This window comes from Saccopteryx bilineata, chromosome 1 (assembly GCF_036850765.1).
Source record: "Saccopteryx bilineata isolate mSacBil1 chromosome 1, mSacBil1_pri_phased_curated, whole genome shotgun sequence".
NCBI classification, from domain to species: Eukaryota; Metazoa; Chordata; class Mammalia; order Chiroptera; family Emballonuridae; genus Saccopteryx; species Saccopteryx bilineata.
In genome coordinates, this window is record NC_089490.1 from 361,946,991 (window position 1) to 362,235,348 (window position 288,358).

General features: G+C 43.9%; 2 protein-coding genes and 1 non-coding gene across 4 annotated transcripts; 2 read left to right on the top strand and 1 right to left on the bottom strand.

Annotated features, from left to right (window-relative positions):
- Positions 1 to 25,437: 25,437 nt before the first annotated feature.
- Positions 25,438 to 25,513, bottom strand: TRNAN-AUU (transfer RNA asparagine (anticodon AUU)). The gene has a single exon. It is a non-coding gene; the product is annotated as a tRNA-Asn (tRNA).
- An 18,824-nt stretch (positions 25,514 to 44,337) lies between these two features.
- LOC136320690 (calcitonin gene-related peptide 2-like) lies at positions 44,338 to 49,604 on the top strand. 2 transcript variants are annotated; one of them, XM_066253851.1, is made up of 5 exons: positions 44,346 to 44,428; positions 45,430 to 45,524; positions 45,769 to 45,948; positions 47,931 to 48,112; positions 48,727 to 49,604. In XM_066253851.1, the coding sequence occupies exons 2-4, from the start codon at positions 45,439 to 45,441 to the stop codon at positions 48,088 to 48,090; spliced, it is 426 nt and encodes a 141-aa protein (XP_066109948.1). In that variant the 5' UTR covers positions 44,346 to 44,428; positions 45,430 to 45,438; the 3' UTR covers positions 48,091 to 48,112; positions 48,727 to 49,604. The 2 variants fall into 2 exon arrangements, with proteins under 2 accessions (XP_066109947.1, XP_066109948.1); XM_066253850.1 differs by lacking the exons at positions 47,931 to 48,112; positions 48,727 to 49,604 and adding an exon at positions 46,835 to 47,253 and having other exon boundaries at positions 44,338 to 44,428.
- Positions 49,605 to 67,234: 17,630 nt separating this feature from the next.
- INSC (INSC spindle orientation adaptor protein) lies at positions 67,235 to 202,987 on the top strand. The gene is made up of 13 exons (XM_066253852.1): positions 67,235 to 67,321; positions 100,186 to 100,286; positions 128,654 to 128,999; positions 129,945 to 129,997; positions 131,120 to 131,243; positions 144,694 to 144,807; positions 151,201 to 151,326; positions 174,701 to 174,872; positions 179,074 to 179,252; positions 189,097 to 189,163; positions 194,055 to 194,210; positions 195,737 to 195,813; positions 202,497 to 202,987. The coding sequence occupies exons 1-13, from the start codon at positions 67,235 to 67,237 to the stop codon at positions 202,623 to 202,625; spliced, it is 1,731 nt and encodes a 576-aa protein (XP_066109949.1). The 3' UTR covers positions 202,626 to 202,987.
- The last annotated feature ends 85,371 nt before the right edge of the window (positions 202,988 to 288,358 follow it).

Sequence of the window (288,358 nt, forward strand, 5' to 3'; positions counted from 1 at the left end):
GTTCATACAGTTTCTGCGCTTGCTAAGTAATTTTATTTTCTAAAATTGCCTCTTGATGAACCAGTGGCCAAGAGGCAGACACAAGTATATACTATTAGCAGTGGAGGTATACCCTCTACTGTAAATTAATACGTTTTCATGGTGTTACAAGGTCTGATCAGTGCCTCGTAGCCATGGTTTTTACTCTAGATTAGGAAATTTGACCTTATGGTTTAGACACCATTTACTGAGAATTTGCGGTCCACCAGCTTGAATTCACGGGTAAAATCAAATCAGGACAGCAGACCACAACCTTGGACAATGATGCTATCTCATGAGACTTTGCCTAAACAACTCATTTTAACCCCAATCGAGTTCTTTTCTGCCCACTTTCAAACTCAAGTCAGATTGTTAGAAAAGTAAAGGAGTAGTTTCTCTTGTTGGCTGTTTGCCAAAAATCAAAACAAAAACTAAACAAACAAAAACAAAACATTCTTTTTTTTTTAGTTATATGGTTTTATTTTCAGCCCACCTATAGAAATCCACTTCCCAAATTCTTATCTATCTATCTATACATATTTGATTCAATATAGTACACCTCTCATCGAGGAGAATTGAATTTCTGCCTTACAGATGCCAGTTGAAAATTTCCAGATTTCAAACATTTATTTTTAAACTTTAGGAACTTTGCTAATACGCTAAGTGGTTTGATTAGGGGAATTAGAAGCAATTAGGGGAACAATGAATAAACATGTTTTAAAGCTCTTTCTCAGGCTTAACTCTGTTGGAAATTTGGCTTAAGTTGTATGACTATAACAGATTACTTATAAGCTAACCTCTCGCTATGACAAATACATTGAATCTAATGATACATTGCAAATAACTTAATTTTAAACCATAATTACACAGGATAAAGAGTTCGGTACAGAGTGGGTTGCATGAATTAAGAAGCTCAAGGGTGTTCTTTTTATTGAATGTGTGGTATATGATGTGAGGAAAGGTTAAGGGCAAAAAAAATGTATATCAAGAATTATATAAGAGACTTAAGATAGAAAAGTAAGACGCTTCAAGTACCTCACTATATCTAGATGGGATAAAAACAATAATAACCGCTGATTACACAGTCAGAAGAAAACCATATTGTTCAATAGAAAAACTCATTTCCTGGAGTTGGTATTATTGTCAAATATCTTTTCTTTAATGGATTTCATTTACAAAAAATGAAAAAGGCTTTTTGTTTGTTTCTGATTATAAAAGTAATGGGATTGATGGGAAAGATAGTGGTATAAGCACACATTTATCCATGCCTAACGTTTACTAAAAGGAAGCAAAATAACCAATAAGGAAGAAGAAAACTTTATTAATGCTGACTAGGGCAGGCCTCATCTTCATAATACAATGTCTGGATAAAGGATGCCAAGAACATGCACATGATTCCTCTGCTCATGAGCAGTGGGCTGGGCTGTGGAAAGCGGGCAGAGATGGTGCAGAGGAACCCCAACGGCACTTCTCAACTAGAGGAGCAGACACTGGTGTTATAAGTGGGCTGTAGGAAGGATGACACGTCTTTTTTTGAATGCAGGGGATGCTGGAAGAGAAGCTGTATGGCTATGTAGTACCATTCTGTTTCTCTGACTTCACATTCTAAGCAGTAGAGATTTATAGATGAACTTTATTAGAGCTGTGGGCCAGAAATAATAATATTGAATCACAAAGTTAACCCTTTAAAGAGAAGTCACAAAATTGAAAATTTATTCTATATTAGGAGTTATAAAAGCAAATTTAAGGAGTGTCCCCCTCCATGGAATGGAGAATAGCAGAAAATGGGTCACAAAGAAAGATTTTTAGTAAATTCAGAAAGAAAAGTCAAATCTTCCAGACTATAGTCGTACATAGACACAGCCTCTACTTCCATGCACTCACTTCTACTGCAGACAGTTAAGTGAGAAGAGAGACTATTTACTGTAATCTCCATCCCTTTAGCTTTAGTGCTCGTGGAAAGATGAAAATAATGCTTGAGTAAACATGCTTGAGGAAGATGATCCTACGCATACTAATCTAGGACAAACATTAGACTTACATTTGTGAGATAAATATGCAGGAAACCACCAGCATGCAAATAAACATTTTATAGCAAAAATAATTAAAGGGACATTTCATTCAACAGATGAATGAAAACAACATTTTGGAATATTTACTCTAGGAAAACAAACAATTGTCACTGTAACCATTTCATGCTTTCAAGGAAATTGAAATGAATTCAAGCAGGAGATTTTACAACAGAGTGAAATGAAAAAGCTACTATAAAAAACCAACGTAAGAAAAAAAAGGAAGAGCCATGATCGGGTTGCTCAGTTGGTTAGAGCATCATCCCAAAGTGGCAGAGGTTGCTGATTCGATCCCCCGTCAGGGCACATACAGGAACAGATCAATGTTCCTGTCTCTTGTTCTCTCCCTTCTTCTCTCTCTGAAATCAATAAAATAAACATTTAAAATTGAAAAACAGGAAAAAAAAAAGGAGAAAAAGATAACCTGCTAGCCATAAATAATATTCTACCAAGGTTAATATCCTGTTTTTGATACGCTATTTATTTAAGTTATTAACATATACATGAATAATAAGTAATGTGTCTAGAACACTGGAATATAGTAGGTACTGACTAAATATTTGTTGAATGAATGAGTCCATTTTACCCATAGTTGTGTGACAGGGTGATAAAGAATGATCCTTAAAATTATGGAGGGAGCTATTTAAAAATACAAAAAAGCTATTTAAAAAGAAAAACTCGTATCTTCAATTAAAGTCTCTGAGAAAATGATAGAAGTTGTTAACACAACAGTAGTGAGAAACTTTAACATATCTTAGTCCTTGACAGGTTGCAAGAAAAATAAAAGCCCATAGAAGATCTTAATCATATATTTAACAAATTTAATCTAATATAGTGATTTTTAAAGCTGTGAGATTTTTTCTTTGAAATCATTTTTATACAGACTCTCAAGGATTAAGAGAGGCAGTTCTGATACTTATGTGGCCAGTGATTTAGCAAATGCATTCTTTTCAATATCCTTAAGTAAGGAGCATCAGAAGCAGTTTTCATTCATTTGGGATGAGCAATAGTTCACATTATGAAGTTTTGCCAGCCCTCTGTCACAGTCTAGTTGTCTGAAGGGACTTTGATCATCTGGATATCCTTCAGAACATCACACTGGTGTGGTATCTTGATAACATCATGCTATTTGGCCCTGATGAGCAGGAAATAGTAAATGCTCCAAATGCCCATGTAAGACATATGCATTCCAGAGGTGGAAGATAAAACTCTGTAAACATTCAGGGGCTTGTCACATTGGTAAGGTTTTTAAAGTCTAGTGATCTAATACAAACTTTGGCATTAGACAGACTTGGCTTGAGTTCATGTTTCATTATTTGTTAGCTTTGAATACGTTCCTAATCTTCTAACTCCTAGTAAGATGTAAATGATTCAACTTATGAAGATCTTAAAATGCTGCATGGCATGTGTTTAATTAATGTACATAATATTTCTTTTAGTATTATTACTCATTTTAGGTACCAGAATTTTGACTGCAATTGTTATTTGGGTCCAACCAGTTCAGAAAATGATAATAATATATGCTTGACCTCCTTAACTCAGAATTTCAGAATAATAAAAAAGGCTAAACTAAGAATATCTGAGCCCACATTATGAAAAGGGAAACTGGAGGGAGTTTAGTTATATGGGTACTTAAGAATAATTTATTATTATTGTTTATTATTATTTTAAATTAAAGGTAGTATTACCTATGCATCTTCTCAGGAAGGATGGAGCCTTAACTTCTCTCTTTTCTCTTTTCTACTTACTCCTCATAGCAGGAGAAATGAATTATCTGATAGATGAACAGTTACAACAGCCTGACTAGTTTAATGGGGGCAGGATCATTGCAATGCCAAGTAGGTTTTTGTCCCTTCCTCTCCAATCTTTTAAAAGAGTTGACTGATATTTTGACTGAACTCTACTGCTAATCTATAACATGATTACTTTAAAATGAGATTCTAATATTTATTTCCATTTATTTAGTCATTAATCGATCATTGATTCATCTAGTCGCCCACCCATTCAGTCATATATTCATTGTGGATATTTATTATTCAATATATACTGAGTTCCCATTATGTGCCTGGGACACTGTAGCTACAAAGTGCACAAAACAAACTAAAATCCCTGTCTTCATGAAACTTATATTCTATTAGGAAAATCAGATCCTAAATAATATAAATAAATAAAACACAGAAATGTATAAAATATAAAATGTAGGTGATGATAAATGGTGCTAAGAAAAAATAAAGCAGAAACAAAGGTTAGTCAGTGTTATGCATACTATGAGGTTGAACTGTGAATTGGGTGGTCAAGGAAAATGTCACTGAAATGATAAAGAGCTGAAGGAAAAGAAAGAGCAAGAGCTGAGGCTACCTGGTGGAAAGATCTCAGGTGGAATGACATGATGAACATGGGCTAGAGGAGGGCGTGTGAGGAGATGGTTTGTGTGGTTGATAAGGACTTTGACACTGGAAGTGCGAGGGGAGATGTTGAGGGGTTTTGAGTGATGACATGCTTTACAAGCTAACAGTACACACAGAACAAACAAAAGTCCTGCTCTTGTGAAACAAATTCTAGTAGAGTTGGCAAACAATAACAAAATAAATGAAGTCTATAGACTAAAAGGTGGTAAGTGCTATTAAGAGAAAATAAGGCAGGGAAAGAGGTCATTCTGGCTGCAGTGTTGAGAACAGACTGTTGGGGGCCCTGGAGAGGATGCGAGAGTAGATGCAGGGAGACAGGTTAGAGGTTGTTGCAATCACAGCAAGAGGAGGTGAGAGACGGGGCAGAAGAGTGGTAGCAGTGGAGGTGGTAAGGCAGGGCAGATTTGGGACATATTTAGAAGGCAGAGCCAACCAGAATTTGTTGATAGATTGAATATGTGGTGTGAGAGAAAGGGAATTCAAGAATGACTCCAGAGTTTTCTTTTTTTTTTTCATTTTTCTGAAGCTGGAAACAGGGAGAGACAGTCAGACAGACTCCCGCATGCGCCCGACCGGGATCCACCCGGCACGCCCACCAGGGGCGACGCTCTGTCCACCAGGGGGCAATGCTCTGCCCATCCTGGGCGTCGCCTAGTTGCGACCAGAGCCACTCTAGCGCCTGGGGCAGAGGCCACAGAGCCATCCCCAGCGCCCGGGCCATCTTTGCTCCAATGGAGCTTTGGCTGCGGGAGGGGACGAGAGAGACAGAGAGGAAAGCGCGGCGGAGGTGTGGAGAAGCAAATGGGCGCTTCTCCTGTGTGCCCTGGCCGGGAATCGAACCCGGGTCCTCCGCACGCTAGGCCGACGCTCTACCGCTGAGCCAACCGGCCAGGGCCAGAGTTTTCTGATTGAACAGCTGGAAGGATGAAGCCGTCATAAACTAAGATGGGGAAGACCATGGAGTAGCAGGTTTTGGAGAACTTTTGGGAGCTCACTTTGAACTTGTTCAGTTTGCAAGGCCCCTAGATATTCATGCAGATATTTGGAGGGGGCAGTCTGGAGTTAAGATAGAAATGTTGGCATGGCTTATTCAGGTCATGGTTAACTTGAGCCATGTTTTCTTATTGGGAGGTACTGAAGAGCATCAGGTTCATAGTTTGATGACCAGGGCTTAAGTCCAGCTCCAAGACTCACTAGCCCTGTGCTTCTGGGCAACTATTTAACTTATCTATGGCTCAGTTTTGTCATCAGTAAAATGGGAAATAATTGTTTAACTCATAGGGTTGTTTTGAGCATGAAATGAATCCATTCCTCTCATGATCTTAGCAGTGTGCCTGACATGCAGTAAGTATTCAAAATAAAAATTGTTAAAAATTATAATAGCAGTCACTAATACTTCTATAGATAGCCCCCACCTTATTCCAGGCACTCTTCTAAGAACTTTGTATATTTTAACTTATTTTATCACTCACAAAACCCTAGGAGGCAGATAATATTACCTTGTAATGGCATAGAGGTGGCATGAAAGGTTAAGTTACACAGTTGGCAGGTGGCAGAGCTGGGGTTTAATTTCAGGCTATCTGACTTCAGAGTCCATGCCTTTTGGACTCTCAGAACTTCCAAAACATGTGAGCAATGGGTATTATTCCCCTGGGCTTTTTCTTCCTTGTATTAGGGCATCCATCCTTAATTTGCTTATGAACCTGTTCAAAGTTCACTTTAAAGTCCGGTATTTATCAATTTCACTTCTAAGAAGTATTGTTACCATCAATATACTTTGCAAAGTATAATCTCTAATTGCCCTCGAAATGACCTGTCTGTATTTGCCAAGTCCTGTTACTTCCTGTCCTCTAATTTGAGCGTTCTGTCTTCTGTATCTGGCAGATCAACATTCTGCTCTTTGCAGCAGCAAAGCAGGGACTCCACTCTGCCTGCTTCAGCGGGAAGAGCCAGTTCCAGGTTGAGAGTCCATTTCCCCTGGCTGCTGCCACTTGGGGGCATTCTTGTTTTACCATTTCATGTCCATTCTATGTGGACAATAAATAGTTGCATAGCTAAATGGCAACTCAAACACTTCAATTTACTTTTGTCACATCACACATATAATATGTAGTACATATTACTTCTAACTGATACTTATAAGATTCTGATCCAGGATCTTATTAGATAAAATATAATATTCTAACAATTTAGAAAAAATTTTGGTAACTCATAACTTATATTTTATTTTCACTCATTCCTTTTTTTTTTTTTTTTTTTGGTATGCTCTCTTTTTCTTTATCTGGCATTGAATTGATGACCTATATTATTTTCTTTCTCTTTAGGGAACTTCTTCCAACATTTATAAGGTAGGACCACTGGCAACAAATCCCCTCAAGTTTTGTTTGTCCAAGAAAGTATTTCTTTTTTACTATTGGAGGATAATTTTGGAGGGTACGGAACTCTAGGTGGATAAGGTATTTTTCTCTCAACACTAAATATTTAGTTCCACTCTTCTCTTGCTTGCATGTTGTCTCAGAAGTTGATTGTCGTTCTTATCTTTGCTCCTCTACAGGTACGATGTTTAGTCCTCTGGCTTCTTTCAGAATTTTTTCTTTACCTTTGATTTTCGGTCATTTGAAAAGGGTATGCTCAGATGTAGGTTTTATTTGCTTATTCTGTTTTATTTTTGCATTTATTCTGCTTAGTGTTCTCTAAGGTTTCTGAATCTATGGTCTGACATTAATTTGGGGAAATTCTCAGTTGTAATTGTTTCCAATATTTTCTCTCTTCCATTCTCTCTTTCTTCTCTTTTCGGATTCTCAGTATGCATCTCTTATATTTTTTGTAACTGTCCTATAGTCCTTGAATATTCTTTTCTGTTTCTTCCAGTCTTTGTTCTCTTTGCTTTGTAGTTTCGGAAGTTTCTGTTGACATATCTTCAAGTTTCAAGATTCTTTTCTCAGCCATGTCCAGTCTACTAACAAGTTTATCAAAGGCAGTCTTCATTTTGTTAACAGTTGTTGATCTCTAGCATTTCTTTTGGTTCTCTTAGGATTTCCATTACTCTGCTTACATTGCCCATCTGTTCTTGCATGCTATCTACATTATCCATGAGAGCCCTTAGTATATTAATTATAGTTATTTAAAATTTGCAGTCTGGTAATTCCAATATCACTCCATGTCTGCTTCTGACACTTGCTCTGTCTACTCATATTGTGTTTTTTGCACTTTGGTATGCCTTGTGAATTTTTTCTTGATAATTGAACATGATGTACTGCAGGGGTCCCCAAACTTTTTACACAGGGGGCCAGTTCACTGTCCCTCAGACCATTGGAGGGCTAGACTATAAAAAAAAACTATGAACAAATCCCTATGCATACTGCACATACCTTATTTTAAAGTAAAAAAACAAAACGGGAACAAATACAATATTTAAAATAAAGAACAAGTGAATTTAAATCAACAAACTGACCAGTATTTCAATGGGAACTATGCTCCTCTCACTGACCACCAATGAAAGAGGTGCCTCTTCTGGAAGTGCAGCGGGGGCCGGATAAATGGCCTCAGGGGGCCGCATGCGGCCCGAGGGCCCGTAGTTTGGGGACCCCTGATGTACTGGGTAAAAAGAACTGCTGTAAATAGGCCTTTAGTAATTTGGTGGTGAGTGTGGAGGAAGCAAAGTGTTTTGTAGTCTTAATCAGGTCTCAGTCTTTTAGTGAGCCTGTGCTTCTCTGTTTTTGTTTGTTTGTTTCTCTTTTTGATTCCCCCCTCCTTCTTAGGTGGAAGAGGGTTGCTGGAGTGAGAAGGCTACAGGCTGACTGTAGTTGGGAGGTTCCCTTCCTCTGGGTCAGTTAGCTCTCTGATGATACCCCAGCAGATTAATATACAGTTAATTAATCTGGTTAACTAGTTCTCCTGAGGGCAGTCTTTGTTAAGAAAAACAGAATGGGTCTGACATGTGGTGGTGCAGTGGGATAAAGCATCGACCTGGAACACTGAGGTCGCCGGTTCAAAAAACCCTAGGCTTGCCTTGTCAAGGCACATATGAGAGTTGATGCTTCTTGCTCCTCCCACTGCTCTCCCTCTCTCTCTCTCCCCTCTCTAAAAATTGAATAAATAAAGTCTTAAAAAAATAAAGAAGAAAGAAAAGCAGAATGATCTAATTTTTAACTCTCAGAGGTGTCCACATGGAGCCTCCATCAACTGGTCAATTATAGCTCATGTGTTCTTCTCCCTGCTTCCCCAGGTGGTCACCCCTCTAAGCTGTTTCTGGGGAGCCATGACCCCCTGGATTCGCCTGCTGGTCTCTCCAGTTTGGGAGACAGCAGTTTTCCCTGTGTTGTCACTTGTCTTACGGGTCCTAGAAATCAGTATATTCAGATTTTACCTGTTAGGATAGAGTGGCACATTCCAAGCTCCTTAAATGCTGAACCAAAAACCAGAAATAAAAATCAATAACTTTTAATCAGGTAAGGATTCTAAATATTTAGGTTTAGTCATAGCATATGTACAACAACAACTTAAAGCAATAGCTTTAATGTGTGTTGCTAAAATAATTGAGCTATATTTTTATGGGAAAAAAACCCCTCCATATTACATAGATTTAATTGAGAGTAAAAATCTACTCTTTTGAACTCTTTGTAAAAAAAAAAAAGATTTAAATTATGGTTTATGGGACAAATCCACTTGCCTACTGTCTGTTTCTCTATGGTCTATGAGCTAAGAATGCCTTTTCATTTTTAAATTGTTAAAATATATCAAGAGATAAATGCTGTTTTGTGACACATGAAAATTATGTGTAATTCAAATTGGTGTGTCTATAAAGAAAATTTCATTGAAATGCAGCCACAATGTTTACATGTTGTAGATGATTGCCTTCATACTACAATGACAGAATTGAGTAGTTATGACAGAGATTATATAGCCTGTAAAGCCTAAAATATTCACTATCTTTCCTTTGCAGAAAAAAATCTGCCAACCCTGAAATAGCTAATAAGCAAATAACGCCACAGGTATCATTCCTAAGGCTGGAGTCCTGCATCACATTGTCAGGGTCTGTTTGTTGCTCTGCTCCCAGTATGCTGATCCGTCATTTGCCTGGGAATGCTGACTGCAATCAGAGACCGAGAAAAAAAAATAATTCAGCCTAATCCCATATAACTTCTTATCTTAATGTGCTTTCCTTTGAAAACAAGATGCTTCTTGTAAATTGTTGATTTGTGTTGCAGAAATAAAACTGTCATTGAACGGGGAATTGCATTTTGAAAGCCAAGGTAACAGGATGTTATTTTCTAGGATGAAAATGATTCTTTATTTTTCTACTAAAAATACATAAAAAGTTTTAAAAACATAGAGAAGCATAATATAAAAGTAAAAATCACCTAAAAGTCCTATGTTTCAGAGATAACCACAATTCAACCTCTTTCTATCTTGTGGCTCAAGAGAAAGAGCTGATACTTATTTTTCAGCCTGCCAAAGGAAATGGCCCACCTTCCCGCTCCAAAAGGGAGCCATTGACTCTTTACAGGTGGTGAAGGGTTAGTTGAACTCTGTGAGGCTCCAGCCACTGAGACTCTACTCCGGTGGGAAGCCAGTAGGTCTGGCTGCTGTTTATACCCTGGTAGCTGAGTTTATATCAGGCATAAAAGCAGAAAAATAGAAAACAGAAAGCAGTGCATGTGCATTCACTCGTTCAACCATCCAATCAACCAGCCAGCAACTAGTAGCATATTAATTCCCTACTGCTGCTGAAACAAAGGACCACAAACTTAATGGCTTAAAACAAAACAAATTTATTCTTTCACAATTTTGTTTGTCAGAAGTCTAAATTTAATGTGTTGGAAGGGTTGCATTTTAACAGTTGGTTTTGTGGTCACATCACCTTTTTTTCTTACTTTTTTTCTCAACATCTTGTCTCTCTTTTATAAGGACCATTGTGATTATATTGGACCCATACAGGTAACCCAGGATAATCTTCCACCTCAAAATCCTTAATTTGCCTGACCAGGCGGTGGCGCAGTGGATAGAGCATCAGACTGGGATGCGTTGGACTCAGGTTTGAGACCCCGAGGTTGCCAGCTTGAGCGCAGGCTCATCTGGCTTGACCAAAGCTCACCAACTTGGACCCACGGCCGCTGGCTTGTGCAAGGGGTTACTCCGTCTGCTGAAGGCCCACGGTCAAGGCACATATGAGAAAGCAATCAATGAACAACTAAGGTGTTGCAACGAAAAACTAATGATTAATGCTTCTCATCTCTCTCTGTTCCTGTCTGTCTGTCCCTATCTGTCCCTCTCTCTGACTCTCTCTGTCTCTGTAGAAAAAAAAAAATCCTTAATTTAATCATACCTGCAAAGTCCCTTTTGCCAAGCAAGGTAACATATTCACAAGTTCTGGGGGTTTATAATATGGACATCTTTGGGAGGCCATTATTCTGTCTCCCACAGTATATGAGCCCCTGCTTTGTTTCTAACGCTAAACTGAGGTGAATGAACATGGCTCTGCTGCCTTGAATAGTTGAATTCCAGCCCAGAGGAAGGAGCTTGGGCAAAGAAAAGACACAGAAGAGTGAAGTGAATGCTGTGTTTGAAATGGTGATCAATTCAGCATTTGGAAAATTCCATCCATTAATTGGTGCTCTTTGGCTGAAATATTAGATACCAATTTGATTGAACTTAAACAAAAATGTTTTTCTTAAAAATACGTCAGATGAGAAATGAAACTCAAGGTTAAGAGTGCAGCTAGGCCCCAGGAAGCCCTGGACCAGAAGCTAGAAGTGAATAGAAATGCAGGCAGCTTCTCTCTATGTGCCTGTTCTGGTGTTCCGTCCATATAGCTAAACTGACCACACGTAGAGCCTAAAATTTGCTTTAAAATATTGTCACCTCTTTGCACTATTTCAGATTCTTTTTTTTTTTTTTTTTTTGCATTTTTCCAAAGCTGGAAACGGAGAGGCAGTCAGACAGACTCCCGCATGCGCCCGACCGGGATCCACCCGGCATGCCCACCAGGGGGCGATGTTCTGCCCCTCTGGGGCATCGCTCTGTTGCATCCAGAGCCATTCTAGCGCCTGAAGCAGAGGCCACAGAGCCATCCTCAGCACTCGGGCCATCTTTGCTCCAATGGAGCCTCGGCTGTGGGAGGGGAAGAGAGAGACAGAGAGGAAGGAGAAGGGGAGGAGTGGAGAAGCAGATGGGTGCTTCTCCTATGTGCCCTGGCCGGGAATCGAACCCGGACTCCTGAACGCCAGGCCCATGCTCTACCACTGAGCCAACCAGCCAGGGCCTCAGATTCTTAAGAGAGTGTTCCCGTGTACTGTTGACTTTTGGTATAATTCACTGACATTAGTGATATCACATAGTGATGTTATAGGGAATTCTTGAGACTGTCTTTACCTTGAGGGTTTGAGTATCATATTGCTCTGCCACAAAATGACCTTTTCCTTCTCAAGGGGAGGCAGGTTATAATTTACTATTGTGATTCTTAGATTATAGAGGGGCCCAAGTCATAGGACGAATAAGGTGACCAATTGTCCTCCTTTAGGGAGGACAGGCCTTCTTTTGTAAGTCCTGTCCTCCCTCAAAAAGTATCCTCCTACATGTCCTCCTCCTTTTTGATATTGGAAAACTAATCTGTAAATGTCCCTATTCAATCGATGCGGAGTCGATCCATTGTGTGTGATGTGACGTATTTGTATCTAAATGAGTACTTTTTTCTTACAATTATTATTAAAAACTAATGGGCATGTAAGCATAATTAAACATAAAATATTACAAATGTTTTTATTATGCATTTATCATATTATACTGTATTATTGTTGCAATGAATAAGATGTTTCTTTTATTTATGATATTGTTTTCTTCTATTTATTTTTGTCCTTTTTTTCATTATAAAAAAGTTGGTCACCTTAAGGACAAATGTCATGGCATACATTGTAAAATATCTGTCTGACTTTTCTGAGAGCAAAAAGTGTATCCTAATTCCAGTCTTTGGGTTAGGAATTTTGCTACCTCACCTTATTGTGCATTTGTGTCTGTCTAATCCAGTAGTTCTCAATCCTGCCTGCAAAGTCACCTGGGGAAATTTTTGTTAAATATTTATGTCCAGGTTCCTCCTCAGACCAACCAAATCAGAGTCTGAGGAGCAGACATCTCTGTTTTTTAAAAATGCTCTGTGTGAAATGAGTACATGCAACAACTGGTTAAGTTGAATAAGGTCTATAGTTAATACTAGTCTATTGATACCAACTACCTGGTTTGGCCATTTGGGAGAGCTGGTGAAGGGTACAGGCACACTCTCTGTACTGTGTTTTTGCAACTTCTTATAAGTTTAAAATTATTTAGAAATAAAAATTAGGAAAACACAAACAACGGCAATAACAACTACAAAGTACAAAGCGAATCTTCTCCCTCCTCAAACAGTTATCAATTTGACAAATTAATTTTTTTTTAAGCTAGAAACGGGGAGAGACAGTCAGACAGACTCCCGCATGCGCCCGACCGGGATCCACCCGGCACGCCCACCAGGGGGCGACGCTCTGCCCCTCTGGGGCGTCGCTCTGCTGCGACCAGAGCCACTCTAGTGCCTGGGGCAGAGGCCAAGGAGCCATCCCCAGCGCCCGGGCCATCTTTGCTCCAATGGAGCCTTGGCTGCGGGAGGGGAAGAGAGAGACAGAGAGGAAGGAGAGGGAGAGGGGTGGAGAAGCAGATGGGCGCTTCTCCTATGTGCCCTGGCCGGGAATCGAACCGGGACTTCTGCACGCCAGGCTGACGCTCTACCACTGAGCCAACTGGCCAGGGCTGACAAATTTATTTTTGACAGTATATTTTTTTCTTTTAAAAAACTTAAATTGAATTTTATTGGGGTGACATTGGTTAATTACATTATACAGGATTCAGGTGGACAATTCTATAATAAATCATCTGTATATTTTATTGTATATTCACTACCGCAAGTCAGGTTTCCTTCCATCACCGTCTGTCCCACCTCTACCCTCCGACACCTCTCTATCTCCCTCTCCCTCCTGCAGTCCCCACACTGTGGTCTGTGTCTAAGAGGGTTATTTTTCTTTGGCTAATCTCTTCACCCAGCCCCCCCCCCCCCAGCCCCTCTGACAGCTGTAATTTTTGACAGTATTAAAAACAACAGCAACATGCCCTAGGTGATTCTAAGGAGGGCTGAGAATGGTTGTCTTAATATATTTAGGGGAAGTGAGTCCCTTTGTGTAAGATCAAATTGGATTCCTTTAATGAGGGCTTCCACCAAACAAGGTTTTGATGGGATTAAATTCAGGAGAGTTTATGGGATAATTCATCTTCTGCTCTCAATCTCAGGGAGTGTCGTGAAAGGTCAGGGCACCGCTTACCGGGCAGCAGAAATGACTCAGAAATTCTCTGTAGAGTCTCAGCCGTAGGCTTCAGATGCTGTACCAATGTTATTTGTTTCTAACATGAATGAACAATCTAGTTTGGGGCTCAGGCTAACTGAATAATTGATATTCTGTCTCTAGGCAGTGCTGAATGCTAAAGTTGATACAAAAGAATTACTGAACAATATACTTAATAAGAAATAAAAGGGCACATGAAAAACTCTGCCCTGTTTTTTATTTTCTCTTAGTGCCCTGAGATTTTTGTCTCAATGCAATTTAAGGAATCAAAGTGTAGTTAGGCCTAGAAAGGAGGAATCATTCTTAATCTGGAGCAGATTCTCAAATACAAGATAACTATTTGGGTGAAAGAGACATTTAAGGAAGTTATTTTGAACTTAAAAAAATAATAAATTTTATTTCTCATATAACTGTAGTTATTATAAAGTTTTATGCTTTCTGTTAGACTTTAGGCATTACAGGCAAAATGTAGGTAAAACTATTTAAGTGGCCTAGTCAAGAATCTTTTTGTTATGAGTGACAAAGAAATATGAAAGGGAAAAAATGATTTATTGGTAACCGGGAAGTTGAAGGCATGCTGGCCTTCAGGTATGGCTGGATCCAGGTTTGAGGCAATGTTATTGGATTGACTATTTCTCTACTTGATTCTGCTCTCTTCTATGTTAGCTCCTGCCTCAGCAGTTTTTTTCCTAGTGTGGTGCCAAGGCATACTGTAAAGCCAGTAGCCAGGGCTACCATCATCACAGCAGCCTGGCCCATGCAGGTTCGCATTGGATTCGGACAGTAGGTAAAGAAACAATGGAGCCAAAAACTGATGGGCCAACATCTTTAATCCTAGCTTGCACCCGGCGGGCAAGTAAAAACACACACTGGGCTCCAAAACCCACTCATATTCAGTGCTCACAAAGCTACTGACTTAATCCGAGTTTCCTAGAATCAAAGGTTTCTAGCTCATCAGACTTATTCACCTCTATTCCCCATCTCCTTCCAGCTCCCTGCACAAGCTTTGCACTAACTGGCTTCTCACTCAACACTCTGCCATCTTGGCTGCCTCTCCTGGCCTCCTCCACGTGGCCTCTCTCTGCTCTCTGCTCTCTAATGCTAATCTCAGGAATCAAGAGAACAAGCTCCAGTTCTGCCCCCATTTTATAGTGTAGAAATCCAAACCTTTAATCCAATATACAAAATAGGGAAGTCTCTAATACAAAGTCACTTATCTGGGGCATGATAGGATTGTACCACGCCACATCAAAAAGGGTAGGAAAGGCTTAATCCCAAAACCAAGCCCCAGGATACAAGGATCCTGCCTGCCCACAGCCTGCCCCTAACACACATTAATATCACCTGGGCGACAGCCTCCACGTGGGCAGCGCCATCTTTAACAAAGTGAGCATAATACATTTTATCTGTCCAACACATACATATTTCTTTCAGCTCATGATTCCCAAAGCAAAAGAGTAACATGTTCCTAGTGTCTCCAGACAACCTCCCAGGTGTGGCTCTCATTGTCCTGGCTTAAGCCACATACCCATCTTTGAAGCAGTCACTTTTAAGAGAGGGATGGGAACTTCTATTGGTCAGACCTAACTTATGTGCCTGCCCCACAACTGAGTTGGGAAGTCAATTCTCTAACTTATATATGGACTAAAAATGGAGCAGAGATGGTTCTTCAAAAAGCTATCGGTCAGCCTGACCAGGCAGTGGTGCAGTGGATAGAGCATCAAACTGGGATGCAGAGGACCCAGGTTCGAGACCCTGAGGTTGCCAGCTTGAGTGTGGGATCATCTGGTTTGAGCAGAAGCTCACCAGTTTGGACCCAAGATCACTGGCTCTAGCAAGGGGTTACTCGGTCTGCTGAAGGCCCGTGGTCAAGGCACATATGAGAAGGCAATCAATGAACAACTAAGGTGTCACAATGCGCAACAAAAAACTAATGATTGATGCTTCTCATCTCTTTGTTCCTGTCTGTCTGTCCCTGTCTGTCCCTCTCTCTGACTCTCTCTCTGTCTCTGAAAAAAAAAAAAGCTATCGGTCAGATAGAAGGTGATGGTTTCCACTGGACAAGGCTCAACTGTGGGCATTGGCTACAGCAGTAAATATTACCAAGTGGGCACCATGGGGAAGTGGTGGTAGATGCCCTGTGATGAATAACAGGTCTTATTTGTAAACATTCACTAGAAAAGCCCACCCCAGAGTCCCATCAGGGCAGATGTTGTTGGAGGCAAGGGATGTTGTCCATTAGCAGATAAAGAGCCTATGAAGCATGAGTTACACAAGTGAAATGGTAAATGAAAATCAAAGTGGGAATTTAAAGTCAGACATTGTAGAGCTGGGCTTACAAGGGAATCAATTTGTGTCAAAAAGTTTTATATCAGCCCTGGCTGGTTGACTCAGTGGTAGAGCGTCGGCCTGGCGTGCAGGAGTCCCAGGTTCGATTCCCGGCCAGGGCACACAGGAGAAGCGCCCATCTGCTTCTCCACCCCTCTCCCTCTCCTTCCTCTCTGTCTCTCTCTTCCCCTCCCGCAGCCAAGGCTCCATTGGAGCAGAGTTGGCCTGGGCGCTGGGGATGGCTCTAAGGCCTCTGCCTCAGGCGCTAGAATGGCTCTGGTTCCAACAGAGCGACGCCCCGGATGGGCAGAGCATCGCCCCCTGGTGGGCATGCCAGGTGGATCCCGGTCAGGCACATGTGGGAGTCTGTCTGACTGCCTCCCTGTTTCCAACTTCAGAAAAATACAAAAAAAGTTTCATATCTAATGTTTGCCTATCTTGTGCAGTTTCTTTCATATTCTAATACCCTGTTGTTTGGGAAGATGGAAGCTGATTTCTCATGGTGGAGAGGGGCAGGTCAGTGGGGGAAGAGAACAAGAGAATGTGAAGGGGAGCCAGAGAGAAGAGGAGCAGAGAAATAGTATGTATTTAGATAAAATTTAGATGTCAGATTTATGAATCTTTATTCATGAATGTTACACAGCAATAAACAGTTTTACAGTGTTAGTTTGGTTTTTTAGTTTATCCTTAATAGTTTCCCCATGAATTGTCCATAGGCCAAAATGTTTCCACACATTCGAAAGAGTGCCCCAAACAAGCATCACGTGCTTGTTGAGATAAAGATGGGATGAATAGATTCTTGGAGAGATGAACCATTGAGGGGCAGGCAGAAAGCAAGCAACCACAACTTAATCTCCAAGCAAAGATATCAACAGCATGTGCTGTACCATATGCTATACCATGCTGAAAGCCTTGAAATAACTGAGAAAACTTCAGGAATTTAAAAAAAGTTTAAAAAGTGGTCTTTTGAGTTGGATATGGAAACATATTGTAGTCTCTTTCTAGGATCAGTTATAGATTCAAGCAACTCTTTCTAGCACTGTTTGCTGGGTTTTCTTGGGCACTTAAATAGAGCAACTTCCACACCAAAGTGGCCCTCCACCCTTTTCATAGGTGTCTTTTCCAGCAGTTCCAAGTCAGTAGGTGGAGAAAGGAAGCTTACTTTCCTGGAGAAGTTTCTGAGAATTTGTAGTGCTAAGGTAACTCGGATTTAATGGTTCCTCTTTAGTACATATCCAGTAAGTTGCTTTGATAATGTTTGAAACCTCTGGTTGATTTAAGAAGCATCTGGATTTGGTGAAAAGATAATGCAAATGGAATGGAAGGATAAGAGTTCCCTTCTCGGCTTTACCTTATCTTTGGGAGGTTACTTAATGTCTTTCAGCCTGGATATTCCAAGCTGTAAACTTGACCTATGGCTGAGGCTTGCTTCGAATAGTAAAGTAAGTAAAGACACCTGCCAAGTGTCTGGCACAGACTACGAAACATATATGGACCAGACCTGTCATGGGATCATGAAAATAATAAAAATCATTTCAGGTAGAGGGGAATAGATGATGATGAAGGAAGACTTGGCTTGGGGTGGTGAGCATACAATGGAATATACAATAATGTATTATAGAACTGTACACCTGAAACCTGTATAATTTTGTTAACTAGTATCACCCCAATAATTTTAATAAACAATAAAAAAAATCTCACATTTCAGTTGTAGCACACATTCCCACGGAGGTATCTGTGACTGGGCTTTTCGGTGAATTTCCATGGAGCCAGTGATTTACTACACAAAGCCCCCTAGAGTGGTGAGCTCAAAGGGGCTTTCAGGAAATACACATCACCACAGGAATTCCAGATGCCCGTACGTTGTCCCAAACCTATTTAGTCAGGGTTAAAGATGCTGAATCATCAATCTGAATATAAATACATACTTCTTTTTAAAAACCCTGGAGTCAAATTACGAATTATGACCTATAAATGAACCCAGGGCATTTATGCTTCTTCTTGGAAGATTTCCAAGATGCCATTAAAGAGACTTACAGTTATTTATTGGTGTATTTGAGCATTACCCTCCCCCAACAAGCCATGCCAAGGTGTAGTGGTTAAGAATTGATCTGCTTGTTCCAGATGGGCCAGCAAAAAATATTGCAAGAACTACTCAGGGAAGGTGGGTGTAATAACACGTGTGATCTTGTTGCAGTTGGCTTTTGTCTGAGTCTGTTCAGACTGCCATAACAGAATACTATGGACTGGGTGGCTTAAACAATAAAATGTTATTTCTTATAGTGCTGGAGGCTGGGGAGTCCAAGATTTCATTCTGAAGCCTCTTTTCTTGGTTTGTAGGCAGCCACCATCCTGTTCATGGGACCTCTTCTTATTGTGCAGTTAGTAAAAGCACTGCCATCTCTTATAATAGGAATACTAATCCCATCATGTGGCCTCACCCTCATGACATCATCTAAACCTAATTGCCTCTAAAGGCTCACCTCCCAATACCCTCACATTGAGGGTTAAGGCTTCAACACAGGACACAGACATTCAGTCTTAACAGCATTTACAAATGTCAAAAGATGTGAAAAAATATGGCCACAAAACCTCTTGAATCTGACTGTTCATCTGTCCACTACAAAACCAATCCATTATCTCATTAAGTCATCTTTCCCTTCTCTCCACCTACCTAAGCAACTATTTTTTTCCTTTTCTTTTCAAAGTGAGAGGAGGGGAAATAGGGAGGTAGACTCCTGACTGGGGTCCATCTGGAAGCCCCTATCTAGGGCCAATGCTCTGCCCATCTGAGGCCATGCTCGCAACTAAGCTATTTTTAGCACCTGAGGTGAAGGCTCCATGGAGTCATCCTTAGTGCCTGGGGCCAATGCACTGGAACCAATTGAGCTGTGCTTTGCAGGGGGAGAGTGGAGGGAGGAGGAGGGGTGGAGAAGCAGATAGTCACTTCTCCTGTGTGCCCTGACCAGGAATCAAACTCAGGACATCCACATGCCAGGTCGACACTCTACCACTAAGCCAACTGGCCAGGGCCTACCTAAGCAATTTTAAAACCTATTGTACCTTGTACCTAGGGAATTATTTTAGAATATTCACTGATTACTCAACCATGACTTACTGTATTTCCCCATGTATAAGACGCACCTTAAGTTTGAAGCCCAATTTTTGAAAAGAAAAAATGTATTATATAAAGTTATTGAATTCAGGTTTTATTTATCATAAAATTCATACAACTCATCCACATGAAAAAGCGGGAAATACAAGTTAAAAAAAAACACCTATAACCACTGTATAAGACGCACCCTGTTTTTAGATCCCAAATTTCTTGGAAAAGGGTATGTCTTATACATGGGAAATGCAGTACTCATCACCAAGTATTGTGACTTTGATTAACAATATTGCCCTGTTGTTTGGGGCAAAGAAACATAATTTTGCAATAAATAAATATTTGCATAAATAAACATAAGTTTTACAATCTGTTTGAAGTTGTGTTTTACAATATTATTCTCACATGAAGTCTATAAAAAGGAAAACTGGAAGATAATAATTTTTCAGTATTGGTTCAACATTATCCAAGTGGCATAAAGACTGTATCTAAGAGAGAATTTTGATCAATGAAGAAGTAATCTTTTTATTTTCGTGGAGCAGGATCTTATCAGGCTTTGCCAGTGATAACATAAAATATCCCTGTGGGCCATCACATTCTTTGCACCCTAATTTTTTCTACTCACTAAGAAAGATCCTGTTAATTAATTGAGTTCCTCAGGTGTCTTAATGAGGAAGAGTGAGCTCTAGAAAGTTTCAACTATACTTAAATAAATTAAAAAAAATAAAAATTAAAAAAGTTCTGGTCCTTAGAAAAAGGAAGGCATGTCTTTAAGGTTTTTTTTGTTTTTGTTTTTGTTTTTTTTTTGTATTTTCCTGAAGCTGGAAACGGGGAGAGACAGTCAGACAGACTCCCGCATGCGCCCCACCGGGATCCACCTGGCATGCCCACCAGGGGCGACGCTCTGCCTCTCCGGGGTGTCGCTTTGCCGCGACCAGAGCCACTCTAGCGCCTGGGGCAGAGGCCAAGGAGCCATCCCCAGCGCCCGGGCCATCTTTGCTCCAATGGAGCCTTGGCTGCGGGAGGGGAAGAGAGAGACAGAGAGGAAGGAGGGGGCGGGGGTGGAGAAGCAAATGGGCGCTTCTCCTATGTGCCCTGGCCGGAATCGAACCTGGGTCCCCCGCACGCCAGGCCGACGCTCTACCGCTGAGCCAACCGGCCAGGGCAGGAAGGCATGTCTTTTATTGTGAATTACATACTTCAGCCTTTGGTGAATTCTATTCATGGAGAGGGGAGTCAGTTCCAAAAACTTGGTCAACTCTGGATACACTGAAAAAATATTTGAATTTTTAGACTTTAAGTCTTAGAATTAGAGCCTGGGTATAGAGATTATACCAGGACACTGACCACAGTGAGACCACTGTCAGGTATCCATGTCTCTTAGTCGTGCTTGCTTGTCAAGTCTGAACGGGCATGCCAGTTGCCATCTGCCAGCTATTGTGTTATCTCCATATACCCAGGGAATTATCTCCCCCTTCCAAGCACATGGAACAGCTCTGCTCCATGAATAGAATATTTGGCAGCACAAACAGTAACTGTGCCAGGATGTCATAGAACATAAAATAGAATTATATTTTCAAGATCTCTGATAATTTCTTCATATGCAACATTCCACCTCCCCAGAGAATCTGCGAAACAGCCAAGTTTTAAGGGGACACATTTTATAACAATCAGTGAAAAATTTTGGAAGCTGTGAAAAGGTTTGAAGACAGTTGTGGTTTTCTCCTTTGACTGAAAGGTTATACACAACACAGTTACAACACTGAGCCCAAGAGGGCCTATCTCTCCAATCACAGTTCATTGCACCTGGAGTTAGAAACCGTGTTCTGGGAGAAAACTGACTGAAGACTTTGAGGCACATTTAGTAGAAAGTGTTTCCATTTATTCATATTGCAGATTAGATATCCTGGTAGTTTTCTGGCCACTAAATCATTTAATACAGATATTCTTGGCTCATTTTCTTTTTCCTTTTTTGCTGGGTCTTTTGGGATTTTTTTCTTATTTTGTTAACAGAATCTTACCGTAGCTATAATTTCTGCAATTCTTCAGGGTACAAGTTTTATTGAACTGCATGCATTAATATAATCCTTTAACATAAAAAGACCTTTGTCTTTAGAACAGCTGTCTCTGTGAATATTTTATTAGTGAATGTTTACTAGTAGCACTTTTCCAATTCTCCTTTAATTGTAAACAACTTCACTGGTTCTTCTATATTACTGGATTTGTGTATTAAAACAAAACAAAACAAAAAACTTCTTGCCAGAGACCATCTTTTACATATGCTAGGAATTTATAGTGTAACATCCATAATTCTCTCTAAGTAGAGGTGTCAGCAATGTCCTGTGTATGTATTATTGACATAAAATAACTCTACAAAACAGAAATTCCTCAAATAATGGACTAGTGAAGTTTTTACAGCACAGAAGGACAAAATTCAAGAAAATGTCTTCTAAACAGGCAAAAACTGGGGAACCCAATACATTTGTCCATGTAAGCATGTTGACTGAAGCCCCAGATCACAGGTTGCTGCGTATACTCTTCTCAAAAAGCTCAAGTTCACTCCGATGCTAATTATTTGTGATCTGATGATAAATGCCCATTCCTTTGAGAACTACAGAGTCCTCTGAATACTTACATATTTCTGCTGAAGAAGTTGTTCAGTAGGTATATCCAAAATATTGATCCAAAATGCTCATGTAGTCTTTGTAAACATGTCCCTACAAGTTTCTCTTCAAGTTGATGTCAATCAGTCAGTAGCCTTTAGTTTTTAACCACATGTCCATCTGAAGGTCCAAATATCTCCTTTTGGCTCACCAAGAATTTCCCGAGATCCTCACAGAACCTAAGGTTGAAGAGACAGGAAGTACAAATTTTACAGTTAGGTCACTGAGAGTAATGGTGAGAGGTCCCAATCTTATTTTCACCTTTTAGCTGCATTTCCTAGTTAATGAGGACACAGCAAAACATATAAATTGTTGGTTTAATATGTATTTTGGTATTATATAGGACAGCACTGACCTGGGCAGAATGTCCCAGAGATAGGACCTTATCTGAGTCTTTTTTTTTTTTTTTTCATTTTTCTGAAGCTGGAAACGGGGAGAGACAGTCAGACAGACTCCCGCATGCGCCCGACCGGGATCCACCCGGCACGCCCACCAGGGGCGAGGCTCTGCCCACCAGGGGGCGATGCTCTGCCCATCCTGGGCGTCGCCATGTTGCGACCAGAGCCACTCCAGCGCCTGGGGCAGAGGCCACAGAGCCATCCCCAGCGCCCAGGCCATCTTTGCTCCAATGGAGCCTCAGCTGCGGGAGGGGAAGAGAGAGACAGAGAGGGAAAGCGCGGCGGAGGGGTGGAGAAGCAAATGGGCGCTTCTCCTGTGTGCCCTGGCTGGGAATCGAACCCGGGTCCTCCGCACGCTAGGCCGACGCTCTACCGCTGTTATCTGAGTCTTTAATAAGCCATTCTACCATTCCATGAATTGGATACTTACGGAGATAGATACATGGAAAGCTAATTGCTGTACTTTCTTTGAGGTAACATGGATATATTGATCCCAGGCAATGTTGTGTGGGACACAATATCAATAAATCGGGCATTCTTAAGTCCATGAGAAGTGGTGGTGAATGTGGAAGGCAGACTCATATCCATAGTATATGTCAATTGCAGGAAGGACAAACAACTACCTGCTCTGGGTTATATGGCATGTTCTCTGAACCCTAAAACAAGTCAACCCCATAAGATTATACCAGTAAAGTGAAGCAGCCACTTGATTACCTTAATACACAATTTGCTGCTGTTCTGCGGCTCAGTTGACCACAGGTGGAAGAAAGCCTCAGTAACTATGATGGCCTGCAGCAAGGGGTCATCACCACTCTGCTATCACATCCATAGAGTCCCTGTTACTCTCAGATAGTGAATAATCCAACACTTACTCTCATTGTGAGGTCTGCTTTCCCAGAGCCATGGCTGATACTGTCTTAGCATGAGTTTGCAAGAAAACAGGATCTGAGGCAAAAACTTACTCCTAACATTTCAGAGGAGAGTTTAATCCCAGGAAAGTAGAAGCAAGGGAAAATGGGAAGAGAGGCAAAGGAAGGAGGGAGGGCAAATACAGGGGGATGTATTACTGGCTGTCCACCACCTTGTGGATAAGCTTAACCATTTGCTTGGCATCATAGATGTCTTCAGAGAGGCCAAGTATTTTACTGCACCTTTCAAACAATCCATGGTGCAGAGACTGGTGGGGGGTAAGGTAGAAAGAGTGAAAAGAAGATAGATTGATTTGCTCCAACCGTCTTCTCCCACTGGTCTGAGTTGTGTCCCCTCATCTCTCCAGGAAGCTGTTGAGGAAGCAGAGCTTCTGCTGGTCCCTTCTTCTCAATCACCCTCATGTCTGCATCCATTTGATCTGTGTGTGTGGTGGGGGAGAGGGCAGCTTCAGTGAACTCGTCTGTGACCACAGATATTATGTTAAGGTTGCTTGGTTGCGGATGAGGGTGGGCACAAGCAATTCGAAGTAGGTGTGGTCAGAAGCATCTGGGATAATGCATAGACTGAGTTCGGCGTAGGTCTGTTCAGAACACAGTGATCTGCCCCACATCTATACCCCAGTAGCCTCTTCTCTGTCCGGAAAATTCCACAGGAATAATCAAGAATACATTTCCAGCATGAATTGTTGTAAAACATTTATACTTCTTTCCCTAGGGCATCTAGCAAAGTGCCTGCCACATTAAAGGCTTTGGGCGATTCGGTTTTAGAAGCCTCAGAGTTCTTGCAAAACCATCTCCAGGGTCAGATAGACCCAGCAGACCAATTACCTCACTACTAGACTATGGAATTAGCTTCCTGCCAAGCAAACATATTAGGCAAGAACGTGACAAAACAAAACCCTATTTCTGATATTTAACCTAATTACCTGGTTTATTTCTAAAACTTAAATCTTAATATACTGGAAGTGATTGTTAGCCTTTTTGAAAAACTTTATTGTCTTTTTTAAAAAAAATATTTTATTTATTGATTTTTAGAGAGGGGGGGGAGAGAGAGAGAGAGAGAGAAGGGGGAGGGGCAGGAAGCATCAACTCCCACATGTGTCTTGACCAGGTAAGCCCAAGGTTTCAAACCAGCAACCTCAATGTTCCAGGTCGACGCTTTATCCACTGCGCCACCACAGGTCAGGCCTGTCTTTTTTCTTTGAACACGCAAGCATTTACATCATTTTTCTTAGAGAGGATAGGCCATTTGAATTCTTATGCCTTTTTATAATTCAGTGTTGTTTAATTTTGAATTTACAACAAGCAGGGATACCCACTAGCTTAGATTATATGTGTAGTAGAAAAGAATGAGGATGGGCCGGTGGTAGAAGGTAAGAGAAATCCAAGGAGGACTAGGGATATATTGATGCCTATTTGGAAATGAAGGACGGTGTTTTCATTTGTTTGTTCTTTCTTTTAGAAAAGCAGAAAATCCTCCGTTACAATTAATTAAGATATTAAGGTCATCTACCAGCATTGATAAATTAGTTTTCTCAATCAATATTTCAGGTTCTTGAGCTACCAGTCTGTGAAATTCCCCCCACACCACTCAGTTATATCCTTCAACAATTCATATATCAATATAACAAACAAAACCAGTCATTGGTATGCTTTAGTTAAAAGTGTCAATCATCTGCAAAAATTCCTATTAAATAAAGATCTTCACTATGCTTTCTGAGATGAAGATATATATGAATATGTAAGGAGATGCCTGCCTAATCTACTTAATTAGAACTCTAGTGCAGAAACTAAGATCTCAATTTGTTCTACTTCATTCAGATACTTCTTTTTTTTTCTTTTCTTTTTCTTTTTATTATTTTTTATTTTTTATTTTTCCAAAGTTAGAAGTGGGGAGGCAGTCAGACAGACTCCCGCACATGCCCAACCGGGATCCACCTGGCATGCCCACCAGGGGGTGATGCTCTGCCTATCTGGGGCGTTGCTCCGTTGCGGCTGGAGCCATTCTAGCACCAGAGGTGGAGGCCATGGAGCCGTCCTCAGTGCCCGGGCCAACTTTGCTCCAATGGAGCTTTGACTGCAGGAGTGGAAGAGAGAGGTAGAGAGAAAGGAGAGGGGGAAGGGTGGAGAAGCAAATGGGCGCTTCTCTTGTGTGCCCTGGCCGGGAATTGAACCCAGGACTTCCACACAATGGGCTGACGCTCTACCGCTGAGCCAACCTGCCAGGGCGATACTACTTCTTCATAACATTTGAAGATTGAAATATTTTCTTTTCTTGAAAGATTAAAAAATAAGAATAAAACTTTACTTGGCAAGGGTGAACTATATGAATATGGGAGCTATATATAATTTGCTTACATGTTTATTATATATATTCCTTATTTATTTATTTTAACTAATTTTAATTTATTGTGTTAACATGGATTCAAGTGTCCCACTCAATATAACACCTCACCCCCCAACCTCATACTCCTCATTGCACTCCCTTTGTCCCCCTCCCCCTCACTTCCTCCCCTCCTTTCCTCTGGGATTTACTGTCCTGTTATCTGTATCTATGGATTATGCATATATAATTTCACTAATTCTTCACCTTCTCTGATCCCATTCCCCTTCCTTCTGACAGCTGTTCTTCTGCTCCCTGTGACCCTGCCTCTGCCTCTATTCTGTTCCTCAGTTCACCTTGTTCATTAGATAAGTGAGATCATATGATATTTTTCTTTCTTTGCCTGGCTTATTTTACTTAGCATAATAATCTCCAGTTCTGTTCATGCTATTGCAAAAGGTAAGATTTCCTTCTTTTTCACAGCTACATAGTATTCTATCGTGTATATGTACTACAGCTTTTTTTTATTTTTATTTTTTATTTTTTTTTATTTTTTTCATTTTTTTTCTGAAGCTGGAAACAGGGAGAGACAGTCAGACAGACTCCCGCATGCGCCCGACCGGGATCCACCCCGCACGCCCACCAGGGGCGACGCTCTGCTCACCAGGGGGCGATGCTCTGCCCATCCTGGGGGTCGCCATGTTGCGACCAGAGCCACTCTAGTGCCTGAGGCAGAGGCCACAGAGCCATCCCCAGCGCCCGGGCCATCTTTGCTCCAATGGAGCCTCGGCTGTGGGAGGGGAAGAGAGAGACAGAGAGGAAGGCACGGCGGAGGGGTGGAGAAGCAAATGGGCGCTTCTCCTGTGTGCCCTGGCTGGGAATCGAACCCGGGTCCTCCGCACGCTAGGCCGAGGCTCTACCGCTGAGCCAACCGGCCAGGGCCTGTACTACAGCTTTTTAATCCACTTGTCCACTGATGGATACTTGGGCTGTTCCCAGATCTTGGCTATCATAAACAATCCTGCAATAAATATGGGAGTGAATATCTTCTTTTGAATCAGTGTTTTGGAATTCTTAGGATATGTTCCTAAAAGTGGGATAGCTGGTTCAAAAGGCAGTTTTATTTTTAATTTTTTGAGGAATCCCCATACTATTTTTCACAGTGGCTGCACCAGTCTGCATTCCCACCAGCAGTGCAGGAGGGTTCCCTTTTCTCCACACCCTTGCCAGCACTTGTGTGTTGATTTGTTAATGAGTACCATTCTGACTGCTGTGAGATGATATCTCATTGTGGTTTTAATTTGCATTTCTCTGATGATTAGTGACGTTGAACACTTTTTCATATGCCTATTGGCCATCTGTATTTTTTTTTGGAGAAGTATCTATTAAGTTCCTTTGCTCATTTTTAATTGGATTATTTACCTTCCTGGTATTGAGTTATATATGATTTATAACATAAACATATGCAGTTTATATTATAAATAACATATTTTGTGTTTATTATCAGTCTTGTCTTATGTGACAAATACTATTTAGGCATTCCTACAGTGTGTCTTTGAACAAATTATCAATACTTTCTCACAAGGGCGTTGGTGAAGCCCTTAACCAGCATTATAAAAATTTCAGGTTCTTTCTGATTCTGTCTGGACCTTTTGTATTATTCTTTAGGTTAGGAATCTCCACCCCATGTTCTTAGACTTACACTGATCTCCCTCGGTTGTCTTCTTCTTGGTACTTTAGCTAGTCTTTTTAAAATATTTTATTTATTGATTTTTTAGAGAGAGAGGAGTGAGAGAGAGAGACAGAGAGAGAGAGAAGGGGGAGGAGCAGGAAGCATCAACTCCCATATGTGCCTTGACCAGGCAAGCCCAACGTTTCGAACTGGCGACCTCAGTGTCCAGGTCGACGCTTTATCCCACTGCGCCACCACAGGTCAGGCCTTAGCTAGTCTTTTTACTAAAGACTCTCAGCCTGTTTGTCTGCAGTTGCCTGAATTCCCTTCCCTGATGTAGACAGTTTATTAGCAACAAATTTATGCAGCACAGAAGATGAGACTTTGGGTATACTTTCTTTGAAATATCTGATGTATGTCCTTTGCTACGTGCCACCATTGTGGGGGTTGTTTTCACAATTCATCTATTCAACATGTATTTATTTAGTGCTCGCTTTGTCCCAGGCATTGTGATAGCTGCGGGGAACACAGAGGGGAGTAAGATATGCTGGGTACTGCCCTTCCAGACTTGATGCTTTAGTAGATGTTGTGGACAATGAAATGGTCAGTTATAAGAGTGAATGCTGGGATAGGAGAACCATAGAGTGCCTTATACAAGTAACAAGAGAAGTAAATCATGACAGGTTTCCTTGTAAGAGGACTTGTGGTAATGAAGGAAGAACATGTAGCGATTAGCTAGATGTGGAGCGTTATCGTTCTCAGAGACTTCAGTGATTAAACAAAGCGAGGGTAGTGTTGCCTAAAAGTACCCCTTTTATTTAAGATTGTCACTCTCTGTCAATAAAACTCAGGTTAAGGCTGACCTCCAAGTCATTTGAACATGGGTTTGTTTGTTGTTTTTTTTTTGCTTGTGTTTATGTTTTTAAGTCGTTCCCATAAAATCAATCAGTACATTCAAAATCCACCAATATTTCTTAGGTGTTTTCTATATGCCAGGCACTGTTTAGTAATTTGGTTTACATTGGAAAAACAGGCAAAGATCCTTGCATGGAGGTCTTACATTTTAACTGAGCAGGAGGGGGGACACACAATAAGCAATAAACATCGTAAATAAGTAAATTATATGGTATCTTAGCACGTGTTATGCAAAAAGGAGAAGTGTAGAGCAGCCTAAGGAAAATAGATAACATGGGAATGAAACATTTTCTTCTTATTTTTTATTTTAATTTATTTCATAAATAAGCTTGGGTTTGAAATCTAGATCTCACAATGATTATTCAGGGTTCTTAGTTGTAGGTAACAAAACTCATTAATTCATTTAAGAAGGTCAGTATTTGTTACAAGAGATCAGATAGGTCAAAGGCACTTTGCAAAGGCCAAGGAAGCAAACCTGGTTACTACGTGACTAAGAACACAATGGCTGGAAATGCTCAAAGCATACCATAGGACTATTGCAGGGGATGCCCACTGCCCCTGCTGCTGCTGTGTCTTCGACATTGGGGACCAACCTTCACATAGCTGTTCCAAAAGAGACACGTGCTTCAACTAGGAACAGCCTCTGTGCAGAGAGGCTCCACCTGTCACTTCTGCCTCCAGGTATTGTTTGTGAGAACCTAGTCTGCACAGAGAGTCCAGTTTCAAGGGGATCTGTGTAGTGCAGTTTGTAACTTTCCAGCCTCTGTGATACTGGGTGTTACACTAGAAAGGAGTTGGAATGAGTGTTGAATGAGCCATTTTTCTTTTTATGTCACATCCAATTACTAGCCATGTGGCCTTGGGAAAATTGCTTAATCTTTCTTAGCCTCAGTTTTCTCATCTGCAAAACGGGATCAGTAAAGGGTCATATCTCATCCGGTTGTTGTGAAGTTAATAAAATAGATGACATATGCTGTGAAGATGAGCACAATAGATAACAAATGCTAGCACTTCATTTAGATGTATAAAATTATTGAATAAACGTTGTCTTCTATTATTACTACCACTGCCATTATTAAGTGGCCCTACCTCCAAGGAACTACATGCCCTGGGAAATAACCAGGTCAGACCGTCTTCAGACCTAGCTGTTAAGCTACCTGTTTTGTACTGAACACGCACATGTTAGTTTGCCAAGCACAAGGTGCATTATTGGTAGACAGAATAACTGAGGTTGGGGGTGAAAGGAAGGGTATGCAAGACTTATAAAACTTACACAAACTCCCAACTGCCTGTTGAGCTATATAAAATTTAAGCATGAGCTCTGTAGTCTTTCAAGTCTCTTGGGTTTTGCTCTTTGAGTTCTTTAAGAATTGCAACAAGAACCATTGTCAGCTTCTGTCTTATATTTCCTGTCTGCCTATTTTAATTATGAATCTCACTGTGGCAGAGTGTATCCTAATTTATCTTACCTAGGAGGTCCTGGAATTGTAATGCTCCTCAGACCACATGCCAGTTGTTCAGCTTCCAGTGGGATCCTTTTAGATTTTCTCTCTACAGACCACCAATATTTTTGATACTAGTTATATCTAGGAACCAGTTATATATATATTGAATAAACATATTATATATATATGACTAGTTATATCTAGGATACTAGTTATATCTAGTTTCAGGATCCTCATCTAATTCTGAATAAATACTCTCCCACTTTTCTTATAACCCAACACTAAGTACTGAACTCCTGTGTTGGTCCCCACAAATGATTTGTCTAGCTCTCAACTCCATTTCAGCACCTTCACTATGGGTAGGGTAGTTCACAGGTGGGAAGGGGATTTTGGCTTCTAGTTCCCCTAATTTACTGGTTGGGTACTGGGTGAGGTCCATACTCTATGACTCAAAATATTTTAGACCCTTGATTGGTCCCTTCCCTTGTGGATTCCTTCTCACTGTGTTTTTGACATTCAGGGCTAATTGCTTCTGGAATTTAAAATCTGGGGCAGTGTCCTCTTAGAGACTGCTAGCTTAAACAACCTCACTCTCTTCTACTAATCACTGCATTTAAGTTGTTCCCTAACCACTATGTAGAAGTCTTTCATTCCAAAGGTCCCAGCCCAGGTGCACCAGGCTTGTGACCAAAGCGAAATCTTTATGAGCACCCTCTGGCAAGTCTTATGAAAATGAGATGGAAACAGGATAGATGCCTTTGGAGGAAAGGGCCAGCCAGCATGTCTGAGAAGACCTTCGTTTGCGTCATTGGTCTTCCAGGCCAGCTCTGGTGACATCATTGTTCAGAATTTGATGTACAAGGCAATCGGTATATACAGCATCCCTCCATTCTTCATTTTTAAAAAGGATTTATTTTTATCCCCCAAATATCCTTCAATGTATTTATCCTAAGGAGCCCTGTTTCTTTGGCAATCTTCCTCTGGCTGCATTAGTTAGAAATGTCTCTGAGCACCTCTCCTTGGCTGCTGATCCCTGTCTGACTGACAGCATCTAAGAGATGACCTCTCTCCGGGAATAAGCAGAGGGATTTCTCAGGAATAACTAAAAGTCTTTTAGAAAACAAAGCCTTCTTCCAGCCACTTATAATTTCCCTCTGAGTGCTCAGCAAAGAGAAATAGCACATGGAAATGTCCCTTCTCACATTTGCCCTTTGCGGACCAGCAAACCATTTTCTCTGTCCGTTATAGAGGGCTGTTTTGGTCAGAACAGTAGGTTAGAGATGTCACCTTTCCATGGAAGGGTTCTGTCTTTAATATGCAGAGTAGATGGAAGTGTGTGGAAATGTGAGCGCAGTGTAAAAGGATTTTTCATTGCAGTGTGAATGATGACAATGTTTTTAATCGAGAAGAGCATTGCTGTGCGTGAGCCAAGAGACTCTTTCTCTGGCTGTTGGGAACTATTTCCTCCAAGACTCATCCCACTAGCTCTTCATCAGGTGAGAGTGTTTCTTGGGCTACATGCCAGTTCTTGGATGGCTGAAATACTTGCCTGGACCCTGGCTACTCACCCCACAGTGCTCTCTGAAACAGAGTTGCCCAGAGTGACTCATATAGAAAGCTGTTACCTCATTTTGTTGACTTCCATTGTGTAGGCTGAAGGTTGAGTTTAGCTGGAAGAGCGGAAAATGAAGGCCAGAGGTGAAGCAACTAATTGCTAATCTCAATTATCGAATGACACATGAGAACATCAAAGCTCCTAATAAGAAAGGTAAGGTGATGACTTTGCCCTCTACAGGATTTCTTTTGCTAAAGGTACTGTGAATGACAGCTGAGATGGAGGCAAGTATGGTGAGTTCAAGGGGGTTGATGCAATGACATGAAGATTTTTCTATAAACAACTTTCAGTGGGATCTCAAAGAGGATTTGGGTAAAGGGATGACTCCCATTTCTACTGAATAGAAGGCAATAACTTTGAGAAATCCCTTCATTGAGTGGCTGTCTTCATGCTGAGATAGCCCCAGATATAAGCTGAGCCCTATCAACCTCTTACAACCCCTTATATGAAAGAGTAAGCTCAAACAATTACTTCATGTCTTTTAGGCTCTAGTTTCCAGTTTTGGCATGTGATGTCTTTGATTTTGCCTCCTGTAGACTCTGACATTAAACTCAACCTCTTTCTTGATTTCCTTAAACATGTCCAGTGTAACAAATCAGAAAATAGTCAATTTTATTAAAGACAATAGGGTAAAGGGAGAAGTCATATCACAATTTTCCAGGTAAAAAAAGCTAAATTTTCATATTAGCTTTTTTTTTTTTTTTTTTTAGTGAGAGAAATGGAGGCAGAGACAGACCCCTGCATGCACCCAGACCAGGATCCACCTGAAAAGCCCACTAGGGGGTGATGCTCTGCCCATCTGGGGCCCTTGCTGTGGTGCAACTGGAGCCATTTTTTTAATGCCTGAGGTGAAGGCCATGGAGCCATCCTCAGTGCCTGAGGCCAACTCACTCTAATTGAGCCATGACTGCAGAAGGGGAGAAGAAGAGAGAGAGAAAGGGACAGAGAAAAGAGAGGGGGGAGGGTAGAGAGGCAGATAGGTGTTTCTCCTGTGTGCCCTGACTGGAAATCGAACACGGGACTTCCACACACTGGGCCAACGCTATACCACTGATTTGTTGTTTGTTTGTTTTTAAACATTTTATTAATTGATTTTACAGGGAGAGGAGAGCAAGAGGGGGAAGCAAGAAGTATCAACTCATAGTTGTTTTGCTTTAGTTGCTTACTGATTGCTTGTCATGTGTGCTTTGACTGGGCAAGCCTTGGGTTTCAAATTGGTGAGCTCAGCATTCCAGGTCCATACTTTATCCACTGTGCCACCACTGGTCAGGTCTCATATTAGGATTTCTGTTCTTTTCAATTTGTTTTGTCCTTCACTTCCACCTCCGACTACCAAGAAGTCTCTCACTTGCTCTTCATCCCTGTGAGTTGTGGGTTTCAGTTGTCTCCTCTTTTTTCTTTTGTCCTTCCAGACTTCCCTAAGGGAATCTCAATCTTTTATCCCTTTGTTATGCAGAACAATGCAATCTTTCCAACTTCAGATTACAAATTTGGATAATCAAACCCATCAAAGACCCAACAAGGCAGTAAAGTTATGATAAATATCCAAAGAAACTAGTAAACAAGAAAAAAAATTGTTATACTATTATTCATTTAATAAATATTTGCTGAGTAGCTATTATGTGTCTGACACTGTTCTAAGCACAGTTCATCTCCAACCTTTTTTGGGCCATGGACTGGTTTAATGTCAGAAAATATTTTCACGGACCAGCCTTTAGGGTGGGACGGGTAAATGTATCACGTGACCGAGATAAGCGTCAAGAGTGAGTCTTAGACGGATGTAACAGAGGGAATCTGGTCATTTTTTAAAAATAAAACATCGTTCAGACTTAAATATAAATAAAACGGAAATAATGTAAGTTATTTATTCTTTCTCTGCGGACCGGTACCAAATGGCCCATGGACCAGTACGGGTCCATGCCCCGGGGGTTGGGGACCACTGATCTAGAGAACCCTTGGCAGAAATTTGCATAGTATCTGTACCATCTCAGGATTGATACCTGGTTTCAACTGGCATATCACCTTTGTTGCCCTTGGACAAAGACCTTTGGTTAATTCTTCTAACATACTTAATAGTCCATTCTATTTATTCAATTCTGGAAGATAAATATCATCTCTGACTCATACCATCTACCCACTCTGGAAGAGTAGTGAGCCCAGGAGAGACTGAGCTCTTGTCTTAGGACTGAAGGCTACATCTCTAAAAATTTCTAAGGTGCTGCCATGGTTTCAAATACACCAAAGAGATGAAAAAAAAAAAAAAAAAAGAAAAATTGTAGGAATATGATGGTCCATAGGAGTTGATTTGGTTCCCTAAGAGCCTTCTATTGTACTATGGATAGGTATTTGGGGAGATGGTTGGGACTGCCTAGAATTTTCTTTTTCTTTCTTTCTTTTTTTTTATAGATTGGTTTTAGAGAGAAAGGGAGAGGGAAACATTCATTTGTTGTTCCACTTAGTTGTGCATTCATTGGTGGCTTCCTGTATGTGCCCTGACCAAAGATTAAATTCGCAAACTTGCTGTTTCAGGATGATGCTCTAATCAATTAAACTAACCAGCCAGGGCTAGAGTTTTCTTTACTATCCATGCCTGCTTGACATGGTTGAGCTCCGGTGATCATTTATCAAAAGCTTTCTGCTTCTCCTTAAATATCTACAATCGCTATGAGAGAGGCAAATAAATACAAATAGGAAATTGTGGGCTCTGGAGGCAGGCTGCTTATGCTTAAATCCTGTGTGACATTGGGCTAGTACTGCTCTATCCTTGGTTTTCTCAATTAAAAAGGAAGGATAATAGTATTTACTATATAGGGTTGTTGTAAGGTATGATGGTTAATTTCATATGTTGACTAGGTCACAGGGTACACACATATTTGTAATACATTATTTCTGGGCGTGTCTGTGAGGGTGTTTCTGAATAAGATTAGCATTTAAATTGGTAGACTGAGTAGAGCAGATTTTCTTCCCTATGTGGGTGTCATACAATCCATTGAAGCCTGAATAGAATAAAAGACTGAGTAAGAACAAATTCTTTCTTTTTGCCTGACTGTCTGGGCTAAAGTATCAGTCTTCTGCTTTTGGACTTTGACTCAGAGTTTTCTGCTATCCTGGGTCTCCAGACTGATGACTTCAAATCTTAGACTTCTGAGGCTTCATAATTATGTGAGACAAATATATTTAGGTATATGTGTATACATATATATGTACGTATTAATATTTACATATATTACATGCATGTATTTATATATGTATATATAATATATATTATACATTTTTTCTTTCATTGATTCTGTTTCTCTGGAGAAGCCAGATTAACACATGGAATTATGTAAAAGGATCTAAGTAGAACCCTCAGCATACTGCTAAGTGTTGCAGAGTAAGCATTCACATGCTTCTATGATTCTTCAGATGTTTATTAAGCTAAACCTTTGTGCTGGACACTGTTTCAGGTACTGGAGATAAAGTGGTGAACAAGATACTCAAAGAGACTGTTCTCGAGGAACTTGAATTTTAGTGAAAGAAGACAAATAATATACAAATAAGTATATTTTAGAGATAAGTTCAGATCGTGGTAAGTTCTCTAAAGGGAGCAAAATAGGTTAATGTCATTAAAAGATTTAATGAATTTCTTTAGATAGGGTGGTCAGAAAAGGTCTTTTAAAACCAGATGACATTTCAGTTGGTTAGAGCATCATCCTCATAAGCCAGGGTTGCGGGTTTAATCCCCAGTCTGGACACATACAAGAATCAGCCAATGAATGTATAAATAAGTGGAACAACAAGTTGATATTTCTCTTTTTCTCTTTCTTCCTTTGTCTCTAAAATCAATCAGTCAATTAAAAAATTTTAAAGGCACATGACATTTTATATTGAAGTTCAAAACTGAAGAATTACAAGGAGCCAGACATCAAAAGAGTGATGGGGTATGTATGTATTGAGTGGGGCAGTACTATAGAAGGGCAGGACCGACAGATAAGAAAGACGTTTTTAGGCAGAAAAACCAGCTAGTGCAAAGGCTCTGGGCTGGGAAAGGCCTTGGTGTGTTAGTTAGTTCTTGGACTTCTCAAAAAACCAGTCTGGGTACACAGCTGAAGGAAGATTGGCATTAGAAGGCACTAGAGAGGTAGAAAGGAGCTAGACCATGTCAGTCTTAAAATTTATGGAAAAGTATTTACATTTTTATCCTAAGTATACTGGAGAGTTGTAGGAAGAGGAGTGACTAATACAATCTATGCCCTTAAAAGGTCACATTAAAAGTTATGTGGATTAGGAGTTATAGAGGCAACAGTAAAATCCAGGGCCTATTTAGGAGATTACTGGAATTGTATGGTTAAGGGATGATAAGGACTTAAACCAGGATGTTTAACTGCTATGTTCTAAACTTTGTGCCCTGCTCCAAATTTATATGTTGAAATCTTAATCCCTAGTGGGATGGTGTTAAAAGTTGGGGCCTGTGGGAGGTGATCAGGTCATGAGGGCAGAGCCTTCATGAATGAAATTAATGCCCATGTTAAAGAGCCCTTGGAGAGCTCTGTTGCCCCCTTCTGCTACGGGAGGATACAATAGGAATTCTTCAGCCCAGAAGAGGGCTCTCCCTTGACCATGTTGGCACCTTGATCTTGAGCTTCCAGCTTCCAGAACTGTGAGAAATAATTTCTATTGCGTATAAATACCTGGTCTGTGATATTGTGTTAGAACAGCTCAGACAGACTAAGGCACTAGTAGAGATGGAAATGGATGGATTTGAGATGTGTTTGGGGTGGGAATGGGAGAGTAGAGTTAACAGAATTTAGTAATGGATTGAATATAGCTTAAGGAAAAGGAGGAATTAAGTATTATACCTAAATTTTGAGGTATTGGGTTACACTGAGTTGTTAGTATTTCCAGTTATTCTTATGAGTAAAAGTAGGGGAGGAAGAGATTTAGGTTTAAAAAAAATGACAATTCCAAAATTCCTTTTTGGTCATGGAGCTAGAGAGGATTATTAGACATCCAAGTGAAGCTGAATGTGACCTACTCAATATCCATCCAAACCCCCGTTTCAAGCCTCCCTTGGGAAGTTAGAAAATTAAAAACATGTCTTCTCAGGCCCTCTTGCTTGAGAAAACTCAAAACTCTAGGTTCGGACAATCAGAGGCATTCATGAACCCTCAGCAGGCAAACATAAGCATTTTAGATATTGGCTTTATGAAAGGAGACTGGATGTTTTGGGGCACCCGTGGAGTAGTTACCTGAGGCAGTATTGTATGTGAGCAGCAATGGACTTTCTATTAGATTGTTTCTCTGGTTAGGTGGTTACTCCTGGCTCTGTTGTTCCTGGCTGTGTGGCATCCAGACCTAAATCCCTAGTTAAAAAAAAATCCATAAGCTCCTCAATAGCCTGTAACAAATACTGTCCTGTTTAAATTAGCTTAGAGCAGTGATTCTCAAACTTTTTGAAGTCGAGGAGCATTTAAAATCCTACAAATAATTGTAGGTACACTATATACAAATTTCTGAGAAATATATTATAATAATTAAGTCAAATATTAAAGAAAAAAATATATAAAGTCTAAGTGTTCTTTTATGATAATTAAACAAAATAAATACAAATTAAATTTATTCTGACATCAAAAAACATTTTGTTACATTTTTTGAGTTATGCTTTTTAGAATTTGTAAAAAAGAGGGGTTAAAAATTAAAAAAACGACAAAAAGTTATCTTTTTATATATATAGATACATTCTTAGTAAGATTTAGTAAATTCGGCAGGTTCCAGCACAAATGTATTTTTTCATTCTTGTGTTTATGAGAAACATGAGCCTTGTCAATACATTGAATAATTTTTCTCTTTTTACTCTTAATTATGTTGAGTGAAGAAAACCCCCACCATACATATCATCTTAACTTGACACCAAACAAAGGATAGAAGAAACTTGCCTCCAGTCTTTCCAGGGAACATGGGGGGTAGGATAAACAATCAAGCACCACAGTTTAACAGCTTTTTGCAGCCTAATCAGGCAAGTGAGGCGGGGGGTTTGGGCAGACTGTCAGCTTACAGCCAATTTCCCACACCTCTGTCCCCCCAAAATCTAAACTCCAAAAACCCTGTTGGTGTTTTGGTCCCCAACAAGCACATATTTCTCTGGAATACCATAGGGCGCACCTGGAAATCTTCCAGGGTGCACATTTTGAGAACCACTGGCTTAGAGGGTTCTGTTATATGCAACTAAGTGCCCTGATGAATATAGTGTCAAATGTTAACAATCAGTATTATTGCTAACAGTCATTCTGTCATTGCTGGTGCCCTCCATCCTTTCAGGAATATGAAACTTAATTTTAACTCATCAAGGTAGAGAGCTGAAAATATCCATACAAAAAAAAAAAATAAATCTGATATAATTATCTTTAACAACAAACAAAAAAAATTCTCCAGTAATTTTCCTGCCATGCACATTTCTAAGGTGTTAGGTTGGAGAAAATAGGGTCTACTCTATGAGAAATAACCAATCAATGCATAAAAACTAGTCAATCAGGCTTGGGAAACCCTCCCCTCACATGGACCTTCATCCAGTATTAATGTGTCTTTGGCAGCATGCCCTTATATTTGCCTTTGGATGGAGAGCTTCTGTGTGGGTTTGATTTATTGCTGCAAGAGACTAGAGGGCACTGATTTTTCTGTGTTTGCCTACTGATGAGAGAGGTACTTGAGATGACTGGTTCAAGGATTCAGGGGCCACCCAAAGGCTTTCTAGAAAAGACCTTAAGAATCAGATGGGTGAAGGAAGCCACTGAGGTGACATCAGTATACTGCAGAATGTTTGCTAATCTTTTACAACATATCCCAGATGGGAAACTCATTCCTTAATATTTCTAAGGAGGGTCATTAAACTGTGGCAGACAATGTCTTGTAATAATATGGGCAATAGCAGACTGTCTTAGTGCCCTGCTAGTGTTTACTAGTCCCATTGGCACCCAGAACTTTCTACTGAACGCACCTTTGACTCTTTGCCTGGGATTTTCTCTGGTCACAGAAGCTTGGCCATGCAGGGCTGGCTAGATGTGCTGAGGAGTTAGCATCCCTGGGAGCACTGCCTCAGCTGGTGATGGACTAGAGTTTGTGGATAACTTATTCAGTGGGTAAAACAAGTCTGAGAACTTTCTCTCTTCACTGTCCCAAAGGGTCTACAGCAGGGTAAGTCCCAGTTGCCTGAAGCAGTTACCTGCTTATTATCGTACTTCATAAAAGTTCCCTTCCCTTCTCTGTCTCACTTCTCTGTTCCCTTTCTGGTGTAACTCCCAAATAAAATGGTTTGTATCCAAATTCTTGTTTTAGGTTCTGCTTCTGGAAAAACCCAATGTAAGACGATGGTGAACATTTTATAAACCACTTACTACTTGCCATATACTGTCCTAAGCACTTCCTATTTAATCTGTACAGTAGCCCTGTGAAATAAGTAATATTATTGTCTCCATCTTATGAAGGAGGATACTGAGCCTCAGGAAGTTCAAGCTATTTGTCAATGGTTACACATCAATAAGTGTGAGAGTCAGAATTTGAGCAACAGATAGTCTGGCTCCAGAATCTATGCATTTAACCACTACTCTATACTATGCACTGACTTGGATGTCCAGTACAGTAGGCACTAGCTAAATGTAGCTATTTACATTTAAGTGAATTAAAACTAAATTAAATTAAAGATTCAGCTCTTTGGTTGCACTAATTATGTTTGACATACTCAAGAGCCACATGCAGTTAGTGGCTATTTTATTAGCACAGAGATGGAACATTTCCATTATTGTAGAAAGTTCTATTGAACAATTATACAAGATCCTTTTTTGGCTCTGGCAGAGTGGTTCAGTGAATAGAGTGTGACCCCAACACACTGAGGTCGTGGGTTTGATGCCGAGTCAGGGCACATACAAGAAATGACTGATGAGTATACAACTAAGTGGAAAACTCAGTGGAATAATGAACTGATGCTTTTCTCTCTCTCTCTTTCCCCTCCTCCCCTCTCCCATCTCTCTCTCTCTCTTAAATCAAAGGAAAAACAAAAAACAAAACAACTACCCTGTTTTAAACTTATGGTTTATCTCAAACTTCCTTAACCCCATAGAAACACTCACTTACCCAAAAACTATTTATATATAAAACACAGTTGAGAGCCAGAAAAGATAGGAAAATATATTAGGGCTCTTTAGCATTAACTCAGATCCTTCTCTTAACCCTCCTTACTTCTGATTTGCTCCAGCCAGTTCTATTGCTCATGCTTCTGTTGTTTTCCTGATGACAATGAATTAGCAGGTGAAAATTTAAGCACACTGGGCCTCAGGCTAGAGGCAGATATATTAACAGAGACTAGAGGAAACCATCAAAAACCAAAAACAAGGTCCTGAGATGTGACTATGAGGACCTTATAACCAACTGAATAGGAATAACTAATATGCAGATATGAGTATAGAAAATAATAGAAAACAATGGACCAACAGCTCAACGCACAGCAGTTGGGGCTCAGCAGGTATGAAGATAAATGGCCTCGCTAACTCAGTCCCTTCCCTAGGGTGCAGCAGTGTGACTGATGTTCTTTGGATGATGACTGTGAGTCATCTAAAAAAGGTTAAGAGGAGAAGGTCATGCATTTTAAAAGGGGTTTCATCCAACATGGCCTTCTAAAAAGGTGTCTTTTCTATTTAAAGTGTGTTTCGGTTACCTGAAAATTTACCTTAGCAAAAACTCTCATTTTTCTGAGTGTCGAGTGCAGGAGATTTACTCTAATTAGCTTTACAAGAAAGTTTACTTCCTTTGCAGTGTGGAACAATGCTCTCAGACAGGGAGGAGAGTCAATCTGGGTCCTGGGAGTCTGAGCCAAGAGAGAATTTTAATCATCTCAGAGGAACCCAACCTGAGTAATTCCTTGACGTCATTCACTAAGTCTGTCCATCTCTCAGAGTGACCAGCTTGGGTCTGGGCCACCACGCTTTGCTCATTCTCTGGCAGGCACAGACAACTCTAAAAATATTCTCTAGAAGGGACTTCTGAGGGTTAGATGTTGGCATCTCTATTTCTGCAAAAGAGATTGGCCTGCAAAAGAGAGTGGGACTTAGCATCAGCTGTGGTCAAGTGCCCAGTAGACTGAGTCAAATTTGAGGGCTCTGTGAAGAGAGTCTGTATCTCCCATCCTTCAGACAGTCTTCTTAACTGGTTTAGCAGAAGAGAAAGCAGTGTAAAGATATATATTTCTAGTACAAACTCTAATAGGGAAGGGAAAGCCATCAAGAAGTGAGGACCCTAGACAAGTTCAGGGCTTTTAGCAATTGGTTGCCTCTTTTGGTGGAGTTATAGGATAGTCTGAGAATTGGAGTGATTGCAAGTCTTTAAAAGAAGTAGGTAAACTCAAGATTTCCTTCTAAGTTCTATACAGTTAGATGACTATCCCTCTTGGGTCCCAGAAAAAATGGGAGGGATGCCATAATGAATGATAAAACTCTCAGCATCCTTCCTTCTTCATTGGTTTATACTTCCCTATATCCCCCACCCTACTGATGATCCACACTGGAAATTGGAGGAGTCCTTTTAGGGCAAATGAGAAACCAAGAGAAAAGACTTATAGTTATTCATATTTAGGGTGCCCTTAAGAAAATGGTGAGGTTGTTTCTCATCTAATCACTTTATATTCAGTCTCACTGGTGGACAACTCTGCCATCCCCATCTTCCAATAAACAATTTATGACCTTCCTCTTAAACATAAACCAGCAGCCAAGGAGAACTAGAAATGTGAGGATAGTCTATAATAGGAGAACAAAACAAATCTATGCTTAACAGCTTCAGAGAGCTAAGAGAAGATGTTCCACCCATTAAATAAAAACAAGAGTCCATAAAAAGTAACACAGAATTAAAAATATATATATATAGCCTCTTGGAAATTAAAAATATGATAAAAATAACAAACTTCAAAAGTTGTAGTAACGGAACTCTGTTTTCCCTAAAAATTTAAGATGACCATTTTGAAAATTTAAAAGTAATTACATAAAACGGTTACTCCAAGCATCAAAATATCTGAGATTATTCAAAAGCTGAACATATTCCTGGGAAACTGTTCTCTGTAAATTCTTATGCTAGTTTAATTGGAGAGGTCTTGAAGCTCAGAACAGTTCCAGGGAAATAAAAATGTAATTTTCTTGGGTTAGGAAGCAAATTATTTTATTGACTTTGCCTTCCATCACTCACTAATATAATACAAGGATGGGCTGAGGAACACTGCCTTGTTTTGCTTTTCAATTTGCTGGAGAAGAGTAAAGAAACCCTGGGTACTTTCTCTCATATTAAATTCCAGAAAGTTTTTTTGCTAGGACTTGGATTTCTTTTATTAAATAAATAAATAAATAATAGGCACATCTTTAAATGAAGGATTGCTTTTCCATTTAATGGATCTAAATTGGGTCTGCAGCCCAACTGAACTTGGCTGTGAATTTACTGCTGACTCTTACTGTAATGAACCCATAGAACTGTTCATTCATTCACCCAAGCATTTGCTCTGCACCTACTATGCGCCAGACACTGTGCAAAGACACTTAGTGGAAGAAGATCAGGTCAGTAATTCTGGGTGCATCCGAGCACCCAAGACTCCAGAGAGCAGAACCAGCTATATTTGTGTTCCGACAGATTCCCGGGTTGGGAGTGTACTCTTTCTTGTCAAAGGGCAGGGTTCCTAGTCTCCACGACCTTTATAGAAATTTGAGCTTCCTTTTCCCCAAACAAGAACACTACGCGGGGTTGTCCCCGCCTCCCCGCCCCGCCCCCTCACCTCCTTGCGTCTTTGGAGCGCAGTACGTAGCCAGGGATCTTGCGCCCGCCCGCTCCGTGGCAGCACAGCTGTCGGTCCCAACAGCCCAGAAAAGTCCTAGCGACATCGACAGAGGCTCTGGAGAAGCTGCCAGTTCTCCAGCGCTCAGCCCCAGGGGTTCAAAGTTTCTCCCAAATTCATATTTGTGGGTCTCTGGGGAGGCCAAACCCCAACCCGACACCTCCTGCTCTCCCCGCCGGCTTCTGCACTGAGAGCGTCCCTGTTAACTCGTGGAGGCCTTGGGCCTTCGGGTCTTAGTACCTGCCCGCTCTGCTAGACCTAGAGACCGTGACGGAGGTCTGGGAATAGGCGGTGTAGAGGGCAGAAGCGTTAGCCGGGTAGTGCCTCCCAGCTGTGCCTTTTCATTCAGCAGCCCCTTTCCGGGGTCAGAAATGGGGAAAGGGACGCAGAAGTCTCCCCTCGTATTTGCAGGGCTTTGGGGGAAGGGCGTCCTAGTAAGGGCCCCTTCCGTGTTTCTGGTTGTATCCAAAAGCGAGTTCAGTACTTTGGGCGCAGAGAGCCCTTCCCACTATTAAAGAAGAACATCTCAGGGAGCAGCGCTTCCTGATACAGGGTGATAAAGGTCCAGGGAGTCCTCCTGCCCTGCTTCCCGTCCGCTACAGGCCTCAGCCACGTTTCACGTGTAGAACAGCGTTCCTGGAAGTAGGGCGACTCTGGCCCGAGCAGCTTTTGGAAACTCTGCCGGACACAGAAAAAGAGGCCCGGAGGGCCTCCCCTGAAGTCCTTTCTGACCCGCACAAGCGGTAAGAACCAACTGTGGGGATCCCACGAGCCTCTGGTTACACCCTCCCTGCCCTGCATCCTTGGGGAGGCTTCCTGAGCTCTGGAGGGTCAGGTGGGCCCGTTGGTGGCGCAGCCCCTACCGTGTGCAGGGCTAGTCTGAGGTGCAGAGAGTGGGTGGCGCTCCCTCACTTCTTCCGCATGGCCTCTACCTCCCAGCCCATTCCATGGACTTAAAATGGGAGAGGCGGAGGCCGTGCGTGTGGATGTGCGTGTCTCTATGTGTGTGCTTGGGAGACAGGGTGTCCCCCTGTGCATATAAAACGTGCCTGTTTCCCAAAGCAGAAACTCATGAGGTTTTTTTTTTTTTTCGGGTCCTGCTGAAGTTGGTTTGGGTGGGTGTGAGCGCACATTTGCAAACAGGTTGTGAGGCCGCGTCTTTCTCAGAGTGCTGGCTTATCTGCAGGGTCGGGGGTGGGGTGGGGGGCTCGGTGCGTGAATGCGACTGGCAGGGAGCGTGGCTGGGGTCCAGGCACAGAAGTGCGGCACTTGAGCCTACCGGGAAGCGTGAGTGCGCACACCGGGCCATCTGGAGCCGAGGGGCGCGTGTGTGAGGGTGCGTAGGGCTCCTTGGGGCTAGGAGCGCTCCCTCTCCTTGGTGGGTCGGCGCTGGACGTCTGCCCGCTTTGCAATCAAGCGCTTCAGGAAAAGTGGCTGTGGGGCGAGCCAAGTAGACCCGGACATAGGCTGTCCCCCGCAGCAGCTCGGCAAACAAGCCAGAGGGGCAGGGCAGCTGTGCATACTAACTGGCGCTGCAGTGGAGGGTCCTGGGTTAGCAGGATGCTGAACTCCCATTCCAGGATTAGGTCGCTAGAAAGGGATACTTAGCTTCTGCAGGGCAGTGCCAGTTTAGTCCCTTCCCCAGTCCTCTCATCCACTTCTCTCCGTCCCAGAGAAGTGGAAAGAAGGAAGCCTGGCTGTCAGACTGGAAATAAAACTTCTTTTCGGGACTCAGGGCGCAGGGGGTGGGGATGTCATAGGATCACCCCAGGTGGTCCAAAAAGATCTATCTTTCAAGGCCTCTCTCTCCCATCATACCCCTCCTTCGCCGTGGGCTGTTTCAGCTGAATTGCCCAGGACTATTGTTCAGCCCCCCTGGGGGTCCAGGCGGCCCGGCTGGGGGCCGTACTGGCGGGGCAGGAGGGCGTTGCGAGGCAGAGGCCAGAGTTCAGGCACCAAGAAAGTGAGAAGCTCTGGTCTCTCACTTTTGGTGACGCCAAACTCCCTGATTTGTCCCTACTTTCTGGACGTCGAAGGCTCTCCACCCTCTCCCAGCCCTCAAGCTCTCCAAGCAATGACCTCACTGCCAAAGACAGTCTGAGCGGATGGCTCCGCTCCCTAACGGGCCGGTGCGGGGAGCCGGAGCAATGACGCAATCGGGGCTGGGTCGGTCCTGGCCACTTTGGATTGGCCGCGCCGGCTCCTGGGGACCCCCCTCCCACTATCACTGGAATAAGAGCCAAGAGCTCCGCAGGGAAGACACCCACAGCGGGAGTTGTGTCCATTCGTGTGGACCGGCCGCTTGGACTCTCCTGCAACTCAAGTCTCCAGGTGAGGAACTTCCCACTGCATTCTAGTAACTTGCTGCTGGATTAGTTTGTCCAGTTTGCTCCATCTGCCTGCCTGCCTGCCTGCTTGCCTTTCCTTTGCTTCTCGGCCCAAGTACAGCCAGGTGCTCCTAGCTCTCTGTTCCTGTCGGGAGAAGGTGGGGCGGCTGGAGACGTCAGTGCATTTTCTCCTAACTAGCACCAGTGGAACCCCAAGCACCCCAGGATCGGAATCCCCGCGAGCCCAGAGAGGCGGGTCTGTGGCCCCTGCGTCGGTGGCCGTCTGCGTGCCAGCATCCTGCTGGAGTTTGGTCTGGGAGTTGCCTTGCGCGGTCTGGGTCTGTGTCCTCCGGGACCACATTTGGTTCTCAGGACTTGGAAGCCCGAACCTTCCTCTGAGGAACCTCCAGCCAGAGAGTGCCCGGGGGCATTGGCGCGAACCAGAACAGTGGGCTCAACTCGGGGTGCTGGCGCCCAGGACCTGCTGCTAAACTGGGTCCCTGTGCAGCCCTGAGAGACCAGTACTTGGCACTTTAAAACTTTTCCCCAAATCCAAACCCACAGCACTCTTTTCCTATTTACTTTTCCCACTTTCCTCTTCCCGGAGTTTGTGGGAAGTTCAGCTGAGGGGAAGGTGCAGAAGGCAGGAGATTTTCGCTAGCAGGGTGGGTCCGCTCCTGGTTTCTGCACAGGACAGAAGGTGTGGGTTTGTGTGCACGCGCACGTTTGTGGTTGTCTCTGGCTTCTCATAAAACAGAACCAGAATTCTCCCATCCTTACCCCAGAACACTTGTTTCTGCTCTACCAAGCCATTCACTAAAGTGCATCTTTTGAGATTCACAGCAGCTCATCTGGCAATTGAACAGAACCCAGGCATGAAGGGGTGAGGGTAACCTGGCTGAAGACACAAGGCAGTTGTGGCAGAGGCAGGACTGGAACCTAGGTCTGGAGGCTCCAGGCCATGCTTGCTCTTGGTATAGCAATAACATTATTCTCCCTTTACAGAGAGGCATCATGGGCCTGGGGAAGTCCTCCCCCTTCTTGGCTTTCAGCGTATTGGTCCTGTGCCAGGCAGGCAGCCTCCATGCAGCGCCACTCAGGTGAGACAGCCTGAAGCAACTAGCCACTGGGATCAGACAGTTCTGTGCCTCTGAAGTCACAACAGTGGAGGTTCCCAGTGAATCAACACCCTCAGGTGGACACTGGCCTCAAGCCCCGTAGGCTAGGCATGGGGGAGAGAAGGGCACATTTTCAGGGCAAGCGAGCAGGAATCCTGACGGCTTATCCTGGGGAAGGGCCAGACAGAAACTCAGAGCCTGAACTGGGTTTGCTTCCCCTCCCCAGGTCTGCCTTGGAGAGCCTCCCCAGATCTGCTTTGGAGAACCTCCCGGATCCCGTTGTACTCAGTGAGAAGGAAGGGCGCCTCCTACTGGCTGCACTAGTGCAGGCCTATGTACAGAGGAAGGCCAATGAGCTGGTGGAGCAGGAAGAGCAGGAGCAGGAGCAGGAGGCAGAGGACTCCAGGTAAGGCTCCTCACCCACTGTAGCACATCCAGGAGGACATATCCCAGACATGTAGACATGTAGGAAAAGCAGCATGTGGCCAGGAGCCCAGCAGGCTGTATTTCACCAGGTGTGTGGCCCAGCCATTCTCATGCTCCATGGAGGACAGAGGTCCAGGGGCACCTGGAGGGAGTGTGGTTAGACACATTTAAAAGATCCATTCCTGAAAGCTGTGAGAAAATGAAATGAGGAGGTGTGGGATCATTTTCTCTGGGAATTGGCCTTGCCCTACTGAGACTTCCCAGCACTGGATGAATTAAGACTGGTAAATTGGAAGCCTGCAGAAGGACCCAGTATATATCAAGATGGTTTAGAAATTTAACCTGTGTATGTTGTTTTCTTACAACTGCAAGGACCCTTCATTACAAATTTGCAAAGTGAAGCCAAAGGCCTTACAGAGGGTGGGGTCAGGTAGAGCAGTGTCTGAGGTGGGTCTGGGGCCTTTACATGCGTAGGTTCTGTGGAGATGTGTCTGTTGTTGTGCTCCCCTGACTCTGTGCGCCCTGAACTTGGAGCACACACCTGCCCCTGCTCTGACCCTGGCACAGCAAGGCAAAGGCATGAATTGCCCCTGCATCTGCCCTGAGAACCTCTCTGCAGAGCATGAAGGCCTGAGCAGCATGAGGAAGAGCCAGGACTGGTTATTCCTTCTCCACCACAGCCCTGGACCACACTGCCCTGACTGTGCAAATGTCTGAGTTCTCCTATGGAGGAAGTGTGAGCTGCCCTCTTGCCTGGCCCTCCCACCCCTGCTTGAAGTGACCCCTCCCTGGTCTAACCTTCTACATAACTGCCCGCTGGGACCGCCCTGCTGCATGGTATTGTCTGCCATGTCTTCTCCCTGCAGCCTGGACAGCTCCAGAGCTAAGCGGTGCGGTAATCTGAGTACCTGTGTGCTGGGCACATACTTGAAGTACCTGAACAACTTTCATACGTTCTCTGGCATCGGCTTCGGGGCTGAAACACCTGGCCAGATAAGGGATCTAGCCAGCATCTTGGAGAAGGACCACTACCCCAATGTTGGGGTGCCCCAGAATTCCAAGTGAAATCCTTCCACTCCTTCCTGATTCCCTTTCTTGCTTTCACTGATGAACTCAGTGCATGCAGATTTCGCTCTTCAAGCTGGTGTTGCTGGCTTTGCTATGACAGAGAATGTTAGGGACCTCAGGCTAGAAGACTCGAGAGTGGGGCTCAGACCAAGTTAGAGATAAGAGGATGAGAGAAGCCTCTTGAGGTCCTAGAGGATATCATGGCAGAGCCCTCCAATTCCTGCGTTATTCCTCATGTGTCATCCTTGATGAATAAATCTATTTTCTAAAAGAATTTACCCTGTGGTGGTCATTACTATGGTTCCTGTTCAAGGCTTGAGAGTACCCAGGGCCTATGTTTAAAAGTAACTTCAGCTGCAGGATAGCTGGATATAGGGCTTGGTGAGTGATCCCTGGGAGCCAGCTCCAGCATCAAGAACAGGTGTGCAGAGGAGAAGGTAAGCATTTCTGGTAGAGGAGCCTGCGAGCCCTGTTCTCTGAGCCTCTTCCAGGTAAGACTCCAGGGAATTTTTATTTTCCCATGGAAAGTGGTTTTGTTGGTGCTCATGGCTGGGGTTTGGCTTCTGTGTGCTTCTTGCGTGTCCTGGGGTAGGGCTGGGCCTTCGCTGAGCACTTCCTCCAGGTCCCAAAGGGATCCTATGTATGGAACAATAAATGCAGGGCTTCAGCACATGTTTCAGGGTTAGGAACAGGGGTTTTTCATGAAGGGCTTCTAGCAAAGGCTGCCAGGCTATTTCCTCTAATAGCTTTGGTAATTGCATTTAGGAGAAACACTTATTCTTAAGTGGTATGTTGAAGAGCTACAGTTCTCTTTGGGAAGGTCCCATGGGATTGGCTCCTGACTCCAGCCTCTCACTAACAGGCTTTCTCTTCTTTCTCTATCCTTTAAATCAGTGTCACTGCCCAAAAAAGAGCCTGCAACACTGCCACCTGTGTGACCCATCGGCTGGCAGGCTTGCTGAGCAGATCTGGGGGCGTGGTAAAAAGCAACTTCGTGCCCACCAACGTGGGCTCTGATGCCTTCGGCCGTCGCCGTAGGGACCTTCAGGCCTGAGCCGCTAAACGACCCCAGGAAGGTGACTGACTGCTCTTGTACTGTTGGGTGGGAGGGGAAGGGATATGGAGGGTAACATCCATATTTTGAAACCCACTGGACCTGGTAGGTTCTTCATATCCATCTCTCCAATTGCGTTCTTCCTCCTGAGGTAGAGTTCCTTCTACATGTTGGCTTGAATCAGAGCACTAGAGCAGGCTGCAGAGATGCAAGTTCATCTTTCTGAGAAGAGAAGCGAACAAGAAAGTACTTGCTGAATTCTGAAAGGGGGGGAGGGCCCTGTGAACCTTAGCCAGCGCTACTCCTCATTAATGAACCCAGATTCAAAAAGCCCTCACCCTTGGCCAGTGTTCGCAAGTTCAGTTCAGAGGGCTGCAATCATAATACTACTGCTCTTGTTCATAGCGACTGTGGAGTTTTTTAAATTATCATTTGTTTTAAAAACCTGCTTACATCTCATATCCATAATTTGTAAGTGCTGTTTAAGTTAAAGAAGCACTTCTGTAAATTCATGTTCTTTTTAGTGATGATTGTGTTTATTCCCTTCTTGATCTTCTTATTCTCCTAGTTCTCATTTTTCTTCTCCTCTTTCTCCTCCTTCTCCTTCCCCTTCTTTTAATTTTTTTTTCATCTCAGGTTACCATGAAGCTGAACTCACCACTTCTATTCATTTCTGTTGACAACAACTTGGTGAGAAGGCCCATGGAAGATATATATGTTTGCATCCTAATAGATACCAAAACAAAAGCACCCTTGTCTCTCAAAAGGAATGAAATTGAATGCAAAATAAGCTAATTCTCTAATTTGTTGTGCACCCTTTTTATATTCAGTTCTATGTGCAGTAAACGTGATGGCATCTCTCATCAGCTTATCTGGTAGCAAATAGGTTTTTTTTGAGAGCTCTCCTGTTGACCGTGACAGCTTTGCCACACCATAGGGGGACACGGAATCCCTGCCTTCTGTGACCTCTGGGGTGATGCTATGCCTTGTTGTCTGAAAACCTGACTGTATAATTCGTTTAAGGAAATGTCGACATTGTGCCATTTGTGAACTTCATCAGGATTAAAAACATATTTTGGATATATGTGTTTCAAGACCCTGGTGGTTTATTTTAACTTGCTTTCCTATGTAATAATAATAATAGTTGAAATTCTTTGAATGCTTACTATAGACCAAACAATGTCTGGTGCATAGTAATGAAATAATTTAATTCATTTAATGTTCATGACAACTTTATGGAGTAGATACCATTATTATTTCCACTTCGCATCCTGCGGAAACAGAGGCACTGAAAAGAGAAGTTCCGGACCCCACAGACTCAGGTGTTGGTTTGCAGAAGTTACTGTTGAAACCACTGCACGGTAGGCTTCTCAACAATGGCTCCTGATGTTTTCCAGAGACCTGTGAGCCGTTCTTTGATCTAACTGCTTCATATGTGGTAGACCATCAGATTTTGAAGACAAATGGGAACAACCTAATATTTATTTAATAAAATGGATCCCTTGTACCCCTTACTTTGTGCTACAGGGTGAATTTTTCTGTCCCCTTCCCACAACCCCTCACCAAAATTTGTATGTTGAAATGTAACACTAAAGTGATGGTATTAGGAGGTGTGGTGATTAGGTCATAAGGGTCGTCCCCTCACCAGTGGGATTAGTGCCCTTAAAAATGAGTCCAGGGAGAAGTCCTGGCTCCCTCCACTGCTGTGTGAGGTCACAGTGAGAAGACTGCTGTGAATGAGAAGTGGCCCCCACTAGACACTAAATCCACTGGTGCCTTGATCTTGGACTTCCCAGCCCCCAGAACTGTGAAAAATAAATATTTGTTGTTTATAAGCTATCCAGTCTGTGGTATTTTGTTATAGTAGTCCGAATGGACTAAGACACTTACTTGGCTTCAATAATCAATTTATGGTCAATGTTATTACGTCTATGTGCCATCTATCTCCCCCATCCCGTGTATTATTACATCAATACCTCCATAACTGTTTCCCACGTATCTCTAAATGGGAAGTGCTCTTTAAATATAACCACAATCCCATTTAACAACTAAAACAAATTAACGGTAATTTCTTAGTTGTTTAATATCTCACACCTTATATCAGGGGTCCCCAAACTACGGCCCACGGGCCGCATGCGGCCCCCTGAGGCCATTTATCCGGCCCTCGCCGCACTTCCGGAAGGGGCACCTCTTTCATTGGGGATCAGTGAGAGGAGCACATTGACCATCTCATTAGCCAAAAGCAGGTCCATAGTTCCCGTTGAAATACTGGTCAGTGTGTTGATTTAAATTTACTTGTTCTTTATTTTAAATATTGCATTTGTTACCGTTTTGTTTTTTTTACTTTAAAATAAGATATGTGCAGTATGCATAGGGATTTGTTCATAGTTTTTTTTATAGTCCGGCCCTCCAACGGTCTGAGGGACAGTGAACTGGCCCCCTGTGTAAAAAGTTTGGGGACCCCTGCCTTATATGGTTCGCATTCCTCAATTATACAAAATACATACATATATATATACATATATTTATACATACATACATACATGCATACATACATGTATAAAATCAGAGCTCACATGAGGTCTTCACTTTGCTGCTAGTTGATGTGTTTTAAGGCTTTTCTAATCTAGAGGGTCCCCTTACATCTCTTTGTCCCCCTCCTATAATTTATTTGTTGAAGAATCCAGGTTATCTGTCCAATAGAATTACTTAATTCTGAATTTTGATGACTAGATCCCTATGGTGAGGTTTATAACATGTTCCTTCATCTTCTGTTTTTCTTGTAAGTCAGATCGCTAGTGAGTGAAGGGAAAAAAAGTGGGGGATGAGCTCAAAGAAGTAATGGGGAGGACTGAATGTGGAGGACTTTTTGGGCATAAGAAAGACTGGCTTTCTATCTTACTAATATTCTACATATGGTGGGACAGCATTCTCATACTTTTCTTCAGTTCTTTAGATATTACTTCCTTTAGTTATTTGAATATATATAAAATAGCTGATTTAGAAATTTTTGTCGAATAAAGTCAATCTTTGTGCTTCCTAAGAAAAAGTTTCTTTTTTTCTTTTTTTTATCTTAATCATTTTTTATTTTTATATTACAGTTGATATACAATATTCTATTTGTTTCTGGTGCTCACCCCAGGGATTAGACATTATATAATGTACTAAAGTGATCACCCTGACACCATACATAGTTATTAGAATATTATTGACTGTAGTTCCCATGCAGTACTTTATATCTCCATGACTATTCTGTAACAACCAATTTATATTTCTTAATCCCATCAACTTCTTCACCATTCCTCTAACCCCCTCCCATTTGTCAAAATGTTCTCTGTATCGATGAGTCTGTTTCTGTTTTGCTTGTTCATTTATTTTGATTTTTAGATTCAATCATTGATAGATAAGCATATATTGTCATTTTATTGTTCATATTGTTGATCTTTTTTCCTTCTTCTTAAAGAACACTCTTGAACATTTTATGTAATACTGGTTTGGTGGTAATGAACTTCTTTATCTTATTCTTGCTGGGAAGCTCTTTATTTATATGTCCTTTGAGTCTAAATGATCTTTGCTGGGTGGAGTAATTTTGGTTGGAGGTTCTCGCTCTTTGTCACTTTGAGTATTTCTTGCCAATCCCTCTGGCCTGTAAAGTTATTGTTGAGAAGTCGGCTGACAGTTTTTTAAAATTTTTATATTATTAATTTTTTTGTGTGACAGAGACAAAGAGAGGGATAGAGAGAGGTACAGACAGACAAGAAGGAAGAGATATGAGAAGCATCAATTCTTTGTTGTGGCTCCTTAGTCTCCTTAGTTGTTCACTGATTGCTTTCTCATTTGTGCCTTGACCAGGGGGCTGCAATGGAGCGAGTGGCCTTTTCTCAAGCCAGCAACCTTGGGCTTCAAGCCAGTGACCTTTGGGCGCAAGCCAGTGACCATGGGGTCATGTCTACGATCCCATGCTCAAGCTGGCGAGCCCGCATTCAAGCCAGCAACCTTGAAGTTTCAAACCTGAGTCCTTTGCATCCAAGTCCAACACTCTATCCACTGCGCCACTGCCCGGTCAGGCTAAGCTGACAGTCTTATGGGAGTTCCCTTATAGGTAACTAACTGCTTTTCTCTTGCTGCTTTTAAGATTCTCCTTTGTCTTTAACCTTTTGCATTGTAATTATGATGTTTCTTGGTGTGAGTCTCTTTGAATTCATCTTGTTTGGGACTCTCTGCACTTCCTGGACTTGTATGCCTATTTACTTCACCAGGTTAAGGAAGTTTTCTGTCATTTTTTCAAATAGGTTTTCAATTTCTTACTCTCTTTCTTTTCCTTCCGGCACCCCCATGATGCAAATGTTGGTATGCTTGAAGTTGTCCCAAAGGCTGCGTACACTATCTTTATTTATTTATTTTTCATTTTGGCTGTTCTGATAGGTATTCTTGCTTCCTTATATTCCAAATTAGTGATTTGACTCTCAGCACCATTTACTCTACCGTTGATTTCCTATAAATTATTCTCCATTTCAGTTAATGTATCCTTCATTTTTGACTGGTTCCTTTTTATGGTTTCTTTTCTTTTTTTGTGTGTGACAGAGGCAGATAGAGAAAGAGACAGATAGGGACAGACAGTAGGGACAGACAGACAGGAAGAGAGATGAGAGACATCAATTCTTTGTTGCAGCTCCTTAGTCTCCTTAGTTGTTAGTCTCCTTAGTCTCAATAGTTGCTTTCTCATACGTGCCTTGACAGAGAAGCTATTGCAGAGTGAGTGACCCCTTGCTCAAGCCAGCAACCCTGGGCTCAAGCCAGAAGAAAACTTGGGCTTCAAGCCAGCGACCATTAGGTCATGTCTATGATCCCACACTCAAACCAGCCACCCCACACTCAAGCTGGTGATCCTGCACTCAAGCCGAATGAGCCCGTGCTTCAGTCGGCACTGCAGGGTTTTGAACCTGGGTCCTCTGCATCCCAGTCTGACACTCTATCCACTGTGCCACCGCCTGATCAGGCTCCTTTTTATGGTTTCTATGTCCTTCTTCATACTGTTGAAGAAGTTCTCACTAAGTTCTTCCTGCATCTTTATAACTATTATTGTGGACTCTGCATCCAGTAGTTTGTTTGCCTCCATTTCATTTAGTTCTTTTTTCTGGCAGTTTCTCCTGTTCTTTGATTTGGGACATGTTTCTTTGTTTCCTCACTTTGGCAGCTTACCTGTGTTTGTTTCAGTGTGTTATGTAGAGCTGAAACTTCTATACTTTGTAGAGTGACCTAGTATAGCAGGTGTCCTGTAGGGTCCAGTGGTGTAGCCTCCCCAGTCACCTGAGCTAGATGCTCCAGGTACACCCTTGTATGGCTTTGTGCACTGTCCTGTACTGAGCATTGACTGCTGTTGCCATCTGGGAGGGATTGATCCCCAGACCAATCAGTTGTAAAGACTGGCTGTGACTATAGTATATAAGCTGCTGTGTAGGAGTTGACCCTACAAAGCCAGACTTGCTTCAGTGGGGCTTTGGTGCTCACTGAGTCCATTCCTTAAGTATGTTGCTGGTGAAGGTGGTAAAACTGTAATCTGGTATAGTCTAAAGCTGTCTACTAGGTACACTGACTCTGGGGCCTTCTGAAAGGTGCAAAGGGAGATCAAGCTGCAAATCAAGGTGGGCTGCCATAGTGCTGGGCCTAGGACCACTTAGCAAGACATATGGGGTAAGCAGAGGCCAGATGCTGCTTGTTTGAGAGATTTTAGGAGAGTCTGAAGCATGAGACAAGAAAAGCCAATTGTATGGAAAAGCCACTGGAAATACCTTGGATGGGCTCGCAAGTTGGGTGGGACAGGGCCTTAGGGAATCACTAGGGTGGGGCAAACAGTGTAAGCTGGGTTGATGGAGACTCAGATATGGTACTTACCTGTTGGGTGTGTGTGTGTGTGTGTGGTGTGTGTGGTGTGTGTAGGGGTTTCTCAGAAAAGGAACGATGGCATCTGCCAGATCTTCTGTCTGGCAGAAAACTGCCCACCCCAAGCTCTAGTCCTGATGCCAGGCATTCAGTTCCTCCCCATATGTCCCTGGTTCTTTTCACAATGCTGCCCCAGTGCAGGAACGCAGAGGGAATGAGTCCAAGTAAGTCTTTGTGTGGGTCCTTTAAGAGGAACTGTCTGGGAGTCCAGAAGTCCTCTGTTTCCCTCAGCCTCAATTCTAACTGTTGTTTTTTTTTTCTCCCAGAGACAGAGAGAGAATCAGAGAGAGGGATAGATAGGGACAGACAGACAGGAACAGAGAGAGATGAGAAGCGTCAATTATCAGCTTTTCATTGTGACACCTTAGTTGTTCATTGATTGCTTTCTCATATGTGCCTTGACCGTGGGCCTTCAGCAGACCGAGTAACCCCTTGCTCAAGACAGCGGCCTTGGGTTCAAGCTGGTGAGCTTTGCTCAAACCAGATGAGCCCGCGCTCAAGCTGGCGACCTCGGGGTCTCGAACCTGGGTCCTCTGCATCCCAGTTTGATGCTCTATCCACTGCGCCACTGCCTGGTCAGGCCCCACTGGTTTTTACAGACAGAAATAAAGATATCTTTTATTCCTGGTGCTGGAACCCTGAGCAGAGAGACCTGGTGTGGAGGTGGGATCCCTCTCTCCTCAGGGGAAGACTCCATGACCAAGATATCCCTTCCAAGTTTAAACCACTACACGTGGGTGTGGGACCAGCCCATTTCACATCTCTGCTCTGCTAACCAGTCTTGATGTAGCTTCTTTAAATCCCCAGTTGTAGGATTTCAGTTTATCTAGACTTTAGGTGGTTCTGAATGATGGTTGTTCTATAGTTTAGTTATAATTTTGATGTAGGAACAGTTTCTATTAAGTGCCTTTCTTGTGCATATAGACTATATTTTCTTGTTTCTTTGCATGTCTCATAATTTTTTTTGAAAACTAGACATTTTAAATAACATAATATGGGAACTTTGGAAATAATATTCCCTCTCTACCACCAACCCTAGGGTTTAATAATTGTCGTTTTATGCTATAGTTGTTGCTCATTTGCTTAGTGACTTCTCTGAACTAAATTTTTAAAGCCTTTCTTCTCTGTCATATAGACGCTGAAGTCTCTGCTTGGTTAGCTTAGTGGTCAGTTAATGATTTAACAAATATTTCTTTACTGTTTAGAATCAGTAGTTTCTCAATATTTACCAAGGGACTCTGCATGCATTTTGGGAGATAACTTTAACATTCAGCCAAGTAGTTGACAATTCTGTCATAATTTTGACTTCCTGCTTGCAAACAGCCTCAAGGTCAGTGAGAGGTGAGAGCTCTGGGCTTTCTCAGGTTTTCCCCAAGCACACACACAGCCCCATGCATGTACAGGTCCTTCTAGATTCCCAGAAATATGTTAGAACTTTTCAAAGTTCTTATAGACATCATATTCAACAGATTTTCCTTTAAATGTTTTTGGTTACTCTATGTATTAACTTCAAGTATTATCCACTAGTTCAAGCATTTGTGATTTAAGCAAGTGCCTGTGGTTGTTTTCAACAAATGCTCCCAAAGAAAAGGCTTTTTGCACTGGTCAAGCTCAATGTCCGATCAAAGAAATACAGTGTTGCAAATGGGGTCTTCCAAGGAATGACCAGAGGAGCAAACAATGATAGTGATCTGGGAATGAGGCTCCGAAGGAGGTCAGCGCATAGGACTAAAGCAAGTTAAAATACCACAAAGCTCATTGTTATTTCTGCAATTCAATTGTTTCTGTTGAATAATTGCTGCTGAATTGTTACAAACCTTTGGTTAGTGGTTATAGCTTTGAACAGTAAGGTCTGACATTTTTTGTTACTCCTTTCACTGCTTTGATAGAGGAGGACATTTTTGGAGACCCTTACTCCATCATTTTCACTGACAAAACTCCTTTTGCCTTTATTCAATGAAGGATATTTTCACTGGATATAAGATTATGGGTTGACAGTTTTTTTCTTTTAGCATTTTAAAGATTTTGTTTCATTCTCTTCTGGTATCCCTGGTTTCTTAGTAGAAATCTGCATTCATTTGAACCATTGTTCCCCCATATGTAATACATTGTTTCTCTCTGGCTACTTTCAATTAAAAAATATTTATTTTATGCTGTTCAATTCTCATGTGTCTAGGTGTAATTTTCTTAATTTTTTTTGTTCAAATTCTCTGAGAATGAATTATAAATTTATGTTTTCTATTAATGTTGAGAAGATTTTAGCCATTGATATTTGTGTGCCAATATTTTGTTTCTTTTTGGGGTCTCCTGTGACAATTGTTGGGGCTTTTAACATTGTTCCACAATTTTATTCTGTTCAATTTTAAAGTTTCATTTCTATGTTTTCTTCAGATAATATAATTCTTAGTAATTTATCTTTAAGTTTAATGATTCTTTTCTGTCCTTAACATTCTTTCATTGCTCCCACTCAGTGAAATATTTTGGGGGGATATTCTATTTTTTAATTTTAAAATTCTTTTTTTTTCTTTCTTAGAGTTTTTATTTCTTTATTAACTGATACTCTCTCCCCATTGATTTAAAAACTGTTCACTTTATCATCTTCTAGAAGATGCTGTTCATGGGTTTAGGTTTGTGGAATTTAAGTTACCCTTGGACAAAGCATCAAAAGACAAGAGAGGGAGATAAGACATTTCTCACATTCCTCAGCACCCAAGAAGTTACAGTACCTTTCGTCAGAGAGATAGGTTTTAACTGCCCATACTGCTGCCATCACTGTGACAGTGCAGCACTGACCCTGGGCTGCCACTGGACCAGAGCCAGGAGAAAAAGATAGACTAGACAATGGTGATTCTAGATTAAAGGGACTCCTCTTTTTGTACATCTGACCAGAAAGGGGGATATTTACTCAGGTTTTTTGTTGTCTGTGTCCACTTCAGAGTTCCATAACTGAGACCACCCTTGTGTTAAATTTAGGAGATAAAATAGAAAAATATCCAGGAAACTTCCTGGCATTTTTATCAGTTTCCCCTGCTACCTGGTGCACCTGCTATTGCTCAGTTTCAAGAACCCTCAAGTAGGCCCTTTTTGTATTTTGTCTGAAGGTTTCAGATGAAATCAGTGTGAGAGATGGGTTTTAGGGGGCTTTCTTCATCATGATCAGCACATTTATTGGCCATAATACAATTAAGATAGAAGATAATAATTTTAATACTCAATACTATAGAAGATTTTTAAACAAGTCAGAATTCATAGAGAGATCATAATAAAAATGTAAAATATTTACAAGTAAATGATAATAAAACTATCTCACATCAGAAGTTGGAGGTGTGGTGAAAATGGTAACATTAGAAAATCATTAGCCCTATATGATGTTGAAGAAGAAAAAATGGACAAAATTTAATGAGCTATATTTTAAATTGAATACCTAAACTGAGGAGGTTAATTGGAGAAATTAAAAAAAAAAAAGGAGAAAGCCGAAAGAAAAGGAGTTAATAAAGATTAAAAACAGAAATTTTAACAATAAGGTGAGAAAAGAACAAGGAAGATCAAGAAAACAAAACATTTGTTCTTTGAAAAGACTAATAAAAGTGCAAACCTCTAGTGAAGTTGAGCAGAAGAAAAAAGAGCAGACACAAACAATATCAGGAATAAAAAAGAGAACATATGTACACATGTGTATACAGCAGAGTTGAAATGACAGTGAAGAACATCACGGCTATCTTCATGTCAATAATTTTTATAATACAGATAAATGAACACATTATTAGCAAATATAAAATCTGTTAAAACCCACTTGAGTAGGAATGAGAATCCTGAATAATTATATAACCGTAATATATTAAATCAGTTTTGTTAAATCTTATCACAATAACAACATAGACCTTTTGGATTTACAGATGAATTCTCATTCTTAGCTCTTGGCTACCAGAAGTATGAGCTAAAAGCCTAAAAGCATTTCAAGGACCTTGAAAATATTTGAGTTTCCGAAATATGTTACTGACTTCAAAATACAAAAATAATAAACAGATTTAAAATATTTATTTAAATATCTACATGTCCATTGGTCTACTCCAACTCAACTCTTAAGCAGTCGTTTATAAATTATATGTAATGTGAAATATGGGTGTATTTTAGTATGATGTAGGGTGAAGACGTCAAAAATAAAACTAGGGTCCTGACAGCATTGAAAGATACCCTCAATCCCCCATCCCTCCCGCTGGGTGCGAAGCAGCCTCTTCTCCACCAGAGGGCGCACCAAGCAGGCGCTTAAACTTGTTTTGCCAGCATCCTCTCCTCCCAGTTGGTCCCAGATTCACCTCTCCCTCTTCCCTCTCTCTGAGCCTTGGTTGGCTGGCTGACTGTGAATTTGGGATAATGACGCCTCCTTCACAGAGATGGAACCAATGTCCCCTCAAAGGTACTTAGGATCTTGGGGGCAGATGATAGTCCTTAGGGAGGAGGGAGGCTGGAAAGTTCCTCTTGTCTAAGGGGCCTTGACCAAGACACCCCCGGACTGAGAAAAGAACAGCCATGGTAAGACTCATTCTGTGTCTTCTTCATTTCCTTCAAAGGACAAAGGTTGGGGCAGAGGTGGGTAAATGGTGGGAGTGGGGAAGCACTAAGGGCATGAAGAGGACCACATGAACTCATTTTGATACAGGACTGCTCTTCTTCCTTAGGCTATCTTTCCTTATTAAGAGTTATTGTTTCAAAATGCTTTCTGAGCTTATAGGAGGTTTAGAGAGCTCCTGGTTGGAGTTGGGGTGGGAGTGAAGACAAAATTAGGGAAGTTTTATGGAGATAGTCTTGAATTCAGTGTCAAAGGGCTGGTAGATTTTAAAAAATAAAATTAGATAACTTACTTTTCTAATTATACAATAAAATACTCAATATAGAAAATACAGGAAAGCCCCCTTCCCCCAAGGGAGACAATGTGTTTCTTAGTTATCATCCAGAAAAATCCACCAGCAACATTTTGGTGTATAATCTCTCCTTTATATTTATGGACATGGTTATAAAAATATAAAACTTCTTTGAAACTACCTTTTTTCAATGTACATTTTTCTATATCATTACATGTTCTTCTATTGCATAATTTATATCCATTTCACATCTCATTGAATAAATGTGTCAGTTTATTTAATCAATCATATATATATATATATATATATATATATGTAAATTGTTTCCAGATTTTTATTATTGTAAAACAAGCTGTAATAATCATCTTTGGAGCTAAATTTTTCAAAAATTTTATATTTATTTTCTCATGCATGGATACAATCTGTGGTCATCTTAATCTAATTTTAGTTTAAGTGATACAATTATTTATTCTTTCTAAAAGTGGGATTGTAAGGGTCAAAGAATAAATGCATATGTAATTTTGCTGGATAGAGCACTTCCCATTCTCACCAATCATGTGTAAGAATTCTTATTACCATCAGCCTCACCAAATGCATATGCTCTCAAATTTCTAGATGACTAGACATTGGGGGAGATAAATCGACATAAACAACAGACAATAGCTCAGAGGTTCAAATACAGGTGCAACATAGGAAGAGAAATGCTAGTTCAATGTGGGAGCACACTTGCTGACAGTGAGAGCTGTCTAATGATAGTATGGGCTTTTCAGAAAGTAATGGGCTTCCTGTCACTGGAGCTGTTCAAGGAGAGGCCAGATAACTATTCAACAGAATGTGGTGCAGATGGTTTCAGCCACTTTACATCTGAGCCAAGGACCTTTAAGGTCTGGAGAAAAACACGCAACCATATGGACAGATTGCTTCATTTAAAATCCATAAATTAAGACCATAAACTTTAACTGGACCTTTATTGCTGCCAGGATCTCATATGTCCTTAGTCTAGTCACTCTCTCATTTACTTCTAGACTATCAATCACACCTTCTCCTCAAAAACCCAACACTCCTCCACCATCCTTATTCTCAGCTCCACACCTGGCTTCCTACTTCACAGATAAAATGACATCAATCAGAAGAGAGTCTCCACAGGCTCCACCCACATGCTTGTACACTTCTGGCATCTGCTCCCAGGTACGCTTCTCCCACTCATTGGCAAAGATGGACCATGCTCCTAGCTAAAGCCATTTCTTCCATTTCAGTGCAGGATCCCTGCTCTTTTCAGGACTCGTGGGCATTGCTCCAGCTCTTCCCTCTCTAGGTATGCCCTCATCTCCTCCTCCAACTCACTGTTCTCCTCACTTTTGCTCAGAGACACCACATCCACTCCAGCTTTAGAGACTTTACTTCGTTTTCTTTTCTTGGAAACCTCTTCTCACAGATAACCATTTGCACAGCATACAAGTCCTTTACCTCTATGTACATTGACTGGATTAAAATAAAATAGTCTATAGGCTCTTTACAAGAGGCATCTAAAACATAAGAATACACAGAGGGGAAAAAATTAAAGATGAACCATTTACCATGTAAATAGTAACCAAAATAATGGTAGTGCTATATTAGTTTTGAATAATGTTGACTTTAAGGCAAAAAGAATCAGAGATATTGAAGGTCATCTTATGATAATAACATTGAAAATTTGCTGATTGGGATATAAGAATTCAAAATATAGATGCACCTGACAATATAGTCTCAAAATATATAAAGTAGAAATCCACAATTAGAGTGAGACATTTCAACACACCTCTCTTGTTATCTCCTAGTATGGGAATGGTCTATTTAAGTCTCTCTCTACTATGAGACTGTGACTATCCCAAGGTCAGAGACCAAGTGATGTGCACAGTGCTGAGCACAAGCTGGCCTTCCTTCATTGTTTTTGGACTAACCTTCCTCATAAAATAGTGAGATCACCATGTTCTGTAGTAGCACATTCTTACTTTAGAAGGGTCTTACTTTTCCGGACTATCCGTCTTATCTGCAGCTTTCTTAGTGCTAGCTGGGCATACCTAAGTTTTGAAGAATTTCCCTCCATGAAGAATGAGCGTGTCTAAGGCCAGACTTTTTAAACAACAGGTGGGTATTAACTGCAGAAAATTTAAAGTAGATCAATTTTTTTTCTTTCCTACAAAGTCCAAGATGGAATGGTTTCTATTAGAAGAATCCTTTTTGCGTAATTATCCATCCGTCCTCAATAATGTATCTGGGCATTGGCATTAAGCCTTTTCAATTATTCAAGTTGTCAGAGTTTTCATCTCCTGGTTAAAGTTTTCTGGAAGCTCCCGTGGCAGCTCTTGTGTGTGCTTGATAGCATAGCGAAAGCTCTTGCCTTTGTCTATGGCAGGCTCTTAGCCAGAGGTTGTAAATCTGGGAAATGATTATGGCAATTCAGTGGCTTTCTGGAGGGCTCAGGGCATCTGTAGGGAGATTTAAAGTAGTGGGAGGCTGTGGGGGATTTAGAGAGTGTGTAGGTCTTGGCTTTTTTTCTGGGTTCTGGCTATTTTCCATTTGTACTGGCCTCTCTACCCCATAGCTCTTTCCCACCCCTCTCTGCTCTGCTCTGTGTCCCAAGGAGCTAGGCCTCAGATCACATCACCTGGGCCCTCTGGTGGGGTTCTGACAATAAAGGCACTGGCTGGAGATCAGAGGGAGAAGCAGAGAATTTCCTCCCGGCTTTGGTGCCATGGTTTTGAGATTGCCTCTTCGATGGTCCCACCAGAACACCAGGAAGTCACTGTCGCCCTTGCTCCTCTAGACTTAGAGATGGTAACAGCTTCCCAGTTGTCTGACTCTGGGTGCCTCAAGCCAGTTGTCATTCTCTTAGCACTGACCATAAATAGCCCATCACTATATTGTCTTCCAAACCCCATCCGAGTGGACTTCTTTTCCTGCTAGGACCTGCCTGGGGTAGGAAATTGTGCAGAATATATGCATTATACCTGAAGGTGACCCCCTTTTCTTACTTTTTGGGCTCAGAGGCTTTGTCAGATACACCTGAGAGGGCTCTTGGACTAGATCTCAGCTGCTATAGATCCTGCAACTCAGAGAAGGAAAGACGGTTAGGGTCACAGAGGTAAGAGATAAACCTCCGATTCTTATCCCCTGTGCGGTGCTATTCCCATGCACTGCTGGCCTTCTCTTGATGCTGTCTTCATTGAGGAGCTATGGGGAGGGGGTACTCCCCATGGATTTTTTCTCACCACAGTCCAATGATGTAGTTATTTAGCTTTAAGGATGGAGTGGGGGCTGAGAAGGGTCAGGTAACTCTCTCCAAATCACACAGCCAGAAGATCAGAAAGTCAAACCCAAGTCTGACCCAAGCCCCATGAGGTTTTTTATTTTATTTTATTTTTTTAATTAATTAATTTATTTTTTTATTTATTCATTTTTAGAGAGGAGAGAGATAGAGAGGGAGAGAGAGGAGAGAGAGACAGAGAGAGAGAAGGGGGAGGAGCTGGAAGCATCAACTCCCATATGTGCCTTGACCAGGCAAACCCAGGGTTTCGAACCAGCGACCTCAGCATTTCCAGGTCTACGCTTTATCCACTGCGCCACCACAGGTCAGGCCAAGCCCCATGAGTTTTACAGGTGCACAAGAACACAGATGCAGAGGTCCACCTGAGACAGGAGGCAGTGCACCCGCTTCTGAGAGGAGGCCAGGTACGGGCTCAGATAGGATGGGGAGGGAGAGGGGAAGGGGCCTTTTTCTAAAGCTGGAGGCCAGGTGTCTGTAGGGAATACAGGGCAGGAGTGGTGGAAGGGCCTGAGGAGTCAAGGAAAGCACAGGAAATGCTTAGTACATACTCGGTGTGCAGGAAAGAGTCAGTGTAGCAAGTTATTTTTGTAATTATTTTGTGCCTCTCCCCCAAACCTCACTTTTTCAATTACCCTCAAACCTCATCTTTCTTCCTGAATCTGGGAGCCCAGGAAACAAAGAAAATGATAGACTCATGCTGGAGAGGCCAACGGGGCTTCTAGAGCCAGGCTCTCGGCAGCTTTCATCCAGAAGGACAGCTGCAGCCATCTCCAGGCCAAGCCCCTGGGAATCCAAACGGCCAGGGAACGAACGTCCACAGAGTCACCCCCTCAATGAGGCCCCAAGACGGTGACAGAAGTAGCATTTCCCTGGCACCTTTCCACCGTGCTTGTCCTGCTGTTTTTGGAAAGGTGATGCCCCTTAACTTTGCAAAGAGGGCCTCTGTCTTAGCCCAGGGTCACGGCCACTGCTCAGACTCTTCAGATTCCTCGGGCGCGTGGGGCTGAGGAGGCTGGCCAGGAAGCTGGGTGGCTGGCTGTACAGCTGGTACTGGCCTGGCACCCAGATGGCTTTTCCTCCTGAGCTGAACGGCCTCCGAGTCGCTGTTCGGGAGGCAGAAGCTGTGGCTCCTCCCACTAGAGCAGTGGTCCTCCAAGTTTAGCAGCATCAGAATCACCTGGAAAGATTGTGAAACACAGCTTGCTGGACCCCCCAGCTCAAGAGCTTTTGGTCCAGCAGTTCTGGAGGCAGGCCTGAGAAGTTGCATTTTTTTTTACTATCCTATGGTTCACTGATACTTCTGATCTAGGATTACTCTTGGAAAAGCACTACCCTGGGAAACTGGATATATCCCACTTACTCTTTTTCATTCTGTCTGAAGGCTGGATGTAGGGGCCAGACAAAGGTGCAGGAATCTTGAACTCTTATTTCGACTGACTTGCTCTGTGGCTGCATTTCTGAAGGTGGCTTTGGTTGTAAGGAGTGGAAACTAGCTTTAAGTAAGACAAGGAACTTGCTGGGGTTCGGAATCTCCCTGAATTCAATGAAGAGTTGACCAGTTAGGGCTTGGGTAGGGCGGGGCAGCCCTGGAGCCCTCTGCACCTGGAATTCACAAGCCTGCTGTCCAGGGCACTGCAGTGAGGTGATCTGACTGCTAGTTACTAACATCTAGTCCAGCCCATTCAAATTCTAAATGCTGACAAGAGGTAATCTGATTGGCCTACAAGGGGCCGGACCTCTCCTGCTCCGCCCTTACTTTGCCAACAAGCCACAGCACATGTGTAGTGGAGAGGCTACAGCCTTGGGTGGGGGTCAGGACTCAGGAGAGGGTCCAGAAAACAGATCGGGCTGCCCCAGCTCCCACCACCTTGAACTCAGCAGCTGTGATCCCACAAGGAGCCTATTACGTTGACTATGACCAAGAAGATTCTTCCCCTCACTGGGCCTCTATCTGTTGAGTGAGGGTTTGGGATTAGAACTTCATCACTGGATCAGTGCTTCTTTCTCAAAATGGGCCTGCATCGTAACTGCTTGCAATGCTTGGAAACAGGCCCATGTGCTCCACGGTGGACTGCTACACGGTCCACGATGGGTGTTCCAGAACAAAGCAGAGTAAAACAAAACAAAATGCAGTGGTTTGTAGTGTTTGCCTACTTTCCAGGGTATAAATAAATACTCCCACTCTGGCCAATTTCAGACTGGTAAAGGGGAGTCACTGAGAAGGAGTTGGGAAGGGGGTGCACCAGGCTCTAGCTTACCACCCACCTGCGGAGTCAGAACCGCTGAGGGGCCTGGAAATCTGCATTCCACCCCAAGTGATGCTGGTGGCTAATAACATTTCCAACCCCTGTACTCAGATCTCTGAGGACCTTTCCAGTCCTTGTATGGCCTCATTCTAACTGCACTGTAAGTTCTCACACTGGGGAGTTGGGGAAACTGTTCTCTTTTGAGAACAATGCACAAGAAGGCCTGGAGAGACTGATGGGCCCAGGTGAGTTCCTGGTGTGTCTGCAGCAGCCTGTATGGCAGCCCGGGGCCACATTCACCTCTGCTTGTCCCCCATGAGTGCCCTGCTCTGCCATCACTCCTGTCTGTCTAGTGGGAAGCAAGGCGGCAGGAGGTCATGTGCACGTCTCAGGGACGCGAGAGGGAACTGCGAGGCAGGGGGTTGTAGCAGTGGGCCTGGGATCCTTGCCCATCTCTCATCTTTCCGGGTCGGCTGGCCTTTCAGCTGCTATCACTGTGAACTTCTAATCTGATAACTCCATCCCCAAATGGAGAGCCTTCCCCGATGATCAGCTACTTTTGTACAGGTTTCCCATCTTGATAACCTTCTCTGAGAAGGTGGAGGACAGAGTGGAGGACACAGTCTCTTGCTAGAGAAGTGCTGAGGTGGAAGGAGCCACTGTGGAGCCCACAGGAGACCCACCCACAGGCAGCAGGGCCGGCGTAGAAGCCGGGAAGATGGCAGTTGGGGAAGTACAAACTCTTGATAGGAATGTAAACTCTTTCTTTTAGGGACTTTGCAGAAGAGACAGTCTGCACCTGGAAGTTAGGTTGTGCATCTAGTTTTGAGGTGGACTGATCTCTGACCTTCTCTTGCAAGCTTAAAGTAGCAGTTCTCAAAGCGTGACCCCAGACCGGTAGCAGCTGCGTCTGCGAACATTTTAGAAATGCAAATTCTCAGACTCAGAATGCTTCCCCACCCCACTCCGAGCAATTGCCTGACAACAGAATCCAGGTTCATTTGTGGTGGTTAAGCAGTCTTCTCTCAGGAACCTCTTTTTCAGTCCTAATCCCCCACAGGGTTGCCGTGTTGAGCTGTCCTTAGACCACAGAGCGTATGGGCCGTGAGTAGAAATGATCTGGGAATTCTGGGGTGGGGATAAGGGTGGGAAAACACAAGAGACGAAAAAGAGCGCTCTGGATACGGCAGGCCTTTTGGGGTGCTCTCTAGTGGGGCTGCTTGGGAGGAGGCCCAGGGCCACCACAGCCTCTGTTTGGAGATGTCCTGCTGAGTGTGGAAACTTCAGGCAATGGACATGTTCCTGGATTGCTAAACTCTTCTCTCTTCTGCAGTTTTCTTATCTTTCCTGTATCTGCATTTTGCTACTCATCCTCCATCTTGGCTCAGTCCCATCTTCTCCACTCCACATCCTACCATAGTCTTGCAATCTCTGCAGTATAGCTCCAGCTCCCTTGAGCAGCACATGCTCTCTGCTACCTGAGGCTTGAGCTTTCATGCCATGCCCTTTCCAGCCTCCTCTGGTCCTAGAGGCCAGAACTCTCCTTGGCCATCCCCTGGACAGTGCCCAGAGTCTCCGAGGAGCCTCCTACATGATCTCTTCAGAAGAGCACGCATGCGCCTTCTTCCACTGACCACGTTGAATCTTCTGGGAGAACTGGATTTGAAGCCGAGGTTGGGGGTTGACTATTGATCTGGCTGGCTGAACTGTAAACCTAAAATCTTCCCTTTATTTAGGTCTAAACTTGTCCTTCTTGAAGTGACTCATAAAGTTAGTGGAGCCGGGATTAGCTATTGGGAGGGAAGAAGAACATGGAGTCAGGCTCTACCTTTCCCTGGTACAGCTCTGGACCATTCCTGAAGTTTCTCCTTTGGTAGAAGAAAGTATCTGTGGCTGTGCCTCTAAGTGTGTGTGTGCCCGTATCTCCCTACCTGTGTGTCTCTCTGTTTATCCACGAGGATTCCCATGCAAATGTGTGTGCAGTCTCCCTTCGTCTCATAAGCTGCATGGCCACTGGCAGGCAATTGAAACTACTCAACCTCTATTTTCCTTGTCTGTATTATGGGAACAAAAAATAACTTCTTCAAATAGTTACTGTGGTGGTGAAATAAAACAATGTACATGAAGCCCATAGCACAGTTCCTGGTGCTCGCGTGGTAGACTATTATGACTAGATGCGTTATGCAAGTTAACTTAGCCTTCTTGTGCATCAGTTGCTTCATGTGTAAATTGAGGATAATTGCAGAACCTAGTGTTCTGAGGATTTGGGTAGTTGATATTTGTACTTAGTACAGTGCAATAAATAATTGTAATTATAATGCTTATTATCTTCCTGGATGTGTCTGAGAAAGAATCTCTGCGTTTGTGAATGTCTCTGCTCATGTGTGTATGTACTCATGTGTATATGTGTGTATCTGTGTTTACATGACCAGGCAGGCCTCCTGTCTCTGGTTGGAGTTTGTTGTTGGCCCAAGCCTGGACTCTGTGAGCCAGCCAGGGCTGGCGCCGGGGATGGAATTTCCATTAAGAATTAAGCAGGACAGCGCTGGGAAGCCAGGCAGGCCAAGGGGAGGGGGTCGAGGGGGATGATGCTCCAACTCTGAGCTCCCTCGGGTGGCCTCGGACTTCGGCTCCCTGGGACTGTCTCAGAGAGGGCCTCTGCCACCTTTGCCTTGAGTTTCAGGCCTTGCCAGGGCCATGGCCCAGGAGGATGGGCAAGGAGAGAGGAGTTGCCCCCATGGGCCTTGGTAGGGAAACTTGGAGTTGCTGTGGCCGAGACTGGAGCCATGAGGCGACCTCCCGAGAACGGAGAGGCGGCCAGCGAGGCTCTAGGCAGCTGGGGTCTCTGGGGCCGACAGGAGCCGAGCTGTGCAGTACGTATCTGGGAGAGTGGATGTGTGTGTGCGTGCATTGTGGGGCGCAGGTGGGGGGCATTCATGCTAAGTGTCCTAAGAGAACTTCTAGCACACCAAGTCTGTTTTTCTCTTGCCCTGAAACCCAGGCACAGCATTTGGTCCTCAAAATAAAAGATCTCTTAGGTTTTTGCTAATATTTATTCTGTTTGTGATGTAAGCCTCATCCCATTTCTAGCACATTAATTAGAAAATTTCTTAGCTTTCCAGGTACTTTTACACTCCTGATCTCATCTCATACTTATAACAACCCATGAGATATTATGATCGCCAAAGTAAATATGGGAAAATTGAGCATTGGAAAGGTTAAGTGGCTTGTCCAAGGAAAAGTAGTAGAGGAAGGAGGCAAAGTCAGGTCTCTTTGAGGACAAAATCCAGACGACTTTTGTTATACTACCTGACCTACCAGAAATGGATTCAGAGCAAAGATTTCACAAATCTTTGAAAGTGTTAATGCTCAACCATGTGGGTGACTGAGACTCAAACTCTGTCCCAAGGCTCTGAGACAGCCTTTGTTGAGATCGGAACAGAAGCTACTCTTGGGGGACTGGAGGGTAGAATCAGGCTGTTCCGGAAAGATGGAGGTAGAGTCAAAGCTGTCTTGTCTAGAGAGAACAGGTTGGGGACTCATGGAGCCAAGGGTCCTCAGAGAGCTGAGGCCTTTGAGTTAATGTCAGGAGTTGCAATGCATCCAGGGCCAGGAAGCAATAGACAATTTTAGCCGGAGCCTGAAAAAGGGAGCAGGGATAGAAGCATCAAGAAAGAGAGGCCGAGATGGGACTGTGGAGTGGTCATTGTGGCATGAAATGGAGCCAGTCTCCCTGAACACATAGTGTGGGCTCATTGACATAGTTTGCACACGAGGGATTTAGGTTAGATGCCAAGGAGAACTTTCTGCTAATTGAGAGGGTTCTAATTTGGAAAGAAGGCCCAAGGGAGGCTAGGGGCTGTCTTTCCTTAGAGATCCTAAGAGCAGGTAGAGGGCCCCTGTGCCCCCGCCCCCCAATCTTGGCAGTGTGGAGGGAGTTGGATGGAATGGCCTTGAAACTTCCTTCCACTTCAAGAACACAACATTCCTGCATTTTTGGGTAGGAATCAACCTTTTCTCTAAACTTAGCCATCTGACACGAAGTCCAGAGGGGAAGTTTGATGTGCCCCAAGATAGGACTCTGTCATTTTTGGCAGTGGGTGATCTGGAGGTCCGTGATCTTATGCGGACTTAGGTTCTAAAGGGAAGCACCTGTGTTGAATAAACCAAGTCGAATTCCAGGCTTTCGAGGACTGCTCAAAGTTTGGCGCTCCCTCCTCAGCCTGTGAGTCGCACCCAAACCCCTCCTTATTTTGTTTCAGCTCCAAGGGAAACCGATCACGGGCGCATTCCCTTCCCCTCTCCAGATGTTGGCATGAGGGGTGCATGTGGGCACCCCCACTAGGCCGGTTCTGAAGCTCTGGGGTGCTTACCCGCGGTGCCTCCCGCCCATCCCTGGGTGAGCCAGGTCTCTAATTAGACTTGACCGCGTCCTCATTCCAGCGCTCCCCACAGAGTACGACGTCTCCACTACCAGGGGCACCAAAATAGCCTCGCAGCGGGGCTGAGACTCCAGGCAGCAGAGGCTGACGCGGGACAGAGGCTTGGCAGGGAGCGCGCTGTTGTTGAAGGTCCTGCAGCGGCCCGGGGAGCTGGCGGGCGGGGGCAGAGCAGGGCGGGGGCGCGGGGCAGCGGGCGGCCCCTCGGGCTGGGCCGGCCGAGCACAGACACTTGCTCGTAGCCTCTGCAGCGCCAGCTGCGCCCTGCCACCGCCCGCCGCTGCACGCACCCCCTCTAGCCCGCCAGCTTCCTCGGAGTAAGTAAACACACTCTGCTGGCTGGATTCAGGGGCCGGTGCCGACCCCACCAGCCTAGACCGGGACAGGGCATTTTTGTGACTATTTGGATAGTAGGTGTTAGTGAGTCGGTGTGAGTACTAGCGGGCGGCAGTGTGTCTGGGCAGATGTGTTAGCATGTGGAACTTTCTAGCATGTGTCCCATGGTGTCAGCATGGGTGGGACAGTTGTTTGTGTGGGGGCTCACTTGTAGATGGGTCTGGAGTGTGCCCACAGGTGGCACGTGTGACTGCGGCCTGGGCAGCCCTGTGTGGACCATGTCTGTGCCTCTGGGGGTGCACTCACATGTGTAGGAAGGCTCCATGTGGACCAGGTGAGTGCACGTGTGGACGGAGAGCTGTGTGTGAGTGAGCCCACAATGGCAGAACCTGAGGGTGAAGGAGTGTCATCTGAACTCAGACTTTCTAGGGTGACCTGACTTGTCCCCACCTGGATGTCTTCTCTGTGGGTCACGTGGCTTTGGTTTCTCTGGACTAAGCAGGGCAAGAGCTCAGAGCCTTCACCTGACACTAGAGCGACCCCAGCTGGCTGGGGAGACAGTTTTGGGGCACCCCACGGTCAAACCAGAGAGGCAGGAGGAAACTGAGAGGAGATGAGCAGACCACAGTCACGCCCACCCACAAACACTCACAGGGCACCACCCCAGGTACACAGCTGCTCCTGTGAACACATGTTCCCGCCCACACACATCAGTCTTGCACTTCCTCTCAGGACATCCATGTTAACATTCATGTACTTCCAATGCGTACAACTGTGAACAAGGACTTGCATACAATGGGCACCTACTTGTGTAAAATATGCATATGTGCAAATACACACCCCTGGTTTGGCACACTTTCAACCTCTAGGTCCCCTTTTTAGGTCTCCTTTAGTTTATATACGGCACCTTGGATAATGAATCCAAGAAACTGGCCTCGGTAGGGAATATCTAAGTTAGGGACTTTGGCTGGGGGTCAGGGCAGATGGTGATACGGTGTTTGGGGTGAAATTGAGGCTGTCCTGAGAAGCAGCTTCTGCCCCTTTGCAAGTGTAAAGGCCAGTCTTGCAGGACTGAGGCGGAGCTCACACCTGTCATTTGCACCAGGTTCTATATTACACTTTGGGTTCCCATGGCAGCAGAGCAGCAGTGGTCCCTCTGTGTGAGGGCTGGGCCCAGGCAGCTGGGGGGCAGGAGGAACAGTGAGTGGAGCTGGGCTGATTCCTTCTCTTCTTCGGCTTCTATCAGCACTGTTTGGGGTTTCCCGCCTGCGGGCGAGGCTGGAAACGCTGGCCTTTGCTTTGCTCCTCTACTCTGTTCTCTTTCTTTTACAGAATCTTGTTTTCCCTGCCCTCTTTCCCTTGGGGACTACTGGTGACACCTTAAACAGCGCTTGGAAGAGGAGGTGCCCTCAAGTATCGGCTAGTTGTTGTTACTGTTATTATTTCTAGATCTTGCCCATCCTGGTCATTCTCCTCTGGACAAGCTTCAGTGAGGTGGCCAGACTAACTGTGGCCCATCAGTTGGGAAGTTAAAAAGAAGACATTGGCTTTCTCTTCCTTACTGTTTATGGTTTGATTGGAGTGTCTGAGCTCTCACTCCATCAACTCCCCTAATGCAGGGGAGCAGATGGGCTTCAGCCATTTCCTGAGGGGTGGCTGGGATCTACCTTCACCTGGCCGGGTCCTGGGCCTCACCCTTGGACAGTGTTCAGTAAGGACAGGCTGTGGTCAGCCTGGCAGCCTTCTTGCAGAGTAAAAGTGGGAGGAGAAATTCCCTAGCCTTCTCCTTTGTGGGGGTCCCCAATGACCTTAGGACTCCATAAAAGCTCTGGAAAACTGGGCGAGTCAACTCAGTCTTGCTCTGTTTCCCCATTCTTTTTTTTTTTTTCTTGTGGGACAGAGAGAGACAGAGAGAGGGACAGATAGGGACAGACAGACAGGAAGAGAGAGAGATGAGAAACATCAATTTTTCCTTGCAGCTCCTTAGTTGATCATTGATTGATTTCTAATATGTGCCTTGGCCGGGAGGCGGGGGGAGGCTACAGCAGACCGAGTGACCCCTTACTCGAGCCAGCGACCTTGGGCTCAAGCTGTGAGCCTTGCTCAAACCAGATGAGCTTGCGCTCAAGCTGGCTACCCTGGGGTTTTGAACCTGGATCCTCCACATCCCAGTTCGATGCTCTATCCACTGTGCCACCGCCTGGTCAGGCTGTTTCCCCATTCTTTATTAAACAAATATACACCTCGGCCAATGAGAATTTCAGAGCGACAATAAGAAATTCTAGAGCATCAGGGGCAACTCCACTAAATGAACATAGTTTAAAGAAGAGAAATCAGACAGCAGAATAATGATAATAACAACTACCATTTGTTGAACCTTTAATATATGCTTTATTTCATTTACTTGTCCGTAGACCCCCTTCCCTCTTTTTTTTTTTTTTTTTTTTTTGACAAGGAAATTAAAGAAGATCAGGAATTTCTGCAGGTTTGTATGACTCCTAGGCTGTTGACATAATCTGTGTGTTTCCCTTCTTACTCTGGCTGCTAGGAAGATCTTAGTCCATCATATTGCTTCATTCTAGTAACTGTGTTAATTGGAACCCTGGCTTTGACTTTTAATTTTTGCTTGCACGACTTTATAGTATACACATCTTTAACTGTAAGTGCACACACCCTTTGTAGAGAGAGGTCAGAATAAATGAATGACAACCAGCAATTGAGCATTCTCTTGGTCTCTGAGGATGGGAACCATATTGCATGGATTTTTTTTGGGATATCTCCAATTTCAAATATTTTATCTGATTTTCAAACCGTATGTCTCAGTTTTGGCTTCTGTATCTTTGGACTCCGATTAGGGACCATGTCTTGGAGCTTTTCTTCCTTCGGCTCTGGGAGATAATGCCCATCTCTGTGCTGGCTCCAACAATGGGGATTGTGGAGAATGAATTGGGCCATTGATAAATGCCGCCTGCTATGAGTGCTTTAGCTGCCAGCTCTTTCCCGTCTCAAAAGCGTGAGTGTCTGGGTGCCTGAAGGAGTTTGACCCCTGCCCTAAGCCTGGCCCTGGCCCCATAGCCACCCCTTCCTCATGTGACTCCACCTAGGCCCAGGGCTCTGCTGGGGGGAGGGTCTGTGTCTCTTGGACCCAGCTCTCTCTCCCCCTGGGCCACATGGTGTCAGATCAGGGCTGGCCCTTCTGGAACCTTACCTTTGGACAAGGAGCGTAGACTTTAGAATGCGGAGGGACACAGAAGGGGCATTTCTGCCGCCTACCCTGGATCTAGGGACCACAGGCTAGTGCTCACTCATTTCTCCTTCCTCATGAGGGTGTCACAAGTCTGTCAAGTGGTTCAGGAGTCATTTGTCACCTCTCACCTGCAAGAGATGTGGGCTACCAGGGACATCTGAATTCAGGGTAGGGCTCTAACTACATTGCAGAGTTGGTGAAGCTTCCAACTAATTCACTTCAAGACTGATGATTGCACCCTGCCCAAGGCTATTAACGTGTGGAAAGGGGAGCATTTGGGGCAACGCTACCACTAAATGCTTAGAAGGACCCTAATGGCCGGCTTTGGGACACTGTGTGGGGACACTGATTCTCAGTATTCAGTAGGTCGCTCCACACTGGTGGCTGTTGCCCATGTCCAAGACTAATTCTTCCAAAAGTGTTTGGTTATCAAGTGGGAAGGAGGACTCAAAGACGTGAGGCTCTGGAGAACATCTGGCACTGGGTGGTGTGCTGGTGGGTTGGTGAGGGCACATGTTTGTTCCTTCCCAGGTGAGTGTCATCTCAGAAAGATAAGGCAAAGACTTGATGACATCTCTGCTGAGGATTCTGGTTGTTCCTGGACTTTTATCTTAATCAAGTGAAAACAGGTTTAAAGAGCTCTAGTAAGAGCTTATTGGGGGCATAGTCAGAACTTCTGTAGGGGAAGGCTCACTCATGGCTGCTCACATTTGTTTAGTATCTTTTAAGATCAACCTATTAGTTAGGTAATTTGCACCTTTTGTTTTATGAAACCTCTAGATCAGCCCTGTGAGACGGGGGCTACTTTTAAAGACAAGGAAATGGAAGCACACGGGGTTAAATGATTTGCTCAAGGTCAGAGTCGGCAATGATTCCAGCCCAGGTCTGAATGTGCACTGATCCCTCCCCCACAGTTCAAAGGCCTTGAAAGCAGGAGACTCTTCCGCTTTGGGCCACCTGGAGAAGGTCTAAGGCCCTGGTTTCTCTGGCCCTGGGACCTGAATGTCATCAGCATTGCTGGCCCTTCCTGCCTGTGGCAGAGACTGCTGCGCTGTGGGGTGAGGGATGGGGTGGGGAAAGCTGCACTGTGGGGTGAGGGGTGGGGTGGGGAAAGCCTCCTGGGCTGGCATGGGTGCCCCATCCCCTGGGGGTAGGCAGCACTGGGCTTCTCTGCCTCTGCACTTCTCACCTGGAGCAGTCTCTGTCCTGGGATTGGAGCAGTCGCCCAGACTCTGTGATTCAGTCAGCCAGGCCTCCCCTCCCCCACCTTTGGGGTCCCCTCAGTGCCAAGCCCTGGGGGAGTCCTGGATCCTCTGAAGACGTCTCTGGGCAGACCAGACCCCGTGTGGTGTGATGCAGCGTCTGTGAGCGTCAGCAGTTTGGCTGGATAATTGTGTGTAGTGTACACTTTCTGCTGGAGAAATGCAGGTTTTGTCTTACAAACCAAATACCCTGGGTTTGGAAACCATGTGAAATGAAACCTGTGGTCTGGGGGTGTGGTCTGGGTGGTGGGCCTGTGTGTGGTGCTGGTTTGAGAGACATTGTTGAGGGACAGGATGATTGACTCAGGCCTCTCATATCCTCCGCTGGAGGGTCAGAGGTGGGCCTACACGTGGCAATGTGTGGAGAAAAGAGCATGCACTTTGCAGTCAGACAGATCTGACTTGGAGCCTTCAGTTGCCTTGTCTGTACAATGGTGTTCCTTATAATGCAATGGTGTTGTTAGAACCAGCAAGTTTGCTTGAAGCATAGGGTCTGACATAGACTAGGAGAACCACAAATGGCATCTCCTCCTTTCTTGTCCTATCCACCTACCTTTTGGGAAAAAAACACTGGACTGACTGGCGAGAGATCTAGATTCCCGCATAGCCCAGCTCTGGGTACATTGTTATCCTCTCCAGATCTCACTTTCCTTGTGTGTAAAGTAAATGAAAAACCAATTTCCCTCACTCTTCTGTAGGTTTTGACAGTAGTGAAAGAGACCGAAGTCAGGGGCTCTCTTGAAAGATGCAGAAAGTTCAGACACTTTATTCATGCCTCCAATATTGAGATCCTGTGACATGCCAGGGCCTGTGCCAAGTGTGAGGCACACAGGTGAGTGAGAATATCCCCATCCCTGGGCAGCAATCACACCATGTGGTGAGACGGGCTTGTAAACCAAGAGTGGCAGGCCTGTGGGCCACGATCTCGATAGGTCCTAGAGGCGCTGCTGTATCGGAAGAGGTGGCATCATCTCTGACTAGGGAATCAGAGAGGCCTTCCCAGAGGGGAGAATTCTGGGTTTGAATCTTGACACATTACAGAAAGTTGCCAGGAAGATAAGAGAAGGACATTCTGGGCCTCGAGACCAGCACAGGCTAAGGCATAGAAGTGTTGCCTAACGTGGTGAGCCACGGGACCTTAAGCAGTTAGTGTGTCTGCAGTGTGGAGTGTGGGCCTGTCAGCAGTGATGAGAAATGAAGGGATGGTCCTATTACACAGGACCATCCGTGGGTGTTGGGCCTTGTGGACTGTGCTGGGGTGTTTGGGATTTTAGCAGAGAAGAGTCATGGTTGGATACGGGCTCAACTGCTCATTCAGCAAACATAAAAACAAACCATTTTTATGTTTCTTTTAATTTCGGTATCATATCAAATTAACGAAAATTTCAAGACTGGTGAAAGAAATCCCTGTTTGTACATATTCCTTAATTACTTAGAGAATGTTCCATTGACTTTATTGCTTTCATTGCCTTTCTCTCCTCTAATATAAAAATTTATTGTTTTTATTATTGACATATATTTTAATTGCCTATATAATTTATATTTATTTTTCATTTATGATTATATTTACTATTGTATTTATATGTATATGTCCATACATATAAAATATTCATATTTCTGATTAATGGAAGAGTAAATTGGAGATGTGATGACTCTTTACCTGCCAATGCCCAGTGTGGAGTTTCTGACCGCAGCACAGTTCTGTCCAGTGTCCTACAGCTCCCCCGTCTCAGCACCCTGTCCACAGATTGCATTTAGTTGTCATGTCTCTTTAGTCTCCTTGAATCTAGAGCAATCTCTCTGGGTTAGCTGTCATGGCCTTTATGTTTTTGACTAGTACAGGCCTGTTATTATGTTAAGTATCCCTCAATGTGGGTTCAGATGATGGTTCTGCACAATTAGATTCAAGCTATGCATTTTGGGCAGGAATACCACTGAAGTGAGGTTATAGCATCAGGAGCACAGGATGTGGGGATCATCCCGAGGCTGGTGATAGAAGCCTTCATCAGCACTTGCTTAAAGTGATGTTCACCAGTTTTTCCTCTGTGGAATTACTGTTTTCCCTTTTGTATTTAATGCATAATTTGTGGGGAGATGCTTTGAGATTATGGGGATATCCTGTTTCTCATCAGACTTTTCCTCCCTAATTTTATCATCATTGATACTTTTGGATCTATAATTCTTTTGTATTGATTAGTTGGCATTCTAGTATAAGAAAGATTTTTCCTTCCTCCCTCTCTCCCTCCTTCCCTCCCTTCCTTCCTTCCTCTTTCCTTCCTTTCTTTCTTTTTTCTTATTTCTCTCTCTCTTTTCTTCCTATCGGCTCATGTATTTATTTTTTTCAGAGACAGAGAGTCAGAGAGAGGGATAGATAGGGACAGACAGACAGGAACGGAGAGAGATGAGAAGCATCAATCATCATTTTTTTGTTGTGACACCTTAGTTGTTCATTGATTGCTTTCCCATATGTGCCTTGACCGTGGGGCTACAGCAGACCAAGTAACCCCTTGCTCAAACCAACGACCTTGGGTTCAAGCTGGTGAGCTTTGCTCAAACCAGATGAGCCCATGCTCAAGCTGGCAACCTCGGGGTCTCGAACCTGGGTCCTCCGCATCCCAGTCTGACGCTCTATCCACTGTGCCACTGCCTGGTCAGGCTCATGTATTTTAAATTTATTTATGCAGTGCATTATAGTAGATGAATAAATTTTATTCTGATGTTCAAATTGTCTCAGATTTGATAGTGGGAGTCTCTGCAAACAAGCCCCTGCTTCTTTTGACTTGTCCCCATGATTCTCCGAGCACTTGCTTATTATCTGCTGTAGCTGGTTGTTCCAGGCTCATTTTATCCTTTCCTTGCTCCAGCTCTGGAATTAGCCACATCTCCCAGGAGCCCTGAATCCTTATAGTGGATAATGGTATTTAGAAACCAAGCTCTGGGGCTACATGTGCTTTTTGCTTTTGGTGTATCATTGCTTCTATGCCCTCTGAGCGAATTGAGCTGGACATATTTATGTCCATTTTATTATACATACATATGTCCATATTTACTTCTACAATAACATTGTTACATGTCTTTAGGAAGTAAAAGCCCCAAGTGATTGAGATAGAGAGTACTGGGACATGGGTACTTCAGATTGGGTGGTCAGGTAGGGCCTTTTAAGAAAGCAACATTTAGAAAGACCTACAGTGTGGAATGAATAGATTGGAAGGAGAAAGAGTTTGGACTTGTTTTATAATTATACCTAGGAGATAATTATAAGGACCTGAATTAAGACAAGATGGAGAAAATGTAGAATCAGGTGCCTGAATGCAGAAAGGGAGACAATGGAGTCAAAAGGACCTTTACATTGATTTTTCAGAGACCTCTCAAACTCAGCACATCCTAACTGAATTTCCGCATTCTTCCCCAGCATTAGCCTACCCATGTGTGGTCCTCTTTGGGTATTTCCTTCCTCATCGAGTGCTCCTTCATTAACGGAACTGCCCTCAGAAGCCCATATGCACCACCTCACCAAGTTTGGTTGATTTTTTTAAAATGTTTCAATTACAATTGATATTTAATGTTCCTTTAAATTAGTTTCAGGTGTGCAGCATTGCGGTTAGAAATTTATATCATTTACGACATAATTCTCCCCAATAAGGCTAGCACCTACGGATGATATTCTCTCTCTCTCTTTTTTTTTTTTTTTTATTTTTTATTTTTCTGAAGCTGGAAACAGGAAGAGACAGTCAGACAGACTCCCGTATGCGCCCTACCGGGATCCACCTGGCACGCCCACCAGGGGGCGACGCTCTGCCCACCAGGGTGGGATGCTCTGCCCATCCGGGGCGTCGCTCTGTCGCGACCAGAGCCACTCTAGCGCCTGGGGCAGAGGCCGAGGAGCCATCCCCAGCGCCCGGGCCATCTTTGCTCCAATGGAGCCTCGCTGTGGGAGGGGAAGAGAGAGACAGAGAGGAAGGAGAGGGGGAGGGGTGGAGAAGCAGATGGGCGCTTCTCCTATGTGCCCTGGCCGGGAATCAAACCCGGGACTTCCGCACGCCAGGCCGACGCTCTACCACTGAACCAACCGGCCAGGGCCGATATTCTCTTGTAAATCTTCTCAAATCCATCACGTCTCCATCTTCATCAGCATCACCCTAGTTCATGGTACTATTTGCATCTTTTTGGGGTACAAGAGCAGCCTAAGGGGTCCACCTATGTCCACGCTGGCTTCCTCCAGTTTGTTCTCCACTCCGCAGCCAGAGTGCGTTTCAACTGACACAACTCCATCATGTCATTTTCTTCCTTACAAATGCATTATTTGCTTCCTCTTAATCTTAATTAAGATAAAGCCACATCTTTAGTAAGTTCTTCAGTGTGTCTGATCCCTGCTGCCATCTCCTACGTCCTCCTTCCCAGCTTGTCCTTGTTCTGTCTTTTTTCACACTGGCTTGGTCTCAGTCATTTGGACTTATAATGTTCCTTCCTGTCACAGGCTTTTGAATTTGCTGTCCCCCTGCCTAGAACACTCTTCTTTATGTCTTTGCCTTCTGAATTCCAACTTATCTCTCAGATCACAGCTCAATGGTCAGTCACTTCCATGACCTCCATAATTAGGTCAAATCCTATTTTATAAGACTTTAAAACACCACCTTTCTCCTTCAAGGCTTTACCATAGTTACAATTTTGCATTTCTTTACAATTATTATGGGATAATTAACTCTTGTTTTTCCTATTTGATAATGAACTCCACAAAGTCTGGACCAATATCCGGTTTTGCTCATTACTTCTTAGCAGGTAGCATGTCACACATGCCACAGACATTTGTTGGATTAATGAATGAATACAGTTTTATCAGCTGAGCAACTGGACAGAAGATGGGGTCATTTAATAGAATAAAAATTCTAAAGAATTACTAGATTGGATAGAAAGATAATTCATTTTAGAACATGTTGCATTTGAGGTACTTGTCAGCCACAAATCTGACCCCCCAAAGTGCTTACCATCTTCTGGGCAAACAAAGTAGATGGCCATTCAGGAGCTTTGGAGGGACAGGTGATAGGTGACATCCAAGTCTAAGGAGCTACTTTGGAGGACACATAGCTAAGTCACATGGCATATCTGAGCTGTGGCTTCTTCATCTACCCCCTGTCTGATTTGTAGAGGGTACAGGGGATCTGAGGGACCTTCATTGGTTTTGAACTGATTCCACGCTGCTTGTATGAAGGGCCTTTACAAATCCTGTGAAGGCACCTGGGAGCTTGAGAGTTACTTACATTGCATAACTTACATCGTCAGGAGTTGACAGTCTCCTCCTCACCCACTCTTCACCCCACCCAAACTTCACTAGCTAGGCCCAAAAGAGAATATAGAGAGAGGGTCTTACTAAGCCAGTGAGCCATTCTTGCAAAGATGCCATTAGCAGTGGGACAGAAATCCCAGTCAGGCACCGTGGCTCACTTAACTCTTGCATTCCCCACTCACTCATTCAAATTACCTATTTGTCTCTACTCAGTCTCTTACCATCTAGCGACCATTTGTTCATTACCCACAGGGTTTTTTGTTGGATTTACAGCAGGACTCAGGCTGAGTCACCCTCATGCCCCTCTCTCTCATCCTTCTTTCATATGGTCCTCCCAGATCAGATCTCAGGTGAGGAGGCTACTGAGGTGGGGAGATGTCACTGTGCTGATTGAGTGCTGGGCCATGTGTGACTGCAGGGTGCTGACAGAAAGAGAGGGAGACTAGAAGCTGCCACACTGATTGCTCCTCATATCTTGCCTTTCGCTTCTCTCCCCTCCTGTTCTCTCTTTTAGTAGTGACAAGCTCTTTGAAATTAGACTCCTTGATCAGAGAGATGAAAGGTGGTATCTGGGCTCTGCACAGGGTCTCGGGCTCAGGCGTGAAGAGCAAAGATAAACACAGCTCTCTACGAGCCCCACCATGCAAAAGAGGATGCTTTTGTTTTCTTCATTTTTTACTAGGATTGTACTTTTAACCTTGTGGAATTTGCAGAAAGGTTGGGGGGAGGGTGGGAGAATGGGATTTTAAAATGTGGCATTTAGAAACCAGGCAGTAGACTAATCCTGGCCCCGCCCTTCCAGAAGGTTTGTCATTTACAAAGAGCCCCCCGGAATATGTGCTGTCCATCTGCTGCGACATGGGACAGGCTGGAACTGAGCAGACATAGGACAAAGGCATCCACATCAGATAAGAGCATCTTGGAAAAATGCCCGAAAGTGCTAAGGATCTAAGTTACAGACTCATTCACTCATTCCCTCCCATCCTCATTCATTCAACAACTGTCTACTTAGCACCCACCCCAGGCCATGCCTTGTTCTAGGCACTGGAGATACAGTGCAGTGAGCAAAACATGCACCCTTGTGGACTTTGCTTTCTAGTGGGGGAAGACAGACAGTAAACAGGTGATCTACAGTATGGCACTGAGTGCTATAGAGAAATACAAAGAATGCTAAGGGTGTTCCACAGGTGAGAGGAGGTTTGAACATTTATCCAGGGTCAGGAGGTTCGCTCTGATATGCAGATATTTAAAGAGACCAGGAGGAAGTGAAGAGCCATGTATGTGGATATTTGGGGGAAGATCAATCAAATAGAAAAAGCACAAGTCCTGAGGGAGTTTGAGAAAGAACATGAAGGACACTATGACTGGAGAAAAGTGAGAGTCAAACGAGTTGAGGTACATGCAAAAATGGGGGCCAGATCATGAAGGCTCCTTTAGGTTATTTGGAGAACTTTGGCTTTTAATTTGAGTAATATGGGTGAACATTGGAAGGTTTTGCTTAATGTTCCTGCTTTTTTGTTTTTTGCTTAAGTATTTGTATAACTATTAGTGCTTTGAAGTCAATTTAAAAAATGCATAAGGTAAAAAAAAAAAGAATAAAAGAGCAACTTATCAAATCTACCTAACAAGGACCCTGAAAATTTCCCTAAGACTATATATATTTCAGTTTGTCAATTCCTATAACTTTATCCAAACATCTGAAAGAAAATGACTAAAGCTGTCTGCATCACAGCTCTGGCCGGTTGGCTCAGTGGTAGAGCGTCGGCAGAAGTCCCAGGTTCGATTCCCGGCCAGGGCACACAGGAGAAGCGCCCATCTGCTTCTCCACCCCTCCCCCTCTCCTTTCTCCCTATCTCTCTCTTCCCCTACTGCAGAGAGGCTCCATTGGAGCAAAGATGGCCCGGGCGCTGGGGATGGCTCCTTGGCCTCTGCCCCAGGCGCTAGAGTGGCTCTGGTCGCAACAGAGCGATGCCTCGGAGGGGCAGAGCATCGCCCCCTGGTGGGCAGAGCGTCGCCCCCTGGTGGGCGTGCCGGGTGGATCCCGGTTGGGCACATGCGGGAGTCTGTCTGTCTCTCCCCGTTTCCAGCTTCAGAAAAATACAAAAAAACAAACAAACACAAAAAACTGTCTGCATCTTTGTATGTGTTTATTACTTGATGCAATAAAGCTATTTTCATAAAAAAATGCTCTGGCTGCTATGAAGAATATATTGTTGTGGGAGGGGCTATGTTAAGAACTTATTATAGTAATGTAGGTGAGAGATGTGGTGGCTGGAACCGAAGTTCACTTATTTATTCATTTACCCATTTCACTTTTTATTCTGCCCACATCTACGTAACACTGCCGTATATGATGCCCTGAGTCACTGTTCATCCATTCCCTCTGCCCTTTAGTAATCTGTCCAGCTTTATTTACTGCTTTTGAAGAAGTCTTTATGTGCTACATGCAGAGCATTATGCCAGATGCTGGTTGATACGGGCATATTTTTCTGGGACTTGGGCCTAGCAGGGGAGACTCGATGGACCCACAGGAAATCACTAGTCAGTTAAAAAACCAAGTGGGCCCACTTGGTCTATGGTGGCGCAATGGATAAAGCATCAACCTGGAATGCTGAGGTTGCAGGTTCAAAACCCTGGGCTTGCTTATTCAAGGCACATATAAGAAGCAACTACTATTAGTTGATGCTTCCTGCTTTCCCCAACCCTTTCTCTCTCTCTCTCTTTCTCTCTCTCTCTCAAATCAATAAATAAAAATCTTTAAAGAACAACAACACAAAACCAAGCCAGCCCTGGCAAGCACAATATGGATGGAGTTAGCACTTCATTCATCTAGGCACCCTGTGCTCTGCGTGTCAGAATGAGCTTCCAGGAGGGAGCCACATGTAAGCTAAATCTTGTTTGTTTTTTGTTTTATGATTTTATTTTTTTTTAATTTTATTGAGAAAATTAAATTTAAAGAGGTGACCTTGATCAATAAGAGTACATAGTTTTCAGGTTAACATTTCTATAGCATTTGATTGTGTTGTTTGCCCATGACCCAAATTAAACTGAATCTTGATAGGTGGGAATAGCAGAAAACTGGCCATGAAGGGACATGCTGGGGACTACAGGATGGTAATGCCAGAAGAGGTGGGGTGGGCAGGAAACAGGGTCTTAGCACCAGGCTAAGGAGTTCAGACCCGTGTTGAGGGATGCCAGGGAGACAGAACAGGTTTTCATGATGTTGCAATGAGAGCTGTGTTTTGAGAAGCTGAAACAACATTAGCATGAGGAGGGATAGGCTGGGAGCTGGGAGGCCACCATGAAGACAATTGTCCATGTAAGCCTTCTTGGCCTGATGGCCACCAGGGGCCCTGAGGTTGGGTGAACTGCTGGGGTGGCCCCAAGATGCACAGTGGGCAGGGACACAATGATGTGGGAGCTCTGATGATGCATGCAGCAGGTGATATGAGTGGCTGTCATGGGGACAAACCCCAGATATCTACTTGAAGCCGTCTGAGCAAAGAACACACAACAGCCTGAGTTCTGGGCAGAGGAGAGAGCGGTTGGAGCTGGACTCTGGTCATGAATGACTCTTTTAGAAGCTTCTGAGGAGGGGGTTGTTGGATTGTAGGCACATTAGAGTCAGAATAGGCACTCATCTAATTCAGCTTTCTCCTCTTCCAGAGGGGAAATTGGAAGCCCAGAAAAAGGGCATAAATTGTCCAAGATTGTATAGAGCACTTATAGTAGAGAAAGGTTAAACAGCTTGTATGCACTCACGTTGGAGGATTACTATGTTTTAATTATGCATTTACATATCTCTTTCAATGGAAGAGAAAACTCTAAGGAGAAAATTGTTTTATGCATCTACTCTGTCATCTAGCTAGGGCCTGATGCAGAGCAGATGCCCTGTTACCCCAGACCAAGGCTGATGTTAGACTGGCCTCAGAGTGGCCAGAGGTGGGGTCAGAAAGGGCTGCCTGTGTTGGGGGTAGAGCTTGGCTCTGATCCCTCGTGCACTCAGATGGCCGGGTCGGTGACCATTTCTACCTCAATTATACTCACAGTCCTTGGCAAAAACTCACTAAGGGCCATGAATCTGAGTGAGTAAAGGGGGCTCCTGCCACAAGGTGCCTGCTGAGGAAAGAGGACACAGGTGTGGGAGAGGGCTGCATGTCCTGTCCCTGAGGCCGTTGCAGGGGAGATAGTCCTTGCCCAGCTTGGGAGAGCAGAGGGGCCCACAGGGGATTTTACAGCCTCCAGATGAGTACCAATTGTGTGTATTTTGGACTTAAATACACTTAAAGGGTCCAAATTTGGTCTGGCCGGAGGTTGGGCCCCCAGGGACTTCACCTGACACACTTAGTTGTCTCACTGCTGTCCCAAGGAGTTGAAGGCTGCTTCTTTAAGGAACGATCCTGCTCTCTTTCCACAGTGGGCAGTGCTCTGTGACTTAGTAGCAGGATTTCAGCTAGATCTGTCCTTTGTCTCGCTTCCATTCTTGCGTTCAGGATCCTAGTGGGGAGGGCTGAGCTGGAGACATTTTCCTGAAAAGTCAGAGGGATTTGGGCTGTAGCTGCTGCCCAGCCCAGGTCCCTGTGTCTGTGTTAGTACTGGATGGGTAATTGTTTCTTTTTTTTTTTTTTTTTTTTTTTTTTATTTTTAATAAATTTTTATTAATGGTAATGGGATGACATTAATAAATCAGGGTACATATATTCAAAGAAAACATGTCTAGGTTATTTTGTAATTGTTTCTTAAGCTCTTAGTCGACACATTCCGTTTGTCTTGTTCTTTGGAGTTGGCAGAGGGTTTCCACAAGGAGGAGGGTGATTTATGCTCACGAGCAACTTGAACTTGTAGACACAGGAAAGTAAGTACCTCCAAGTTCAGCATCCCCAGGGAATGTCCTGGGGAAGGCAGTGGTGTTTTCTAGGGTAGTGTTATGGACTAGGTGAGGTTTTGGACAGAACTTGAGAGAGAGGGAAGGAAGATCTTGGGTTCGAGTTTGGGTTCAGCTCGAACTTGCTCTGTGACTTTGGCAAATCATTTGCCCTCTTAATTTTCTTTATCATAAACCACAGGATTGAAAAAAAAATTTCCTGAGGACCTGTTCTCTGTCCTCATATAACATTTCTAGGTTTCTTGGTTACATCATGCTAATGTAATAATTGGTTAGGACCTTAACTTCCAGATTTCTATCTCAGCTAGGGGCTCATTTTTCACTTTGCCTGATCTTTATAGATTCATTTCTTTGGATCTTTTTGAAAATTCTTATTTCCATAGACCACATTGCCTAACAAAGTTGTTCTTTTTTTTAATGAGAGGAGGGGAGGCAGAGACAGACTCCTGCATGTGCCCCACCCAGCAAGCCCACCAGGGGGCGATGCTCTGCCCATCTGGGGCCCTTGATTTGTTGCAACCAGAGCCATTTTTTTAGCACCTGAGGCAGAGGCCATAGAATCATCCTCAATTCCCCTGGGCCAATGCACTCGAACCAATCTAGCATGGCTGTGGAAGGGGAAGAGAAAGAGAGAGAGAGAGAAAAAGAGAGAGAGAGAGAGAGAAGGAGGAGTGGGAGGGGATGAGAAGCAGATGGTCGCTTCTCCTGTGTGCCCTGACTGGGAATCAAACCTGGGACATCCATACACAGGGCCGATGCTCTACCACAGAGTTGGCCAGGGCATATCGCTCTTATTTTTATGACCTCTTATAAGAATACAAAGCAGTGTTATCTCCATTCTTACACCAGTCCTTACAACAACTGTGCCAGGTAACCAAAATATACTGCTCACAAAAATTAGGGGATATTTCAAAATAAATATGAAGCTATAAAATATCCCCTAATTTTTGTGACCAGTGTATATTGTTTCCAGTTTGCATATGAACCATCCTTGCATCCCAGGGACAAATCCCGCTTGACCATTCAATCTGAATTCAAAATAACACATTAAACAGATTATAGACCAGGTCTTCTTAATTAACCTTCCGTTCCTCTCTTTTTTTTACAGAGACCGTGCTAGTCAGAGAGAGGGATAGATAGGGACAGACAGACAGGAACAGAGAGAGATGAGAAGCATCAATCATTAGTTTTTCCTTGCGACACTTTAGTTGTTCATTGATTGCTTTCTCATATGTGCCTTGACCGTGGAGCTACAGCAGATCGAGTGAACCTTGCTCAAACCAGATGAGCCCGTGCTCAAACTGGCTACCTTGGGGTCTCGAACCTGGGTCCTCCGCATCCCAGTCCGACGCTGTATCCACTGCACCACTGCCTGATCAGGCCATTTCTCATCTTAAGAAGCTTTTTCACCTCCTTGTCCTGGGGATGGGCTGGACTCTTCCGTCTGTGGAAGGGGGCTCTTAGAGAAACCCTCTCAGCTGCTTCTCTCCAGCTCAGACAGCTAGATCTTTGCTCTGGGGCAAGAGGGAGCCTCAGGGGCAAGAATGCGCAAAAAGGAGCTCTCTCCTCCTATGCTAGGCAGGAGCCACCGTGAGCGTCAGATTTCCCCTCACCCATTTCACCGTCTGCTTCTGATTTGTGATGTGCTTGTGTGTGTTGACTCTGTCTGCCTCTCTTTTCCCCTTCTCTGCCATTAACCAAGTATCCCAATTTCTTTTGGTCTACTTTGGGGCTATCCATTTAATTCTCTAGGTATATTCCTGGGTCAATATCACATTGTATTTGCTATTGGAAAATACTTTATTATCTAGCAGGAAAGTCCCCCTCATTATTATTATTATTATTATTACTATTATTTTTGAGGAACAATATGTTTATACATTTCAGAGTCAATTCATCAGGTTGTAGGAATAAAGCTTGTATTTGATCTACAGATCAGTATATAGTGAATTAATAGTTTTCTGTCTAAATACATAAACTACTTGATTTATTTTTGCCTTTTTTGGTATATTTTAATAATATTTCCTAATTTTCTCAATGAGGGACATGCACATTTTAAGATTAAATTTTTATATGCCATATATGTTTATATGTAGATATATGTTTTGCTGTCGTTACGTCCTCTCCTAAATTTCACTTTATGTTTGTGCTGGTCTAGGACTATACACAGTACTTGATTTATGCGTATTCATTTCTAGCCAACTTTCTAAGCCCTTTTATAAATTAAAATAGTTTATTTGTAGATTCTTTTGGGTTTTCTACATTGACAATGAGGGTGACTTGCTAGGTCATGCTACATTTTTATAAGAATTAGAGAAAGAACCCATGTCTGAGAAGACATAGGCCCACGGAGGCTTGGCTTGCCAAATGGACTGCAGGCTGGTGTCTGGTGAACTCAGCCCTGTGCAGGGCATGTGGCTGGGTGGGGACACTCACTTCCTTGGTTGTGTGCTGTTGTGCACTGGTCGATGTGGAAGCCTTATGGAAAATAGTATCAACTGCAAGTAATGACAGTTTTTTTTTCCTTCCATATCTTTCCAATATGTCTTTCTTTCTATACTAGCTAAGATCTGTAACACATGATAAATAGAAATTGGGAGCTGGGCATTTCTATTTTATTTCTGATCTCACAGGAAATGCTTTCAACATGTCATCATTATGCTTGTTGTTCTTGTTCTTGGTGTTTTTGTTTTTTGGGGTTTTTTTTTTGGTAAATGATCTTTAATCAGTTAAGGAAGGTCTCTTATATTCCTAGTTTGCTAAAAGGTTTTGTTATGATTGGCTGTTGAATTTTATAAAATTATTTTTCTGCATCTATTGAGATGATCATAAGGGCTTTACTTTTTAGCCTATTAATGTAGCAAGTTTTTTTCAATCTGTTTCTAATGCTAAAACAGCTGTATATTTTTAGGCAGCACTCAATTTGGCCATGCTGTATTATCCTTTTTGTATATAGATAAATTCTGTTTACTAATATTTTAATATATTTTTATCTATGATCATATATGAGATTAGCCTATAAATTTCCTTTCTTATGTTCTGGTTTAGTTTCAATATCAAAATTATGTCAGTTTCATAAAATGAATTGAAGTGTTTTTTTCTGTTTTCTTCTTTTCTGGACAAGTTTGGGTAAGTTTATCTTTGCTTTGCAGAGCAGAAACTCAGCTGTGGGTGTCTTTCCGCCTAGTGTTTTCCTTCAGGGAAGATTTTTAACTACTGATAAATTTATTCACTGGTTATAAATCTATTTTCTATTCTGTCAACTTTGGCAAATTATATTTTTCCAGGACTTTATCTAGTTTATTTATGAGTCCAGTGATATTGCATCATATTCTTTTTATCTCTGCTGCATCTGTAGTAATAAACTTCCTTTAATTGTTAAAATTGATTACTTGTGTATTTTTCTTTTTTTCTGATCTTAAAAAGAAATTTGTTTTATTTGTATTTTCATAGATTAAGTTTAACTCTGTTAAACATTTTATTTGTGTTTACATTTTTTGTGTATTTTTGTTGTATTTTGTTTAATATTTGCTCTTATTGTAGTATTTGTCTTCTGCTACTTTCTTTGGAATTATTCTCTTTTTCTTTTAAAATTTTTATGTTGTTAAAAGTTAGATATTCTTGTAATTTTCAGATTTTCTGATTTAATGCAGTAATTTTACTCTCAACTTGACCCATCTGTATACTATATAATTGTCATGTGTAATTTCATAATTATTTAGGTTTTTGTTCTTTTTAAAAAATTTTTATTTACTCATTTTATGGAGGGGAGAGGAAGAGATACAGAGAAAGAGAGAGAGAGACAGAGAGAAGGGCGGAGGAGCAGGAAGCATTGCCTCCTATATATGCCTTGACCAGGCAAGCCCAGAGTTTTGAACAAGCAACCTCAGCATTCCAGGTCGATGCTTTATCAACACTGAATCACCACAGGTCAGGCCTGGATTTGTTTTCTCATTTCTGTTATAATTTCTTCTTTGACCAATTATTTTTATGTTTAAATTATCTAAATGTATGGGGATATTTATATTGGCATAGAAATTGCAATCTGTAGAGGACCAATCACTTGAAATGTGCTGAATCTTGCTTTAAGATCTAGATACTAGTCATCTAAAAAATGATTCTTAATTCTTTAAAAAGAAAATGTATTCCTGATAAGTTGAATGCAGTGTTCTATTTATAACTATTAACTCTCACTTAATAGTGTCATTCAAATCTCCTATATCCTTACTGATAATTTACCTGCTGGACCTATTAATTAATGACATAATGTATTGGAATATCTATCTGGGATTCTAGATTTGTTCATTTCTTCTTGAAATTTTATCAAGTTTTACTTTGTATAGTTTAAGACTATATTATTGTTACTAGGCATATCTTTATCTTATATCTTATTGATGGGTTGAACATTTTTATTTTTATGTAGTGAATCTCTATCTCTGTTATACTTTTTATCTTAAAGTTTGTCTTGTATTTTACAAATAGATTGGCACCAGAATTATTTAGCTAAATATTTTTATGGTATATCTTTTGTAACTTTTAACTTTAAGAGGTTTTGTTTTGTGTCTTTTTATTTTACAGATATTTCTGATTGCCAGCACATAGCACACTTTTTCTCTCTTCTCTCTCTCTCTCTCTCTGTCTCTCTCTCTCATGTGTGCTCTATAATCTTTGCTTCCAAGTAGCTAGGTTACTTCATCTCCTCTTACTGTGATTACTATTATACACTGATACCTCCTCCTTCACACTTTTTTCTTTATTCTTCCTTTTTCTTTATTACTTACTTATTTCTCCTCCCCCTACATATTTTAAGGGTAATGTCTATTTCTTTCTCTCTCTATAGTCTTTCAGTTGGTTACCCTTGATATTGTAACCTTAATAATAATCTAAGAGGCTAAAGTTAATTTATATCTCCATTTTCCTCCTCCCCAGATAAGAGAAACTTAGCCAGCACTTTAAGTTCCTTTGGTCATCCCTTTCTGAATTTACCTACAATATTTTAGGTTTATCTTTCTATTCTTGTCCCACAAATGAGGTATTATAATTGTTTCTTATAGTCAAGGTTTATTTGAACTTACATTTTTACATATAAGTTTGCTTATCATTCTTTCTTGCATCTCGAACCTTCCATCTGGTGTTACATTTTTTTCTGCCTGATATAAACCCTTTAGAATTCCTTTCAATGTGAGATTTTTATTTGTTTGAGGAGATGTTTTTTTTTTTAATCCTTATTCTGGAAAGAGAGTTTCTGTCACTACAGAATTTAAGACAATTATTTCTATAATTAACTATTTTCTCATCATCCGCTGACTTCCATCATTGCTGTTGAGCAGTCATCTGTTGATCTAATTTTTCTTTGGTGTTGTTTAGTCTTCTGAGTTGAAGGTATAAATACCTTTTGTATTTTTCCTGCTTAGGATTCATTGGGATTCTGTATTTAAAAGTTGTTTTGTCTTTTAAGAATTCTGGGAAATGTTTCAGCTACTATTTCTTTGAGTATCACTTTTTTTTCCTCCTATCTTCTCTGTCCCTTTGGAAATCTGATTAAATACCTGTTAGACTACTTTAATCTCTATTCCTTAGCTTTAGTTCTCACATATTTGCTCTCTCTTTGTCTCTATGGGATGCTTGGATAATTTCTTTTGTTCTATCTTTTAATATAGCAATCTATTCTTTAATGGTGATCAGTCTGGTCAATGAGTTTTTTATCTTTATTTTTAATTTATAGAATTTAATATTTCCCCCTCAAATTATCTTGGCTATCTTTTATAGCCTTGAAAATGTTTTCAAGATTTTCTTTTATTTTTTTGAAACTAAAGTCTTTAATTGAGTTTTTATTCACCCCTCATAGATAACATGTGTTCAGGCCACAAACTTATGTGAAGGTCATATTGTGATCATTAATTCTCAAGGAGGTCTTACTTCCCTTTACTTACTGTCCAAGTTGGGACAGACAATTTTTGTTGTTTTATACCTTCTATATTACAGATTTATTTCTCATTTATCCTTACACTGAGTTTCTGGCCCTCTGGACCCCTATTTGATCCTTTCCCTAGTCTCTAGGCTTTGTCCTTGGTCTGTCCTGTCCTATACACACATGAAACAGAAACTTAAGGAATACAACATTTAGTATATGTTCTCAGGGTAAAAATTCCTTTTAACTCTTGCTTATTATCCTGGTTCTTGCTTTTGCTTTTTATTTAGCTCTCCAGATTTCATTTTCACCAGCTTATTGATGCATTAAAAAAAATTAAGAACATCTTTATCAATTCTTTAAAATTTTTTCTTATGGAGAAATACTTTAGAATAATGGACTACCATATTGCTAAACATAGAATCTGCATGTGAGCTTTCTTTGTAAGAAGAGGAATACATTGTCAAGTAAAAATCAGGTGCTAAAAAAATATTGTCATGATATGGAGTTCCTTAAATAGAAGGTATAGTCTTTTTCCTCACTCGTCTTACTAGTTGTGTATCTTAGCAAATTATTGAACTTCTCTGCATCTTCATTTTAATGTCTTTAAAATGGGGTAAAGTAGTATTAATTATATTGGATTTTTTGAGAAATAAATAAATTTATTTACATGAAGCACTTAGTAGAGTGCTTGTTACATAGTACCCAATACCACATTTCATTGAATTAAAAAAAATTTTTATTATAGAGAGTGGGAGGAGAGAGAGAGAGAGAGAGAGAGAGAGAGAGAGAAAGGGGGAGGAATAGGAAGCATCAATTCTGTTTGTGCCTTGACCAAGCAAGCCAGAGGTTTTGAACCGGCAACCTCAGCATTCCAGGTCGATGCTTTATCCACTGTGCCACCACAGGTCAGGCCATTTTATTGAATTTAATATGCCATAGATTGTAAGCTGCCCTGTTACTTCATAAAAAAATATGCTTCCAATTAAACTATGATACAATGCCAAGATGTCATCGACTGAAACACATCCCAATTTCAAATGTTAAAATATTAAAAAAATGCATCTTAGAACCACCTGACTATAGTAAATTTTAGCTGTTATTATGAATGGATGCATAGAGAAGGCACTGGCTGAGAAACAGAATTTAGTCTCAGAAGTGATAGGACTTTAATTGTTTGTGGATATTTATTTCATCCCACCCTCACCTTATCAACTTTTGGACCCTGGATCTTTGTGTATGAACTAGAGTTAGTGTCCATTAGACTAGACAGTGTCCAGTAATTGTCAGTAGACAAACACAATATTCTACCCTCTTTTCCAAGAGTGAGGAAGAAAAGGAACTTATATTTATCAAGAGACCAGTGTCTAGCATACTTATGGGTGCCTTAAATATAGCATTTACTGTAATTCTTACAATTAGTCAGGTTAATGAAGATAAGTTGCTGTAACAAACTATCTGTAAGTATTAGTGGCTTAGCACATTATATCCATTTCTTGCTTACCCCACAGACTGTTGTGGGTTGGGTGATTCTGCTCCAAATTGTGAATCAGGACTCATCCTCTTCTATCTTTTGGCTTTGCCATATGGTGGCTTTCCAGTTGCTTTGGCATTACTCAGTAGGCAGAAAGGGGAAGAAAGAGGGAGTAGGGAGAAAGCATACCTTCTCTTATAGTAAATTTAAAATTGTTCAAGACTTCTCAGTTTCATTTATTCCTAGGTAACATTTTAGAGGAAGAAATTACTATAGGTCACAGTGATTGGAAAAGGCCTCCCAGGTGTGGTAGGATTAGAGTGGAGTCCTGAACCAGAGATATTACCTGGAAATAGAAAAAAAGAACTGAGGACATTTTGGTCTGGAAGTGCAGTGTGCTGCGGTCAATGCTTGAAGTTATAGAAGAGGAAGAAATACTGAGGAATTATTAACATTCATTGTGCTCATACTTTGTACTGAATACCATGCAATGCACTGTTCGGATGCCACTGTGACACATGGCATACTAGACATAAATGAGCCTTGATAAAATAGCACTTTGTGAAAAGGCTGTTTTTCATGTTTGACCCATTCTGTGCACCAATTAATTAACTTAAATTGCTATGTGTGGCCCAGTAAGTTGACACCCTGGTCCAACATAAAGGATCCTTTATCTGAGAATGTTATGACAATGACAGTAGGATTTGTTGAGATTGGTTGCCTTGTGTCCACTAGGTTATTCTGTTTATGTGTTGTGACCCTAAAGTGGGTTCTGGTTCTCTGTCTTTGATTCCTTTTCATTAATGACCTGGTGGGAACCCTTTGTCATTGTGTCTGAGCCAAGATTCTGGTTCTGTCTAGATTTTCCTTTAATTTAAAAAAATTTTAATTTTTTGGATAAATTCTGTCTGGATTTATTCAAACACCCCACAGTATTTTGGTCACAAAGGGTACAAGTGGGATGTTAAATTTTCTGCAGCATGGTCTTTTTGTACTGGGTTTTAATTAAATCTCTTCTATTTAATATATTATGCTTTTTAATCCCCTATTGGGAAGCAGCTATTTGGGCCTGAGGTTTTGGTAGGAAATGGATCTTTTATTGGGTACTAAGATGGGTATCATGAGATTTCCTGTGTAGCACCATTAATTAGCCTCCTGGGTCAAAGTAGTTTATTTCATTATTTCACTTGCTCTTATAAGTGTTATGCAGGATACATGATCCTACTGATGGTAACAACAACTCTGAGTATAGGTCCTGTTCCCATTTTTTACGGATGAAGAGGCTAAAGGTAAAAGCTGCCTAGAAAGAGACAGAACTGGAATCGGAACTTCAGTCCTGAATGTTGAATTTTCATGATCTCATCATGCAATTTTCCAAATGTTATTGAGCAGACTGCAGTTGGGAGGATTTGAGAAGGAAATAAAATCAGAGAAGAAGGTTGGATTATTATGGCTGTTAATGTAGCACTATCGTCTGCTCATGGCTTTAGAAACCAGAGAAAATTCTACTTGTGAAACTACAAAACATGGTGCAGCTCTCTCCTGTGTTTGCTTTCCCAAAGGGATGTAGACCCCCTCAGCCTGGGTCCTCATCATGACTCAGAGAGTGAAGTAGTTTGCCCAATATGACCTCTGATCATGATTTATGAAACAGGAAGTATCCAAATTTTTACCATGTTGGAGCTATTCAATTTTCTCTAATGGCTCTTATCTGAGAATTATGTCTATTCGTGGCAGCCACGACCAGTAAGTCATTAGCTTAAAGTATACTTATTGTTAATTTTAGCACCCTGGGACCTGGGCCCAGTGAGAGAGGGCTCTCACTTTTGCAAATCAAAGCTGAGGAACATTCGAGCAGTTGGCTAACATTCACATCAGGAAAAGTTAGCAAGTAGAAACAGATAATTAAAAAGTTAGAGTAAAAAGTGGTTGACCACCTGGACATAGTTCAGACTGCCTCCCTCCTGCTGGGCACTGTCTTCACCAGGAGAGAAATTGAACCAATCTTTATACTGAGTACCCCTGTGTGCCAGGCACTTCACATACATGATCTCTCCGACCTGCACAGAGTGCCACAGGGAAGGAGCCATTACTTTCATTTTATCCTTCATCAAGACTTTAAAATTCTCCTTGAACCTGAACAGAGCTGAGGTCTGGATGGGCCCTTCAACCTGATGCCCAGTGCCTCTGGGCTGTCAAACCAAGCTTTTTAGGTCCTGAGGGGACAAGGTCTGGTTCTCCGAGGTCTGCTCTGCCTTTTTGCTGAGCTCTGTCGCCTGGCAGCTATGAGGTGCCACTGGGGCTTCCCCCAGGGATCCAGAGCTTTCTATATTTCATGAGACTCAGTCCATTCGGCAGGGCTGGGTGACAGTTTGCACCTCCCTTGGGAGCGAGGGTTCTTAAAGTGTCTGCTGCAGGATGCTGGCCGTCCTACCTGGCAATACTGAAATATCTCCAATGACCATTGCCACCCTCCTACAGATCAAACAGAGGCCCAGAGTAGGGGCGAGGAGGGGAGCTCATTGCCCTCACTTCCCAAAGCTCGCTGCAGCTCTGCTTCCCTTGCAGGTCCCTAGCTCTCCAGCCCCAAGCTTTTGTGATCTCCCTGGCAGCTTGCATAGTTCTCTTACATAACCCCCTGCTGCTGCTCTCACTCCTGGAGTCCATCCACTCTACTGGTTACCATGGGAGCTGAAATTCCACTCCGATCATTTCACTCCTCTTCTCAAACATCTTCACTGGCTCCCTACCACCCACAGCATAGAGTCCAAAGAACCCATCACTTTCATATGCAGAGCCTAAGAGGCACCTTCTCTCCAGCCACTGGGAGATATCTGGGGGCCTGAATATCTGCCCCATTTTCTGGCCCCCTTACCATGGCCCACACTGCTCTCCTGGAACAATGTCCTTGTCCCATTTCCACCTGGCAAAATTCCACCTGCATTTAATACCCAGATGTCACCTCCTCTAAGAAGTCTGCCCTACTCTCCTAGTTGAAAGTAACCACTCTTTTTTCTGCATTCCTATGCTAGTGGGATAGTTTCCTCTAAACACCACCCCAAATCCAGCACTCTTTAGCCTCCTAGAAACACTTCCATATTCAGGATCCTGCACCTCTCACGACTCTCCTCTGTCTGCAATCTCTTGCTTCCAGCCCCTTCTCCTTCCTTAATTTCCACATTCTTCAACCATCTGCTTTAGGGCCATTTCCTGAGAAACTTTCCCTGACCTCTTCTTTCCACCTTCCATTCTCACCTAGTGCTGCTTGGAAGCCCTTTGGACCTCTCTTAGCATCCTGTCGGTTACCTGCAACTGTAGTTCTCATGCAGCATTGGGACTGTCTGTTCACCCATCTGTCTGTCTGTCTGGAGAATGCAATGAGCACAGAGCTGGGGGTGAGGAGGGAGGCTGCCCAGCTGGGTATGACCAGATTGTGTGGACTATGTGAACTCAGGAAGAACAGGGGGCTTTCAAGTGTCCGTCAGTGGACGAGTGGATTAAAAAGCTTTGGTACATATATACTATGGAATACTACTCAGCCATAAAAAATGATGACATCGGATCATTTACAACAACATGGATGGACCTTGATAACATTATACTGAGTGAAATAAGTAAATCAGAAAAAACTAAGAACTATATGATTCCATACATAGGCGGGACATAAAAATGAGACTCAGAGACATGGACAAGAGTGTGGGGGTTACGGGGTAGGAGGGGAGGAGGAGAGGGAGGGGGTTGGGGAAGGGGAGGGGGGCACAAAGAAAACCAGTTAGAAGGTGACAGAAGACAATTGGACTTTGGGTGATTGGAATGCAGCATAATCAAATGTCAAAATAACCTAGAGATGTTTTCTCTGAACATATGTACCCTGATTTATCAATGTCACTCCATTAAAATTAATTAATTAAAAAAAGAACAGAGGGCTTTGTCTCAATGGATATTAGGATGCAGAGCCCTTTGCATGTATAGTTGCAAAGGCCCTCCCACAGTCGTCTCACTGAGTACTCAGCACGTGATGAGATAGGCACCTTCATCTCCCATTACTGTGAGGAAGCTGAGGTTCCTTCAGGAACCCAGCCAGCCAGTCAGCAAGTGTTTATTGATCTGATTGTTATGCACTAGGCACTGTGTCAGGAACAGGGGTCTGGGGAGACAGCAGTGAGCAGGACAGGTGTCTCATCTCTGTTTCTGGTACCCTCAGTGGAGAAAGATGTTTAGCTATTAATTTCACAGTGAACTGTTTAATTATAACTGTGACCAATTCTATGGGATGAGAAATAAAGAGGGGTAGGGGATCATATAGTGAGGGGCTTACCACATCCTCAGGTCTCATTCCTCTTTTACCCCTGCTCAGGCTGCCTTCTCCTAATAAACGCTTCGTTTAACTGGAGTTTAACAATATGCTTTCCACAGTATTTACTGTCCTGCCTCCATTGACAGCCCTAATGGATTCTGCAGATTAAACAATCCTCACTCTACCTTGAGCTGTACTTGGATTGGGCCATTAGACAACGGAAGAAACCACCCTTGCTCCTGGTTCTACTTGAATAATTTACTGTAAATAGCTCCCCTTTCCTCCAGAGCCCAGGCTGGCTTGTTAGCCAAATGGAGGTGAGCAAGGGCTGCCTCTAATGGGATGCAGGAGAGAAATTAGCCGTCCAAATGAGCAGTTCTACAAGCAAGTGTTGAATTAAATCAGAGAACCTTAAGACTTCAAGTCTTTCTTGTAAACCAGCCCCTCCTGGTGAAAGAGGCATAGCCAAGAGTCTTGCAGAACAAAGGCTGCAGGTTCCAGGGTGGGATTTCCAATGAATTAGGGGTGCCTTGGTGTAGGGGAGAGGTGATAGAGTTTCCTCTTTCTTGCTCACTCCTCCATGTGTCCCTCTCTCCTTTTTCAACAGCAAGATATCTTCTCTACCCTGAGATATAGGTCTCAACGTCTCCTTCCATGAGGAGGGACACTCCCTCTTTGAGGCTACCATGTGATATAATATGATATGATATGATTTTTGATATGATACAATCTACTAGAGACTTTTGTGAGTGATCTCATTCAATCCTCATGAAGCTCTGGGAAGGCAGGTATACCTTCATGGGGGTTGATTTTCTCTGGGGCACAGAGTCAGGATTTAAACCCAGATCTGTCAGCCTCCAAAATTTAAGTTTATTTTGCAACACCAGTGCGGACATATAGCATGGGGTAAAGGGTTATCTTGAATCCATTCTTGGCTTCCTGGCGTGCTGTGTGGCTTTGGAGGGGGTTCTTCTAAGTCCTTGCTGCCTGTTTGAAACAGGTCTCTCTGGAAACCTAGAGACACTTGAGGCTTGGCTTCGCTGGGACTGTGGTGTCTCCTTTAGGGACCATAACTCTGTCCGTGCAACTGTCACGAAAGAAACCAACAAATGAGGGACAGAAGAGATGACCCACTGTCTATGTCCCTCTTCCTGCCTTCATCTGGGTACTGCTTTTGTGATTTGTCTCATTTTTCTGAAGACTGTTCTTCTGCCTTCTGGCTGTGTCACTGAGGGCCCACCCCAGGTGTAGCTGAAGGACTCACAGTCTGGGAGATGAGAACAGTGGGAGGCGCTGGTGAGAGAGAAGAGGGCCTGGCTGTGAAGAGTTGGGGCTGGTGTCACCACCATGGAATGGAGTCCCGCTGCCTGTTAGCAAATGCTGGACATATGTCACCTGTTTATTGCTCTCATTACTTTCATCTGCTCCAGCACCTCCTCCCCAATTATCAAACTTGGGTACTAGTCCTCTGTCTACTACTGGCTGTGTGATCTTGGGCAACAGATGTAATTCCACTCAATTTCAGAGGTCTTACCTGTAAAAAAAGGGATGATGATAATATTAAATGAGTTCATACTATATGGACCATTTAGAACAGGCACATAGTACCCACTCAATAAATATTAGCTTTTGTTTAGAGGCACTTTATATTCACATCAGCTGGGTTAAACTCTTTGATATTCCTTATATCACCTTAGAGATATTCTCTCTTACCTGTTTCTCATTCCCAGTGAATATAAGCTTTAGCTCCTCTGAGATATAATCTGAATCATAATTTTGGCTTTGACTAAGCAGTTCATTGTGTAGGGTCCTGTGCCCAGTCCCTCATTGAGCAAGATGCAATTTCAGACATCAAGAAGTCTTGTCTGATTGGGGAAAGGAGGCAGGCATAAATAATACAGTCTGTGAATAGGGAAGTGATTCACATACAGCCCAAATGTCCCCAAGAAGCTTGCCCACCTCTAGAAACATGTGTGATCACATGAACCAAGGTTTTGTTTGCTGGTGGCCTCCACTGGCATAAGTGCTGGAAAACTATGAATGAAATGACAAACAAGGACATCTCATGAGGATGCTTTAACAAATTCAACCTATATTAGATATATTGCATTCTTCTCAAGCTAAAAGTCTAGTGGTCCCCAACAAAAAGGAAATAGATATGTGGGCATGACCTGTTCCTACCATGCCCTAGCTGGCTTTTGGTGCTCACTGCTTTTGTCCGAAAGGCTCACAGATCAGTGACTAGGAATCTGTTCTAGAATTCTGTGGTTGCCAAGCTGTGTTCCTGGGATCTACTTTCATAAACTCAGAACATCTGCTTGCATCCTGGCTTCTGCTCGTGACAACTCTCCCTTTGCATCCCTTGTTTACAATGCGATTTGACCCAGAGGTCCCCCCAATATTCTAGGGTGTGCTGCTTCACCTGGTCACAGAATCCTGGCTGGCTCACACTTAAAGGGACCTTAAACTTCCTTCTTGTCTTTGTCTCCTGCCAGGTTTTAAACTTTAATTCCCTCTTCAGCAGTTTTTCTCTGCCCCTTTTCCTTCCCCATGATGAGGATAGAGGTGAAATAAGGTCAGCTTGTTCCTGCTTTCTGATCACATCATCACTTCCACTCGGAAAAGTTGGTATTACCTTTTTTGGTCATGTAACCAGACATATGAAAAACGGAACAGATACTTCATTTTGTTATTTCTAGCTTTTTTCTTTTGTGTCATATTTTTCAGGCTGGTGACTCACTGTGCTCCCGAAATACATTTTCTCAATAATGAAGATAATGATAGAAATAACAATGCCGATACGAGTGACGCACACTGTCATTGTGCGAGGTGTTTCATACGCTCCGTCGCATTTTCTGTATCTTCTTTATCTGATCACAAGGCTGAGCACACAGCACACTTTCAGGGCATAATAACAATAACATCTTCTATTTATTTAGCTCTCATCTCTATTCCTTATCTCCTGTTATTGTTGCAGAGTTCTGTAAAATAGATGTTAGTCTCAGTTATAGATGAAGAATTAAGGCTCAGCATAAAAGTATTAAAAATTCATTCCACTCATTCTGTCATCAGGCACATAGATTGCTTGCTAAGTGTCCAGCTCTTTGCCTAATGCCGGGACCACAAGTGGGTCTTGTCCTTTAGGGACTGACAGTTGAGTGGGGCTCAGAGTGGCAGTGAGTCTTTAGAATTAGCTAAAGCCCTCATTTATTCTGGGCTCTTGCCTCTTCATACTTTTTAGATTGACACATTCATTTTTTATTCCAAGCACCATAAGGGGTACTTTATGTCCAGCCACATCACTATTAATTAAAGTCCTCCTCCACTCTTTTCTCATAAGGGTCACTTGTAATCACAGAGTAAGGGTTTAGTATTTCGGGGCTTATCTCGCCCACCTCCTCTGTATCTTTCCACAAGTTCCTACTTGTGTTTTCTCTGCATGTCTTGAAATCTGCTGTCCTCAAGCTCAGAACATGTCAAGTGACAACCAATCCTCCCTTTTATTACTTTACCCCGGCAGCACTGACAAGAATCTCCATTTTCCTCATGGAAAATGTCTTCCATGCTTGTTTGTTGGCTTGGAGAAGGAGCTGGCAGAGAGGGAGGGATGGCGAAGGGGCAAGGCAAGGCAGGAGGAGACAAAGAGGTGGGCAGCTTGTTTTATGGAAGGAGAAGGACACCATTGTCTCGATCCGGCCTCTGAAGCATGGGAAAGCTGAGTAGGTCCTTGCACCGGGGCTGGAGCCTCTGGACCTAGTTCACCTTTATCAGTTAGCCTGTTTTTATCTGTAGAGAACCCAAATCCTCACTTAAACTCCAGGATCATTTGATCCAGTGGTTCAGTGATCAATGAGCTGGAGCTTTCTTCTCTAGCTAGGTCCTCTCTTGACTGCAAGCTGGTTTCTAGCAGCAATGAAATGACATTTTTTTATTGTTCAGATTCAATGGGAGCAATACACTCTCACCTTGTGGCTTGCAGTTAGGACAAAATTTTTTTTCTGTGAAGTACTTCTATTTGCTTATGGGTCTGAACTGAGTTGCATGCATGCCTATTCCTGAACAAATTACTGACACTTGGGGTGAAATGATGTCATCTGAAGTGGACTGGACTTGGGGAAGCCACCATCCTGCCCATTACAGAGTCACATTTTCCAGGTATCATCAAAGCGAATAACCCAGTGCTGTGACGGTATCCAGTTAGGGAATTAGCATGTAGAGTTGCCAGATTTAGCAAATAATATAGGGTGCCTAGTTAAATGTGAATTTCAGATAAACTATAGACTTAAGTATAAGTTCTTCCCATGCTATGTTTGTTGGTCCAATATTTGGTACAAAGCAAAATGGGTCAAGCAACTATTGACAGCGGGAGATAGAAGATTGTAGGAGTTCACAGTGGGCTAGGGACTTAGAAGCAAGATCACATCTGAGTCTTGTGTTACTTGTGTGGAGACAGTAGAGTGTAAATCAGTTCAAAAAGCAGAGGAGTGCTAGGGGGCTTTTCCTCTACCCCTAACTTGGCTACTTGTGGCTAGGATCCTGGAAAGAAAGTGACTGCACCTCCTCTCTCGGTCCTCATTGACCTGTCCTGCCTCCTTTTTCCAGGGCCCCGACCGCTGTGGGCAAGCTTTGTTGCAGATTGGGATCAACATGATGGCGCTGCCTGGAGGCCGCCATGTGGACTCCATCCACTTCCCGGGTCAGCGGTAAGTCCCATAGGCATCTCTCAGGGCCAGACCTGGATCCTGAGACTGCAAGTGGCTCCTTCTCTCCATGCACTGTCATGGGGAAGAAGCTTAGGACAAGATATCAGGGATGCCAGGCTCACTCTGCAGATATGCATGGAACTGAGACCTGAGACGTGGAGTGGTCAGGCAGAGCCTATCTCCCAAGGAGCTACAGTCTAGGATCCAAGCAGACAATGAAGCAAAGAAGTGAATGGGGTGTGCTGTTGAGATAGGAAGCCCCAGAGGAAGTTCCTGGTCCTACCTAGGCCAGGAGGCTGGAGTCACTGGGGCCACTGGGTTGAGTGAAGGTCCTCTCTGAGCCACTTGGAAGGGTCAGTTTACCGTTAGGTGTCTTCTCTTCCCCCTGAGCACCAGGGAAAGAACTGAGCTCAGAGCTGCTCCTTAGGAAATCCTTGTTGCCTTGAGTGGGCAGTAGGGAGACAGGGGTGAGGGAGAGATACACTGAACAGGTAAAGCCCAGATGATGAGGCTGGGAAAAGAAGAGACCCAAGGGCCCCAGTCCAAAGGTATACGGATCTGGCTGGTCTAGAACCAGAGCCAGAACTAAAGGTCAAAGTACCAGGGCCGCAAATCTCTGGTGACCAACTGTCCTATGTGTCCAGAACTGTCCTGATTTGCCAATGAAAGTTCTGTGTCCTTAGAAACTCCTCCATTTTGAGCAAACTGGGAGTGACACTAAAGCAGGTTTGGTCCATGAAGAAACTTTGCAACCTGAGTGGTGAGGGCCTCTGCCGTGGTGGGTTTTCCTTTTTAGAGGGGGCAGTAGGGTACAAGTAGCTCCTGCAAGGCTGTCGTCATTGTTGTTTTGTTTTGTTTTACATATTGCATGTGTCACTGATATCTTACCTTTATCTCTAACCTCCCACCTGAATCACAGGGGATTTCACCTTATTATGTCATTCATTTTTATATTGTTTGATTTTATGTTACTTTTTTTTTAAAATCTATGTTGGTTTTAAAATCAGAAATAATTATTAAATGTTTGCTAAAGTCTATTAGAACTGGGTTAACTTCTATGAGGGTGTCAGCCTGCTTCCACAAAGTCAGCATGATAAAGAAGTTTAAGTCTATGAAATATAGCTCGTGCACGTTACTGAGGACAGAGAACTCTGTTAGAAATGCAGTTAAGAATTTCCTGTGTAGCTTGAGGCTAAGAATAAGGGACCCTATCTATCGGGGCCCAAATATCTTTCCACGCAGAGTGTCTAAGGTAGAGGTCAGAGGGTGTGAGGCGCAGACCTGTCAGAACGCATGTGCATTCTCCGAGATGGGAACTGGGCTTGGAAAGGCTGATAGTCTTTTAGGAGATGAGTGTCATCGGTTTTGAACACATGAGTGCCTGGCTTTAAAGCCAGACTGGACCTCTGACTAGGTGTGTGGCCTTGTGCAAATTTCTCAACCCCCATTAGCTCCTCGGTTCCTTTATGTATAAAGTGGGGTGATAACAGTACCTACTTCATGGGGTTGATGTGTGGGTTAATATGTTAAGTCTGTCAGTCAGAGAGAGCTACACAGGGCAGGGATAGGGGCTATTGTTTATTGAATGCCTGTTGTGTGTCAGAGGTCGGTTGTGGCTCCTCATGTAGGTGATCTTGGAGAATTCTTCCAGAAATCCCTTCTCTGATCCCTCTTAGCAAGTGACCTCACTGAGGAAATAAGAAATCACAGACAGACACTCTCAGTGGCCTAATATTTTAAACCAGGAGACAGAAGAACTAATCTAGATGAAGTGGATTCTTAGCTCTTGTCCCAACCAAGTGGGTAGGTCCAAGCCTATGAGGCCAGGTGTGCAGGAGCGGCTCTGACAGTAGTATTAATACTTTCGGAGGTCTACAGAGACTCATGGGTCCCGGCATGGTTAGACCAGAACCTATGCTTACAGGGGTGGGGGTGGGGGCTGTTGTCCCAGGGCATTTTAAGACAGAGGTTGAGAATTGAGACTGACTATACTTGATTCTTGGTTCTGTTACTTATTAGCTGCAACCCTGGGCCTTAGTTTCTCTTCCTCTATGAAACAGAGATGTTTATACTTATGTCATAGGTTGTTAGGAGAATTTAGAATGACATGCATAAAGCACCTGCCTGCACATGGGAACTGCTCCATCAATGTTAACTTCTTCCGATGAAGAATAGATCCCCAGAGTGGAGCATATGGGGCCAAGGTAGATCAGAAACCGGTGCTCTTTCAAGCCTCTGAGAATCACTGCTATCTCTCTCCCACTTCCAACCTCCTCAGAAGTTATAAGGATAAAAGGAAATTAAATCATACAAAAAAATGATTTAGAAATTAGATTTCATTTACCCGTGGTCACCAGAGGTCTGAAGATATTAAATGGAAAATTCCAGAAATAAACAATTCATAAGTTTTAAATTGTGTGCTGTTCTGAGTGTCATGATTAAATCTTGTGCCGTCTTCCTCTGTCTCGCCTGGGACATGAGTCATCCCTTTGTTCAGCATCTCCCCGCTGGAGACGCTACCTGCCTGTTAGTCAGTAGCCGCCTCAGTTATCAGATTGACTGTTGTTCTGCTTGTGTTCCAGTAACTTTCATTTTCTTTAATAATAGTCCCAAAGTGTAGGAGTGGTGATGCTGGCAATTTCAATGTGCCGCAGAGGAGTCATAAAGTGCTTGTTATGTAGCATCGGAAGGTTAATATTAGCCTAACTCTATGGCAATGCCCACGTCCTCTGTTCACCTCACTTCATCCCATCGCGAAGGCTTTGTAGCGTCTCCCATCACAAAAAAGAAGGGTGAATGCAGTGCAACAAGATATGTGGAAAGACCACATTCACATTACTTTTATTTCAATATTGTTATACTTGTTTCTTTTTTTTCTTTTCAAGCAAGAGAAAGAGAGAGAGAGAGAGAGAGAGAGAGAGAGAGACAGGAAGGGAGAGAGTGAGGGAGGAGAGAGATGAGAAGCATCAACACATAGTTATGACACTTTAGTTGTTCATTGATTGCTTTCTTATATGTTCCTTGACCGGGGGACTCCAGCCCTGTCAGTGACCTCTTGCTCAAGCCAGTGACTTTGGGTTCAAGCCAGCAACCTTGGGCTTCAAGCCAGTGACCTTTGGGCTCAAGCCAGCGACCATGGGATCATGTCTATGATCCCATGCTCAAACAGCGACCCTGTACTCAAGCCGGTGACCTTGGGGTTTCATACCTGGGTCCTCAGCATCCCAGGTCAACATTCTATCCATTGCACCACCACTGGTTAGGCTGTTCCTTTTTACTATTATTTGTTGTTAATTTCTTACTGTGCCTAACTTACCATATACATTAAACTTTATCATAGTTATGTATATATTGGAAAAATCATAGTATGCCTAGGGTTTTGTTATTCATGATTTCAGGCATATATTGGGGGTCTTGGAACATGTCTCCCATAAATAAAAGGAGGACGCTGTATTCTCTTGGAGGCAGGATAGGGTTTCTAATTAACATCATGCAGCAAATAGCTTCATGGAAAACCCTGGACTAACACTGCTCTTAGGGCTCTGGCTGGCCACAAACATCGCAACTGAGAAACTGTTTAGAATGTCTTCATCCTTACAAGGTGGGCTGCAAAAAGAAGGTGTTTTTCCTTCAATATATCCACAACCTAGCATTGGCAGGCTTTCCCCAGAACATTGGGAGAATACAACCCCTGTGCCTACCAACCTATGGATCGTGCGTGTTCTGGGGGCACGTGCGTGGGCCACATTCACAGAGAAGGCTCCTGTGTACTTACAGGATGTCAGAAGGGTTAATCTGTCCAATTGGAGGCTGCATTATGGGCAGACAGCAGCAGCCACCTCCTCTTCCCTCTTGTTCCAAGCGGTGGAGGCCTCTCTTGTGGAGAATAACACCATGGTTATTGTCCCCAGATAAATAATTAATGCCAGATAATTGACTTCTGTCTGTGTTCCACTGAAACTCAATTTCACTTTGTAGTGCCAATATTCATCTCAATATACAAAACAAATAAATGCTGTCAAAGTTGTGTGGGATCATCTAGCAGCCTCAGTGAATCATACTGTTTAGGCCTTTGGTATCTGAGACCCTTTTGAGTAAATAGCATCCAAAGGGTTTTCTAAGTGCCGGCTCCTTGTGGAGAGTAGAGGGCGGGGAGCAACAGCTTCCCAAGCCAGGGTGGGGATCCCATGCTGAACTGGCGTGGGCTTCAGAAGGGGATGTGATAGGGTTCACGACTCTGAATGCATCTGAAACTCCTGGGAAGCTTTCATATTTGAAAGTAATAAAATAAGCAAGCCAAAACACAAAACCCTACTGTCGGAAACTTTAATGTGGGCCTAAGTGGTGAAAGCTTATAGGTCTTATAATTGGACTTGAGCTCAAATCCCAGCCACACTTCCTATGAGCCATGTGCCCTTGACTGGCCCTTAACCCATCTAAACACCACTTTTATCTTCTCTGACAGGATGGCAGTGATTGTTGCTTTAAAAGGTTGTGTAAGTGCTGGGGTTCAGGAAGTAAGTTCTCTCTAGGGCCCAGGGTCCTTGGCAATGTACCATCCACACTTCACCGGGCCGTCTTGGTGGCAGTACCAGCCCCTCCTGCATTCCTCAGTAGTGGAAACACTTGAAAGCTCAGGTCCAAATACCTCCCTGGAGGTTTCAGGATTGATGGTGGGAGTGAAGAGGGCAGGAGATCGGCTCTCTGGAGGACAGGAGACTGTGGCTGCTGTGTCCCTAGCTGATCTTTGTTTTCTTTTCCGGTCTCTGGGCTCCCATATTTACATCTGGGATATTGATCCTCCCATTGGTCCAGAGCATGGGGTGGTGCAGCTTGGACCTAGCCTTTGTGGTCAGCACTGTGGTACCTATCTGCATACTCCCTCTACCATCACATATGGCTCTCATTTTCTGTAGGGATCCTGATAGTGAAGTTCTCTTATTAACTATCTCTATGGATAAGTTCCTGTGGGTGGGCTGGAGGCCAGTCTGAGGAACACACAGGGCCATGTCCAGACATCCTTCCCTCTCTACCTCTATTTCTCCCTTTTTTTCTTTCCTTCCTTCCTTCCTTCCTTCCTTCCTTCCTTCCTTCCTTCCTTCCTTCCTTCCTTCCTTCCTTCCTTCCTTCTACTACTGCTTTTAACCACAGATTACAGTGGGACACCTTGACATTTTCTCTCTGGATTTCTGCCAGTGAGGATGGGGATACTGATAAAGGAATAGCCTACACTAATCCTGCTAGCAAAGTTGGCTCACTCCTACCCAGCATGTGCTATATGAGCGGGGTGCTTTTGCATATAGCAACTAATTTTGTCCTCAGGATGGCCCATATGCATACTTATGTTATCTCTGTTTTGCAAAGGTGGGTTCACAGGTGGGGTTCTCTGGAAAGCAGCCTTTGAGATAGAGTTTCCTCACAGTGGTTATTAGAAGGTGCCTTAGGGATTAACAGCTGTGCAAGAGAGAGGGAGGCAGTAGGCCCAGGCGGAGGGAGAAGGTGAGCTGCAATGCAGGCTGGAGGGTGACCTCAGCAGACCTCGTGGGGAGCTTTGCAATCAGAGTTGTTGTTCACTGGCCAAAGTGGCCAGGGCCTTCATATTCCACCTTGATCTGTCGTGGGAGTGGGAAGCTCTAGGTGGGCTGTGACCTCAGATAAGGTGGCCTTGAGACAGTATCAGGAGGGCCTGACAGCTGGAGACCAATGGCACTCCCAGCAGCTGGAGGTGACAAGTTCTTCTTTAAAGGGCAATCCGAGTGACATGTACAACATGCATCCCAGGAGGAAGCTGAGGCTGGAGGAGGTTCAGTGACTGGTCGGGAATGGAATTGGTAAGGAGCAGAGCTTGATATGTGCTCCCAGGTGGCGTCTGAGCCTGAGTGCTGGCCTGTACTCGATCCAGCCTGTCTTTTCCACAGTATTCTTGGGCACATTACACAGATTGTTCACTCATTTATTCAAATAGTTGTTTATTCGTTAACCTGCAACAACATTTTCCTACAAACATGTATTAAGTGCAGATCATGTGCCTGTCTGTTGCTTATGTTGGTAACTGAATAGGGCATGGTCCATTCCCTCCCGGAACTCTCCGGTTTATCTCTTGACCTGATCAGGCCTAGACCTGCAGCAAGGATACAACTCGGGTCTTTCTTTCAGGATCTCTCACTGTGAGTGGGTCACTCTGTCCCGTGGCTTCCATTCAGACTGGAGTCTGAGATGAGCCGGCACCGGGTGCAACTGCAGCTCGACCTCCTGGGTCGCCCCTGGCCTGCTGGCAGGGAGCCGTCGGCCTTCCTGAGCCAGTGGGGACCATTGCAGGCCAGCCTGTCTCCAAGTAGATAATTGCTTGCATGTGTGCACCCTGCTCTGTGGCTGGTTTTCTGCTGCTGGGCTAGTTTCTGTGCCTGCGGTGACATGTGCAGACTGTAATTGTCAATGGGATAACTGGGTGTTTTTCTGTTGTTGAAACCAAAAGAAAAGCCAAGCAAAGTTAGAATCAAATTTCCTCCCTTCTCAACATCTCCCAAGATAAAGCCACAGAAACAAAGGGCGTGACCTGGTGAAGACAGAGGGACAATGATTCAACAGTTATTTTTACGAAGAGAGGTTAGATTTAAATTCCCAGAAGGTACTGGGAACTGAGATCGCAGAAGCATGGGATGTTGTCACCAGACATTTTCTTAGAGCTCACCCGTGTCACCATCCCTTCCTGAGCAGATGGGGAAACTGAGGCCCAGAGAAGGGAATGGAGCTGTCAGAATGCTCTTTAGGACACCTTCTGCCCATTGTGGAGTCCTGCCTTCTCTGGGCTGGGTTTCTTTTCTTTTTTTATTTTATTAATTTTTAGAGAGGAGAGAGAGTGAGAGAGAGAGAGAGAAGGGGGAGGGAGGAGCAGGAAGCATCAACTCCCATATGTGCCTTGATCAGGCAAGCCCAGGGTTTTGAACCAGCGACCTCAGCGTTTCCAGGTCGATGCTTTATCCACTGCGCCACCACAGGTCAGACTGGGCTGGGTTTCTTAAGCTCATTCTCCTACTCAGCTTCCAGTGAGTTCTAGAAGATCCATGTCCAAGCCCCAGTGTGATGCTCGTTAGCAATGATCTGTAATAGACATCATTTCATTCATTCAGTCATTAATTCAACTGAGATTTGCTTTGGACTAAGAACTTACTTTGGGCTAGACCCTGGGTAGTACAACAATGATTTATGTAAATGTCATCTTTCCTTCTCAATGATAAATGTCCCAAGGGCTAAATTCATTTCTGATTCATATCTGTGCTCCTGTAATTAGGGTACACACAGTAGGAGCTCAATAAGTGGTTGTTGAATAAATAACTATTTAATAAATTTATGATGAATGAATGACAAATGGCTGAGGACTCTCAGGTGACTGTGAAAAATTACATAGCTTGGATTTTGTTTCTTTTTCCAAAATACACCTGTTTCCAGAAAGCTATTATCATTCTTTTTGGTAGAAAATGCTTAGAGGGAAAGAGTAAGCTAGAGTTTTATCTTCATTAATTTAAATTCTCTTTCTGAGTGAAAGCCAAAGGTTTAATTGGTTGATTGAGTCAGAGAGCTGGAGAGATATTTTTTTCTTCTAAAGTAATAATAATTCAAAAATACTTTTAGTCTCCAGTTTTAAATTCACTGGAAAAAAAATCTGCAATTTTATCATTAAACCCTTCCAGGAGAATAGAGTGCAGTGCAGAACACGGACTAGGAGGCAAAGGCTGGTCTCCCTTCCTTCCCTCCTTCCCTCCCCCCTTCCCTCCCTCCCTCCCTTCCTCCCTCTGTCTCTCCCTCCCCCCTCTCTTCCTCCCCCTCCCTCTTCCTCCCCCTCCCCCTCCCTCCCCCTCCCCTTCCTCCCCCTTCCCCTTCCTCCCCCCTCCCCTTTCCTCCCCCCTCCCCCTCCCTCCCTCCCTCCTTCCCTTCATTCTTTCCATCCTTTTTCTTTTCTTCCCAGCCCTGCCTTTCACTAACCTGCTGTGTGTCATTGGACAACTTTCCCCCCTTTCTGAGCTTTAGTTTCTTCATGTGAGGATAAGGAGGTAGGTAGACAAAAGTTTCCCCAGGGACCTTTCCAGCTCTAATAGTCTGGGTCTGTGAGTGATTTTTGGATAGTCTGTTCCCTTTTCAGGACAAAAATATCCCACATTAGTGCCTCAGGGCTGGGAAAGCAATCTGATTGACCAAAGCAAGGTCTTCTCTTTCCTTCCCATGAAATGCACAGAGGTCTAGTGTCTGCCTCATGGCTGGGGCGGAAACAGTGAGATCTACCAGCTTCGGAGCTCCTTCTAGCTTCTGAGACCATGCCCAGCTCATGTTTCATGGAAGCCTTTGCTATATTCAGAAGAAATGTTCTATGGAGTGGGAATAGGTTGCCTTACTTTGATGGGATTCAATACAGGTGCATAAGTCTATAAATCCCAATCCTCCCACTTGCTTTATGATTTGAAGTCCTCACTTTTGACTTCATCTTCACCCCTCTGAGTATAATTAGCAACTGCCATTTTCTCAACATGTGGTCCTGTGTCTTCAGTCCTTTGCACAGGCTGTTTCTTCTGTCTGTAACCTCTGCTTCGTCTGCTGGGGAACTTGAAGGCACCCTCCAGTGCTGGCCTGGGGAGCTTCCTTAGAGGTCTAGCTCGGGCTACCTCTCTCTTCTCCGTGCTTCCAAATTCTTTATGCTAACCTCCAAATGCCATAGGAAGCACTGTGAGCCATAATTGATTATTTACAGTCATTCATTTACTCATTGATTCAGCAGACATTTATCGAGTGCCTATGATACTCGATGCTGTGCTAGGTGGAGGGGATATATCACTGTGCAATGGCTGGCGCTACCCTCCTGGAGATCATGTCCCCCTCCTCTCCCCTCTGTCATCTCAGCAACTGAGCCCAGTACTGAACAAACTGGGATTCCCAATAGAGTTTGGGGCCATGACCAAGTGTGCTAGGCACAGTAAAATGCTACTTCACAGAGAATCTACCACTTCACACAGCAGGTGGCACAGAGTGAGGCAGGGACATCCAAATTCTAGACTTTGAAGGAACAACTGAAGTTCATTCTAAGTGAAAAAAAGATTAAAATGAACCAAAAAGACTGTAGGCATAGATTTCTATAAACTATTGACCCCTGACATTTGGGGAACAGTGGATGCTGGGCCAGCAGAATTAGCTGGGGATGAAGAACTGGTACCAGCGGCTGGAGCCAGATATGAATCTGCTAAACTGGAAACATCACTCCTTTTGGCATCTGAAGGGTGAGGCACAGTTACCCCCCCCCCCCATGATGGGCTTTGATGAACACGGGACAATCTAGAGGCAGAAGCAGAGACAGGCAAGGCCAGCGAGGCGGTGGGGAGAACGCTGTGCCGCTGGGCTCCTGAGAGGGCCGCTTTCCACCCTGTGTGCATGGTCTCGCTGGCTTCTCCGCTCTCCACCCTGTGTGCATGGTCTCGCTGGCTTCTCCGCTCTCCACCCTGTGTGCATGGTCTCGCTGGCTTCTCCGCTCTCCACCCTGTGTGCATGGTCTCGCTGGCTTCTCCGCTCTCCACCCTGTGTGCATGGTCTCGCTGGCTTCTCCGCTCTCCACCCTGTGTGCATGGTCTCGCTGGCTTCTCCGCTCTCCACCCTGTGTGCATGGTCTCGCTGGCTTCTCAGCTCTCCACCCTGTGTGCATGGTCTCGCTGGCTTCTCCGCTCTCCACCCTGTGTGCATGGTCTCGCTGGCTTCTCTGCTCTCCACCCTGTGTGCATGGTCTCGCTGGCTTCTCCGCTCTCCACCCTGTGTGCATGGTCTCGCTGGCTTCTGTGCTTTCCACCCTGTGTGCATGGTCTCGCTGGCTTCTGTGCTTTCCACCCTGTGTGCATGGTCTCGCTGGCTTCTCCGCTCTCCACCCTGTGTGCATGGTCTCGCTGGCTTCTCCGCTTTCCACCCTGTGTGCATGGTCTCGCTGGCTTCTGTGCTTTCCACCCTGTGTGCATGGTCTCGCTGGCTCCTGTGCTTTCCACCCTGTGTGCATGGTCTCGCTGGCTCCTGTGCTTTCCACCCTGTGTGCATGGTCTCGCTGGCTTCTCCGCTCTCCACCCTGTGTGCATGGTCTCGCTGGCTTCTCCGCTCTCCACCCTGTGTGCATGGTCTCGCTGGCTTCTCCGCTCTCTACCCTGTGTGCATGGTCTCGCTGGCTTCTCCGCTCTCCACCCTGTGTGCATGGTCTCGCTGGCTTCTCCGCTCTCCACCCTGTGTGCATGGTCTCGCTGGCTTCTCCGCTCTCCACCCTGTGTGCATGGTCTCGCTGGCTTCTCCGCTCTCCACCCTGTGTGCATGGTCTCGCTGGCTTCTCCGCTCTCCACCCTGTGTGCATGGTCTCGCTGGCTTCTCTGCTTTCCACCCTGTGTGCATGGTCTTGCTGGCTTCTCTGCTCGGAAGCACTTCTGGTGTAAACTTGTGAGACACCTGTGATGATGGAGCCAGTGGGCCAGCAGTTGTCTTGACTTTAAACAACGTATAACCAATTCTCTCCCAGAAAGAAATGAGGCAAGTGTTTGAGAAATGACTAGACGTAGCATAGTCTGAGTAATGCCGAGCTGTAAAAGGGCATTGACATGTCACCAAAGGGCAGTCTAGCATAGTAGAAAGAGCCCTGGCTGTGGGTTTGAGGGTTCAATATCAGCTAAATTGCTAAAGACATCAAGGAGTCTATTAAAAGTCAAGAGCAAGGCTCTGGTCTCCGACTGCCTACATTCTTATTTCCACTTACCCACTGAATGACCTTGGTCAAGTCACTTAACCTACTAAATCTCAGTTATGTGAGACTCATGGAATATGAAAGGTGAAATAAGTAATTAAGATTGAATCAAGCCCTTAACACCGTGTCTAGAATGAAATAAACACTCAATAATTTAAGCTTTATTATCACTATTAGCAGTGAGGTTTTGGATAACTTATATAATGCCTCTAAGCCTCAGTTTCTACATCTGTAAAATGGGATGGTAATCTCCAACCATCAAACCACTATAAGGGCTGAAGGAAAAAAAAGTATTTGGTACACAGAGGTCTCTAATATCGATAATTCTTCCTGCTTGCTGTGTGGGTACTTAATGCCCTCTGACTTTAGAACTACTTCAGGGAGTCCATTGTTTCATACTGCGGTTTCTTTGTCTAATACTATGCTACTCCCGTCTCCTACACCAACTCCACCCTGGATAATTCCAGCTTAAAAAAAATTCATCTGACCAGTAGCCTGGTATGTGGAGATGATTGTGGTTACATCTGGCTTTGTGTTTAAAATCTGCCAGAATCCAGAAAGCCCAGATTTTGTGGCTTGGTCATCTCCTTCCAGATGTCCCAGGACAGCTGCCATCAGAGACCAAGGAGTGGAGTTACTGGGAGAGTAAGTGGCTGCTTCTCATGGGCTCTGCTGAGAACTGGGCGGGGTTCCCATGAGCCCCACTCACTGTCTGGGACATCCTCCCGCTCCCTGGACCTGGGGCAATGTTTATAGCATCAGGCTCAGATTCTAGTTCGCTGTGGAGACAGAGGAAATCCAACCCCGGTCCTGGCCTCTGGCCCCTCCAGCTCCTTGGCTGGAGACCCTCCTGGCTCCATGAAGGGAATGTGATTCATTGCCAGTCCATCTGCTTTGACCTCAATTTTCAATTTCCTTCCTCTGTGTGAGTAATCAGAGCAGTCGTCTGTGCTTGCAGAGGAGAGATTTCACGCATAGTGAGATGGCAGCTTGAGGTTCATGGCTGAGGACAGTTGAACCACTGGGAGTCGCGAGGTGCAGGGACAGCAAGCAGTGCTTCCACCCCCGCCCGCCACCGCACAGCGAGATCTGCCCGGTTTAACCAGACTCTGTATATTACGGTTAATCAGCAAATCCAATAGAAGAGGTGGAACCCAGAGGACCAGAGAGCTAATGACAGAGAGTCAGGCAAGCTCTACAATTATGGGATGCTCAGCGCTAACACAGGCCAAAACTTAATGAGCCGCAGTCCCTAGACTCCGAAACTGAGAAGAGCAGCTTGTTATGTGGCGGCACAGTGACCGAGTCTGGGAGTGAATTGGCTAGTGGTGGGGCTGTGCAGGGTTCATGGGGCCTAGTCCCCTTCCCGGGAAGGTTTGGGGCCTCTTTGGCGGATCTCTCTGCAGGGTCCAGCCCCTTCTGCTGTGGCCTTGCATACCCCATTTGTCATGCGCCTTACCCCGAAACCAAGCAAAATGAAACCCCAGCTCCTCCCTGGATGGATTTCCTGTCAGCCAGGCCAGTGGCACCACCCAGACAGCTCCCAAGAGCCAGCCAGCTCTTCCCCTGTCCACCCTCACATCTCCCCTCTCCCTCCCAGCTCGTCCACTTCTTTCTCTCCCACTCACTGCCCTCAACCAGGTTTCTGTCCTTTTGCTTTATCAGCGTTGTCTCCCCACAGGCCACCCTCCGGTCCAATGTGGAACCCTGCTCTGGTTCACATCCTCCTCTCTGCACAATGATGTCACTGCTCTGCCCTAAGGTATTTTCAGTTGCTCCAAACTGTCTTCAGGATTAAATTCAAATTCCTGGTCATATCAAGGTCTTTGATCTACTGGTCCCTGCTTCTCTCCTTAGGTCCCTTCCTGGCTACTCCCGCACAGGCCTCCAGTGCTTGCCTGAGTCCAGTAAAACTTCTTGTCATATTACTATTTTTATACTTCAAGGCCTTTACACATTTATGTGGAAATCCTTTTCCCTTGTCATTCTGGCCAACTCCCCTCCTTTAATAACCAGGGCAAATGGCAAATGTCATTTCCTTTGTGTACATATTCCCAGGCGAAGTCTGCCCCCAGTCCCCTCCCCCATCTCCTGCGACGATAGGTGCCTGCTCATAGCTTCTTGATGGCAGTGTGGCGGTCAGTTGATAAGAGGCGATGCCAGACTCCAGAGACTGAGTTTGAGGACTGGGTTCATATGACCTCTCCCAACAGAAGTCCCCTGGTCCATAAGTGGGGGTAATTATTGTCTTCCTCACAGGGTTGTGGGAGGACTAAAGGAAATAATATAGAGAGAAGACTTAGAACACTCGCTGGCTCATTCCTGGAACTCAACATATTAATAACTGTTATGGTCACCACCAGGGTGGATTCCTGGTGTGTGTGTGTGTGTGCGTGTGTGTGTGTACGCGCGCATGCGTGCACCAGATCAGGGTCCTGACTGAGCTAGGGAATTTTATTCTGGTCAGCTTTGTCCTCAGTTTTAGAGCTGGCTGGTAAGCAGGTGAATGGAAAACACAGGGACATTAGGGCTGTAGGCCCTGGCATGCACAGACTGTGGAACATGTAGACAGGCAACCTCTTTGTGTGTGTGTGTGTGTGTGTGTGTGTGTGTGTGTGGCAGAGACAGAGAGAATCAGAGAGAAGGACAGATAGGAAGGAACAGAGATGAGAAACATCAATTCTTTATTGTGGTTTCTTAGTTGTTCATTGGTTGATTTCTCATATGTGCCTTGACCCAGGGGCTACAGCAGACCCAGTGACTCCTTGCTCAAGCCAGTGACCTTGGGCTCAAGCTGGTGAGCCTTGCTCAAACCCGATGAGCCTGTGCTCAAGCTGGCGACCTCGGGGACTCAAACCTGGGTCCTCCACGTCCCAGTCCAATGCTCTATTCACTGTGCCACCGCCTGGTCCAGCAACAGGCAACCTCTTGTGGCCTCTGCCTCTGGGGGCCCTTCTGGAGGCAGCTGAGCCAGTGCAGCCCAGCAGGAAGGAGCTTTGGCCCCTGGAGCCAGCCCGCAGCTGGGACAGAGAACCCTTGGTCAGAGTCTGAAGCTTGGGGATAGAGCGAGTGTGTGGTAGAGAAGAGGAGTTACAGGGGTGCGGCCTGGAGGGGGATGGGGGGTCTAGGAAGCCCTGCAGACAGGTAGACCTGCTCTTGGCAACCCTCTAGTGACGGTGATTTCTGCACTCTCACCTGCATTTTCCAGAACCACAGGGAGGTATTAGGATGGTAACTGACATGTTAGATCTGGGAATTCTAAACATTGAGAATTTCAGCAAATGAGAACATTCTCCTTAGAATATGGAGGAGACCAGAGTGGGAAAGACAAGCCAGACCCTTCTCAGTTTACACATCAGGCCCCATATTTGGCCATCAAGGTTGAGAACAAGCTAAGGCTGAGTTAGTACATGCAAGAATGCATTTACAATTTTACCTGGCAGTACTAACATGCCGTTTGGAAAGAGCACAGCCTTTTATAAAACAGTTTGGAGTAAAATTAAGAATATGGAATCTAGAGTCTGATAGGCTGGGTGATTTCTAAGCTTCAGTTTTCTCCTCTGCAAAATTAAGACCATACAAGGACCCTCCTCCAGGGTCACTGTGAAAACTAAACGAGAAAATACATGTGAAGCCAACCACTGGATAGTTGGCATAGGGCCAGCTCCAGCCTCAATAAATGTTAGCAGCAATGATTATGGATTTTTATCTCCCTTGATCCTCATAACAACACAGTGAGACAGACAGTACAATAGTGCAGTTTATTGTTATTCCCATTTGATTCTTGATTCAGTTTTTAAAATAATTTTTAAAAAAATTTGATGGATTTTTTTTTAGAGAGACTGGAAGGGAGAGAGAAAGAGAGAGAGAGAAAGAAACACTGATTTGTTGTTCCACTTGTTTATGCATATATTGGTTGATTCTTGTATGTGCCCTGGATGGGGATCGAACCCACAACCTTGGCACATCAGGATGATGCTTCAACCAACTGAGCTACCTGGCTGGGGCCTCTTAATTCAGTTTTATACATATACACTGAGCATCTTCAGTGTATCAAGTATAGTGTTAGGGGTGGTGTGTGGGGAGGAAAAGGCAGACACATGCCCTCCTCTGCTTATAGTCTAGTGGATAAAGCAGATATTAATCAAGCGGATAAACATTTGAGACTGGTGTCATGGAGGGGAAAGACAGGGTGTTGCAGACATGTGGGAAACATAGGACACAGCTCATCTAGGAGCCAGAGAAACTGCCTTCAGAAGAGACATTTAGGCGGAGATTTCAAGGATGCACAGGCACCAGCAAGGTGAAGAGGAGATGGGGAGAGAGAGGTCAATATGTGAAAAGTCTGGGAGCCTGGAAGTCACACCAGGGAGACTGCAAGTGTGGCTGGGACAGTGGTTGGAAATGAGGGAGAAAGCAGGTCAGGGACTGAGGCTCAGAGAGGACAAGTATCATGTACAAGAACACACAGCTATTAAGGGGTAGAAGTGGGAGGAGAACGTAGATGGTGCTTCTTCATCAGGTGTCCTTGCTGTTAGTATCATCATGCTGGTTCCCACGTGAATATTGGCAATGCATACGCATACCTGCATCCTTCTTAGAGGTTAAAAATGAGTCATCCCTGCATTAATAGAGAAATGTTAACAGTGCTGCTGCTCTCTCTGAGGGCATCTAAAACACCACTGTTTGACAGACTTAAGTTGATGAGCTCTGAGTCATTGAGAGGAGGCAGATGTCAAATGTATATACTGGTTCATTGGACTAGAAACAGTTACCTGGGGCCAAATTCATGTTCCTTGGCTTTATGAAATAAGCAACAACCTGCTCTCTCAGGATGCTGACAGACGGGGGAGATGGTGAGGGTTCTGGAGTCAGGCAGACTTGCATTGAGGTCTAGGTTCTGCCATCAACTAGCTGTAGGCATCTCTCTGAGCCTCAGTGATTCCTCTCTGTAAGGTGGGGATAATAAATAGTCTTGCCTGACCAGGAGATGGTGCAGTGGATAGAGCATCAACCTGGGATTCTGAGTACACAGTTTTGAAACCCTGAGGTCACGGCTTGAGTGTGGGCTCACCAGCCTGAGCATGGGATCATACACATGATCCCACGGTTGCTGGCTTGAAGCACAAGGTCACTGGCTTGAGCTCAAGGTCACTGGCTTCAGCAAGGGGTCACTGGCTTGGTTGTGGCCTGTCCCCCCATCAAGGCATGTGTGAAAAAGCAGTCAATGAACAACTAAAGTGCTGCAACTATGGGTTTATGCTTCTCATCTCTCTACCTTCCTGTCTGTCTGTCCCTGTCTGTCTGCCCCACCATCTCTATCTCTCTTGCTAAATAAATAATCTTGCTGTGAATACAAGATAGATATTGTATATGCAAGCACTTGCTATGTTCCTGGCACACAGGAAGTACTCAATAAAGTTATCTTTATAGCATGCTTAAAAGTATGCTAGATTTTTTCAGTTGAATTTTTAGAGTGGTCAAACCTCTTCTCTACCTTCAAACCCTTCTATATATTGACAGAAGGCCATAACCTGAAGAAATGGGTGGGACAAAGTGATATTATACATGCCCCTGCACAAGTTACTCCCAGTTATTAGCTCAGAGGTGTATGGTGGGCTCCGTGGCCCCTTCCCCAGCATTCCTGGGGATATTCTGAAATGTAAGATCAACCTCCTATCATGTTAGATTGGGTATTTCTAGGTAACAATCTGAAAACTCTTTCGAAGCAGAGGGTCAGTGCAGAAGAAGGCAGAGAACACAGGATCACAGAGGGAAAGAAGCCATCCCCAGGGTGATAGTTAGATGCAGGAGGAATTTTGCAGAATCCACTGAAGGAGAGAAAGCCTCCTTTCTGGTTCCGGCATTGCACAGATAGGTCAGCTGCAAATGAGAAAAGGGCTGCTGTGAGCTGTCCAACACTATACCACACTGTGAGCACTCCACAGCTCACATGTAAACTTGGAGTTAGAGATGGAGAAGCGTCTGCTTCTTACACAAAAGCCATGATGCACAGAAAGGCCTGTGCTGAGGCAGCTCAGCGTGGGAACTGAGAAGAGGATTAGAAACAGGGCAATGAGGACATGGGAAGGCTCGAACAAGATCAGAGAAGCAACATTTCCTTTTGTCACAACAGGCTGGGGCTTCACCCGGGCCTCAGTGAGGAGGGACTGGAAGTCAATACCCTAACCACACTGTAAATTATTTATAGCTTGTTGCATAAATAATTATGCCTAAATTAGTTGTTTAGTAAACAGTTTATAATTCACTGCATAGCAAAGGTTAAGGCATTCTAAATTAATCTACTTGTTTTTATAAAGCCCTAAGTGAGGGAGCCTTCCAGGTTGGACTATAGAGAAATGTTGGAGCAAGGTGGACTCAGCTGACATCCTGTGACAAGTTTCCTCAGATAACTTGGGAAGAAATTCTTCTGTTTATTTAGTGTGAAACCCAGAGTTCTTGCAATGGCTTCCAAGGTCCTACATGATCCCAATGCCTTCTCCGAGTGCACTTCTACTAATCTTTCCCTTGTTCTCTGCATACTGTTGGTCAAACAAACCAGGCACACCCCCACCGAGAGCCTTTGCACTGTCTGTTTCCTCTTCAGGGAGTGCCCAGTCCCATATTTCAGCTTAGTTGATTCTCTAACCTCTTTGAAGTGTTTGCTCAAGTCTTACCTTCCCAAAGAGTCCCACCCTGACAACTTATTTAAAATGGCAATTACCTTTCTGCCTCTCACCAGAACAATCTTGTCCTCACTTATTCTATCTTGACTTTTTAATAGACATTATTGGGTTTTAATATTCTACATACTTTTACATTTATTATATTTATTATTATTGACTGTTTTGCCTTGCGAGAATGTGCCCTTCACAGGAGCTGGAATTTTCTGTTGTTGTTTGTTCACTACTGTATCCCAAGCAGCTAGAGCTGTTTCTGGCACATAGTAGGCACTAAGAAATGCTTTGAATGAATGAAAGAAAGAAAGAAAGAAAGAAAGAAAGAAAGAAAGAAAGAAAGAGAAAGAAAGATCGTTCAGGGTGGGACTTGTGAGAGTATGTAAGCTGCCCATTCTGCATGGATGCTGAGAGGACCTGGAAGCTTTTAGAATGCAATTTTTGGAAGGTCCAGTCTGTGAGAGGAACTGGACATCTGCAAAAGAAGAGACAGCAGGCCTGTTAGACTTACCATGTCCCAAACTGAACCCATCATCTTGTCTACCGAACTTCCTTCTCCTATTCAGTCAGCTCTGCAAGTAAAAGAGTCTGCGTCACCTCTTTGATTATGTTCATTCATCATCCATATGAATCAGTATCTGAGGTCTGTTGATTTTATCTTTTTAATTATCTAGAATAATTATTCTCCAGTGTCATTACCACCAACGCAAACATTTAGAGGGGGCAGGATGTAGAAAAGCTGTTCTAAGTACATAGAGCTTCATCATCTTTTGTTTTTGCGTAGGATTCAGAAGTGTGGTGCTTGGCTTTTTGCAAGTTTCTAGCTCTGTTCCCAGCCCTCACTCACACTGATGATCCAAACATGCTTTGTCTCTGTCGTCCTTGTCCTGCTGAAGTCTGATTCTATTTCCAGAAGTTTCTTCTCAGTGTGGCACTTGGTTGCAGAAGAGATCCCTGTTAGATCAGCTCTGAGAGCTCATAGGTGATGCCTTGCACTCACCTGATATGGGAGAGGCAACCCTCCTCCTCAACCCTCCTCCTCGTTTCAATGAGTAGTCTCATATTGTCATGCTGTGGTTTCCAGTAAATACCCAGGGGCTACTTTGGGGTTCTCCTTTCTCAGGTTCATCAGATGCCATCTTCCTGCTTCTTCCTCTTCTACATATGACACCAAGTAGGTCTTGCGGCTGTGCATGGCTTGTCCCCACCTGCCTGTATTTGGAAGTTTTGGGGGATATCTTACAATCCAGTTTTGATGTCAATGCTACCTATGGGTTATTCAGTTTTTGTCATCCAATTATTCTGTCAGTTTTTACGTGAGGATTTGGAGAGATTAAAAATTGATGCTGCCACCACTGCAATCTTTCTAGAATTTTTTCTTATTTCTCTTCCTTTTAAGTAACTGAGTTCTGATGATACGATTTCTTACCTTAAAACTGCCCAAATAATCACTAGCACATGTAATACTGCCTGTCAGGGATGATTACTCTAAGCAAATGTATATGTAAGAGATATGGTGACTGAGACAGCCCAAGATGTCTAACAGACTCTAGACAGCATACCATTACCCAGGAGAGGCAGTCATGCTGAGTGGACCTGGCAGCCAGAGTAATGCCCAGTGTAAGGGTGTTAAAGGAAGAAAGGATGACAGGATCATCCAATGCCACCTTGTGGTGGACTGAACTAGTCTTTTCTTTGGTGGGGGGAGTGGATATACATAGAAGATGAACTCTGGGGATGCCTGGGAATAATTGAGACTCATGGCACATCATTTTGGTATGAAAGTGAGGTTGGGTACCGTTTGTTGATGTCTGTCTCTTCCAGACTGTGTGAGCTTTCTAAGGGCTGGCAGTGACCCCCAGCACAAGGCCTGGCACATGATTAGCATCAAATGTGATTCATTGAATCAGGATGATCAGGGACTGACTAGAGACACTGCTTAGTGGTTTAAACCTCCTTGAACTGGTTGCGAATATTATATGTCTGTTACTGGTATCATGCGGGGACAGACACTTCCCTGAAGAGCTCAGCTCTCCCTTCAGCCACTTCCCTAGGGCTTGAGTATATATACTCACACCTTACCAGAAAACCATTTACCTGTAAGTTCTGAGAGATGGCACAGTGGTTATTGGGGGTCCAAGCTTTACTTGGACCTTAGCCAGAGCATTATTTTAGTGGAATATTGAAGTGTTTACAGAATGACTTGTATAAAAGGTGCCTCTTATTCTACTGATTCTTGCTTCAAGTATTTCCATTTAAAACAAATATTTTTCTTTTGTCTTTTGTGGGATTTAGTTACTTGCTCAACTCTCAAACTTTTACTACAGTGCAGGGAATTCGCTGTTTTGTTTTGTTTTTGTTTGTTTGTTTTTGCCCGAGATCCCAGCCAAAGACAGAGTCTGCATATCCTGAAATATAGTTCCAGAACAGAGGAAGGAGTTCATGGGGTTCCTGTGCTCCAGGCCAGCTGGTGTAGCAAGGCTTACAGTGATGTGTCCCGGGAAGTCTCTGATTTACTTGATTCTATTAAAAATTTAGTGATACCTACTCTGTGTCAGACTCTGTGCTGAGTGCTAGTGATGCTGAGATAAATCAGACAGTGCCTGTCACTGAGAATGTCTCAAAATCTGCTGGAGCAGCGAGACAAGTGGAGAAACTATGGAGTGTGGTCCGTAGGTGCACAGTCTCTGGAATCAGGCTGCTTGCATGGGGTTCTGGCTCTCATAAGTCATGTAAGTTTTCGACACCTCTACATTTTCACCTGTGAAATGGGAATAATAACAGTGTGCATTTAATCAGGCTATTATGACAATAAAGTAAATATATGTGATTAGTGCACAGCCATTTGGGGCACTGTAAGTGTCTGATAAAAATTAATTATTATTACTGGTGGCTTTTGTCTACTTTCCCTTTTCCTGCAACTTTGAAACTGCGTTTCATCCTATTCTCTATTTTCTTTTTTTTTTAAAAAAAATCTAAGTAAGCACAACTTATTTTTATCTTAATGGTTTAGTAGTAACTTGGGCAATTTGGGAGCAAAACATGCCGGGAGATGTCAGGCTGGGTGGGAGGTGTACAGATGCCTTGAACACCCAATCCATTTGCCTTCCGCCTGCTGGTGGGCCAGAAGCCCCTTATGTCCTGCCTTGTTTCGGTCAGAGTTGGCGTTGGAGCTAAGTGGGAGGTGCCTGCTTGACAGGAGCTGGAGACTAGACACTTAGTGGGTCTAAGAGAAGACAGGGATCCAGGGCTTTATTTATCTGCTCAGCTTATTTATTTATTTTCTTTAAATGCTTATTTTAATGGTTTTAGAGTAGAAGAGAGAAAGAGAGAGAGAAAGAGAGAGAGAGAGAGAGAGAGAGAGAGAGGAACATCAATCTGTTCCTGTACGTGCCCTGACCAGGGATGGAACCGGCAAGCTCGGTTCTTCAGGACAATGCTGTATCCATCCATCGGGCCAGGTTATTCTTCTCCATGTGTTTGGTTGCTACTTGGGGAGGAGGAGGTATCTGTTTAAACAAGCTCTGAAACACAAGTTAGTTTTAGCTCATTCTTAAAGAAAACCAGATTCTTCTTGCCCCGCAGGAGCCCACTGTCCGTCATTTTCTGAGGTTGTCACCCTGGCAGCGGCTCCTGCCACTCAACAGCTAGAAGTGGGTGTGGCCTGAGAGCAGTTCTGACATCTCTGGTGCCCGGGGCTCTGGCCTGCCCGCCATGCGAGCCGGGGGGCTCTCGGCTTCCCTTCCTCTTCCTATTGCTCATACACTGCCCTGAAATTCTGGCTTGCAAATGGTCTTCCCCATCGCCCTGTGTTAAGGTGGCCTCATCTTGCTATCTGCTCCTCTTTCTTTTTCTTTTCTTTTTTCTTTTCTTTTCTTTTCTTTTTTTTTGACGGATGAGCAGAGCGAGAAGCAGTAAATCATAGAGCTGAAGAGCGGACTCCAGTCAGAAAGACCAAACTTTCTATCTCAGTGCCCACTTTCTGCCAGGTGATGTCACCGCCCTGCGCCCGAGCTTCTTCATCTGCAAAACTGAGGGTAACGGTGGCGTTGAACTCAGGCAACTGTCCTGAGAAGTAAATCAAATGATTCATGCTCAGCACCTAGCACAGTGCGCCACACGTGGTGAGTGCTGAATAAACGCTAGCCACTGTTTCTGTTATTATTACAGGTGCCAAAGTACTGCACGCGGGAGCGCAGCGGAGAGAACTAACATTTTGAGCACTCCTTTGTGCCAGGCAATGTCCTGGGCCTTCACAGTCACCATTTAATTTAATTCTCCCATCAACTCGGTGTGGAAAGTTCTATTATTATCTCTGTTTTACAGATGGAGGAATCGAGGCTCAGAGAGGTTAAGAAACTTACTCAAAGGACTAATGTATGTTGTCTGAAGTCAGAGTGCTGGTTGCTCTGGCTGGGGAGTGACCAGAAGTGGGCACAGGGGACTCTCGGGAAGCTGGCACATCCCGTTTCTTTATCTGGCTCCTGGATACAAGGCTAGGTTGACCTCATAAAAGTTCATTGTGGCTGCAACTTGATATTATGATTTGTTCACTTTTATGTACATATGTTATTTCAATAAAAATTTTAGAAACAGGAAAAACTAAATAAATAGGAGCAGTGGCCGGCGGCCTTCCGTCGCATCGATTACGGATAGCAGAGCCAAGCCTTTCCACCCCCAAACGCGGGTGGGAAGCCCTGGCCTGCGGAAGCTCCTGGATGCGGAGGCCCTTGCACAGTGGGCTGTTCCGTCCCCAGGAAGCTCTGGTGCAAGGCCTGTCCAGGCAGCTAAGGAGGGAGCAGGATCATCATGAGATGGGGAAGGCCTGACTTTACCCGAGGGAGGCGTCCCTGAGGTCGCCAACCCCAGAAGGCACAGGTCCAAGAGGCTTACCTGGGATTCCGCCTGTCGCAGGCTCTGAGGTAGATAACGGGCAGGGGTGGTGGTGGGGAGACTGGAAGACAAACCCACCTAGGCTTGCCACGTTTCTTCCCCCGGGAGAACAACTTCCGCCCCCTAGCCTACCTGAGGGACCCTCTTTTCTTCTACTTTCAGGTTCTATGAGAGCCTCCTGGCTCCATAGTCCATAGCCCGGTCCACCTACCCAGCCACTGGCGCTTGGTTTCCTGTAGGTCTTCCCTGGGGCCTGTGGCACAAAGCCCAGGAGACAGCCCATCTCTGCCTGTGGTCGGCTGGGAAGGAAAAAGCTGAGTGAAATTCTTTCTTGGGGAGTGGGATAGAAACTCCTTAGGGCCATCGTCTAGACGCCATCTCCTTCCCTGAACCCTGTATTTGTTTTTTTAAAGAAACTTAAAAAGAGATTTTAACAAGTAGTTTTAGATTTACAGAAGGTAGCACAGAGAGTTCCCTCTACATCCCACGCCAATTTCCCTGATTGTTGATGTCTCACACAAGCAAGGTACCTTGATCACGACGAAGGAACAGGCACTGGTTCGTGATCATTAACTAAATGTCAGACTTCCAATTCCCCAAGTTGTGTCATGAATGTCCTTTTCTCTTTCAGGATTCCATCCCCGATATCCTGTTACAGTCAGTCTGTGATGCTGGTCTGTGACAGCGTCTCATTTTTCCTTTGTTTTGTAATGACCCTGGTGACCTTGAGTCGTGGTCAGGTATTTTGTAGACTGTTCCTCAGTTTGAGTCACTGATGTCTCTCCCAAGATGAGACTGAGGTTATGTATTTTGGGGAAGAATGCCACAGAAGTGAAGTGCCCTTCTCACATGTCACAGCAGGGGTACCAGCTATCAGCATGACTTATTGCAGGGGTCCCCAAACTTTTTACACAGGGGGCCAGTTCACTGTCCCTCAGACCGTTGGAGGGCCGGACTATAAGAAAAAACTATGAACAAATTCCTATGCACACTGCACATATCTTATTTTAAAGTAAAAAAACAAAATGGGAACAAATACAATATTTAAAATGAAGAACAAGTAAATTTAAATCAACAAACTGACTAGTATTTCAATGGGAACTATGGGCCTGCTTTTGGCTAATGAGATGGTCAATGTGCTCCTCTCACTGACCACCAATGAAAGAGGTGCCCCTTCCGGGAGTGCGGTGGGGGCCAGATAAATGGCCTCAGGGGGCCGCATGTGGCCCGCGGGCCGTAGTTTGGGGACCCCTGGCTTATTGGGTGGGGAGGTTCACCTTGATCACGTGGGTAAGGGGGTGTTTGCCAGCTTTCTCCACTGAAAAGTTAATTTTTCCCTTTACTCTCTAAGCTTTTTTTTTTTTTTTTTTTTGGGAATTGAGTCACTATGTCCAACCCAGGCTCAAGCCCCTTTCTATCTATTCTTAATTGAGTTTATCTAATGCAAAACCTGTAAACACACACTCCTCTGAGTATTTGCACAGGTGGAGGAACACAGACTAATACCCAGCCACCTAGATTCAGGCATACAGATAATACAGACACACACCCAGATGAAATCGTATCTGCGGACAGACACGCACAGGGACAAATCCATGGATACCGGAGAAATGAATGCTTTTGTCACCACATTTGCCTTTGCAGCAAAGTGATAAATCACTGAGGACTTTCATTAGCAAGGCATCTGAAATTGCACTTTCTTTCTAATTTTGAAAGATCTTCCAGAGCAGAACCAAGTATGCCTCCGTGTCAAGTTGGGAGAAGAGGAGATGACAAAATGTGACTTTGGGATCTAGTCAGGCCTCTGGTGGCTGTGCCTCCCTTTTCTCCGCTGCTCGGCTCTTCCATGGCCCTGTCCCACCCAGGCTAGAAGGAAGGGGGAGCGAACGTCTCCTGCCCGAGGGCCTCGGAGCTCCTCCCTGGGCAGACGTGCTCACAGGCCTCCCTGGGCACCGTGGGTTTCCTCTGTGTGCAGGGCTGTGACTTAGCAGTCAGTCAACCCCACCAGTTCCCACCTCTGTTGCCCTTTCCTGTTCCCCTTCAACAGCATCTCAGAACCTGACTCTGGCACTCAGTGCTTCTGAAGATTAGGGTCCTGGGTCACCTCTCCCGCTTTTCCTCTCACTGCTCCCTCTTTTCCAGAATTTATAACTCAGCCCAACTGACCTACTCACTGTCCCGTTGTCTTCCCCAACCTGGAATACCCTCCCACTGTCTCCATGTGTCCAAACCCTACTCAGCTCTCCAGCCACCTCCTCCAAGCCCCTCACCCTGTCTTCCCACTCGTAGGGACAGCTCCCTCCTTTGACTTTCCAGAAAGCCTTTCTCAAAGGTGCAGCATGGACTCAACTCTTCTCAGTTATTTGTCTACTTGGGTTTTAGAAAAAGTTCTCCTTATTACAAACAATAGAAATGAACTCTCGGATTTATTCTTTAGTCCCTAATTGAAGTTGCTGTCACGAATGTGACCTATGTTGAGCAACTGCAGTCTCTGTATTTCTAAATTTTCAGTTTCACAGTTTGAGGAGAGGGGGTTGGATGAGTGCAGCTTGGCTCAGGAGCCCACCCATGGATCAGCCAGCAGCTATGGCTGGGGACATTTTCACAGCACAGACACGACCCCTGCAGGGCCATTTCTATATTTGAAAGGAGAAACCTTTTACAAAGAGAACGCAAAAGATGAGGCTCAGGTTGCCACCCTGGGAGGAAGCTAAATGGAGCTTGTCTTTGCTATTGACAGAAGGAGGAGGAAGGATGCTGGGAAGCCAGAACAACAGATGCCCACTGCAAAGTGTTTATGCCGTGAATGAGTCAGTGCGTGAGTGACGAGTTTATCTGTTGCCTTTGAAAACCCCTAGATCGGTTTGTCTCCCAGTGCTCTATCTGTAGAACATGATGATCATATCTGTTTTTCCATTTTCTAGATCCCCTTTTCAATCCTGTGGACTTGGGGTAGGTGCTCTCTGGGTAACCTGAGTGGTGGAGGCATAGCGAGTCTTCTGCAGGCAAACAGCATTAAATGCCTTCCACTCCGCCACCTACTCACTGGCTTACATTTACTGAGTAGCTAGTGTACATCAGGCACTGGCAAGAAACCAAATATGAGGGCTTGTTCCTCATAGGACCTGGAGGGTTTCATACAAACACACCGATTACAATAGCGTGTTACTAGTGCTCCACTGGAGGATATATGAAGAGGTACGGGGGCCCTGGGGAGCTCTGGCAGGCTTTTCAAAGAAAGTAACGTTAGAATGGGGTTTTGCAGAATGAGTAGGAGCTTGCCAGGAAGAGAAGAAGGAAAGGAAATTCTATTGGAGAGAAGAACCGCCTGTGTAAGGCCACCGGGCTTTGTAAAGGAGAGTGGTGGTGTTGGGAAATAGGGGAGAGGGGAGTGCCTGCAGTGTAGCGTGTGTTTCTGGCCGGAGTGCTAAGAGTTGGGAAGAGGGGAAAGGAGAGGGGTGGGAAGGGAGGCTGGGGCCTGATCTCGGAAGTCCTCGATCTGAGCCTCAGGAGTTTTGACTTATGCAGGAGAAAGCGGTGGTGGGCACACAGGGAATGACAATATATACTATATGTTCCCACTTATGTAAAATTATATATGAATTCATAAAGATAGACTGGGCACCAGGGCACTGTGATTTCAGGTAACTCTCTCTCTCTCATTATATATATTATATATATATAATATATATATAATATATATAATGTAGTAGCTATTTTTAGGAAGGGAGAGTGAGAAAGGTCATTGGTGAGTTTTTGCTTTTAACAATTTGAAAGGCAATTTGCTATAGAAACCATGTGTACAATTTTCCTGGTTAAGCATTATAAGCTTTCTGGTTAAAAATTACATTTAAAAGCCAAACAAACAGATCGTTCAGAAAGTCCTGCTCATTCTCAATTATTAACAGTAAATATGAAGGTATCATTTTAACCGTGATTACTGGAGTATGCCTTTATAATTTTAGTTCAGTCTGATACATTTGCCTCACTTAGCTGGCCTCATCAGTGCCCTCTGTGCGCTGTCTGGACTCAGAATAAAAAAACACATCCTCAGCTGGTCCTCCGCAGCCTTACAGCAGCTGCCTCTTCCCCGCCCACCTTCCACCTCCCTCACCTCCCGTCCTCTATCCCGCTCTCTGCCTGGTGACTCTGGTACCCTTGCTGTTCCTCGCCCATCTCAAGGACACGTGTGCACCAGCGCCTTTGCACTTGATGTTCCCTCTCCCTGAAGAGATCGGCCCCCAGGTATTTATGTAGCTCACTCCCTCATGTCCTCCAAGTCTTGGCCCAGATGTCCCTTTTTCAGTGAGCCTTCTCTGATCCACTTATTTTAAATAGCCACGCCTACTGTCCCGCCCACTCCCAGCACTCTCTCTCCTTCTTTCCTTTCTCTCATCCTTCATAGGACTTACCACCTCCAGCATACTACATGCATTGTTTCTTCATTCTGCAAACGACTTTGAGAGTTCACTGTCATCGCACTTGAATGTAACCTTCACAAGGGAAGTCATTTTTATCTACCTGTTTGCTGTTATAGCCCCAGTCTTACTTAGAACAGTACTTGGCACATAGTAGGCACCAAATACATATTTTTGGAATAAGTGTAAAAGGATGGCAGCTGGAGAATGGCTTGAGGCCAGCAAGGTTAGCAACAGAAATACTAGAGGATTGCTGTGAGCCAAAGACCCAGGGGCTCGAGCCCAGCCTGACTGATGAACTGTGCACATCTTTTGTTGTAATCTTCAAATGATACTGACATCTTTCATTTTAAAATTTCTCACTACTTTGTCTTGATTCTTCAGGCAGATCAAAAGCTCCAAGAGAGTGAAGGCTTGGCATGTTCGTCTCACTATTCCCGCAGCGCCTGACATTTAAATGATATTAAATGTGAGGCCCTCAACAAATGTTCAATACTTCATTAATGATGTTATTACTGAACTTTTATCTGACTAAGTGAATTTCAGAGTGAATTATATTCAATAGGGATCTTGGGATTTAATCTACGGTCTCATGTTACTGTACTAAAAAGAGTTAATTTTGTTTCATTAAAAAAGTAATATGCATGCTTCCGATGGAAAATTTAGAAATTAAGGAAAAGTTGAAAAAATTAAAAAGTCTCAGTTTCACCACTCATGAAGAACCACTAGCATTTTAATCTTCCCTTTAAGTATTTTTTCTAGGCATAGCTTTTTTAAAAAAAAAAATTTATTATCATTAATTTGAGAGAGAAAGAGGGAGAGAGAGAGAGACAGGAAGGGAAAGGGTGAGGGAGGAGAGAGATGAGAAGCATCAATCTGTAGTTGAGGCACTTTAGTTGCTCATTGATTGCTTCTCTTATGTGCCTTGACTAGGGGGCTCCAGCTGAGCCAGTGACCCCTTGCTCAAGCCAGTGATCTTGGGCTCAAGCCAGAGACCATGGGATCATGTTAATGATCTTGTGCTCAAGCTGGCAGTCCTACTCTCAAGCTGGCGAACGTGAACTCAATCTGAATGAGCCTGAACTCAAGACCTTGGGGTTTCCAACCAGGGACCTCACCATCCCAGGTCGATGTTCTATCCATTGTGCCGCCATCCGTCAGGCCAGACATAGCTTTTTAACATAATTACAATTGTGTCTACAGTCTTGCATACTATTTTCCCCATTTTATTAGTACACACTTTTTTCTTTGCTCTAAACTTTTGGAAAGGATTATTTTAAACAAGTGCACATGATATAACCAAGAAGCTGGGCCATAGCTTACTTAACATAACTAATATTTGATATTTACACTATTTCCAGTTTCCTTTGTTGCAAAGATCATGTGCTGCTCTGCAGACTTATTGCCTGCTGTTAGTCTGGTCATTGGCCCCCACAACTTCTAGGCCTCCGTCTTATTATCTGTAAGGTGGATATAATGAGAAATAAAAGGATTAAGGTAAGTGAAGACAAGAAACAGTGATGAGCACATACATAGGTGTTCAGTAAACATCAGGAGGCTTGGGATTCAAACCTTTGGGAAGTGTGGAGTGTTGACAGCTATCATGGTGCTGTTCCCCGGCTGCAGGCTGCACCTCATGCAGGTGGACTCGGTCCAGCGCTGGATGGAGGACCTGAAGCTCATGACCGAGTGTGAGTGCATGTGCGTCCTACAGGCGAAGCCCATCAGCCTGGAGGAGGATACACAAGGTGACCTCATCCTGGCTGGTGGCCCTGGCCCTGGGGACCCCCTGCAGCTGCTGCTCAAGCGGGGCTGGGTCATCAGCACCGAGCTGCGCAGGATCGGGCAGAAGCTGGCCCAGGACCGCTGGGCACGCGTCCACAGCATGAGCGTGCGTCTGACCTGCCACGCCCGCTCCATGGTCAGCGAGTACAGTGCTGTCAGCAGGAGCTCCTCACAGGAGATGGGCCAGGTCAGTTGCTCTGGGTTGGGAGTGGGTGGGCATGCCTTCTAGAAGAATGAGTCTAAATTGTGTGATATCTGAACTCTTCTTGCCCCAAGGACCTCCTTTCTCTTCTAGGAAAGCAAGGAAGACAGTAAGGACCTTCACTGAGTATGTATTCTATGCTAGAAATTGTACTAGGCCATTTTACACACATCTCATTTAACCTGCACGGCCTCTGAAGCAGATATAACCACTATGAGAGGTTGTGCAATGGTTAAATGTACGCACTCTAATGTCAGACTGCCTGGGTTCAAATGCCAGCTCTGCTGTGTGACGTTGGCAAGTTACTTAACTTCTCTGTGCCCCAGTGCTAGCATTCTAATGAATATATTAATATTTATTTCACAGAACTGTTGTGAGGACTGAGTTATACTGTGTAAAACAGTAAAAACAGTTGATTAAAAATATTAGCTAGTATTATTGCCCTCACTTTATAGATGACGTAACAAAAACTCAGAGAGAGTAAATAACTTATGCAGAAAGTGGATTCCACCTAAGCCTTTCTGATTCCAAAGCCCGTGACTTTGAATCTTCTCCAAGCCCAAAGTGAACCATTGAACGACCCCCTTCTTATTTCTCTTTTCTGTGACATTTACTTTTCACCTTAGTGCTTCATCCTTTCCTTGTTTCACTTTGCAGACAGTCAACTTCTATTCATACTTGGAAGCTCTTCCTCTCTGGAGCTTCTCAGATTCCCAGGCATAACTAATTGTTCAGTTTCCTATTTTAGAGCTTCCCCAAGCAACTGATGATGATCTCTTTTGCCATAGCACACTGTATTATAGTTATGTGCCTGTTTCCCAAATCAGAGGATTTGATTCTTGGTCTTTAAGTTCCCAGAGGGCGCAGCCCAACAGTTGGTCCTCAATCAATGCTTATTGAATTAAATCAAGTTGATCTACTTTTCTACAGATTGAGAAGCTGCTAATGGAGAAATGCTCAGAGCTCTCAGCAGTCACAGAGAGGTAAATCTGGACAGGGTCTGCTGACCTGCCCTCAGACGATGGAAGGGGCTGGCATCTTTGCCCAGAGGGACGGTGGGAGAGGAGGGGGCTGCGGGTGGTTTGAGAGTGTCCTTTTGCTGAGTTTTATCAGCAAAATTGAAAGACTCCCTTGTGATTTTCTGCCCCATTTTCAGGCCTTAGAGAGAATTTAAAAGGCAGAGAAGAGAGAGGCCTGGGCATGGGAAGAAAGGATTCTTAAGGGTTGGTGACAAGGAATAGGTTTCCCACAGCTTTGGGACATCCCCCTGACCCCCAAAGTCAAGGCAAGGTGAAAGCAGACACTCACACCCTTATGCTCATATGCACATAGACAAGGATTTCACAGACACTCACTGTCTCACATCCACTACATAAACACACACTCATGCAATCACAGAAATGCGCTCACACCCTCTTCTCTGTATCACACACACATACACATACATCATTTACACTCAGACACATGCACACACTCGACCTCACATGGGCACACACACCCACTTATATGTTGGCACTCTCTCTCACCCCTTCCAGCCCCCATACCCTGGGAGAAAAATTTGGAACTTGGCATCCCCCTAGGCCCCCATGAGGTCTTTAGACTTCCAGTGTGGAACATTCTCAAGCAAGAGGGATATATTTGAGCCTGATCCCCAGAAGTTTTCCTATCTGGGGTAAAAATGGTCAAGGCCCCTTTCTGCACATTGCATGACCATTCCATACACCTTTGGGTGAGCACCTGCAAAGCTGGTGCTCCAGGACTTCCTCTGGGACCCCTGCCCCCCATCCTTAGACCCGGGCTGCAATAATGGTGGATTCTCCTGGGGAGAGGCCCAGCGGTAGGATTTGGCAGCTTTCTGGTGGCCTTCCTTCCTGGTGATGTGGACTCTTTACTCCCATCTCAGGCCAGTGCTTAATGAACACTAGGAGGCCAAGCGATGAGCCATATATGGAACGTTCCATCTCTGACCTCCAGAAACCAATGTGTTCTCCCAGGTCACATGTACCGCCACCAGGCCTGTGGCAGGTCCACATCAAGCCCCTGCCACCCTCTGAGCTGACTGCCCGCCCCTTCCAGTGGCCCACCGCATGTTTGATTTCCCCCAGGTGCCTCCAGGTTGAGAATGAGCATGTCCTGAAGTCAATGAAGGCCTGTGTGAGTGAGACCTTGAGCACACTGGGCCAGCACTTCGGCCAGCTGCTGGAGCTCGCCTTGACCCGGGAGGTACAGGTCAGTGCAGGCTGGGCTGCAGAGGGGGGCGGGGTGGGCAGAGATATTGGGTCAGGCTGGGGGAAGCTCTGAAGTAGCCTTTCTTGGGGGACATACTCCTTAGATCACCCAAGTGAACTCCAGCACATGAAAGACAGGATTGTCAGGTTGAGCAGAGATTTCCCAGAGGTTAACTCAACCTTGCCTCTCAGGCAGCCGAGGAGAGATGAGACTTACCCAAGGTCACACAGCAAAGCTGGGGCAGATTCTGACATCCTTCAGTTGCACTTACAGAATTGCTCTTACCTCCCCAAATCATCCTGAAAGACTTAAAGCACCTGAAGAAAACAAACTGATTTTGGGAATTCTGGCAATAGAGAAGAATCAAGAAACATCATTTAGTCCAGCCCCAGCCTCTAGGCAAGCTTGTTTCCAGAAAGAGTGAGGGTTCTGGAGCCTGACAGATCTACTTTCAACCCGTGGTTCACCATGGAACCTCGGCTGAGTTCCTCCACCTCTGGGCCTCATTTCCCTCCTCCATAGAGTGCACCCTCCCCCGGAAGGATAGTGGGAAGACCGAGCAAACAACATATGGGAACTGCTTACTGCACAGTACGGGTTAAGTACATGTTATTTCTCTCTATTGCCTTTTCCTATTTCAAAAGCCTTCCAGAAAAGCAGATTCCATAAGGTTTTCATTAGGAAAGGTATTTACATGTTATTTATAGTTACAGAAATATTGTGTTACATATTTGCCATTCTTTTCCCACCGCCAAATAAAAGCCTTCCACAAATAATGAATCTCTCTCCATATCGGCTTTTCTCCAAACACGGCCTTTCTGCTGCCGAGGCCAGACTCTGCTCCCTCTCCTTCCAGCGTCTGGCTCGTTTCGCACGGGCCCGAGCCCTTCTGGCCCAGCTCACCTACAATCGGAGCTGCTGGCCCCACGCAGTCTCATCCTCCTAACCCAGGAGGGTCTGCAAAGGCCGCTGTCCCCGTCTTGAGAGTCTGGGACAAGGAGCAGGAAGGGTCAGAGCAGGGGTGCTGGGGCTGTCATTTAGAACTGATGAGCAATGCTGACCATCACATGTAGGGACCGGCGGTGGTTCAAGCTGGGGTCAGTGTTCCAAAATGAACCATTACATCCCAGAGGGACCCAGTGGAACATGGGGGTCAAAATGGGTTAAGAAATCAAGGGAGTGATGAGTGATGATCTCTAAGTTAGTGGTGGGCAGGAGGGGAGCCTGGAGGAATCTCTGAGTGGGGGCACAGGTGCCACTGCAGCTTCTTATGCCATTCTTTGGGTGCTCCTTCATCTGGAAGTACCAGGTGCAACGGAAAAGGCTGAAGTGGAAGCATTATATTAGGTTGTCAACAGAAGCCAGATGGACATGGAAGTAGTCATTAGCTCTTTTACTAAGGGGCAAGGGTAGGGTGGTTTTTGATGCTGTAGGTCATAGAATTCTCCATGGGCTGCAAAAAGCTTACTTGTGCCTTTTGGACTATTTATAAGGATTTTAGTATATTTTTTCCCTGGATGTATATCTAGTGACTAGAATAGTACCTGGCAACACATAGTAGGCACTCAATAAAGATTTACTAATGAATAAATAGTAAGCAGTATATTCCAACCTACATAAAAGAGAATAAAACTTTTATTCTTAAAAAGCACTTATTGCCTGCTCTCTCTGAGAGCAGTGGCTAGAGCATCGGCCTGGGATGCTGAAGACCCAGGCTCAAAACCCTGAGGTCACTGGCTTGAGTGTGGGCTCAATGGCTTGCGTACGAGCTCACTGGCTTAAGTGCAGTGTCACTAGCTTGAGCATGGGGTCATAGATATGACTTCATGGTGGCTGGCTTGAGCCCAAAGGTCACTGGCTTGAAGCCAAGGTTGCTGGCTTGAGCAAAGGATCACTCGCTCTGCTGGAGCCCCCAGTCAAGGCACATATGAGAAAGCAATCAATGAACAACTAAGGTGCCACAACCACAAATTGATGCTTTTTATCTCTCTCCCTTCCTGTCTGTCTGTCCCTGTCTGTCCCTCCCCCTGTCTCTCTCTCACACACACAAAAAAGCAAGCAAGCACTTACTCACTTATTCTGGGAAGCTAGTGTTTCAGAAAATGCAATTTGGGAAACACTTTTTGTTGCACCAAGAAGCCGTGTAGGCTCCTGAACAGCAGAACAGTGCTCTTCCTACTCTCCCACACCCTTCCTCAGCCCCCAAGAACACACGGTAGAACGGTGCTTACAATGAGGACAGTGATAGTCTAGCACTGCTCTGCACTGGCCTGGTCTATCTTGAAATGTTATGTCCAGTTCCAGACCCTGGATGTGTCATTGGCAATGATTGTGCTCAGAGGTTCCTGGAAGAATGAGGTAGTACTGATGACCAATGTATATGAGGGAGTAAGTGGAGGAGTAAGGGGATGTCTACTCTAAGGACAGACACTCTGCTACTTCCAAGTTCTGTGCTTTGAAGCCCAAAAGGCAGAAGGATCTCAGGCCAGTGGAGTGAATTTACAAGATATTCCATGTAAAAAGGGGTTTGTGAAGCAATAGGGTGGCCCATAATGGAAAGGGCCACGTTAGGAGCTCCCCATCACCGCGATGGGCAAGTCATGTCTGGGAAGAGATTGGCAGTAGATGGAGGTTAGACTTCCATCTTGGCAGCATGCAGTTCTGTAAATGTGGGCATTGTGGGGTTGTGAACTGATCATGGAGTTTGGAAGCATATCAGCATTCAAATCCTGGCCATGCAAATTTGGGCAAATTACTTAATTTCTCTCATCCTCAGTTTCCTTTTCTCTACAGAGGGTCGTTGTGAGGACTAAATGAGACAACACATGAGTATTTGGTGGCACTTTTCTGAATGTGTTAACTGACTTCTTCACTAGAAACCAATAGCAAGCTTTGCTAAAAGAACTCATAATCACCTAATTAATTGCTTATTATGATAGTTTAACTATTTGGTGGGCATGCTAAATTTTAAGGCTTAACTGTTAGGAGTCACTAATGGGAAATTTGTGAGTACTGATAACTCATCCGTTTGGGAATAAAGGATTAGCCGCGTGGGAGGCAAGGGGAGCGGACTTGACTTACAGGAACGAATTTACTTGAAAATGACTTCTAGGGGACTCTCCATGGAATCCCTGACTCAGCTTCCCGTGGATAGATGTTATACTCACTCATCCCTTCATCCCACCGATCCATTTTTCTTTTTAAAGTAACTGCTTTATGCTAATAAAACTAACTGGGGAATGGTTTTTTTTTCTTCTCTGTGGCTAAATGAGCTTGTTAGTACTTTATCTTATAGCTAAATTTCCCCTTCTTGGCCCAGACAGAGCTGGACAGCCCCAGGCCTCACCTGAGGGGCAAACACATATCCTGTGACAAAGGTCAAACCAGAGGGACACTATGTCAGAGAAGAGGGGGGGGGGCACCAAGCCGAGCATACTCAGTTCTTCCTTCTAAAACTCACTCACTCTTCCCTCCCGTCCCAGCATGGTGACATGGAGGGGAGGGAGTGAAGCCAGCAGAGACGGTGTTGCTGAAATCCCAACCTAGGGGAACAAGAGAGGTGAGGGTCAAGTATTGCTCCTTGGTGGTTCACTGTTCTCACCCCATTATCTTATTAGCTTTGCCCATTAGGCTATGCTGAGGCGGGGGTGTAGCTGAGCCCCCTGGAGGAGGAGGCCTGCTGCCTGCAGAGCAGTCCTTTTCCACCTTTGTGAAGCCATTTCCCACAAATAACAACTCCTACTCCTTTGCAGAACCTTTTGGAATCACAGTGGGTAATTTCGACTTTGCTCTCAGCAGGCTTGGAAGTGACTCACAATATTACGTTCATTAAATTAACTCTAAGGAGGCTTTGTAACTAAAGCTCAAAATTGCTTTCCTGTTTTATTCCCCACCGTCAGATTTTGCGCAACTATGTTGTCTAAAATAAGTAATTAGAGGCTGCAATGTGATTAAATGGCAGCACAAAGATAATCCAAACATAATTGCCAGATGAGAAATATAAAGATGTCCAAAAATTTAATATAGTCTCCGATCTCATTTTAAAGTTCCCTTGGAGAAAAGAAAGTAAAAGAAATAAAAGAAAAGAATCCTTTTACCCTTAATTCAAAGCCCCAAATTCGTAGGTTAATACAATTCTTTTCAATTTCCTTGTCCTGCTCATCTCAGCCAGGAGGGTCTCATTGTGTGTGGGGAGACATGTTGCCTTGGGCAGATGTCGTCCAGACTGTCTCTCCAGTGGGAGGGGGTCCTTCAGGACTCCTCAATTTATCTTTCCCCACCTTCTTCTAAGGGCCCAAGAGTAAGTACATTGGACACACAATCTTATCACAGCACTACCTCAACATTCACAGAAAGTGAAAACAGGCTAGTCCTCAAGTTTTAGGGCAGGAACTGCAGGAAACATGGCCCAGGACTCCATCCTTGGAGCCCAGATCCTTACAGATACTCACTGGTACTTGGGAGACAGAGGGAGGTGGCGAGACCATCTTGGTTGCAGCTGCAGCAGGTTGCCAGTCCGTTCATTTCCCTTGTCCGGAGTCCACAGGGAATGATGAACACATGTTCACTGGAGGAAAGCATCCGTCATAGCTTAGTTGCGGTGCGATGTTCACCATATATAGGAGAAAAATGTCTCCTTTCTCTTAGAGCAGTGGTCCCCAATCTTTTTTGGGCCACGGACTGGTTTAATGTCAGAAAATATTTTCACGGACCGGCCTTTAGGGTGAGACGGATAAATGTATCACATGACCAAGACAAGCGTCAAGAGTGAGTCTTAGATGGATGTAACAGAGGGAATCTGGTCATTTTTTAAAAATAAAACATCATTCAGACTTAAATATAAATAAAACAAAAATAATGTAAGTTATTTATTCTTTCTCTGAGGACCGGTACCAAATGGCCCACGGACCGGTACCGGCCCATGGCCCAGGGGTTGGGGACCACTGTCTTAGAGGACATTTGACAAGTTTTCATCTTTCCGCAAGCAGTCAGCCTTTTGCAACTCCTTCCAAAGGACTTGCTTGATTTGCACTCTGTTTCACCCAGCATTTCTTAATTTCTAGCTCACCTCTAAATGCGTTGCTTCTGCACCCCTCCCCCCAACTGCATTGATTTGAGCTCCTGGAAGTGACTTAGGCCAGTGGTCTTCAAACCACTTCAGAGGCACTGCACTCTCTGGGCTCCCGGAGACTTCCCAGGAGAAATGCAAGCACGTGTAGTTTTAAGGAAATTAATTTCCAGGTCTTCAATTTTCATTTGGTTTTTTTCTCCCCTAAAATGACCTTCCCAATACTACACAGAGTTTTTATTAGTCCTCCTACTACTTTCCAAAAGAAAGGCCATACTCATCACTCATCCCAAATCCTACCGTGCTTTCCTGGCTGTGCAGAGACCTGGGAATGTGAGTGGGGGATCTACAAAGGAGAACTTTCATTCACGAACCATAAAACCCTCAGGCCTCCATGAGTTGTTTTACACATATTTCTGTTAAAAAAAAAAAGGCACTGAAAGTTGTGGCTTTTGCCCAGTGTGGGGGTTTTCTGAATTCAGATATACAGGTGGAGGGTGGGGGGGGGAGGGGAGTGAGGGACAGAGAGAGAGAAAGAGAGAGAGAGAGAGAGAGAGAGAGGTGTTGGAGAGAAAGTTATTAAAGTTTTCAGTTTATCTCATCCCTCCCATCTCCAACTGGTCTCAAATTGTGAATGGCTCTTTGAGGGATATCATCCTTAAACAAAGCAAAGAGAGTACTGGTAGGACACATTGCTCCCTAAAAATGGTTTTTTGAGGGGCAGGTAATTAAATGCAAGCAATTTTCCTTTAGCTACATTTTATACTCAGCCCTGTGTCAATAGCTGTAAAGAAAAGTATCTTTGAAAAGCCAAAGACCTATTGGTTAATGAGACTGACTTTTAAATGTAACTGAGATATTTTTGAGAACGGCCAAAATTTTCAAGATATATTGGTTAAAAATCTGTGTTCACAAGTTTTATGTGATTGTCCTCTTTTTTCAGATTTGATATACATTACGAAAGCAGATAAAGCTTATTTTGTCAAAATCTTTTATAAAATACTTATATTAATTTCTTTTTCCTGTTAACAAAAGGTCAAATTCGCTGCTAGCAGCTGGACTAATTTGTTTAAGCAGTAAAGACTTTTTCCTTCTTTAAATACATGAAATTTGATCATGAGAGGTACTAGATATAATCTAATGCTTTTTGATTTTCTTCTTCTCAGATCTTGTTTAATTGTTCTGTAAAGTGAACACCAGAGTTTCATACACATACATACCTATTTACCAAAGAAATGCAATGTCTTTTTATCATACTTCTAGATTTATAATTAATTTATAATTATAGCTACATACTACTTTGCTAATTGAAAATTTAGTAAATTGTTTTAATTTTGGCTTTATAACATATACAAGTAAATCAAAATTTATTTTAGCTCTATATTATTTTAATATTGACAGTTTTTAGCATTTCCCCTTAGAGAATGATTTCCATTAATTGTCGATGTTTGCCTTGGTTGTGTGGCTCAGTGGATAGAGTGTTGTCCTAGCACACTGAGGTCTTGGGTTTGATTCCCTGTCAGGGCACATATGAGAAGCAATCAATAAAAGCAACTAAGTTGAATAAGTGAAAAGAGTTGATACTTCTCTCTTTCTATCAAATCAATGGAAAAATTAAAAAAAAATATTGTTAGGTTTTTTTAACATGAAAAGAAATTTTTGATGTTGATTTTTTAGATGATTTTTAAGCATTTCTTGAAACCTGTATCAAAATATTTTTAAATTAAAAATGAAGTCAGTCCTTTATTATGAAGAAGTTAAGTTGATGTGGCTATTGACTTGACTAGAAGAACTATTTCTGCCAATTAGTTTATAGAGTGGGTATTTTCCACAAATTAAATAAGCAAAAGTTATAGATTTAAGGTTTTGGTAAAATACATATATTTGAAACGCAAAAATATTTGATTTAAAAATTTGTGTTGGCAATAAAATTAATCATGTTTTGACTTTCCTAATCCTTTGTGAAGAATTTGGATAACCCAAGATTCTCTAAGGGAAAGAGTGGTGGGTATAATTCAGAGTTACTTGATAAGCCTTTGGTAAAGTATTTTTGGAACTCTTCCCAGAAATTGAGATAGTGAATGAATGACTTTAATGATTGGGTAACAAATGCTTTTGCAAGTCAAATGGTTTCCAATTTTTTGCTTTTATCAATATAAAGGAGGACCAATTTAGAGGAGTTATCAGCTGGCAGATCATTAAAAATAGTGTTTGATGATAGATCACTATGTGATTACATAACTCAGAATGTGCTCAAAGGGTTGAATAGCTTGGCTATACAAGTTGGATATATAACTCCTATTCTCCCCTGTATTAGATTTATGGGAGCAAGATTTTTCAGGGTTTACATCTAAAATATAGCATTAAGTCAATATTCAATCATAAATATGTGGGTGAATTGGAAAGTTTTAAGAGAATAAAAAGAATCATTTATCTCAAGAGATATATTTATACTATTTTAATTCTTATGACTTATAAATACTTATTAAACTTATAATCTATATGTTTTGACCAGTTGTACTGATAATAATTATAATGATAACTCAACCAAGAAGAACTTATTATTATTTTAGAGAGAGAGAGAAACAGGAAAGAGAGAGAGATGAGAAACACCAGCTCATCATAGTTGCTTCACTTTAGTTGTTTATTGATTGCTTCTCATATGTGTCTTGATTGGTGGGCTCAAGCAGAATCAATGACCTTGGGATTCAAGCCACCAACCTTTGAGCTCAAACCAGCAACCTTGGGATCATGTTGATGATCCCATGCTCAAGTTGGCAACACCACACTCAAGCTGGGAAGCCCACGCTCAAGTCAATGAGCCCTCACTCAAGCTGGTGAGCAGGGCTCTCAGCAGCCTAGGCTGGTACTCAATCCACTGCACCACCACCGGTCAGGCAAGAAGAGATTATTTTTAAACACTTAGAGCTTTATAATCAGAGGAAATAAAATAAAATTTTTTATTTTAATGCTAAGTATAATAAGGGTGATCAAGAAGACATTTTAAAACTTAAATGTATAACATTATGATAAAATTCTGAGGGAGAATTGGAATGGGAATATAAATATAAGGTTGAAAAGAAAAATGCAAATTGTACAAATGTTAAAAAGATTATGCATGTAATTTTAAATGGATGATGATGGTATCAAGTTGTTTTGGTATTTAGATTTCACTGAATACATCTGCAATAGTGAAACAGTGGTTATATTTCATGTCACTGCTTCGTCTGCTGGAAATTGCATCTATTCCAACTTTGTTTTTTAAACTTATGATGAAAAATTTCACCTGTCAAGTTAAAAATGTATAAGGGGTCATGTATTTTGTAAAACTCTTTTAGGGCTTAATGAAAAAGAAAACTTGACTAGGATACACAAGCACTCTTGTTTCATGTCACGATGGACACTGTCCCTGCCCTTTGCCAGAGAATCGCTTAGGCATGAGACTCCTGTCTACTAGTGATACCATTCAAATCTGGCCCCCTAGTGAGTCCTCTTATCATCTGCTTCACAGAACACTGTCTTTTCATCTCTTTTGAATATTTTAGCCTCGAGTAACATTTCTTTCTGCTACATCTTTTTTATTTTTCAGTAATGAATTCTGCCTCCGGCATTCTCTTGCCTTTCATTACTCCCCTGATCTTTCCAGGGAGACTTCGCTAAATTTCTAAGTTTACCTTGCATCTCATGTGGGTTTTTGGTTTCTTTCCTAATTCATAGAATGAACACGGTTGCTGGATTGGATTGGCTTCCCCACTTTGACTTCTCTTTCTTTTCTGGCACATTCTTTTGTTTTTCCAAAAAACTCTTCCAGATTTTGGGATTTGCCTTATTGAGAGAAATGAAATCAATTAAGGTCTGGGTCTGCCCCAAATCTCCAGTTTTAAGAGATCTTATCCAGGTCCTGGCTGGGTGGCTTAGTGGATAGAGCACTGTCCTGGTGTGCCGAGGTCGTGGGTTCGATCTCTGGTCAGGGGGAGCCATCAATGAGTGAATAAAGTGGAGCAACGAGTTGATTCTTCTCTCTCCCCCTTCCTCTCTCTTTCTTACTCAAATCAATGGGGGGTAAAAAAAAAAAGAGATCTTATCCACATTTGCCTCCCTAAATTGGATAGTCCTACCTAGGAGAGATCTTCCCATTAAACCAATAGCTAATCCAAGCCTGGATTAAGTTATTTTGTCTATCTCCTCTTGAGTGTGTCCAATTTTTCTTGTTTTTCATCAGAGTTCTAATACATACATTTCTTCAATATGTTCTGTTAAGACAGAGGCAATACTATAATCACATTTTCAAAACATTTCACCTGGAAATTTATCTAATAATCATTTGAATATTTTTATTCTGATCTTTATATTTTTTTCTGTATTCCAGAACTTGATTAATGCCTCACAAACAAGCCCAACAACAATATTTTTTTTATTATATCTCATAATTTTAAGGGTCAAAAATTTGGGCAGGGCTTGGTTGAGTGATTCTTTTATTCCATGAGGCGTCAACAGAGGTCACTTGATAGTATTCGGCTTGCAGATGGTTTGGAGAGCCAGAGCCCTAGACAACGTTATCACACATGTGGTGTCATGGAGGGAATGGCTGGAGAGCTGGTGTCAGCTGAGTATTGATCAGGGATCCTACACATGATTTTTCCAGCATGAAAGTCTTAAGAGTTATCAGACTTCTTACATGGCTACTCAGGACTCCAAAAAGAATATTCCAAGAAATCTGGGTGGCAGCTCCTAGGACTCTTGGATGACTTAGAACAGGGGTCCCCAAACTACGGCCCATGGGCCGCATGCGGCCCCCTGAGGCCATTTATCCGGCCCCCGCCGCACTTCCGGAAGGGGCACCTCTTTCATTGGTGGTCAGTGAGAGGAGCATAGTTCCCATTGAAATACTGGTCAGTTTGTTGATTTAAATTTACTTGTTCTTTATTTTAAATATTGTATTTGTCCCCGTTTTGTTTTTTTACTTTAAAATAAGATATGTGCAGTGTGTATAGGAATTTGTTCATAGTTTTTTTTATAGTCCGGCCCTCCAGCGGTCTGAGGGACAGTGAACTGGCCCCCTGTGTAAAAAGTTTGGGGACCCCTGACTTAGAACATCACTTATGCCAAGCGCTGTCTTCTGTTCATCACTGAAACCACTCCACGTTCAAAAAGAAGGAAATCAGAACCCACATCTCTATGGGAGAAATAGCAAAGCATTTGTGACCATCTTTAAAACACTGCACCCTGTCAAATCAGGTCACATTTATGTAATCCTTTTGCATAACCGGGCTGCCCTAATGATGTCTAACTGTAGAATCTCCACCTGCAGCTTTAGGAAGAGGCTTCATTATATTTCCCTGGCGCCCTCTGAGAAACTCATTTCAGGCTGCTATGTGAGAGTTTACTTCTCTTGATAAATATCACTGGGCTGCAGTCATTCTTTCTGATTGAAAAACAATTAAAAATCTCTCCTCCTTTTCTAATTTCTTATTTAGAGCAGGAAAATTGCATGCATTTTCTTAATTCCTGCTTATCCCTCTCTCCTACTTTTCATTATATCATTGTTGTGGTTCACATCTGCATAGTCTATCTTTTAAGAAAACATATCTGTCATTCAGCCTCATCCGCTTGTTTTCCTTTATTTTGTTTCCATTTTTTCAATGCTCTTTTCATGATACAGAATGAGGCACATTTTTGAAACTTATCCAATTCCTCATTGATTTCCTGAAGAAACTTGATTTTAGAGGCTGTGTGAGTTTAAAGCTGACATTAAGATAGAACTTGATAAGAAATGCTTATTGCCTATAAAGGGTAAAGAGGAGGAAGCAGGAGCCAAGGTAGAAAACTCCGTTGCAGGTCTGACAACCGAGAAAGAAAAAGAGAAAGGAAGAATTGAGTGGAAAGTGACTTGAAATTTTCAAGTCAAAGTCACCCGTTAGAGGAGTCCGCTGTCCCACAGTCATGGCAGGGAGTAGCTCAGGAGAAGTGTAGCCTTGACAAGAACACAGCGGCGGGTCCAGAGGGGCAGTAGCTGAAACTCTGTCAACTTTGTCCCCCTGCAGCCAGAGCTTTGGCCACCAGAGGGCAGTGTTGTAGATGCTTATGGAAGCCAGGATGGAGAACCACTCTCCAATTTGGTGAAAACCTGGATAGCCTCCTTGCTCTGATACTTTTATCTCTGCTTGTTCACCTGTGGTCCCACCTGACCTTGAGGGAGGATTTACCGACTTTTGAAAGCAGAAAGTGAGATTCACATGGTTAAGGTCCAATGTCACTATGTGCCACATGTCAGATTTCTATGTCTCCGTTTCCTCAATTGTGTAATGAAGTTTGGATGAGACTTTTGAGGGCCCCTCCAGCTCCGACGTCTTAATGGTACTTGGGGACTTGACAATTTCAAGGGAGTCTTTGAGCTCGTGTCTTTCCAAATTTAGACCTGTGAAAAGGATGCTAATGCCTTTTCATTGTCAGAGAGCTAACTCACTGAGACATAGCTGGGGCCTAATTACAGTAATATGCATATAGACATTAAAAGAAATTATTCTTAGACATAAAATTGTCTAATCATAGCAAGTGATTGCAGAAGACATTGGGTTTGAATTGTTTAATGTAATGCTAATTTGCTTCAAGTGCAAATACTAATCAGAAGCATTAGGTAATTATCATTTTAGGCACAGGACCCCAATATGTGAAATCTGCATTTTCCTGTGAGCACTACTACCACTTATGTAACCGCTTACGGTAACGACGGGGAAGGATTCTAAGAAATACGCTCATTATAGCGATTTGTAGTGACAAATCTTGATTATTAATTTTACCTTTTGTTGAATATCTTACAAGAGGCATCTATCAAATCTTAGAGAATAATTTTTATATTTAATGTTATTTGATTAAATACACACTCGCTTTAGTGTGAAGAATCCTATGAGTTCGAATAAAGAAGAAAAAAGGGAGAGCCGTTTATCTGGAGCCTCAAACCCCCTTAATTTAAATCATCTTATAAATGGGGAAACTGAGGCCTAAAGAGTTTATTTCAATTGCCGAAGATCACGAAATAATAACTGCTAACAATTTTATTTTGCTTCTCAGTGTCAGGTACCTTGAAAAGTTCTTTGTATGTATTGAAAACCTAAATAGATGAATACAATCACCGCATGAGACACAAACTGTTATTTCCACCATTTTGCAGATGAGGAAACTGAGGCATGGGCTAAATCATTTGCTCTAGGGCACATAAATAGAAGTGGCAGAGCCAGGATTTGAACCCAGGCAGTTTGCCTCTGAAGTCTATGCTTTTACCATATACACACTTCCTCATCAACACAGTGTGTTTTAAAAAAAAAAAAAGGCAAGTAGGGATTAGAACTCAGATCTCCTTGTTTCCATTTAAGTATAATTTCTGTAATACTGGAATTAATTGAAAACAAATCCATTTACTATGTCAAAATCAACACGGCAGCCAAAAGTGAGAAAGTGGCTGCTCAGAGCCCCCATCTTGGAAGACCTTACTTTGTTACACGAGGCCTCCAACGGCAACCCTCCCCGATCTCCATCTCCACGCCTCTCAGGAAAAACTCAAGAAACTAGCATTAATTAGCGGGTAGAAATCATGTATAATCAATGAATAACATGCTTCAAAGCAAGTGGCTGATTATGAAGTGGTTTCAAGATACGTGAAAAGCTTTTCTCAGAAATCAGCTAACCTCTTCTAGGAATAATGTTCTTATCTTCTTGAAAAATTTTCCATTTGCTTTTCTTCCCTGGCCTCCCTGGGCCTGCATTAGTACTTGCAGCCCTCTGTCACTAGCCTTGGATTACCCGGCCTTGATCAGTGTGAAAGTTCGCTGAGTTTACCCACTTTTTGACAGGCCTCCAGGGTTGCTGCTTTGGCCTGGCTGGAGACCTAAGCTACTGTACAGGGCTTCTTTTGACTCAACCCCTTAACCCATTGCCCAGCTGGAGTTCCTTGTTGGCTAATAGCCGTCCAAAATAAGACACTTCTTTGGTCACAGCTGCAGCTGTATTTTCAACTTGATGGTTTGTTTATTTAACTAATGGTTTCTGTTCTCTGAGGAGTCAGTAGCACAATAAAATGGTACCTGCTGAGACCATCCGTGTTGAGAGCTGATTTTCTGACCCAGTGGAGCTGGGCACATTTGCTGTCCATGCCCTGGGGGGTTGAAAGAACCCCATACCTCTGAAATGCAGCACCGACTCCATGCTGACTCATATCTTTTCCAAAGTTAGATCCTCATCACCTCCACAGTAGGAAGGTGGAGGGGACAAGATTACAGAATCCAGGGGGCACTTAAGAGGATGGGTCCATTGATCTTCTGTTAAGAATAATGAACAAGGGGTAGATAGGAGTGAGTTACTATAATTTTTTTTCTTTTTTCTTAGGCACTGGTGAGGAAAATCGATGCCTCGGACAACATCTCAACCACGGAATCCACCACAGGGAACCTGTTCAGCCTGACCCAGGAAGGGGCCCCCTTGTGCCGCATAATAGCCAAGGTGAGCTTCACGGTTTGGGGTTAAATTGGTAGCCCTGGAGAGAGCGTGAGGAAGGTGGTTTGATGGGAATAAATGGCTCAGGAGTCATCCTGGCTGTAGCGTTTGCTTGCTGTGTGACCTGGGAAGAGTCACGTCCTCTCAGTGGCTGGCCCCTCTGATTCATTCTCTACTGATGGCTCAGTGCCGTCAGACCCTCTACCACTTTTCTGTGTGTAAGATGTCGGTTATAAAATCGCCCTTCTTTCCTCATCTCCACATAGCCACCAAGACCAAACTGAACATATGCTGCAACTCAGACTGTTGGCAGGATCCCAGAAACATCTGCAGCCAGTCCAGTACTACAGAAGGGGAAGGCACAATGAAAAAGACAGTGGTTTTCAATAATTGCGATGGGAATTATAATTCATTAGCTTCACGATGAGTTTGCCCGTGCACCTGAGGTCTAAACATTTATTTTAGCACAAGTATAGGTAATTGGTAACCTTAGGACCTCATGAGGGGCTGCTTCATGTTTATTCTTTTACTTGAGAAATGACATCACATTGAGGATAGAACCAGTGGTCTCATGGAAGTAATGTCTGTTGTTAGACTTCAGATACCAGACACAGGAAGATATGTTCCCACTCAGTTTACAGTCCTGACTTGGCTTCAGGGAGTTGTGGAGAACAGATCTTTTTACCCCAACACCAGATTGACGGAGTTCCTGGGCAAGGCTGGGAATCTATACATTTTCACAAGCTCTACAGGTGACTGTGGCATAGCCAGAGTCTCAGAATCACTGATCGGAGCTCTTCAGGAAATCGAGAGGAGTAAGGTAAATGCTTACCAGTCTGGTCAGGGGAGAAGTAAATACCATACAACTTTTGAGTATTGCTGTCCAGTACTCAAACACTGCTGAGTACTTCACAGATATTACTTCTTTTTTTTCTTATCACAAAACCATCTTCCAAGGAAGGTATCGTGTTGTTCCCATCTATAGTTGAAGAAATGGCTTAAAGGACTTGCTCAGGGTTGCACGACTCATAAACAGTAGAGTCAGAATTAGAACCCAAGTCTCTTTAATTTAGAGTTTATCATCTTAATGCCCACAGTGGTGACTTCTGGTTCAGTCTTTGGCCTTTCAGGTTCTTGGGCCAAAGTATGACTCAGAAGTTCTCAACTCTACACATTAGTATCTCTGAGGAACTTTAGGAATGTTCTGATTCAGATATAATCGGTCTGCAGTAGGAGGTGAGGTGGATGTTTTTGCATTTTGCATGTCACTAATGTGCTTCTTGGGTTAGGGACCACTATCTCGTAGAGAGTGATTTCGGTCTGATTTCGGTCTGATTTTACTTGGAAAGTTTGTGATGGTGGTGGGGCAAACAGGACAGAGAGGATGGCATCTGTTCTTTCCTCTCCAAGGATTCTGTGACTCAATCATTCAGCTTGCTCAAGAGTGTTGACTCCGCAGAGGTTTGCTCAGGACTATGGGGACAGAGAACTGCTCCAGCCTGGGGCTGGAACCGACTCAATGTCAGTTTAATGATTAACTTCAAACAGAAATTAGCTGACTCTCTTTTGGAACAAGGACTATTTTCTCCTTTCAAAATGAGTTGCCAATATTGGCTGTGTTTGGGTTCCAGGTATGGAGCTGAGATGTGGAAGGGACGGGGAACTCTTCTGAAAGGCCCCGTGGGGCCTGAAAGGTTTTTATGCTTTGGAAAGAACAAGCTTTAACATTCTTCTGGGAAGGAGAGTTTGCTGAAGCTCCTCTTCTGCTCCAGGGCCTGGGTACTCCGAACTCTGTCTGCATGTGCTGTAGATGGTTTCTAATGCCCACTGCATTTGCACTCCGCTTCCAGAAAAGTGGGGAGGCTCCTAAGCCGAAGATGGCGTTAGTCTCCTCTAGGGACCAGAACTTACCCCTGGTTAAACATTGCTCTCAGACATTTTCATTGTTAAGAAGGCGGGGGTGGGGGGGCACTGGGCTGGGACCCATTCCTTAGTTATTTAATTACCCTCAACCCCAACACCAATCCTAGGTTCTCAAGAACTATGGCCAGTAGTTGCTTAAAGATGTGGATGGTCCTTCGAGGGTGGTCATGGGCCACCCCCTGCCAGAGCCTGCCGAAGAGAATACACATGTCTCATTGAATAGTAATAGCAATAAGAAGAGTGACTACTGGTTGGTTACTTTCAATGTGCCAGGCCCTGTGCTGGGTGCTACCCACACAGTTATGTCTTGTCTACATGCATCCCTCTGAGATGGGTGTCAGTGATCCTATTTTATAAAAAGGGACACCAGGACTCATGGTGGTTGAATACCTGGAGCACTTGAAACTTGAAAGCACATTTGACCAGTTCTGGAGTCAGTGCTGTTTCCATTTTATCAGCTCAGTTGACTAATAAACTTTGACAGCCTCCCTTTCCAGGCAGAGCACCTGCTTCAGCCATTCTGTCTCCCTCTTACGCAGGATGTGCACTCTCTCTGCTCCTGGTGCACACACAGTGGTCACCGTGGCCGCTCCAGACCTGAGGCTGGCGAAGGCAGCCCGGGCAGCGGTGGTGGACAGTGGCCCACCTGAGTTTTCTAAAGCTACATGTGCTCAGCTTCTATGGTGACGGTGGTGGTAGCTGTCAGAGGAAAATGAAAAGATAAACATTTATATAGCACTTACAGTGTGCCAGTGTTCTAAGGATTTTTTTTTTCTCTACATAATAACCTCTCTAAACCACATAACAGTTCTCCGTGGTAGAAGGCGTCTACCTGCACTGTAGGGGTCGGGCAGCTGAGAGGGCAAGAAGGTCGCAGAGCTAGTGAGTGACTGAGCTGGGATTTGAACCTGGGTGTGGGGCAGCGAAGGCCGTGCTCTAGGTGACTATTCTGAATGGCCTCTCAGCAGCTCCTCCTCTGCCTCTTTCTTTTCCTTCTCACCCTCCTCCTCCCTGTGCCCACTTCCCACCTTGCATATCTTTCATTATTCACTGAGTCCATTCTCTCTGTCAAGCCCTGTGTTAAGATTTCCATTCATTATATTAATAACCATGTGATGTGTTGTAATTATGATCCCCATGTTCAAGACGAGAAAACAGAGGCTCAGAAAGAAAGTTGCACCCATTTAATGCAGAGCTGGGATTTCACCCAGATCTGCTGACTCCAGAAACTTCCTCTCAACCCTCTCTTGCCTTCAGGCCTTGGGGGAAGGTAGAGAGAAAACAGAAGCAGAGAGAAGATTCCACGATGACTTCCATCTTTCTAGCCTAGGAGACGGTGAGGCTAGTTTCTCCAGTGGAATCACTGTGTTTGGGCTTCCCAACCTGACAGTGATGCAGGGGCCAGAAGTCCCTGGTACATCCTGCCTGGGCCCTCACTGTCTGTGCCCAGGAAATGTGCCCAACATTGCAGCAAATGTGGGACAGTCCCCCAGGGGCATTCCCCACCCCCTTTGGGGCCCAGTGTGATCTGTCTTTGGGTCTTCTGTTCATCTGAGCTGTCTCTGGGAGACAACCTAACAGTCTCTCTGAGGTCCAGTATCTCAGCTTCTTGGGTTCGTTACAGGCCAAGGAGAAAACCCAGTCTTCCCTGTGGTGATGGTGGCAGGCCCCATCCCTTCCTGAGTGCAAAGCTCAGAAAACTCCCCTGTGCTCTGTCGAAACTATGCTGCACCCTGGCTCCTCTATGATTCTTCCCACTGGTCTCCACACCCCATAGCTTTGATAGCTTATCCAAAGTCTGTCTGAATTATGTACACTTTATACACAGCTGGGCTCTGAGCCCGGAGCTTTCTATAAAATTAAATAAGCTCCAGCCAACAGTGGGATTCTGCTAGCGCAGGCGATTCTCGGCTTGACGCTAAGATGAGTGCGGCTCTTGGGTCCTTGCTGGGGACTTCCGAATGGCCCATGCCACTAACCCATCTCACCTCCTCACCCTCTCATTGCTCCTTGTCCTCCCACATCTTCTAGCACTTGAGACATCTTTCATGAGGGTATGAGATACTCTTGTAAACAAGAAGCCTTACATAGCCTGACCGTCACCCAGCTGTCCAGAACTGGGTGCTAGGCGCTGTCATCTACATATACTCAGTTATGCCCCTGCAGGGGTCGTCAAACTTTTTATAAAAACCTCCCAGTTTTGCAGTGTTGGTCAACCTGGTCCCTACCGCCCACTAGTGGGCGTTCCAGCTTTCATGTTGGGCGGTAGCAGAGCAACCAAATGGCGCCACGATTGGCCCACTAGTGGGATCTACCTGTAGTTTATCTATGATTATCTATCATCGATTTCTCTCATGTATATATAAAAATAATACTTATATGATACATATGATTAAATATAAACACAGAGCTGTAACACTCTGTAAACACACATATATAAATATTTACATCTGGAGGGAGGTCATTAACGCCAGCTCGGCTCACTGTTTCCTTTCTTCTCACTTTAAAGAGTAACTTGATTGTCCTCCAGCGACTCTCTGAGTGAGGTCTTCACGTGGAACTCTCATTTGATGTCCCAGGAACCACGGGGAAGCCGGCAGGCAGGGGTGAGGGATGGTGGAGAGAGACTCGGAGGGGCTGTCTTGTCCACACCAGAGTGGGGTGACGATGTGTGTCTAAAATCGGAGTACTTCCCTTTGCCCTTTCTACAATCCACCGAAGATAATGTCAGGAGTGGCTGCTCTGCGTCCCTTGCACCCCCTTTTCACTATACCTTTACCCCGATTTCTTCCTGCTTTGAAAATTACTTGCCTTCCCACAACTCGTCCACCAGACTGTGAGTTCAGGGTGGACGGGGAGGGAGCCCGCTGTGCCCCACGGCCCGCAGTGTCTGGCACATAACAAACCATTAATATATTTGGCTGCTTGAATGACTGTACCAGTGCTCAGATCTGCCCCTTTTCCACCCATGAACAAACCTCAAAAGGAAGTAAGAATATAAAAGTTAAGGATCACTCTGAACTGATTATAAAATGAACTCCCCCAGAGTTCGACACTTTCATCTGCATTCCTGCTGTGATCAGCCACAAACTCTGAGAATGGAAAGGGCCCCTGAGCCTGTCCTCGCGGGGTGCCGGGGAAGGGATGACGTGGGAGAGCTCATTTCAGAGAATCTGCGTGGGAAGTCTCCCCAGTGAAAGGTGTTTCTGCAAACAGTTCTCACGAAAGGAAAAGTACAAGCTCAGGAGTGGGGCTGATTGGTCCTAAAGGGTTTTTCTTTTCTTTTCTTTTACAAACAGAAGAAGTTGAAACAAGGACAATGAGGATTTGGGGTGAATTATTTCACCCATCCGACTTTGTTCTTTTCCATTACAAAATGGATATGCATTACAGTAGTGAGACAAATAGAAGCCCCTTTCTGCCTGTGGTGGTTGGGGGGCTCTGAGAAGTAAAGGGTGGGCTGGCAGAGCCGGAACCAGCACCCGGCACCTAGGCTTCCGTCCCCTCCACCTGCTTCAGACTTATTTCTAGAACCTGTTTCCAGTGACTGCAGGCTTGCTCTATGGGTGCTGCTGGGAGGGCGTTTGCAGGTGTCTGGGAGCGGTACTGGGTGGAGTTGAGCCTGGTCCTAGCAAACACGCCTGCCCTGGTGCCTGGCACTTCAGCCCCAGAGCATTTGGGGACTCCCACCTCCAGTTTGAACTATCAAGGGTGCCATTACTGCTGGAGCTAGTATTTTACTGCAGTATGCATGTGAGCATGGGAGCGTGTGTGTGTGCGCGCGCGCGCACGCGCACGCGTGCATAGAGGAGGAAAAAAATATTATTTTTCCTATCACCTTTCTAAATTGTCTGGCTGGTGTCCTGCAAATAGACCTGACAAAAGATAAATTCACAAGAGAAAAACAGAAGTTTATGAGCACGTGCTCGTGGGAGCATTCAGAGATGAAGAACTCAAAGAGTGGGTTAGAACTTGGGCTTCTATGACATCTTAGCAAAGGAACAATACATTGTCAGAGAAGTGACAAGACAAAGAAAAAGGACCTTGAGTCTCTGGAGCAGCCAATGGTAGGAAGGCGTATATATGAGAAACATATAACGGAGAAGGTTGGCAGGGACATGCGTTTGTAGTTTCCTCCGATGCCACCTCCAGGCTGGTAAAGCTCCAAAGGTGTCTCTGATGATTAACTTTGTCCTTCCTAGGAGAGAAGAGAGGGGGACAACTTCACAAATTTACCCTCAGCTTTTAGGCAATTAGGGAGAAGGCAGAGATCTTTTTCTATATCTGCTTCTTCCCACTAGGAGGGTCAGTTCAAAATAATCCTTATGCCGAAGAGGCCTATTTTGGGGTGTCACATTCTGTTACCCTACAGAACCCCAAAGCGTACCTGCTGAGCGAGTCAGTTATTTCTGAGTCAGCCCCAGAGAAGATCACACGGCGAGGTCATGTCATGTGACATTCTCTCTTTCTTGGCAGGAGGGTGGGGTTGTAGCCCTCTTCAAGGTGTGCCGGCAGGACAGCTTCCGGTGCTTGTACCCCCAGGCACTCCGCACGCTCGCATCCATCTGCTGCGTGGAAGAGGGTGTCCATCAGCTGGAGAAGGTAAGGGTACAGCTGGCTGGGCGGGGTCCGGGGCCCCTGGGAAGATGGAAGGAAGACCTCCTGGTGGCCATTGGGCCTCTTTCTACAGCAGGTCCCCCAAGTCCTCCTTTTCTGAGGCACCATTTAGATGCGGCTGCGAGGACCTTGACTATGGGAGCTGATGAAGATGTGAAGGGGATGGGGACTGAGGAGCCCGACCAGGGCAGACACGGTCCAAAGCGGCACTGGCAGTGGAGTCCAGTGGGTGGAGCAGAACTCGAGATAGAAAGTCAAGTGGGGAGTGGGGTCTAGGTCGGGGTGGTTGGTTCTTCACACCTGGCAGAAGAAGGAGGACCCATCTCCTCAGGGGAAAGAATGGGCAAGAACAGAGCAGGCACTGGGTACCTCAGCAAGCAGGAGGGGCTGCACCAAGACTAGAGACTAGAGAGAAAGGGAAGCCTAAATCCAAGCATATGCTGGGTCAGCATGACACAGGGTTGGGGGGTTAGAGCAAAGGCTGTGATTTGATAGGTTTAAGTGCTTCAGCTCCAGACCAGCCTAAGGCAATGTGACCAGTTCCAGCCATCACACTCACCCAGAGTGGGGGGCTGAGGCTGCTCCCCCGTCAGGACCCGAGTGGGTCTGAGCCTGCGGATGGGGCCTCAGGACTGTAGCCAGGAGGGTCAGGAAGACTAGGGCCAACTTCTGGAGCAAGTTTCAAAGAAAGATGCTGAGAACTTTTATGGAAGAGGCAGACTGCCTGGTACATCCTAGTGACACTTCTGGTGCTTGTCAAGAATGGGGTCGGTACCCTGAGGTGGTTCCTGTGACTGGATCACTGGGGAGGGGGCGAGCACCTGCTGCCCTTTCTCCGCATCGGTCTGGTTCGGGCTGTCCAGAAAGCCTGCACTCTCCTCCAGCTTCTGAGTTCTGGTCTGGACCCCCCCCCCACACACACACACACACAGACCACGTTGCTCCTTTCCACTCAGGTCACGGGCCAGGGTCACGGTACCGCGGGCTTGGAGATGCTCAGCTGAGGCTGGAGGGGAGATGGGGAACTGTTCACTTTATACATGAGAGGGGAAGTAACTTGTCTGAAGTCACACAGCCAGGTGGTGGAGTAAGTGCCAGCCTTCTGGACAGAGTGCCCCCTTCCCACGGAGTTAAAAGCCTTTGTGTGTGTGTGTGTGTGTGTGTGTGTGTGTGTGTGTGAGCTTGCGTAGATGGCCAAATGGAGTAGGGAGCGATGGTGAGAGAGACAGACAGACAGAAAGACAGAATCCATGGAATAAACGCATTAAGAATCTCCAGCTTCATGTGCTGACGATTCTTCACTTCTCTTACAAAGTCTTAAATGGCCACACAGGGGCTGTTTCTCATCTTCTTTCATGCTGGTTGGCAGGATAAGAGGAGAAAAATAGAAGGGACTAGAACCAGCAGTCCTCCAAAAGCAGCTGATTCCTTGGCTACAGAGTTTGCAGAGCAGCAGGAAATTCTCAGTCTGGGGCCAAAAAAGCAGCAGGGCTTTTTTGTTAGAGCAGAAAACGCGTATAAGGAGGCTGGAAACTGGAGGCAATTTTTTTGTACTACCTTCCTGCTGCTGCTTCAAAGCCAGAGGGCATCGTTTCCAGGCCAGACGGGCCGCCTGGCTTGGGAATCGGACCCTGTTCTGCAGAGCAAGAGGACAAGGGGAACACTCCGTGTCTCAGGGCTTACTAAGTGCACATGCATGTGCAACACACACAGCCCTTTATTAACTCACCAGAACCTCCATCTTAAAGACAAAGAAATCGAGTCTTAGCTTAAGTGACTTGCCTAAAATGATGTAGTAATTTTGGATCCAGGCTTTGGACCCAATTTTCCTGGGTCTAATGCTCAGTCGACCTCACTGCCTCACTTGTTTGATACTCTCAGAGAGCACTGAACAAGTCTGTGGAACAAAATCCCGGACCACCTTGCTGCTCCTGGTCAATGTCCTAATCTCTCTCACCCCCAGCTGACACAGGAGAAGGTATCCTTCTCTGGGCATGCCCCTCTCCAGGTCAGATTTCTTTCCATACAACAGGCCACTCACATGGCAGAGGGGATGTCTCCCAAGTGTCAGGGAGTGGGAGTGAGTTGCCTGAGAAGAGCCCCCGTGTGGTCAGAAGCGGCAACTACATTGTACAGCAGCTGTAGAGCTTACAAAGTGGCTCCACAGGCACTCTCGTTTCCTTTGCTGTTTGCCTCAGTGTGCAAGCATCCCTGTTGTACAGAGGAAAAAACCAAGGCCTAGAAAGGCTAAATGACTTGTTTCACAAAACCGCGCAGCTTGTAATTAATTCACTTAGCAAATATATATTGACTTTCTGCTACCTGCCCGGCACCATTTTAGGTGCTGGGAGAATAGCAGTGAATTCCTTGTCCTCAGGGAACTTACATTCCAGTGAGGAGCATAGCAAGAGGTGGATGTGGGCCACAGCCGGCCTCCTGCCTGCTTTGGTACATATGCCTTTGAGCTAAGAATATACACATATTTTTACATTTGTAAATGATTGGAAAAAAACAATCAGAAGAATAACATTTTGTCTCACAAGAAAATGATTTGAAATTCAAATTTTTGAGTCATAGAGTTTATTGAAACACAGTCACGATCATTTGTTTTGGTGTCATCTCTGTCTGCTTTCACACTACAGCAGAACTGCATAATTGCAATAGGCCGCGTGGCTTGCAAAGTAAAAAAAAAATTACTATCTGGCCATCTTTAGGGAATGCTTATCAACCCCAGTTTTATCAGGTAGTAAGGATATCTTGACAACGATGAAAGGACAATAACTAACATAGATCGAATTCTTGCTTTAGGCAAGCAGTTTGCGAAGCCCCTCCTTTCACTGTGCCATTTAATAGTTAATCCATTGGTGCTGTCAGAGGGGAGGGAGGCCCAGAGAACTGCACAATTTGCTCAAGAGCACACAGCCAACACATGGGCAAGCAGTGGTTTCAGTACAGCTCTGCTGAGCCGGAGCCAGCCGGGGCTGGAGCCCGTTATGTGGACAGGACTCAAATCCCATCTCGTGAGGCCAAGGGCCGCTCTCTTTCCCCCTTCACCATGCTGCTTCCACAGTTGTGAGATGTCCTAGATGCCCAGGAAGGGCCTGCGTGCCCCATATCTCTGTCTGCCCCTCCCTCGGGCCCTGTCAATGCCCGTCCCCCTTTGTGAGCTGGGCTGCTGCGGGCTGCCCCGGAGGCTCTGAGACTGGCTGTTATCCGTGTTCAGGGTGAGAGGTGAGGTTCAGGGTCAGGCTGCAGGGCAGGGTGTAGGCAGGGTGAGGGAGTGTGGCTGTTATCAGTGTTCAGGGTGAGAGGTGAGGTTCAGGGGCAGGCTGCGGGGGCAGGGTGTAGGCAGGGTGAGGGAGTGTGGCTGTTATCAGTGTTCAGGGTGAGAGGTGAGGTTCAGGGGCAGGCTGGGGGCAGGGTGTAGGCAGGGTGAGGGAGTGTGGCTGTTACCTGTGTTCAGGGTGAGAGGTGAGGTTCAGGGGCAGGCTGCGGGGGCAGAGTGTAGGCAGGGTGAGGGAGTGTGGCTGTTACCTGTGTTCAGGGTGAGAGGTGAGGTTCAGGGACAGGCTGCGGGGCAGGGTGTAGGCAGGGTGAGGGAGTGTGGCTGTTACCTGTGTTCAGGGTGAGAGGTGAGGTTCAGGGACAGGCTGGGGGCAGGGTGTAGGCAGGGTGAGGGAGTGTGGCTGTTACCAGTATTCAGGGTGAGAGGTGAGGTTCAGGGACAGGCTGGGGGGCAGGGTGTAGGCAGGGTGAGGGAGTGTGGCTGTTACCAGTGTTCAGGGTGAGAGGTGAGGTTCAGGGACAGGCTGGGGGCAGGGTTTAGGCAGGGTGAGGGAGTGTGGCTGTTATCTCTGTTCAGGGTGAGAGGTGAGGTTCAGGGACAGGCTGGGGGGCAGGGTGTAGGCAGGGTGAGGGAGTGTGGCTGTTATCCGTGTTCAGGGTGAGAGGTGAGGTTCAGGGACAGGCTGGGGGCAGGGTGTAGGCAGGGTGAGGGAGTGTGGCTGTTATCCGTGTTCAGGGTGAGAGGTGAGGTTCAGGGACAGGCTGGGGGCAGGGTTTAGGCAGGGTGAGGGAGTGTGACTGTTATCCGTGTTCAGGGTGAGAGGTGAGGTTCAGGGACAGGCTGGGGGCAGGGTGTAGGCAGGGTGAGGGAGTGTGGCTGTTACCAGTGTTCAGGGTGAGAGGTAAGGTTCAGGGACAGGCTGCGGGGCAGGGTGTAGGCAGGGTGAGGGAGTGTGGCTGTTATCTGTGATCAGGGTGAGAGGTGAGGTTCAGGGACAGGCTGCGGGGCAGGGTGTAGGCAGGGTGAGGGAGTGTGGCTGTTACCAGTGTTCAGGGTGAGAGGTGAGGTTCAGGGACAGGCTGGGGGCAGGGTGTAGGCAGGGTGAGGGAGTGTGGCTGTTATCTGTGTTCAGGGTGAGAGGTGAGGTTCAGGGACAGGCTTCGGGGCAGGGTGTAGGCAGGGTGAGGGAGTGTGGCTGTTATCTGTGTTCAGGGTGAGAGGTGAGGTTCAGGGACAGGCTGTGGGGCAGGGTGTAGGAAGGGTGAGGGAGTGTGGCTGTTACCAGTGTTCAGGGTGAGAGGTGAGGTTCAGGGACAGGCTGGGGGCAGGGTGTAGGCAGGGTGAGGGAGTGTGGCTGTTACCTGTGGTCAGTGTGAGAGGTGAGGTTCAGGGACAGGCTGTGGGGGCAGGGTGTAGGCAGGGTGAGGGAGTGTGGCTGTTATCCGTGTTCAGGGTGAGAGGTGAGGTTCAGGGACAGGCTGCATGGGCAGGGTGTAGGCAGGGCGAGGGAGTGCTGTGCCCAGGGGCTCTTGTCAGCCCCTCACTCCCCAGGCACAGTTTGTGCCCTAATTAGGTAATGTCAAAGTCCCAGCCTTCCCCTGATTTACGGGCCTGGCCTCCTCAACGAAGCTCGATTAATTAACTGGCAGTGAAAAACTGTGCTGGATTTGGTGAAATTCATCTCTGTTGCGCAGCTGCCCCCTCTCCCCCCAATCTCAAAGAGGTCCAGTAAATCACACACAGACCTTGGCGGTGGAGGTATGGGTCCCGTCAGGTCGCCTACATCCCCACTTGTCGCCAGCCCTGCCACGTGACGCCTGAGCTCTGGTGGGTTTGGGGCATTTGTGTGGTCAGAGATTCCATTGTAATTCCATTTGCTCACTTCAGGTAACTTAGTCACCTGCTCCTCCATTCCTTCTGCCATTGGTCAGTCACTTTTAACTCACTCACTTACCTGCTCGCTCACCCAGTCCATCACCATCGAATTGTGCTAGTAATTCCTTCTTTCGTCACAATTCTGTTGAGAAGCAGCCCACCACGGTGGGAAACCAAGGCCTTTGGTGTCAGGCTCTCCTGGGTTGGAACCCGGGCTTCTCTACCGATGAGCTTTGACATGTTATCCTGGGTGAGTTACTGATCTCAGAGGTGTGTGGACTTTATCAGTCAAATGGGCGTAATGAACTCTCCCTCCCAGGACTATCAGAGAAAGACAGACATGCAGACAGGGTGCCTGACACACAGGAGTCTCGCCTGAGTGGTAGCCATTGTGATTGTGGCAGGTACAATGCTGATTGCTGGGGTTAAAATAACCTATGACCCTGGGACAATAGGTCTGGTGGAGAGGGGGGCATTTGGCATGCCAGCAGGAAGGGCTAGTGTGATCAAAGACACTGCCCAGGGCAGAGTGTGGGGGAGTTGGGTGCGGCTGGAGCATGCGTCCTCACAACTTTTCTATTTTACAGATGAGGAAACTGAGACTCCAGAGTTTGTGTTCCCTCAATTCATGAATGTAGATCTTGGATTTAAACCCAAGTCTGGCTGGTTTAAAGCCCTCATTCTTTACATCCTGTGACCCTGGGAATAGCGGGCCCTTCTGAGGTGAGGACTGCAGGGGAAGGGCTCCCTGGAGCCAGGCTCTGAGTGTCGGCCTGGCTAGGGGTCAGAGATGGATACTGCCTGAGCAGGGTTGGAGGGGGCAAAGGCCCGATACAGAGACCACAGTCCAGTGGCACCGCCTCTGCCTGGGGAGCTGGCAAAGGCAGCACTGCTGAGGCAGAGGAACTGGGTCCAGAGGGCCGAGGAGGAGCTCCCAGGCAGGCCGGGGGCAAGGGACCTCAGCAGAGGCAGAGAGCCTCCACCGCTGGCCAGCTAGGTCGCGGGGCTCTGAATCTTTTAGGAGCTCTGTGTTCAGTGAATTGGGGGAGCCCAGAACAGGAGGCAGTGTTCTCTGAATGGCACCTGGGTGAGGAAGAAAATGAGGTTCATGCAGGAAGTAAGGCCCCAGCACCCTACCACACAGCCCAGCAGAGCAGGTAGACCAGGCTCTGGCCAGGTGGCCCAGTGACAGAGCCAGCAGGACTGATCAGGGCTTCCTGGGGGACCAGAGCTAGGAAAGTGGACTGGCATTTCCAAGGGGGAAGACTGCAGGGGAACCGGAAAACAAGTGAGTCTCTTCTCTCTGAACCTTGGTTTCTTCTTTGTAAAATGGGGATGACACGTATTTCTTCACGGGGTTGCCATGATGATGCGATGCGGCAGTGTGGGTGGGGCTCAGCGCGCCTGTGTGGAGGAAGTGCCTGGCCGTGTCTGCTTCCGGCCCCTTTCCGGGCCCATTTGTCTCCACCTTTTCAGGTCAGTCTGGGGAAATCCCACACACCCCAGACTGTGTCCTGAACATTTTGCAACAGCCCCAACAGAGTTCTGGGTATTCTGAGTGGCTAATGGGACAGTGAGGGCACTGATGATGCAGGGGCTGGGGTTGGACAGGGCCAGGGGCCAAGGTGGGGTTGGGAGGGGCTGGGGCCAAGAGAAGAATCAGAGGCTCTGGTCCACAGAGGAGGCTGGGGATCTGGGCCGGAGGGGTGGGGGGCTCTCAAAGCCCAGGGCTCAGACAGCCTCAGACACCTTCAAGAGAGTTCTAGGAGCTTCTTTCAGCCTTCAGACCAGACACTATCTTGCTTTCAACAGAGCTTCCTTTTACTCCCACTCCCCTCCCTCCCGTTGGATTTTTTTTCTTCTTCAAATAAGGACTTCACCCTGTGCCAAGGGGAGACTTTAATGAAAATCGATGGAGAAATTAAAGATGAGCAGGGGGCTGATGAAATTGGGGAGGAGAGCTCAATTTCGAGTCTGAGGAGAAAATCGTTAGTGGCGAGGGCTGTGAAAACTGCCCTCTTGTCTCCTCGCAGCTCCCGCACGGCCCCGCCCCCGTTTCCTGGGGCAGCTTCTCAGACTGAGCGGCCCTGACATGTGATCCGCCAGACTGGGGCTAGCGAGCCTGAACCCGGTACTGAAATCGCAGGGACCCCGGGCCGGCGGGAATGGAGCGCAAGGGGTGGGCGCGGAGGCGCCGGTGCCTGCCCCCTGGAGGTTGTTGATGGTCAGAAATAGGGAATATTAAAAAAAAAAAAGTTAACTAGTTTTTGTTTGTTTGTTTTTATCCTTTTGCTATTTGATTCTCACAATTATTTTGCAAGGAAGGCAGGGAGAGATGGTCATGGCCCTTTTACAGAAGGGGAAATTGAGGCTGGAAGGCATAGAGACTCAGAGCGGCAGAGCCTGGGCTGGGAACCCCAAGCTTTTGGTCCCAGCCAGAGGTTCAGCTTGCTGTACCCCCTGCCCCCCAGCTGGCAGAGGCAGAGTGTGCTGACCCCGGGCACAACAGCCACTTTATCTTGATTGAGTCAGTCTAATATGTAAGTGAGGCTGGAGAGGGAGACAGCAGCTATGGATGCCAAGCAAGAAATATTTGCTTAATTTGACTGGCAGCCCCTTCCTGACCTAGTAGTGAGAGGACGGAGAAAAAGGTGCCTCTGAATGGAGATCCCAGAGGCCTCCCCACCTCTTGTTGGGGCTTGATTTACCTAGGTTCGACAGCTTTCTGCACTCCTAACCCTGGGGCACAGGCCTTCAGCTGCCTGGGAAAAGGCAGAGAACCCCGTGGTGCCACTCAACTGTCTGTGCTGTGACTGGCTCAGAGGCCAACTGGAATGAGAACTCACTGTCACCTTCCCCAGCCTGGCAAGTAAGAAGCGGGGCTTTCCAGAGGGGGTGTGGTTCATTCATTTCCTCACTGAAAGTCTCCCAACCGCATCCATCTTTCTTGAAGGAGGTCAGGATGTGAATAAGTGAGGACAATTTTAGGCACTTTACCCCGCTCCCCTCGCCTCTCCCGCGAGGATTCACACTGAGATTATGGGCCAGTATTGTCCAGACTGAAGAAAGGGCCGGCTCTCTCGGGGGCTGCACCCCCAAGCACAAGGTACAACCTGCGTTTGGAGACGTCATGGGGCCACCTGGTGTCCTGAATTTCAAGTGCAGCAGCAGGCGAAGTCTCCGCTCCGCCAGGGCTTATGCGGTCCCATGCGCTGTGCAATAGCGACCTCTGGTGGAAGGAAACGGAAGTGGCTGGCCTGCCAAGGTGCTTGGGGCTGTTTTCTCCTGAAATTGGCTGGCTGTGGGCTCTGGTCGAAACCCTTAGCCAAAGTCCTCCACTTCTCACTGGAAAAAATCCAGAACCCTCAGCCTGACATTGAAGGATTCCTAAGAGCAAGCATCCAGCATAATGCCCCTTTGATAAGCAGGCCTGGGTGCTATACCCACTTTCACTTTCACCACTTACTTAGCTATGTGTTGACTTTGTACCCTTCCAAGCCCTGGTCTAAATCATAGGTAGGTGGCATGATGAACCCTGACAGAGGGAGGGAAGGGGGACAGAAAGAGAAAGAGACTTAGAGAGGAACAAGGTGTGTGTGTTGGGGGGGGTTGGCAGGGGGAGATGGGAGAACACACACATAATGTACACACACCCTCATTCTCCTTTGGGCTGTTGAGAAAACACAAGTAAGTAGCTTGCAGCTTCGTGATCTCTGGGCATGCGGTGCCCTGATTGTGATCTGCTTGGGTGTATAGTAATTTCTCATCACAGTTTTAATTTTCTTTTTCCTGACGAGTTATGATTTTGAGTATTTTTCTATATTCTTATTGACCATTTGGTTACGTCTTTTTTGAAATGTCAGTCTGAGACTTTTGCCCACTTTTAAAAAGATTGAGCTGTTTGTCTTTTTCTTATTGAATTATAAGCTTTAAAAAAATATCTGCACATGAGTCCTTTGTCAGATATATGTATTGAGAATATATAGTTTCAGCTGGTGGTTTGCTTTTTCATTCTCTTAATGGTGTCTTCTGATAAATAGAAGTTCTTAACTTTCATAAAGTCCAAATTTATTGATATTTTCTTTTGTAGTTAGTGCTTCTTGCGTCCATTTAAGAAATGTTTGTTTATAGTGAGTCATAGATTCAGAGAACGAATTGATGGTTGCCAGAGGGGAGGGAGATTGGAGGGCTGGGTGAAAAAGGGAAGGGATTAAGAAGTACACATTGGTAATTACAAAATAGTCACAAGGATAGGTAATATAGTCAATAATATTGTAATAACTATGTATGGTGCCAGGTGGGTACTAGACTTATTGGAGAATCACTTTGTCAAAGTATATGATCGTCTGACCACCATATTATACACCTGAAACTTATACAAAATAATACTAAATGTAAACTATAATTGAAAAATAAAATGTAAAAAATGTAATTTGTTTTTCCCCAAATCATGAAGATAGTCTCCTATTTTTTTCCCTCTAGGAGCTTTATTGTTTTATCTTTCACTAAATTTAGGTATATGACCTATTTAAATTTTTTTCAGTGGTGTTCAAGGTTGAGTGTTTTCCATATGCTATAAAATTAAACCAGCACCACTTATCAAAAAGGCCACCTTTTCACCGCTGAATCAGAGTGGAGGCTTTGTTCTAAGTAATGTGATGACATATGTATAAGTCTGTTTTTGGATGTTTTCTATTTTGTTGTTCGTCTTTGTGGCCATCCTATTTCCAATATGGCACTGTTTGAATTCCTGAATCACTAAATAACAAAAAAATACATTTTGTTATTTAGTAGTATATTCTACAACTTTTTTCTTCTTTAAGATTATCTTGGTAATTCTAAAATTTTTAAAAATTTCTATGTATATTTCAGAATAGACTTGTTAATTTCATAAAAACACCTATTGAAATTTTGATTGGGCTTTCTTTAAGTTTATAAAGAATTTGGGATAATTGCCATCTTATGGAGTGTTCAATCAATAAATGGGGTGTATTTCTCTACTTCTATAGACTGCCTTTAATTTCTCTCAGCAATGTTGTGAGTTTTTAGTGTTGATATCTAGCATATCTATTTTATTTATTTATTTATTTATTTATTTATTTATTTATTTATTTATATTTTTCTGAAATGAGAAGCGGGGAGGTAGTCAGACAGACTCCTGCATGCACCTGACTGGAACCCACTTGGCATGCCCACCAGGGTGCAATGCTCTGCCCATCTGGGGCGTTGCTCAATTGCAGCCGGACCACTCTAGTGCCTGAGGTGGAGGCCATGGAGCCCTCCTCAGTGCCCAGGCCAACTTTCGTCCAATGTAGCCGTGGTGCGGGAGGGTAAGAGAGAGACAGAGAGGAAGGAGAAGAGAAAGAGTGGAGAAGCAGATGGGCACTTGTCCTGTGTGCCCTGACTGGGAATCAAACCTGGGACTTCCACATGCTAGGCCAACGCTCTACTGCTGAGCCAACCAGCCAGGACTTGCATATCAATTTTAGACTTCTTTCTTTTTTTAGACTTATTTCTAGGTATTATTTTATGCTAATGTGTTAAAATTTTTATTTTCTAATTGTTGCAAATCATAGAAATTTTTTTTTTTTTTTACAGAGACAGAGAGCGAGTCAGAGAGAGGGATAGACAGGGACAGACAGACAGGAATGGAGAGAGATGAGAAGAATCAACCATTGGTTCTTCATTGCGTGTTGCAACACCCTAGTTGCTCATTGATTGCTTTCTCATATGTGCCTTGACCGCGGGCCCTCAGCAGACTGAGCAACCCCCTGCTGGAGCCAGCGACCTTGGGTTCAAGCTGGGGGGCTTTTTGCTCAAACCAGATGAGCTCGTGCTCAAGCCGGCGACCTCGGGGTCTCGAACCTGGGTCCTCCGCATCCCAGTCCAACGCTCCATCCACTGCGCCACCGCCTGGTCAGGCTATAATTTTTTTAATAAATACATTTTTATTGGCCCTGGCCGGTTGGCTCAGCGGTAGAGCGTCGGCCTAGCGTGCGGAGGACCCGGGTTCGATTCCCGGCCAGGGCACACAGGAGAGGCGCCCATTTGCTTCTCCACCCCTCCGCCGTGCTTTCCTCTCTGTCTCTCTCTTCCCCTTCCGCAGCCAAGGCTCCATTGGAGCAAAGATGGCCCGGGCGCTGGGAATGGCTCTGTGGCCTCTGCCCCAGGCGCTAGAGTGGCTCTGGTCGCAACATGGCAACGCCCCGGAGGGGCAGAGCATCGCCCCCTGGTGGGCAGAGCATCGCCCCTGGTGGGCGTGCCGGGTGGATCCCGGTGGGGCACATGCGGGAGTCTGTCTGACTGTCTCTCCCTGTTTCCAGTTTCAGAAAAATGAAAAAAAAATTTTTTTATTAATTTTAATGGGGTAACATCAATAAATCAGGGTACATATATTCAAAGAAAACATGTCCAGGTTATCTTGTCATTCAATTATGTTGCATACCCATCACCCAAAGTCAGATTGTCCTCCGTCACCTTCTATCTAGTTTTCTTTGTACCCCTCCCCCTTCCCCTCCCCTTCTCCCTCCTTCCCTCCCTGGCCCCCGTAACCACCACACTCTTGTCCATGTCTCTTAGTCTCGTTTTTATGTCCCACCAATGTGTGGAATCCTGCAGTTCTTGTTTTTTTCTGATTTACTCATTGTACTTCGTATAATGTTATCAAGATCCCACCATTTTGTTGTAAGTGATCGGATGTCATCATTTCTTTTTTTTTTTTTTTTTTTTTTTTTTGTATTTTTCTGAAGCTGGAAATGGGGAGAGACAGGCAGACAGACTCCCGCAAGCGCCCGACCGGAACCCACCCGGCACGCCCACCAGGGGTGATGCTCTGCCCCTCCGGGGCATCGCTCTGCCATGACCAGAGCCACTCTAGCGCCTGGGGCAGAGGCCAAGGAGCCATCCCCAGCGCCCGGGCCATCTTTGCTCCAGTGGAGCCTTGGCTGCGGGAGGGGAAGAGAGAGACAGAGAGGAAGGAGGGGGGGGGGGGTGGAGAAGCAAATGAGCACTTCTCCTGTGTGCCCTGGCCGGGAATTGAACCCGGGTCCCCCGCACGCCAGGCCGACGCTCTACCGCTGAGCCAACCGGCCAGGGCCCGATGTCATCATTTCTTATGGCTGAATAGTATACCATGGTGTATATGTGCCACATCTTCTTTATCTAGTCTTCTTTTTTTTTTTTTACAGTGATTAAAGCCTTTAAGCAAGCTCTTGGCCAATACAGCAAGAATCCATAAAAGAATAGTGTCCTTAACAAGTTCACCAAGTCCAAGTTGGCCCCAACACCATGCCAAGTCCCTGATAAATGCAACCCAACCCCAGTTCAGTCTGTTAGGAGCTGTCCCAAGGAGCAGGAGTCCAGGAAAAGTCCACATCCAGGAAAAGTCCGCATGGCACTGGAATTGTCATCACAATTCTATACTTTGCTGCTCACGTCCAAGTCCCAATGACCGCTGCTTCTAGCTGGTAATGATTCAGGTAGACTGGAAAAGCCATCCGCAGCATGTGTGGAGATGGAGCCTCTGTTCTCCTCTGCCTGGAGAGATAAGACCAGGGTGCATTTCCCTGGAGCTCTGCAACTGTGGCTTGGTAAAGAGAACCTTGGGATACACTAAGCTGGGTGGCAAAGGTAGATTCGTAATAGAAGTTGGCAAAAGGGGGAAAGAGAGCTCTAAATTAGGAGTAGGTCCCAGCCTGAAATATGAGTGGGGCATTGAGGTAGGAGGAATAAAGGAAACACTATATATTAAACAAAGCAGCAGAAAATAGGACTAGCAACACCCACAACAGAGATCTTCGAGGGAAGAATAAAAAACCTGACTATTCAGGCAAGACATAGTTAAGTGGCCCTTGTGCAAATGAGATCAGTTTACCTGCTTCTTGGAAGAAATACCCTAGGCTCGTCCACAGTGTCGTAGATGGGGCCAACGACCCTGGGCACCTTCAGCCTTCAGTGGCAAACCCCAGCATCCTGGGCAAGGTTAGGTCATAGGTGACTGGAGCAGGGCTGGAAGAGACTGAACCCTTCCTTAGAGGAGCGAGGGGGAAGCCTACCTTCCAGTGTCCCTGTTTCCTCACAGCAGAGGCATGTAAGTCTGGCAGGCTTTAGCTCAATGGCCTTCCTTTTCACTATTGAAGCAGGACTCATCCTGTGAGACCCCTTTGGGGCATTGGAGCCTTTAAGGGTGTATCCTAAAAGCTAGTAGTTCCCCTGATCTCTAATGGGCTTTTTCTGCCTCTTGGTATCTTAAAAGCCATGCTCAGAAGATCTCACTGAGGGGTTTGAGGATCCTCATCCGCCTATATAAATCTTTTCCATATATCTGGGGCTATTTGGAAAAATACAAAACAGTGTTATTAGCTGGATCAAGTAAAGAAGGTAGTAGTTTGCAGGAGAAAAAGATTTGGCATCTCCTGTTCATCAGCGTTCAAAAGTAATTTAAATTTTTTTCAAGTAAAAAGCATGGTATGTTAGACCCGTAGGAGTTCCAGGATATGACTCCCCCCTTTAAAAAATTTTTTTAAATTGACCTTAAAATATTTGCTGGGTACACTTTAATAATACCTTGACTTTAAAGATCGTAAGAAATACACATAATTCAAAAGGTTTGACAATATACAGTAAATGCTTTTGCTCCATATGCAGGAGCATTGCCATTTTAACCAGTTTAGGAAATCCAATAATAGAACAATGCATACAGACAATGAGGTATAACATGCATAGCAGCCTCTCCTGTTCTGACAGAGGTTACTATAAATCCAGAATAGGTATCCACTGTAATGTGGACATAGGACCGTTTGCCAAATGAAGGTATATGAGTAACATCCATTTGCCAAAGTTGTCCTGGTAGTGGTCCTTGACGGTTAACTCCAAATTAAGGGACAGATTGTAGTATAGGACCCCTTGGACAGGATTTCCCAATCTGTGTGCTGCTTCCCAAGAAAGTTGAAACTGTTTACACAGGGCTGCAGCGTTCTGGTGATGAATCTGGTGAATAGTATGAGATTGAATTGCTCGATCTTTCATGGTTGCTCCAAATAATTTTCTTTTGGGTAGCTTGATCAACAAGGGCATTCCCTTGTGCTAAAGCTCCAGGGAGCATGGAGTGAGCTTGAGTATGTCCTATAAAACATGGAGCTCTATATTGACATGCAAGTCTTTAAAGAAGGAGGAACTGCTAAAATAGTTCATCAGCATTTGTCCCTAAGACCGCAGTCTTCATAGTGGAAACACCATAAGTAAATACTTGCTGTCTGTATATAGATTAAAGGGGGAATATGGCAAATGCTGAAAAGCCATGATAATGGCATATAATTCTAGTCTTCGAGCTGATTTTAAGTTGACAGTTTCAGTATAAAGTTGTCCATTGATTTGCAAGAGCGATTTGCCATTTAGTGGAAGTTTCCCAGAGCCATGTTGTTGATCCTTTGAAAAAAAGAACAACAATAATTTTGAGGCTCAAAACCTATAAGCTGTAAGGGTCGCCTATGCCCCTTGATAATCCAGGAGGCAACAAGATCAAAATATGGAAGTGTATTCCATGGGCTATTAGATGGTTCAATGTGCCCAAGCTGTAGCTGCTCTTGTACCAATTGAGCAGCTGCCCTAAGTTTCTCCTGAGAAAGGGGCCGTTGGTTTACCCATACAGGATTATCTGATTTCCAAGTAATTGGGTCTGCCCAATGCATTATTGAGGTAGCAGGAGCTACCAAGGCCTGTATGCTAAAATTTGATATCCTGATCCACACCTTCTGGTATTGGGTGCCACTTATATGGGGGTGAGAATTCCTCGCTGTTCTTTCCCTAGTCCCTTGATGGACAAAAATCCCCGATCAAGCATCTGAGTACTGACTAAGAAAATATAATTTTTAATATTGGATCTAATCATCTTGCTAAAGTCACTCATTAATTTTTTTTTTTTTTTTTTTTTTGTATTTTTTCTTAAGTTGGAAACGAGGAGGCAGTCAGACTCCCGCATGCGCCCAACCGGGATCCACCCGGCATGCCCACCAGGGAGCGATGCTCTGCCCATCTGGGGTGTCGCTCTGCCTCAATCACAGCCATTCTACCGCCTGAGGCAAAGGCCACGGAGCCATCCTCAGCACCCGGGCAAACTTTGCTCCAATGGAGCCTTGGCTGTGGGAGGGGAAGAGAGAGACAGAGAGGAAGGAGAGGGGGAGGGATGGAGAAGCAGATAGATGCTTCTCTTGTGTGCCCTGGCTGGGAATCAAACCCGGGACTCCTGCATGCCAGGCCGACGCTCTACCGCTGAGCCAACCGGCCAGGGCCACTCATTAATTTTAATGGTATATAATAGATTCTTATAGATTCTTTTGGGTTTTATACAGATTTGGACTGTGCACAGAGGTACGCAATTTGAGATCTGTGAATTATGAGTTTGCTTCCTCCTTTCCAATCATTATACCTTTTTTTAAAAAAATTTCTTTTCCTTGTCATAGTGCATTGGCTAGGGCCACTGTCAAAGGTTGAATAAAAGTGTTAAAAAATTGATATTTTTGCCTTGTGACTGATTTCAGAGGGAGTAATTTTAATATTATATTTACTATTTTATTATGAAATGTGATATCCCTACCATTTTAAGAATTAGAAAACCGAGCCTCAGAGATAGAAATAACTTGCTCATGTCACCAAGTCAGCAAGTAGCACAGCTGAGCCGTGAGCCTGGGCTCTCCTCATGCCTCAGATTACGTAACTGCCACTGCACCATGAGAACCTCCAGAAGGGTGCTGTTCACCCAGGATCTCTGTCAGAATCGCTAAAGGAATTTTTTAAAATGCTGATGCCAAAACTCCACCTCCGACCAATTAAATCAGAATTTCTGGTGGGGAAGCCTGGGCATTAGTATTTAAAAGCTTTCCTAGATGGTTCTAATCATATGAAAACTAGGCTAAGAACCATGGATCTAGAGCACTTTTGTTACAGTTCAGATCCCAGCTGTACCCACAAGTGCTTTGCGGGAAACTTGATATTTTTAAAGGAGCATGTGCTTAACAGTTCTAACCCCAAGGAAAGTGAACTTGTTTGTAGTCACCTTTTGATGTCTTCCCATAAACTCCACTCCCCTCACCCCAGAATGCCTTTAGAGCATCTGTCTGACAATCTACTCTAAGGAAAATCTTCTGCTTGACAGGGAAGTTATTTTCTATTTATATTCTTAAGTGACTTAATTCCTGATTTCTTTCCACCTCAACTTCTCAGGTGTCTCTATCTCCTTGACTTGTTTGCCAAACAGGTTATTTAATTTCTTCCATCCATTGTTCCATTCACTATTGCATATTAATATTTGTATTTATTCATTTTTGGCACTTGACTTTGTAATCAAAGATTCTTGTTTGAAATAGCAGAGGAGATTGAAGGGGGGTGGATCTGGATGTATTAGTGTGAGAGGAGGAGAGAAAGCTTGTTTTGCTTTCTGTAGCTTGTACTGGGCTGTCGGCTCTACCGCCACTCCTAAAAACACATCCCTCACTTTGTAGAGCCAGGGTTGAACCCCTTACCTTGTGCACAGACTCTGCCCTGGTCTGGTTGATGGCCCACAGGTTCATTTATTCTACGTAAAGCTTTGCCCTGCCCCCTGGCTGACAATGTCTTTTGCTTTCTGGGGAAGGACCCTTGTTTCCTTCTCTGACTATGACTGAACTGTCCCTCTGGCTATCCCCAGAGTCCTTCCTGGACCCGTGAGCAGGATGCCAACTGCTTTGTGGCTCCCAACTTTCTTTCTTTCTTTCTTTCTTTCTTTCTTTCTTTCTTTCTTTCTTTCTTTCTTTCTTTCTTTCTTTCTTTCTCTCTTTCTTTCTCTCCTTCCTTCCTTCTTTGTCTTCTTTCTTTCTTTCTTTTCTTTTTTTAATGCAGAATTTAGGTGTCTGGGTGGACAGAGAAAAGGAAGACATCTGATGGTCTTTCGGTCACACTGCCTCCCCTGCATTTGCGTGGTTCGTTTTAACTGTTACCACCCAGCAACCAAGCTCTGCCTTTCTCTAAAAATTAAACAAGCGAAAAGGGACTGGAAACGAGCAGACCGGCACCGGTGATGCAGGATGAGCCTTTGCACACTAGCCTGTGTCACTTAGAAATTCTCATCACAGCCATCACTGAGGCTTTCCCCGTAATCAGCAGGAAAACATTGCTCATCAGTTTTGGCGAAGTTTATCATATATTTTGGGTTCCTCAGCTGGGTGGGTTCCATGCTCCTCCTCCCACTGCACAAGGACAGTCTCACCAGCTCCGGACACCCTGTGGGTCTGTACTGCAGGGGCACTGGCCCTGCTGCCCAGGTGATGACCAGGCCAGGCCGTCCTCATCACCACTTGCGCGCCCTCCCATGAGGGAAGCTTGGCCTCAGGCCCAGGCCCGTCCCACGGCATGTAAAACCTAATTACCTATAAGTGCTTCCAGCAGCAATTTCTCTAGGATGTGAAAGTGCTTTGATTAGATTGTTCTCTTGGCATCATTAAGTTTATGACTGAGGATGGGAAGTGGGTGGTTTGGGGATGGAGACGTTCCAGAAGTGGGACCAGTGCTGGAGGAAGCTGGCCTCAGGCTGGGTTACTCCTGCGCCCTCTGTAGGAGCTGAGCCGAGCTGAGCAGTTGTGTCTGCCCCACCACCCCAACCTGGCCTCTCACCACCTTCTCCCTTCACTGCCGTTCCCAAAGGCCCCGCACGGGGGGCGCAGGCCGGGGCAGGGCCGGATGAATCCTGACCCTGGCATTAACTTGCTTTATAGCTTAGACACTCTCTTCCCCTCCCTGGGCCACTGTTTCTTCATCATTCAGCCCACACTTGACAAGTGAACTGCTGCATGTCAGACCGCAGCTGGGTGCTGGGGACCTGGGAGGATTTCGTAGAGAAGTTGCCCTGAGCAGCTCAAATCTGGTGCAGGGAGGAGCACGCAGACTGATAAGGCTAATCCAACTAAGTGCTGTCATCCTGGCCAGACCAGGGGCTGTGGCTGTTGGGAGGCAGAGACCCTCTGTCTGGGGATGGCATGTTCCTGGAGGAGATGGCTTCTCACCTGGGTCTGAGAGGGGAGTGAGGAGGGAAGTCAGGGGAGAGGACTACTTCACGTATAAGTGATCTGGGTTTGAGGTGCTCGTTGAATATCCAAGCAAGTTAGTTTGGAACCAAAGAGATCCAGTTGTAGGTTTAAAATGTAGATGTGGATCTTAGGAGAGAAAGGCAGGGGTGGAGGACTAGAGGTGTGTGTGTGTGGGGGGGGAGTCATCAGAGTGAGTCACTGAGGCCACTGGGTTTGGGTGCTGTGGATGGAGATGGGACAGAGTGGGCTGACAGCAGAACCGGGGGAAGCCACCTTAGGTGGATATGAAGGGGAGAGGCAAAAAGAGAAAATGACCAGTCGTAGCTAGCTAGGGGGGAGCTGTGCCCCCCAAAGTGGCATCAGGGCATCCCGGGAAGGAAAGAAGGCTGAGATGGGGAGTTCTCAGCAGGAGAGGGGGCTACAGAGAGGCCAGGGAAGACAGGCTGAGCTCTGTGCCAGACGATCCCCATGTCCTTTTAAGCATGTGATGTCTCTCTCTCTCTCTCTCTCTCTCTCTCTCTCTCTCTCTCTCTCTCACACACACACACACACACACACACACACACACATTTTCTTGTTTCTCTATGTGTCTGTCTGTCTTTGTTTCTCCATCTCTTATTTCTTCCTGAGTCATCTCTGAGTCAGTGCCAAGGTCAGCACCTATCACAAGGTACGTGCTCCATTACTGTCTGTTGAACTATGAAGAGACCCAGGGATAGGACTACTTTTCTCTCTGTCCTCTTCTGAGGGATTCTAATTATTCATCTGCTTCGTCCTGGTCAGGAATTAAAACAGGAGTCGCTCTGCTTTTAGAAGTTCTATTAATAGTTCTGGGCTCCATGATCTGACTTTGTTCAAACAAGTGTGTAAACTTGTGGGCCCCAAATCAAAGGGCCGAGGCTCTCAATGGGGTCTCAGTCCTAGAGGAGCCTGCAGAAAAATGAGGTAGGACCAGGACTCCTGGTCCAGAGATGACTGCAGCCACCAGATGGGAATGAGGTGGATGATGGTGCCACCTTGTGGCAGTCATTGTACATGCGTTATTTTAGTTACCTTCCAATGTCCTCTGAGGTTGGTATTTTTATCCCCATTTTATAGATAAGGGTTCAAAGTAGGTACACAAATTGTCTAGCTTGTAAGATACAGGGGCAGGGTTTATACCCAGGTTGGTGTGGCTCCATAGCCTGTGTGTGTTCTGACACGACAGGAATTGGTTCAGGTACTGGGGAGCCCAGAACCCAAGGGTGTGGGGTCCCTCAGGGCCATCTTCTGTGACAAGCTGGCTGAGTTGGAGCTGCTGAGATGATCAACTTGAGCTGGTGGCAGCTGGCTGGCAGTGGCTAAGTGGCAGGTCAATAACATCAGAGCCAAAGGCCTGGGAAATAGACCCACGTGAAAATGCACCAAGTAAAAAAATGAGCCGAACATATGAACAGGCACTTCATAGAAGAAGGAATCCAAGTGTCAAAACCAAAATCAAATCGAATCAAAGCAAAGCAAAGCAAAACAACAACATATGAAACAACCCTTAGCATCGTTGCAGGAAACGGAGACATGCATATTAGGATAAAAGTTTTACACACCCACCCAAATGGCAAACATTTAAAAGCTGACACTACCAAATGTTGGCACGAATATGGAGTTAAATAAGTTAATACACTGCTGGTGGGACTATAAATTGCTACAACTGCTCTGCAAAAACAATTTGGCAACACTAGTAAAATTAACAGTGTGTAGACTCTATGAGCTGACAATCCCACTTTGAGATGGAGACCACCAGAGAAACTTGCACATGTGTACCACCAGAAGACATCGAGAGGAATATTTACGGCAGCGTTGTACATTACAGCACCAACTGGGAAACGACTCAAATGGCCATTGGCAGGAGAAGGCATAAATGAATTCTCTATTCAATTGCGATTGATTTATGCAACGAAATACCACACAGCAGTAACCTCAGCCACAGGCAACAACAGAAAGGGGTTTCCCAAACATAATGCTGACTGGGAAAAAACCCCAGTTTTCATAGTCAGCATGATCTCATTTATGTCAAGTTCAAAACCCTGTAAAACTAAACAGTATACACATGCATACATCTCTAAAGAAAACAAGGGAATGACAAGCACATGATTCAGGGGAGTGGCCCTTCCAGCAGAGAAAAGCAGAGGTAGCAGATCAAGAATGCTGTACAGGGATTTTCTGGTGTTATTTTATTCCCAAGATTGGAATTTCTAAATATTAGGCATATATACTTACATGTAGTATAGGTGTCATTCTATTATTTTGTAATGCCTTATCAATTTACTATATATATATATATATACACACACACACACACACACACACACACACACACTATATGTATAAAAATCTGCTCACAAAAATTAGGTAATATTTTATTACTTCAAATACATTTTGAAATATCCCCTAATTTTTGTGAGCAATATATATATTATATATACACACACACACACATACTTTCTCTCTTTTAAAGGGATGACATATTTCATAATTAATGAATTACCACAGTGATCTGAAGCATATAAAACAAGTTATAAGGAAACAAGCCAGCAGGCGGTTGCCTGGGCAGGACACTGGGTCGTCCTCTCTGGGAACCAGGGGTCAGAGCCCAGATCGGGCTACACAGCAGAGGGGGGGGTGAGGCTCAGTCCTCGGGTCTGCAATCTGTAGCCAGCTGTTTCTCCAAAGCTGCCTTTGCTGCAGTGGCCTTTGCTCAACACATGCCCTCCCTCTGCCCTCTGGTCCCTCCATCTTTGCTTGCCTAAGATGTGCCCTCAAGTCTTCTGTCAACTTTTACTCTCAATTTATTCCCCACTTACAGGAAGCCTGCTATGTGGCCCCCAGGCTTGCAGAGCTCCCTGGGGGAGGGGGAGCAGCAAGAGAGCAGAAGATCGGGGGCTTCTCCGAATTGCTGGTTCGTGTTAAAAGAAGTCCAGTTGCATAGGTCTGGGGTGGGGGCAGGAACGTGTTTTGCAGAAACCCTCAGTGGTACAGCGGCCCCACCCCCACGCCCCTACCCCGAGAAACAGGGCTGGTTAGTGTGATGGAAGCTGCGAAGATAACAGACATGCCCGATGTGATTACAAGGAGGGCCAGCTCCCGCAGCGGGGCTGTGGGCGTTCAGTCAGTCAGGGCGGCGCAGGAGGCCTCCCGCCCTCATTGGCAGTCATGCTGCGCAGTGGTCCTTGGCGGGTGCCGCATTGCCCGTGCTCCCCTCCGCTCCAGCACAAGGCCCGGCGCCGGATATGTGCTCTGGGAAATCGTGCTGGTGGGTTTGTCAATCAGCATTCTGGGCTGGGCAGGGGGGGGGGGGCTGCTCGGCACCCAGGCCTTAGGTGGCACCAGGCCCGTGGGGACCATCAATTCCGTGGCCTCTCTGGTGTGTTCTGATTGGCTCCTCTCCAAGCACGTGTTGGGGACTAGGTTTGGGCGGGACCAGTGTTCACCACTGGGCTGGGAGTGTAGCTCTATCTATGGGCATCCAAGGTGAGATTAGGGAGATGGGATGACTGACATATTCCCCCTGTAGCTCCTTAGCTAAGCCTTGGGTGGTGCTGCGAGGAGAAGGGGATGAAGGCCAGACAGGCCCAAGAGGCTTCCTTCGTTGGCAATAATAGAGCTGTTACCTATTTCCAGACCCAAGTGAGGCCCCTCTGCGAGAGCCTGTTAGTCAAACACCTCGTAGGAGTCCGGCCCTGCCAGGGACTGCCTGGCTGCTGTTTGCTCTCTTTTATTAAGCACATCCAGGTGGGTTTTATTGAGGACAGTTCCCTGGGCTCCTGTTTCCACATTTGTCTCTTTTGAGTCTGAGATTGCCAAAGGCTTTCAGAGCTAATGGACCTTACAGCTCCCCAGAGCCATTTAAGGGAGGCTCAGAACGCGGTGGTGGTAATCAAACAAAATGCAGACCTCTGGAGACCACTGGAGCTGAGTGGTGGAAAGTCAGGCTGTTGGGACAGGAGCCTCAGTCCTGCAGCAGGTGTGGGGAGCATCTCCTCAGATCACCTCTCCCTGGTTGTTCCCCTGCCTCATTCCTATCTCCCTACTCTTAACAGGAAAGGACTCCCTGGTTCCTGGCCGCTGGGACTTCAGGCAGGCTGGCGTCCCAGGGTGTCAGAGGGGCTGCAGTAGTACTGCTGAGCTAACCTGGACAAGTCACTGCCCCTCTTCCTCCCAAAGGTCTCATCTGCTGACCCTGGGTGGAGGCAGAGGGTCTGAACTCAGGTGGCACTTCTCAGAAGGTGGTATAATGTCCTGTTCACAACCATGGGCTTTGAAGCTTGACCATTTGTGTTCAAGTCTCATTTGTGATCTGGGGCAAGTCAGCGAACCTTTCTGTGTCTCGGTTTGTCTGTAAAATGGGGGTGATATTGACATTGACCTCAGAGGGTTACGGTAAGGGTCAGAAAGCGTACTAACTTATGCACTGCACTTAGAATGGTAGCTGGCACATATTAGATATTCAATAAGCAGAACCTGTTATTTTGTGAACAGCAGGTCTGACTGGGGCGCAACTAGAAGGTGAGGTCCTTTTCTGGCACCCTGCCCAAGTCTGGTCCTCTTTGGCTGGGCAGAGAGATATGCTTCCAGGGCAGCAGCCCTCCTTCTGAGGGGAGGAGGGTGGAGGAAGGTCGGGGAGGAGAGACGTTGAGCTCAGCTTACCCAAGGAAGGGAGGAGAGAGCCAGCATTTGTCAAGGACCTTTACTGGGTCTGTCATCACCTGCTTCATCTTCTTAACCCTCAACTCCCTGTGGGTGGATGAGAAAACAGAGCCTCAGAAACACTAAGTAACTAACATCAAGTCATCCACTACATGCAAGAGGGAGCTAGACGGGAGCCCTGAGATGTGACACTTCTAAGTGACTGTTCTTTCTAGGACAGTGTGCTGAAGTGGATAACCAGGGCTCACCCCCTGGAGGCTTGACTTGATGCCTGCTAGCCAAGAAGCCCATGGGAGGTCACTGATTTCTGCTGGAGCCAAAGGGCAGGACTCCAGAATCACTGAGGATCCAGGGCTGGGCCATGTGAGGGCTGTGATTCTCCGTCCCATTACTGTCACGAGCTGTGGTGGTGGTGCACTCCCAGGATGCACAGGACGCGCCTTCTCTCCCTCTGCAGGTGGATGGCGTTCTGTGCTTGGCCGACATCCTGACCGACAACAGCCACTCAGAGGCCACCCGGGCTGAGGCCGCGGCCGTGGTCGCCCAGGTCACATCCCCACACCTGCCTTTCACTCAGCACCTCAGCAGCTTCCTGGAGAGCATGGAGGAGATCGTGACAGCTCTCATCAGTGAGTCATCCAGGGAGGACGGGACCCGCTGAGCAAAGCGGCCTTATCAGAGTTGTCTCCAGGAAGGGACAGGACGATCTCAGGGTGCCGCACACGCCTTTGGCACAGATGATCACTGTCACTGAAATCCTAACATCGAACTGTCAAGAGGCAGGCTTGAAATAGCTCTGTCAAGTCTTCTGTTAAAATGCAGGCACCCCTTCCAGAAGCTCCTTGAATTAAAGTCAGATTGGAATTAATTGGCCTTTCAGATGAGAGACCAGGACAATCCCCAGGGAAGAGGGGGGCCTCAAATTTTGAACTTTAGATGCTTGACCAGACAAATACTGGTAGGCTTTGTTCTTGAGATCTCAGTCTACTGTACCCAATAAATATGGCAGCCATGACTGGGGACAACAGTTTCTCAGATTGTTCACCCCAAACTGCCTTGATGCCTGCTAGCCCGCCATTGATCTCAAGTCATAGGGCCTCGAAAGCATTGACTCTTCTGGGTCCCCTACTCAGACATAGGCACCTCTGGCAGAATTACAACCCAGTATCTAGAACATACTCTTCTTTCAGCTTTCCTTTGCAAAACTGCAGAGGGGAGAACTCATCAGGTTAATAACCCTCAGGAAATTTCTTTGACCAACCACATTCTTTCCTTTATAAATGCTGGCAATGATCTGCGCTTCCACCTCGATCCCCCACCCCACCCCACCTCCCACCCATCTGTCACTGTCTCTGGATCCATATCTTGTTGAAACGAAATGAAAATTAATATCGTCAGAAAATGTAGAATGAGCACCAGAGCTGGGACTATCTGGAAGAGCATGAAGTTAGGGGCAACACGGAATGCTGGTCTTAGAGGCAGAACACGTGGGCTTGGACTTTTGCCTTTTCATTCATTTGCTCCCCAAATAGCCACTGACCAGGCACCCCACGCAGATGCTGTGTGGGAGCCTCCCAGCTCTCTTGCTACGTTGTGTTGTCAAGCTCCCTTTACAATTTTCCTAATGTATAAAACAAGGGTCTGGGGCCCATTTCTCTCAAAGGTCCTTCTAATGCTACAGTCTGAAGACCCACAATTACTTGGCACATTCATTAAGTCGACTTTATGGCTGATTCTAGTCACTGGAGCAGTGGCACCCACAGGTCAGGCTAGGAGAAATCAATTTGCCAACACCTACATTTATTCAATGGTGAGAAAATGCAGAAGCCAGTTGTTTGAAGTCTTAGCTGGAGGAAACTCAAGAGGTCATGAACTTTAATGCCCATTTTACAGGAGAGGAAACCCAGACCCAGAAAAGGTGAGAGGCTTTCTCAAGGCCACCTGACCATGTTCGGTTATACTTGTGCTGGACTCTTGCATTGGGTCATTCACTGGAGCCCGGCAGGAAGGAGAAAAGAAGGAGATTTGCATCCTGTATTGAATTGGAGAGCACGTGCTATTTATTGCTAAAGGGAGACAGTCCCTGATAAAATCCAGTTGATTTTTTGCTATGTAGAAAAGGCTTATTTTTAAAGATAAGACAAAAATCATAAGTTTTAGAGAAAATCTCCTAATTTATAAATTATAGAGACTCATTAAAAAAAACATATATGTATTCCAAACAAACTTTCACTCTTGCCACCTGTACAGTTCTACTTCTTTGCTCAGGCTGGGTTTCTCCCAGGAGAGGAGAAGTCTCCCTGTTTATTTCATCCTCATGGAGATGTATTGTGGAGTCTGTCCTAAGAGTCAGCAGATGGGATATATCTGCTGGGCAAGATGACAGGGCTCTGTTCTTTGGTGGGAAATAGCCTTCCAATTTCTTGCCATTCCCTGGAAACATCTATAAATGAGTCACTGGAATCCTCAATTTAATCTTCCTAACACATCCCAGGTGACTCAGATTTGTAAATGGGCACCAAATAAATGTGCATCAAAATTAAAAGGCACCTAGACGGCCGTGTTAATTGCTGTGTCGGCAGCAATGGTGACTGCGTAAGAATGAGGGTGGGTGTTCAAGCCTAGAAGAGGTCTTGAAGCAAAGTGGGCCCGTGAGTCCTATGGTCTCACCCTGAACTCTGATTGTAGGGAGGTTGTCTGGAAAGGGTTGATGGTTTCCAGTTGTTCCCCCCAAATCAGAGGATAGGGCAGTCGTTGGAAAGGGGGAATAATCGAGTTCTTAATCCCTTGGCTAATTCATTGTCTCAATTGTGAGCGGTGAGATAAAGATTCCGAGTGTTCTGTGGTCATACCTGGACTGTGGGGGGCAGGGCTGTGCCAAGGCAAACGTTGCCCTCCTGATAGAACTGAACCCTAGATCTGCAGGAGCATCACTGGGAATGAATGAAAGAGGCCCGGAGACAAGAGGCACCCTGGGGTACAGAAGGAACGGGGACTTCGGAGTCAGGCAACCCTAGATTGGATTGTAGGTTTCAACAACCACCAACAATCCTCAATTTCACAATTTTGGAAAACCACTTAATATTTTTTAAAATTTTTATTTATTGATTTCAGTGAGAGAGGCCAGGAGAGAGAGAGAGAGAGAGAGAGAGAGAGAGAGAGAGAGAGATACAGTACCAGCTTGGCCTGTCCAGGGACCAGACTGCAACCTCTGCACTTCGGGACAATGCTCTAACCAACTGAGCTGCCCACTGAGGGCAAGATCACTTAACATTTGCATCCTCAGTTCCTTCACCTCTAAAATTGTGACAGAAATTAGGTGACTGTGGGGATAGAATGATTTAAGGAGGTAAAACTGTGTAGCAGTGCCTTGCACAGAGCAAACACTTGAGGTAAGTAGAGCTGCTGCTAGCTTCTCTGAGTCTCAGCTTTTACCTCTGCAAACGGAAGCAACTATTTCCTACTTTAAGAATGCTGATAGTTTAATGCCAAAGTACAAGGCACAGAGCAGGGTGTTCAACTAATGTTATTTTATGCCCCTTTGTAGGTAGGGTCCAGACACTGGAAAGTGCCAAAAAGTGCCAGCTTTAATATCAGAACTTAGAAGTACAAACTCTTTGCCTGGAAGCAAGAAATAGGGATCAGGATAAAATAGTTCAGTCTGTCTTTGAAACTTTATTTCTCCCCTGGGGCAATTTTCCTGAAGTGTGGCTTCTGTTCATGTATTCTCATAGAGGTGTTATCAGTAGGAGAGGGCTGGGACCCAGGAAGCACCTCTGACTGATGGTCAAGTTGGAGCTGAGGGACAGAAGTCAGATCCACCGGGATAAGTGGGCAGCACCACGGGCAGAGCCCGTCCATAGTCCTCCCAAGGCGGCCTCCATTCTAGGTCAAGGGGAGCCTATGGGGGAATGTGCTGGGTGGGAAAGGAATACAAGGGTGGGGAGTGACCCTCCCTGCCTTAGAGACCCATCATACCCATCAGTACTATTGTAGATGGTTAAGTAGAGGAATCTGGTTAGGTCTGGGTTATGACCACTAGGATCAGAGACAAAGAACCTAATATTCAGGGTCTTGGTGTGGGACTTATTCTGGGACTAAAAAGAAACACTGAAGCTCTGCTGATGGCAGCTAGAGAGGTAGAAGCTCTATGTTTTAACTTTTGTCTTTTTCTCAAGGCAAATGCAGCAACAGTCTAGTGTATATTACTGAAGACATAAATAGACTAGGAGCTCTTTCCTGCCTCAGGGCCTTTGTACATGCTGTTTTTTTTGTTTTGTTTTTTAACCTGGAACATACTCTTCACCCAAATATTTTCATGCTTGCTCCATTTTCCCTTTCAGGGGTCAGCTGTCATACCCTTCAAGAGAACTTTCTTATGTACTCTATTGGGCTTCTAGTTATTTTCTGTCTTAGCTTTTATTTTCTCCCTCACATTTACTAGAATTTGCAGTTGTTTATATTAATTTTTTAAAAGATTATTTTATCCTGCCCTCTACAAAGATGTAGGCTTAACAGAGACAAAAACATGATGTGTTTTGTTCACTGTGTCATCCCCAAACCCCCGCAATGCCTGGTACCTAGGAGTCACTCGGTGAGTCCTTGTTGGGTGAAGAAGTGGAGAGGAGCCACACACCAGGATTCAGACCTCAGCTCGGCTGCTCACGCCAACACACATCTCCCTCTGGAGTCCCTGCTGTCCGCATCTGTAAAGTGGGTGCTCTGAAACATGCCCAGATTTTCTCCCAGCACCTCGTGTAGGAACCAAACGAGAAAACAGATGTGACAGCGCTTCTCAGGGAGGCTCTTTTCTTCCTCTCCACCATCCAGAACTGTGCCAAGAGGCCTCATCAGGGGAAGTCTTCCTGCTGGCCTCTGCGGCCCTTGCCAACATCACCTTCTTCGACACGATGGCCTGTGAGATGCTCCTTCAGCTGAATGCCATCCGCGTCCTCCTGGAAGCCTGTGGCGACAAGCAGAGAGTGGACACACCGTACACCCGGGACCAGGTGAGATGCTCAGGAGGGACCAGGCCAGGGTCTGTCACCATGGAGACAGAGGTCAGGAGGTCAAGGCTTAGGTTCTGGGGGAGACAGTGTGGCCTTGGTTGGTCCTGCTGGTCACATTCTGTAGGAAGGTACAGGGAAATCTTTCCAGCATGCCCCCTTGCCCTTGAAGCATCTACATGAGCCCCCACTCTCCCCATCTTCCCCATCAATCACTATGGGCCTTCCTCCATTTCCATTCACACCTGTCCATTCTAGGAGGCAGAGACATGGTGAGAAGGTCTCTGGACTTACTCCAAAAGCCTGTATCCTGCTCTTATTTGTGCCTGTCAGATATTGTGCCCTGCAGAGAATTTTGTCCCTTCTCTGCCTCCCTACAAAGAGGGGCTTGGAGCAGAGCTTTGATTCTGAGTCTCTGCCCCTGTGTCTGTCTAAAATGTTTTTGTATATTTGAGCTCAATGTAAAGTTTTGTTAGGAAAGAAGAATAGTGCTGCTAAATGCGTTTGAAAGCATTGAATGTAGGGGTTTAAAGGGCCTTGAGCTCTGAAGCTATGGTGTCTGTCCTGTCTCACCTCCACCATCCTCAGCCTCTCACTGCCCTACCGATGAGTGCAGTGGTGAATCGGGTGGGTTTCAGGTCTCTAAAATCCTGTCAGGTACCTGAGCTCCAAGTTAGATAATCCCTAACCTCTAACCCAGCTCATCCTTGTCTGCAGGTAGCCTCCAACCACTGCCTCCTCACCCAGCAAAGCTGCCATTGCCTCACATTCCAGCTCCTACCCCAGCAAACCCTATAAAGCCTTCCCTAATGGCTCCAGTTATCTGGAATTGCCTCCTTTTCTTGGAGGCCACAGCACACAATGCAGTGTGGACTTTTATTTTTTCTTTCTTTTCTTTTCTTTTTTTTTAGAGAGAGAGAGTGAGAGAGAGAGAGAGAGAGAGAGAGAGAGAGAGAGAGAGAGAGAGAGGACATACAGAAACAGACAGACAGGAAAGGAGAGAAATGAGAAGCATCCATTCTTCGTTGTGGCATTTTAGTTGTTCATTGATTGCTTTCTCATATGTTCTATGACCTGGGGACTCCAATAGAGCTAGTGACCCCTTGCTCAAGTCAGGGACCTTGGACTCAAGCCAGTGACCTTGGTCTTCAATCCAGTGACGTTTGGGCTCAAGCCAGCGACCATGGGGCCAGTCTGTGATCCCATGCTCAAGCCAGAAACCTCACGCTCAAGCTGAATGAGCCCGTGCTCAAGCCAATGACGTTGGGGTTTTGAACTTGAGTCCTTAGTATCCCAGTCTGACACTCTGTCCACTGTGCCACCACCTGGTCAGGCATAATGGATTTTTTTACTGATATTTTTTCTTCCCATTTATATCATGTCAGTTTCCCCAGAGGTCATAGTCCATGTTTATACTTCCTCAGGATTTCTTAAGGTTTCTGCCCAAACCTGGCCCCATCGGGGTGTCTTTAGGACATAAAAAGGAAAAAGCAGGATGGTACTTCATTAGTTCTTATCCTTAGAATCGCTGATCACAGAAACTCACATTTGGAGATTTTCTAGTACATAAGCACATGCATATGAGAGTTTGAATAATACTTTAAGGTTGGTAATACATAGTTGCTCCATGTTAAAGATGAAAGTTGTGAGGCTCAAAAGGATGTCCCTCAAATCATAGGAGTGACAAGCAGCTAGCCAGCATTTAAATCCTGGCCCGACTTAGACTTTGGTCTTTGACTCTCATCTGCTGGTCTTTGAGAATAAAGTAGAGGTAGTGTTGCTGTGGAGTCAGAGAGACTGAGCATTTATCCAGCTGCTTAGTCAATGGGTGATGTGGGCAAGTCACAGCCTCTTGGGTGTTGGTATTTTCATCTATTAACTAGGACATGAATGTCTACCTTGTAGGGTTATTGTGAGAGTGAGTGAGATAATGCAAAGAAATAACCTGATACAATGCTTCACCCTTCTAAGTTTTTAATAAATGATGAATAGTATTATTATTTTAAATGTGAGGCTCCAAGGAAGAGCAATAGTGAATTATTCAAAGTCCTCAACTTGGCTTCCCAAGCCATGCATGATATGGTTCTTGGCTTTCTTTTCAGTTGACTCTCTCATTTCTTAGAGTTGGACAAGCTCCCTATAGAAGTGAGGTATGACAGTACAGACAGCTAGACCTGGCCCACTGGGACAGCCAGTGCCTGCTTGGCTTCTGAGGGGCCCATGTCCGGTATCCATTGCAGTCGTGGCTCTTGGCTGCAGGGAATGGGCTTGAGGGCCCGCCCTGTGAGCTGTGCCTCACTCCCCTCTTCTCTTCCTCAGCTCAGCACCCCCAGCTCCTGGGTCCCTCCTCTACCTGACACAGTACTAGGTCCCTTCACCTTCAGGTGCCTCTCTTTGGGCAACTCTGGCCATTTCATACAAGATCCAGTAGTGAAATAATAAGAACAGGAATTTTGGAGTCAGAGTACCTGGTTTCAAAGCCCCTCTGCTATGATAATCATATAACTTGAGATGTTTCACTCCAAGCCTCAGTGCTCTCATTTGTGGGTATGACTGAATAAAATATACTGCACAAAGTGGAAATAAGACTTAAATAAATGAATGAACATAAGCTCTTGGTACAATTCCTGGCACAAAGAAACCATTAAATAAATGGAATCTCGTATCAATGTTACTATTACTATTGACTTTTGAATTGTGGCACACAGTTCTAGGTGGGGGACCGGACCTCTGGAGTGGAATTTTCTTGTGTGTAAAAGGGGCATGACCTCTTCCAGATCAGACATTCCCCACGCTTGATGTGCAGAGACCCCGTTCCATCACAAGGAGTGACTGGCCCCTCTTGAAATCTCATTGACTCCTAGGAAAGAGGGGGTTCTGGGTGGGGAGGAAATGTGGTTCAATGTCTATGTAGATGGCAACTCTTTCTGAGTCTGGTGATTTCTGCCGTTGTTCCCAAACACCCTGTCCCCCCAATCCCACATTCCCCATCCTCCTTCTTCCTATTCCCCCCGGCCTTCAAGTCTGAGCCAGGCATGGCTCCCTCCATCCTCAGCATGGCTTTACCTTCTGCCCTGACTCAGAGCAACCACTTAGCTAGTGAGGGTGCTCCCATTAAAGAAACAAATGGCCCTTTCCTGTGGCAGAGGGAGGATTAAGGTGATCAGGGAGCTCTCTGTAATGAAGACAAAGAAGATGAATTAGACTCTGAAGTGCTCACCGCCCCCGAAACACTTAGGAGATTAAATGCCCGTGAAGTTTCCAGTAATGCATCTGCCAATGACGCCAATGTGTGCGTAGCCTCCTGGTCTTGGATCTATACTTGGTCCACCTCCATTTGGACATCTCAATGAGAACCTCTCCATCATATTAGCAAGCTGCGTCCGCTTAATTTGTCCAACAGAAGCCTTGATGGCTATGCCTATCCCGTGCCCCGCCTTAGCGTGTGGACAGAGGTGAAGGCAGCACTGTGTCCGGGGTCTTCTTCTCCTTTTGCTAATCTAGGGGACCATTATGGGCAGGCATCCAGAATAATTCCCCGCTAACAAACCATCCACGTGGCCCAAATTTTAATTCCCAAGAGGTATTTTTTAGGGGTCATGTTGTCCAGGGAATCCAGCTACAGGTGTGACATGGGGCAGTGGGATAAGGGCTATCAGATGCTGGCTCACCTCTGCCCTGCCTGTCAAGCAGGGACAACCTGGGGTGAAAGAGGCCCTGTTATCTTAGCTAATCCACAACAGCGATTTTAACTGAGCATGACCTTTTGTGGCCCTGAGAAATAAATTGCTTTCATGGAGGTGGAGGGTGCTGGTATACCCTTCCCAAGAAAACACATCATCTGCCTGGTGTTTGAGAATGTCCAAATTTTGTAGCATTTCTGGGATCTCACTGTGAATACCATTATCAGGAGTCCTTTTATTAGAAATGCCAGTTACTAGGGGTTATAGTTTTGACTGACATCATAAAAGACCTCAACAGTTTATAAAGTTCTGTGGTATACATCGTATACATCTGTGACATAGTAGAAACAGCACAAACAGACTTGAGTTCAAATCCTGGCTCTGCCATTTCCTGACCTTAAACCAGTCACCTGATCTCTCTAAACCACAATATCTTCATCTGGATAAGGGTGACGATATTTTCTCTCTCCTTGTGTCATTATTTTGGTCAGATGGCATACTGTTCTTAAAGTGGTTAGCACCACAGTGGATACTCAGACATAAGCAGGGCAGGGGTCTGTGATGGCACCAGGAATTGGAATGGGTCTGAGATAAGGGATGTCAGATTTGGAGCAGGAAGGTAGGACTAGGGAGTGTAGTTAATGTGTTGGTGAGTAGAGTGTGATATGTGGGAATTTATGGTATGTGTTGTTTCAATCTGTGTGAGGGTATATGCAAGTTGTGGGGTGTGTGTGTGTGTGTGTGTGTGTGTGTGTGTGATATAAAGACCAAAAGCCACTTAAAGGAGTGGACACAATGTATTCAAAGAGACCATACCTTTCTTCTCTCAGACCAGTGTCCTTGTCTGGATCCTTCCTGCTCTGTGGTGGAGAGAGTGGTGTGGGGAAGAAGGCGGGGCAGAGAGAAGCAGGGGGCTTCCCTAGAGGCTGACAGGGATTTTGCTGACTGGTCTCAGGGCTGCAGCTGACATGGTTGATAAAGCTTTTAGAGAGTTAACACAGTGATAACAGAAATCTACATAATCCATCTAGCAATTAAAGAGTAATTCTAATTACAGTCTTATGAACTGTTGGCCTTTTTGTCCTAATTACTGCACAGCGTAAAAGCAATCATAACTTTTGACTAAATATATGTCAGATATTCTGTATTAGTCCCATCAGATCAGAGTACCTGCCTCTGTTTGGGTATCCTGGTTACTTCACTTGTTTTTATGTGGTGTGGTCTTCCCTGTCAGTGTACACAGCGCACAAAAGGGGCAGAGGCAGACTCATTGTGATCTTGGGCACACTTTGATGAGGATGTGAGATGTGAGATAGTCCTGCTCCCCACCTTTGGATAAGTTATTGATGTGTGTTCCCAGAGCACCAGCCCAGGCCAGCGCAGAGTAAATAAACCTTTTCCTCCGCGTCACGCTGGCATCAAAAGGCATTGGCAACCTCCTTCTTCCCAAGCAGGGCCCTTTCTTTTTTTTTTGTATTTTTCTGAAGCTGGAAATGGGGAGAGACAGTCAGACAGACTCCCGCATGTGCCCGACAGGGATCCACCCGGCACGCCCACCAGGGGCGACGCTCTGCCCACCAGGGGGTGATGCTCTGCCCCTCCGGGGTGTCTTTCTGCCGCGACCAGAGCCACTCTAGTGCCTGGGGCAGAGGCCAAGGAGCCATCCCCAGCGCCCGGGCCATCCCTGCTCCAATGGAGCCTCGGCTGAAGGAGGGGAAGAGAGAGACAGAGAGGAAGGAGGGGGGGGTGGAGAAGCAAATGGGCGCTTCTCCTATGTGCCCTGGCTGGGAATCGAACCCGGGTCCCCCGCATGCCAGGCCGACGCTCTACCGCTGAGCCAACTGGCCAGGGCCACAGGGCCCTTTCTTCTTGAACCAGTGACGCAAGAGGTCCCTTGCCAGTCTGGTTCAATTTGCTATTCACCTCAATTTTTCTAAGGTGGTCAGTCAGTCTTTGGGATACCAAAGGGAAAATGATTTCAAAATTCCACAGAAAGTAATGAGCACAAAGCCAGGTGGGTTCTCTGCTGGGAAGGGCTCCTCCTGCCCTGGGAGCTCGCCTCCCTTTGGGAAAGGGTCTCACATTAGCAGAACGTGCGGCAATGCTGGGCACTGCGTTGGTCAGTACTCCTTGCTTGACACAGTCTTTCAGGGTCTGCACTTTCAGGTTGTGCCCTCAGTCAAGTTACACTCATTTTATTTGACGAATGTCTGGATGCATGACAAAACGTTAAATCATTTAACGCTCATTATAGTTTTATCAATGGTCTCCACATGCTAATCCCCAAGTCTGTGAATAAGCTATCTTACATGGCCAAAGGGATTTTGCAGGTGTGATTAGGTTAAGGATCTTGATATAGAAATATTATCCTGGTCTGTCCGTGTGGGTCCAGGGTAATCACACAGGTTCTTACGAGAAGGAGGCCGGAGGATCGCAGTCAGAGACTGAGATGTGATTGAGGAAGCAGAGGTTGGAGTGATATGGCACCAGGAGCCAAGGGATGCAGGCGGCCTCTAGAAACTAGAGAAGACAAGGACCTGGATCTTCCCCCTAGAGCAGGCATCCCCAAACTACGGCCCGCGGGCCGCAATGCGGCCCCCTGAGGCCATTTATCCAGCCCCCACTGCACTTCTGGAAGGGGCACCTCTTTCATTGGTGGTCAGTGAGAGGACCACTGTATTTGGCAGCCCTCCAATGGTCTGAGGGACAGTGAACTGGCCCCCTGTGTAAAAAGTTTGGAGACCCCTGCTAGAGCCTCCAGAAGGAACGCAGCTCTGTCAACCCTTGATTTCCCCTCCATCAGACCCGTGTAGAACTTCTGATCTCCAAACTGCATGATAACATTGTGTTGTTTTAAGCCACTAAGTTGGTAGTGATTTATTATGACAGCAAAAGAAATCTAATACACCTACACTAACCAAGGTTAAGTCAATTGGCCAAAAACACATGGAAAATGAATGATGGAGCCAAGATTTGGAACTAGGCTGATCCATGCGCTTAGCCCACTACACAAGCTGGTAATCTCTCTCTTCACCAAATAACTGCAGAGGGAACGGAGCCTTTTCACTCAGGAGGAATAAGACTTAATTGGAAATCATCAGACAAGATTGAATTAGCCCGGGCCAGGGGAACCTGTCTGCCGGGCTCCTGTACTCGGCCCTGCCAGCATTGCTGTCTTGTCTCTAATAAGAGAAGCCAGTTGTCCCTAACATCCCAGCCCTGGGCTTGACTGTGAGAAGAAACTTTGACCGCCCCCCCTTCCCGGATGTGTGTTCCCGGAGCATATAAAAATGTTTCAAAAGGGGCCTCAAAGCGGGGCATAATTGGCATTTATTCAAATTGTGCTTAATTGAATACTTCATCTACACCTCAGAAAACCACATGGGGTACAGGCTCTGTAAAGAGGAAGTAATTTTCATTAACAGGATCTAAATTAGTCTGACACAAAGACCTACCTGTGTCTGACACCACTAATTATTACCATGTAATGAACCTGAGGCTGCAGACAAAGGTTTCTTCTTTTTTAATTTTGTTCTTCCTCCTTCCCTTCCTCCTTCCCTTCCTCCCTCATTTCCTCCTCTCCTCCCTCCCTCCCTCCCCTTTTGGATCTGTATGTCAGGCAGGTGTCTATCGGGAGAGGCCAGGCCAGTGATGGTTGGAGGGTAGGAGGGTAGAGGCCAGGCCAGTGATGGTTGGAGGGTAGGAGGGTAGAGGCCAGGCCAGTGATGGTTGGAGGGTAGAAGGGTAGAGGCCAGGCCAGTGATGGTTGGTGGGTAGGAGGGTAGAGGCCAGGCCAGTGATGGTTGGCAGGTAGGGGGGTGGCCGTGGTTGGAGGGCAGGGCTGGGTGTGGAGGGAGCAGAAACCAGGCTCCGGCTGCTGCTGACAGCTCGGGGAAAGCCCAGCGGGCTGGTATCTGCACAGACTTGGTCTGTGTCTCCTTCCCCAGAAGGCTGTGCACTCCGTGCCTCTTGGGGGACCTTCCATTTCTTAACTACAACTTCAGCCCATATTTTCCCTCTAAGTCCTTCCACTCAACTCACAAACACTCACAATCGAACAGGGGGTGTGGGCGGGCTTCCAAGGACTAACCCTCGTTTAGTTCCATTATCATTCTAAAATGCAAACAGGTGCTTGTCACTCCCTTCATAAAACATTTGGTGGGGCAGATTTGCCTTCCTGATCAAGCTTTTGGGAGATTCTCTTGCCTCTCCCCTGGCAGCCAGCCGGGGTCATGGTCCCCAGCCAGGCCTCTGTGCAGAGGGGCTGAGGCGCACAGGGGCCACAGCAACCCAAGACGCAGCTTCCTTTTCAGCATCTGGTTAGTGGGGAAGCGGGGAGGTAGGTATTCTATTAACACGGCAATTTTTTTTCCCTGTTAAAGAGATATTTGTTACATGCCTTTGTTATCCAGAGGACTATATGTCAGGCCAATGGGTGGTAAAATCTGTATTTTCTGGTTTTGTTCACTCTTTTTGTTAAATATGGTGCTGCCCATTGCCCAGGTGATAATATTAATGCCCTTCTTGCTTGAGAAGGGGCTTGGTTATACTAATGTGTGTTGGGGGACAGCTTTTGCACCAAAAGGTTTAAAAGGAGGAGCTAGGAGGCCATTTGAGGGAGAGTGACGATGTTTCTGTAGAGAGGAAGAGCCCATGGTGTAGCAGGGCAGGGAAGCCACGTGGAGGAGGCAGCCAAAATGGCGGAGTAGTGAAGGAAAAACCAGTTTGCGCAGGAGAAGGAGATGGGGAACAGAGGTGAATAAGACTAATGAGGTGGAAGCCTTTGATTCTAGGAAAACTCAGATGAGTCAGTGGCTTTGAGAGCCCTGAATGGAAAGGGAAGTGTATCCTTCTATGTGTATTTTCTCTCCCACCAGTTGAAAGCTAGGATTAAAGGAAAATGGACCACCAGTTTTTGGCTCAATTGTTTCTTTATGATTGATCCGAATCAAACCTGAACTTGCACTGGCCAGGCGGTTTTGATGGCAGCCGCATATACTGGCCATACACTATGCCAATATCGAGCCAATTACAATCTAGCTAACACTCTTCTTCCTTGGTAAATGTCACATTACCAGTTTCAGAATTTGAGCTGTCTAAACTGTCCTCAGGAGACTGCCAGCTGCCACCTCAGGGGTTAGGGGCATGGCCTCCAGATATACTGGGCCGCAAGCTTTGGAGAAACTTTCAACCCAGTTGAGCCTGCACCAATGAGAAGTGTTATTTTATTTTATTAGCTATTATAATTGCCATGGGAGAGTGTTGTCTGATTCCGTGGAAGTGGCTGGACTTCCAGTTTGCTGTTAATGTCAGGAGCAGTGTCATGGGTGGTGTCTGAGTCCATAGGTGCCAGGCTTTCAACAATGTCCAGTGGTGTTTTTGGCACCCTGTGCAGTTTGGGGGTCTGTAACAGGTCCTTGATGGTCCATTTATAAATCTAGTTTTGTGCTGTGAGTTCTCTCTGCAACCTTGACTAGGCCAGGGGGTAGGGATGGGGTGGGCTGTTGGCTGCCGGCTGCCAGCCCATGAGGCTGTAACCCGGCTCACTGTCCACCTGCTGTTAACATCCCTTTACTATAGGCAGAGCCTTTCAGCAATGACTGACAAGCAAGGCTTGTCAAGTACAGCAGAGCATGAACTTTCTCATCAGATTTCATATAATACCTGATGCTTGGGATATAATGCTGCCCTTTTAGCCGACTCATGTTGTCTAACTTGACCTTAGTCTCTGTTATTTCAGGTTGAAAGTAGGAGGGGTTTATTATCAGGGCAAAAAGCTAGGATGGAGGAAACCCAATTCAGGGTAAGGGTTAGGCAGGAAACTGCCAGTTCTATCTGCATTATAGGGCCTGGGACCAGAGGGACCCTGCAGAAAGATGATGGGAGCCCCATTCTCACTAAGGTGACATTGTTCTCTCTAGTGGAGTCTTGGATTCCATTCCAGATCGACATGCTGATGAATGGGCATCAAGTCACTGGAAAAACAAATCTGGGTGGCAGAAACCCACGAGGATAAAAGAGAATATCATGGAAGGATGGGCAGGTGCACAGTAAGCAGTCTCAGGCTAAAGGAAAGCTTGGTGGCCATTGGCTCAGCTGTCTGTAGAGAGCACCTTTTGGCTCAGGGGTACTCATTTTTTTAGCTTCTCAATTCTCTTTTCCAGATTGTGACCATCTTGGCGAACATGTCTGTTTTAGAACAGTGTGCTTCTGACATCATTCAGGAGAATGGTATGTATTTTCAGTAGCGTGCATGTTGTGCGGGTTATGTGGCTACACAGAACTGTGTTCCTCTGTTTGTGTGAAGGCCTATCTGGAGGCATGTGCATTTGTACATGCAGATCTCCACAATCCCATGAGGGGCTTCATTCTAGTGGGCAGCACTGAACAGGAGATAGAGAAGGTCAGGTGGTAGCAGAGCCATGCAGAAGATAAAGCGGGGAAGGGGGTAAGGTAGACTCAAGGTAGGAGGGCGGCAGTCACTATTTTCACTAAGATGATGAAGAGAAGAGAGAGATTTCATTATGATCCAAAAAGTAAAAATCTATTCCTATGCAAGGGTATATTTCATTCCAATGTCAAATCATTCGTACTCTATTGGGTCTGCCTCAGTAGAAAGCTATAGAACTTGAGGAGTGAGGGGGCAGGTCGGGGCAGGCTGGGTCCCCTGTCCCCTGCCCCCCACCTGAGAGCATCTCTTTCACACTCTCTCCCCCACTCCCACCTGCCTGAGGCTGTCACCAAGGTCCCCGTGAAGTGATCTAAGTCTGCACTGTAAGACAGGCCAGCCACCGTACACCCGGGAACAGAGTGCTGAGGGTTTCTTGTGGCTGTGGAAATAAGGGAGCAATTAGTAACCAGTTGGGAATCAGAGACACTAAGAAGGACAAGGGAGCTGGGAGCCTGGGCCAGTTACCTCTGCTCTGGTTAAAGCCCCTTTCCCAGGTTGCCCTGCTCTTTCAACAAACATACATGTTCCCTCTCCCCTGTTGCTCTATTACTAATTGAAAGACATCATTTTGTGGTAATTCTATGTGATGAGCTAATAATGAAAAGCTTTCCTGAGCCAGCGAAGGCAGGGAGTTTGAGGGGTGTCATCTGTGCCTGTTCCTTCAGCACTCAGAGTCTTTAGTTCAAGTGGTCAGCAGGACTGGAGGCCTGTGGGTCTGGGATTGGAATATCTGGCCTCTGTAGAGGGTTTTATGGTGTATAAAGTCCTATGGACACTCATTCAGTCGGTGATTATTAAGACCTACTGTGTGCCTGGCATTGTGCTACACGAATGAACACAGAGATCAATCAGTCCTCGCTTTTGTCCTAGAGAATATTATAGTCTAGAACAGGGGTCCCCAAACTTTTTACACAGGGGGCCAGTTCACTGTCCCTCAGACCGTTGGAGGGCCGGACTATTAAAAAACAACAACAACAACAACTATGAACAAATCCCTATGCACACTGCACATATCTTATTTTAAAGTAAAAAAACAAAATGGGAACAAATACAATATTTGAAATAAAAAACATGTAAATTTAAATCAAGAAACTGACCAGTATTTCAATGGGAACTATGGGCCTGCTTTTGGCTAATGAGATGGTCAATGTGCTCCTTTCATTGACCACCAATGAAAGAGGTGCCCCTTCCGGAAGTGCAGCGGGGGCCGGATAAATGGCCTCAGGGGGCCGCATGTGGCCCGTGGGCTGTAGTTTGGGGACCCCTGGTCTAGAAGGACTTGACAAAAGTGATAACATGACAAAAATGTGATATCTACAGCAAAATAACACAGCAAAGGGAGGATGACATAGTGGTGGACGCCATGAAAACTGCAAACAGATTGACCAGCTCTGCTGTTTACTAGCTGTATGGCCTCTGTTTCCAGCTCAAAAATGGGAACAATAGTGATAGCTACCTCATAGGGAGGCCATGAAGGTTAACAGAAAGCGTGTTAGAAGCATGTTTGGCACAGAACGAGCGCTGTGCTTAGTGTGTCTGCTCTTTCAGGAAACAGTGGCAATCATACATGGCTCAGTCAAAGAGAGTTTGAGGAGGAGAGTATTTATAAAAGTGGGGCAGGACGCGAAGAATCAGTAGTAATGATGACGGAGAGAGTAGGCCTCCTGGGCTGGGTGGGGCAAGCCCTGCTGTAGAGCTGGACTTTGAAAGGCAGTCCTCTCACCGGGAAGCATGAGGCTCTGATGTGCCTTGCCCTGCAGACTGGTGATTGTGTCTCTGTCCTGCCCCAACTCGTGTGTGATGTTGGTGATGGGGGACGGGATGAAGGGGGTGTGGGAGGTCAGAGACAGTGGCTGCTGGTCATCCTTACACTGGGGGCAGACCAGGGAGGCCAGGGCAGCCAAGCTCTCACTTGTCAGTTCATTGGCAGCAATATCCCCCTTTCAGCTGGTTTTGTTTTCGTTGTGGGGCGGGAGCCAAACTGAAGAGACTGTTGAGGAGGGAACATGATGTTGGGGGTCAGTCTCCAATGCTGGAACTCCTCAGGACTCCCAGGCAATGCTTCTGGCATTGAGCCTGACCAGAACTTAGGAAATATGTTCTAGATTTTCCTAGGCAGCCCCAATTTCACAGTGTTTTTATCCTTTTCTAGATAAGACTTATAAAGCATATATTTTTTAAAAAGCTTTATTTTTATACATCTGTAAGACTTTTCACATGAATACATTCACATTTATTAATTTAATAGGCATACAACAAATATTTGAGCTAAGCACTATCCTGAATACTTTAGACCAGTGGTCCCCAACCCCCGGGCCGCAGACTGGTATCGGTCCGTGGGCCATTTGGTACTGGTCCACAGAGAAAGAAGAAATAACTTACATTACTTCCATTTTATTTATATTTAAGTCTGAATGATGTTTTATTTTTTAAAAATGACCAGATTCCCTCTGTTACATCCGTCTAAGACTCACTCTAGACGCTTGTCTCGGTCACGTGATACATTTATTCATCCCACCCTAAAGGCCGGTCTGTGAAAATATTTTCTGACATTAAACCGGTCCGTGGCCCAAAAAAAGGTTGGGGACCACTATTTTAGACCTATCCATGCAGGAAATGGGCAAAAGTCTTTGCTCCTTGGAGTTTACTTGCTAGTTTACGAGAAACTATTCTTTGTCAGATCCCAGTGCAAAGCTGGGGATAGGGAAATGGCTTCTTTATGGGAACTTAAACCAGGAAGCTATTAGTAAGATTTCTTAAGCTTGTGGCACTTCCCAATGTTGTTAGTTTGGTGTCCCCGGTTCATGTCCCCACAGGCCATAACATTCACACTACAGGACATTAACAGCCCTGACCTTGTATTAAGGACATGTGGGCACAGGGAGCCAGAAGACCAGTTCTGTTTGGTTGCCAGGGATTGGGTTTGGGAACAAAGTGGCTTTTCCCGAAGTCAGAATGTGTGGTGACAAAGTTAATAAGGGCTAAGAAAGGCAGGACTTTGAGAGTCTCTTGTGCCCATAGGAGGGAGAAATGGGTACTTACAAAGCTCACTAGAGAGAGAAATGGCCCCTCCCCAGGAGTGAATAGTCTCAGGGTTATTAACTAAGCAACTCACAGCCCTGTGCATGGGGCTCTCTAAGACTTAGAAATTGCATCTGGTTTGAATAAGATTCATAGATGCACATGGCCAGGGCACTGGACTGGAACTGACTTCTGTGTGAATTCGGGAAATCACTTCCTCTCTCCAGACTGTGGAGAGGAGAGGTTGGATTAGAAGAACTCTGAGGACCCTTCCAGCTTTGTGGTCTGGGTCAGAGGTTACGAACTTAGATGCCTATGAGACCCAGACAGGTAATAGAAATGGGTGGCATGGGCTCAGTGGGGATTGAATCAATCTCATTTAAAAGAAGACACATATATATAATAAACTTTAACAAATTGTCATGAAGTAGAGTGGGCCCAGTGTTGTCAGATGAGTCAGTAATTTTTTAGAAGGTGGCAATCTCCCCATTTTCGTATCATCAAAAATTCAATAAATATTTTAGATACTGTGTGGAGCAACAAAACAAAATAAAATATGCCTGTGGGCCATGTCTGGTTTAAGTTCCAAACTTGCAGGCGGCACTGGATACAGAAATGGAGGAGTGAGGGCTGGGGCCGTCCTTCCCGCAGAAGGTGAATATTACTGCTGCCTGCAGATGGGAACTGTAAGAGAGAGAGGGAAACCGATATTCCCTGCAGAAACAATTAGGGGGCAAAGGCACAGGTTGGCAGTGGATGTGGGTGTGAGTTTGTAGGACAATCAGAAGACACCTTTGGCTTCAGGGGAGGGTGGAAAGACTTCTCAGCCAACCAAATGCAGGCTTAAATCCCCCAATTCAACTACTCTAGCTTTCTCTGGTGTTTAAATCACTTCTAAAATATTTTATCTATTGCCTACCCAGCCTGGGTTGGGGTTAGCTCCCACCAAGGGGACCCATCACCGCTGGACCTGACACAGATGCAGCAGCATTGGAGGGGAGGAGGTGATGGAGAGTGGCCAGGTTATCTGAGTTCTGATACCAGCTCCCCAGCTCCTAACTGTGCGACCCAGAAAATCACTTCTCTCTGGGCCTCAAAGTGAATTATCCTAGTGCCCAGTTCATGAGGCTATTGGGAGGTTTTAGAGCCCTGGTTGGCAAACTGCGGCTCGCGAGCCACATGCAGCTCTTTGGCCCCTTGAGTGTGGCTCTTCCACAAAATACCACATGCGGGAGCTACCTTGATAAGGAATGTACCTACCTATATAGTTTAAGTTTAAAAAATTTGGCTCTCAAAAGAAATTTCAATCGTACTGTTGATATTTGGCCCTGTTGGCTAATGAGTTTGCCGAACACTGTTTTAGCGGGTCACGCATTTACTGTGCATTTAGCACGGTGCCAGGCATGCAGCTAAAAACCCGCAGTGATAGCATTAAAAATATAAAAAGAGATGTCCTTTCCAAGTATAGTGACTTGGTACACGGATTCAGAGATACCCCCAGGGCAGAAGGAGTGGAAGAGGCGGCCTCATCTAGCTCCCTTCCTGTTTAAGAATCCCCTCCTGAGTCAGCCTACAGCTATCCACCCAGCTGGTCCCTAGGGGAAGGCTCCCCACCGGAGTGGGCACCAACTTTTCACGCCTCTTGTCCAGGTGTCCAGCTTATCATGGGCATGCTGTCTGAGAAGCCACGATCTGGGACCCCTGCTGAGGTGGCGGCCTGCGAGAGAGTCCAGCAGAAGGCGGCAGTGACCCTGGCCCGCCTCAGCCGAGACCCGGATGTGGCACGGGAGGCCGTGAGGCTGAGCTGTAAGTGGTGCTGGTGGTGGCAGGGGGGGCCTCGGGGGTGGGGAGGGTGGCTTGGGGACGGGAGCAGCCTTGATTTCATGCGGCAACAGAGGCTGCAGAGCGAGGGCTGGTGGGGGGGAGCCCCACTCTCCGGGTTCTGGGAACGCTGGGACGGAGGCCCAGGGTGCAGCCCCTACTCAGACCCGTAATTTGGGGCTGAAACGAGAGAGAGAAAGGACCTAGAGAGGGTATAGTTGGCCAGAACGATGACTCTCCTGCAGACTTCCGTTAATTAGGACCCATTCCTTCCTCCTTCACTCATTCAGCTGTCTGCTCGCTCATTCATTCATTCATTCATTCATTCATTCTTTCTTTCTTTCTTATTCACTCATTAGCACACTTATTACTTCATTTATTCACCATTAACTCCTTTATTAATTCACTCATCACATCACTCATCCATTCAGTTAGTCTCTTATTTACCCAACAAATGTTTTCAGATACCTACTCTGTGCTAGGCTCTGTTCTGAGTGCTAGGCCTGTGACATTGACACAAACATTGTCCTGATCACAGGGACTTAAAGAACTAATGGGGTGGCAGATATGAAAAAACAAAACAAAACAAAACAACAAACCACAAAAAACATTTGCACATGCGAATCCTAGAGCAATGATGCTCAAAGCAGGTCCATAGCCCACCTGGTGCGCAAAGGAAGCAGCCTGCCTTTGTCTGGGCAGGACGAAGATTATTTTAGCAAGAAGGGGAGTCTTCAGCTGTGGTTTGAGGAGTTATTCTGGTGTGAAGCTGAGAAAGGGCACTCCAGGCAGAGGCCTGAGAACAGGCCTGGCCGTGTCACCTAACATCCAGGTACACGGGCAGCAGCAGGTGGCCCTGGGGCAGCAGTGGGCTGCAGCTCCATAAGGCTGGCAGATTGGGTCTGCATGCCTTTGATCACGGTCTTATAATGAGGGTTTTTTGTTTTGTTTTGTTTTAAGTTTTAAGAAAGCCAATTTGCATTGAAAAGCAAAGTCATTTATTTAACATTTCTTCTATAAAGGCCTCCTAGGCAACATTAACCTGCTTGATTTGTAGTTTTCTGTAGTTTCAGCTGCAATATATTTTCTGACTGATAGGCAGTTTGGGGGAAAAAAGGGTGCCGACAGTTTCACCGATAAAGAAGTGAATCCCAAACACGGCTCTGGTAACTCAGGAGGGCCTCCACAGAAGCCGCGCTCTCAGGGCTGCCTCCCTGCAGTGCTCACTGAGTTCAGTCCTGGCCAGATTTCTGGCACTCAGGGGTTTGGTTTTGATGCTGCAGCTCATCCTGACCCTGCCCTCACACCTGAGGGAGCGGGTCTCCACCACAAGCTCCTCCAGGTGGGTTCACTCTCCTTCCCCGGCTGATGGGTAGGCTGGCAGGAGCCCTGGGAGCCACCTGCTTTCCCCTGCCCCGCACAGAGAGCTGTGTGAGAGAGGGGAGCACCTCTGGGTCGGGCCTGGCCAGGTCCCAGTCCGGGGCTTTATGTTCTCCATGCATCCCACGCAGGTATGTCCCGCCTCATTGAGCTCTGCCGATCACCTTCCGAGAGGAACAGCAGCGACGCTGTGCTCGTGGCCTGCCTGGTGAGTCTTCAGTTCTCCCCCATCTTTCTCCCTGGCCAGGAGAAAGCAGTGGGTAAGCCATGAAACTTCTCTGGGCTTCAAATTTTCTCTTTAAAATGGTGATAAGAGTAATACTTGTTCACTTAATTCATAAAATTGTGAAGAAAATCATATAAGGTGATATATGTGAAAGATGGGGGGCTGGGGTACCACAAATCTTTGAGGTTCTCAGGAATCTTAATTAACAGTGATTAGAACAGAGTGGCTGGCTGGCAGAATGCTAGGTGGTGTTAATGATGTCCTGGTGTTGAAGCACGTGAGAGCTAGGGCATGAATGTCTCCTGCCTGTCCAAACTGGACAGGGTGAGAAAGCCTCCCTTCCTCTCTGGAAGGAAGCTTTATGGCTTCTTTCTTTCCTCTGTGGAATAGGACTGGAGGCAATAACACAGACAGTACTATGCAGCCAGCCACCAGGATCTTCACCCCGAACCAAACAAGTGTGTCCTGGGAGGTCCGTACCCAACTACTCCTCAATGCTTGGTTCACTCTTTAATTCATCTGGCTGTACCAGATGGGGATGCATGCTCTGCCTCTGTACTCCTCCCTGCTGGGGCTGAATGAATCCCAAAGCAGAGCAGCTCCCAGCTGGAAGCACAGCGGAGCAGGGAAGTCACTGGATAAGTAGGCTGTTTAACTTTCAGATCCTCGATAGGTCCTCAAAGAATGCAAGGGAGAAGTGATGGATTTAGAGATCCTTCAAGCTGTTTCACAGTAAAGCCCTCTTTTACTCATCTTGTTTGAACCAAGTTCATCTCATTTCTGAGAACTCCTGATGAGCATTGTGTGGTAGAAACAGTAGATACCCCTGTCGTGATTTTCCAATAATGAGCTATGTGACATTGCATAGGTCACTAAATGCTATACATTTTATTCAATAAATTTTTACTGAGTATTTCTATATGTCATGCACTCTTCTAGACTATGGGGCTATAGCTGTGAAAAAAAAAGAATAAAAAATCTCTGCTCTCATGGAAATTTTATTCTGGCACATGCAGAACAATTTTAATCTTTCTTGTGGCTTTGATGATCTGGTGAAGCTTATTGATCTTTTATCAGAGTGTTCTAAAGACATACAATAAAATTTACAGCATTAGAAAGGAAACTAATTACATTAAAATAATTATAGAGTATTTCAACCTGTGATATGTTAATATATATACTTTTAAATTAATAAATAAGATCTAGCAGCAGACCCCATAAGCATTGCACCCTGACTAGTGGTGACATCAAGGGTGTCTGAAGCTCTCTACAGCTGTCATGAGATATGAAACTATCTGGGATTTCTACTGGTGAACAAGTCACCAGGATTGCTGAGACTTCCTGGTTTGTTGCTACAGTCACAACTGAAGGAAAGGCTATTTTCAGTTAGATGTTAGTGAATATAAAGAAGTAATTTATCTATTTATTTATCTATTTATCTTTATTTATTTATTTATTGCAAGAGAGCCAGAAAGAGGGACAGATAGGGACAGATAGACAGGAAGGGAGAGAGATGGGAAACATCAGTTCTTCATTGTGGCACCTTAGTTCCTTGACTGTTTTCTCATATCTGTGTTGACTGGGGGGCTAGAGCTGAACAGTGACGCCTTGCTCAAGCCGGTGACCTTTGGGCTCAAGCTAGTGACCTCTGGGCTTAAGCCAGAGGCCATGGGGTTATATGTCTATAATCCCATGCTCAAGCCAGATGAGCCTGTGCTCAAGCTGGTGACCTCGGGGGTTTCAAACCTGGGTCCTCTGTGTCCTAGTCCGATGCTCTACCAGGGGTCCCCAAATTTTTTACACAGGAGGCCAGTTCATTGTCCCACAGACCATTTGAGGGCCGCCACATACAGTGCTCCTCTCACTGACCACCAATGAAAGAGGTGCCCCATCCGGAAGTGTGGCAAGGACCAAATAAATGGCCTCGGGGGGCCGCATGCGGCCCGCAGACCATAGTTTGGGGACGTCTGCTCTATCCTCTGCTTCACCACCTGGCCAGACTAAAGACATAAATTTTCATTCAAGTTTACAGAGCTTCTTAACTCTGGTCCAGCAAGTGAGAGTGACACCTGGCAAACACAATAATTGGCCCCTAGACCATCATCTTCACCATGCAGGCAGCTAGCCACTGCTTGACTGACTAGGCCCCGAGGAAATGTTGGGATACTCTAAAGCTCCACGTAGATATGCGAGTTTGTTAAGATTCCTTTTTCATTTTTATTAGTAGTCTGAAGAAGACTGAATGGAAAGGCATGGTTACTATCTTCAATCTCTTATAGCACTTTCCAGTGGAAAAGGGGTTAAATTTCCTCTGTGGATGAGTTGCTGTATGCTAAAGAAAGTCCTTCCCTCCCGAATTCACTCTCCATTTGGCTGCTGGGTTCATTTTCATCATGACATTTTACAACCATGACACTTTCATAACCAACCCTTCCATGCCCCTTTACGGCCTACTGTCCATGTGCTCCAGCCCTTTACAGTTGGGCTCCGACCCACTCTTGGGGTCTGAAGGCCTACCACTGCCTCCAGTTCTCGTCCTTCCTGCTAGGCCAGAATGCTGCCCTTGGCCCTTGTTCCAAGCAGACACCCTTTTTACAGCTCTGCCAGCAACCGTTTCAAACCTTAGATCAAAACCCCTTTCCTCCTGAAGCTTCCTGGGAGTTCTCCATGCCCAAAGACAGGGAGCACACAGTGCACACGTGGGCCTGCCTGCTCGGACTGTGTCTTCCCCAGTAGGAGGCAGGTGTTATCCGGTGTTCTAGGTGTTATAAAGGGAGGCTCTTGGAATTCAAATGCAGGCCTGCCTGATGCCGAAGGTCTTGACTTGTGAGCAGACTATCTTGTTTCCAGCCATGCTCTCTGCCACCCCCCCCCACCCCCATGTCTATGGCCCTGGTCTTTTTACCTTGGCTCAGGGTGGGATTTGAATTTCTCCCCCTCTAGCCTGGATTCGTCTTGAGATCGGATCCTTTTCCAGTTCTTTGTTTCTCCATAGGACCTTGGGTTTGGTGGCTGTTTCTGGCCCGGCAGAGGGACAGATAGACTCCTCTCCCCACCCTCAGTTCCCCCACCCCACTTGTGTTGGTGGGTGTTTTGTGGTTTGGGCTGCTAGAAGGCCCTTTGTATTTGAATGCTGTCCCCTGGCTGGTGAGACGGGGTCACTCAGAGCCTGACCTGGCCATTTGGAGTCGGAGGCTACCTGTCCTGCCTGTCCTCAAAGTGTTTTAGTTTTAAAGGCTCTTTTCAGGTGGATGGAGGACATTTCAATTATCATCTCCCACATCTGGGGAAGTGGCCATGCAGATTGCCTCCTGCAAGCAGGATTAATTTTCTCTTAATAAAGCAGCTATCAGTGGGCTGCTGGGCTGGCTAAATATTTAGGTGTTTTTAGACGATCTGGGAGTGAGTTCCTGGGATGACTGGCAGGTCACCCCCCGGGGAAAGCAGAGGCTGAGAGAAAGGCTTCAGTAGGTTGGAGGGTCCTGTGAGCCCGGGGAGGCTGAGGAGAGGGCGCTCCAGGATGGTCTGGGTTCGTATCCTGCAGGCTTGCTGGGGACTCTGGGCATCTATTTGCCTTTGTGTTTTTTCAGTTCTGTTTCTAGTTCCCTTTTGTTCTGTTTTTGACTTTCTCTCCTTGTAGAGGTTGCCTCCTCTATTAGGGATTTCTCTCTCTACTTCTTTCCCTTTTTCTCTTTTTATGCCCCCAGCTCTCTCCTCCTCTCCCCGCCTCCGCCTCTCCTGCTCCCTCTGTCCTGTGCCCTCCTACTCCGGGTTGAGCTCTCCTTTCCTTGGCCATCTCTTCCCCCTCTTCCCGCCTCCCTTTCATGCCTGGCTTCATGTTCTCACCAGTTCATCTCTGTCTCTCTGTTTTAATAGTTCCTTTTTGTTCCGTTTTGCTGTTGTCTCATTTTCTCTGTCTCTCTGCTACTATCTTTTATCTTATTTTCTCTCTTTATGGCTCTATTTTCTTTATTTCTTTGTCTGTTTTTCTTCCTTCATCTCTCTTGCCTAATTTTTATTCTTGTTGATATAAAATACGTTGATGGCCTGACATCCTTATCTGCTGAACAGCCCTGGCTTGCTTTTACTGTAACAACTCAAGGGTAACGAGGTTATTTCTCCCAGTTGGGTCAAAAGGAATCAGAAAGTGGTATGGCGTCAGCTTCTTTAGCCCTTCGGGAACTCATACCTCAGGGAAATAGGAGGCACTAATAAGAGACAGTCTCCTAGAGTCTACTTCCTGCCACTAGTATCTCAGAGCCTGCTCTGTGCACATAGACACATCCTTTCGTGGTCCACTGAACATGGCAGAGCCTGTTAGTCCAACAACCAACTGGAGCCATCCTCTCTTTTCACCAACTTAGCAATTTCTCAGCAGTAGGTTACCTCATGTCTATGCAATGAGTTCTGTGCCAACCTTATACTCAATATAAACTAGGGTCCTGGGCTTGCAGCATCCTGCTGTGTGTGGAGGTATGAAGGCCCTGGAATTGAACTGCTGTGTGATATTAGGAAGGCCACTTTCCCTCTCTGAGCCTAATGTCCTTATTTCAAATTAGAGATCATGATACTTACCTTGCAGTATCCTGAAAAGACTTAAGTGAAATACTGTGTTGGCATTCCCCATTGTTTGCATCTTCTGCCATTCCAGATATTGACCCCTGTCTTTGTATCCCAGGGGAAAAGTATCCTTAAGTTCCTACCTTGTTTCATGATGTATACAGCTTCTAGAAGAGGAAAGGAATTAGTATTTATTGAGTGTTTAGTACGCATTGCCTCAGCTCACTGGTAAAGAAGTCTATATAGATGCACAGTTCACATTTGCAGTTTCAGACTGCTCTAGCATTTGACTTGTTTTTAACGTACTTTATTTCATCATTTTATTTTATTTTTTTAGCAAACATTTATTGAGCCCTGTGCCAACCCCTGTTCTACCTGCAGTATATACCGAAAAAGATAAAACAGAGTCCCTACCCTTGAGGAACTCAGAGTCTAGTGTGGGAGATACCCACCAAAAAGACAATTGCCATCAAGTATGATAGGTTAAGGTCAGCACAGGAGATGTGGGTACACAGAGGAGGGAGGAACAGTCTCTGCTTCAAGGGATCATGGAAGGCTTCTTAGAAGAGGTGACAGCAGGACGACAGGCCTTGCAGGATGAATGCAACTGCTAGCTGAAAGTGAGGGGGAGGGACTTGATGTCATGGAGAACAGCTGAGCAAGGGCACGTGGGCTTGAAATAGGATAGCATACTCAGGAAGGTGAAACTCTCAGTATATGAAGGTCTGGGCAGTGGTTTCATTCTTCCTGCTTGTCTCTTCCTTGTTTATCTACATCTTTGTGGCAGAATCTCCACCTCCTTCAATTTTATGAACTTCCTTCCTCTCTCTCTCCCCTCCTTCCCATCTCATAATGCTTTGCTCAGAACCTAGCTGAATTGGTGTATAATTGAATAGTCCTTGCCATTCTAAGGTTCCTCTAAGGATTTGGAAGCAGGAATATAATTCTACTGATGCTTCTGGCAGCCCTGGTCTCTAGAGTGAACAAATATTTCACTAAGGTGACCCGATTCTTAAAATGACAGATCTTAAAAGCAACCAGGTTCCTAGAATGACTAATAAACCAAGATGGGAAGACCATTATTAAGATTATAAAGACTTTCAGATGACATCCACCATGGTGACCAAGGAGCAAATGAAACCAGGTGACCAAGTGATAAGATTGCAAAAAGACCATTTGACTGAGACGTCAAGGTGATAATCAGCTCAAATTGCCTGGTGAACAAGCCACTTCCTTAAATTCATCTCTCCGGGCAGCTGAAGAAAATGCATGCACCTGAGCAAGCCCCAGTCTGACCTGTGTCATTTCTTCTGTTTTTTTTTTTGTTGTTTGTTTGTTTGTTTGTTTGTTTTACCTTTGACTTTTTATTAATGTTAATGGGGTGACATCAATAAATCAGGGTACATATATTCAAAGAAAACATGTCCAGGTTATCTTGTCATTCAATTATATGCAATTATATTGCATACCCATCACCCAGAGTCAGATTGTCCTCCATCACCTTCTATCTAGTTTTCTTTGTGCCCCTCCCCCTCCCCCTTCTCCTCTCCCTCCTTCCCTCCCACGCCCCCCCTCCAGTAACCACCACACTCTTGTCCATGTCTCTTAGTCTCATTTTTATGTCCCACCAATGTATGGAATAATGTAGTTCTTGTTTTTTTCTGATTTACTTATTTCACTCCATATAATGTTATCAAGATCCCACCATTTTGTTGTAAATGATCCAATGTCATAATTTCTTATGGCTGAGTAGTATTCCATAGTGTATATGTGCCACATCTTCTTTAACCAGTCTTCTATTGAAGGGCTTTTTGGTTGTTTCCATGTCTTGGCCACTGTGAACAGTGCTGCAATGAACATGGGGCTACATGTGTCTTTACGTATCAATGTTTCTGAGTTTTTGGGGTATATACCCAGTAGAGGGATTGCTGGGTCATAAGGTAGTTCTATTTTCAGTTTTTTGAGGAACCACCATAATTTCTTCCATAATGGTTGTACTACTTTACATTCCCACCAACAGTGAATGAGGGTTCCTTTTTCTCCATAGCCTCTCCAGCATTTGCTGTTACCTGTCTTGTTGATAATAGCTTCTGTTTTTTCCCCAGGCTGCTCTGCGTAGATTGGCTGGGGTCTGCCCCGAAGGCCTCCAGGGCTCCGACTACCAGCAACTGGTCCAACCTCGGCTTGTGGACTCTTTCTTACTCTGCAGCAACATGGAGGAGAGTTTTGTGTAGCAAATGTGGGAGAGGAAAGGCACTTGGCCCCATTTTCATGTCCCCTCTGAGTACACACCTGTGAACACACCCAAGTACACACCAGCCCCCTCACCTCCTTATTTATACTTAATTTATTTTTTACATGAAATGGACATAGGGCTAAATATTCTAGCAACATCATCAGGCAGTTTGTGTTTCTTGGAAGTCATTTTTTGTTTTTATTTTTTGACTTCTGTGACTTTTCAGTTGCAGATGTTGAAATGCATAGTGGTGAATATGACAGATTGTCATGGGTTGATTTCACTTCATCTCGCTTTCTCTACTCTCACTATATAATCTTGCCTCATTTTTTAAAACTTGGGAACCAGAGTATCATAACTACTCAGCACTTTTTTTAAAAGTTGGATTTACTCTCTCTAAAAGATTTTAAATGAAATTCATAGTCAGGCAGAATAAACTAGAAAGAAACTTTTATTCTTTAATAAATAAAATGATACAACATTTGTCTTCAATTTTCTGATTAAATTATGTCTCAGACTAACTTCTTGCTTCCCAAGGTTTTATGCCACAAAAATTTCCAAGTGTTAAAAAAAAAATTTCCAAGGGTTAAAACTGCACAGAAAGTTATATTGTTTTCATAGGTACATAAATGGGTCAAGTTCTGAGTAATTTTTGTGAGAAATTGAAAATATTTCCAAAATCTCCAGAAACTCATTTTGCCCTGGCTTCTTTGCTTGTGTGTAACTCTCGTTCATTGCTGGTGGGAATGCAAATGGAACCCACCTCTTTGGAAGACTGTTTAGCAGTTTCTTATGAAACTAAACACACTCTTGCCATAGGATCCAGCAGTTGTGCTCCTTGGTATTTACCCAAAGGATTGAAAATTTAAACTTCAGTACACCCAAAATCCTGCATGTGGATGTTTATAGCAGCTTTATTCATAATTGCCTAAACTTGGAAGTGACCAAGATACCTTTCAGTAGGAGAATAAATAAATAAATCCAGACAATGGAATATTATTTAGTGCTAAAAATAAACGAGCTTTTAGGCCATGAGAAGACATGGAATAACCTTGCAAGCATATTACTAAGTGAAAGAAGCCATTATGAAAAGGCCGCACACTGTATGATTCCAACTATATGACATTCTAGGAAAGGCAAAGCTATGGAGAGAGTAAAAAGATCAGTAGTCATCAGGAGTTGGGGTGCAGAGCGATGAACGGGCAGACCACAGGATTTTAAGGCCAGGAGAATATTCTGAATCATAACATAGACACATAACATTATACATTTGTCCAAACTGGTGCAATATATAAGACACCGAGAATTAACCATAATGTAAAGTATAGGCTTTGGGTGCTTATGATGTGTCACTGCATATTTATCAGTTGTAACAAATATAACATTCTGGGGAGGGATGCTGATAATGGGGAAGGTTACATATGTGTGGGGGTGGGCGGGATATGGGAAATCTCTGTAACTTTACCTCTGTTTTCTGTGAACCTTAATAATAAATGAAGTCTAAGTATTTTTAAAAATAGGAAAGGAAGTTATGAAATGAAGAGGATCAAAAGCTTATTCAAAGGTGTTGAGACACAAATGACACAAGAGAAGCTCCCACTATTGGATAAGATCCTCCTACGATGAGAGCTTTCTGCCCTCGTGGGACCTGCAACTTTACCAGATCTTTTCTCTGGCTGTATTCAACATCATAACTACTGTCCCTTTTACAATATCTTTTGGTAACACTCAGAAATCCATAGCATGAAAAGCTGTCACACAGAAATAAAACTTATTAATGCAAAAGAAGAGGAGGAAGTTAAACACAGAGTGGAAAACTCATGCCAAAGACTTGTAGTAAGGTCTTTTGATTTTTTTTAATAAAGATGGAACTTGTTTTTAAAGGAAATAGAGGAATAAAAGGATGACATGAAGCCATAGATGGAATTTACAGTTAAAACTTGAAGAAGGTGGGAGCAAGTCCTGCCTGCCTTCTCTCCAGGCTATAAAGGGTGGACAGACAGGACGGTGACTCAGCTTCAGCAGACGGAATCCTCCAGCCACCCCGTGCCCCACTCCCCTCAGTTTTACAGCCTGGGGGTTGACTGTGTGCTTGGCTGTATCTGTGAGAAGTTTCTGGGCTTTGGGGGGCTGCTTTAGCCAGGCCCCAGGCCAGAGAATCCCACTCGCTGCTCAGAATAGGGAGAGTAAAGAAGTCCTTCCTTAGCTCAGTGGCCTCATTTGAAGTTTGGCCCAGGATCAGTTCTAATGTCGATCCTGTTAAGTGACTGCCTCCTCCATGCTGTCATTTTACTGTGCATTACCTTGCATAATTGTCACATTTGTGAGTTAGGTACTATTGTTAATATTCCCATTTATACTCTTCATTACAGATGGTGAAACTGAGGTTTAGAGAGGTTAAGTAATGTTGCCAGAATCAAATAGTTAATACTGATGTGTGTGTGTGTGTGTGTGTGTGTGTGTGTGTGTGTGTGTGTGGTGGGGGGTTTGAACCCTCATTGCTCTGATTTCAGAGGCTAATTAAGAAGAAAGCAGGAACTTGGCACCAGACACTTACTAAAAGGTCCTGGACTTATGTAGAGCCATCATTACTCCCACCCCACCCCCAGCCAACATATCATGATGGTCTGCTCTGGGCCCAGAAAAGAAAAGTAAAAATGACTGAGTGCTGGGTTACCTGTGAATTTAGACCGCAGAATGCTGAGTTAGTTGTCAGTAAGCCAATCCTCTTAGAAAAGCTATAAAGCAAAATGGCTGAAACAAATATGAATGAGCTCTGTAACCTATCTTGGTTTGAATCTTGGCTCTGCACTTACTGTGTGACTTTGGGCAAGGTACATAACCACTCTGTGTCTCAGTTTCCTCATCTGTAAGATAGGATTAATGTTTTTACCTTAATCATACACTTGTGAGAATTAAGTGCGTGAATACATGGGAGAGACTTAGAATAGTGCCTGATAACAAACACATAATAAATGTGGCTACAGCCCTGGCCGGTTGGCTCAGTGGTAGAGTGTCAACCTGGTGTGCAGAAGTCCCGGGTTCGATTCCTGGCCAGGGCACACAGGAGAGGCACCCATCTGCTTCTCCACCCCTCCACCCCACCCCCTCTCCTTCCTCTCTGTCTCTCTCTTCCCCTCCCGCGGCCGAGGCTCCATTGGAGCAAAGATGGCCCGGGTGCTGGGGATGGCTCCTTGGCCTCTGCCCCAGGCGCTGGAGTGGCTCTGGTCGCAACAGAGTGATGCCCTGGAGGGGCAGAGCATCGCCCCCTGGTGGGCAGAGCATCGCCCCTGGTGGGCATGCCGGGTGGATCCCAGTCGGGCGCACGCGGGAGTCTGTCTGATTGTCTCTCCCCGTTTCCAGCTTCAGAAAAATACATAAAAAAAAGAAAAAATGTGGCTACAAAGTCAACCAAATCCTGCGATTGCATCTATTTAGGTTGCTTGGTCCTTCTTGATGGTGTCTTAAATGCACATCCATACCGTGTTGCAAACAGAAACTTTCATTCTTTGAGGGACATAGAGATCACCCAATCCCATCTCTACACCCTGCACTTAGGAGTAAAGAGTCTTGCCTAAAGTTACGCAAGAAATCAATGGAAAGGCTCTAAGAAGTAATTACTACCACCATAGCTGCCATTTTTTGAGTATCTGCTCTGTCCCAGGAACTGTAACACACACTACTTTGTAAAATGACAGTGCTGTTATTATTGATTCTTTCTTTTTACCATAAAAGAAACAGGTTCAGAGAGACTATTCTTCTTGCCCAACATCTCATAACTGGTAATGGAAGATTAGGATTTTACATCGAAGTCCATGATCCTCCCATATTGGTACACACATTTTATATGCATATTCATTTCTGTATATGCTTATTCATGTATGTATAAGCCCAAACATAATGCTTGATCTTAAAAATAATATCACGGCACTTTGGTAAATTCTGAGCTTCCTTTTTATTTGAAAAAAAAAGTCATTTGCACTCTTAATTAAACAATTTTAAGCACTGATATACAACCTTTAGTTATTCATTTATTAAAATTATAGTAATAGATATGAAGATTACTTATAGGAAGAAAGAGAATAGGAGTAAGACAATGAAATATAATTGAAATATATATCCTGCATAGTTTATGATCAATACCATGAAATACCAAAGAGAAATAGCTACTCCTTCATCTAGTTTCAGATAAAGCCTCAAAGACAAATCAAAGTAAATGCTGTATGTTATCAGTTCCATTTCAAAAGCAATACCAGCCTCTGGGAACAACTGGTTTAGAATTTGTTTTTGTTAGAAATTTCTGATGATCCTTTTGCAGAGATTCCATGTATGTCCACAATCTTATAGCAATCCTTCCCCATGATTTTATTTGTGGTTTATGGTACAGCTTTTTGGGGGGCTATACATGGCTGCTAACAGAAATTTGAGGATATTTGTGTGTGTGTATGTATATGTGAGTCTCAAAATTGAGGCTCTCAAGGGAAACTATAGAGTCCAAGTAGAAGTCCTTAGAAAAATCCATAAAAGGCTACTTGTATATTTTCACATGTTGGCATCATACAGAAACAAGAACCTTGTCAGTTTGTCTATGTTATTTGCATGGCATTAAAAAAGAGTCCATGGCCTCTCCTCTTCCCTGAGACTGAGTCAGGCTCACTGCAGGCTTTTCCCATCATCACACTGCAAACAGAGTGCTTTCTCCCTCTGGTGCAGGCCAGGGGGAGCGTGGGTGACTGCTGGGATGGGAGCCAGGTTCTGCAGGTGTCTGCCCTCAAGAAGGTGGGGACACAGGAGCTCTCGGGGCATTCTCAGCTCCATTTTTCAGGCTGCTTCTAGTTATGGGCTGCTTTCTGCTGATCCCTTGCATGCCTGGAGGTAGAAGGTGGCCAGAGGCACATACTAATTTTTAGCAGTCTTTAAAAAATTTATTTTTTAGGTGTCAAACATGTTGAAATTTAATAATAAATTTACCTACACCTCTAAAGTACTACTAAAGTTAAAGTTTATCTGGGGAGTTTTCATTTACAGAGTTTGTCATGAGAAATGCTTCCTATGGCCCATCTGAGGTAATGCCCTGTTCATGCCAGGCAGGCACATTCCTGATGGAGGTCCTTGGACAGAATGAACAAATCTTGGACATGACATTTCAAAGGCCCATGGAGCAGACAAAAATAAATAAATAAATAAATAAATAAATAAATAAATGAAGCTCTTTCCTTAAAATTCATATCCAACCTCATGTCCCACCTCCAGAAGGCAAAGCCAATCGATTTTCCATCATTTTCCTCAAGGGCTTAGTATTTTGAAATGACATGGAGCTCTCGCATCGGGATTCTTCAGAGTCATAGCAGTGGAAGCACACAAAAGCAGAGGGCACTCACTGACACCAGGTGTCACATCATCAGGTAGGGGAAAAGTGGCCCTGGGCAAAGGCAGTCAACATCGCTTCCTCTGAGCTTCCTCCTCAGGAAGGCTCCCACCACTCCATCCATGCTGGCAGTTCTGAGTCACAAGACCAGTGGACCTTTTCACTTTCTCTAAGAACTTGCCCAGGATTACCATTTTCCTGTCTACCTCTGGGCACCTGAGTGTGACAGCCCTGCGGAGTACCCACATGTGCCACTGGGCTCCTTCCTCTCCTCCCTGTGGTTGGCCATGTCAGTCTGCCTCAGCTGTGCTGTGTCTTCTGCCTTTAAGATCAAGACTTCCTTCAGTTTCCTGAATCTCAGGTCAGCCTTGGCTGAAACCCTGGACAAGGGAGAGCCCAGAGAAGGAGGTGAGGTTCCAGGCTGTGGACTTGCAAGAATGTCTGGGAGCCTTTCCACAGCTTTCAGGTTACTCTTTAAAAGACTCCCCTTGGCAGGGTTGGCTGCTCACTGTGACTTCTGATCATGAGACAGGGGGGTCAATCTCCTGCTCCAATGACCAGCACAGGAGAGTCAGGGAGTGGGCACACACCTCACCTGCAGCCTCTGCCCTCCTCCCACAGGCATACCTCACAGGCTGGAGACAGCCAGCTGTCAGCCTAGAGCTTCCTTGAAACAGACTCCACCCTTTAATACTTACTCGACTACCAAAATCTCTTCCTTCTCTTCTTTGTTGCTTAGTGATATTCCTCAACAGTTAAGTGGCTCTCTCCCAGCTGCCTGAAATTCCTTAACAATAAAAACTGCTGAGGCCTGAAATTATAAAATTGCAGGATCACAAAATACAATGAAAGAGCCACACGATCTTGGCAAGGACTACAGCCAGAGAGCTCATGTTAGTCTAAGACTAAGACTCATGGCTCTGTTGTTATTTACTGAACAGATGACATTTTGAACCTTGTAGATATTTTAAAATTTCTTATAGAGAGGATAATGGGACATTCATACAGTGAAGTCCTGTAAATGAATGAGTTTAAATTTGTTATATGGATACATCTCAAAAATAGATAGCTGGATAAAAAAAACGTTACAAAGGATAGATACAGTATAATACCATTCACATAAAAGTTGATATATACTAAATAATATCTATGTTTGTGGAAAAACCATGTGTAGTAAAAGTATTAATACATGAGTGGTGTTATGGGTTGAATTTTTGTCCTAAGTTTATGTGTTGAAGTTCTACCCCTCAGTACTTCAGAACATGACCTTATTTGGAAGTAAAGCCATTGCAGATGTAATGCGTTAAGATGGGTTCACATTGGAGTAGGGTAGACCCCTAATCCAATATAACTGATGTCTTTATCAAAAGCAGAAACTTTCACACACAGTGAACACCCTGTGCTGCCACAAGCCAAGGAGCTACAAGGAGCAAGGAGAGAGAGGAACAGATCCTTCCCTAGTCCTGCAGAGGGAGGCAGTTCATTTCTGTTGTTTAATGTGCAATTTGTGGTACTTCATTATGGCAACCCCAGGAGACTAAGACATGTGGAAAAGACACATGATCTTTAAGGTGATGCTTATCCCCAGGGAGGGCAGGAAGGGAATGGGATTGAGGAGGGATATATGAGAATTCTGTTTTATTAATAATAAAAGATAACATCTGTAGTATGTATGGTAACATGTTACTAGTGGTTAAATCTGGATGTGAACATGAGGTGCTTGTATATTTAATATGTAAAGTATCCCAAAATTAATCACAAAGATATTCAGAGGAGTGTTTCAGCACACATAAAACAAGCACAGTATGTTTTCTGGTTGCAGACTCTAAAGCAGGGGTCCCCAAACTACGGGCCATGTGCGGCCCCCTGAGGCCATTTATCCGGCCCCCGCCACACTTCCAGAAGGGACACCTCTTTCATTGGTGGTCAGTGAGAGGAGCATCCTGTGCTCCTGGAGTACTGTATGTGGCAGTGCCGTAAAGCGCGGCATCGCTCACGTACAGTACTACTTCCGGTGACGCGGGACGCACACATCACGGCTCCAGAAGCATGTCATATCACTTGTTACGGCTAGCAGTGACAAATATGGAACCGGACATTGACCATCTCATTAGCCAAAAACAGGCCCATAGTTCCCATTGAAATACTGGTCAGTTTGTTGATTTAAATTTACTTGTTCTTTATTTTAAATATTGTATTTGTTCCCGTTTTGGTTTTTTTTACTTTAAAATAAGATATGTGCAGTATGCATCGGGATTTGTTCATAGTTTTTTTTATAGTCCGGCCCTCCAACAGTCTGAGGGACAGTGAGCTGGCCCCCTGTGTAAAAAGTTTGGGGACCCCTGCTCTAAAGCCATAATAAACCTAAAACCTTGCCTCGTCTTTGGTGACAAACGGAGAACCTGTTGGGTCAGAGGCTGAAGATGCTGAGCATCAATCCAGGTGGGCTCTGCAGAGAAAACCAGGTAGCTGGTCTGGGCTAGATTTGTTTTAGAAGCAGCAACTTTATTAACTTGTTTATCCCTTACAGGTTCTTTAGAATTGAGACTGCATCATTCATCCTGCTTTGGAGTTGAGCTATCAGATCAGAATTTTGCCAATTAAAAAAATCCTTATGAAAAATATTATCTCTGAAGCTCCTATAATAAATACCCTGTTTAGAGCCAGCTTTCCAGTGCAGTGGGCAATGTAGTTTGATGTGTTAGTATTGAACCTGGAGAGACTCAAGAATTCTCAATGACACTTGCTGGACCCTTTGACTACTTCTTTGTCTAAGTTAGAATCAGACATTCCAGAGCAGAACTCTTGAAAGAAAGCCAAGTTAGGAGCTCTCTGCCCTGGGGCGGGCCTGGCAGCATGCTGAGATATGCAACTTGAAATCAAATTTAAGATCTTTTGCTCACTGCTCACATTTAGCATAATGCATCCATGGCAGAATGAGGAGGGACATCTAGGGTATAATTAACAATCACTAGTCTCTGACAGTCTCAGCAACACAAATGCCAATTTGCTTGTCAAATTCTAAAACGAGAGGAAGGGGCCATGTGGTAATCATACAAAATAAAGTCATTGTTTTCAGGGCCCAACTCAGCAAGTGCTCTGCCCATGGAAAAGGAAAAGAAAGCTTGTCGGATTCTGGTCCACTGGGCTCTAGATGTAAGTTCACTGCCCGGACATTTCCCCAGAATCAAATTCCAATTCCCCTGGGGTCTCTGGATATTTAGGGCGTCAGTAAAGATGTAAATGGAGATTCATGAACCAAGAAGAGGCAGTTCAGAGGTTAAGGCACCAAGTTCCCTTGCCTGGGGCATGCTGATACATGTCAACTGAAAGCTCTAATCACCATTAGATTTGTTGTTGCTTAATAAAGACAAACAAGTGAATTCTTATTGAATACCTGCAGTTGGTTTGATAGAAAAAATTTTCCTAAGAGTGGGATTATCTTGAAAAAAAAAATGAGAGGAATTTATTGTGGTATAAATGTCGAAAGATACCTTTGTAGATAATAACAAAATTACCTTTTTTCTTCTGGAAAAGGAACTATTGATTATAAAAAATAACTAGCTTTTTATCTTTTTCATCCTATACTTTCACAATATAAGAAGGAGTTGTTGGGAGGAGCTGGGGGGGGGGAGGAGAGTAAAGAGGGACAAATATACGGTGACAGGAAATGAATTAACTTTGGGTGATGTGCAACACAATCAACAATTCAAAAATTTCTTTGTTTTTACTTTAAAAACAAAGAAAAACGAAGGAGTTGTGTAATTTGAGTTGAAATTGGGTTTTTAGGCAAATTTCACTCATATTTGTCCAATTGAGGGATAAAAGTTCTCAAATTTTTCTGTTTAGAAGACAGGATTAAGGAAGGAGAAAAATGTATATTAAAGTGCTAGACTTTATGTGCCTCCTTGAATTTCATTCTTAATCAGATATTGTTATGCCCATTTTATAGATGAGAAACTTTGTCTCAAAGATGTTAAATATTTTACTCCAAATTTCACGACTAGTAAGTATCAGGTCCAGGATAGGAATATAGTTTTGTCTGATTGAAAGCCTACTGGCTTTCCCTTGTATAATATTGTTTACTTTTGATTATAATTTCTGGATATAAAAGAATTATCAGATTCTATTTAGGTCTCTTTCATGTACCTATGCAATTGAAAATATATGTAATTCTAGTTAGTATTTCAGGATTTGTAGGATCTATTACTGAAAGTAGAATCACTGGGTCAAAAGGTAGTTACATTTTTAATTTTTTGAGGTAACTTCATCCTGCTTTCCACAGTGGCTGCACCACTCCGTATTCCCACCACCAACACCACACTATTGAACCTGTCCATGCGTTTTTGTCTTTTCTCTTGTGTTTTTTTTTCTCAATTCCTCTTCCTTACCCAGACCAATCCCTGCCCCTGACACCTGTCAGCCTGCTCTCTATGTACGAGTCTGTCTCTGTTTTGCTTGTTAGTTTATTTTGTTCATTAGATTCCACATATGAGTGAAATCACATAGTATTTGTCTTTCTCACATTGGCTTATTTCACTTAGCATAAAGTTCTCTAGTTCCATCCATGCTGTCGCAAAAGGTAAGATTTTCTTTTTCATGGCTACAGAGTATTCCATTTTGTAAGTGTACCACAGCTTTTTTATCCACTTACCTACTGGTGGGCACTGGGCAGTTTTCAGATCTTGGCTATTTTAAATATGCTGCAATCAATTTTTTTAAAAAAAGAAAAAAAATATAATTCCAGCATTCAGAATTGAATCTCTGGTCTGTGCTCCAACATGGAAGAGAATCAGAAGGCAGAAATGGTAGAATGATCAATGAGCAAGAAGTAAAGTTTACAAAGGTGGAGCTTTAGTTTATAGCCAAGATAGGTAGGGATCCAAGAGGTATGTGATGGTGGAGAGAACGCTTCCCAACTCAGCCTGACTTGGGAGACCTGGCCCACAAAACTCTGAGTCCTGCTCAGCCTCTATTCTTTTAGATACCAGAAACAAGTTTTGATCTTAGTCTGCCCTCCTAGAACACAGGATAGTGACTATAAATGTCAACTGGATCTATCCACCTACTGTGCTCTTGACTAAGTAACTTAGAAGACAACAATAGAATGCAGTTGAGAAACATAGTCATAATAAAATGTGTGATATAATTTGTTCATTTCATAAATTTTTATTTACTGTCTCTTTTTGATGTCATAGGACAGAATGCAGCTCTGGGGATCATCTAGGCCAGGGGTTGGAAACCTATGGCTCGTGAACAAGATGTGGCTCTTTTGATGGCTGCATCTGGCTTGCAGACAAATCTTTAATAAAAAAAATTATAGCATTAAAAATATAAAACATTCTCATGTATTACAATCCGCTCATTTCCTACTGCTCATGTTCATGGTTGTAGGTGGCTGGAGCCAATCACAGCTGTCCTCCGGGACAACACCAAATTTTTATTGGATAATGCATAACGTACATGGGTCGTTGTATGGCTGTCATGGAATTACATTTTAAAATATGTGGCGTTCATGGCTCTCTCAGCCAAAAATGTTCCCGACCCCTGATCTAGACCTAGATACAAATCCTGGTTCATCTACTCACTATTTAATCTGACTATTATTTAATGTCTCTGCATCTTATCTCCAAAATGAGAACAACACCAGGCTCATAGGGTCATTGAAAAAATTAAAAATAATACATAAAATGTGTCAAGCATAGGACCTAACACTTTGAAGGTATACATCAAAAGGCTACTTATTGCTTTTTTATTTCTATATTTAAAATGATTATTGTGTTAAATTGATACAATGGAACCTGTGATAGGCTTGAGGATAGAAGAATGGAAGAATAGGGAACTTCTCCTGCCTTCAAAATGTGCATGTCTATTATTGGACCAGACATTTAAACTCGTAAGAATGACAGGATGAGGTAGATAACATGGCTGAAATGAAGGCAAAGCACTTCTAAGTTTCTGGTATACTTTACCATTAGTTAATGCAAAATAATTATATATCCAAAGCTACAAATAATACAAAGTTTTAAGACTTGGAGGGCCAGTGCCTCTGTCAATGTACTTTACTAGAATAAAGGCTTAAGACAAAAATTATTGGGCCAAGATGGAAATTAAGTTTCATTTCATGTGTCTACTTGTATAACTGATAGTGGCTTCCTGCATGGCTCTGTTGGTGGGAACCCTGATAGCGCAGGACAGCATGTTCTTACTGTGGGGCAGTACAGAATATCCCAGTGGTGAAGGACTTGGATGCTGAAGCCAGGGTGCTCTGTTGCTTGCTTAATCTTGGACAAGTTTCTTATTTTTGTGCTTCAGTGTCTTCATCTATAAAATGCTAACAATAGCAATACCTGCATCATGGAGTTGTTAGGATTTAATGAATTAGTTCAGAAAAGAGCTTAGAATAGTAGCACATTTAGCTATTTTCATTATTATAGTCATTGTCATTAACTATTTAATCCCTGCCAGTGATGACAGAGGGAGGAATAGTGTAAGAAATGCCAAATATTTACCATTTGTTCCTATGGCATTGTTTGCTAGTTTGGATCTATGTTCTCTTCTGCTACATCTGAGTTTGGGTTTTAATTTGGTTCTTTGGTTCTCAATCCTTTCTATACCCTCTACTAGTCCACATTCCATATTGGCCTCAGCTAGTTAACACCACTTGTCTTCACCAAAATTTATGTTTTACATCATACTTTTTATTCTTTCTGCAATTGCTCAAAGTTCAGTCTTCAGTAACACAGTCTTACCTACAGAAACTCCATAACATTTGTTTGTATCCTTCCAGCCTTTGGTATCTAATCAAGCACCTATTTTTTCTTTTTTTATTTTAGTGAGAAGAGAGGAGGAAGAAAACAGACTCCCTCATGCACCCTGACCAGGTTCCACCCAGCAAAACCCCTAGGGGGAGATGTTCTGCCCATCTGGAGCTGTTGCTCCATTGCAACTAGAGCCATTTTTTAGTGCATGAGGTGGAGGCTATGGAGTTATCCTCAGCACCCGAGGCCAACTCACTCAGGCTAATCAAGCCATGGCTATGGGAAGGGAAGAGAGAGAGAGAAGGAGAGAAGGGGAAGGAGTAGAGAAGCAGATGGTCACTTCTCCTGTGGGCCCTAACTAGGAATAAAACTCAGGACATCTATATGCTGGGCCAACACTCTACCACTGAACCAAACAACCAGGGCCTCAAGCACCTATTTTATATTAGACACTTTATATACAATATTTCTGATACTTCCAATAATCTGACAAAGATAAATTTACAAATGAGGAAATGGAGGCTTAGAGACTATAAGTGATAATTTACTTACAGGTGGAAGATCTGGGATGTAGATTTCTATATTTTTGGCTCTAAAGTTTGTGCTTCTTTCTTTCTTACCATAGCTTCATTCTGGAACCTACTATTATGAGCGCTTGGTTAGGATGCAGAGCTCTGCAGTGTTTGTCCTAGGATATTGGGAAAGATGAGGAAATTAACAAATAAATGAGGTGGAGCTTACAGAATAAAAATGGGCAATTGAAAATCAAGTTCAGCCAGGTAGTATCATTACCCTGTTCTGTGCCAGGTCTGGGAATCAGGTGAGATTGATCTGGTTGGGCAGAATGGGGGTCAAAGTGAGAGGAAGGTTCAGAACTGCAGAGCGGACATGGCAGGCACGGTGGGAACTGTGGGTTTGGGGCTCAGTGGAGGCGACAGGTTGGACCAGTAGCATGAAGCAGGTAAAGAAGCTTGTCTTAATTACTAGAGTGTAGGTAGGGGCTCCCATTTTTCTGGCTCCTACTGCCTCAGAAGGTACCCAAGATAGAGAGAAAAAAGGCAGGGAACAGTTTGTCCTCCCCTTGGAAAAGTTATCTTGCAGAAGGGAGGAACTCTTGGAACTTCCATTCTAGCAATGTGCCAGATATGAGGTACCCCTAATTGGCCCTCACTGGAAATAGTGAATAAATTGTAGACAACATCTTATTGAAGGCTCTAATGAGCTGGTAAGAGGATAAGAAGCTATGACCCAAGGGAATGTAGAAACCCAAGAGACAGGCTTTTTACCAGGAGGGCATTTGCTAAACCAGATGAAAAGGAGCTACAGCTTTCAGAGCTTTGCATGGTACTGCTGAATTAAGACTACATCTGGAGCCTGCCTGAAGTGGAGTGTCTGGAGAGAAAACTGCCATCAAAAAGTTGGGGCTCTAAAGAATTGCATTCTCAGGATGTGGGTGAGCTAGGAATAAACCCCACTCCCCCCAAGAGATGAAAAGAAAACTGCCTGCTTTGATTCTTGGCATCAGTACACAGGGAAATTTGTGCTACAAGGTGACTTTCACATGAATTTGCAGCCTGAATTCATGTTATTTGGAAGATTAAGAAAAAAAAATTCTCCAAGACAAGGGTTTTAATTAGGTGGTAATTTAATCAGATAAAAATACAATTATCTCTGGAAGAAACCATTTCAAAGTCTGCTAAGCATTTCCACAGATAAAATTTAAAAATATATGAATTCATAAAAAAAGTGAAATTCTGAGAAAGGCCAGAAAAAAAAATAGAAGAACTAGACCTACATTGACTATAGAGAGTTTAATCATCATATTTATATGTAGAATATAAATATAATTATTTAATTTTTAGAAAAATAAAGAGGGTTCACAATATTTGAAAAAAAGTAAGACTACTATAAATGACCAAATGGATTTAAAATAGAAACAGTAAAACTTCTAAAATAATTAAAAAAAATTCAATAGATGGTTTTAAAAACAGATGAGAAGAAGCTGAATAGTAAACTGATAAACTGGAAGATACAGCTAAAAAAGTATACATTTGAGAGTTTCTGATGGACAAAATGAAAGAGAGGTTAAGAAAAGTTGACTACAGAGTCAATCAGTTCCATATTTATTAACTGGAATTCCAGAAGAGGTGGAAAGAGAGAATGGGGCAATGATCATATTTAAAGATATCAGTGCTCAAAATTTTCTAATACTAACGGAAAATACCATTCTTTTATTTAGAAACTTCAATATATTCTAGCAGAATAAAAAAAATGCACATATTTTATATAGATGTATAAAAGTGAAAACATGGACCATCAAACACAAAGATAAGATCTCAAAGGCAGACAGAGAAAAAATTACATTAAAATTACATTTTTGCTGGTTTCTTAACAGCAAGAGTGAAAGCCACAAGTGGCATGATATTGTTTTCCATTGCTATCAGAACAAATGAGCACAAATTTGGCTGCTTAAAATAGTCTTTTGAAGTTTCCATAGCAAGGTCAGAGTTATTCATAAAATCTTAAAAAAAAAATAAAGAGAATAATATTTTTAGATAAACAATCAATATGAGAATTTGTCATAAAACAGGCCTCACTAAAGCAAATTTTAACCCTTTGAGTAGTGAGTTTTTTGTTAACTCTTTGAGTGAGGACATACATGAACATTCGTACTATTTAAAGGGTTTTAAAGAATGTATTTTAAGCAGAAGAAATGCGATCCCAGAAGGAAGTTCTGAGGGGTGAAGGACTAAAAGGTAAAGTGGTAAAATGTGTGTACATCTCAGTGAACATTATATAAAATTATAGTAAGAATGTTTTGTGGGTTAAACAAACCAAAGTTAAAATGAAATGTCTGTCAGCAACAATGAATAAATTAGGTGGAACTAATATATTCTAAAGTCTTTCTATGTGTTTTTTAATGCAAATAGACATAGTGTGTTAGATGTACTTCAGGCAGAACACCTCTATAGTGTCTCTTTGTCATCAATCAAATTTCTGTCTTGTTTAATCTGATTGAGTTTTGAAATTAAGGTTATGCTATTCTCTGAATAAAAGTGATATAGATTTCTTTTTTTACTTATTTTTATTTTTTTATTTTTTTGTGGCAGAGACAGAGAGAGTCAGAGAGAAAGGCAGGTAGGGACAGACAGACAGGAAAGGAGAGAGATGAGAAACATCAATTCTTCGTTGTGGCTCCTTAGTTGTTCATTGATTGATTTCTCATATGTGTCTTGACCGGGGGGCTACAGCAGACCGAGTGACCCCTTGCTTGAGCCAGTGACCTTGGGCTCAAGCTGGTGAGCTTTGCTCAAACCAGATGAGCCTGTGCTCAAGCTGGTGACCTTGGAGACTTGAATCTGGGTCCTCTGCATCCCAGTCAGATGCTCTATCTACCTGGCCAGGCGATATAGATTTTTTTCTGGAATACATTTTAAGATAAGAATATTTTGAATATCATCAGTAAAACTAACATTAAGACCATCTAGTGTTCTTTGTGGCAAGATTTTGTAAAAAGTACCAATTCATAGGGACAAATATAAGGTAACAGAAAATGATTTGACTTTGGGTGATGGGTATACAACATAATCAACAGTTCAAATGCTATAGAAACGTTCGCCTGAAACCTATATACTCTTATTGATCATTATCACCCTGTTAAAGAGAAATTTCTAAATAAAATTCAAAAATTAAAAAAAAATACCAATTCACTTTATTTAAGTATTATTAGACTATAACTTATGGTATTTTTCTAGATTCAATTTTGGTAAATTCCATTTTAGAGGACTTTGCAATTAATTTCAATTATTTGTTGGTGTAACAATTTCAGAATATCTACTTATTACTTTTTAAGTTCTACCAAATCAGAGTTATGACCCGTTATTCATTTCTAGTATTTTTTGAAGTTTTATTTTTTGTATTGATAGAGCCCACGAGGAGTTTATAAATTTTATTATTCAGTTTAAAGAACAAACCCATAGTTTTGTGTATTCTTTCAATTTTATGTTTCTTTTATGTTTCATTAAAAGAGTCTTATGAAAAAGAAGAGCCTTACGGTATTTGTAAGGTATATATATTTTTTTCTTTCTCTTTTCTTTAACTTTTAATCTTTCTGTGTCCTTATATTTTAGCACTAGTTTTTTCCCCCAGTCACCATAGTAAAATTTATCTAAAATTTAGAAGTATGTGATAACCTGTGCCTAAATAAAATTTTCCAAGAGGCTTGAGATTCTCTGAGGCTAGGTTTTTGCAGGTACTCAGGAACATGGTCCAGGAGGCCTGAGACCACAGGCAGATGTTTGTTTAAGTTCTGACATGATTTTCAGAAACAGGTACGTTCCACCAGATTATAAAGATAAGGTCTCAAAATGCTTCTTAGATGTGGACAAAAAGTGAGAATCTAAGGATTAATTTTATCCTAAGAAGCATATTATTTGTATTCTTGAAGGAGGGAATAAAACAGGTTAAAATTAAGGCCTTTCTAGAACAAGATGCAGATAGGTTCTAAAGTTTATTGTCTATAAAAAGGTGGAGTTCATAGTATCATGGTAAATATAAGGTGTGCCCCTTTGAGTCACAGAAAAAAAGAAATGTCACATGTCTGTAAATCAGTAGTGAGGGGATGAGATGCTCTAATACTAACAGAAGAAGGAGTAAAAGAGATATCAAGAATACTGTTCTTTTAAAGCATCGACCTGGAAATGCTGAGGTCGCTGGTTCAAAACCCTGGGCTTGCCTGGTCAAGGCACATATGGGAGTTGATGCTTCCAGCTCCTCCCCACGTTCTCTCTCTGTCTCTCTCACCTCTCTCCCTTTCTCTCTCCTCTCTAAAATGAATAAATAAAATTAAAAAAAAACTATTAAAAAAAAAGAATACTGTTCTTCAATAAATTATTATCTGCTGTTCTTCAATAAATCATCATCTGATATTCTTCAAGGCTCACTATGGTATTTTTAAAGCTATATGCTAGCATTTCCAGGCACATTACACTATAAGGAAAGAGAGAAACATCATAGTTTTACCATGTATCAGGCTGAACCAAGGGCAAAAGCAGCATCTTGCCAACTGTTCATCAAAGAGATCTCATTAGGGCTTTCATCAAAGTATGAAGTCTGTGAGGTAGTTTGGATAGCTCCATAAGGCCAGGAGAAGATCCACATACTGTGTCTAGATCATTTCTTGGATTTTTCTTCCAACTAAGAGAAGAATGGGATTTTACTGTTTTTACACAAAATCTTGAAATACTTTAGGGTAAGTGCCATTAAAAGGAATATTGATCAGTCCTCATTAATGAGACTACATCTAAATAAGACTAGATAGGATTGAGATATGAAGAAGGCTTTTTTTTTTTTTAACTCTATTAGAATAAACAGAAGCCATTGTCCAGCCATTATTTCGGGAACATATATATTAGAACAAAAGTTTGGAGTTGGATCCTGCTTCAGTGAGAGATACAATGGTCATTCACAGGGAGTGTGCAAATAAAGTAGGTAGATACATTGTCAAGGAGGCATTGATTGAGACCAGTGTTTTTTAACTGCTGGCCCACAGACAGGTATCGGTCTGTCAGGAATTTTGTGCCAATCCGCGGAAGAGTAAATCACCCTAATGGTGTATGAAGATTCTAGACCCAATGATCTTAGTCGAATTCACTTATACTCAGGGTAATTTGCCACTTATTAGCCTGTATGATCTGTGAAAATTCTATTGAGGTTATCTTAGACATCTGTAGTACTTATAGGCTTATTCAAACAACCTTTAGCACTCACTGTGCAAAGCATTTACAAATCATGCACAATAGACAAAAAGCATTCGGACAAACTTATGTAGTATTCAATGCATCATACATGTGGGGTTCAATGCATCATACAGGTGGGGTTCAATGCATCATACAGGTGGGGTTTAGAAATCAAACACCAGCTTGTACTGTGTTGCACTATTATGCATGGTGAGATAAAACTTTATTCCTTGTGTGTTTTCTTTTCCAGCTGGCTAGGTCACCAGTCCCCAAATGTAAAATGGTTAAAAACCACCAATATAGACAAAGGCAGCTGTGAAATCATATACTCCAGATGGTCTTTAGGAAGAAATAAAAACAACCTTCATTTTCCAGATCATTTCTTGACCAGTATTTTAAATTACAAGTTGAAGGAATATGTCATATTTGTGTTCATTTTTTGCCAGGGATGAAATTCAATCAATGAATAGTGTAATGTAATCTTTAAGAGCTCCTTTGCACATTGTTCAAGATTCAAATATCAGGGACACACATCAGAACAGAAATTTTTCCAGATGCCTTCGGTACTGCATTGGCCTTCATAGGTATCTGTTAGCAATTTTCAGATTATTTATTGTTACATATCTTAAATTAAGTAGAGACTTTCTGGTTATATCTATAATCTGTGAGGAATGAATCATTACATTTTATAGGGAGTGAGCTTAGTAGACATTTTTTGAAGTGGGCAGAACTAAGGGCCAGAAGAAGACTAATATACAGAGTGGTCAAAAGTAGGTTTACAGTTGTGAGTACCCATAACACAGTTTGTTGTTTTATTATTTATTAATTCCTGTATTATTTATTTGTATTAAACTGTAAACCTATGTTTGCTTACCCCTGCATTTCTTAAATGCCTTGATTGCTTGCTATTGCAGTCTATATCAAAGTCCCATGTCCAACTTATATGTTACCTCAATATACATATCCTTTGGTATAAGAGGACACTATTATAGGTGCCATGATTGGTGAGCAAAGGTATGCTCCAGCATATGCAGCGAATGAGCAGTTTAACCATTGCTCATTGTGAAATAAAAAGGTCCCAGAAGAATGGTATATTTTTCTCCATATATTCCAGAAGTCCCAACTATAACATCCCATCAACTCTTGCAACCACTTCATATAATTTTTTTCTTTCTTTTTTAAAAATATTATTATTATTAAGTGAGAGGCAGGAAGGCAGTGAGATAGACTCCTGCATGTACCCTGACTGGGATCCATCAGTCAAGCCCCTACCAGGCAATGCTCTGCTCATCTGGGGCTGCTGCTTTGTTGCTTGGCAACCGAGCTATTTTAGCATCTGAAGCAAGGCCATGGAGCCATCCTCAGTGCCCAGGGCCAACTTGCTCAAATCATTTGAGCCATAACTGCGAGAGGAGAAAAGAGAGAGAGAGAGAGAGAGAGAGAGAGAGAGATAAAGAGAGAGAGAGATAGAGAGAGAGAGAGAAGGAGGAAGAGGAGGAAGGGGAAGAGAGGAGAAGCAGATAGTCACTTCTCCTTATGTGCCCTGACTAGAACTGAACCTGGGACTTCTACATTTCAGGCAATGCTCTACTGCTGAGCCAACCCACCAGGACCGCAATTTTATAAGAAAGTTTAGAAAAGAAATATATCGTTTACCAATTGACCCAATTGTTCAAGTTCTATGTGATATTTCAGTCTTTCCATCAAAGCATTTTTAGAACCATTCTGGAACATTAACCCAACGCTTGGACAGTGTTCATGGAAGCCGAAATGGATGATTATGTGGGCAGCAAAAACACTGTGATGTTTCTTCATACAGTTTTAGTTTCTTGAAAAAAAATGCTATTTGAAAGTAAGAATTACCCTAAATACCTATATTACTAACTTCAAATTGGTACGGAAAATGTAACATCTGTTAATCATAGAGCAATACAGGGTAATCTGCAATTTTTACATTTTTGTATTCATTTGAATCTGAATTCCTTTTGGTAAAATATCCCAATTAACTAGCAGTCACTGCTTGTGAAACAATGATTCTCTACTCAGTATGTCAACAATTTTGTCTTCAAAGGTATAGATATTTCATTAGCAGTTATTATTATATCAATAGAGTCAATCATTTTTTCTTCCAGGTGCTCAAACATTCAGAATACTCACTTTTCCTTTTGGAATGGGTACTTTGATTAAATCTTTGTCTATTATATATTAAAGTAACCTATTGAATATTCAATTAGCTATAGTTATGAGACTGCCTGGCTTTTTCTACAGGCTCTGAGCCTTCATTTGAGGCACTACTGTCTCTTTTTCTAATATGTAATCAAATGGCCAAAGTCTCCCACCCATATTTAGGCACTTACAGTATACTGCTTTAAACTTCGCCATTCTCTGGAGGCCGTTTTTTCTTCCTCAGCTGTGATACAGTGCTTCTTTTCTCCATTCATAGCTGTTTAGAATTTCTGGTGTCTTATGGGTCTTGTTTCTTTTTCTTCAAACCTCTCATGGAAATTCCTTCATTGACAAGGAAGACCCTATCATGAAAAGGAGTATTTACAATTGGTACAATAGATAATCTTTTAAACAGCCTCCCATATGACCTCCTCTCATCTTTCTTTTTTGTTCAAGTCTTCATTGTTCAGCTTCAAAGGAATCAAAGTTTTGCCCAAATAGCTAAGATCTGTGGTTTTCTAGGAATCAAAAAGCAACATTTCCACATTATTGAACAGGTTGGCTTTTGAAGCCAACCCCAGGCTTGATTACATAGTAAATTCAGTACACGGCAATTCACTTTTCACCACGGGAGCTTTGCATTCAGATATCCCTGCACAGGTTCACTCTTCTTTCTATCCCAACACTTCTTCCAAAAAGAATTAGATTGGTCAAGTACAGGTCATGTATTGCATAATTCCTGGGGGCCACTTTTCACATTGTGGCATAGCTAAATAGTACACTCCCAATGTTATCCTACACTGCACCCTTGGGACAAGTTATTCTCAGATTCCCCGGGGTCAAATTGTTCACTATCTATATGCATACATTTTTTGCAAATCATTATGATTAATTTGTATAATTGATCAACTCTGAAGTCTTCTTCAAGAAAGGTGATCTGGATTTTTAAAATTTTTTTATTCTCTTGAAACCCTTCGCTAAAGATTCATATACACATTTCCATGAGATGAAAGTCTATGTATCTATGGCTTGAATGCTTTTCCATATCTAGGAGGTTTGGTCCTGTGCTCCTGTGGTCACCATCATCTCAGATGGTGGCTAATCATTGTTCCAGGTGCTCAGGCTGAAAGGCCTTCAATTGGTATCTGATTCTTCCTTTTTCTCACAACACATAGCAAGTTTAACAGCAGATCTGTTTATCCCCAACTTCCATTTGAACATTCATCTTACTTAGTTCTTTTGGGCAAGGTTTTTTTCTTACTTCTTCTATGAGAAAACCGTATAAGTCACACCAGAAACAGACAGATCAAGAGCTAAGTAAGTTAGCATTTAAAGAAAAAGTAAGTACTAAGGTCAGAGACAAACATAGAAAGGCTGAAATTTATTTCAAAAAATTAATACAGTATTAATATAAACTGTAGAGGCTTGAACTCACAGCCTGAGGGTATATATACCATGTGGGATTCCACCTCAGTTCTAGAGAGCTCTGTTCAGGGACTCATACAACTGTTGGAGGCACCTCTTAGTTAGAGATGGCTGTTTGATTTATTCTAAAAATTAAGTCTGACAATATTTGTGTTTAAAAACACCTAGTCTATTCACCTTTACTGTAACCACCTTATTATTTCTACCACCTTATTTTGTACTTCCTATGTGTCTTACCTTTTCTTTCTTTTTATCTTTCTTCTTGCCTTTTCTTTGACTGAATATTTTCTCCCTTATTATGTTTTTCAGCTTTATTTATTTCTTTGTTTAAGGGTCACTCTAAAAAAGCATCATGCATGTTTAACATGTCAAAGTAAAGATGTAAACAATATATTTGCCACCCATCCTCCCAAACATTATAAGAACCTTGACTTCAATCAGTTCTTGTCAGAAGGTTGTTATTGTTTTGGGTATATTTGTTCTTTTTAAGTTTTTAACCCATAGGATATTATATTATTTTAAAGAGTTAAAGTTTATTTACATTCCCTTTCATCATTTCTCCTGGCATCTCAGATATGTCACCTTAGATAACTTTTTGTAAAATGTTTCTTTTTCTTTTTTTGCCTAAGATGACCAGGAGACGGGTACAAGAATGTATACAATAATACCTTCTATAATTCCCAAACTGGAGACAATTGCAATGCCCATTCAATAGTTAATGGATAAATAATTTGTTGTATTTTTTTTTAGTGGACATCTATAAAACAGTGAAAAATAAATGAACTCCAATTGTGCAGAAAAAGGAATAAATAGCTGTAAAATAATGTTGAGCAAAAGAAGTAAAGTCACAAATACATGCATCTATTTATGCAAAGTTTAAAAAAAATGCATCACTGAATGCTATGTTGTTTAAGGATATAACCATACGTGGTAAGACTAGAAAGGAAAACAAAAAAATAAAAAATATAGAATTCAAGATGGAAGTTAAGTCTGAGGGGGAGGGAAAGGAGCTGTCATCTGAGAAGGACATACGGGCACATAGAATCATGATGTTCTCTTTCTTAAATGCACTGATGAGTACAAAGGTGTTTGCATGCTCACAGAGAAAGAAACAGCTCTTTCCGTACCAAAGCATAAGAAGGCCAGTGTGTGATGTCCAGCTGACATGCTTTCTTCCATGACTTCGCGTTGAGATGAAGGAGACACACAATCAAAGCAGCCTAGTCGTCGAGGGCCATTCTCATCAGGAGTGATTCTGGGGAGGTGTCTGGGTCAGAAGCTGGGTTTTGCAGAGGTGAGAAACCCACGTTCGTTGTGTGAAGCCACTGGCATTTAAGCTTGTTTGTCACTGCAGTGTAACCTACCTACCTGTATGGACTAAGATACATATTTTACAAATATTCTTTTGTGTTTACTCAGTGCTTAATAAAGCCAATTCAGAAGGCCCACATTCAAAAATTCAAATAATGTAAAATAAACAAACAAAACAACAACAAAAAAATGAAGATAAAGCATCACCCAGACTTGGAGTAGATCAATCATAGATATTTCCAAATTCTTCTCATTTAGAATGGTGATAAAATTGATACATGAAACTGCTGACCTCTCGTTAGGTCTGGAGAAGAGTGAGTGAGGCAGAGATAAGTGAGCTCTCACTACAATAAGCTGGGTGAGCTCGGCCAGGGATGACCTTGCTACCTCTGGCCTGCTTTGCCTCATTATTGAACTTGGCCACATGCATAGGTTGGGGCTCCACTGTGAAGTTGAATGTTCCTTAAGGCAGGGATCATGGGGCCTCCTGCTCCTCCCTGTCCTGCGCATCCTGGTTCCAGGCCTGGAAGTGATCCAGAAGTACTTGTTGCATTGAGTTCAGAAAGCCTACCTTTTCTCTTCAGCTGAAATTCTTGACAGCTGCCTCATTCTCCCTGCCTTCTCTAACCTTATCACGCACCTTTGGCCTGGGAGCCTGCCAAACAAGACCCAAGGGACAGAGTTTTCTAAGAAAAGCTGACTTCTCCAGCAGGGGGGATTTGCCAGCCGGTGGATGTCATGCGAGACAGATTGTAGACGCCTCACCTCCGTGGCCATCAGAATCGGAAATGCTTGCCTGCCAATCAGCATTACGGTGAAGAGCTGTGACATGACAGTTGTCTGACTTGTGTTAATACGTTCTAATCTTGCAAACTAATTTTGTTCCCCAACTTGACCGTCCCTGCACTGTTTGGTCCGCCAGGGCTCACACCATCCATCAATCTTAGTTAGTGGACCACTCCTTCTATCTACAGCTGAGAGTGTCCCCATAACCCCCACGACAAAGCTTCCTTTGCAATCAGCCCTGTAAGAATGCGGTCATCTGGTTCAGAACAAAGATGCATGTCCTTGTCTAGGAGGGCTGACAAATAGCCATTGTCTGGTCATGTTTTTCAGGATGGCTTTTCAAGGGAAAAAATATTCCCCTTGGCATAAGAAGGGCATTATGGGCCATCATTTATGAGCCAGTGAAACGTGTTAAATTTGTTGGAGCCAAACTCACTGACCTTTCTTAGGACTTAATCTCCCCACCTGACATTGAGGTCTGGGCTACCTGCTCTCCAAGGTACTTCTTGTCTCTAAAAAGTGACGGTTTCAATCTGTCATCTTAAGGCCGCTAATTCTCCTGCATCAGGTAATAGCGATTCTCTTGATTCCCTTTAGGTTACTGTTTGAACATTTTAGAGGGGCACAGGAGTTACAAACCCCTTGAGAATCTGAGGAAAGATACAAACTTCCCTAGAAAAATGCGCTAACATAGAATTTGTATTTAAAGTTTCCTGAGGTTTGTAACCCCGGAAGCTCATTCACGGTGCCTACTACCTTGACAGGTAGTAATTTTTATTTGTATCTTGATTTTATTTCTTACGCTGCCGTTTACTTTACTCTTAAACTTGTAAAAGCATTTTAAAGACCTTTGTGTGCTCTCCCCCAATCTTTTGTCTTAAAAAATTTCAAAACTACAGAACGTGGAAAGAAAGGTCCAATGATTATCCATGTAGCCTGCCACTAAAGTCACCAACAGTGACATTTACTACTGTTTCCTTTCTTTCCCTCTTTCTTCTTTCCCTTCTCCTTTTTTTCTTCTTTGTATTCATCTCTTTCTCCTCTTCTTCCTTCTTCTGACTCCTCCTCCCCTTCCTCTCCTTTTCTTTCTTTTCTTCTGAATCATTTGAAAATAAGTTTTGCAGAGATTATTTAAACACGTCTCCAAAACAGGTGGGCCATACATTTGAAGTGGAGACATAGATAACTGTAAGTGTCTTTGTCTGGGAAGTCCTCATGGAAAGGAATGAATAAATGAATACACTTTGGGACTACTGTCCCCTCAGATCCAGCCTCACCTGGTCCCTCTGTCGGTCATGGAATGGAGACATTGGTCATAGGTGAGATCACACATCCAAGTACCTGACCAAAGAACATTCACTGAACATTGCCTGAGCACCTCCTACACAGCAGGCCTTATGCTGGAGGCCGGGTCATTGTAGATAAATGAACCCAGCCTCTTCCCTGTCCTCACCACTGTCTTAAGGACACATATATTTGCAACAGAAAGCAGATGTGACCAGTGCCACATTAGAGCCCTCGATTAATAGGTGCTATCAGGAGGGAGAAGAGAAAACTCTGCTCCTGGAGTTGAGAGTCTGGGGAAGGTTCGGTGAGAAGTACCATGAAAAGGTGACATTTACCCTAGTTCTCGAAGGATGGGCACTTGGTGGAGGTTGTAGGGTGAGTGAAGGCATGGAGCTTCCTTTGGGCTTGTCAAATTTTCTCTCCTACTGGTTTGTCCCCAAATGAGTGTACTTTCCCTCCAAAACAAACAAACAAACAAACAAACAAACAAACTGCATTTGGGGGCTTTCCCGAGAGGAACTGGCACTCTTTCCTGGAGCTTCCCCCACTCCCCGCCCCTTTAATGATTCATGAAAGCAGCAGGTCCTTTCTCTCACATGACCCTTGGATAAGGAGCAGGGCACGCGTATGGCTCTTACACAGCCTGGCCACCACCCCTCCCTGGCTGTGGCCCAGCGGCCTTGGGCAGAACTGCCAGCCTTCAGTGTTCACCACTTGTGAAATCCATTGAAAGGCTTTGAGCACCTGTAATTTTCTGATGAGCCACAAGAGGGGGAAGCATGAACACAAATGAAAAGAAAAGACCCACAAGGGGAAAACAGCAGCAGCAGCAGCAGCAGCAGCAGCCAGGAGTGAACAGCTTTCTCCAGGGCCCTCATTCTGGAAGCCAGCCTAGCGGTTTCAGTCTGTTCTGTCTCTCTCCGCCTCTCTTCTTTCTCTGCCCCTCTCTCACTGTCTCCCTGAAATTTCTTTGGGAAAGATGTAAATTCATTTTTTTGCCTCTAGGTTCAAAATCCAAAAGCACAATTGCAATATGGGGAAGTCCAAGATCTGGGGGAGCTTAACTCCCCTCTCCTCACAAAAACAACAACAAAAAATCCCCCAAATGACAAGCAGTGCAATTTTGATCACAATAATAACAGCCAATCCTTGTAGTACTTCTTGAGCAATGCACTGTTCCAAATGCTCTGCATTAACCCTCCCAGCTATTCTGATGTCTTACTGTTGCTATCACCATTTTATCTGAGGAACAGGGATGTCAAAGTGCTTGGTCAATGTCACACAGTTAGTGACAGACCTGGGATTTAAACCAAACAGATGGGTTCCAGACCAACTCTCCATTGTAGCTGAGTCTTTAATGTATTGTGTTCCAAACAAGGGAGGTGAAGGCCCTAATACAGCTTGTCAAGGTCAAGACAGATGTGGAGGCCTATTTTAAGGAGAGAGTTGATATGGGGAGCTATCCCAAACAAACGTGACCAAAGTGATGGAAATAAGGTCATATAAAAAAGTAGACTCAAGTGAGGGGGCTTAGGCTGGCAAAACAAAACAAAACAAATGAAACCAAAACAAACAACCTAAGGGTAGAGGCCAGGAAAATTGTTCTTAAATATTTGCAGAGACCCTGAGCTCTGTCTCTGACCCTGGCGGCTCAGAGACTTTCTTCCTGAGACCTGTGGAGATTTCCTGGGCAGAGGGACCAAATCTGGCTTATTTGGTCCACGTTTTCTGACCTGTGTCCAGATAGGCAAGTGTCCCGTGACCTGGGAAGGAGACTGACCAAGGCCACTTGCACTCCTTTGCCTCCTGCTTGGCTGTCCAATAAGGGGTTACTTTCCCCAGATGTGGAATTATGTCTGTGTCTATGCAATTGGAGATTTACTTATGTGTCATTGCAGACATACAAGGACTGTTTTAGTTTTCTTAAAAATAATGTTATTTTATTATTACAATACATGTTCAATGTAGAAAGATCTAGAAATCACAGAAAAATATGGCGAAGGAAATCTCCGACTGTCAAACCACCCTAAAAAAGCCATGCTTAACATTTCATTATATTTCTTTCTGGTTCTTTTCTTTTTCAATGCATATATTCTTGTCCATACTTTTCTTAATGGTCCTAACAGGGTCCTTCCTGGAAAAGCCATAAAGACTCAGAGAAATGTCACAGCCCATTATGAAGCATGAGCCAGAGCTTCTTCAAGGCTCAAAAAACATCTTTGGTGAAAATATTTCAAAATCATTTTGCAAGAGAACAGTGATGTGATTTCTTCTAGGGTTTCCTGTAGAAAGTGGGGATTTCTTAGGCACAGAACATATATAATAGAGACTATTCAGACTTTATAATACCAGGCAAAGGCAAGGGGATGAGAACATATTGCCTAGAGGCTATTGTGGGTCAGTCACTAGGCTGGACACGTTACTTATTTATTCATTTATTTTAGAAATGTCTGAGTAATGAGCACTGGGGATGTGTTAGAAAGCACATTGAGCCTGCATGTATCCTTCCCTGACAGAGAAGACAGCATCAAGGGGGTGGGGGATGGCCAGTAATCAGTGGAGGGAACAGTGGAGAAATATAATGGGGGACCTGACCTAGCTTGAGGCAAGGGTAGGGATGGTTAGGAAAAGCTTGCCCTAAGGAAGGGACTGGATCTGAGTTCGAAAGACTTCCATTAGTCCTCCCACTCTGTTACAGCGAGGATACTATGTCAGTGGTGGGGGCAAACTTCTCAAGGGGCTCTTTAATTCCTAAGATCCCAGATATATCTTTGACATTCCCACACAGTCGTAAAAGGAACATAAAAATTAATTAAGATGGAAGAAGGTATATACTGTGAGAGAAACAAATGGGAACTGTGGGGATCCAGAAGAGGGAGCAATAATGTCTTAAGGAGTAGGTGATATTAAATATGCATTTTGAAGGGTGAATAGGAGTTTGTCAGTCAAAAAGTGTGGGGAAAGGCAATTTATTAGAGAGAAAAACATGGAAAGTCACAGAAATAAGAGATAGCATCACATGCTAGGAGAAGAGGGAAGGGGTGGGGTAGGGGAATGGCGAGCTGGGGTAACAGGAGGTGCACCTGGAAAAGTAGTCTAGTTCCAGGGCAAAGACCTATGGATATCAGGATAAGAAGCTTAAGCCTGTATCTGTGAGAAAGGGAACTAGCAGAGTTCTGCTTTTAAAAACTTTCTTTCTTACATGACCAATATACATTTATTTTTGAAGAATTTGATAATACAGGCTATTTAAAAAGAACACTTGCAATACTGCCAAAGATGACCACTGGTAACAATTTGATCTATGTCTGTGCAGAATTCTGTTTATATATGTGTGTGTTATCTATCTATCTATTTATCTATCCATCCATTTCTCAATCTATTCATCTTTCATTTATCTATATCCTAAATAACAACATATTATATACACCATTACTTATTTAGTTTTTAAAAAATTAATAGAAAACAAGCTTTTTAAATTGACTTTCTTTTTATGACGACATGGTATTCTATCGCAGAGATGCACATCTAGATTTCATTTATCCAGTCTTCTATTATTGGGGATTTGAGTGATTTTCGATCGTCTCCTTTGAAAATAATTCTGTAACAAACATCTTCTTGCAAGTACATACTTGTATAATTTTCTGTTTCCTTTGGGTAAATCCACAGGAGTGTAATTTATAGTTTTTTAGAATTTGTAATATTTAAATATCCAGAAAATATTTAAACAGAGAAGCAGCTATAAGATTTTTATGTAGAAATGTCACTCTGGTTGCTAGATGTTGGAAGAATTCAGGAAATAAAGCTGCTGTGAGAATCTAAGGTGAAGGTTGATGAGGACTTGGGGCCAAGCTGTGAGAGCGAAATACAGGAGATAAAACCGGCAGACACATTTATAATCTGATCATTTGATATGAGGGTCAGATTTAGGGAGTATAAATGTACATTTTTTAAGAGGAAAAATTTTAAGGCAGTGATAGTCTCTCCTTTAAAAAAATGGAGGAAGAGAAGATTAGTGTGTACTAGGCTGACTTATGTTTCCCCAAATTCATAAGTTGAAATCTTATTCCTCCAACCCGTACTTTAGAATGTGACCAGATTTGAAGTGAGGTATTTAAAGAGATAATTAAATTAAAACAAAGTTTTTAGAATGGGCCCTAATTTGATATGACTGATATCCTCATAAGAAGAGGCAAATAGGATACAGATGGAGACAGAAGGAAGACCACAGGAAAGCACAGGAATAAGAGAGCCATCTACAAGCCAAGAAGAAACCAGCCCTGCCGACACTTTGATTTCTGACTTCTGCCCTCCAGAACTGTGAGAAAATATATTTCTGTTGTTTATGTCCCCCAATCTGCGGCACGGCGGTAGGGCAGCCCTCGCAAACTGATACCATTAGAACACAAAGGAAAGGCGAGAGAAGGGTGAGTTGTAATTTTTTTTAATGTTTTTTGAATCCTCCTTCTCTGCTTTGTTCTTTGCCACTAGTGGGTTTATAGTATTTCTGCAGAAAGGAGCTCTGTCTACTAAAGGTGTAAAAATAGTACCACTCATCAAAGAAATTTCCATTATGTTTTCTAACCCTTTACTAGAAAACTCTCTCATTTGATTATTTTTTTCCCTTTTTTATAAGTAATTGATGTTGTCAATTTTCTGCCTCTTCCCAAGGTTGTTTTAGCCTACAGTTATCCTACATTGTGCTGTGAGCCTCCAACAACCTGTCCTCCATTTTTGTGAAGACATTTTCAGCCTTGGGTTTGTTTACTTGTGATTATTAACATATTTAAATGCAATTGTAAGATCCTGATCCTTCATTTCGAGTTGATACATTGAGATGTTTCAAGAGGAAATTAATGCAGCTGATAAAATTATTTCTATAATTTTCAGGAACTTTAATAGTGTATGTAAGGGTACAGCAAGAATGTTATTGAATTTTGTTCCTGAGATTACTAGAAACTTATTTATTATCGGGCCCAGGTATTTCTGCTAAAACAGTCTTTGAAAGGTTAGCAGCCAGGAGTGCCTGCTAATTTCAGATGAAACTGAGTTTACTTGAAATCTGGAGACTGGAGAAGCATCCTCACTGAACTTCTCTCTACTTTCTCTGTGCTCTGGGAAGTCTATAGAGGACTGAGGTTATTATGTAGCTGTGATTTAAGCTTGGAGGTCAGCTTCTTACTTAGGTCAATGTCATTCCATTAACATTTTCTAAGCACTTTGTGCCAGGTTCTGTCCTGGGCACTGGCAAAAAAGATGAGCCAATCTTTCCTCAGATCACATACAGTGTTACCAACGCCTTTATCGTTTCCCTAATTGGGCTTTGCAGAACATGAGATCTGAGTGAAACTAGAAAAAATGTTTTCTTATCAAATGCATGTAAGATATTTAAGAAATGCCCTATATTTTATCCCTTTCTAAGGGTGATACTGCATAAGAACATGCCAAAGATTCTACTGTAAAGATCCCTACTTACCAAGTCCTCTGTAAAATATCTAGAAACATCTCAAAGAATACACTTCAAAAATTGCTGCCCTGGTGGTATCTTTCAGTTCTGGGATTTTGTTGCCTCTGGTCCTCTCGGTAACTTTGTCAAAGTTACATGCCACCTCATCTTTTGCCCGGCGTTCTTGGGTACTCAATTACACAGCAAGTGTTTATATAGGCCAAACCTTTTTACAAAGACCCCAAGGGCTTCTTTTGAATTCTTTCCCTGTTACAGGAGGTTTTATTGTTTCAAATATTGCTTACAGTCAGTGCGTCACTGGCTGGGAATCTTTGGTTAAACTGAGATTTCACAGTAATAGGAACTGACTTAGTCTCTGGGGTTCACTGTGCACATTGTTGATTGGGTTTTCACTCAAGTTTACAAGGATGATTATAGTCCTACTGGTTTTAACCTCTCATTAGATGATGAACTCCCTGAAGGCAGGGACGGGGGTTCCTTTTTCATCTGTGCTTGTTCACCTGCCCCTCACTAAATCCCTTCCTTCTTTCTGTGGCAGATAGAGGACTTTCCATACCTACTGTCAAGACAATAATTTATTTCAAGGCTGTGAGTTAGTAGCTCTTGCTTATATGAATGTGACATTAGGTGTTCATCAAGGTCATGGAGTCCTTTCTTCTGCCACTTTATCTTCCAGCTTAGATGTCCTTCTTTTTTTTTTTTTTTTTTTTTTTTTGACTAAAGGCTAAGGAGAAGAAAGTTTTAGATAACCTCAGCCTTGGCCATCTTTCCACTTTCTCAGAGGCCCTATGACTTGGGAATGTTATTTCTGGTTGCGTTTCTTGGATCCCCAGCCTCATTCTTGCCTCCTCAGTACCCATCCCTTCCAGTTCATGTGAATGACTTGGTGAGCCGCTTCTGAGCACTACTCTCAGGTTAGGGAATGATGTTGGATAAATGAAATTTTGAAACTCCAGAGTAAGAATAATAAAAATTTGTGTGTGACTAGCAAGATTGTTCTTCCTTCTCCCCCATTAACTCATATTTGTGAAGTTATTTCACTCTGAAATGGCTCCATCTTGGGAAGCATGAACAAGAATCAGGAAAGGCTAAGGCTTTTCCTGTAAATGTCACAGGAATTCTCACTTGGTGACCTGAGTCCACCCCAGTCCAAACAGGGAGCATGGTCCCATTTACTAGATTTGTGCTTGAGTCTTTGTGGCCCAGGGATCAACTGTAAAACCTCCCTAGTTTATCGATTAGTTATCATTTATTTGGTATGACTTATGGGAGAAAAACACATGAGGAAGATGTGTTTCCTTCTTTTGAAGGCTCTCAGTCCAATGGAGGAAGTGGACATCCCAGTAAATCAGTGCAGCACTGCGGTAAGTGTGCAAAGGGGAGAGCATGGGAGATGGGCGTTGGGACAGAAAGGATGGTGCCCACTGCCACTTGAGGTTGACGGGTGTCAGCTTCTCTAACTGAATCTTCAAGTAAGGTCAACACAATTGTTCTGTAAAGAGGCAGATAGTAAGTTGTTTAGGCTCTTGGGGCCATTGTGACACAGTTTCTGTCACAATGACCCTCATAAAAAGAAAGAAGTCATAGATAATAATAAACAATGGCTATGGCTGTGCTCCCATAATAAAACTGTAATTATTAAAATAAGTAAGATTTGGAAAAGTAAAATAAATAAATTAAAAACAGATGAATGATGGAGTTGGCCTGTAGGTCATGTTTGTTGACTTTTATCTTAAAAGGATAATAATAACAAATAGTTATATAATGCTGACTATGTGCCAAACACAACGCACACATACACACATACATGTGCACACACATATGCTCATTTAGTCCGCAAGGTAACCCTATGATGTAGGTAGCAGAATTTTCAATTTATAGTGAAGGAGTCTGAAGTATTAACAGGTTAAATTTACCCAAAGCAAAATAACTGTTGAACTGGAATTCAAAGTCTAGGTTGACCCTGGTGTCCACGCACCTTAACAACCACTCTACATTGGGCAAGAATATAAGGGAGTGGGCATCGGGACAGAGGGGGCAGCAGAAGCAGAAACTTAAAGGCCAAAGACTGTGTGGTGAGTGCAGGAAGGGCTAAGTGGGAAGCAGAGTGTCAATGAATGACATAAGATGAGCCAGATGGTGGGGGACATTGAATGCCATGCTGACAAGTGAGGGCTGTTAAATATACAAGACAACACCAGCCCCCTAGGGAAGAGGTAACACATTATTCTGAGATTTGACCCTTCCTGCTTGCATTCCTGTGAGCAATGCTTTGACTGGAGGGAGGCAGGAGTGAGTGCCAGGTTCCTGCAGAGGCCAGGAAAGGAGCAGAAAGGAGAGCCTTTTGGCCCATTCTGGTCTTACTAAGGGCCAGCACTGCTTGGGGGCTAGCTTGACCCCAGGAGCTCTTGAAGGGGTGGGGGGCAGTCTCAGCCCCATTTCCCCGGCCTCCCTCCAGGGTTGCCAGCCTGTTTGCCTTGGCAGAGGTGGAGTAGCACAGTTAGCCCATAAGGCTGAAATTCCTCTGCCAGATGTGAAGTTTAATAGTCATCAGAGCCCCATAGCTGGGGAGAGTTTATAAATTCCCATACTTATTACATGCAAGGCACAAGACTGTTTATAGAGAACTCTTTTTTTTTAATTAAAGCTCCAGCTCAATCCCCACCCACACCATTACCTTACTGAGTGAGTTATTTCTCTCTCCATCTTTTTAATGGGACACAGTCACGCTGGTCTCTCGTCTCAGGTGCAGGGAGAGCTCTGCTGGAAATAAAAGTGTCCAGCTAGGAAGGGAGCAGCCAGCTGCAGGCCAGGCTGGGCCAGTAATTGGCTGAGATGATACTGGAGGCTCGGTTAACAGTCCCAAATTGGTCCCTAATCAAGTCCAACCTGAGAGCTTCTCACTTCCCAGAGCTGCCAATTTTCTTCTAGGAGAGAGAGAGCTGTTGGGTGGGATTTGGGCTGCCTGTACAAATGGCTCTACAATGGTTAAGGGCAGGAGCATAAACCCTCTTCAGAATCCATTAGGACATGTCACCTGCTTTGTCCTGGAAGCGATTTGGCTTCACTCATCTCTTGGTTTCCTGGTGCCAAGGTTTCAGCGTAGCTTTGGGGAACTCTGAAGAGGCTGGAAGCCTAATGATGCCAGTAGTGCTGGTGACTGTAATGACCACCTCATCTCCCCTTGCACGTGATGTATATCAGAGGACTCTTCACGCACATGGACCCCCGCACAGCTCTGTGTGTTGGCCCAGCAAGCATTATGATTCCCCGTTTTGCAGATGAAAGAAAAATCCCCATTGCACAGATGAGAGGGTAGTCTCCATTTGGAGGATAAAAAAACCTCCAAAATTCAGAGAAGTCAAGTAACCTGCCCAAGGTCCCATAGCTGCTAGTCTTGTGTGGAGCTGAGACTAGACTTTAAAGCTCATGACTCCTGACCCAGGCTCTTTGTTTTTGGTGCTTTTCTTCCAAACTCGTGGATTTCTGGGCAAGTGTACTCTGGTTAAATGAACCTGGAAGCTGACTTGCCCAGGGATTAGGGGTGGTAGTAGAGATACGTGCTTCTGGAACAGGCAGTGGCTTGTGAGGAGGGAATGACATCAGAGGTCAGGCATATGGATATATACAGGAGTAGAGATGTGCGCATTGTTGCCAGGCAACTAATCCCACAGTGCGCCAGTTACCTAGGTGATGGTGGACCGAAGAGGGTCTGGATGATACCGAAACTAGGTAGGAATTCCAGTTCTTCAGTGTTTCTATGGATTGCTGGAAGGATTCCTCCTTTTTCTGCTGATGATCTTCCTCTAGGTATCTGGTCCCCACTGCAGTACCAAGATGCCCCTCCTTTCTTCTTTACCACAGAAATGAATCTGTCTGTAGATTCTACTCTTTCTCCCCCAGGTTGCCTGTGTCTGCCGCAGATTCTGAGCCTTGGAGGACAGGACCCAAGCAAAAGAAAATCAGTGTACATATATTGATTTTCTTGTAAATGATAAACTTGTCCTAGGGCTCTCCATTTATTAACTAATCTAATCTGAGAGGTGGACTGGCAGCTCTAGCTCAGGCTGGTTTGCAAAAGCCAAGTGGATACAACTTCCCAACTCAGTGTCCTGTGACACCATGTCGGTAACTTGATTCCAGCTGCAGTGAGAGTATTTACACCACAGGAACAGGCAAATGCTACCAACCAGGGCTTTTTTTTGTAGTTCAGAAAGTTGGTGGTTAAACATTTACCAGCATGCGACTGCAGTCCTCTCCGCAACTCAATAACAAAAGTCTTGCTACTTTTACATTATAGATGAAAAAAAAAAAAAAACCCGGAGACTCAGCAAACATAATTAATTTGTTCAAGGGCACTCAACCAGCCAGTGATAGAGTCAACATTTGAACCAGCACCAATCTGATCCCAAAGATTGTGCTCTTTCCATGCTGCCCCATTTATGGTCCTGCTCATGCTTAAATGACATGTATCAGAGATTGGGACACTGCTGGGCTAAGTCACAAGCATAAGACACATACAATTTTTACATCACTTTAAATGTTCCACATCTTTTCATACTCATTACTTGATCTCATAACTATCTTGTGAAGTAGGTAAGTAACTTTAGTTCTACCTGAAGTTGAAGAAATTGATGCCCACAAAAATTAAATAAATGTTCTATGGTGACACGTATAAGAGACAGTGAATTTGAGACTAGAACCCTTATTAACTAATGCTTGAGTTAGAGTTCTTTTTTCATCATGTAACGTGGTCTCTCACCTTGACAAAATAGATCCTAGTTAATCAAATACTTCACTGAATAGGATTTTTATTTTTCCTCTTTTATTTTTAAATGGAACATAGGGTATAACACAATAAATAGACTTATATTAAGAATTTATTAATATAAAAGAAAACATATGCTAGGATCAGACCATATCTAAGTCAGTCACAGCCCTGCCTCTTTTAGGGTCCTAATATCTGATATGATGGGGACAGGGGCAAAGTTAGGGATGGTAAGAAGAGGAGGCCAGATAAGAGAGCTTAAACATTCAAGGGTTCTGGGATTCCCACCAATCCTAGTCCTGAACAGTGACAATGTGTTCAAAAAGATCATTTCTGCCAATAGTTCCTTCCTAAAAAGATGCCTATTCACCATGCTGTCTGAATGGGCCAGTACAGAGAACAGATCTGGACATCGTTCCAAACTTTTCAACTACCAAGGTTGAAATAGAAAGGTTTTCTTTTTAATTCTGAATAAAATGGGGAGAAATATTAAAGAAAAACTCCAGCTGTCAGATGTTGTGATTAACTGAGGTTTGGTGGTCTTGACTGAACCCTGGCTGGGGGATGCAGACCAGGCAGACGAGGTACCTGTGGGGTCCTGAGAAGGGTGCTGGGAGCAGAGTCAAACACCCACCCGCAGCTCTGCCGCTGGCCCGCAGGGGTCTGGGGGCAGACCGGCCTGGTTTCTCTCAACTCCAGTTCCTGCCTTTATGAAAAAGGGGTGAATGGAATGGGCTATATATTCATTTGAGAATTAAAAGAAATGGGATACCTGATGCAGAAGTGCATAGTGGGTGCTCAATACGTATATTCCATAAGTGTTTTTTTTTTCCAAGTGAATAAGCCATCCCATAGCTTGCTGTTGAGGAGTTAACTCCTGGTTGTTTTTTGTCAAAAAGATCCACTGAGCATGGAATAAAAGGGTTAAGTTTGAGTCAGCAATCCCATGGATTGTCCTCTTTTTGAAAGCCTGTTTAGGGAACGAGGCCATTCTGCTGCCACATCCCTGGTGGCATGGTGCCCAGCTGCTTTCTGTAGGCAATGGTGTAAAAAAGATTTTAATAGTCAGTCATGCCCTAGAGTGGGCAGAGCTTATAATTTTCCATGACTTACTATGCTCAGCCCCAATTACTCTTGATTGAATATATATATTTTTAAATCACCTCATTAATAGTGGTGCTTGTGATTTTGCCTTCTATTTCTAATAGAAATCTACCATTTTTCATTCAATGGTTTCCTAGCCAAGTGGGGGACAGTCAGCCAGGATAAAATAGGCCCACTGAAAATAGTTTATGGAGAATATGGGCAGGGAAATGTTTTCAAAACTAATGTCAGTGACACAAACGAGATACCCCGTAGACCATTTTTTTGTCTCTTTTTACTGTCTAATGATTACACCTATCCATCTTAGTCATTTTAGTAATCTCTTAGCCCATGAATTACTTTATCGGTGCAAAGGAGTGGGCCCAAGAGCTGGAGAGAAAAGAGATTAAGAGAGTTAATGGATACGAACTGCTTATAACTGGGCCCAACATGCAGAAATAATTTCATCAGTGCTTAGCCACAAGGATCTCCACTTTGAATGGGAGTGGACAGGCCATCTGCAAATTGAGATGTTGGTACTATTTGTCTTCTAAGCTTTCAACTTGCTGCCCTTACGTTTCCACATTCTCCACTTCTCCCCAACCGTAACCAGGTTCCTTATATGCTCCCCATATAGTTTTCACAAAATCCCGCTCTCAGGAAAGGCCCTGTGTAGTTCTTCACAGTAAAGTGTCAAGAGAAGATAGTGTTCTGTATGATTTCTAGGTGGTGGGGTGAGGTTGGAGGCAAAGGGTTTCCTTTGTAGAGAAAATCTCATTGGAGTTTCAAGCCCAGTTGTAGGAATTCACTTCTGGGAAAGGCAGACATAGTTTGGTAAATAGAATAGGAATTACCCATACAATTTTACAGGTCACTACAGACGGCCCCCTGGGCTAGACATGTCTCATTCAACCTACAGGGAAAGAAATGGTGTAAAGCAAAGTCAACCCCAATGCCACAGACTCCACTGACCTCAGCACATAATGAAACAATAGATTTTTCTTCCAGGTCTCAGCCAAGTGCGAGGCCTCCCTAGTAGGCCTGTACAATTTGCAAGCTCAGTGCCCTTCATCCCTGTGTCAACCCCTGTGCCAGTGGGCTGAATGCCACCAACAAGCAGGGTCTATAGTTCCTCCTGCTGCCAGAGGCTCAGTGTTGCTATGGATGCCCATCTGGGAGCTCTCAATGGAAAATTGGAAATGAACTGAGACCAGATTGGAGCTGAGAAAAACAGACTAGGACATCTGGAGAGTCTGCTTGTGAGGAGTGTGACATACTGGGAAGGACACAGGCTCTGGAATCAAGAGAGCTGTGTTCCAATCCTGTCTGTCCCTAACCAGTGTGACTTGGACAAGTCTTTTCATCACTGGGACCTCAGTTTTACTTATCTGTGACATGGGTATAATTATCTCTGCCCAAATGATACCCAAGGTTGCTTTGAGCATCAAATGAGATCCTGACCCGATGCTAAGATTAAGTGGGAGTTGTCCTTGGCCTTGAACTTGAGTTTTCCAAAAGGGTGGCAGAGAATCAGCTGACATTGCCTGAAGAGCAGGCAAGAAATGCCCAGGATGCTGGGCACAAAATGTACAGAGAAGATCTGACCTGATCCCAGGTGAAATTTGCAAAGATGGGACTCTTGGGCTGAGTATAAGACCAGATTGTGGAGAGGAAATTGATAGAAATTACAACTGACAGGTCACAGATTTAAACATTTATTGACTCCAGCTAACTATGCATACTTATTCCAATGCTACACACACTGACTTTGATCTCACACACACACTCTCTCAAGATGTCACAAATGCTTGGATGTTACACACACTCAGCTTGTTACACAAACACACCCATGCAGATGTTACACATAATTTCTCGGATGTCAGCCACACTCATTCAGATGTCACAGACACTCAATTACACACTTGTTCTGTCTGGCTTCACACTGTCCTCGGTATTATTTGGTTACAGGAGACCACGCCCACTTAAGCCAACTTAGAGGAAAGGAGAATTTATTGGGAACATTAAAGCGATGTCACAGACCTCTGCAAGGTTTCCTGGGGGGAGGGGTCAGGAGCCTGGGTGTGACTTTTTGCTCTTTTTTTTCCAGGGCAGGAGAGGCAACACAGGCTCTACCCTTGGCCTCTGAGCGCACGGTTCATTCTTCTCTTTCTCCTCTGGCCAGTTTTCTCTCTTTGCTTGCATTCAAGTCATTGTAGCCAGCCCTCCCCATTAGCCTGAATTTTATTCATTATTTTCTAATATCATGATTGAGTCCATGTATCTCTGTGCTCAGAGGCTAATCATGGGTTCCCTACCTTTAATAATTTTAATGTGAACTTCATGTGTTTTTTTAACATAAGGCAAAACTGGAAAAAATAAAGAAGATCAGCAAAAAGAAAAAAAATCACCTATTCTTACACCCAACACTAATGCCCATAAAATTTTTACTTATTTTTCCCCCTCTTCTTTATTTTTGTGTGGTTATTCTTATAGTATGGTCATGTAAAGTAGTATAATTTATAGGTAACATTTTTATTTCTTCTGCAGAAATATGGTTGAAGATATCTCCCTTTGATCACATACTCTCAGTTGAGACAGTCAAGGCTATGGTGCCCTGAGATGGGCCCTTGTCCACCTTGGTCTTAATGAAGGATGCAGGGTCTTTAGATGTTGCAGGTAAACTGTGCTTACCCAGGTTTGGGCCATTGACTTGGGCATTTCCTTAACTCCCACTGACATTCCTGCATGCCCAGGAGGCAGGTGGGCCTTCATTCTTACAACAGTTCTGATTTGAGCCATTCTTGACTTTTTCCTCAGGGGTCACGGGGTAAACTTCAGATTCTTGGGAAATACTCCATAACTCTATGCCACATTTCATATATTTGCAATTTATTTTGGAGAGACTCCACAGCTTTCACAAGATTCTCAGAGGTCTCGACCAGCCTGGCTTTCACAAGCCCCTCATCCACGTCAATGGCTGAGACCACCCCAGCCTGCAGGAGGCCCTGCTTTGCTGGTTTCCAGCCCTGCCCTGCCCAGCCCCCACCAGGGAAGGCAACCAGCAAAAGAAACTGGCCTTCTTCCTCCATTTTTTTTAAACTCTTGTTTTCATTTTTGAGGTCTGATACACATTATTCTAAACTGTGAAAAAGGGTGAGAACCTTCCCACACAGAAGAAAATAGAATTGGTATGCAAAGTAGGCCCAGTCTTGAATAATTAATCCTGATTTGCATGTTCAGATGAGCCAGAGAGCTGCCCAGGCCGCCAGGAGGGAATTCATAGGCAGGAAAGTGGAGGGTGGGTTGCCCAGTTGGGGAGATGCAGCTTCTTCAGGACCTCCACTGCCCTTCTCAAGTCAATACTATGGGCCACTGGAGCAGTGAAAGCCCTGGGTTATGGCAATTGAAGACCAGGGAGGGGAAGTGTCTTGCCTAAACTCACACAGCAAGTTACTGACAGGAAATATCACAAACGGTTAATAGCAGGGGCTCAGGGACTCTTGGACTACCAAGATTTTAATCCTATCATTTACCGGCTATGTAGCCTTGACAGGTTACTTAACCTTTCTAAGCCTCAGTTTCCTCATCTGTAAAATGGGGCTAAATTATATTATGCACTTCACAGGGTTGTTGCAAGCATTCAGTTCAGTGTGCCTGGTATTTATAAGTATGGTAGAAACGGCAATTGCTCATGTGTTCTTATCAACAAAATCCTTCTCCTCTTCCTCCTCCTTCTCTCCTTGTCATCTTTAATGGTGCGACTGTAATTAAAACCCAGATTTTTTTAGTAGCAAAATTTGTGTTGATCAAAGGCAATGAGGGGTGTTTGTTGAACATTAGTGCCTCCTTCCCTGCTAATAAACCTGGGATACTATTACCAGGTAATAATAATAATACCATAGAGTCAGTGGGCATTTCTTTCCAGATATTTTACTAAGCTTTTAATAGATCTTTAGGTCCCTTGGGTTAATTATTCAGAAAGGCCCTGGACACCAATGTTGAGGATGAAGAGAAGGTGCTGTGTGTTGGGAGAGGTTCTTCTCAGACAGTCTGACCAGAGCATATGCCTGCCCTTCAGCCCCAGTGCAGAGGGGTGGAGGACCAGTTAGCTCATCTCAGGGCTCAGAGCATATGCCTGCCCTTCAGCCCCAGTGCAGAGGGGCAGAGGACCAGTTAGCTCATCTCAGGGCTCAGAGCATATGCCTGCCCTTCAGCCCCAGTGCAGAGGGGCAGAGGACCAGTTAGCTCATCTCAGGGCTCAGTGCTGATCTGGCTGCCTCATGCTCTGCAGGTCTAAGACCCACTGATGCTCACCGAGGAGAACAGAAACCGCCACCGGGCCTCAGGTATGCCTCTGGAGGTGGAGCCTGTGGCCTTGCTGCCTCCGCCTTCCTAACAGAAAGGGAGTCCCGTGCAGGGAGGGCCCAATTTGGGCCAATGGGTGGAACCTATAGAGAGACAAATTTAAATTCTAGTTTCATTCTGTAGAATAAGAACTATAAAGACAGACTGTGTCTCATTGTTATGAATTCACAGCTAAGAGCTCTTCAATAGAGGACTCTGAACTGTTGCAAGGAGGTTAGACAAGATGATGCTTGAGGTCCACAGGTGTATGGGAGTCTCTGTTCTAAGTCCCCAGGCTGGGTGACAAGGCTCCCTTGCTTTCAGGAGGCACAAAACTAGGTCTTCTGCCCACAGCCTTGAAGACTCAGGAGACCCTATTCAGGGAGCTAGCTGGCCCCAGTAGCCTGTGATAAGATACAGTCAACCCTCTTTTCTTTACCATAAATCCCAAACAGGAAGGACTTTCCCACACATGATAGATTTAGCCTTTGGGGGCTTGGGGACTTAATCTCAGAGGCAACATAAGGTAATGGAAAGGACACTGCACTTAGTCAAACAACCTGCGTTCAAATCCCAGCAAATCCCTCATAGTTCTATGACTTTGGGCAACTTGCTAAACCTCTCTGCACCCCAGATTTCTTGGGGTCATGTTACCTGCTCACTGTATCTTACAAAACAGAGATAATAATGCTGGCATAGTGCCTGGCACAGCATCGGTGAATTCTATAACGTGCCTTTCTGTACATATGCACATTTCTAGATGTACGTTTACAAGATGGTTGTGCAGACTAAATGAGAAGACACGTGGGAAAGCGTAAGTGTAATTTTCCTTCCCCCAAGCCCTTTTGGCATGTCAAGGGGGCTGCATCCTCTGATGCTTCGCTCTAAGTAACCTAACAGCTTGCTTCAAGCTTGGCTTTCAGAAGTCTCTATTTCTTAGAGGAAGGCCAACCCAGAAATAGGATACTGACAGAGGATTTGTGAAAACGCAAAGGGAAGAGACTCTCTCAATTAGTGATGACATTGCCTGCTGATTGAGTGTGAGAAAGTTTTAAGTATCTGTTGTAAGACCTCGGGTCTCTGGAACCCTGAAGCATTTTGTTGTTTTAAAGAGGAAGATAGATGTAGAAAGAGTGAGAAGTAAAAAAAAGTAGCCTTGCTTTTTCCCACCCGGCTTCGGTGTCCTCATGTCTGAAATGGGGGTAATAAGTCCTGCTTCTCCAGATTTTGATAAGGATTCTATGAGATGAAAGGTGGCACTTCTAGCCCAATGCCTGGTTGGCACTTAGTATATGCTTGTGAATTTGAACCTGGATAGTTGAACTTTCTGGATAGCCAGGGCTAACTCTTTAAACATTCTAATCTTTAAAAAAACATTATTTTGCTACAGATATTTATGCCTTTCTTCACCAGAGGAAACTGAGTATGATTTAACCTTCTCTTAGGGACTCAGGGTCATCATTATGAGCACCAAGCACTTCTCAGAGAGGCCCTGGGGGAGGTGGGTAGGGCTGTGTGCCTCCGTGATAAATGGCGCCAGAACAAACTTCTGCCTCATCGCTTCTGTTGATGTGTCTGTGAATAGTAGCTTTCTCTACGAATTGAATTGATTACCTCTTCTCTTCTGTAGGCTGGGAAAAGAACATCCAAGAATTTTGTGAGTAAAACGAGTTTCCAAATGCCTGAAGGGCCCCCTGTGGATAAAGTATGTGAGTTTGCCACAGTGCTTTTGGCTGGTTCCCATTTTGATTGTTTCCTTTCTTTCTACCTGGATGTGCTCTGGACACAGAGAGTATAAGTTATGACCTAGCCTCCAACTGGAAAACAAATCGTGGAATCTTACTTAAACACTGTTCCCTGACGCTTGTCTGAGAGCAATTCTAACTTCTTGATTTAAAAAAATATATACTAAAATCAGGAATTGTTCTTTCGTGTGCATGCTGTGCACACGATTGGATACGGCTGAGATACAGCTAGATTCAGAAGTTTCTGTGGGTTGGTTGACTTGTCTATATCTGGCACTCTTACTTGAAGGAGAAGATTGTTTGAAAATTCCTAACCTACTAACCTTGAGCTCAGAATCAAAGGGTAAATCTACTAGCCTTGGGGAAGTTCTGTGCTTCTGTAAATGAGAACCTCAGGCCATCAGAGGTACATGAAAGTTTGCTGCCCTGGGCCTTCCAAAGTCATGGCCCCTTGCTCTCTACTTGCATCATTTACATCCAGAGGGATAGTGTCCAGTTTTGAGATAATATATATTTCCCACCAGGGGGTGCTATGATTCTTACACACTGAGGCTTGGGTATACAAAGGTGCATGCACCAAAGTGGTGTTCAAAGGCACCAACACAGGCCCTACACAAAAATCCCTCTGCCCCATTCATGGTGCATGTCTACACACAAAGAAACAGAGGTGCATTTTCTTTACCTGACTTTTTTTCTTTGCCTGGCTGATTCTTTCTGATCTTCAGGCCTCAGCTTACTTTGCACTTCTTCTAAATTTGCTAATTTCTCTTCATTTATATTCCATGTCCCTTTTATGTACACCAAAAATACTCTCTCTTTTTCTCATTTTAGTGCTTGCATGCTTTCCTGTGATTGGATATTAACTGATGTATAGTGTTCCCCACCAAATATTAGCTCCCCAAATAGAGATACTTCTTAAAAGATTTTATAACCATTTTAACTTCACATTGTCTAATACATAATAGGTGCTCAATAAATATTGTTGAACGGATACAAGAAATATTCATACAAATTCAAACAAACCCATAAAGTCACTTGCATATACACATTATCGGAGATATAATGAGTACGCAAATATGACATATAGACACAAAGAAACGAGCTTATGTACTGTGACTTGCTCGCTTTCCTCCTGAGTGTGTGTCTGCACAAGGCATACAGACACTCCCTCAGGCACAGAGATGCAAACCTACAAATCAGGCTCACACAGGCACTATCATACACATACCCACAAGCACAACACCACACACACACACACACATACATACATGCACCTCAAGGTAGATATTTTCCTTGCACTTGTACTGACAACCTGTGCAAGCAAATTGGATTTTCAGAATGTTTTAATCCTTTGTTGACATTTATTAAGACAAAACAGAGGTGGGCAGACACAGCCTTCGGGCTGGGAGGATGCATTTTTGCTGCGATGTAATGTCAGAAACTGTTGATGCAGAATTAATGCTCACTTTTACGAGTTTATCTTATGTCATACAGTTGAAAAAAACCTCGGTGTAAATATTCATCATATGGCTTAATTGGTTTGATGTACCGTAGCAACAAGCACAGCGCCAGACGCTTGCTATGGAGGCCTCCGCGTTGTTTCAAAGTCTTTATTATTATGACAGCAAAGTCTTGTTCATTAAAGTTTCACAATCCATTTTCATTAGGTTGAAGCTGAGTCTGTAAATGAACAGTTGCTCTGAAAAATCAAGCCCTCACAGTTCTCGCTGGGGAGGCAGCGCGTCTGTATTAATTATCAGGACGCTGGTGTCGATCGACGATGTTAATTGCACTGATGGCTCGTTATTTGGGGAATTGCCATGCATTTCATGCAGGGATAATAAAAATGAATTTTTAAACAAAGAGACTTAAAATAATATCGAATCTGCAGAGAATACCAACATCAAAGGCTTATCTCAGAGCTTTGAATTTTATCTTTGTGGTCCAAAATGTTAAAGAGGCGCCCGCAATGCAGTTGGTTCCAGTTTTCAGTGAAGGAAAACAAAACAAGAGTTAATTAACTGTTATTACAAACCTTTTCAACTTTAATTTGACTTTCAAATATTAGCATTTATCTATGAACTGTGCTTCTGGGTTTGACAAATTAGTTTTCACAGAACAAGTTTAATTAGGCGTCATTGTGCTTTTATGTCAGTTTTCAGAGCTCCAGACAATGAATGGATTAACTTATTAAAAGTCATCTGTTTAAAAGACTTTGTCGAATGGCAAGTGGGTGGGCAAAGTTGCTTGACTTGGAAGGAGACGGGGAAAATGATATCGCTGGCTGGGTATCAGGGGGGTTGTCGATCAAATGACAAGAGGGTTGGTATCCTTACCACTGGAGGCTGCTTTGGGGGCACCTCCACCTTCTTGCCCCTCTAGGTGATGAGGGACCTCTTGCCCCTCTAGGTGATGAGGGATCTGTGATCATCATACCACACAGTGCCTAGGAAAACCAAGTCGAAGAAGGCACTATCTCTACTGTAGAAAAAGGAAATGCCACAAAGTATTTACCATAAAATTAAAGTCTGTTCACATGGCAATCTGCACCTGACTTTGTATTATATTTCATGATTCTCTAATTTAGAGGTCAGCAAACTTTTTCTGTGAAGGACTTTACCATTCAGTCAATCTCACAAGTGTGCAACTCTGCCATGATAGTATGAAAACAGTCATAGGAAATAGCTTAACAAGTGAGAGTTTCTGTGTTCCAATAAAACTTTATTTACAAAACAGGACTTGGGAGCCATCCTTGTCCTAGGGTCCTGATTTGCTGACCCTGCTTTAGTTGAATGTCACATGTTGGTCTGGCTGTGCCAACCAGGACACATTCAACAAAAGAGAGACTCTTCATCAATTTTCTCCTAAGAAAGACCCACAATTTCTCATTCATCAAACACTTTTCTGACTTTCATCTAAGGAGCAGGCAATGCTGGACAAATATACAGATAAATAATAATTATTATTATTATTAAGTGAAAGGCTGGGAGGCAGAGACAGACTCTCACATGCGCCCTCACCAGGATCCACCTGGCAAGCCTAGCTGGACCACAGCTCCATTACTTGGTAACCAAGCTATTTTAGCACCTGAGGCCAAAGCCATCCTCAGTGCCCAGGGCCAAATCTGCTCTTTTGAGCTATGGCTATGGGAAGGGAAGAGAGAGACAGAGAGATGGAAGAGGGGCAGGTGAAGAAGCAGATGGTCACTTATGCTGTGTGCCCTGACTGTGAATCAAACCCAAGGACTTCCACATGCCAAGCTGATGCTCTACCACTGAGCCAACCAGCCAGGGCCGGTTTAAAAATTAATAAATAAATAATTTTGACTTTGAGGAGGCCACATCTTAATGGTGAAGTTCTTTTTTTTAATCTGCTTTTGTAGTGCTAGAATTTATTTATTTTGGCTTGTTGAATTAGATGACTAACCTGTCAGAGACTGAGTTTTTATAAAGTTGGGCCCAGAATTAATTTATAAATGCAACTGTGGAAGGAAGTAATTTCTTATTAGTATCTTTGCTGACTTTTCTAATCACCCTACAAAGCAGACCATGGAAGAAAAAGGCACACAATTTGCTTAGAAACAAGGGAACAGTCACTAAGGTCACTTGGATCATCACTAATAGGAATACTTGTAAAGAAAGTTTGGCCCTGGCTGGTTGGCTCAGTGGTAGAATGTCAGCCTGGTGTCTGGATGTTCTGTGTCTAATTCCTGATCAGGGTACACAGGAGAAATGACCATCTGCTTCTCCATTCCTCCCCCTTCCCTCTTTGTCTCTCTCTCACACACACACACTTCTCCTCCCACAGCCATGGCTCAATTGGTTCAAGCAAGTTGGCCCCTGATGGTAAGGATGGGTCCAGTGGCCTTCATGTCAGGTGCTAAAAATAGCTCAGGTGCTGAGCAGTGGAGCAAGGCCCCAGATGGGCAAAGCATTGCCCCAAAGAGGGCTTGCTTGGTGAATCCCGGTTGGAGGCATGTAGGAGTCTGTCTCTCTGCCTTCCCTCCTCTCACTTAGTTAAAAAAAAATAAGAAAAAGGTTTAGTATTGGACCAAGATAGTTTCTGCCCTTGGAGAGCTCATGGTCTATAGAGGAGACAGACCTATTAAACTGCTATAAATAAGGATTTGCAAAATACTGTGAGAACTCCAGAGAGGAAGAAGGCAATGTTATCTGTCTGTCATAGAAGCCTACAGATAAGTGATTTTAAGATGAGTTTTGAAGAATGAATAGGAGTTTTCCAGGCAGAGGAGAGAGGATAAAATGCATGTCAAGTAGAGGGAATAGCAGTTGCAATACTCAAGGTGTGAACGATAATTTTTGATGTGGCTGAAGTATGGAAGTGTGAGGGAGTATGAAGAAGGACATGCATTGACTCCTGTCACAACACTGAGAGGCTTACCACTTGCTGTTCTCACTCTGTAAATGATCTTCTCACCGAAACCCCCATGGCTTGTTCCCTTGCTTCCTGTAGCTCTCTCCCTAAATAGCATCTCCTCAGAGAGGCCATTCTGTCTCCTTGTACCTTTGCCACACTTTATTTTCTTCTTAGCACATGTACCATGTGATGTATTATGTATTTAATTTTATTTTGTTTGTGACTCCCAGCTAGAGTGTAAGTTCCGTGCAAGCAGGGGCTAGTCTATGGTAATTTCTGTAGCATATCCAGCAGCACCTGGCACAGCATCTGCACAGAATAGGTGCCCAGTAACTCATCAGGTATCTATGAATCAAGCACTTGGATAGGGGGTACTATATTTGCCCTTGAGATAGATGCTCACCATCCAGTTCAGTCACACAGCAAATGGTCATAATAGTATAGTGCTGAAAGCTAGTATAGGCAATGGCTTTGAACCTAAGTTAAGGAGCTTGGCTGTTATTCCATAGGTGGTGAGGTTGCCATAGAGACTTTCTAGACAGGAGAGGGACAAGACTGGATTTAAGCATTAGTATCTCTGTTTATTTTTCCAGAGATTATAAGGAGCCAAGAGAAAGCGTGTCTGTCCAGGCAGGGATCTGAGTGGTTCTCCTCTTCCCAGTGTGGCCTGTTATGGCAGAGCATGGTATGACCTTGAGGATGCTCTAGAAACTTCAAGATACACATGGCTGTGACCCCAGGACTCTCACACAGGCCCTGGGGGTGGAGACTCAGGCCAGGACTAGGGTGAACAAGGGAAGCAAGCAGGGTGCCATACTGGAGGAGGCACTCCCTCCTATGTGCACCTGCCAGAACCTGAGAGAGAGCCTCCTCATGTCACGCTCTAGGCTCCTTTCCTGCCTCATTGTACTCCAGCCCTGGGGAGGGGACTGGTCCAAGAGAGGCATGGTCTAAGTGGCAAGGCCTTTGACTCATGTTCAGAATGAAGAAACTGAGTCTAAAGGAGATCTTGACTTGCCTGAGTTGAACTCATAGGAAGGATAATAGTCTCAGGAGGTGGGGGCCTTAAGGAGAGAGGGGGGAAAGGAAACAGATTCCAGGGTCTAGATTCTAGCTTCAGGGCCTTGCTGCCCCACACCACCTCTGGCTTCTGTTTCTCTAGCTCCCCACTTCTGGCCTCAGTCCCCACTGTGTCCCCAAAGACTCAGACTGCTCAGATGTCCAGCCTAGTGGTACACTGGGCAGGCAGGATGGAGACAGCTTTGGTTCACCTCCACCCTTGCTGGACGTGCTGAGCTTCTGGGGACTGTGCCGACCCCCTCCTACGGTTCTCTGCCAAGCTTCTGCCTGCTCCTCCTCTCATTCCCTTGCCCCGGAGTTGCTATGCCTAGGACTTGGCTTTGGTTTAGCTGGAGGCTTACCCTTGGCTCTCTTGGAATGGGCTCTTGTCCTTGGGTCACCCCTCCTGTGGATGGCTGTCCACATGCTTGGCTCTGTATGCTGGATTGCCCTCCCCAGGGCCATGTTTTCTGGTGGGAGATGTCCTATTTACAGGGTCCTCTAATGTCCAGGCACCTCTGAGCCTCTCGGACCCTGAGTTTCACTTGCCTCAGAGGTCAGGCCTTGGATGTGTCCAAGATGAACCACAGTTCCCTGCAGACCTTTGTGAGTCCCGGGAGATTTCTGTTAGTGTTACACTCTGCTGTTATACTCTGGGCATGAGAATTACAATTTGGCCAGAACACAGAAGGAAGAGGGAAACATTGGGCAGTATCGTGCAGATGGAATGGAGGTGCATAAACAACACTGTAGAGAGGAAGTCATTAACCGTGCTGGCGATGAGCTGTACCACCCTCCTTCAGGCTTCCGGGGTCCAGTGTTGCCTCCACTACCTCTCCTATTGCCACTACCTAGGAGCCGCCTCTGCAAGAAGAATGGCAAAATAAGTTTATTTTATCTTTCAAATATAGGCTTATTACTCCCATTTCACAGATGTGAAAACAGAGGCTTGGAGAGATGAAATGACTTGAGTTAGTGAGCTGATAAGTTGCCAGTCTGACCCCAACGCTATGCTCTTTCATAGCTTCCCACACTGACCACACCTTGAAATCCATGCCCGGGGTGTTAGAGTCCAGGGCTGTCTAGGGACGCTAAGCACCTCGGAGACTGTTCTCATTACCTTGTCATTCCCAGGAAAGACAATGATGGCTAGGTGCACACATGCAAATGACTATTAGCTTCTCACTGCTGTATCCCTGAGCACAGGCACTTGTTCATTTCTATAAATGTTAACATATCAGGATATATTTTGACACACTACTAAGATAAGTGCTAGCGCTGACAATAATAATGTATCATTTATGTCTCTCATAGTATCTTCCCATCACTGTGCTTACATTATTACATAAATTAGTTTAACATATCTGACATTCATCAGATAATTTAAGCATTTTTTCTTTTGTCTCTGTCTCCTGCTCACAGGGTTCTACACTGGAGATCATGGCACCATTTTGGCACTAATTCACAGGAACTCTGGGGAAAGTTACAGAAGACTTTCTTGACATGCATAGAGGAAATCTGCTTTCTGTGTGAGTGACTGGGCCATAGGGAGCAGGCAGAAGTGGAAGCGGCATTGTAAAATGCTGGAGGTACATTGTAAAAATGGCCACAGATACCTCTCACCCCAGTAGGTATACTCCTGTGTTAATGTGGTGTTGGAGCTCCTCCCGTCCAGAAGTGGAAACTATTTCTCCACTTTTTTAATCTGGCCATGTGTCTGGCTTTGGCCAGTAGAACATTAGCAAACTTGTACATGTGTCTGGCTTTGGCCAGTAGAACATTAGCAAATTTGTACATTGTGACTTGCCTTCTTGCTACCTTTGGAAATCAGCACTTACCATTGTGTGAACAATCCCCCAATCACCTGTTGGATGATGAGATTCATGACCCCATTACATTCTCTGACCCTGCTGATACTCAGTCATTTGCCAGACATATGAGTGAGCCATTCATTCACTGCTAGCTTATTGTAGGCACAGGGATGCTCCCTGCAGAGGCCAACAGAAGAACCGGCCTTCAGATTGCAGCTCCATTGCTGATCCACAGAATTCTGAACTAACTGAATGGTTGTTATTTTAAGCCAATAAATTCGGGGTGATATATGACACAACAAAAATGACAGATGGAAGGCTGAGGTTGAATGATAAGAAAGTCCCAGTTAGAAAGAAGTGGGGTTTTTTTTTCTTGTTTTTTTTTTTTTTTTTTTTTTTTTTTTTTTTTTTTACTTTCTGTTATACCTACAGGCTGGGCCAGGCACTTATACATGTAACATCACCTTTGGTCCTTACACTGGATATATTATTTTCTTTGTGAAGTTAGTACTTTTATCATTTCCATTTTAGAATCAAGGAGAGTTGAGATTCAAAATATTTAAGTTACTAGCCCAAGATCACAGAACTAGTGAGTGGTAAAGTCAGGTTCACACTCAGGTCTATCTGCTTGAGCATCCCAACTCCGATCATTTACTGGAATATTTAAAGAAGAAAAGTTAGGTGTAATTAATTCTGAGTTTGCATTTTTTCCTGGTGAGGGACATTCATAAAATAACTCCAACTGGTTGATATGATGATTGTCCAAGGAATATCAGGACCATGCTATTTGCAAGGCTTTTCCACTTGCATTATCGCATTAATTTATGAATCTAGCTTATAGAGGCAGCATGGACACCCCTGTTTCTAGATGAGGCAAGTTGATTCAGAGACTTTTTAGGAATTTGACCAAAGTAAGAAGAGGAGCTGGGGCTTGAGCTCAGAATTCCTGAATGCAAACCCATGCCTGCTCCCCTGGGTCAGGCACCTGCTTCCAGTTTCCTATTGAACCTTAGGCTGGATGCTTGACCACTAGTGATCTCAGTGATAAAGGTGAAGACAGTAGACTCAGGGATATCCCCTGTGTGTAGGGCCCTAACGAGGCCTCTCAGATGGCAGAGGCAAATATGGCTTAGTCCCCACCCTCACAGAGCTTGCTCTCTGGCTGGAGGCAGCAGTCTGCAGTATGGAGTATCTGTGTCTATGCCAGGGGTCGGGAACCTTTTTGGCTGAGAGAGCCATGAACACCACATATTTTAAAATGTAATTCCGTGAGAGCCATACAATGACCTGTGTATGTTACGCATTATCCAATAAAAATTTGGTGTTGTCCCGGAGGACAGCTATGATTGGCTCCAGCCACCCGCAACCATGAACATGAGCGGTAGGAAATGAATGGATTGTAATATATGAGAATGTTTTATATATATTTTTTTCATTTTTCTGAAGCTGGAAACAGGGAGAGACAGTCAGACAGACTCCCGCATGCGCCCGACCGGGATCCACCTGGCACACCCACCATGGGGCGACGCTCTGCCCACCAGGAGGCGATGCTCTGCCCATCCTGGGCGTTGCCATGTTGCGACCAGAGCCACTCTAGCGCCTGGGGCAGAGGCCAAGGAGCCAACCCCAGAGCCCGGGCCATCTTTGCTCCAATGGAGCCTTGGCTGCGGGAGGGGAAGAGAGAGACAGAGAGGAAAGCGCGGCGGAGGGGTGGAGAAGCAAATGGGCGCTTCTCCTGTATGCCCTGGCCGGGAATCGAACCCGGGTCCTCCGCACGCTAGGCCGACGCTCTACCGCTGAGCCAACCGGCCAGGGCCTGAGAATGTTTTATATTTTTAACGTTATTATTTTTTTTATTAAATATTTGTCTGCGAGCCAGATGCAGCCATCAAAAGAGCCACATCTGGCTCGCGAGCCATAGGTTCCCGACCCCTGGTCTATGCAGTGCTGTTGTGTGGTGGAGTGTCATCATGTGATCTGTGGTATCGCTGTGTTCTTTTTAAGTGACGCTAACTCCTGTCTACTTAAATAAGTCAATATGTCCATTTTCACAGTCAATGCCCGTGACCCATGGGTGCCCCATGAGACCCCTTCAAAGTGCGTCACCTTATTTTCATGTTCACAAGTGTTAAGAAGCAGTCGAAGGCTTAAAACTGTAATGTCCAGTATTGGCAAAGATCTGGAGAAACTGATAGATTTTATAAATTGATATAAATCTTTCTGGAGGGCAGCTTGGATTAGGTAACATTTTACCCTCCAATTCTAAAAATTTACTTTAAGGAAATTACCTATCATAAAGATGTGCAAAGATTTGGTTATACTATTTTTTACTGATGATGGCATTTAACTGAAAATAACCAAAATGTTCAATAATAGGTATTGGTTAAATAGGACATGGCACATTTACACAATTGTTAACCAGTGAGTTAAAATGATATGGTAGATGAATATCGTGAGATCATGAAAAGACAGGTTATAAAAATAATATTGCAGTATGTATTCATGTAACCAAAGCATGTACAGGAAAATTCTGGAGGGTTATGTACTAAAGCAGTAACAATGGCTGTTCTGGCAGGAGATTAAGAAGTTATGAGTATTTCTTATTTTCTTCTGTATGTTTACTTGTCCTTTTTTCATTTTCTTCATTGTTGCTGATACCCATGCTCTACTTTAAGTTCCAAAGAAAGGGGATGCAGACTTTAAGAGGCAAGGGATGGAAGAAACACTATTACGATTTGTGTCTTAGTGTCCCATTCCTTCTGCCCTACCCCAAATTTATCTGGGTTTCTTCCTCACAGAGCTCATGTTATCTCTTATTTTGATTTAAAACATATCTGACCAGTATCTAGTACAAAGAGAAGAGGCTTTGCTCTCAGACAGATATGGGCTCAATCCTACCCTCTTACTACTGAGAGATATTGGGCAAGTCACAGAACTTCTTTGAGTGTCCATTTCTTTCTTTTTTTTTCTTTTATGGATTCATATAGTTCTTAGTTTTTTCTGATTTACTTATTTCACTCAGTATAATGTTATCAAGGTAAGTGTCCATTTCTTTATCTGTAAAGTGGAACATGCAACCTAACTTGTAGCAATGTTGAGAGAATTAGACACCCTGTCTGTAAAGAGGCAAGTCAAGTGCCTGACATATAGTGGGTGCTCAATAAACTGTATTACGTTCTTGTTTTTGTATTGTTATTATTGCATAGGAACCGAAGAGTATGGATCCTCTGCTCATTTTTCCTAGTGGGCAGATCAAATCAGCAGTCGAAATGAACTTTTGCAGTAAGGGAATGCTGGCTGGCTGTTGAGCCCAGGACCTATCTTCTCTCTGGCTGTGGCATTTTAAACTGGCTCCTGCCTATCTCCTGAGGCTCAACTCAAAGCATTTCTACTCTGGGGAAAAGCATATTTCCTTTTAGAGATAGGTCATGTGTAGGAAAGTGCATCCTTCTCCCTCATTACACATATATTATATAACAGCCTAGAACGGGGCCTGGTGCTCCACTCAGCACTGCATGCCTGTGTGGCAGATGCTGGTCATTGACCATGATGCTCTTCCTCACCCAGCCTGGGCACAGTCTTGGGGAGTATTCTCCGCATGGTATTTCCCACAGCTCTTGCCAATTAGTCAGAAGTTGCAAATGAAATGAAACCTGCTTGTCTCTTTTGAATGAGAGCTCGGTTGGGGAGAGAGGGAGTGTTGAGAATTCATCTATTTCAACCTCCTAATTTACTTCTTGGAGATTGGAAGGAGAGTTTTTCTTCTTCTGGGCCTCATTTTCTTCACTGATTCAATGAAGCCCTAGAAATAGATCAGGGCTGGTGATAGGTTTTTCTTCATGAGTTTATGTTGATGAATCAGTATCTCTACACAGAGTATTCTGTGCAAAACTATTCAGAGGCTGTATTCAGACTTGGTTAGAGGAGGTGTTGTGTGAATTAGCAATGTCCCCTGTGGCACGGAAGGGGTTGAGGCAGAGGTAGGTGAGCTAGGAGTTTGTTATTCCTGGAGTGGATGGTTTCTAGTGCTCTTAATGACTACTTTTCTAGGAAACTGAGGGCCAGAGAGGAAAACGACTGGTCCAAATGAGTTTATGGCAAAGCCAAGACTGTGACCTGGGGCTCCACTCCCTGTTCGGGGCTTGTTCCACAAAGGCTCAGATCTGACATAAAGTCTCTGGGCAGTACTAGCGTTCCTCAAGAGGAAATACAAGTTCTCAGTGATGGGCAGTATCAGCCCCTCCTTTCCTGGGACTAAGCTTGGCTGTCTCAGGGGGACCGTTCGCTTTGCCTGATAGCTTTGACTGAAGCAGTGGGCTCTGGAGCTGGGGGCCAGGCTGCTCCCAAGCTGCCCGGGGCTTCTATCTGGGGCCTTCCTAAAAGGCTTGGAGAAAAAGTGATTAGATTCCAAAGCCTTTCCCCTGGGTGGAGTTGGAGGGTAGGCAACATTTCCCAGAGTGGGGCTTTGGCCAGGCAGGGGGCTCAGCTAAGAGCTACAGGGAAGCAGCAGGGGCTCCTTAAATATGCAGAGGGAGCAGCTGCCTTTGATCTCTCCAGCAGCAGAAGCAGCCGCTCCCCGCAGAGCTGGAGTGTGCATGTGTGCTTGGGGGTGGCCTGTGGGTGCGGGTTAACATGGAAATAAGAACAGACTGGACCCCAACCTGTGTATGGGGCATGTATGTGTACATGCACAAGCACTGCTACAGGTTCGTATGTGTGTACACATGTCTGGATATGTGTGTTTGTATCTGCATGTGAGAATTACCAAGTATGCTTACCTGTGTACGCCACATGGTTTGTTGGGCTGAGCACATGTCTGCACGTTAGTTTATCTGAGATAGCTCTGTTACATAATGGTATTATCTACCTAGAAATCCCCATTTGGGGCAATGTATTCCCAGTATTGCTGCTGGAGCCACCATAGTAGCAGAGCCTGCCTCCTGCTCAATTTAATTTGTCAAGGGATGAGTTTCTCTAGTACCCACTCTCCTGGTCATGGGTGGTCATGAGATAATTTCATAGGTTGGATTGCTATTCAAAACTTTCATTGCCTCCTTTTCTGTATTCATGCCAGGAATGGCTGAATGGCTTCCTCTGGCCAATGGAAGGAGAGTCCAGGTGACACATGGCACACTTGAGCAGATGTTCTAAGAGCCCTTGCACGGTTTGCCACCTCTTCTCTTTCCCTCTGCCACGACACTTGCGATATTCAGATAAAGGCTGTTTTGTTACCCTGGGTCCCAACACCATAGCCAGCACATGATAAACATGTAACACAAGTAAGAAATAAATCTTGTGGGAGTAAACCATTTAGATTTAGGGCTATTTTATTTCATTTTATTACTGTAGCCTAACCTATCTTAAGCTGACTAAAATAAATGGGCACTAGGATCAATTGTCCCATCCCTTGGACTTTTGGTCTTGAAATCAGAAAGTACTTGTAGCAATTTCTATTCACCATGATCCGTGCCTAGAGATCAGGATATGTGTGGCCGAGTTTCCCATCCATGGATAAATGCCATAGTTCCCACATTTGTCTACACACAGACTTTTTGTGTGAAGCCAGCACAGAGAGAAATAGAGACCGAGGAGGGTTATGAAATTGGTCAAGTCCATGGTTCTGAGTTCAGCCTTTCCTGAAACCCAGTTGCCTCCTTGCTCTGCATCCAGCTTCTCATTGTCCCTTCTCATCTTGACTAAAATTCCCCTTCTGAGGAAAGCCATTGTGAGTTGGGCTTCTGTCACTTGCACCAAGACTAATATAATATACGTGATTTTGTGTAACTGTTTACATGGGTACACTGCGTTGCTATGTGTCGGCATGTATATTTGCGTACATTCATGGAGAGCCAACTTTTGTGGAATATACATCTGTATATCCTTGTGTACCTGTGTTTGTCTTGGTAATCCTATGCAGTTTTCTACATATGTTTATGGTATACATGTATGTGCCTGGATTTGCCTGACACATAGTACATGTTCAGTAAATATTTTTAAAATAATTATACTGTATTAAAACAGAATGTCTGTATTTTATTTCACAACCAGGGACTTAGAGTGATGTGAGGAAGGGGAGTTGGTTATACATGGCAGTGTTCTGCTGGGACATTTCTCTGCTTGGATTCTGGGTGGGGACCCCTCTCATACTTTCATTCCTTCCAAGAGGTTTACACATTGTATCACAAGTTGCCCCTTGGGTTCCTATTTGGCTGAACTTCATCCTACCTTGATCACTTGAAAGGGAATAAAACAGCCCAGGCCCACCTAGCCAGTCTCTGGTGGTGCTGGGACAGCCACTGTGCAGGCCTGGGAAAGGCCAGGTCTCAGAGGCATTCCTGAAAGGACCACTGAGGTGCAGAGTCAGAGCAGCAGACCTCACACCCAGCCTCTGCTGAAGCTCTGGTTCAGGTGTTCATTCTTGTAACAGAGAATTTTAATCAACAGACTTTCTGCACTTGACTTTGTCAGTTTTATGATTAGGTGGTTTGACAGAAACTTGGGACTTGATTTTTGCTATTTGCACTTTATTGTCATGTGTTAGGAAAGTATTTTGAATTGGTGAGGTGGAAAGATTGAAGAGACAGCAGTGAAGGGCAGTGGAGGTGAGATGGCATGAGATCGCTATGAAGAAGGGAAGCAAGACACTTGGGGGCTTTCTGAGTGTAGCCAGGGGCTGCTGGGGCTTGAAGGAACTTTGAAGAGCACCTTCCAACCCCTTCCCCATGCTCAAATTCCTTCTGTAAATATTAGTTGTAATGACAACGACTATAACAATAGCTACTTTGTTGAGCTCCTACCAGCAACACCAAGTTGTTCTGGTCAGGCTTGATCAGTTGCAGGGCATAGAGACCTGCCCCAAAAATCTCAAGTTTCCTTTCCTCATCTCTTCTTATCTCCTTCTCTCCTTATTTCCCCTCCCTTCACCTCCCCTCTCCTCTCCTTTCTGCTTCCCTCCCTCCCTTCTTTTCTCTCTCCATCCCTCCCTACTTCTCCCACCACTCCAGTGCTAACTATAAACAGCTCTTTATTATTACATAACCTTAACTTGTGTCATTTGCTCTGTTATTTTCTAAGGTAAACAAACAAACAAATGAACAAACAAACAACAAACCCAGACCTTCTTCCATGGGACCACCCAGAGGAAAGACTCAGGGGTTGTAGCCCCCAGAGTGGCAACTTCTCCAGACCCTTTAGCTTCAACCCTTCTTCCTCTGACTTCATATCAGTCCCCCTCCTTATCTTGTCTTCCTCAGACAAATCAAGCTTGTCAGTTTCTCTCTTTAAGCATGGCTGCCAATTCTTGACTCTTTCTTCTCTTGCAGGGTGTGGTGAGAGCTCAGCTGCAACCTGGAGATAAAAATATACTTCAAGAGAGACTTGTTATGACCCATTTGTGTCCTTAAAACACTTCTAAACCCAGTAAAATCCTTGTGAAGAAGAGTCCCTAAAGTCACTGGAGATCCCAAATCTAGTCAAGGTGCTCAGTTATCATTGATCCTGCAAGGTTCAATGAAGTTTCATTAAACTCATTTGGCAAACATTTAAAACATGGATTTTGGAGTTAAATGGACCTAAGTTTAGACTCTGGGTCTATCATTTCTTAGTTGTCCAGTTCATTATCAAGTGATCGCTCTGAGCTCCAATTCTTCTAATCTGACTTACAAAGCGCAGTCATACCTGACTCATGGGTTTCCCACAAAGATGAAATGGAACTACATATGTGAAACACTTAAAACAGTGTTTCATCCAACCAATCATCTGTTCATTGATTTATTTATTTATTCATTCATTCATTTATTCTATGTGCTAAGTGCTTTGGGGATTCACTGAGACCATACAGGGTCTTTGCCTTCACAAAGTATAAAGTGTCATGTGCTTGTCACATACTCAGCAAATGTTGCCCTGTTCCCCTCTCACATGCATCTATATGCACTGGAAACAGTGTTGGGCAACTGTGTGTGTGTAGACATACAAATAAATTAGTAAAACAGGACAGGTTCTCTCAAGGAATTGAGGTTTCAGGAGCAGCACTATGGCATTATGGAGTTGGGGAGGGGGCTGATCAAAGCTCTTAAGCTCAAATTTAAATTTGACACTAGGTCCTACAAAGATACTAAAAAACTTGACTTTCTTGGTGACTGGAATGCTGACAGAAGACAAGGGTCTGAACTGGAACCAAAGTCCAGTTTCTCAGAAAGTCCAGCAAGGAGAGAGAACCTGGATCAGTAAGAATAGATAGCTGGAGTCAGCTCAGACTAGATGGGAAGGGATGTAGGTGGAGGTGAGGTGCACTGACTGTTCCTGAAGGTCTAACACTGGTTTGTGCATTCATTCATTCATTCATTCATTCATTCATTCATTCATTCATTCATTTATCCATAAACATTTATTGAAGTCTGTTATGTGCAAGGCATGGGCAACATGCTGGTATAGATTTCCCGCCCTCATGTTTTCACAATATAATGGGGGGAAATTTGCCATTACAACCCAGTATAATGAATCTAAGATAAGGAAGAGCTGTCACAGCAGCTCCCTATGTTATGGGAATATTGAGAAGGACCATCCTTCTCCAATAAGAGCAGTGGTTTTTATCTGGAGGTGATTTTTGTTTCCCGGGGACATTTGGAAATGTCTGGGGACATACTAGTTGTCACAATTGGGGTGAGGGTTTACAACTGACATCTAGAAGGTGGAGGCCAGGTAAGCTACTTCACATCCTATAATGTACAGGAAAACCTCCCACAACAGCAAAGGATTATGTGGCTCAAATATTAATAGTGCTGCTATTAAGAAACCCTGATCTAGAGGGATCATATAAAGTTTCTCAAAAGAAGAGAGATTGAGTTGCGTCCATAAGGGTGAGAAATTGACTAGATAAAGAATGGAAGAGGGACAACATATTTAAACACCTGAAATAAGGAGAGTGCAATAAAGCCAAGCAAGAGCCAGGAGTGGGAGGGGAGGAAGAAAAAAAGGGGAAGGGAGAAAACTAGTATTGTTTGGGAGTATTAACATAGTTAGGCATCAGGCAAAGAGAATAAGAGAGTAGGACAGAATAATAGTAACATATGGTCTGAGAGGAATATTTAACTCCCAGAGTAAAAAAAAAAAATGAATGCTGGGGTGTTTGACTTAGACTCTCACACAATCACATTCCTTGGATATTTCAATTGCTTATGAAATGGATGGTGTGTCACTAGGATCTTAGAAGTCATCTCCTCAAGAGTCATAGCCCATAACTGCCAGTAGGACCCCATGGGGCATAGGGGAAACTCTGGTAGGAACATCCTTGGCACTAGGCACAGCTTATTTCAAGGGGATAGCCTGGAGATTGTCTGGAGGTTTGAGAATTTCTCTAGGGTAATGTCGAATTTTATTTCTTTGTTAAGGGTTGTTGGAGTCCCCCCTCCCCGCCCTCGTTTAGTGGTCATTGGCCTGGGCCTTCTGGGAATGCTTAAGATAGATCCAGAGGCAGCGAGCTCTCAGAAGAAACCTGGGGCATGTAGGCCCAGATAAAGGGGGCCCATCTGGACCCCAAGGTGGAAGAGCCTAGGGAGCCCTCTGCTGAGAACGCTCGTCTAGCATGAAGGAGGTCCTTAGAAAGGAGATCCCAGATGCCCTCATGGAATTGAATGGGACAATCCAGGGTGGAACTATCTGAATCTCTGTGAAGGCAACTGTTATCCAGGGCTGGAAAGGCAGCAGACTGAAGAGAATGGAGTGACACAGGATCGAACTACCCCTGTCTGTGTCCCCTCTCCTGTTTCCCTTTTTGTCTCTGACTCTGACCTTTTGTTCTTTTTCTCCCTTCCTACTACCTTGATCCTCTTTCTTTGTTGAAAGTGAGTTGAAGCCAGGTCATGAATGCTGAATTAAAGAATTGGACTTCATGTTAAACTTATCCATGAGTATATTTGGCAAACATCTATGAATTTTTAGTCCCTTGCACGGTGAATAACACATATTAAACGCTTAAAAGTATATGTTAAATGAACGTGTAGATAAATAAATTTTAGTCTTAGTTTAAATGCCATCTCCTTGGATAAGGCTCTTTCTGACCAACTTATGGAAAACAGTTCTGCATTCTACGTTGATCTCTATGTCAGATCACTTCATTTTATTTCCTTCACAATATTGACAAGTACCTGAAATTAGATTAAAATATTTTTGTTGGCATGTTGTGGTTTGTGTCCCATGTTAGAATATAAACTCAAGGAATTCGGGTAATTTGTATGGTTCACCTGGTTTCCCTCGTGCCTGGGAGAACATCAGATATATAGTAGTTTCAAATATTTACCAAACAGAGAGTTTTACTAGTTGGCTTCCATGGGTTTGTGGGTGTGTGATGAGCACTGGGGATTTAGGGATGAATTAGTCCTGGTCCCTGGCCAGAAGACTCTCTTATGTGGGATAGAACATTTCTGGCAATTTCTGGAAATGATACGATTGGAGCTCCACTTGAGGCCAACTCATCTGCTATTATGGAGATAGTATGCAACTACTAACTGCTAAAATAAATAACCCCAAAAGATTAGTGACATAATCCAGTAAAGATTTTATTTTTCTCTCTTCTCAGTTTAATGAGGGTCAGGCAGTTCTTTGCCAAATGTTGACTGAGGAACCTGGGCTCTTCCATTTTATAATCCCATTTTCAACATCAATATATGGCCCCTGAGAAATGGGAGGAGAGTGAAAGATCACAAGTGGGGACTTATGTGGGTCACACTGGAAGTGATATGCATGATGTGGGTCTAACATTTCATTGGTCAGAACCCAAGCATAAGGCTGTGAATGTTGTCCATCTAAGAGCCCAGAGGAAAAGAAAAACGAATTTGGTGACCACAGAACATTTTGTTTTTGCCATAGATAGGATGGAAGTGAGAAGTCATAAACTAAGACAGGGAAACAACTTAGAAGAATTCTTCAGATCAGGTCTGAAGGTGATAGCAGTGGCCAGGGTGGTTGTAAGAGAATTGGACAAGATTATTATCAAATTCAGAAGTTGAAGTCACCCAATCATGCACTGGTTTGGTGAGTCTTTCCATGAAATTACCATGACACTTGCCTCAGAGATGTCTCCTGCCTCTGCTCTGGCTTCATCATTAGACATTATTCTGAGGATGGCATTGTCTCTGCTGCTCTGAGAGTTTTGCTGCTGATACAAAATAGGAAGGTTCTGTCTTACTAAGGGCTAATTGCAGCGTGGACAAAGGGTGAGTTTGGGGGCACAGAGATTGATGGATCTTTTTCTGCAGTACCTCCATTTTTTAGATTTCATGTGAAGTCCTCACCAAAATGAGAAATTGCCCATTATGTGCTCGATAGTATGCCAGACACTCTGGAAATAAGAGACCGAAAAGCCTGGCTCTCAAGTGATTTTTATTTTTCTTCATGGAGCTTCAAGTAACTCATGTGACACAATTTTGGAACCCCATAGCATCAAAATCTTGAGATGCAGGTGCTTGGTGTTGTGCGGGTTCTCAGTCAGGTGAGAGAAGTGTAGGCAGGTGTTGATGGAAACATTCTGAGGGCGGCGGTGCTTGAGTTGGGTCTCCTAGAGTTTCCTCACAAAGCACCATTCACTTGTATATTCCAGAACTAACAACATAACTCTGCAAACAGACCTAGGTTTGTACTGGGTTCGGTCCCTTACTCACTCTGTTATAGCAAGTACGTATGGGTAAATGAGATACCACAGAGGTTGAGTGCCTGGCACAGAAGAAATGCTCAGTAAGTGGTAGATGTTAGAGTGTAAGAGAATGGTCAAGGTATATGCCCTGAAGCCAGACTTCTTGGGTGTGAATCCCAGCTCTGCCTTTTACTTTCTATGTGATTTTTGGGCAAACCACTTAACCTCTCTGGGCCTCAGCTTAGTCATCTGTGATACAGGTATCATGAGACTGCCTATCTTATAAGGTTGCAGTGAGTGATATTATGTTAAAAAAGAGCGTGTACCCGTGTTATGTAAGTTGTAGCTATTATCACGGTTAGAAAAGTAGTCATTTCACCTCCACCCATGGTCACCTCTATACTGAGAAATAGTGGCATTTCCTTTCTTGGAGCTCTACAGAAGAATTCAGACACATGCAATGCATTTTATTCTCTCTCTCTCTCTGTGTACCCATATGTGTGTGTGATGGGAAGTGATGGCCCGAATGACAGCACCTTTCTCACACTGTGACATTGACACATGCATTTTCAATTAAATCGAGTTCCCGTTTCACTCCACTCATTTGGCAGCAACCGCAAGTTCACGGAAAAATATGAATAGACAAGGGGAAGGTGTACAAACGAGGGTGGGAGTGGGAGAGTCAGAAAATCAATTTACAGTTTGTCAAGACAAGAGTATTAATGTCTCCCTTTTATAAAAAAATTAATGTGCTGTGTCTTTGTCTGGCATGGATCATAATGCCATAGAAATCACACGTTGAATACTTACTATGTGTCAGACATGTTGCTGAGTACTTTATACATGTTTTGTCTCATTTAAGCTTCATAATACCCTAGTGGTATTTCAATGGTTGGTACCATTTGAAAGGGCTTTAAAAGATTAACCGGCCTGAGGTCACACGGTCAGTATATGGTGAAGCCAAGACTAAAATACAAGCCTTTATGATTCCAAAGGGTTATGGTCTTAACGGGGCTGATATTCAGCCAGGACATGTCAAGTTGGCAGCACAGAAAGATTTTAGCCACTGTCCTTTCTGATGAGTGGATCCCCTGCTTACTAGCTGTCAAATATTTCTCAACTGTGAGCCAATATTACATTGTTATAATTGGAAGTAAGAGGAAGAAGAGACTAATGTGGATTATCTCCTTAGATTATGACATATTGATCTGAATCTAAAAATAAATAAAAGTAAAACTGAAAATGCACAAGATCTTAGGAATAAAATGGTCATCAAGTGTGTTCGCAACACTTAATCAGCATGGTAGAAGGCAAGGGAACTGTGATAGGGGTCAGGGAAGTGGCTTATTAAAAACACTCCTCTCTCCCCCAGGAGAAAAATGCTATTGGCAGAGAGAGAGAGAGAGAAACAGAGAGAGGGGGTGGGGAGGGAGAGGGAGGAAGGGAGAGGAAGTGGGAGAGGAGAAAGAAGAGGGAAATGTAAAGTTAATCAATATAATCACAATTCTCAAATCCTTATCTCTTAAGAGAAAACCTCTAAGAACTATTGTTAGCCCTTTGGTGTGCTGTGTGTAGGGGTGTGTGTGTAATTTTGGAAATACGTTTATATATTATGCCAGCTATAGGCTGAGGGGTTTGATCTTAGAGGTCCCCTCCCTTGGAAAGCATTTTGACAATAACTCATTTACTCCCGCCAAAGTGTCCAACGGGAAAAGCTGGGGATGTGCAACTTTTGACTGGCTGGCTCGGCTCTTGCTCATCCTTAGTGAAAAAATTGTCTAAGGGGAAAATTTCTTAGTGTGTAAAATTGAAAAGCAGAATTTATACAGTATATAATCCTAACAATGCCATATGAAAATGCAGCAGAAATAGAGTCAATTATACACTGTCAAAGCTTTTCTCTAAACAGCTGCTGAACAGAATATGACAATTTTTCCTACAATGTAGTAAAAAATTTTTAAAAAAAGTTCTCTCACAATGCCAAACACATAGGGCCGAATGCATTAACACTTTATTACCTTAAATTCCTTTGCAAGAGAAAAATAATATGATGCAACTTGTCACTTTTTCTTTCCCCAGTTTTGTTACTGTGATACATTAAGATCTGGGCACCTACTAGTGTGTTGTGATCTACATTTAATGATCTTAATGGGGACTTAGTAAGACATTGTTCATTTCTTTTGCGCTATCCCTGAGTGGGGTGTTACATGAACAGTGAGACCCAATTATATTATAGTGTAATTTACAAAGGAGAAAAAAAAGTTCTTTTCATGGCATGTTCCCCAAGGAGACTAAGAGTATTGTAGCAGTTTCTTGGCTCTGCTTTACAACAAAATAATTAGCTATAATCTGAGCATTTGCATATAGTACATGGAGCAGGAGTAATTCTTCTCTTGCTGGGTTAGCATGTAAAATGGTCTTTTATAAGACAGTCACTCTGATACACCTAATTTTACTTAGCACATTTGCATCTATGTTGTGGCTGATCATCACAAATGGAAATTTTCACTCTCAATATGGAAGAAAAATGAGGAAATGCATCATAATGAAAGGTAATTTTTTTTTAACCAATATATTTTAATCAAGGGACTACTGTGGATTCAGAAGTGAGATAAAACCCTTATGTCTTTGAGATGAGACTTTTTGTTAATTCAAACGTATTACAGCTTTACAGCTGTACAGCTGTACTTATATTATATATACCTTGTATTGATAGTTTATACTTGGGATGTCAAGTCCTTCAGAACCATGATGTCTGGAGTGTCTGCTCTAAGCATAGGTCTTTGCTTCCTTAAACAAGAAAATACTACTTTAGGGGATTTAGGAATAGATAAGAGAGGTTATCAGTTTGCTATCTTTTGTACACAGTTCACTTTCTTTCTTTCTTACCCTTAACCACCAAACTTGGTGATTAATCATAGGTCCATAAACTAAGCACATTAGTTGATTTCATCTAGGGCAGGGGTCCCCAAACTTTTTACACAGGGAGCCAGTTCACTGTCCCTCAGACCATTGGAGGGCCGCCACATACAGTGCTCCTCTCACTGACCACCAATGAAAGAGATGCCCCTTCCAGAAGTGCAGAGTGGGGGTATAAATGGCCTCAGGGGGCCGCATGCGGCCCACAGGCTGTAGTTTGGGGACGCCTGATCTAGGGAGTGTGTGAGTATGGTTCCAAAGTGTAAGGCAAAAATCTCAGAATGAAAATGAGTCTTAAAAATCCCACAGAATTACACTAAAAAGTTTGAGAAGCTCCATTAGCAGAGATCAATGGGAACCGAGCCAATTGAGGAAGTAGTAAAAAATTCACAACAATTTTCCTTCAGGGCACAACCTAATTGTGGTGGAATAGCATTATGTTGAAGTACTTATCTCTCAATAGCCCCATCTCCCCCTCTCTTTCTCTCCATTCCATTTAAGCACAAGGATTTAGTTGGCAATTTTCTTCCCCTAGAATGTAAGCTCCTCTGGAGTGTTGGTCTTGTTCATCTTTTGGCACTAGTACTGGGTAAGTATTTATATAAAGGATGATTGAAAGGATTTGCTAATCCTTCAAATTTCAGCCACAGAAAATATACTAGGAAGACTATGGTGGATATCAAGGCCTAGTGGTCTTGTTCAACATTTCCATCTTACTACTTTGAAAATTCAAAAGATGATAGCAATGTACCACTGATGTGTTTTATCCAAAGTTTGATTGATTTTCTCATTGCAGGTTTGGGAATGAAAAATTATATTCCTTTGGATTGGATTGGAGGTGAATTTGGCTAGCCAATATGCACCAATTGGACATTGAGAATGTTGGACTTCTACAAATATAAAATGCTAATGCTACAAGGACTCTTAGAAATAATGGAGTCCAGGACTCCAAATTCACAAGTGGGTGTTATGGGTTGAAATTGAGCTACCCATAACATGATATGTGGAAGTCCTAATCCCTCATACCTCAGAATGTGATCTTATTTGGAGATAGAATGAGTCTTTACAGAAGTACTCAAGTTGAAATGGGGTCGTCAGGGTGGGCTCTAACCCAATATGACTGGTGTCCTTATTAGAAGGGGAACCTTGAACCCAGGAACACTCATAGAGGGTGGCCAATGTGGAAAGACACAGATAGAAGATGGCTATCTATAAGCAAAGGCGAAAGACCTGGAAGATCCTTCCCTACAGCCCTCAGAAGGAACCAACCCTGCTGACACCTTAACTTTAGACCTCTAGGCTCCAGAACTGTGGACTTTGTTTTCAATCACTTTGTTTTTTAAGCTACCCATTCTATGGTATTTTGTTATGGCAATGCTGGTGAGCTAATACAATGGGTAAACTGAGGCCTAAACCTAGACCAGTCCCCAGACCCTTCAGCAAGGTGGTTGGTGACTTTAGCCAGCCTTGATTAAAGAGTTTTAGCACTAGAAGTTCTTTCCAGGAGCTTCTTCGGTCTCCTCCATATGTAATCCCTTTCTCAGAGCCATACTCTTCTCTTTCTACTCTAATTCTGTTTTTCACTCTACCAACAAATTAGCAGAACATCAGTGGACATTTTCTACTACCAACTATTAGGAGTTGTTAGACCAACTTTCCCTAGTATGTTCAACGATTTTATTTTATTTTATTTTATTTTATTTTTTGGTGGAAGTTTTGAAAGCAATAAAGAGGCAAAGAATATAGGAAGTGGAAAGCAACGCAAGATACAATTTTTCACGATTTATATGCCAGCCCTTTAATTTTTTAAAACTATTTAACTTGAAATAATTTTATAATCTTACCAAAAATTTTTAGTAATAGTGAAAGAGCTCTTCTATCCCTTACATGCAGCTTTACCAATTGTCAACCTTTGCTACCATCTCTTATATGAATATTCCTTTCTTCCTATTTTTTTATGCTTTTGTTTTTTGGCTCAAGATTCAAGATAGGATCACACATTTTTTCTCTTTGAGAGAGAGAGAGAAGTTGGGAGAATGAGAGACAGAGAGACAGAAACACTGAGCTGGTCCTGTATGTGCCCTAACTGGGGATCGAACCAGCAACTTGTGTGCTTCAGGATGATGCTCCAGCCAACCAAGCTATCCTTCCAGGACTTAAGGATCACACATTCTATTTAATTCTCATGAATCTTTAGTCTCTTTTTATCTGGAAAGATTCCCTAGTTAAGATATTGTCACATTTTTAAGAGGAGGTATTTTCTCAGTATATCACTTACAATTGTCTCACCAGCTTTCTCTCCCACCCCCAACACACAGCAGTATAGATTTTTTTAAAAGGGTGATAATGAGTACCACTAAGGATAAGTTTTGAGAGGGAAATTCATGTTTTTATCCATTCATTCATCACACATAGACTTTTATAATCTCCAGAACACCTTATTGTACTTTTTTGAAGGACAGATTAATTCTTGCTTTGTTTCAATGGATCTCAAAAGCTGTTCAGGTTGTAGAATGCCTGAAAATTAGCCCCCCCTTTTTACAGATTTTTGAAAGAACTTCTTTCTAGATGCATATTCCAGAAAATAAACTATAAAAGTACCCCCATGTCTTCATACACACAAGAAGCAAACTGTTGAACTAAACATTGTCAATTTTCTCTGAGTTTTCCTGTTAATACCTCATTTTTTGTCTATTCATTCTGTTTCCTGTGAGTTCAGTCCAGCAGTTTAGAGGTGGCTAGATCAGAAATTTCATAGAAAAAACTGTGTGAATAAAGGTCAGAGCTAAAAAATGTACCTAGTTAATATGATGTACTGTACAAATTGGAGAAATACTTGAGATGTTGGATTTTAACTACAGAATCCATGTTCAACCAGTGGAATATAAATGCTAGCAAAGAGCAAAGATAAGAACTATGGTTTCCTAACAACATATATTCCCAAAAAGTACAGGATGAATGGATTACTAGTGTGTGGGGATGTTGGTTCCCCAATCCTGTGGGGTGATTTGGTAGGGCCTGGGGAACTGGAACCCCTGGGCTGATTGCCTCTGATTCACTAGCAGCCTTGTGAATTTGTCCCAGTTTTCCCTTAAGATTATTATCATTTTCTGTGCCTACCAGGAAGTAAAGAAGCTGGGGAACACTACATTTGCCTGCTTTATTTTATCTTTCCCCAAAAGCAGGTGACTAAGGACAGGACCCAGGTCTTACTAATTTGCCTTCTTCAATGCTTAGATTAGATCCAAGCCCACAATAATTGCTCAAAATGTGCTATTGCATCGAAAATGCTGAATACCTGCTTCTTGCAGACACCATGGAAAGAGCTGTGATGGTTTAGCAATGAGATACTATATTCAAGGGTCCATTTTCCAAAGCTGTTGACTTTAGAGGACACGGTGTCTTTTAAAGCACAGCTTAAAGGACACCTTGAATCTAAAACAGAGCAAATGACAAAGTGGTGAAAGAAGAGACACATAACACATTTCTGGAGAAAGAGAGTGAACCCAACCCCTGACAGGATTAGCAGGTTAATTAAAGAATCTATCCTGATGATGCTGGCACATCTTCAATTCAGACTGACATTAACTCAAGGCACAGGTCCCAATCTATCTTTCCCACCAGCTGCCATGGAGCTGTAATGCTTACTGGACAAGTCAAATCTCAAGGACCTTCTACACATATGTAATTGCATTTTAGGTGGAAGCCCACTCCAGGAAAGAGCTCATGGATTAGCAGCAACTGGGTATTCTGATTAACTCTTGACTACTTAATAATGGGTAACAGGAAGGAAAAGTTTAGATAGAATGAGAATATTAATACTCTCTGAGCATATATAATGTGCCTGGCACATTGCACAACTTGATATAGTGAGTTAAAGTGACCACTATACAGTCAGACAGACTGGGGTTCAAATCCTCGCTCTGCCATATTCTTGCTGGGAGATTCAAGGTAGTTCACTTTCTATAAGCTTTGCTTTTCTTATCTGTAAAGCAAGAACAACAATACTTTTGTATTGCTTTCTCCATAACAAATTACAGCAAACTTGATGGCTTAAAATGACAGAAATGTATTCCCTCACAGTTTTGGAGGCCACAAGTAAAAAAATTAAGGTGTCAGCAAGGCCAAGCTCCCTCTAAAAGTCCTAGGCAAGACTCCTCCCTCTGGTGACTCCAGACATCTCTTGGCTTTCAGATGCCCACTCCAGTCTCTGCCTCTGCCTTCACATGGCCTTCTCCTCTGTCTTCTCCTATGCCATCTCTTAAAGGTTATTCTTCATTGAATTTAGGGTCCACTTGGGCAATCAGAATAAATCAGAGTGTTCCATCTCTGGATTATTTACTTAATTATAACTGCAAAGACCCCCTTTTTAGATAAAGTCACAGGTTCCAGGGGTTATGGCATGGTTATATCTTTGGGGGGACACCACCATCATACCACTACAACCTTCTTTCTAGTTTTTGTTTGTAAAAATTTCACACACACACACACACACACACAATCTTAGCACAATTCCTAGCACATAGTAAGCACTCAATGAATGTAACTATAGAGAGCTGTGTCACACACAATCCTATAAAGTGTGAAAGGTAGATCTAATTAAAGTCTTTTTACAAGTTGAAGAAGTAGCTTCAGAGAGGTTTATTATTTTTCCCAAAGTCACCAAACTGGGTTTCCTATCCAGTGCTGAGTAACTGCAAAGTCTATGTTTTGGCCCCTCCCCATGAAGAATGAATTATATCCTTCAATGCACACCCTGATACAAGAATTTGGTACTAGATGGTTATTTACAAAGTGATTCCAGCAATCAATGAGATAGTGGGGAAGTGAACAGGAAAGAAGAAGAGCCAAGGTACGTAAGTGACTGGGGTACCACTGTACGCACCTGGGCCTCAATCCCGCTGTGGCTTCCTGAGAATTCATACGAGCTGAGTGGATATGAGAGGGCCCCCAGGAGCATCTCCTACTACTAGCAACTTGGTAGTAGTAGGGTTCTTAGAAGTTCAAGGTGAGAGAGAGGGCTGTAATGAAGGGTAGGAGCAACAGAAGTCAATTCTAACTTTTGGTAATTTTGCTTAGACAGTCTTGAGAGGTTAGATGGAATCCCAGATTCTAATATTGAAGTGAACCTTACAAGTCATGTGATCTGACCTCACGCCCATTGCTCTGGTCCCCTATACTCTAAATCTCAGACTTGTCCTCAGTGGCCATCTACAGCCACTACTTATACATTTGCAGGACGAGGGCTCACTCCTTCCTCAGGCAGCAGGGTCTATTGCTGCACCACTCTCATCATGAATAAGATCCTTATGTTGAACCAAACTTTGACTCCTTGGATCTTCCACCAATGCGATTTAGTTCTTTTATTTGGACTGTCCCTTCTCCTGGACCTAAAGGATCTGTTTTGGCTAATACAACATTTTCAGCTCTACAATCCCACCCTGCCCTAGAACTACCTAAGGCTCTTTGGAGATATTGTGTTCTGCTCCTGTAGGGCTCTTGTTTATAATGGCCCAGGCAGTAATTTAAGCACTTTTAGAATAAAACATAACTGCACCTTCAGGGACAATTGCGGCATACGGTGTAGTAAGAAGAACATCCATTCAACAAATGCCAAGTAAGCACTTACTTTGTGTTAGATCCTAGGATCTGTGGCCAAGAGTCTTTTGAGAGCAATGGAAATGAAAACAACTAGCTACAATGCCCAAGATAAGGATACTGAAAGGTCATTAGAGGAAAGGCAGAATGAGATGTGCTATGCTTACCAATCCCTAAAGATCTATATGCTCTAAGTATAGCAATTTTATCAAGGGAACTAGGGAAGACCTCAGGGATCTGGTATTTGATTAGGCTCTGAATGTTCGCTGGGATTTTAGTAGATTCTGGTACTGGCAGAAAAAGAATCTGAGAGTATGGGAATGGCACAAGAAAGTACTGAAAATGAAGTATGGCCGCACATCCATACTTCATTCAGGAAATGGAAAGTTGTCAGGTGCTTCTAGAATTTAAGGTGAGTACATGTCTGTTTGGTTAATAGCGTATGAGGCTGATGTGGTAGAAGAAAGACCTGTTTAGATTTTCTTATAGGAAAACTGGTCTTGATTTACCCAGTAGATAATAAAAAAGCCTTCCAGTGCTTTTGCACAAGGGAAGAGAAAAACCCTAATTATACTTTTAAAGGGTCACTCTAAGGCCCTGGCTGGGTAGCTCAGTTGATTCGAGTGTTGTCCCAATATGCCCAGGATTGCAGGTTTGATCCCTGATAAGGACACATACAAGAATCAACCAGGAACAGCATGAATGAGTGTAGTGGCAGGTTGATGTCTCTCTTTCTCTGTCTTTGTCTTTCTCCTTTACTCTCTCTCTAAAACTTAGTAATTAAAAATAAATAAATAGCCTGACCAGGTGGTCACTCAGTGGATAGAGTGTTAACCTGGGATGCTGAGGACCCAGGTTTGAAACCCCAAGGTCGCTGGCTTGAGTGTGGGCTCATCTGGCTTGAGTGTAGAGTTGCTGGTTTGAGCGTAAGATCATAGATATGATTCCACGGTCGCTGCTTGACCCCAAAGTCTCTGGCTTGAGCAAAGGATCACTGGCTCTGCTGGAGGCTCCTGGTCAAGGCACATAATGAAAGCACATAATAAAAGCAATCAATGAACAGCTAAGATGCTACAACTATGAGTTGATGCTTCTCATCTCTCTCCCTTCCTAGCAAGCTATCCCTGTCTGTCTGTCTGTCTGTCTCAAATAAATAAATAAATAAATAAATAAATAAATAAATAAATAGGTTATTTTAATGTCATTGTGGAGAATAGGCCATGTTGTGGGGAAATTGGAGACAGAGAGAGTAGGTAAGGGGTGAATGCAGAAATTCAGTGTAAAAGACTTCACCTATCTATGTTTCTTTCCTTCCTTCTTTCCTTCTTTCCTTTTTTCCTTCCTTCCTTCCTTCCTTCCTTCCTTCCTTCCTTCCTTCCTTCCTTCCTTCCTTCCTTCTTTCCTTCCTTCTTTCCTTCTTTCAGTTCTTCTATCCAATCTTAAGCATTTACATGCTAATCATTGTGTTAAGTATTAAGGCTTTGGAAAAAATAGTTTCTATCTTCAAGGGGCTTATGGCCTAATAGTGTTGAATGGGGAAAGTAGAGAAGAGAGGAAGGATAAAAAGATGTTTCAGGGTGGAAATAGACTCTTACTGGGAAATAGACTCTTACTGGTGTCTAATTGCATGTGAATAAAAAAGAAGAGGGAAAATGGGGGAAAGTTTCCATTGGAAAGAGATGTCTAAATTCTAGGTCTAACATACTACTTATTGCGGTGTGACTTTTCACAACCTCTGTCTGTTCCTATTTCTTTTACCCACAAAGTTTGGACTAGATGATGTTTTTCAGTGCTTGACATTCTAGAATTCTGTTATTCTCTTACTTTGCCCATTAATTAGTAAGAGAAAGAGCAAAGTTTAAGAACTAGTGAACTGTGATGTGGTTGGGGTATAGGAAGTAAGTATGGGGCAGAGGGGCAGAGTGAGTCTATGAGGAACTAGATGGAGAGATAACCACTAGGAAAGCAGTTTGGAATTGGGTTACAGGGACTGTGAAAGTCACAGTGAGCTGTAGTAACAACCATAATTATTCTGAAAGCTTTGTTCCATCATTTTATCTTCCAGCTCCTGACATGCTTCCCCACTTCTGTCTCTGACCTCTCTGCTGTACTCGCAGAAGTCTCTAGTGTGGCACAAAGGGCACCTGTTCTGAACAAAGATAATCACAGTTCCTTCCTCTTCCTTTCTGAGTCAGTCAGGGCCATAGACAGGCTTGAGGCAGTTCTAGACTTGCCAGCCCCAGACTAGCAGGATGTGGATCTGAGAACTCTTGGACAAGCACACTGACCTCCCTCCTGTCCTATGGGTTGGTTGGTTGGTTGGTTGGCTCATCCCCCTAGCCTATAACTTGCTCACTTTCCTACCCTTGCCCTCTCCTTTGGGCCTTGGCACAAATTGGAAAATAAGAACCACTAAGGTCATAGAGTCAGGACCCTGGGAGGACAGGAACCATCACTGATTCCAGAAAACTATGACATCCTTAAGGGCAAAGGCCACGCATTGATAACTGCTGAATTGATATTTGCTGATTGCTCAGCCTCTAACACAGAACCTGGTCCAAAACAGGTGCTTGATCGATGTTCATTGAAAGAAGAAATAACTGAATAAAGCATTGAAACCAATCATGTACAAATGATGTCACTGAGGTCCAGGATGGCTAAGTGGCTGCTAAATTAACTAGTCTCTATCTCAGTGTCATTTCTCCTTGGTTGTAGCTCTTTACAATAAAGACAATAATACATGCCCTGAAAAGATGAGTGTTGTGAGGATTAAAAAGATATCACATATAAGTCATCTATAATGGCGTTGAACACACAGTTTGTACCCAACAATTTTAGGCTCTAGTGCAAGGCTGCTCAGAATATCAATGGTAATCCCTGGTCTTTGGAAAAGAATTAGGGTTCTCATGTAAGGAAAACCTCTTTTGAAAAGTGTTAAAGACCATAAAAAGCCTCATGTGTGTTTAAGGCAGCTCTAAATACAACCTTGTTAGAGTGAGAGGGATGGACCCAGGGACCCTGGGCCCTTTGCAAATCCTTTTGGTTCTTGGAACCAGGGATGCATTTCTGATTATGACCATTGGGTGGCACCAGCCTATCATGTTATATAACTCTCAGAGGCTGCGAGACTGAGAGGCTTCCCAGCAGGGGAGTTGGAAAAGGATGGTGGTGGTTGTGGTGGTGGTGGAGGGGGAGGTAGGGGGATTGAGCAGGGAGTGAGTGGGGTGGGAGAAGGAGCAGCTTAGAGAGTCCAGGTGTTTGTGCCTCTGCCTGCCTGTGTGTGTGTGCCTTTGTGCAGGACTGGGGTGGGGGGTGGGCTGTATAAGCATTATGAAAGGTGTACATGCATGTGTGTGAGTGTGTCTGCCTGTGTGTGAGAGAGAGCTAATGACTCAGAGAAAGGGGCCTTTGTTTCACTCCTGTTTATGTACAGGGAAATCATTTGACCTGAATGAAATTGCTCTGCCCTAAGGATATTAGTATATGACTGTGGATGAAGTCAGGCTTGGGGGTATTGAATTTTCAAGTTATTAGAGCCATTAAAATTTGTTTAATCAGCCCTTTCATTTTTCAGATGGGAAAAACTGAGGCCAGGAGGGGTTATAACTGGGCTGGGGTATGCTACAGGTCCTTGGTGGGCAGGGCCAGACTTCTGGCTCCCTAACCCTATCTACCAAGGTCTCCACATTTGAGCTCTGGCGACCTCAGGACAAGGAGGCTGGGCCATCAAACAAGGTGAGTAAGGTCCGTCAAGAAGACCGGCAAGATGGAACCCAAGGCCCCCTGCTTAGTCTAAGCCATACTTCAGTGTGAGCATCTGGCTTCTCTGCCCCGGGCTTTGGTGCTCACATCTGGTCCCAGAGACATCCCAGCCAGCCCTTGCCAGTCCCTGGGCAGAAACTTGAGGGGAGATCATTTTGCTCAGGGTCGCCTTGTAGGCAGGTAGCAGTTGGGTACCAGAGTCCAGATTTCTGATCTTCTACCTTGTGTCTTTTTCCTGCCATCTTTATCTCTGTCTCTCTCCTGAGGCTCTGTCTGTCCCTTCAATAGCTCAGGGATCGGCCCTCTGGGAGCACCAGGCAACTAACTCTAGCTCTGCCTTGTAAGGCCCCTTCGTGTATCTCCTGTCCCCTTTAATAAGGAGGTGGAGCCCAATGTCTGATGGTGAGGAAAAAAGATTTGTGTATGGAATTGGCCTGAAGCTGGTCAAAATGATGATAGAAAGTGTCTTTTATTTTTTGAGGGTTTTCTCTGTGCTGAGTTATTTGACTGCCTGGGCTTGGAATTTGGCTCTATCACTGATCAGTTCTGTGACCTCAAGCCAACCTCTTTACTTCTAGGTTTCTACATTTTAAAACTAGAGATGTTACTAGTGCCTACCACAAAGGGTTGTTGAGAGGTGTAGATGATTGAACACATAGAAAGTACCTAAAACTCATAAGTCTTAGTACATGGTGTTGTGCTTTCATTTTCAAAACAACCCTGCCAGAAGTGTGAGGTATGGTGATCCCCTTTTTATGAGTGAGGAAACGGAGTGCCAGGGGAGTCATGTTGTGTGGTTCAGGGTAACACAAGCTGGTCAGTGTGGAGATGATAATAGAACCCAAGTCTACAGGTCAGACTTGATGCAGTCCTCTAATATTCTTTATCGTCCCATCACCAAGCCCAGAAACAAGGATTTTCTGAAAAAAATTTTCAATAAAAGCATAGTAAAAGAGTGTATATATTTGTATATTTACATATAAATATGAACGTGTAAGAGAAAAAATTAAGAAAATTTAAAAAGAGCTTAAAAATGACACTCTTGTAGACCGAACATTTTCATTAAGCTTCCAGTTTGTGTTGAGTTTGAATAGGTCGGAACCAGGGCGCTTTAGGAGAGAGACCTGTCCTAGAATCCTTCCTGGTCTGCCAGGGACCTTGCACTCCCAGCTCCCTCCCTCCCCCATCTAGCCATCCTCTGTCATTGAAATGCACCCCACAGTGGGTCTGGACTGGGCAGTGGATGGTGGGGACACTGAAGACTCCCAGCACAGTTCATAATCACTGCCCCTTTATGAGCTCTGTGCAAATGCATAATTGGTTTTATATAAAACATAGTTATGGGCACTCATTATGGTGGGAGGTGGTAGTTAACATGGAAATTACACAATTGCAGATGTGTGATGTCAGGCCACTAATGAATCAGACTAGCAGCCTCGCAGGTTCCACAGGATCCAAGGAGGGGCCTCTGGGCCGCTTCACCCCAGCCAGTGTGGAACATTTAAGATAAGGTGTTATTTCCTGGGCTCCAGCTCCCAACAGTAGAGGCTCCTTCCATCCCAGCCAGCCAATGAGCACCCAGCACATCTCTCCCCACCCATTCATCCAACCAATGTCTTTGGAGCACACACTCTGCATAAAATCTTTTCTATGTTTTTGTGGATCTTGCCGTTGGAACCTTTAAATTTTACTGTTGGCCTTTATGGATTAAACCAATGCCTTTTGGGATCCAGGGGATCTATCTGATCCCCACTTGTACAGAGGCAGCTGGGCAAGTAAGATGGTGGCTGAAGTGTCTACCAGGAACTATTGATATTAGGGAACAAGGATTGGGGATAGAAGAAACTAGGGAATCTCATTGTTTGGCAGAGACTTAGAAGATGGAAACAGGAGCCAAGTTGGCTGAGCAGACATCTAGTAGAAAGTGAACTGAGTCTCCACAATTCCATTACAGTTTGTTCTTCATTTGGCAGCAAAAGTGATCTCTTAAATACTTAAGTCCTATTGTATTGCTCTTTATTAAAGCTCTCCAGTGGTTCCCCGTCATGCTAGGAACACAATCCAAACTTGGCTTGCAAGGTTTCTTGCTTGCTTCTCAGGCCTATCGGGCCTGGTGTCTTACCATTCTCCCTCCTGTGCACCTGCTCCACCCACACAGATCTGCTTTCTGGCCCCAGAACAATTAGTCCAGCCTCAGGGGTTTGCACTCAATTTTTTTTCTCTCTCCTTGAAATGCTGTTCTCCCAGATTTTCTGAAAGTTGGCTACCTCTGCTATTTAGGTCTTAATTGGAATGCCACTCAGAGACTCCTTCCCCAGCCGTCCTGACAAACCCAGTTCCTCCCTGTATCTCATTCATTTTCCATTGTATTAACTTGTTTAACTTTCTTTAAAGACATTATTGTGAATTGAAATTCTTTTCTTTGTTTATTGTTTGTCTCCTCCCACTAGACTATAAACTCCATAAAAAAAGGAACTAATCTGCCTTGTTCATTGCTCTATCCTTAGAGCCTAGAACACTGCCATACCCGCAGTAGGAACCCAGTTACATTTGTTGAATGAGTGAACAAATATAAACTGAACAGCAAGTAAGGGAGTGAGATGAGAGGACTCTGTGATTTTTGGCAGAGCCTCCCCTGGCCACTGACTCATTTTGATAATCTGTTAGCTGTATGGTATATACAATGGCATCATCTAAATGTCCTAGTGAAGGGAAGGTCTGAATACTTGGGGAATGTGTCTGGTCAGTAGAATTCACTTAAAAGCAGGCTTTAATGGCCACTGAGATATTTTCTATGTCACTGCTGGGTACCAGTAACTTCTGAGTTGTGGTATGGGACTTTTGGTCTTTTCATCTTGGAACTGGTTTTGAAATGCTTGGAATGACATTACCATAACTGACACTGGAGATGTGACCTGAGTCAATCCTTGTGGACCTGGGGAAGTCTACATCCCAGCAGCGATGTCATCAGGAGGGTAACAGATTGCTCTGTGGCACTGATAGGAAATCTAGAGAAAGTGCCACCATCCATTCTGAACTCTTAAAAACCAATATTCTGGCAACATCCAGATATTAAAAGAATCAAACTTCACACATGATCTCCATGTCTTAACAGAGCAAGCAGATCTTATCTGCCTTTTCTGAGTTCTCAGATTTGACACCCTGAGGTTGCTATTGTAGCTTGAGAGCAGGGCTTCCAGCTTGAGAACGGGATTATCCACATGATCTCAGGGTTGTTAGCTTGAGCCAAAAAGTCACTGGCTTGAGCCCAAGACTCAGTTCACTTGGCTTGAACCCAAGGTTGACGGCTTGAGCAAGGGGTCACTAGATCAGCTGGAACTCCCCAGTCAAGGCACATATGAAAGGCAATCAGTGAATGGCTCAAGTATTGCAACTACGAGTTGATGCTTCTCATCTCTCTCCTTCTCTCTCCCTTCTTGTCTCTCTCTCGCAGAGAAAAAAAAAGACTGAATACTGTGGTATTTGAAACCAGATCATGTGGGTTCCAATCCTGGCTGGGTGTCTCTGGGAAAATTATCTAACAGGTTTCTGTCTTGTTAGCCTCCTCATCACTAAAGGAGAATGACGAAAAAAGTATTTTATTGGGCTGTTGGAAAGATTAAATAAGTTAATATATGTAAAATGCTAGAACTGTGCTTGGAACATAGTTAATGTCAGATATGAGTCAACTAATATGACTGTTATAAGGCCAAGTGCTACAGGCTTTGGAGAAAGATGTACAAGGTGCTTTGGGGACACTTAACAGCTAGAGGTAGGCAGGGAGTACTTCTTATAGAAGATGACAGTTTCCAAGGGGGAGGCAGCAGGATGTCAAGGCAAGAGTAGGGTCATTGGGAAAGAGATGGCTCTTCTTAAATTCTTAATTCCTTGTTATTTATCAGCTTTGTAGCTTTGGACAAGTTATTGCACCTTCCATGTGAAATAGGTATTATCTCGCAGGCGTCCCCAAACTACGGCCCGCGGGCCACAATGCGGCCCCCTGAGGCCATTTATCCAGCCCCCACTGCACTTCTGGAAGGGGCACCTCTTTCATTGGTAGTCAGTGAGGGGACCACTGTATTTGGCAGCCCTCCAATGGTCTGAGGGACAGTGAACTGGCCCCTGTGTAAAAAGTTTGGAGACCCCTGATAGGGGTTGCCCCGACTGGAAAAATCTGCCTCTTCCAGGGTCATGCTTCTTTTCAGGGGCTGCCTACTTACAATGATTGGGATGTGAAGGTCAGTCCCTCACTCTAACTGGCAATGATACTGAAGGTCGTTGTAGCTCCAGAGCTCCCTGTGGGGCCACCGTGGGTCTTTATTTGGCCTGCATTATAGCTCCGTGTCCTCCTCGGACTCTTCTCGTTTCCTTCATCTCTTGACTTAGTCAGCTAGGGCTGCCGTAATGAACTGTCACACATGAGGTGGCTTAGATTACAGAAACTTGTTATCTCCCAGTTTTGGAGACAAAGAGTGTGAGATCGAGGCGCTGGCAGCGTTGGTTTCAGGTGGAGACCTCTGTCTCTGGCTCACAGACTGCCACCTTTGTGCTGTGTTCTTGTGTGGTCTTACCTCCATGTTTATACAGAGACCTCTGGTGTCTCTCTTCCTATAAACACACCCGTCCTATAAAATTAGAGCCCCATGTTATGACTTCGTTTAACCTTCGTTACCATTTCAAAGGCTCTATCTCCAAATACATTCACATTGGGAATTAGGGCTTCACACGTGAATTTTGGAGGAATACTATTCGGTCTGTAACGTCTCCCTTTCACAGGTGTAGAACCTAAACGCACTTCTTAATAACCTTCCCCTGCTGATGTCTGTCTCAGCATATGCTTTCCAGAAAATCCAGATTGCAAACACACTTTCAAACTACCCTGGGGTGCGTAGCGCCTGGAACACGATAGTTACTCAGATAATGTTCGCTGAAGAACTTGATATTTGGATTTGAGTTCCAGTGTGAAGGATCACTCAGCACCAGTATTTGCTCACAGAAAGAATACAAATCCAGCTGTTCCCTTATGGGTTTTTATTTAGATGTTCCTGTGACCACCAACTTCAGCCCAGTGACCCTGGGCTCAAATAGCCTTTACCTACTGCATTAGGAAAGGGGTCATCAGACTAGTCTAGGTCCCAGTTTAAGAGTGTGTGAAGGGAAGAATGAAGCAAAAAATAAAAAATAAAAAATAAAAAAAATTCCTGGGTTGACTGCTTTCTGTAAGTGTGATGCCAGAAGGTTGCTGGATATGTTTTCACACATACTTCTCACAACTGCTCTATAAAACAGGAACCTTCATTAACTTCATTTGACAGACAGGGAAACTAAGGTTTCCTCGCCAGAGTCACACACCAGATAGTGGTGAAGTTGAGAATCAACCCTCACCCAGCATCAAAGTCCCTGAAAGGAGGGCAGAACCCTCCCTTCAAGTCTGCTCCACGTCAACAGAGACATCTGCCCCCAGGGTGCCCCTGTCACCCGCCTGCCCATTCCATCCCCTTCTGCTGTGCACAGGGCCCATCCCAGCTGCTGTTTCCCAGAGGCCTTTGCAAGGCTGAGGAACCAGACCTCTGGGGGTAAGGCTGACACTAGAAGTTAATGATTATCAGTTGAAACAAAACACTTGTTTACATGTTGCCATCATTAGAGGTTCCAGCCTTACCTCTACTGGGCCTCCTGCCAGATGTTTGGAGGGGGTTTTCACAAGCTGTGCAGTTTACTAAATACAAAAGCGTGCATATTAAGGCATTTTAGTATTAGGCAGTGAAATTCTGATAAGGGGTAATTGAATTTCTTTATCTGGAACAAAAGGGACCAAGGGTATTCTTAGAATTTGCTCAGCTGGGCACACAGATGGTTGCTTGAGACATGGGGATTCCTTCCTTGAACCCTAACTGAGGAGAGCAGTTTGGTTTAATGGGCTTTTGAGCATGTGTCTGGTGCCTAGTAGATGCTGACGCAACTCTTCCTGAGGAGGCTTCATAGTAAAGTGACATTTTCCCTGGATGTTAAAAGATAATTTTTTTTTTCAGATAGAAAGGAGGGATGGGGAAGAGCATTCCAGAAGCAAGAACAGCATGTGCAAAGGCACTGGGGCATCAGAACCTGTCTTTTGATGCTAGAAATCAGCTCTTATAACACTAAGCACTGGTTAGTGTCTGGCTGGTTATTATCCAGACTAATGATTCTCAATCCTACTTGAATATTAGAATCACCTGAGGAGCCTAAAATAATTACACAACCCTCTTCTCTAGATCCTACTTATTCTAATTACTCTAGATCCTGATTATTCTAATATGCAGCCAAAGTATAGATTGATCCTTCCATCTCAATGGCCTCTCACTGTCCAGACTTTTGGACATATGTATCAGTGAGAAACTTTAGTCAACTTTCAAATTTGTCACTGAGTGTGACTAAAGTGAAAGATGGGGTTTCCTGAACTCTCAGCCTCGAGAGAAAACATTTCCCTTTGGGCTAGAGAGGCATGGAGGCACCCTCTTTCCTGTCAGAGCCTGTTAGGGGGAGAATAACTTGCACAAAGAGCTCTAGTTTGACCAGATCCAGACCGCAGCCATCAATCAATACCATTAGGGCCCGTGCCTTTACCTACAGCTCTCCTTCTGCTGACTTTTCTGGATGAAGAAAAAAAAAATGGTAAATTATTCAAGGTGGGGGAGAGCAGGTTTTGTAACTGTGAATTGTAAGAGGGCTGAATAAAAAAAAGCTATAGTAACCTATACATATTTTATCGCTATTTTTTTTTCCACTCCCTTGCAGAAGAAGATTTCAGTTTTCGTATCTCCCAAGCAGGACTGCTCACTTTGACATTCCCCGGGTGTCTGTAGTACTAGGCAATAATTAAATATCAGGTGCATAAGTTGCTCTTTAATTTGACATGTGTGCTCCAGGCAATAACGGCATGCAGTGCCATGTGGGAGTGTAATTGCTAAGGAATAAAATCTTGTAGCAAGTGAGATCATTGTATCAGGTACAGTGTGACAGCTCATTTGATCATTATGCCCAGGCTAAAGAGTTTGCCTAATTAGTTTCCATTAAAACTCACCCTTTAATCAAGAGTTATTCTTGCATAAAGAATGTCACTCGGTCCAGATGAATGAACAATGGTTTCCCCTTGAGATTGGACTCTCGGCTGCACTGGGATGCCATATGTCTTTTCAAACAATCCACACCCGGTCTTCAGCTGTGAAGCCCGAGCTGGAATGGCTGGTGTGAATGGAGAGGAGGAAAGTCATGGGGAGGAAAGATTTGGAAGTTGCCATCCCTAATGGGTGGGGATTAGGGTCTAAGGGAAGCCCCCTACCAGCCACAGAAACCTGGAATTCCGGAGTCTTCCATATGCAGAGAGAATGGGAAACCACAGAGGGGAAGTGACTTGGTCACAGTCACACAGCACGTTGTGACAAAGCTTGGGCTGGGACTCAGTTCTTCTGACTTGAGAAGCCCAAAGCTCTTTCTTCTCCATCAAATGGTGACCTCAGTTCTCAAGCTTTTTAGGACCAAGGAGATGATCCACACTGAGTATTGGGCTTTGAGAAAGCATTCAGTCTCATTTCATTTCCATCTCATAGGCTCTGGAACCAAGCTATTCTTCATTTGAATCTCAGCTCTGCCCCCTTAATGGGTATATAACCTTGGGCAAGTCACTTAACCTCTGTAATATTTAGTTTCTTTGCATATTGGGTAGGAGTAGGAATGCTTACCTTCTAGATAAAAGGACTCTTCTCTGCATCTGGCATTCAGAGATATCTCTTCCCAGTTGAGGTTTCCCAAGCGACCCTCATGCTCTTGAACTCCTGTAAGCCAGGATTAGGAGTAAATCAAAAGAATTTAGACTTTTGACAATCTGTGTGTGAGGATGGTTTATCTTCACCAGGTGATTAACAGAAGCCGTTTGACCTCAGATTCAGATCTATTCAGGGGTCTGTGATGTGTAAGCACAGTGTCTGGGTTGGGAGAAGATGCCACAACAAAACTGCGGTCTGACTAATGGAGAAATCACCACTGGAGAAGTCATCACTGTGGTCATGGGCTTTCTGCTTGTCCTCTCTGGGCTAGTGATTTGCTCCAGTGAAATGTTTCTGTCCAGAGAAAGTGTTTGTCAACATTACAAGGGGCATTCTTGCTGCAACTCCCTCCATTCCCATGAATGTGCCTACCTCTGTATGCTAATGATTCCAAATTTGTATCTTTAGCCTTGGTCTTCTTATCTTTTCTTTTTCTTTTTTTTTTTTTTTTTTTTAAAGATTTTATGTATTGACTTTAGAAAGGAAGGAGTGGGCGGATGGAATGACAAGCATCAACTCATAGTTGCTTCACTTCAGTTGTTCCTTGATTGCTTCTCTTATGTGCCTTGCCCGGACAAGCTCTGGGTTTCAAACCTCTGACCTCAGCATTCTACGTTGAAGCTCTATCCACTGCGCCACCACAGGCCAGGCTGGTCTTCTTTTAACCCAAACTTTAAATTGTTAACTGGAAACTCCAGCACTTTAGAACAACCCACCCAATAGTAAATTTATAGCTCAGCTATTCCTCAGCTTCACTGACTTTTTAAAAATTTTAACTGACTTTGCCAAACACTGACATCCAAGCTAAATAACCTCAGAGCCCCCTCGAGTGGGAGGAGGGTGATGCAGTGAAGGCGCCGAAGCTCTCCATTGGAAGTCTGAACAGGGGCAAGTCGCCTAACATATCTGAGCTTGGCTTAGTTCCCTCACAGTTAAAATGGGGTATAATCATACTACTCATCTCTCAAGACTTTTCCCAATCTGACTCCTGCTTGCCTTTTGACATCAGCCTTTATTATTTTCCTTCAAATAGTCTTTGCTCGGGACAGACCAGACTACCTACTCTTCCCAGATCACAGCAGGCGTTTCACTCACGCCTTCTCTAGGCATTTGCACATGCTGTTTTTTCCTGTCTGACATGTTTTCTCTTCCCCTGCCCACCTGGCAAGCTTCTACCATTCTTTATGTCTCAGCTTAAGCATTAACTCTCTTAAGCTTTTCTCAGGTTTCTCAGAGTTAAGAACTCTGTTGTTTACTCTTTCACAGTACTTTTTCTATTTCTGTCTCTGGGACTCCTATACCCCACATATTCTATTTTATCTTGAGTATCTTTTTTTTTTTTTAACAGAGACAGAGAGAGTCAGAGAGAGGGATAGACAGGGACAGGCAGGAACGGAGAGATGAGAAGCATCAATAATTAGTTTTTCCTTGCAACACCTTAGTTGTTCATTGATTGCTTTCTCATATGTGCCTTGACCGTGGGCCTTCAGCAGACCGAGTAACCCCTTGCTCAAGCCAGCAACTTTGGGTCCAAGCTGGTGAGCTTTGCTCAAACCAGATGAGCCCCCTCTCAAGCTGGCAACCTCGGGGTCTTGAACCTCGGTCCTTGGCATCCCGGTCCGACACTCTATCCACTGCAACACCGCCTGGTCAGGCTTTAATATCTTTTTTTATAGTTGCTATGATTTTCTCTGCCTGACTTTCTAACTCACTACTTCATTTATCTTCGATTTCATCTTGCCATTTACACATAGACTATATTGTTTACTTCAGCTATTTACATTTTTCTTAATATTTTTACTTGGTGTCTCTTACTGTTTTCTTGTTCTTGCTTCATATTGCTACCCCCCCCCCCCCATATGTCCTTAAGTGTATATGGCATGCTCCTTTTACATTTTTGGATCATTTATTTTAACAAGTCTGCCCAAAATATTATTCTCTGTTTATGAAGTTGTGTTTTCTTGAGACTGTCAATCAACCACTTTGGTCATGTGTATTAGGGAAAGAGGTCAAATCCAGGTGTCTGTCCCCAGAGGTTTAAGGAGAGGGAAAGAGAGGAGTTCTAGAGCTGAAGGCCCCAAGTCCCCCAGGCCCACTGGCTGCAGTTTCACTTTAAACCTGTAGGGAGAAGGGGCACTAAGAGAGGGTTGTCTCTCTGCGTTGGGTCCAGCAGCCCTGGTTTGGGAGGGTAGAGGGTAGGGGTGTAAAGACCTGAGGAGAGCAGGGCAGGTCAACCTGCTTGTGTCAACTCTTTCTTTTTAAGAGCTTACTTTTTTTTTTTTTAAGAGTCATTTTAGGTTCACAACAAAATTGACAAGAAGATACAGAGATTTTCCATTTACATTCTGGTTCCAAACATGCATCACTTTTCCCATTACCAATATTACTCACCAGAATGGTACATTTGTTACCAAGGATTGAACCTTACTTTAGGGTTCACTCATGGTGTTGCACATTCTATGGGTTTGGACAAATGTATAATGACATGCCCATCATTATAATACCATACAGAATATTTTCACTGCTCTAAACATGCTCTATTTAGACCCCTCCCCTGTCTCTGAGCTCTGGCAACTACTGATATTTTTATTGTTCACAAAGTTTTGCCTTTTCCAGAATGTCATGTTGTTGGAATCATACAATATATAGCCTTTTCAGATGGGCTTCTTTTACTTAGTAATATGCATTCAATGTTCCCTCAAGTCTTTCATGGATTAATAGCTCATTTCTTTTTAGCGCTGCATATTTCATTGTGTGGATGTGCTATAGTTTATTTATCCACTCACTCACTGAAGGGCATCTTGGTTGCTTCCAGGTTTTGGCAATTATGGGTTAAGCTGCTATAAACACCACGAGCAGGTTATTGTGCGGATATGCTTTCAACTCCTTTGGATAAATGCCAAGGAGCATGATTTCTGGATCACATGGTAAGAGTATGTTTAGTTTTGTTAAGAAATCCCCAAACTGTCTTCCAAAGGGACGCTACCATTTTGCGCTCCCACCAAACAATATATGAGAGTTCCTGTTGCTCCATATCTTCACTTGCATTTGGATATCAGTGTTCTAGATTTTGGCTATTCTGATAGGCGTGGTAGTATTTCATTGTTATTTAAATTCATCAACCCTTTACCCCAGCAGGGCTTTCCTGCAGCCCTGGTGTTGGCTTGGCTGGGCTCTCAGGGACCAAGGCAGTACAGGAGGGAGGGGAGAGCAGAACTTCAAAGCTTTGCTCCCACACATTGCTTGGTACCATCGCTGGCTACCCTCAGCTTCCAGCTACAGCCACCCACCTCCCGGGCACACAGCAGTACCTGGCCCTGTTCTCAGAGGGCTCACATTTGTTATTATCATTGTTGTTGATTATTGGAACCTATATTTTGCTATTGCTTGTACAATTATTTTCAGTGTTAATGTAAGAGGAAGGGGAGAGAAATATTCAAGTGTTTCGGCAGAAATCAAAATTTTATATTTTATAATACTTGATATGATCTCTACAAATGCATAACTCAAATGTTTTAATAGTTAAAAATAGGGACTCTGAAGTTATATTGTTGAAGATATTAATTTTACTTTTAAAAATGTTAAATAAGTGTTATAGAGATTTTTTTTTTTTTTAGACAGAGAGTCAGAGAGAGGAATAGATAGGGACAGACAGACAGAAACAGAGAGAGATGAGAAGCATCAATCAATAGTTTTTCGTTGCGACACCTTAGTTGTTCATTGATTGCTTTCTCATATGTGCCTTGACTGTGGGCCTTCAGTAGACCAGGTGACCCCTTGCTCGAGCCAGCAACCTTGGGTCCAAACTGGTGAGCTTTTGCTCAAACCAGATGAGCCCACGCTCAAGCTGGTGACCTCAGGGTCTCGAATCTGGGTCTTCCGCATCCCAGTCCGACACTGTATCCACTGTGCCACCACCTGATCAGGCTATGAAGATATAATTTATATTAAATAAACTTCACTCATTTTAAGGGTATAGAGTATAGTGGCTTTTGACCAATATGCACACCCATGTAACTACTACCACAATCTATATATTGAATAATTTCATCATCCTGAAGTTGCCATTCCTAGTCATTATTCACCCAGTTCCCTAGCCCTAGGCAAACACTGATCTGCTTCCTTACATAATCTATTAGATTTCTGGGTGTTTTTTTCTAAAGTTCATGTAAATAAAATCATACTGTATGAGCTCTTTTCTGTCCAGCTTCTTTTGCTAAGTATGAAGTTTTAGATTCATTCATGCCATTGTATCCATGTTGTATTTATTGCTTTTTGATGCTGAGTCAAAATTTGTTCATTCACGTTCCTATTGGTGAATATTTGGGCATTTCCTGTTTTTAGCTATTTTGAATCCCCAGTCTGCCACTTTTTAGTTGTATGACCTCAGACAATTTACTTAATCTCTTTTGTTTTAGTTTTTCAATGTGAAATGATAATAATAGTACCTAGCTTATAAAGTTATTGTGACGATCAAATGAGTTAATGCATGTGAATTGCTGAGTCTCTGGCACATAACAAG

Excerpts from the sequence above, each read along its gene's own strand:
- LOC136320690 (XM_066253850.1), top strand. The coding sequence starts at position 45,439 with ATGGGCCTGGGGAAGTCCTCCCCCTTCTTGGCTTTCAGCGTATTGGTC. Across the intron at positions 45,525-45,768 it reads CTCCATGCAGCGCCACTCAG|GTCTGCCTTGGAGAGCCTCC; the intron begins GTGAGACAGCCT and ends TCCCCTCCCCAG. Across the intron at positions 45,949-46,834 it reads CAGGAGGCAGAGGACTCCAG|CCTGGACAGCTCCAGAGCTA; the intron begins GTAAGGCTCCTC and ends TTCTCCCTGCAG.
- INSC (XM_066253852.1), top strand. The coding sequence starts at position 67,235 with ATGAGGCGACCTCCCGAGAACGGAGAGGCGGCCAGCGAGGCTCTAGGC. Across the intron at positions 67,322-100,185 it reads GACAGGAGCCGAGCTGTGCA|GGCCCCGACCGCTGTGGGCA; the intron begins GTACGTATCTGG and ends TCCTTTTTCCAG. Across the intron at positions 151,327-174,700 it reads GTGTCCATCAGCTGGAGAAG|GTGGATGGCGTTCTGTGCTT; the intron begins GTAAGGGTACAG and ends CTCCCTCTGCAG.